The sequence below is a fragment of the Aptenodytes patagonicus genome, chromosome 12, assembly GCF_965638725.1.
Source record: "Aptenodytes patagonicus chromosome 12, bAptPat1.pri.cur, whole genome shotgun sequence".
Taxonomy (NCBI): Eukaryota; Metazoa; Chordata; class Aves; order Sphenisciformes; family Spheniscidae; genus Aptenodytes; species Aptenodytes patagonicus.
In genome coordinates this window covers 9,263,232-9,549,397 of record NC_134960.1, presented here as the reverse complement: position 1 = coordinate 9,549,397, position 286,166 = coordinate 9,263,232, and the positions used below count along the sequence as shown (strand labels likewise).

General features: G+C 43.7%; 8 protein-coding genes across 20 annotated transcripts; 4 read left to right on the top strand and 4 right to left on the bottom strand.

The window, feature by feature from the left end:
* Nucleotides 1-71,382: 71,382 nt before the first annotated feature.
* CLINT1 (clathrin interactor 1) lies at nucleotides 71,383-124,772 on the top strand. 2 transcript variants are annotated; one of them, XM_076349678.1, is made up of 13 exons: nucleotides 71,383-71,512; nucleotides 99,325-99,429; nucleotides 100,091-100,187; nucleotides 101,699-101,807; nucleotides 102,706-102,870; nucleotides 106,842-107,016; nucleotides 111,996-112,239; nucleotides 112,781-112,862; nucleotides 117,220-117,297; nucleotides 121,317-121,612; nucleotides 122,337-122,541; nucleotides 123,031-123,180; nucleotides 123,776-124,772. In XM_076349678.1, the coding sequence occupies exons 1-13, from the start codon at nucleotides 71,472-71,474 to the stop codon at nucleotides 123,817-123,819; spliced, it is 1,791 nt and encodes a 596-aa protein (XP_076205793.1). In that variant the 5' UTR covers nucleotides 71,383-71,471; the 3' UTR covers nucleotides 123,820-124,772. The 2 variants fall into 2 exon arrangements, with proteins under 2 accessions (XP_076205793.1, XP_076205792.1); XM_076349677.1 differs by having other exon boundaries at nucleotides 123,031-124,772.
* A 14,825-nt stretch (nucleotides 124,773-139,597) lies between these two features.
* Nucleotides 139,598-155,287, bottom strand: LSM11 (LSM11, U7 small nuclear RNA associated). Its single transcript, XM_076349848.1, has 4 exons — nucleotides 154,861-155,287; nucleotides 150,652-150,791; nucleotides 149,803-149,886; nucleotides 139,598-148,285 (listed from the first exon to the last, which is right to left on the bottom strand). Exons 1-4 carry the CDS (start codon nucleotides 155,285-155,287, stop codon nucleotides 147,881-147,883), a joined length of 1,056 nt encoding a protein of 351 aa, XP_076205963.1. The 3' UTR covers nucleotides 139,598-147,880.
* Nucleotides 155,288-155,965: 678 nt separating this feature from the next.
* Nucleotides 155,966-163,266, bottom strand: THG1L (tRNA-histidine guanylyltransferase 1 like). Of its 5 annotated transcripts, none has more exons than XM_076350181.1 (6): nucleotides 163,076-163,266; nucleotides 161,967-162,143; nucleotides 161,330-161,499; nucleotides 160,504-160,592; nucleotides 159,766-159,873; nucleotides 155,966-158,437 (listed from the first exon to the last, which is right to left on the bottom strand). In XM_076350181.1, exons 1-6 carry the CDS (start codon nucleotides 163,264-163,266, stop codon nucleotides 158,276-158,278), a joined length of 897 nt encoding a protein of 298 aa, XP_076206296.1. In that variant the 3' UTR covers nucleotides 155,966-158,275. The 5 variants fall into 5 exon arrangements, with proteins under 5 accessions (XP_076206296.1, XP_076206297.1, XP_076206298.1 ...); XM_076350182.1 differs by lacking the exon at nucleotides 163,076-163,266 and adding an exon at nucleotides 162,857-162,880; XM_076350183.1 differs by lacking the exon at nucleotides 161,967-162,143 and having other exon boundaries at nucleotides 163,076-163,241.
* Nucleotides 163,267-163,567: 301 nt separating this feature from the next.
* SOX30 (SRY-box transcription factor 30) lies at nucleotides 163,568-170,871 on the top strand. The gene is made up of 6 exons (XM_076350229.1): nucleotides 163,568-164,279; nucleotides 165,515-165,754; nucleotides 167,103-167,282; nucleotides 167,996-168,488; nucleotides 169,241-169,318; nucleotides 170,484-170,871. Exons 1-6 carry the CDS (start codon nucleotides 163,568-163,570, stop codon nucleotides 170,869-170,871), a joined length of 2,091 nt encoding a protein of 696 aa, XP_076206344.1.
* Nucleotides 170,872-177,693: 6,822 nt separating this feature from the next.
* Nucleotides 177,694-211,775, top strand: ADAM19 (ADAM metallopeptidase domain 19). 2 transcript variants are annotated; one of them, XM_076349757.1, is made up of 23 exons: nucleotides 177,694-177,754; nucleotides 178,000-178,085; nucleotides 180,853-180,923; nucleotides 190,300-190,378; nucleotides 191,425-191,501; nucleotides 193,147-193,339; nucleotides 193,816-193,881; nucleotides 195,297-195,368; nucleotides 196,221-196,387; nucleotides 197,556-197,640; nucleotides 197,888-198,027; nucleotides 199,670-199,847; nucleotides 200,532-200,621; nucleotides 201,891-202,086; nucleotides 202,368-202,476; nucleotides 203,004-203,208; nucleotides 203,789-203,869; nucleotides 204,981-205,089; nucleotides 205,192-205,327; nucleotides 205,556-205,622; nucleotides 206,180-206,395; nucleotides 208,834-208,980; nucleotides 209,756-211,775. In XM_076349757.1, exons 1-23 carry the CDS (start codon nucleotides 177,694-177,696, stop codon nucleotides 209,840-209,842), a joined length of 2,718 nt encoding a protein of 905 aa, XP_076205872.1. In that variant the 3' UTR covers nucleotides 209,843-211,775. The 2 variants fall into 2 exon arrangements, with proteins under 2 accessions (XP_076205872.1, XP_076205873.1); XM_076349758.1 differs by lacking the exon at nucleotides 195,297-195,368.
* A 473-nt stretch (nucleotides 211,776-212,248) lies between these two features.
* Nucleotides 212,249-222,446, bottom strand: NIPAL4 (NIPA like domain containing 4). Of its 4 annotated transcripts, none has more exons than XR_012996335.1 (8): nucleotides 222,364-222,446; nucleotides 220,338-220,586; nucleotides 217,478-217,534; nucleotides 216,302-216,392; nucleotides 215,022-215,182; nucleotides 214,335-214,918; nucleotides 213,756-213,895; nucleotides 212,249-213,098 (listed from the first exon to the last, which is right to left on the bottom strand). XR_012996335.1 is itself a non-coding variant. In XM_076349761.1 (8 exons), exons 1-7 carry the CDS (start codon nucleotides 222,398-222,400, stop codon nucleotides 213,884-213,886), a joined length of 1,191 nt encoding a protein of 396 aa, XP_076205876.1. In that variant the 5' UTR covers nucleotides 222,401-222,446; the 3' UTR covers nucleotides 212,249-213,098; nucleotides 213,851-213,883. The 4 variants fall into 4 exon arrangements, 3 of the variants coding, with proteins under 3 accessions (XP_076205876.1, XP_076205875.1, XP_076205874.1); XM_076349761.1 differs by having other exon boundaries at nucleotides 213,851-213,895; XM_076349760.1 differs by having other exon boundaries at nucleotides 212,249-213,895.
* Nucleotides 222,447-228,041: 5,595 nt separating this feature from the next.
* CYFIP2 (cytoplasmic FMR1 interacting protein 2) lies at nucleotides 228,042-285,779 on the bottom strand. 4 transcript variants are annotated; one of them, XM_076349727.1, is made up of 31 exons: nucleotides 285,717-285,779; nucleotides 278,140-278,280; nucleotides 275,984-276,073; nucleotides 275,826-275,903; nucleotides 272,785-272,886; nucleotides 271,589-271,770; nucleotides 271,160-271,256; nucleotides 270,329-270,457; nucleotides 268,851-268,955; nucleotides 265,631-265,722; nucleotides 262,665-262,782; nucleotides 261,668-261,787; nucleotides 260,923-261,048; nucleotides 259,769-259,935; nucleotides 259,330-259,477; nucleotides 258,862-259,015; nucleotides 258,154-258,310; nucleotides 257,315-257,411; nucleotides 256,672-256,748; nucleotides 255,583-255,691; nucleotides 255,111-255,230; nucleotides 254,241-254,440; nucleotides 253,015-253,102; nucleotides 243,984-244,127; nucleotides 242,306-242,396; nucleotides 241,481-241,611; nucleotides 238,276-238,348; nucleotides 237,668-237,762; nucleotides 233,429-233,667; nucleotides 232,776-232,923; nucleotides 228,042-232,212 (listed from the first exon to the last, which is right to left on the bottom strand). In XM_076349727.1, exons 2-31 carry the CDS (start codon nucleotides 278,254-278,256, stop codon nucleotides 232,045-232,047), a joined length of 3,762 nt encoding a protein of 1,253 aa, XP_076205842.1. In that variant the 5' UTR covers nucleotides 278,257-278,280; nucleotides 285,717-285,779; the 3' UTR covers nucleotides 228,042-232,044. The 4 variants fall into 4 exon arrangements, with proteins under 4 accessions (XP_076205842.1, XP_076205841.1, XP_076205844.1 ...); XM_076349726.1 differs by lacking the exon at nucleotides 285,717-285,779 and adding an exon at nucleotides 285,169-285,304; XM_076349729.1 differs by lacking the exon at nucleotides 285,717-285,779 and adding an exon at nucleotides 285,169-285,304 and having other exon boundaries at nucleotides 265,631-265,719.
* FNDC9 (fibronectin type III domain containing 9) lies at nucleotides 250,307-252,982 on the top strand. The gene is made up of 2 exons (XM_076349892.1): nucleotides 250,307-250,506; nucleotides 251,509-252,982. Exons 1-2 carry the CDS (start codon nucleotides 250,307-250,309, stop codon nucleotides 252,176-252,178), a joined length of 870 nt encoding a protein of 289 aa, XP_076206007.1. The 3' UTR covers nucleotides 252,179-252,982.
* Nucleotides 285,780-286,166: the final 387 nt, after the last annotated feature.

Genomic DNA, 286,166 nt, shown 5'->3' with positions numbered 1-286,166 from the left:
TGTTTAAAGCATGGGGTCAGCTCCTCGCTGTGAGCAGATTTTCCTCTTTGGAAACAGGTTCATGTTTATGTTTTAAGTTCCAGCAACATGCTCTGGATTTTCAACATGTGCAGCACATCTGCTCCAGCCCAGATTTATGAACAAATCTGCATATAATTGTGCTGGGCTAGGGTGTTGTTGTTGTTGTATTCCCCCCCACACCCACCCTTTAAATAAAATGGCTTTGTCCAGGGCTTTAGAAACCCCTGATTCCAAGTCATATAATTTTATGGACAGGGGAAAAAAAAAGTTCTTTTGTATTGCACCTGAGCTCATTAAAACCCCCAAATTCCATAATTTTACACTACCATGTGCTGCATATCGTATTTAGTACCTAGCAGAGTAATTGCTTACAGTCCTTAGAGTGAGTGCACATAAGGTGGAGAAATGATGGAACAGGTGGGATAGCCGCCGTGTGCTTGGTAATCGCAGGTTTACACCCCTGCACAGCTGACATAGAGCTATGTGGATGAACGGTTCAAAAGCCTGGATTATGGTCTTTTGTTAGCCCTGTATTGGGTGCCAAGTCCCAGACATCAGCTTCCAGTGAACACAAGGGCTTCTGTAACAGACCAGATAAAACAAATAAGCATGTGGGATACAGACTAGGAAAAGGGAGAAGCCAAGGATAAGAGGGTCAAGGTGAAAGATCCAAGATGTCAGAGGAACCAGCAACTTAAACAAGTTAACCAGACATCCCAAGAGAAAATAACCCTGGAACATTCAAGAGAAAGTGAGCAGCCCAAGAACTCTTCTGTGGCAACATTCAAGGTTTCCTAACTTGGTCTGGAACAAAACCAAAACCTGTTGTGCATCCTCACAAAGGGAATGATGTCAAAACAGCTGTTTCTAAATCAAAAAGGGTTTGCACACTCCCTGTCTCTGTGAGCAAAGACTCTGTTGAAGCTGCTTTTGCCACCATGCCTTGAATGCATGAAGATCTTCTGGGGTGGGAAGAGGAGAGGAAGGTGCAAGCAGATTTATACTACAGTCACACATGCTCTATTTTGGGTGACTGTACTCTTTGGAGACTAAATTCCCCTCATGACATTAAGTGCTTGCTCAAGTGCTGAACGGGATCCAGTTGCAAAGATCTCTGTGTCCAGTGCTCCTAAGGGTCACATCCTAGAGATGTTTGTTTCAGTCCATGGGCTACCCAGCCTGATGTCTCAGGATGGGTTTAGGTCTCCAGCCTGTAAGAGACAGAGTTTTTTAAAAAACTATCCCTGCGTGGCTTGCTCAAGGACACATAGGAACATTGTAGCAGAGCAACTTGTTTCAGCCATGGCTCCCAATTCCCATCCATGTGCCCTAGTCGCTAGACTTGCATCAGAGCTGCTGATAAGCTCTGAGTGATTTCCTTGTGCCTGGAACTGTAAGTGTGCTCTGCTTGACATTCTCCAATGTCTTATCAGCAGCCTTTCAGATAGTTAAGATTAGGAAGCCAGAAAAAAGACAGAGACGCTGTGTTCACAAAAACCTGTAAACAGGGGGTGATTGAAATGGGCATACGCCAATGTACACTGACATAGATAGTGGGTCCATACAGGTTTTGCTTACTAGCCTGGTTTCCTAAGGAAGCAAAAAAACCAGAACAAAAACAAACCTCTTGAAATCATTGAAACCAACAAGTAGGTTTTGCAATGATCAGAGAAGACTAATATTTTGGTAACGGCAAAGCAGAAATGCACAAAAATTACACATAGCCATGCTCAGCCTTAAATGGTGGGAAAGGTGGAAGGCTCTAACCTCGACATTAGGAAACTTTTGACATTTAGAGTTTCAGAAGTCTCTTAGCAAGGAACAACTTGTTTCCTTTGTTTGGTTTTTTTTTTTTTTACTGTAGTCCCTCCTCATTTAAAACATATAATGAATTTGAAGAGTCAACAGTCTGTAAATACTGGTTTTAAGTTCACTAGAGCTTTGTTGAGATATTCCTTCTAGGTAACAAGTCTGTGGCTCATTAGTCTCTCATTAGCAAGATAGAAATAAAGATGCAAAAGGAAAAAAAAAAACTTTCTGCAAAGATATTGTTGCAGTCTAATTGCCTGCAAGGAATTCTTAATAATGTTTACTAATGCCTTTTCAGCATTGCCAATTTTATAATGTTCCAGATGTGACGTTGCTGTTCCCTGCTGTGATATTACTAAGTCTGCTAAGGCACCTACAGTACCAAGTTTGGAAAGATTTTAGCCCCATCTTATGTCACTGACATGAAACAACATCCGTTGGGGCTTTCCAGCATCACATTTGTACTTTTGAAAAAAATGATCAGAAAAACCCTGTCTGATCCACTGTTTATACAGTACTAAGTAAATTCAATCACAACACGCACTGGCTGGAGCCAACAGCCTTACAATGGACATTAGCAGCACTATCAGTTACTCAAAGTTCACGACATTGCCTTTCCTTTTTTGATTTTTAATATATTGGTTTAGACTTTGTGACATTAATTGGTTCCTTATTTGTAGAGAAATATCTTTTGTTTGGGATATGAATTTATATTGTAAGCAGCATTTGGAATATAAAACAAGCAGATGTTACAAAGATCTGAAAGCAAGGCTCACAGTATCAACATTGTGTTATACTCTTGCTTTGCAGCCAAGCTAAGGGAACAAAGCAGGCAGCAAACATGCAGATTTTAAAACAATAGAGCTTTTAACCTAAATTACACTGAAGTTGCTTGGTGTTCTGGGACCAAGTGGGCTCTCTACCTGAGTCAGATTTGTATGCCATTGGGAATATGTAAACAAACATCTTTTTGGCCAGTTTTATTCAGGAAAAAAAGCTTGTGAGATCATCACGTCTCCGTTTGTCATTCTTCCCATCTAATAACTTGTGTACCTGCTGGCCAACTTCAGCCAAACTGGAAACGGGGTGGAAATCTCTATGATATGAAATTCCTGGGAAGAACTGAGTAGAGAAAAGACCCAGTGTTAGTGCTCCCAGGAAGAAAAATTCTGTGGTGTGAGCACTGTGTCCATATTAGAGAAGGAAGTTTCATATTGGAAAGAAATAGCAAGAACACCCCAACCACAGGGAAAGCCTCTCTTGGACAGAGAATCCAACCGTGACACAAAATCCATGAGAGGGCATGCTTTCTTGTTGCTATTCACCATGGACCAAGTTGGGTTTTTAATTTTTTTTTTCTGGTTTTCCACATGGTCTGGGTTGCTTATCATCTTCTCTGTTTTCAGGATCTGGAGTGCCTGAGTTCTTCAGTGTCATATTAGACATAACCTGCATGGCCACCATTGCACATATCTCCCCGTAGCATGAGCATTTCCTCACCTTCCAGCTAAGCAAATGGTCTGACTGCTACTGCAGCCCTCCCATCAGAGGTAACCATCCTACAGATTTGGCTGCACATGTTGGCACTCTCCAACCCGGCTCTGTCAAAATGATTCAGATGAGCCACACTTTTCATAATAGTGTAGAGAAGGAGTAGTCACGATCATTTCACCAGAAGTGGGTTAGGGAGGAAACAGACAGCTATACCAGCAGATTTAAGGGAGATGGCTTCAGGGCAGTGACTAGCACCTGTATAGCAGACTCAGCTCTAGCTGAAATGGTAATTATGACCATATCCTAATGCACAGTCTCAGGATCAAAGAAAGGGCTGATTTTGTATAGTGAAGGAGAGAGGAGGAGTCACATCATAGTCCTATGATACCAAAAATTAAATGATCATCAAGAACAATCTGCTCTGAGTAGCTGTCCAACTTGTTCATTCAGAAACCTTATGCAAAAAAATATATAGGGGTATTGTGACTCTGGTTCATCAGTTAATGGCTGCAAAACTCATTTCTTTTTCTAAAATTTATCACCCTGCTCCTAAAACGATGGCTCTGTCAATGCTAAGTGTTCCTTATGCCCGTCAGACTGGGGTAATACCATCCGCAAAGGCCCATGCACTCCACTCTCTTCCCAGATCCAGAGAAGAGGGACACACTGCAGTCTGGCCACCTTGGCTCAAGATGTTAAAAAGCTCTTGCTTCCAACTCTGAAGGTCCCCAGTTCATTTTCCCAGTATGTCAGCCAAGACGGTGGTCCTCACATTCGCACTCTTCTAATAGTTCCAAGCTTACATCACATTCCCCTTTATTTACTCTTTTTCCAAGTTATATATATATCCTTAGCCTTAATCACTGTTCAGCCAAGGTTTCTTCAAGCAGACTCAAATCGAGCAATCAGTGGAGCCAATGGGAGTCAGTTCTACTGACTCCAGCGGACTCAGGATCATAAAGTCCTGAACCCACAAACATCTGCAAGATCTGGAGGCATTCCAATATGGATTCAGATTGGACATCAGCCACTCAGGCCCATCTTAATTCGTAAATCAACATACCCAACTGACTTTCTCTTCTCTGGATCCCCTCCAATTTGTTAATACGTTTCTGTTAACGAGGTGCTTAGAACTAAGCACAATATCCCCAGTGCAGTCACATGAGAGCTGTTACATTCCTACTTCATAATGTTATGTCTCCACATATCCCGGCCAAAATTGCACTGACTTCACTAGCTACCATGTTTTGTTGCAGCCTTGAAACCCTCATCCTGTCACTCTTATTCACTGAGAGCTATACTTTGCTCCACAGGTAATCGTGGCAAAGTCAGCAGGACTCCTCACACAGGACTGGCAAGGAAAGCAGAAACTGATCCCAGAAAAAGAATTCGTATCTAGATTTTTGAACTGATAAACTCAGACAGCAGAATAATTGTAACAATGCCATCCTGCTGCTTTCCTGAGTAATAATCTATTTTCCTCATTGGGATAAATGACTTGGCCATCAGTCTCCCGGTTTAGCCATTTGGGAACTGGATTATTGCTTCATAAACTGTGCAACGCACTCCTATTACTGTTTAATTGCACTGGGCAGAGAAAAGGGGGAAAAAGATTTTGCAATTTCTAACGGAAATCTCCCAGAAGCACTCTCTTTCTGTGTTACTTTCCTCAATAGTTAAGGCAGTGAACTGCATTCCAATCCAAAATTTTCCTCTGAACAAAGAGCATAATTTTTCTTTATACGCCTCTGCCAGTGCAGCTCCTCTTTCCAGCATACTGCTCCTTTCCTGGACCTGGATGCTCAGTGTTCCTTACCACCTCCTGTAGTGAGATTACACTGTCTTCTAGGCAAACATTTTCTGTAAAATCTCAGCTATATATTCTGGCCTGAGTTTATATCCAGATTTCCTATCACTATCAGAAGAAGCTGTCCTTGAATCTCTTCATTCTTTCCACCCTTTTTGTTTTGTTTGTTGCCTGCAAGCTCTTCAGAGCAGCGACTGCCTCCTGTTACACAGAGGACCTCCATCCAGCACTTCGGCCGCTAGGCACTCCTGTAATTGAGACGTATCCTGTCTCCCGAAGCAAGAGCTGTAGCTGAGGGGGGGAAAAAAGGGCTTGGTCTGCAATTTTTTCATTCTTAAACAGTACAGCATTCACCCGTCTCCAGCATGTTTTCCAACACTAATCTCAATACTCCGACACAGCATTGAAAAGTCAAGATGAGTTCAAGGAAGCTCTGTTCAGTTGTTTGAGAAAAGGCTGAGTCCCTGGTTTTTAATTCTCTAACATTGATGCTTGTTTCCCTTTAGGAACATTTAGCCAATTTCTTTTAATATTATTTCTTTCTAATTTCAGGAGTTGGTTGAAGTGTTTTCATCAGAATGTTTCTCAGGACAAATACCTTTTCAACAAACATGGAAATTTTTTGCTAGCCAAAGCATTCAACATGGTTAGCTCTTTTCACAGACTTTTCCCTGTGAAAACCTGACAAAGAAAATGAACAAGGAGTTTCTTGGGGAAATGTTTTCCCTTAAAAAATGCAATGTTTGGTTTTCAAAATGTGGCTTTGTAAGAAGTCTGAAAACTTCTACCAAAAGATACATTTTAAAATTTTGATCACGGTGAATTTCATAGGAAATGAAATACAAAACAAATAAAAACAAAGTTAGGAAACTTTTCTGAGCACCAATGAAAAGGAATTGGTAGCACTAAATCTCAGTGTTTTTTAAAAAATTTAATTTTTTTCTCTGCAGGAAAAAACCTAGAAACTTCCTGGGCTTACTGTGTCCCAGACAAGTCTGACAAGCTGCAAGCCAACTTCTCCCTTAAGCATTGCCATGTGTTCTCCCACACTGCTCCACCCATTTATGTCAAAAACCTGTCCAATTACCTATCCTCTGGTAAACCATATCTTATCATTCGCTTGTGCTTAGTGCTTACAGATTGTTCCCATTGCTTTCTATTAATCAAGCAGCCAACTGACCTTTCTGCTAAACTGTGTATCCCATTGCAGCAAGTTTTTTCCAAACCACATCTGCCCAATTTGTCCAATTCATCCATCACTGCACCATGGCGCATAGCCTGTGAGTTCTCTGGGGCTGGTCCTGCCTTCTACAGCGCCTGGCCAGGGAGCTCCTGTCCCCACAGGGCTGTAGGTCTTAACTGGGATTCCCAGGTGCTCTTGTAATACCAATAAAAAAGCTAACAAACAAAAAACCTGCCAGCTGAATAGGGGGAATCTGTGACAATGGAGAGCTTTAGCAGAGAAACCGGAGACAACTCATATTCTGATTTTCAAAGCTGGCAGTGCCTTTCTACAGAATATTAAGCTGTTATCACAACAGAAGGGAAAATATTTGACATTGGGTGTTAATTGTTGGCAGGCATTGATTTTAACACACTGTTACACCTGGAAACCCCTTAGCTGTAAGCACAGTATCTTTAATCATATATAATGTGGGGAAGATGACCTCTCTGAAAGGAGGCGCTGGAATGGATGGCTGAACTGCTGATTGTCTGTGCACAGCTTGCGCTGCTTTAGGGTGACATCCCACTGTGCACACTGTAGCGGCAGGGATCTCTGTGTGTTTCGGCTCCCTGTGATACCAAAGCTCACTGGCAGGATGTCCGACCAGCGAGGCAACACGCTGGTATTTTTAACAGGAGGTTAGAGGGGTGAGAGACGGGGACAGCAGCAGGTCAGATGAAAGGCTTGGCGGGCCAAGTTATCAGACATGCTTTCCTCCAGTGAAATTCCAGCTGGAGATCTCCTATCAGACTCTCTTCTCCTCTCTGCCCTTTCTGGGACATGCACTCCTGCCTCCCGCGCAACTTTGCAGTTTCCAAGGAGACCGCATGCTGCTCACCCCACACCTCGGTGCAGATGACCGTGTGACTTCACTCGGTCAGGGAGACCATAAAACACAGCAGCCAAAACGATAGCGCTGCAGCTTGACTCACTGCGATATTAGTGAATCCTAAAGGACATATGAACCTAATGATGGGTTGTTCAGTTTGCTTTTTCATTAGGGCTGTTATGATGAGAACTAGACATGGTGTCACTGCTTGGAGACAGCCTGAAGAAAAAAAATACTGCGGAATCGCAGGCTTCAAAGCACTGATTCCAATAATCATGTTACTCAGTTTCCTGAAGGAAGATAAATATGAGAAGTCAATTTCATAATTGTAACAGTACAAAAATACACTAAAAATTCAACATTTATAACATCAAGTAAGTTCACACCAAGATCAAAGATTAAAAATTGGCTACATTCCTACAAGTATGAAATGCATCAATTAGGTAGTGTAGCTCAGTGTCAGGAGATGTGAATCTGGTGCCTTGCTTAGTTGCAGGCTTCCTGAAGGATTTTGGAAAACTCATACAGGACATGAATTTCATAGGCTTTTTTGTAAGGCAATACTCATCTCCACCTGAAAATTAGGCTCTGCAAATAGTTTTTCAGACCCCAGTCCATAAAGAGATATCAACATGTAAATTCTCTTTAGGAACCAAATAGAAATTCAATATCTGCATGCCTTTGTGAGTGTAGCCCTTACTATTTCTGCGGCCTTAATTCCCTACGTCGTAAGTAAGAATACTAGAGTTTATCTCACTGGAAAGGGTTGAAAATAAGAATTTTAAAGTAATTATGAAGTACATATAGTAATGTGGAAAACAGCTAGATAGTAGAGTTTCTATTGCAGAAGTGTTGGAGGAAGTCCTAATTCAGGACCATAAGAGAAGGAAGCAGAAATAACACATATGCATACAGCAGGATAATTCACAGGTAACAGTTGCAACCCAGCTGACAATGAGTGCTGTACAGTTGGCAGTATTCAGTTTTTCCATGACATTGTATCAGCCGTGGCTATAGCAAGTAAAGGAGCAAAGGATGCTATTTACCCCAAGTAAAATCCACATCTGGTTAGAAATTAAATATTTCAATGTTTCTTCTTGGAAAGCTTATTAAAAAAACCATCATGCAGACTTTGTCCCATATGCCAACCCTCTCAAATATTGTCCAAAATCCCACTGAAAAAATTCCAAATGCTAAAGAAAAATGGTCAATGTTTGTATACGTATTTTAGTGGAAATGAAATCTTGCCTCTCAGATCCCACTAGCCAATTAGGAAGGTAATGTCATTGGTTTTATGCAGCAGGAACCACTATTGAACAAAGAGACAAGGAATAGTTTTGCTTGTTTGGACACTCTCCATCTACACAGCCTGCATCCAGTATGGGAAAACTGAACATTTGTGTTCATTCATGACAAATATGCTGCTCTCCTGCCATTCAGGTTTTGTCTACACCAATGGTTATAGTGAATTTTGAGGTCATCTTGCACCAGCCTTGTGCACTTTGATCGTATTCCTCATCTACAGAATATCTCACAGCCTTTGTCAAAATCATTCACACGGTGCTTCTTGCCTACAAAGTAGGGCTCTTTTAGAAACAGGCTTATGAGCTACTTCTAGGCATGCCTTTATGGGATGCATGCTATCGCCCAGCACACTTTGACATGACCCAGCCCAAGAGATAAAATGGGAGGAACAAGGGTGTCATGGTTTAACCTCAGCTGGCAACTGAGCACCACACAGCCGCTCGCTCACTCCCCCCCCGCCCTGGTGGGATGGGGGAGAGAATTGGAAGAGTATGAGTGAGAAAACTTGTCGGTTGAGATAAAAACAGTTTAATAATTGAAATAGAATAAAATCCTAATAATAATAATAATATACAAAGCAAGTGATGCACAATGCAATTGCTCACCACCCACCCACCAATGCCCAGCCAGTCCCCGAGCAGCGGCCCCCCCGGCCAGCTTTCCCACAGTTTATGTGCTGAGCATGACGTCACATGGTACGGAATGTCCCTTTGGCCAGTTGGGGTCAGCTGTCCTGGCTGTGCCCCCTCCCAGCTCCTTGTGCACCTCCAGCCTTCTCAGTTGGTAGAGCATGGGAAGCTGAAAAGTCCTTGACTAGTGTAAGCATGGCTTAGCTACAACTAAAACATCGGTGCGTTACCAACTTTGTTCTCATCCTAAATCCAAAACACAGCACTGTACCAGCTACTAGGGAGAAAATTAACTCTATCCCAGCCAAAACCAGGACAAAGGGGCAGAAATTCAGTAGAGTTCCCATGAACCTGCCTGACAAGAGTAGCCAGTAAGTGCATCTGGTACTTAGGGTAATTTTCCAGTAGGTCCCAACTGTTAATGTAGGACTGAAGGTGTGTTGATTAGCTAAATAAGAAAATATCACAATTTTGGAATAAGTGATTGCAAGAGGCAGGTCCCAAGTGCTTCCACCGGGTTAGAGCCATTTGCTTCTTAAGAGCTGTTCCTAGGTCTTGCACAAGCACCAACCCTAAATGAATGCTTCTCCCATAAGTACAGTTCTGCCTGACTTGTAGTCTAAAACATTTCAAAATTATGATTGTTGGACAACTACAACAACTCACAGAGGAGAAACAGCTGAGCAAAGCATGTCTACAACAATCATGTCAATATCTCTTAACTGTCCTAGTACAGGAGGTGGTTACAATGAGATATTGAAGGAAAACTACCTACTTCGAACTTAAATAAATAGAGAGTTGAAGAGAAAATAAGGTGAAGTGAATCTCCTGCACTGACACAAAGATTAGCCTGGAAAGATCTCCAAAGTATTAATTTATTCCTTCCTTCTGAAAGGATCCATTTTAAAAACCTATATCCTACTCTAAAAGTAATTAAGAGGAAAATCCACTTCACTATTCTGCCATTAAGGAAATGGTTAATGGGTTCAGCAAAAGGTGGCAGTCTGACTCCTGAGGAACTCCGTTTACTTTGTTAGTGACTGACACGACCCTCTCAATTTGTTGGATGAATTGGTTTTTTGAAGATAAAATACTTTTCTTTCCACTCTTTCAAATGTTGCTCCAGGAGTACAGATTACCCAAAAAATGTGCTGGATGCATCAGAAATCACAGCCCCAGGAAAACAGCCCTTGATAGAGCAGATTTTCTCTCTTACTGTTAAGTTTCCCACGCTTCTCAGCCAGATTCTGCTGGCCACAGCTCAGATCCTGACTCTTGCTGTGAAAGTCTGGGAAGCTGGTTCATCCTTACAGTTTACAGACCGTGGGTGTTTGAGCTCAAGGGTTGGAGTGGACGTCGGAGGACAGAGATGTGATGCAGAACAGCCCTCCATAACGGCTGGTACTGTAAGGTCTCCAATCTCCTGGCATGTTAGCCACTTGACAACCTGTAACACGTTCATCCCTGTAATGCCTGTGTGCGGAGAGGAGAAACCTCACTGTCCAGATGGGGAACAAACACAAGGTCACAAAGGAGAAGGCAGAAAAGGAATATATCCCTGTGGTTTTCAAGTCCCAGACTGTATCCAGCTCCCTGTTTTGTACATCATCTTGCTCCTCCTCTTCCATCCACAAAAAGACAATGCAACTCAAAGGCTTCTGTTCAGCAGGCTTTGTCCGTAGAAGTCTTTCTGCTATGGCAACCAGAGGTAATATACAACATACTGTGTTACCTGTTTATTCAGCTCACACTGGTTCTGGAATCTGTTATAAACTCATGGAAGAAACATGTCTTTTTAGGGCACTTACAGACATACCTGAAGCAGGCACAGAGAGATGCTTGGGTACCTGCCAGCCAGGAGTTCAGCATATGTGATCCTTGTCCTGGGTTCTCCCTCTCTTTCTAAGTCAGCAACTCATGCTCAGTTTTAGGTCTTCACTTCTCTACTTGCAAATTACAACTCTGCCGATTCAGTGGAGCCTTGTGAAATTTATTACTTAGCTAATAACTTGCAAATTATTCTGGGCATTCCTAATGTTATCTGTATAAGGCAGAACTGTCTGGAGGCCTTATCATGAATCGGGATCCCACTGTATACAGAAAACATAAGACCCTATAAACGGCAGTACAATGGAACAAACACTGGCACATCTGCAGATGCAGCAGTGGATACCATTTTAAACTCACTTTTTTCTTAAGTCTCCCATACTGCATTCAAAATATTCTGCAAAATCCCACTTCTTATCCTGACCCCATGGCAAGAGGGAACACGGAAACCAGGGAGAGCAGGAAATTCCACTCAAATTCCAGCTGCAATCATTTCTGTGAGCAGGAGGGACAAAATGCAGCAGAGATCACGGTAGATAAATGTCATGTGCCCAAAGAGGCAACCAGTAAAGAATAAGGTCTGAGATAGGGTGCAGGTCACACACGGAAGTGGAAGTAGACAGCCCTGATCCTTGCCTTACAGATTGTACATCAATATTAATTAAGAATTGACTTTACGTAAATAAGACTAATACAGCTAAAAGTCTCTGGTTGAATTTCTTGTTCCCAATGAAAGCTGGATAGAACTTCACCCCAGCTTTTAGGAGGTGGGAGGAGAGACTGGAATTCATTCAAAGGCTTTTTTAATCATTACTGTAGATCTTACTGTTATAGTTACCAGAATGCAGTTAAGAATGCAACCCACATACACTTCTTGAACAAAGAAAAGGAAGTATCACAGTTTTGCTTAATGCCTTCACTGGGCCTCTCTTGGACCATGAAGCTGTCCTGAAATATTTGGCCTTCTTCGAAAGCAGGAAAAGTAAGCCCAGGAGCTTGAAATCAGTGCCAGCAGAAGATGTGTATCTTCTGATCTCATCAGAAGCCTGATTTAACTCAGTGGATTGCTTTCTGATATTTTAAACCTAGACTTGTAAATATTTAACTTCTGTTGGTGGGCATACTTGTGCAAGGCAGGAAGAGAACCGCTTAACCCCTGAAGGGATGTCTGCATAGGGGTTTGCCATGTTTTAAATAGGTCCCTTATTTAAGTCAACACATGGGAACTGGTGCAAACTCAACACATAGGCAGGTCTGAGAGGGAGGAACCACCCTGACTACACTGGAGATGACAGAGACCTTCTTCCCCACTCTTCCAAGGCTGCTCCTTTGCAAACTGAAGGTAATGGAATCACCACCACCACATGGTCTATTTGTCTGCAGGAAAGCAACCTGTTCCATTTGGCTGGGGATGTTGCCCGGTCTTCCTCTGCCCTTTCCATTTGCCATCTTCCCAAGGGACCTTCCAAAACAATACAAAAAAAAGAGTCAACATCACTCTGACAAGTTGTCTCCTGCTACTATGCCAATAAAAATGATCTTCCTTACACCACACTTCTCTAAACCTGACATCTGTCCTAAATCTCAAATCATACATACCATTCTTCCATTAACATGAGTCATCCTACAGACGTCCTTCTGCTACTCTTAGAGTCATGTCAGAAAGAATCATTGACTTATCGTCAGCAGATTCAGCCTACCATGTTAATGGTGTCTGCAGAGCCCTATTCTCTGATCATCTTGTTCTTACATCCCCAAAAATGCTGGAAAATACTTGCTGAGCTGTAGGATGTCAGAAGCAAGGAAAGAATTGCCTGTCCTGTACTGCTACTCTGCCTGGAGTATAAAGGGTAATTCACCAAATTTTGGAGTTCTCTATCTTGAAGGGAGCAGATAAATAGCTTCTTCTCGGGAACCCAAGCTGCCTATATAAAAGACCTAGTGCTAGTGATGCTCTTGAGAATTTCAGAAAACGTAACTGACTTTCTCTGCAGAGATTATGGGCATTATATACAGGAGTCTTGCCTGATCTATTTTGCACAGGAGTCTATACTGGACACTGCCTAGTTCCAGATGCTTAAGGGTAAAATACCAGGACTTCAGAGTGGACAGCTGCATAAGAATAGAAAAGACAATGAATGTCTTATGCCTTGAATCATAAGCTATTTACACCCCTTCTGTTTTTAAAGCAGACATCAAATGGGGAAGAGGCTTCCTTTAAGGGCAGGGGCCATGGCAAATCCTGCTAGTTGTTTTCATTATTCCATCAACTTGGTGTCTTGAAAGTTTTATTAACTCATTCTCTTTATTGGTCTTTTATTTCTATTTTTAAGTCTCTAATGTTGCCTCTATTCTCATGCACTTCACAATGGCTTTTCTGCAAAGTCAGTGGAGATCAGTCTCAGCCTTCATCTTTTCCACAAATGGCAACCTAAATGTTTGCAGAGCACAGGGGTGTCTGTGGTTGTGCACAGACACTGTCCAGGAAGTCAAGCCATTGAGCCAAATCTTTGCATAGTGTAAATCAACACTGAGACTTTACCTAATTTCTGATGGGAATAAGGAAATCCTTACAAGTTCAGACTGCAGGTTCATATAGTCCATTTCAGCAGGGAGCTAATTCTTTGAGAGAGGTGCACAAAACCTTCCAAAGGCTGATTTTCCTCTTATACTAGTTCCCCTCTGAAACCTTTAATGGTTAGAATTTTGGCTTTGAATTCTATGGTTTGAGGCTTAATACCTTCACGATCTGACCGGGATTTCCTTTCTTTAACTGCAATGGAGCAAGGTCTCCAGCGAAACTGACTTCCCAGTACAGCAGGCAAGGAGGTGCACATGTGGGTACTGCTCACATAGGTATCGCTCTTAGCCCGGGGGCAAAGGGAGGCCAGCCCACAAGCAGAGGGGCCTCTTTTCAGTCAGTGCATGCCCCCTTTTCTCCCAATTCACAGTGTGCGACAGCCTTGGGTGCCAGCCCTAGATTTAGTGTTCCCTCCAGCTAATCCAAGTTTTGAGTTTGCATTACACCCTCTCCTACAGCCTGTTTTCTCTGAAGAGCACTTCTAAGTTGTGCTACATAGAAGTGACTTCCCTGCTCATGAAGGCCAGAGAAGAGATTGTGGTGGGCTGTGACCACAGAAGGGAGGCTGCACAGATTCCTGGTTTGCAGAGCTTTGTATGTCCCCATCTCTCCCCATTTCCCCTGCTGAGCTACACTCATTTCCATCTTTTGCTGCAGCTAATTGCTCTGGAGACACAAAATGCAACTTCTGTAAGAGCTGGAAGTTACTCAGGAAAACATTTATGTCCGTAATTCCTTTCAGCCAGAGCAATCTAAACACTAGAAGGCTCCCATGCTTTCTTCCCTCCCCAACAAGAGTTTTCTTTCCAGAGTGCTCACTCCTTGGGGTAATGGAGTGCACTCACATGGTGACTGCACTGGAAATGCATACAATAATCCTAGTGCATTGATGAAGGGGGCTGCAGGAACCCCCCTGCAATGTCTTGACTGCAGCCCTTGTCTTGACATGCACAGCATGAAAAGCAACTACCTGGGATCTCAGGGAAGCACTCAGGTGTGGCAAAAGAGGACCCCCACTCAAGAAAAGCTGAAGTCGGGTTGCAGGAAGGAGGTCAGCTCTGTGCCAGCTGGGTAAGGACAAAAAAGAATAATACTCCTGGCACTCCTCTGCTCACCGCAGCTCATCTTTGCTTTGGATGCAATGATCCCTTACAGTTCCATCCCAAATGCGAAAGCATATGGTTGGGGCAATCACTGTGGCTAATTCCACACACACACAGCTCAGTGCTTTGGGACATGCCCACACCCCGTCGTCAGCCAGGTGGGGAATAATGTGTCAGTGAGGTTCAGATGAACCAGTTCATTCCATCCCATCATGACGGTGGACAGCAGGCTGCCATGAAACAGTCCCATCTCTGAGATAGACAACCACCTTGGCTATAATTAAAGCTAATTATTCAAAGGCACCCTGTTCATGTAGCACTGCTCAGAAGCTCCCTGCATGAGCATGTAGGCAGCAGGGCTGTTTTTCTTCATAAAAACTTATGAGGAACGCTGCGCAGATTAACAGCTTTAATGACAAAAATTACCGCTTACAACACTGACTTCAAATCAAAGAACAATATCTGCAGACAGATATTTTCATGGTTTTCATAACAATTCATTATAGGTGGCACCAAGGGATTACATTTTTATTTCCCTTGTGTCATTTCTCTCAGACTCAGGTTCATTTCTCTTAATGAGGCAGCGGAAGATAAAGGGCAGTGAAGGCTCCTCCAATGCCTCTGCAGAGTGTGAGGAGTTTAGGGGCAAAGTGATAACTGATCCTCTAAAGGAAGAGGGAGGGCTTGGAAGGGGAGGGGGAGAGGGAGAGTGATGGGGTGGGATGCTCTCTGCCATAATGAACTAAAATTAAGACATAAATTCTCCTACCTTTGTTCCAACCAGATCTAACAAAAGGGATTCAGCTTTTTAATGAAGAATGGATCAGTAGCAAAATTATTAGCTAATTAATTGTAAAGGGAAGGGAAAGAAAGAGAAAAAAAATCTTTGCCTGAAAGGACAGGACCGAAAGTTCTTCTCATAGGCTCTCAGAATAGGAAGGAAGACCCTGAACCTGGAAGCTTTTACTCAGACAGCAAGGCCCTTCTTCACACGTAGTTTGGGATGGCAAGGCAAAGGTCCAAGCAAGAAGGAATAAGAACTAAGCAGAGCTCAAAATGGGATCCGGGATTCCCTTGGTACTACCAGGCTTGTTAGGGCTGAGAAGAGCTTCCCAGTGGAACTGGATGGAAACTCTCCTGTGAAATAGTTTCCTGTTGGAAAATAATGTGGAGACAGCACAAAAGGGTTCCTGGGAGTGAGGGACTCCTGGCATAGCCTCAGGAGACCAGGCAGCTGTTTTGTTTCTAAAACCAAAAACAACAACCCAAATGCTTCAGTCTTCTGAGAACAAAACAAACTGAGAACTAGCATTTCCAATCCATGGAAAGCCTTCTCATTCCTGAGTTTTGTTCCAGCATTTGTTCCAACAATTTTGGTTTCCCATGAGTGGGGCAATCTGCGTTTCAGCAAGCTCTGCCCATCAGTTAGGGCCTCAGGGCTCCCAGCATTTGTGGCTCAAAGGGACAAAAAAAGAGAATTCACGGTTTCCTCTATTTTGGGGATCACATTGGCAGAAAAGATTCGATTTGGAGCTTCCCAAAGTGGAACAAAACTGAAATTGGGGCTATCAAAAAACCTCCAGTAAAGGGAATTGCTTTATTTGGGTTAACTCTAATTCAGATCCTTCTTCTGTCTGCTGTAAGTAGCATTCTCCTGAAAACCAGCATTTTAAGCATTGCTAGAGTTGGGTAAAAGCATGGGTAAATATATCTGACAAGCCATAGAGACAGGAGACAAAGGGGCTAGACAGGGGAAAGGAGAAACCAAGGATAAATGAGATACAGTTAGTGGCATTCATGTGTGTTTGGCTGTGGTAAAGGCAATCTTGAGAAAGAGGAAAGAAGTATTTTTATCATAGCCCCTCTCCCTCTACTTATTCTTGGCTCCCAACTTTTCACCCTCTAAATGAAAAAGGAATAGCCATCCTTTTGGGATGGGTAGGCTAGACTGAAATAGAGCCTCGCTTTATGGAGTAAATATCTATGGAGTATTTAGCCCACACTCTTTCTGCCTCCTTCAAATGAGGAATCCTTCATGCCTTGGCAGGGCCCCGAGTCACACAAAGAGGTGTTTCACACCCGCCTTCCTGCTCTGCACCAGCACCAGGGAGCACAGGCTTGCAGATTGAGAAACGTGGGGCTAAGGACTTCCAAGGTCCCTTCCTGTCCTGACTCCAATGAGTCAGGCTCCAAGAAAGTACAAAGTTGACCTTCAAAAAAAAATTTAAAAAATTAATATATATATGTATTTTATATATATCTCTCAAGAGTATAATTCTTTGCCTTCTGCTTCCCATATTTTTCAGTCTTTTCACTTGAAATCAACAGGGCTTGAATCATCTCTCTCATTTAATGAAGGCTGAGCTTCTTGTGGACTCACATGACAGCAGGAGGTGCTGCTCGCTGAAAAGCTCAGAATGGTGGGAGACTTTGATAATATCACGAGAGTTGGTAACACGGGCAGAAGACTTTGAATAAAGCTGTCTGACCTCCTTGGCCCAAGTGCTTTTACAGCCAAGCAAAACAATTTCTCTGGACTCTAATGAATAGACTTCTGTCATTGTTCATCATAATAATGCCCCGATCCTGGCAAGATTACCTAGATGCTACCATAATCCTGCTAATAAGTGATGATTATAAAACACACACTTGAGGAAAAGGAAAGGTAGAATTTGGATCTTTTGCCCCAGTCTCTTCCCAAAGGAAAGCAGGATAATAAATGAATTCTGACTGTGATATATGACAAAGAGCCTTACCACATCAGAGTCTGCTACAGCAAAATTCAGCCAGCTCACTCAGTTTGGCCATAAAAATACTGCTCTATTCAGTGTGAGAGGCCTGATAAATGGGGGGACACCATACTGAAGACATCTAGTGAGATTTTTTTTTTCTTTCTGGGGGAAACAGCTGGAGACAGAAAAAAAAATTAATTGTTTTTTGTGAAACAAGCATTTTTCAAGCAGCAAAACTTCCTCATAGTACTACGGAAATATATGATTCTCCTATTATGTGTGACTTCCTATCCATTTTCAGCTAGTGACTACTGTTTTCTGGCAGAGTCCAGTACCAAATATTTTACCCACAGGCAAAACCAAGTTGCTTAAGACAGGAAAGTGTGACTGAGCAGACTAGAAAAATGAAAAAAAAAGTCAAGTGGGCTAATTCTGACATTTTTTTCTTGGAACAGAGCATGTGTGATGTCCCTGCTGTCCCACTCCAACTACGCTGCTGTCTCTTGACTGTGGAAGGTACTGCAGGCTACTTATCACAGGGCAGGTGGTCAGAATTCATGTTTAAAATATGGACATGGTTTTTTTTGCTTCAGAACTTGGTCCATCATAGCCGATGGGGGATGTGGCAGAGCAGAACTTCTCATGCCTGCTTTACTTCTTGCTTAAACCTAACTACTACTTCCAATGCTAACATAAAAGGACTGCTTCATTCAGAAGCATGAACAATGTGTGTTAGGCAGGTAAAATTCTTGCTGTGTTCTGTAGCCTTAAAAGCAGGGGATGAGATATTGGTATATGCAATGAATAAAGCAGAGTTAAGACCATCTGACCAGGAGACCTCCGCAGGTATAACGTACAAGATCTGGGCAAATTCCAGCACAGGAAACATTTAGGTACTCATGCAAGAAATGTGTTTCTACTGCACCTGTTATTATTCATTCCTGCTAACAATACATGTGTCACCTCATTTGCACACCAGAAGTAGCTGGTGTGCAAGCCTGCATGAATTCAGAAAGTCCAATATATATTTTGCAAAAAATATCTCACTTTCACAATAAAGTTATCAGCAGCTCAGCTACCACTTGAGCTAAAAAAGCCTTCGTCTTAAGACGAGAGCCTTTCTCTTCCCACTGGATTAGATTTCAGTGGGAGCTAGGCCAGGAAATTGCTTTTATTTATATTCTCCACCCCTGGCAAAGTCAATGGCCTCATTAATCCGCTGATGGGCCAGCACCACGATGGAAACTAGAGATGCAGCAGGGAAGATCGCCAGAGGAATTGCTGCTTTTCTTCTCTCCCCAGCCTTCACCTTGCTCCCACCCTAACCTCACCTTTAGATCTCTCCTGCCAGCCCTCAGAGCTCTTGCCACCATCTCCTCCTTTCCACCTGGATCTCCACCCCTCTTGGAGATAGAAGGAAGAATATAGTCCCAAATTCCATGGACACATCACATCTGCTAGGATGAATTGGAAAAGGCTGAAACTAGCACATTGCCTCTGGGATCAGGCCCAAATAAACCTTCACTTTCTTAAATGTGCAATAAAATTGTAACTCAGTCTGTAGAAAATTAATTGTGACACTGACTACGGTGAATCCAGGGAATGTTGTCTCCCTTTCAGACCACAGCTTAGATTCTTGCTAAATGCCTGTTGGAGGGGCTGTTACCCTCTCACTTCTTTTCAGCACATCTTTTTACGTTAAAAGTGTTTTTGACCGTGGGCTTTAATACTGTAACTGGCTTTGCTTTGACTGTTATTTTCCATATAATCTGTCTTGCAGTAGAGGGACCATTAACCAGTCAAACAATGTTCAATCCCAGTAATATTATCGCTTAAAGGGAGCACGGCAAGAACTTCTGCTAACTAGTGGGCAGTAAATTTACTCTTCTAAGAGGTTCATCCTTTATTAGGTATTTACTTCAGAAGGTTAAACCATAATTAGATTGCATTAGGAAGCCGAAAAAGAAAGGAATGGACATTCCAGCCTGGGAATTTGTTTCATTTGCTCTTCAAATGTCCAAAGAAATTCTCAGCACAATCTGTATTCCTCCAGATAGGGGGTTGCACAACTAAACAGCTCCAATGTTTCTGCCAGGAGTTTGCATTTGTCTTTCCTGTACAAAAGTTATTGCCAAGCTGTAATCTTTCCCTGAAATACAGTGTGTGGAGCCAACGCTGAACCCAATTTACTGTGGCAGATGAATATAGCCAAGGTGGTGGTCTGAATGTTTGGCCTAAAGGCACAATCCAATTTTCAACTGTTTCAAAGCTATTATGTCAAAGGCTGTTTGCATAAACATAACAATAGCAGAGATCCCAGGCGGAGGGAGGCAGGAGAGGGAAAGCCTGCCCTCTCGTGTCTTCTGCCTGCATGTCCTTGGGAGCAGATTTACAGGCACACAGAAAGTTTGGTGCATGGTTATGATGGAAAGAAAAAGTCAGAATTATCAGAGAAGAGCAGGTGTGTGTATGCATTGCTGTACCCAGAGCCCATCTCTGTGTCCACGCTTGCAAGTGGTGACTGTGTTCCTGCGCAAATAGGTGCTGTCTGTCTACGTGGAAGTGTATGCAAATACGTGCACATCATTTTAGCCGCAGGCGCACACATGCACACACACAGACATTTTTTCACATGCACACGTGTCTACACTGCCGAGATGCTGACTGAAAAAAAAAAAAATAGATTCTGCCAGTGATGGAAACAGGAGAATGTTAATGACTTTTTAAACTTTTCTCAAGCTTGAGAAACAGATGTGATTATTCAATTCGTTACAAGAAAAATGTCTTGCAGCAGCGTGCATGTGATGAGCTGACTGATGATGTGGGAACCTATGAGAAAGCTGTTTCCCTTATTAGAACTGGAGGATTTTCAAGTCGATGTTCTATTTCTCCTTCCCATTATGTACACACATACATGCTTTTTTAAATAATAGAAATCTGGGCTAAACCTTTAAATCCATAATGAACAAAAGCAAAATAGCAGACCCAAAGATTCTGTAACCTGCATGGTCTTACACATGGACCGGAACTTTCCCCAGATCTGCCATGTTCAGACAGTGTTTGGACTCAGGCTAAATATATAGACTGGGCCCAGTACTGAGGCTCATCTCTAATTTAAAAGATGGCAAAAGGATACACTTACCAGTTTTCTGGAGGGTAGCTGGAGCAGGAAAATTGTTAAATGACAGAAGCTGCCAAAAATAAACATCCTCTGCTTTAAAAAATCCTCCTTATATAGAACCGTCAATGCACAGGGCTTACTAAGACATCTGGCAAATTATTTTTTCTGATGGAGAGAATTCTGATTTTTTCTGATGGAGAGGCCTCAAACCTAGAACAATAGGGGATTTCACAGCAAAACAGATTTGCAGCATTAACGTCACACATCCCATGGCCATTTCTAAGAGTCTGACTTCACTGAGGTCCAGCAGTTAAAATGGGGTTGAAGCCAACATCAAGGGACACAACCCCACAACCACCCAAGAACAAAGTCCTTCTCATCCAATATCTGATCTCCAGTCAAAGCCAGCATTAGACAACACTAACAAATATGATAGTGTAAAGCTGGATGTGTGTGACAGATACCGAATAACTGGATTCCAAAATTAAAACTCTTTCTAAACTCGGATATCTAGAGTCTTAGACCAAGAAACATAAGATTTTACATTGTTCCAAATGTCTATTTTTGCACTGACTACTGTTAGAAGCACACATGTTATCTAGAGCTGTGACTGGACATCTCTATCACCTTTCTACAACATGGCCTAGAACGCTACCTTATTTTTGGCAGATTAACAAAGTATGTCTCATAGAAGTGGACTCTTTACTATCAAAATATCAGCAATCCGAATTAAAAAAAAAGCAACTCATAATTATGATAACTCTTTCAAACAGCCCAGTGATCATACAAATACAACAAAAAAATAAACAAACCCATTTATCCAGTCAAAAATAATAGATAATGACTGCAGAACGTGAAAGGCTGGCCAGGGTTAGAGTGGGTGTTAGAACATGGTACATGATCAGCTAACCGAAGGCAGACCTTGCCCTAGGAAGACAGTTGCTTCAAAAAGATGAAGCAGATCAAAGCAAAGCAACAGACAGAAAAGTAAGCATTATGTTAGAAATATGAAAATAGTTCTTTTTCTCTGTAAGTAAAAGCACATCATATATTTCATCATATATTTCCTTGAAGAATCGAGGTAGGATTCGTAAATCTTGTCTTGTGCTTAAGAGGCACACAGGCTTACTGAGATCAACAAAATACTGGTACAATACAGCAAGGTGTCCCCAGGGTTTTCCTTGCCTGTGAAATGGGACGACAACTGAGATAATTACATTTTTCATAGGACATCGTGATGATTAATTAGTTACAGAAGGAGCACAGCATACAGAAATTAAGAAGTAGGTATTTTTATGTAATTGAAAAATATTTTTATATCTATGTAAACACTACCTGACATTCAGAAGTGAGAGCAGCAACTTTTTGAGCTATGCCCTGAATAGTCTCCTCAAAGAGAGTTTCTGCCTGGAAAAGCCACTCTCAGCCTGCCCACACGACCCTCTTAACACCTTCCACACGCATGTAAACCCACCGACTACAGCTGCTGTGACTCGCGTACGTAAAACTAAGCATGAACGCAGGCCTTTGGGAGTTATGGGTGGTAAGAATCACAGGACAGGAGCTGAAAAGGAAAACGTGACACTGCTTTGGCCCAACTCAGTAGCAAAACTAAGTCTCCCAACTCCCAGCCTGGTGCTTCACCCACAAAAGCATCTGCCTTCCAGGGAAGGGCTGCTGGAGCAGAAGGAACTAGGATGCACTGAAGCAGCAGTGGGAACAGCAGAAAGAGACAGCTGAGAAATGGTTTAATGAAGACCAGCTTTGTTAGATATTTTTCTGCATCTTGTTGTTTTAAAGATGTATTCCTGTTTACATTGTTTCAGTTGCTGCTTCGTCCTTGGCTTTCCTGGGCCCACTGTTAGATCCTCTTGCAGGGATCAGGATGTTTGGAATTGCCGTTCCGCTGCTGTGACTCGGATGCTAGAAACCACTTAGGCATAAACAAAGCCTACAACCTTCGGAGGCACTCCCCCAAAGAGGGTTGTGACAGCCCAAGAAAGACATCCAAAGGCGGTTCTCAGCTCCACCATGACGCATTGGGCGCACTGACTTCAAACAGGGCATGTGCGTATCCTCAGAGTCATTCTCTGAATAGATGTGAGATTTTTTGCAGACCGAAGTTTCGGTGCTTTGCTGAGTAAGGAAAGCTCATGCGTAAGCGTTTTGCTGAATTGCAGATTGATTGAATGCAAAGAAAAAAGAAACAACTGACTGCAGGAGGGAAAATACAAAAAGTTGTGTGTTGTAAGGCTGACATGTTGTATTAGAGTCTCACATGACCGAGACCCTACAGACAGACTCCTGCTCTCACACACGTCCCTTGGATGGTAGTTCAGCTCAGGGGGACAACTCCAGCGAAAGCAGAACTGAAAGGATGTGGGTAAAGCCACAGAACCAGGACTGGTTCTGTGTAATCAATAGTTCTGCTACAATTTGCTTCACACTCACTGCCAAGTCACTTCACTACATTTTTAACACCCCTCTGTTTTTAAGGACCCAATTCCTAGCTTTCTGAAGCACGACTACATCTAGACTGGAGGAACCAAGAATATCCTTGAGCTCCTTTATCCGTGTGGGCCCTGCTGCAGTCTCACTCCCATACCCTGATTTTCAAGAGCATGGGTCAAGCAGGAATTAAGACACAAAGCAACAGACTCCTGACCTCAACAGTGGAAGAAGCAGCCCCCCAAAAGCAGTGGTCAGCACCAGGAGGTCAGTTTAACAGTCATAGCAACTCTGGAATGGAGAAAAGGGGAAATTAGTGGAAACTCGAGGATCCTGCAATTCCATGATTTAAACCACTGTAAAATGAGGATAACATCTGCCAATGAGGTGCAGACACTACAGCATCCTGTGTAAAGTCAGCAAGTCCTAGCTTTGTCTCACCCTGGTATTGCAAAGCTTCCTTAACATTTGTGAAACGTTTGGAGAGCCTCGGATGAAAGATGATGTTGGACAGCAAAGTAGCATTGTTCATTAGCGTTAGAATTAAGTCTGCGTGCTGACAGCAAAGTAGATGGAATGAAAAATGTCAAAGGCTCAAAAAAACTGCAAACTTCAAGATGCATAAAGGGAGCTGCCTGCTTTTCCCCTTCCCCCTTCTTCCCATCACGCTCAGATGTAATAACTTTCCCTAGTTCCGTGGCTCTCACATAGCTAATGCTGTGTTCGGCTGCTGGAGTCTTTACAGATGCAATGCATTAGCAAAGCCTGCCAGTCGGCATCCTGTTTTTCCAATCACTCTTCTGAAACTCCTCCACTTTTCTCAGAGGTTTTATCAGAAAGATGTTCCTCTGAAACATTTCAGCGAGGGGATCTGACAGCTCTTCAAACACCAGCTGAAATTCATTTGTTTTCCACTGCTTCCTGTTTTTACAAGTTCATTAGTGTTTCACCAAGATAGACTAAAGATTAGAAACTTTCACCAGCCATGCTGGATCCCTGACGTATAAAGTCATGGGAGACTGTCTAAACCTCCACATTACATACACAAACACAAAAATACATGGCCTGCATGCATGCACATGCATACTGTATACATAGGTCTAAACATACATACATACAAACATGTATCAAACGTGTGTGAGAGCTGGGTATTTAACAATACCTTAGACTGTCTCCACATGTATCGAGGAATGCACATAGCCGTGACGTGCACACATACACACATCAACATGCATACATAGGAAAAGCAAAGGCCCCATTGTGGGCAGCCTGACACTAAGCCTTTTTTTTTAATGGAATTTCTGAGGCCAACAGAGTAAATAAGTGCCTAAAGTATCTCAGCTGTGGTCCATAGGTCAGGGCTGCTCTCAGGACAAGCAGGAGGCAGAGAGCATGTACAGATACATTCCTGAGGACTCACAGGGGCTGAGTGTTGGAGCTCAATGAAGAAGGCACTGTGTGTGCTCAAGCATCCAGGCTTTTAGCATTATCTGTCTGGTACATTAATATGCTAATTGTAAGAGAAGAAACGTGGAACTAATTCCATGTATCATTCGTGTAAGAGCATCTAGGTAGCAGTGAGATAGGGTTGTATCAAAACAGACATAATCACATTACTTTTTATGTATTCTAGACCAGGACTACACAGTATGTTCTCCTATTTAAATAGGTTAACAGGCTGTTTAGTTACAACAGCAGCAAGAAAATTGAAATCTATTTCTAATTTTCACACAGAAGCTGCTTTCTCTTGTATCCCTGAAATGCAGCTGGACACCTTCTTCTTAGAAATTGCAGTTGTGAAGAAAACAACAAGGAGCAAGAGAGACAGTTTTCAGATTAGTAAATCTGTTTATTTCCAACGTCATAAAACACCATTTTGTTGTTAATAATGATGATTTAACAGTTGGCACTTAAACTGTCCATCTTCTGTTTGTTGGGTTTTTTTATTACTACTTTCTCAAAATCTCTTATAATTGATGAATTCAGAAATTACGAGAAAAGAAAAAAAGGTGAAGGAAAGCATGTCTGCTTTGGTCTAGTGATTTTAAACAAGCCTGATGTGTCAGCCAACAGAAAGTACCGTTGATATAATCATGAAAGGCACTGGGTATCTTACCGTACTTTTACATTAAACTAAATTTGTATGATCTGGGAGCTGGAGCTTTCTAGTTGACTGCTAAGAAAATGTCAAATAACGTCATATTTTTTAAGTGGGTTCTGGGGCTGGTGGTGATTTACAGCCAAATGTTTATGACAGAATCAAAAAGCCTTCTTTTTGTTTGCTTTTGTTGCAGGTCAACTTCTATGATTTCAGGGCTCCATCACGTGAATAAGACCAGCCTCACTTTAAAAATGGTTCCCTGGATGACCAAAATATCAAATTCCTTTAAAATTGTCCTGAGCCCTTAACACCACAGAGCCATTATTAACTTATTGCCAGAGACTATAAAATAGAATATTATTGCTTGGTTACACATTGTATTTGTTGTTTTGTCTTCTGTTTTTAAGGGAAGTAAAGCAACTGCTACAAATCTGCCCACTTTGGAACTATTTGCCATTTCATGCTATTATTAAAAGTATTAATTACTTTTAATGAATAATGAATACTCTATTATTATTTAGCTTAAACTTCACTACAGTGTTTGGTGTCTTTTTGTGTTTTCTCCAAAGTCTTTTGGCCTGCCAAACAGAGCTGGAAACATAATCAGGTGTTTTCATGCTATTTTCATTACTGCTTTCTCCCTGGCTGAACCAGCACTGCTGCAAGAGTATTTTATTTGATGTGTTTCACCTTTACCTTCAAGGTTTTGCTGAGACCACCACAAAAGGACACTAGAGGGAAAAGTATTAAGTAAGCTAGAAGAGGTTTCCTAGGCTGTGGGAAGGAGAAGGCCTACTGTTAGTTCAAGCAATGGGCGAAGGTGCAGATCATCACCACGTTTATGATAAAAGGTAACAACCACCACCATCGTGCCTCAGTGTGAAGTTTTTTTCATCCTGACATCACTGAAAATTTTATCCTAACAGCACAGCCACATAGCAAACAGACTGTAAGATCTTTGGCACAATACAAACCATGCAAGAGTATTGATGTTTTTGTTGGTCATCATCTGTTCTGTGAAAAAAGTGCAAGTGTCTAGCCTGCAAAGGAAATAGCAAACTTAACCCTCCTACCTGTTGTCTTTGTTTAGTTCCAGACAAACTACATTATTTTTCATGACCTACATAATACAAGTAGCATGTTAGATTCTATATAGACAGGTGGAGAAGAAAGTAATATCGGAGGAAGCCAAGTTCACCATTTAGCTCTTCCTGGCTTTTTAGGAAGTTCTCTACAGAGACAGTGCAGTACCCATGAACACAAAGGATAGGATGTGCTGCCTTTTGCAGAATGTACTGGCATGGTTACTAAGAGAGAAAAATAGTCTTCAGCATGGAAGTAGGAGATCAAAATCTGTTCTCAGATCAGGTTGTTAAGACAAAACTCTAACTGGTGGTTTCATCTGTTCATTAGCTGTTGTAAATGAGCAATGTATCATATTTACTCAAAGATAATCTTTTTCAGTCTCCCAGGCTCTTAAGAAATAAGTGTCACCTTGGGGCTGGTGTCCTTGAATCTGAGTAAAACCAATAGAAACATAGGGGAAGGAGAATGGTAGAACTAGAAATGATAGCAAAGTTAGCATGTTTGGAAATTATTTCTACTGTTTCCCTTTGAAAATCCCCAGATATTTCATATGGAGTGTTATGAGTCTATAAATTACCTTTTGGAAGGAATGAGTTTTAATGATGTGCTTGACAGAGGGGAAGAACAGGGGCATAGGAGAAGCCATCTGGGAGCAGAGCACAGCATGACTTCAAAGAAAAAAAGCCAAGAGCTGAGAGTAGGAAAATTCATCAGGCAACTTGGCCAAGGCAGTGGAAGGCAGTGGAAAGAGATGAGAGAATGGAGACAAGCTTCAGCAGATCTTCCTTCCTCATTGTTTTTTCTGTTGCTACTGACCCCTCCACCTCCTTTCTCTCCAAGCTGCCAAGGCAAGGTGAGACCGTCTGGTGTCTGCAGCCCAATTTTCCCCCCGCCCCTCTCAACACCATGTGGGAATCCACACTCCTAATTGAGTTTCCAGATGTTTGTGTCTTTCTGGATCTGCTCTTTCAGTTCTGATCTCCTGTGTCTCTGCCATGGCATTGCACATGCATCAAAACTTCACACTGCAGAGCAGAAAGCACAAGAATCTTATCTAGATAAAAGCACGCTGCAGGTAGGGATGACTGAGCCTTCATTACTGGTGTTCACGCAAGTAGAACTATCTCACAGATAGTCACAGATGTGCTAAAATGGGGTGTATCACCCCATTTCCTGACAGCCTTAAATAGTGGTCAACTTTCAATGCACACCTCAGTTATCACTACTGGGATGACCATTGCTTGGAACAGTTTTCCAATATAGATAGATAAATCAACACATGAGATACCCGAAGGAACAACTTTATCAACTTGTTGGAGAAAACTTCATCTAATAGGTCACTTGTACCTACAACTTCCATGCTGTAATCAGCAAAGTTATTCCACATAATGGTATTGCAGGGATCCTCCCTGCGTTTGCACGTGCACTGCTTAAGCCAGAGCTTCTCCAAGACAGACCATAGCCCTGACATGTCTATAATTAAATTTACTGGGTTTAAAAACAGAATTATTACAAATTTGTTTCCTCAGACTTATGAAAATTTTCTGCAAGTGTCATTCAGGTGCATGTTCCAATCAAGACCTTAACAGGCTTGCTTTGCTCAGCAGCCATTTGGTGCCTTCCCCCTTCCTGTTTTCAAGGTATTGACAAACTACTTTGGCAGTAGACACTGCCTACAAGGCAGGGTTTTTTGAACCATAGGAGACTGCCCTAGGACACTGAAATATCTCACTGTCTGTTTTACTAAAAGAGAATAATGTATCAACTTTATTCTGGCCTTTTAAAAGAGGAAAAAATGCAATATGGTTCTCTGCAGCTACTCTAAGCAAATGTCAATGCTGCTCTAGTAAGGACTTGACTATATAGCAAAGGAGCACAAAATAAAGGAGGATGAAAATTTAAAACACAGTAGCCATTTCACAAACTCCTGAACCACAAGTACCTTCTCTGTAGTTTAAATTAATCCACTTGTAAAGTGGATCAATCCAAGTTGCACAAAGGCGCTTTAGTACAGAAGAACATCCGCTCTGGGAGTTAACACAGAACAGTTACAGTGCCTAAAACATACCCCCCAAAGTTATTCAGTACTAACTTCCTGCTCAGATAAGCCCTAAGAGTTGAACTTTTTGCTCCTGATTTGCCCTGTGAAGCTGTGCAAAACCCAGGGTGGTGGGAGCATGTGCCTTGGAGAACAGGGGTCAGAACTAGAGAATCTATCCGATTGTTTTCTCACTTAAACAACAAAAAAAAAGAGTTCCCTTAAATTCCCAGCCAAGGAGGAAAGTAACTTGGCAAACAGACTTTTTCTGAGTTCTTTTACTGGAAAGATTTATATTTTGCTCACCACAAATATACAGAGCAGACATATAGCACACTGCGTATTTGCCTGTGCTCCTTGTAGCAGAAGTTTTTGGCAGTCTTTTCTAGGGTAAGGTTTAGAAAAATCACACTGCTGGGGGCAACCTGGCCATTGTAAAAGCCAAAACCAGCTTTTAACTAGGTAAGTTGTGATTTTAGGCCAGAAGGTACTACTGATCACCCAATCTAGCCTCCTGCACAACACAGGCCATAGGGCTTCTCTAAATTAAATTCCACATCTAGTCCAACAGCTGCAGCTGAATGCAAGTATCTTTTAGAAAGACATCCAATTGCAATAGAAAAGTTTCCAGTAATGGAGAACATACCACATTACAGAATACCCTACATCCAGGATTTCTTGGACAACCTCACTGCATATCTGCTGTTTACACCCCATACAGCAAGTCAGAAACTTTCAGAAAGCTGCAAGCCTGCTGTTCCCATGCAGGAGTTACTGCAGCCCATGCCTCTCAAGAGGTCAACCTGCCTTTGGATGACAGCTCCCACCTACCTAGAAGCCCTAGACAAATGCAGCCAACCCTCAGATCAAAAAGAATTAGGGTAAATTCCCTTCCTCTACGCTGCAGAGGACCCTCAGAAGAACAAAGGATAACAGTATCCTAATCACAGCCCCTAGTGCTTCTAAAAGGAAATTAGCCTATCTGTTAAAAGCATCTTAGAGACACCTGGAGGAAAGGCAAGCAAAAGCAGAAAGAAAACCCTCACCATGGTAAAAGAGTTCTGACCAAGCCCCTGACCTCCTTCCTTCTTTTTTTAAAGCTGTTTCTTTCACAAAGGGTCTCATCTGCATCAGGCAGATAATGCCATACAGCTGCCCCATCCCTCCACTCAGCTGTGAGCAGATTGTCTACCCAAAGGAATAGTGTTAACCCTTTCTCTACGGACCTATTGGGCTTATTTATTCTTTTGGGTTTGGGGCACATAGAAAGTGCCATAAAGACTTGCAAGAAGTCAGTTGAAAGCAGGAGGAAAATTACTGTGTCTTGAGGCTATGCTGCTGGTGGCAATAAATTTTGCAAGTTAAGGTGCATTTGTGTGTACTGTGGATTACTGAAAGGAGGGAACTTCAACTGCATGACCATGATTTAATTTGTTTTGCACTTTGTCATGCCAAATTTTAGTGCCTCTCCTGAGACTTCATGTTCTGCCTTGAGAGGAAGGACCTAATTATTGTTAAGCTTTACCTGCTTCGTGTAGTTACTCAAAGGTTTGACAGGGTAACAATCACCAGGCTTTCCAAAATGCCTAGCGATTATGAGGACTTCTATTCCGAGGGCTCAAACCACTTCATGAGTTTTCAAGCACAGTCCAGCATCCACTTTCTGAAATGCAGGCATTTTTCAGTATTTCCAGTTGGACAAGGAAGTCACTTTGGATGTCTCCCCCTAAGTGTCTGTCCTCAAGATATTTAGTTCAAGGAGGGGTTCCACTGCAGTTGGTATTGGCATAAAGCTACCCCCTGTGGGAATCGTTCTCAGCTTTCAGTGAGGGCAGAATAAAGGCAGTTTGATTTTGAAAAGGTGCATGCACTGAACATATACCTTGGCCCTTGTGATAAAGTAGTAGCAACACAATTGTACAACCCCTTTCCCCTTCATATTCTGTCTGCACCCAGCCCAGCAAAGTCTTCTGGTTTGTTAGTACTGGAATTTTAGAGTACTACTGATGGTTACCAGGCTGCAAGTGGTTTAGCTTGCATAAAACAGTGGCATACCTAATTTAACTACAGAAAACAGATAATTGCATGGCCCTACCATACAGAATGACTATGCTTTGGCCTAATGCACTAAGAAAGTCTTTTAAAAACATTGCTAGGTAAAAGTTACGTTATATACTTTAGAGTGAAGCAGTATTAGGAATATGGACAGGAGAGCATGTATTTTTTTCTCTCCTTTTATCCTGTGTTTAGAAACAGAATTTTACAGGCCAACCAGCCAGCTGGTGCAACATCCATTATTTACTCCTGTTGGACTGGGAATCTCAACAAGACCCAGCACCAGTAACCTGACACTGGCAGCATAGAGAGTGGAGGCAAGAAAGATGCTCCCCAATGTCCTCAGCAGACTGTTCCTGCTGTCTCAGCCAGATGAAGAGCACTGCATGTTGCTCTTGTTTGGAAAGTAAGGGGAAAAAAAAAGTATTTATTTATTTATCCAGCAGCATCTTAGAAGATTCATTCCCTGCTCAGTGGGCCTGATTTTCCATTGCTGCCCTGTAAGGTATAGTTTCTTACACCCATGTTGCCTCTTTTTGTGGTGATTTAAATGCTGTTATTTTATAAAATAGAATCATAGAATCATAGAATCATTTAGGTTGGAGAGGACCTTTAAGATCATCGAGTGCAACCGTAAAAAATGAAGCAGTGTAATATTCACACAGAACAAAGACATCAAATTCCTGCATGGGCATATGAGCTTTTCCACTTTTAGCTAAGAAGTCATCTCCACCTCTCCTCAAATATTTGACATATACATCTCAACCTGCTAGGACTCATGGGGACTTTTGCCATTGATTTTACTGAGTTCAGTTGCATATACAGCTTCCATTACCATAGCACAAACTGCACAGCCTTCAAGGAAAAGAGAAATGAAATGTAATAAAAGAAAAGTAGAAGTTGGTATAAAAAAAGAAGTTGCTTGTCCACAAAACACTGTTGTTTGTCTTCTGGGTTGTTTTTTTTTCCCTAAGCTACTGCTCTCTCTGCAGGCCAGAGACTTCTGGGGAGGGAGAAGATGAGGCTGTTTGGTGCCATAACACAGGTTTAAACTCTCATTTACACATTCCTGATGGAGGAAGAGAGAGGTAAGCATACAATACCCTCCATGCCTGTGGATATCACAGACTTCTTTTTTAACCTTAATATGGGTGGGCCTGGCCCTGCAGCTGGGCAGGAAGCCATTGTGCAGAAGCTGCACCCTGCAGGACAGCACATGTGTGAGCTGCAAGAGAGCATTGCTGGCCACAGGAGCTCAAGGACCCAAACATGCTGACCAAATTCTTCCTCTGACTTCTTGTTCCAAGCCCACCCCATCCACACAAGGTCCAAACTACTGCTGGTTACAACCACATTTAGGTTTTTTCATTTCTGAAATGCAGAGGTTTTATTTAGCAGCAGAGTTAGCCTGAGAAGAGAAGGAAATTCAGCTTCTAGCCAAAACCCTTTCATTCACCCTGTGGTCCTCAGACCTGGGTGGGTCCTAAGGGATCCTCAAAAGTTAACAACCAAAATTCCACTGTCCATATACTAAATTCAAAATGTAGTTGTTTGCACTTCTCCTGAAAAAATGGAGAGGTTCATGATTCCAAAAACGTTTAAAACTTGCTGCTTTTGGGAGAAGATGGTAAGAAGCAGAAAGCACAAACCACGGGCATATATCTCCAATGTTAACAAACATATACATCCAATGAGCTCCAGAGTAAATATTCTCTTTTTTTTTACCCTGGATATTTTGCCTCCAAGTCTCCACCCCACAAAGGTTTTCTTGCAGAATGTGTCATTTGTGACCAGCTTTGGGTGTTTAAAACATTTACAGGGGGAGAAAGACAGATTGATGCCTTTAGTGCAGCCTGCACTCATCAGGTCTAAAGACAGGTCAGGGAGATGACAGGAATACTAAGCTTAAGGTGACGGGCTTGGCGCCATGCTACATTTAAGCCGAGACTGAGAGTCCAGAATTCCTGGACATCATAAAGAATCTATTATCATTGTGGTCACTTTCAGCAACGCTGGTTTCATTACCATCTGTCTTCATCCACCAATGCTTAGGGAATAAATATTAAATATGGAACTTTTCCTGGATTCAAGTCACAGAAGGCAGAAGGCGAAGCCGTTCTCTAGTAATATGATCTCGGACCACCTTCGAGTAGGTGGAGGAAGATAAAGAAATCAGATAAGATCATTAGCTCTGTCGAGTTGAAAATAAGGGTTCAGTTTTCAGTTGAGCAATAATTCTCTTTTCAAGGTGGGCAATATTTAAGCAATCATCCCTAGAAAATTGGTCATTACCAGTGGCTAATAACCGATTTGTTAGTTAATAGCCCAAGGTGAAACCAAGGGCACTAAATGCTCTGGCAAACCACTACTGACTGCAGTATTAACAGATTTCAAGGGCATCATTGCTATTATAAACCATGTTCATTGATTTATAACAACACTAATATGTTTTATAAAAGAGCGGTGCAGTGTTCTGGAAAAATTAATCATTTCTTACTAACCCAGCTGACTGTCCACTGCTCTCAGTCCTGTAGTGAACTGGATACCATCACGTTTTGTTCTGTTTAAACTGAGGAGCACTAGAAATGGACTGGAGGAAGCAGGGGAAAGCAGGAGTCTTTTCCAGAGTAAGGAGCATATATCCAAGTCATCCAGGTGATGAGATAGATGGCTGCCCAGTCTCCACCATCCACAATTGCGTGTTTTTCCCATGGTCTTCCTGGTGTCACATTCACACCCATTTCTTCCACACTACCCCAAGAGCCATTCATAGATGGGGTCTCCTTCTGAAAGCTTTCACAGTTATCCCCAAAAGACAAGACAGACCAGAGGCTCAGATACACATTCATGCCACAAATTACCATGTTCTGCTGAACTACCAGCTCAGTACCTACAAGCTCGCAGCCAACATCATCTGTGACGTAATTTGATCCCACTAGACCTTAGGGAAAGGCACTGACACTAAACTGCACTACTTTGCTGCTGGAGCGTGCTAGAAGTGCATGCATGGATGTTACTAGAGCTCAGCTGATGGGTTATACCTTGTTAAGTCACCATAACTCCAGGACATCACTGAATCCACAGATTCTCCGAGTGAAGGTGGTAGCTATCACAAAGCTAATTAGATCAGAGCAAATCCCAAGCATGCCCACCAACAACACAGGGCTAGAAGGCTGGAAAAATCTGCAGCTTCTACTCAATCTGTGTTGCAGTTCTTCCCAGCAGTGCCCTTCCCCATTTCACCCCAGAGGATTGTGGGTGACATATATGTACATATAGTACATATTATTTACTATCCTTGTCATCAGCTGAAAGGAATCTACAGACCTGTGCAAACAGCCTGCCTGGGGATAATCCACTATGCCTGTATGCACTTGACTCTTGTGAGCAAGGTGAGGAATTCTAAGAAAAACACTTTGCAGGAGTTTTGCCTCTGGATTAGTGTTACCGCCTGGCATGCTGGTAATTCCAAGTGCTGTTGCAGGCCTGGCTGAGTCTTGATGGGACTCACCCAGAAAGAAGAGCATAAAAAAAAGAAAACTTTCTGTTAATCCTTCCCTTTTGGCAAAAAGCATGATTTTCCTAATTGCTGTAATGCTTGAACTGAAACTAGTTAGCTCACATAAGAAAACTTCAGGCAGGGCTATTCCTCATTAAGAAGGATACTGAAAGTTCATTCGTCCCTTCTGTCAGTAAAGCTGTTCTTTCTGCCAACAATGCCCATCAAGCCTGAAGGACCCTCCATGTTTTCAAGGGCAGGACATGGCAGTTCATGCAAGCTTTCCCAAGCTGTAGCATGAAAGCCTCAAAGAGAAAAACTTGCAGGAGAAAAAACTCAGCTCCCAGATGGCCAGGCAAACTCCTATGATCTCTAGTCAAGTAGCGCTCTTTAAGTAGCTAAACTACTTGAAGCTTCATTAGAACTGAAGCTGAAATGCCCAGCTCCTCAGGGCACTTAGATACTCTTGATCTAATATTTCAGTGGGAATTTGGTGCCTAAATACCGTTGAGTTCTGGAGCAAAATCTCCAAGCGGAGAAGGACTTTACAATCCCTGCCTGTTGTTTCCCAAAGCAAATTTGAATCTGAACCAAGCTCTGCCAAAAGAGACAGATAGATGAGCTAGAGCTACTATATGTACATACCTGCCTGTATATGGATTAATCATAATAAGGATCTGGTGTGGACATTTCAACCCAGTAATTTTAATGGAAATGAGGCTCTAAATCTGTATTATTGCACCAAGAAAAATGGAGCTATTTTCACATCTCAGTTGCCTAATGGACTAGACACACATTTTCCTTTGTCTTGGGGAATGAGCTGTAAGTGACAGGCTCTCCCCTGGTTGTTAATGATGCTTTCTTCTATTGCCTGGCCCATGGCAGCCTGCTAGGTACAGTTGCTATAGGAAGTACCACTTTATCCCCCAAAGCAGTTTGTGCACACGTTGGTGCACACGGTGTGCAATATGCATGCGCAAATGCACACTTCAGTGACCAACCCCTGGTACTTCTCAAATGAAAATGTCTGGTGGGCTGAAATTGCAATTAAACGCAGACATAATTTACTTCATGCAATAGTTAAGGACCCCATTACTTTCTCAGAGGTGAGTTTTTTCACACAGAAAACCTGTTGATCTCATAGTAAGGACCGAGCAGAAACTGAGTCAGAGTTTTGGGATCTGCCCCAGTTTTACCAGTCATTGGAAATGTGTTTCCATGTATTACACAGGCTCACTCTATGATACGTTCTGAAGCTGGCCCTGCCCAACAGACCCAATAAAGATTGTCGACTGCAATAAAACTTCTTTGACAAGTTAGGAAGAACAATTGGAAACATAAATTCATGCTGTGGATCCAGCACCTCGGCAAACATTCACTGCTTCTTTTTTTTTTTCTTTCCCACAGAATGTTTTTTAAAAAAAAAGAAAGAAAGAAAAATGACAAAGAATTAGCTGTACGTTTGTGGTTTATTGGTTTTCCTAGAATTTATTGCAATGCCAGAAATTAATTTATGAATAATAGCAAGCATGGGATCACAACGAACTTCATGCAAAGAAAAAAAACACCTAAAGAATGTTCTAGTTGGCAAGAAAAAGCCCCTGCGTCAATTTGAATGCCAAAAAAGGAGGGTAAATCTTGCATACCAGCTTTGGAAATCATTAGGGGTTTGTAAATTATGAGACAATGTTACATTGTCTTCCCAAACATTTTTTCCCATTTACTTCTCTGTGTGCCTAAGCTCACAGTGTCCTGGAATTTTATTGCTTTATGGCCACCGATACGAAGAGATTTAGGAAAATGTCACTTTTTTTTCCAACAGTTGTTCTTTCTTTTCCTTTGAATGGAGATTGCCATGTATTACTCATTCCCGTCTCTCTTTGACAAGGATCATTACTTATGTTTATCATGAAAAGATGCTCTGTATTACTGTCATATGGTTTCGGGATTTGTTATTATAACGTTGCAGAGTCCGGAAATGGCACAAAACAAAGGTCAGTTTTATTTGGCATATTTGGGATAGTCTTTCACTGCCAAGCTCCTCCTTAGTTGCTTCAATACAAGCATCTCTAAGGTCTAAAATAGAAGAACTCATTTTGCATAGGGAAATAAAAAATGGGCCAATTCTCATCTAGGAAAAACAGGTACAAATTCATAGAAAACACATACAGGAGGTTACAGTTGTTTATAGCACAGTTCACATTAGCACTATATGGCCAAACACACCTAGTTGTCCAGGGCTTATAGCTAGTTAAATCCCGCAAGTGCCAGGAGGCATGTTTCTCCATCATGAAGCCCCGCCTTAGGACTGGTATCCTTAGCAGAGCTCCGCAGAGAGAGGAGCAGCAGGAGGGCGCTGCTCTAACCAGCTTAGGAGAACACAGAGATAAATTAGTGACACCACAGGGAGCAGGACTGGAAGTCATGTGCATGAGAGGACTTTGCAGCTATATGGACTATCCTCCATCCCACAGCCAGAAATACGCCATGCACTATGAGATCCTAAAGGAAGAGGGGATACAGTCTCCTTAACGTTTCCTTCAACCTAGCAAATTCCTCCCAGGGAAAAATTCTCCCATTGATGTGTAGTTACAGAAGGACTGGAAGCTGCCAGTGTGTTGCACAACACTGTACTTGAGAAAAATTTGGGAAAGATACAAGAATTTGCCAAGTGCTAGCCAGGCTGGCTGGCTAGATAGATTCCACCATTGGTTTCTTCATTGCGATGTATCGACTCCAGTTTCACTAGTCAGGACTCTTAATACTGGCACAGATACTGGATTGACCCGAGACCTTTTTGTACAACAGATTATCTATCCATTAAATGGATATAATAATACTTACCTGCCTCACAGACATGTCATGACGTTAGTCAGCCAGTATTTATGGAGATCTTCACTATCCCAGATCAATGTTATAATCTATTTGTTAAAATGGAGCTTTCTCAAGTATTTCCAGGTATGGTTACGGGCCAGTAAATGCAATATGAATACTACTTTAAAGACAATCGTGGTCCTAATCACTAGGAAAAACTCAAGTAGTAACATCTTGACCACTTAGATGTCAATATAATAAACATTTGCAGCTCCTGGAGAAAATTTAAATTGTTCAAAACATAAAAATGTGACAAGGAAAATCAACATTTTGAAGCTATGTTTCATTCTGAATTTGGAAGAAAACTAAAAACCTCCAAACCTTCTGTTGAAATATTTTTCATTTATGCTGCTTAACAATGTTTTCCATCAGTAAGGTCAAAATGTTTTCACACTGTATTTCCTTTCAATTTCATTCATATATTACAAGAAATTATATTGAAATTAAAATGAAACATTCTGACCCTCTTGGAATTAAAGGGGTTTTTTTCTTTTCTTATCTCTTCTTTTTTTTTTCTTTTCTTATCAAAGTGAAGCATTTCAGTCTTATCAAATTGAATTTTGAAGTATCTTCCCATGAAACTGGTACATTTGTGAAAATATTTCAGTTTTGTTAAATTGATATTTTCCAGTGAACTAATTCTAGTGTACTTTCCACAAATAAACATTTTGCAAAGCAAAACAGACATTTTGAAGTTCTTCTGCTTTTATATGAGTAAAAAGTGTCCAGTGCCTCTGAAAATTCTTAATTTGAGAGATGTTTGATTATATTCAGCAAAAGAACAAAATTTGTACTAGACAGCAAAACAGAAAAGTAGTGAGATTTTGCAGAAATCTAACAGCAACCTCCAAACAATAGCCACGCAAAAATCGTCTTGTCAAACTCCCTTACTGCAAAGCCACTTTAAGGAGGGTACCCATCAACAAGAGATTTCTAGGCTTCTTCTGCAAAATCTTCCAAATATGGCCAAATATTGACTCCGCACGCACAAGAGCAGGTAAAAAACAGCTAGATTTCAAGCTCCACAAGGGCTGTGCTAGAGAGATTTCAGCTCATGAATCAAAATTAGGTTTCACAGGCTTGTAGTCACAGAATCCTGCAGCAGCTCTGCGGATGGCTGCTCTGAAAGCCAGGGGTGCTAATGAACAGAGAGCACAGTTAAGACTTCCTGCATTGGAAGTAAATGACAGAGGTGGTTTATCTTATTGTTTCCAATGGGTGCACTTGACAAGAGTTCAACTGGAGCAGAGAAGGAAAAGAAAAAAAGAAAAATGTTAGGTCTGGACCAAAATAATAATGACTGAGAATCACAGCACTTTCCTTTCAACTATCTCCAAAGAAACTGTCATCTTAAACAGGGATATGTCTTATCAGAAATGGAATGACAGCTATATAGGTGGCTGTAGTTATAAATGCTAGCTATAGGGTCACTGGAGTATAAAAAACACATTGAGAGTATGTTTTCATTATACATTTGCTTTTGTCTTCCTTTGTCAGGTTAGTGTTGCATTTGCTCTGTTGTGTAGTAGCCGTGACTTTTATTGATTTGTGTTTTTTACACTGTAAATGCTCCTGGTCAGGGGCTGTCATCATTGCTTGGCATGACTACATTCTGTATAGTACTTAGCATGAAATATATCAATAAAAATGGTGAAGCCCCCAGAGGATACAGCTGTGGAGTGCTGAGCATGTCCCTGACACATCTCACCTCAGGATCCACAAAATAAGGATTCACAAAGGAATTCAAAAAGAACATTTTGCTGTGTGTTCCTTTCTGAATGTCTCTGCTCCTCTGTGCAGCATGGACAGAAACTGGCATTTGGGAAAAAGGAGTCAGGCCCTACATGATTATATCAGGGTTTTTTTAATCTTCAACTCTATGAATTAGAAGGTTTTTAGAGACAGAGAGAGAGATAGAGGTAGAGATAGATAGATGCAGAAATAGAGAGGTTTCTAAAATCCCAGGACCCCAGAGATTAATTTTTAAGAAAAAAGATCCATTAGCACAAGACTGCTACTAACATAATGGAAGCCAGCAATGATCTGTTCGGGGCTTCCCTTATGAAACCTCCTTAGAGAAACTTTTCATCTTTACTACTTCCTCATGACCCAGTTCAGGATTTTCACTGTTATTCTCTGGTGGCCTTTACGCCACTGCTGCTTGTCTAATTCAGGTCCTGAGTCAGCAAGATACTTACATCTCTGCCTAGTAGCCCCACTAGCTGTACTGGGATTACTCCCATGTTTAAAAGTAGTATCTTGCCAAATTGAAATAACATGCCCTACTTAAAATCACATAAACCAAAATCTACTGGGCCCAGACCCCAAAACCATCAGGTGTCTTTATATAACTACTATCTAAGATCACTCATATGATCGGCCAGAACCCAGGAATCTTGCATCACTAGTTGGATGCAAGAAATGTATATATTTAAGTCTATCCCTTTTCACTTTCAGGTCCTTGGGGTACAGAAGATGACAACATTTCTCTGCCAAAAAGAAGAAAAGGTCTTAACTGCTTTTAATTTAAGAGATTGCAATCCAGTTATTTGTTAGAGTGATGGAAGGGTAATGGAGCAATCCTGTTTTACCCAGATGAATTTCCCATGACAAATGATATTGGCTCATCATCTGTGGTCATGATTGAATTCCATTATTTTCCTTGCTCTAAAGCATGGATAGGGCTGTAAAGAGCTCTTGTTTTCCTTGGGACATTTGTTTCCAATTTTGCAAACACTGAGAATGTGGTTATTTTTGTAGTGCTGTTATGAAAGCCTGGCATTTTCTTCTTCATGTTGGAGTTAATTATAAATCATTGGAGTTACACTGCCCACAACAAAGTTCTCAGACCCAGAAACTGAATCATTGCTGATCACTGCTCTCCCACCCCTGCTCTCTCTCTCACTGTCAGTTACTCTTTGAGGAAGGGAGGGGGCGTTATTTTAAGATGTTTTTATTGGCTTCGGAATATAAAGTGTCAGTTCCAAGGTCTTTTTTTCCCAGAGCAAGATAAACTCCTTTGGGCCATACATCATGGGGCTTTCGCATAACTTGACAGGACCTCACATTTAAATGCCTTTGCAATACCATATCTGATGACTTATGGGAGGACTGTAGTTTTTCAGGGGATGTATCATCAAAAGCCCCTTTCAGTAGCATTGGGCTTAGTCCCAGGTTTGCTTCTTTAACACTTTCAATAGCAACTTTTCTTCCTTTAAAAAAACCCGAGGAAAAAAGACCGTACACACAAGCACACTCATGCACACACATGCACAAGTAATATCGTAACAGGCTGACTGTGTATGGTCCTAGGTTGGGGTTTTGTGTTTGTTTGGGGTGGGGGGGTTATTGTTGTGTTGCTGTTGTTTTAAATTAACAACTTAGCTCTTTTGTGAATTTTACTGTCGGTTTAGGCTCAAGCATGTTCTTTAAAGCAGATTAAGTCTGAAAATTCAGGTCAGAGGATCACATCAAGTTCTGTTAAAGGAAATTTGTTAAAGCTCCCCTCCCACTAACCTACTTAGTGTCAGGTCTGATTTGAAAGTAGGGCACTTATAAGTGTAAAGAGTTTAATCAGGTTTCTTTTTTTTATTAGAAAAGATGAAAATCCAGCTTCTCTTTAAAATAAACTGCTCTATTTTCACTTGAGTCTTGGTACAGGCATTTGTGTTCATTCCTAAGGATGAATGCATTTGCAGGAGCTGGTTGCTGCAGACTTGTGAAATAGGATTGTCTCTGGAAACAAAATAATCATATTTAACTTAATTGGGCCCTTGTTCAGCAAAGCACTTAAGCACAAGTATAAATCTAATCTTACTCAAGACAAGACTTATACAAGCACTTCAACCTGAAGTGCTTAATTTCCAATGGAGTCAATGGAGCATTCCAAAATCATGACTCAGGTCCCAGAATCATTAGACTGGCATTGCACTGGGGAAACAAAGCATACCTAGATGTTATTTTTTCCCTGTCACTATGGTGGCTAGAAAGTTTCTTAAAAATAAAGCTCCTTCCTTCAATCTTAAGAGCATGCTTAACTTCAAGATTTTTTTTCTTAATTAGAGATATGAAGCACTATGGCAATGCATTGCAGTATAATCTCCCCTCAAAGGAAGATCCTTCTGAGACCTGAGAAATATACGTGTCATCAGAAGATGAATGCAGTGGTATAAAGAGATGTTTGTAGAAGACTCCACTGGAGGTGGGGTCAGAAACCAGAATCATTACATGGAGGTTACTGTTTAGCACAATCCCCAATGGTGATAGTGAAAAAAACACAACCTCTCATGTTTAGACTGATGTGGATAGCGGCTGGGAATAATTTACAAATCTTGTCACTACCTCCTTTGAAATAAAAGGGAATCGATGTTGAATGCAAATACCAGTGCAAAATGCACAGCTATAAATGGTGCATTAAGTTCCCTTTCATTTAAATGAACAGCTTTGTGTTTGTAGAGAGGAAAGACTGAAAAGACACATCTATTTTGCAGTTTCAGGTACACTGGTACTAAAAAATACCTTTTGGGAAATGAGCCTGTCAGCTTGCATACATTGTATATTAAGCAAATAATATATTCAGTGTTAAATTACTTCCTGGCATAATATGCGGAATTCTATTGCTGGCCATACAGCTGCATGCTCATTTACACCAGTGGGCATATTGGCCTTAATTCTACTATTCAGCAGGCTCAGTTATTCCTATTTAAAAAGTTCAAACTCATGACAATAAACCTGTGGTTGTAGTAGTTATGTCCTTTCCTCACTTTTCTATGAGCCTAAGACATTTCATATTTCAGGCAACACCAATACGCTGTTTGCATCTGGGGTAAATCAGCTTGATTCCAGTGAAGACAAAAAGGCAATGGCAAGTCCCTCTAGCTGAGAATCTGGCCCACAGTGCCTGCTAACTTCTCTATAAAGGCTAATGGGGGAAATGCCTGTCATTTTGCGGCTTCTTTCTCTCCACAAACACATTTAAGACAAGGTTTGGTCAATTATCCCCATGTCTCCCATATCCATTTAGTGTAATTCCTATTAAGTGCAGTTCCACCTACAGCACTAATGGGAGAAATACTGATCAACCACAGGTCCCTCTTTGCTATATTTAGCTAACATAAACGCTTGTGATTCCAGTGCATTGCCAGGGGAATGAGATCGTTATAGACTATAGCATTTCCATTTGACTTCCCAGGAGGATAGACCAGCATGGGTGAAATCCAGAAACCTACTTCAACAGAAGTACAAATAATAATAGGTGTAAGTGACTGTAAGCTCTGCAGTCACAACATCCTGGAGGCCAGGCAGCTGAGCTGAAATAACACAAAACCAGGCATCAAGAAAGCTCAGTTCAACTTCTGTCACTATCCTGTCGTGTGACCCTAAGCAAGTCACTTCGTCACTTTGAGGCTTTCTATCTTATTTCTTCCCTTCTTTGTTTTCTCTTTGCAGCAAGAACCACCCCCAGCCTGGAGCATGTTTTTACTGTGTAGTTAGACCTTGGTCTTAGTGCTCATCTTAGCTTCACCCTCAGCTTTGCCTGGGAGGACATGATTTCCAAGTTGCTTGTTTGCTGCCCCTGCACACGATGGCCTAGCAGACAGACTATGGAGGTGCTCAGGTAAATGCGGTGCTGTTTGCCCTCAGGGACATGTACTGCTCTGTCTGCAGGCTCTGCATGCAAGCCCAGTTCTCTGGGCTGAGAAACTTTGGGATTACTTCTCTGATGCTAGCAGGAGACCTATGGTGGCAAACTGAGGGGGAGGTTTTGGGGAAGAATGAACACACAAGTGAGTTTGCTCCTTCCTGGAATGAGCTCTGGCATGATCAAAAGCACAACTTGTGTTTTGACCCTTACATGTTTGAGCAGACACTGGTAAAAGTCGCAGACAAGAACCTGCCTCAAGGCTTTGTGGTGCAGAGAAGTATGATCTGGCTGCACCCCACACTCACACCACAATCAGAAGCAAACTGGCCACCCCATTACTTGTGATAGCCAACTTGATTAGGTCTGCCAAGTGGCAGGGTTCTGCCGTAAGTGCAAATAAATAAGAATACTAAATCAAACAACAGTCACTTAAATGTGTGCTTACAGCTAGGGATATTTAAAAACTTTGTAGAGGTCAGCAGTCAGGCACATATGCACATCCGGCTCCAAAAATGGGTTTTTATTGGGCAGGAAAAGGATGTAACAGATAAGCATGCAAAATCAAGCCAGTGGGCAGGAGGGAAAGAGATAAGGAATCAGACCTCTAGAAGGAATGCAATGAAACTGTGTTTTCAGAATTTGTCCCCGTATCTATAGACCAGTGGAAGGCCTGGCACAGTCTGTTCACACACAGACCCCAGGAACCTGCATACTCATTCTACTGCAGAGCCCAGACCAGAGGAACAGAGATGTGCGGCAACAAAAAATATCAACCTAGGTACATTTCTGCTTCCTTCCCACACTGAGCACAGGTAGCATGATTCTTAGGAATCATGTACATGCACAGTCACACAACCTTAGGTATATATTCTCCTTAACTCTTACCCCCACACACATAGCAATTATGCCTGCTACATGCTCACACGCTCCTGGACACCTTCATAACGTTTCCTAATTCACAGACAGCGAGTATAGGGCCAGACCAGAAATCACCAGATGGAGGAAGTCGGACAACTTTGGACAATGTGTTGCTGCTGCTTGATCTCTCTTAAGTTAGATCTTCTGCCAAGCAACTAAAGAACAGGATCGTTAACAGACAGTGTAGAGAGTGGGCAAGACAACCAGTTCCCTCCTGCTTTGTGTTCCACATCCCCTAAGCCCTTGCTAGGACCCTCTCCCTCCTGTCCCACACAATAACTTCCACAGTTGCCTCCTCCATCCCTTGTTAGCTGAGCACGAGGCAGCATGAGCTGTGGGTGTTCCATGGCTCCATTTGTGCCCAGAGGTTGGCCATTACCTATGATGACTGGCCAGCTGGCTGCTGCCTCTCTGAATGAGTAAGATGAGCTATAACTGCCTCTCTCAGTGGGGGCACTAATTTGGGTCTTTCTTCTCTACCCAGCTGCTGATTTTCACGAAGCTCTAGGAATTTAGTATCTCTGAGTTCAAACGTGCTTGAAATTGGCCAGCTGGCTCCAAAACTGTTGGGGAGGGGAGGACAGACAAGCAGAATAGCTGTACAAGCACCATTTCCCCAGGAAATCAATCTCAGATGAGGGCTGGAAAGGACCTCGAGAGATCACCTAGACTATCTGCCTGCCCCAAGGCAGGAGCAGCTCTGCCTACATCAATCTTGACAGATGTTTGTCTGCCTTGTATCAGGCATTGAACACTGGCTTGGGAGCGTGCCCGGGAGATGAGAAAACTGGCTATCTTCAAACTACCTGGCAAGCTCTTCCATGAGCTTGACACAGCATTTCTCAGCACCTGGAAACCTGAGAACATCTGCTTTCCACACGGGGAGAGCAGAGCTCAGTTCCATCAAATCCTATCATCCATATTTTAATCTTAAGCAGCTGACTACACTGCCATCAGCACAGCTTAGGAAGACTGGCGTATAAGTGACTTCACACCCCCTGCAAACATCCCTCAGTTCCTGCCCATGTGGCTGTTCTTCCTTACACCAACTGCCAGTGAACCTAATGCATTTTAGCAAGGGGGTTCATTGCAGGGTAATGTCCCTTCTCCCACACACACTGCTAGAGTGGCTGTGCACACACTGCTAGAGTGGCTGTGGTCTAATGCATCTACTTGCTCCATTTCATCCCCACACTCTGGCCCAAAATCAGTTCAATACACCACAAGGCCAATTCCTGTAATGGCCATCAAAGAGTTTCTTAAGACACTCCACCTTTCTTCTGCCAGAACAGTAGGAGATGGGAGTTATAGCCGGAGGAAAGGAGGTTTGGCTGGGCTGTCCCTGGGCTGATGTTGGGTTTTCAGCACACCCAGGACAGACCACACACGAGGCAGCTCTGACCTGCCAGATGGAAGTGGCATCAGGATTAATGTGAGGAGGAGCTTCAAATCCTCCTTTTCCAGATTACTGATTTGCCTTTTATATTTTCTGTTCTTTTGCGCCCTGAATTACAGCTCAGTCCATTTCAGTGCTTGACAATTAAAAAGAGAGGAGTTCAGCCAGGACAGAGTAGTGACCTCTCTTTTTTCACAGGTTGCTGTGCGACTGCAGGTCCAAATCCAGTCACATGCTGGGTTAGTTAGGAATCCATTTCAATCCCAAAGTCCTCATTATACACGAGTCACTCTGTCGTCAAAAAGTGACCTGCATAACATGAGTAACTCAGTATGTGACAGAAATATTCCTGACCTTATTAAAGAATCTCCGTGCTCGGAAAAGAGGTTTTCACTCATCAATCACCGTTTTATTCACGCACGATAACAGCCTCATTAAATCATATGAGAGTTGCAGGAGATTTTATATGCTAATTTAATACCAATGTAACCAATTACAAACTTCACATAATATTTTTAAATAATCAAGTGGGTATTCAATTAGCATGCAGTGACCATTTATTAAAATCTCAATTAATTCCTTGTTTAAGACTTGTGCAGTGATCAAACTGTGCAAATCCTAAATAAACCCACCAGGAGAAGCCATGGCCCCGAGACAGCAGCGCTGCCCAACACATTAGCAGCAGAGATGCCACCATTCTGCAGGAGCTCTCTGACACTGCCTCTGCCCCCACACAATGACCACTCAGCATGTCCCCTGGCACTGAATGTCACTGCACCATTTGATGGAGAATCAAGTAACAGCCTCAAAGAGTACAAAAGCTTTGGCTCCAATTCCACTTCCGCTGTCTCAGATCAGACTCGTAGGGTCCAGACACATAGCTGAAGGCAGTTTAGTAAGTTGCCAACGATCAGCACAGCCACAGTAATCAACTCTGTTGGCATCAGTGATGAAGTAAGAGGTGCCTCAGAAGCAGAGTCAGCTGAGAGGCAGTAACTTGTTACCACAGTTAGTTGCTTGACCAGGCACTTTGAAGCATGTCTCTGAGGAGTACTCCAGCCCTGGGCTGGAAGTTCTTGGGGCCATTTAAGGCATTCCTGCCCCTCGCACTGTGCCCCTGTTGGAAGTCTCTGCCCCCAGGCAGGAGCTAAAAGAATGAGTTTTGGCCTTTGTAAAGATCTAACTTGCATGTCGGAGGGCCAGTGCCAGCCTGTGTCTGCGCAGGCATGAACCACTCAGACCCAACCCTTCACAGGGCTGTCTGGCCATAGGAAACTCAATTTGTCTGTGCTGGTGATCAAGCACCACAAATGCAGTCTCTAAATGTTACAAATAAAGATTCCTGTTGTACCTCAACAACAGCTGGTCATCTTTGTTGTCACTGTCATTGTAATGCTTTCAGCTCCTACACAAAGGGCATCACAAACATTCAAGAACCTTCCAACAGCACAAAACCGCATGTTTGTCCTCTCAGCTGAGATGAGGTATTTATGCATTTCCTTATGAAAGACAATTACGTGCATCACTTCCAGCTGAGCAGTTGAAAAATGTGCTTTACATACACAAAATGTTTCCGTGCACTGAGAGCTCCTTTCTCACCTGTGAAAACAGAGCATGGGTCGCATGTGCAAACAGTTGTATTTACAAGTGGCACAGCTGTGTTCTGAGAAGCTGGGTGGAAAATTTAGCCCATAGCAATTTTGCATTTTTCACAGGGTTTATTATGAGCTCTCTGACAGTTTTACCCTATGGTCTCTTGGGATCATGTCACAGTTGGTTTTTATTTAATGGTGTTAATCAAGAAGTAACTGTGAAACTGATGTTTGTCACTGCTGCAGCTAGAAGACCACTCACCTGGCAGCATAAAGAAGTTCATATTTGGAGGAAAAGGAAAAAACTACTACCCGAAGGGTTTGCCCTTTGTTCATATTGGGGCCTCCTCCTTTCTCCCACAGCAAATCCTTTGGCAGTATTAAGTGCAATAAAAGAAACCAGCATACAGAGGAAATGATTGCTCCACTGAGCCTTCCAGTGAAGCAAACCTTGATCTTTTCTGCTCAGCTTCTTAAATGCTTTAGTGCAATTGTTCCACTAGATGTCAGGGCCGAGCATGGAGCGACCAGGCAAGACCCAGCTCCGTGTTCAGCTGGTCTTGTAAAACAACTGCTATTCTTCACCACCACACCACTTACAGGCAGCCCTGTGTGGCCTTGAGGGTCAGCTTGGAAGGCAAATTGTTCTGCATGCTGCTGAAGAAAGGCTCAGGAAACAGGAGGGGGCCCTTCCCAGTTGGTGTCCTGCCTTCCTTAATCTGCAGAGGAGATTTGCGTGCTTGATTGGCTTAGTGGAGGAAAGCAGAGTCAAAAGTGAGACTGGAATGTGCCGATGTATTACTCCGTGGTGCGCAACCTGTGAATGTTTCCAACGGTCCCTGGGAGGTTACTGAGGGTGCAGCTCTGCAGCAGCTTAAAGCAGATCTAAAGGAGGAGGGATGAAAAACTCCTGGAAAAAGCATACTTTGCATGGTGGAGCGTAAATATGGTTCATCCTACTCACTCTGCCATACAGAGAGGCCTGTGACCTGTCACACATGGGAAGATACATGTTGTGCATCAGATCTCCGGATTGGGAATGGACAGAGCTCCCAGAGCTGTGGTGCAGAAAAGTACCCCGACACGGATTTTAGGGTGCAGAAACTTCACTTCCCCTTTCCTGACCCTGAGCTGCCATTCACATCCTGCCATGACCACCAAGGTGTGAGGCTGAGAACCTACATGACACCGAGACAGTGGTGCACTGGCCTGCCTGTGGGAGAGCATGACAGGGCATTCAGTCATGTGAGTCCAGAGCTCAAGGCATGAGACTTTGGGAGATATGCATTGGAGAGGGGTGGCTCAGGGAGTCAGAGAGGTGTTGGGAGACACCCTGTGAAGAAAGGCTGTCTGTGTGTCAGACCCTGGGCACTGAAGCTCCAAGGTACAGGAGCAGGTCCAGAAGAGGGCCACGAAAATGATCAGGGGGATGGAACACCTCTCCTGTGAAGAAAGGCTGAGGGAGTTGGGGTTGTTCAGCCTAGAGAAGAGAAGGCTTCGGGGAGACCTTGTTGCAGCCTATCAGTACTTAAAGGGGGCTGATAAAAAAGATGGCGGCAAACTTTTTAGCAGGGCCTGTTGCAACAGGACAAGGGGGAATGGCTTTAAACTAAAGGGGGGTAGAGTGAGACTAGATATAAGGAAGAAATCTTTTACGCTGAGGGTGGTGAAACACTGGCCCAGGTTGCCCAGAGAGGTGGTGGATGCCCCATCCCTGGAAACATTCCAGGTCAGGTTGGACGGGGCTCTGAGCAACCTGATCTAGTTGAAGATGTCTCTGCCCGCAGCAGGGGGGTTGGACTAGATGACCTTTAGAGGTCCCTTCCAACCCAAACCATTCTATTCTATGATTCGAGGATATCTGAAGAACGAACCACAAGAAAGATTCACACAGCTCTCATTAGAGCTGCCTGCACCCATCTTATGGTGCCTTTAACATCATGTTAGCCTTTAACAGCTTCCCCTGGCTGGACTGGGAGTTACTGGGCTCCCAGCTGGAATGAGCGAAGAGCTCACGCAAGGGTGGGAGGTTTGTTTCTCCTGCTAATGGGAGGGAACACTGGGCCCCCAGTTTCATCAGAGATACTTGCCTACAATGTCTGGGTCAGGCCTGGGGTAGGTGTGTCTGCTTGAATACATGAGCTTCTCTTTAAAAGAAAGGCAGAGCCACCCTGACTGGTTAGGCTTGCTTTTCTCTGGATTTCTGACAAATGCTTTGTATTCAAAAGGTCAGACTAGCAATGGCACCTCACGCCCCGGAGCAAAGAGTCATTCCTCACTGTTTCGCTCTGCTCACGGCTGGCTGCCCAAGCTTGCTCCATCTCCCTGCATCTGACATCCAAACTCTTCTCAATGCAGGGGAGATGTAGCCAAGTGCTGGCATCAGCTGTCAGCTCAAATAGAGGGGAACAGCACAGTGACATCAAAAATGTGTTGATGGGTATTAGCCCTTTACCCAAGTCTTGCCTGTAACTCCCATGCAAGGGAGTGAGTTTTTCTTTCAGCAAGGGCCTTATTCTTTTGCTGCAGCAGTAGTCTCACAGTCTTGGTTTTGGAGGGGAAACAGGGAGTCTGTATTACTTTCCTCTATAAATCCCATAGTAAACAGCTGCAGTTCTTGCAAAAGATACTTGTCATCTTTTGCATACTTTTGTAAGACAGAAGCAAGCAAGAGATACAGTGCTTAGAAGGTGGGTATACTCTTATAAAGAGACACCCCCTCACCTGCAGCAGTCTCTTCTCATGGGCTGCATTTCATGCCAGGAAGCACCCACCATGATTTAACTCTTTTCACTTCCAAGGGAAAATCATTTCCCCCAGTGACTGGTTTTGATGATTCTTCTATTAGTAGGTGTGAAAGCACCTCTAGCAATCTTCTCTGTGTACTGGCAACCCTGGGGAGTCTGTGATGACTCTCAGCAGAAGGAAATGCATTGTCAGCTGACAGACCAAGAAGCAGAAGTGTCCCAGATGAGAAAGAAAGGTGTTTAACAAAAAAGCAAATACAAGTATGTTTGCAAATATACTGGATAACCAAAACACAAAAGTCCTAGGGTCAGACATAGTTCTGGTGCTGACGGTCTCACACCCTCTTTGTCAAGGTCTGTCCTAGTAGATATTGAACTCTTGTGCACATTCCATTTCTTTCTTGGCACAGGAAAAGGTGTTCTTTGGGCTCACTCCCGTGTGACTCAGTTCAGCTCACTAAGGTGGCAGAAAACTAACACTACAAAAAGGAAAGAGTCATTAGTTTCTGCTAAGTTGAACTCTGAACCAGTAGCAAGTGTGGAGGGAACGCACAACTAGAAGCTGTGCCAGTCTCAGCATAGACCAGCTTAGGCTATTGTGAAACCATGCCCCAAGTGATCCTTACTTTTCCAAAAGACCTGTCTCCAGACAGAGATAGGAGGGCAAGACCAGCCATCTTGGCATTGTGCTGATTTAGATCAGTTCAAGGTAACTGTGAAACCACTCTCCAAGTATAACTACTTTTCTATGGTATTCAGAATCCTTCATAAAGATAAGGGTTGGTTGGTTAAAGAGGTATACAAACACACAAGCCAACCACACTGGGAGCTGGGAAGCACCCTGTGTCCAAGCAGAGCTTTTAGCACAAGGAAGGCTTTCTCCATGAACCAAAATTATTATAGACAAAGAAATGAAGGAGGTTAACCCAGACTTCAAGGAAGAGGAACAAAGCTGCTCACCCTTTCTCCAGAGGATTAAAGCTGATTGCTTAACAGGAATACAACTTAGGCAGTTTATTTTTCAAAATAGTTGGCAGCTAGAGTTATTACACAATAGAGTTTGAGACACAGACTTGTTGAAAGAGGGAACCTTGCACCAAACCGTTCAAATGAAACCTTCAGCATCTTTCAGCATTGGCATTATTTAACACAAAACATCTTATGCCTTTTAAAAATATTTTTTTAACATTTTTTGTAAAAAAAAAAATTCTGTCTCTACAACAGTACTTATTACATGGATGTTGAGGAAACAAAATAAGGATAATGTCTTCATCAGCATTCTGGTTAAAAATTTGTAAAATAGTATTTGTGGAGGTGTATAAGAAACAAAAAGAATCTTTTCAAACTCTTCGAAGTGAAGGTCTTCAAAAGTTATATTTTTTTCATGAAAATATTTTTATGAGATCATATAATATAATGTACAGTAAGCCTTTCAGAATTTGGGATCAGGTTCTACTCTCACCTGTACCAGCATAAATAAGGAATAATACCTAAGTTACATTGGTGAAAAACCACGTGGCCATCATCCTTTCATTAAGTATAGACATTTTCTCTGATACTAAAACAAAACAGTGTAAGTATCACTGTTGTTACAAATTAATCTTATTTGATATTATAATTAAGCTGTGATTTTTTTCAGATTATTATTTTATGTTTCATTGAAGGTTTATAATCAGTGACATCTTATTTATAGTTTCCAATAACTTAGGCTAAAATTTAACCCAGTACTTACAGATTTCAGCTGTAATATCCATCAGAATACCAAAGACAGTTATAAGGACCAATACTATTACAGTGCACAGGAAATGAATCTGGAATGATGAGACCCTTCAGATAAATTATCATATGGCATTTTAAAACTACCTTCATTTCTCTTTTTTTGATCATCTTGTTTTGTCATCTCTATTGGGTAAAAAGGGCTATAGAAAAGTTGGTTTGTGGGATTATATAAACTTGCCCCAGAAAACCTCTAGAAACCCAGAATTTATTAATCCTTTAACCTTTTCTTATCACAGTAACTCTATCACTGCAAACATCTAGGGCCACTTTAATTCTCATTAGTGATATACCTGTAAAACAAGAGATGCCAATGGCACTCCCACATAACCACTATTTGAAGGATCAATTTAAATTCTTTTTGTTTTCTCTAACATATCAACTTTCTAAATCTAGAAGATAAATAAATAAATAAGAATGTGGGGTAGGAGCATACAAAATAGTGCCATATTGCTAGCAATTGGCAAATACGGAATTGACCCGATCTGCCTCTCAGAGACCGAAATTCAGCCACTGGCAAAAGTCCTATGCAGACATTTTATTACAGGCAAAACTACCACTCCTGTCTATTATCAAAGATAGAGTGTTGTATCTAGTTGTATCAGATAACAGTGACTTTCATAAAATAGAAAAGATGCATAAGGTTCTCTTCAAAGAATTCAAGTTATGGCCATGGTGGTGATGATGGATGGATGAACTCAGCACTTTTCTAACATTCCTAGGCAAAGTTTTCATGGAGTTATATTACACAGAAGTACTCCACCATGTGTCTGGCTCAATGAAGAGTAAACGTTCCCATTTCTTCTATTCATCTCAGTCCCTGAAGTACATGTGAGATCAGACCATCCTATTGCTTCGACTGGCTCAGGCTTGCCAGAGTTGACTAAAGGCTGTGGCCTTCATATAAGCTAAGCACATATGCATAATATGTTCTTTTTGTAAAAAGATGCACTGTGAGCCTCATCTTAGCTCCTTAACAGTAGCCTCACTAGGTTTTGGTAAAGCCAATCTCTGAAACTTTCACAAATGTAAATGTCATACAGGGTTGAAAATCATAATTATTGACATTCTTCATCAGTAACAGTAATTGAACAACAAACTCAGCAGGCCTCCCTTAAATGGTTTAATGGCTTATTATACCTCCAGGCTCCCCATCTATCCCTTTCCCTCCATACTTCAGTCACTTTTATGTTTGTAGTCCACATATAACGCATTGCATATTTTTTTCTTCTTACAGTGTCTTTCTTTTAACAAGCTACAGAGCCAGCAGGAACATGCTGTGAATGAGATACGGCATCGCGGTGTGGCCATCCCAGGAACATATATTCAATAAATATGCAAATCGGTTCAAGTACATCTCGCCTCAGGTGGGAAAAGGTATGGGAATATGGTCAAGTATCACTTTAAATTATCTTCTCAGTGGAAAACAGTAACACTCCAAGGAACTAAAGAAAAGGAGAAGAAAGTAACTAAAATTAACTTTTTTTTTCTTAAAAAGGGGAATTTCTTATGCCTTTGGTCACAATCAGCGCACAAGAACCTCACCTTCAAAATACAACAGACTGGGCCTGATTCAGTGTGAATTACATACACAACAAGCATAATGAACATGTCATATCTTCACATTAGAGAAAAGCATGTAAAGCCAGAACAGCCGCACTGACCTTGGGACTGCCCAGCATGACTGAAATAAGTCTCTCACTCAGTGGGACTGCAGAGGAGCAAATACTGGAAACTTTTGCTGATGTCCATTTTTCCATTAACGGATCAGATTCTGATATCTTCCTGTTGGCTACAGCTATAAATGAAAGGCAGCGTTTGTACCCCAGAATTTAATGGACACCTCAGATGAACGTAGTAGAACACCAGTAGTATGATTTGGACAGCAGAATACTTGCTAATACTGCTATAGAGTCAGTGGGGCTGATCCTGCTTTCAGTTACATCACTGTAAATCCAGAGAAAGCTCCACTCAGATAAATGGAATTAGTTGACATTTTATTAGGGTAAGTAAGTGAGCCAACTTTTGACAAATCATTCACCAAGCTGCCACTCAGAAGGTTTATTCTCCTTGATATTTAAATAAATACATAATAAGTATGCACCATCAACACACATGGGAACTGAGGGCAGTGTGGCAGACAACTGACTCAGTCCTCTTGCCGTACAGAGAGACAAGGAAGCCACTGGTGGGGACCAAGTTGCAAGAAGACATGCCAGGTCATTGTGGCTCTCCTCCTAATCTGCTGTATAATTTTAGAAGCAGTTTTTCCCTTCCCTGTGCCTCCATCTCCCCTTTTATCATGCTTAGGTAGACTGTCAATTATTTGGCATAATAACATTAGGGACTCAGTTTTGACTCCGACCCGCGAAACTTTAGTCTAATAAGAACCTAAGAAATAAGGCCCCATTTTAAAAGGGAAAGAGGCTTTTATTCCTGAAAATCTCTCAGCTGTGACACACAGTTTGGAGCACATCATTTTCAGCAATTAACACCACAGATACACCAAGTCTCTAAGCCAGCATAAACCAGCACCGCTGCTAAAGGAAATGGCCCTTCCTTGCCCTCACCCCCAGCCCACATTCCTCTTCACTCCCTCTGCTACTCCCTGCCTTGCGCCAACACAAGTGTTCTTGTGGCCCCGCAATGAACCATATCAGGGAACTCATCCAGGTTGAAACTAACCTGGGGGAAAGGAAATTGTTTAGTTTTAACCTGGCAGAGTTCCCTGGCCCGGTTCACTGTACAACCATGTGTGTGCTGGTGCCAGCATGGGGAAAGGAGCAGCCCTGGGCCAAGAAGGAGGAGGCAGAGGAACGGGAATGGTGGACCTCCCTCTGAAAGAGGTTGTTGCAGGGCTGGCTTATGCCAGCTTAAAGTGTTTGTAGAAATGCAGCACATATTTAAAATCTCTCTCTTCAAGGAATATTTGTCTTCAGAGGATTAATGCTTCCCAGGATATCCCAGCCTTGGCCATCTGTGGAGCATTGCTTCTCCCTCTCTCACCCCCAGCCCAATATACTGGCATGGAATTAAAGCCCTGGGAAACATGAAAGCGACAGGCCTGGGGATTTTGTGACAAATGCAAAAATGCTCATATTTGTCAAACCATTAGCAAATGGGCACAGCTGTTGTGAGAGTTTTGACCCCATGCCAAGTACGCTCAAGCCTGCTGAAGGTTGCATGCCTGAATCATACTCACCCTGGCAACTCCCATCAAGATCCCTTCTGCGTATCTGTGATGGGTGCCCAGACAAGCACAGTCGATTCCAAGATGTCCAGAGGAAGATTACTGCACATTACCTGAGCCATAGATATATGCTAAAATGCAGCCCTCTTTGCATGTGGCTACAGCACTTCCAAGGACAGTCAGGCTCCAGTGCTGCAGCTGCATTTGTCCAACATGGAGCCTGAATGCAGAAGTCCTGCCAGACATGAGCCAGCTCCTGCAGGTCAAAGCAGGGCGGCTCTAAGCTGCGTGACTAGAGCCTGTGGTGCTGGAAAGCCTAACACAGGAACAGTGGAGCAGCTCTGGATAGCAACAGCCCAGATCATGCCCAGGCTCAGTGGTGGCCCTGGAACTGGAGGCAATAGCTGCAGTCCCAAATTTGGAAGAAGACAAAATGAAGGCACAGCCTTCACCCCTCAGGGCTGGGAATGAGGGAAGAAGGAGCAACCTTGAAAGTATGGAGCAAGAAAAGAGGAAGCAGAAGTTGGTAAATCCAAGGGTGAGGAGCAGATGACAACAGGTACCTCTGTAGCACTGTTTCAGGGTACCATGTATTTGGTAGCTTCTTTCACTAATTCCCTTTACCCTAGGAGAGCTAGGTAAAACGCAAAGCAGACATCTAGGGTTTGGGTCTGATAGTCTAGGCTGAGTCTACTAGAGACAAGGGCAAGGCTGTTAGGAATCAGTCAGGCTTCCTGGCTTTGCACTGAGCTGATTGGTGCTCAACTCTCACAGCACAGAGCTCCAGACGCTCTGTTAATAGCTAAGCCCAAAGCATTTAATTTTGACTAATTGTCCAAAGTTCAGGGCTGATCCCAAAGTCCTTGGTCAGCAAATCTGGGTAGAAATGTCATGCAATTTGGCCTCCACCAGTTTCCCAGAAATCTGTGGGCTGGAAATGCCATGAGGATTAGGCAAAAGTGAAATCCTTCTCTTAGTTTACCTAGATATATTTGTCCCTGCTCAGCACAGCAAATATGTTTGCTTTCCATATTTGCCCATCAGTTTAAGGCTTTTTTGTTACTGCTGCCAATTTTTGGCTACTTTAAAGCCTGACAAATCTTTCCTCTCTTCTGTACCATGTCATGTTTGCTGGGAGCACTGATTAATCCCTTTCCACCCTCATTCTTTGAAGAGCAACCTTCACTGTATGCATTTAGGAGGAGCGGCTCCAAGGCTACAGCAAGCCAGATGATAGAGTGATGTTTGAGAATAGAGCTGCCTGCTAAAATAATTGATTCTAATTCTGGCTGGTTTCCATGTCACTCTCTGACCTTTGGTCAGACTCTGCCACTTTCACTATTCTCAAAAGATGTAAGTTTTTCTTATCTCTAGCATTTGTACTTCCGTAGTACTCTGTTGGGTGGGATAAGCGCTGAACACTTTGTTTGCACAGTATGCATAGAGTGAGAGACACTTTCACAAGTTCTACTCTAACCAGCCCTGGTGACGCAGGGAGGGGAGTGAAGCAGAAACTGAGGAAGGTTATGTTATGACTTAAGCCAGGGAGAGATATCCTCTTCTCCATGTAGTTGTGCCGGTGTGAGACCCTGTCCCCAGCTATGTGACACTGACCTGCCTAGCAGAATATACCTCCTTTCCCTCTTTAGACATGCTGATGGAGCAGGCTTATGTGAGTGTGCTGTAGTTTGCTTCCTGCAAAATCATTTGGATCATTTCATCCATCCATCCACCTGGTACTGCTTGAATTCAGGATCACTCATGGGATGTTTCACTGGCGGAATGGCTGGGGCTATAACCTCTGGCAAGGTAGATGATGATGATCTCCTGGGAATAGCAACATCTTCTACCAGCACAGCTGGATTTGTCTACAGCTGTGTAAACTTTGACTAGCTAAATCCAGCTAGTCAAAAATAGACTTTCAAATCAATCCCAGGCCCCTTGAGCTCAACTTGAGTGAAGTCTCTTCTATGTCACACAGCCCTTCAGCTGCTGGGAAGAGCTCCAGCAGTTAAAAACTACTGAACATGCAACAAGGGAGGAGGAGGTATCAGGCCTTGTAAAGCTTCCAGTCTCAATGCTCCCTTCTCCAAACAGAACTAACACGTCTCTTGGAGCAATTTGAGTAAAAAGCATTAAAACCGTTGCAGTGCTTTAAGAGAGCTAACATGATCAAGAAATGGTGAGTAAAGTTGACAAATACAGATGCCCACATACAGATCAAAGACAAAGCAGAACTCTCAAATGGCATAAACAAGTAATGTTATTAAACTCTACATCAGCCTCTCCAGCAGTGGCTCCTTTAAGACTTCCGGATAAGTAAACTACTCTTTACAGCTACAGGTAAGCAAGTTTATAAAATAATGATCATGCCAATTGAATGCCAGATTTTTCCCCCATATACAGTAACTAATGCCTTTGCAGTTGTCGGTCAATGTGCTGTGATGTGCAGTTCAAACAGTAGAGCCGAGAGATGTTTCACAGAGATACTACTAGCTGCACAACGTGCCCACATTCACACCCAGACACAGATCCTGCTCTGGGACTGGATGGGCAAATAAACACATTCTCAAGGACATTTTCCAAATAAAATAATGAAGAAAAACTCAGAGAAAAACAGGGAAATAAAACTGTATGGGCAGGTTTTCCCAGCTGTCAGCTAACTTTTTCTCACTAATTAAAGGAGGAAGTGGATGAAAAGAAAGGAAAATAATTTAGGAAATATCCCAAGTCTGAAGTTTAAGAGGTATATTCAGAGGGAGGGTTATAAACCGCTTGTGAGACAGGAGAGTTAGTTCTGTAGCCTGCCAATCAAGACAGACAAAAGCCAGGCAGAGTGAAAATTATTGCTGTGATCATTATCAGGAGGGGAAGAGAACCTGTGTCTCCTCTGTGTTGTGAATACAGATCAGTCAGTCTTGATGGAGTCACCAGGAAGATGTCCATTCTTTTCAAGGGATGCTGAATCAGACTAAAAGTGAAAAAAAAAACATGCAGAGACTGAAAGGAACATGAACCACGCCAAGTAAAACTCATCTGGAGCACACGCAGGGACAGCTGAAATTCCAGAGCCTTTGTTGGAAAATGTCTACTGAAGGAGCAGGGGGCATCCAGTGGGAGCTGGCTTTTTCACGGCAGTATTCACCCATTATTATGCCAAGGATGATTTCCTTTTATTCAGAAAATGAAAAAGGATCTAAGAAAAATGTTGATGAAAAGAAAAAAAAAATTGTAATTGAAATATTTTCTACTGGAAATAAAGGAACTGAGCCATTTGCCTGCTGGCAGACAGTGTGTTCACTCATCCCACCTGATGCCTTTTCGCCTCTACTGAAGACTGGCCTCCCAGAGTTGCAGTGCAACTCAACCCCCTGCCTGAGATCATAGGAAGAACAACCCAGTCTTTCCAGTCTGCCCCAGCTGCCCAGGTATTTTGGCACAATTTCACTGACACAGGCCTTTTCACTTGTAGAGGAACTCAGAACTGGAAAAACTTGAGATATTTGAGGTCAGAACCAAGCATGTCAGCAAAGCTGAGCTGAAAGGAATCTTGCACAATGTCTGTGTATTCTGTGCCAGGAAGCAGTTAGTCCTAATACCCCTCCAGTTCATTAGCATCAAATAGACTTACAAGAAGAAAAGGAAAAAAAAGAAAAGAAAGAAGCTGACTGTCCTTATTCCTATAGATCAATCTGCTTCTGTACATACATATCCCCTCTCCTCCCTGTAATGGTGTATTCCCTTGCACCTAAATGCCATTGCCTCTGGCAAGGGTGTCTCTTTCACATGAGGAATTACACTAATTGCCGTGAGCTATGGAAACCTAGCATTCTGCTGGGTCTGCAGAGCTCCTTTAACATTCATCCCATCATCCTCTCAAGTGCAGCTGGTGTGTTTCTCAAGAGCCAGTCTGGGCTGATCCCATTCTCTGGAAGAGGACACACATTGTTGCTCAGCAATGGGTGTGCTGGGAAGAAATTCTAGCTGTGGCAAGATTTCAGCAGGCAGTTGCAGTCTGCAGTAAAACTGAATTCAGCTGACTATAGCCAAGCCTTATGTGGGTTCCTAGTGACTATTCAGACAACCATGGTCCCCAGTGCTGCCTGCACCTAGGCACTTGCCCATTTTCACAGGACATTCAGCTCTTTCTTAACCTTGAGGTCTGTCAGTGAGCATTACAGCCACATTCAGTGTGTACCCTTTTCTTTCTGATTCAAAAAACTATACTGAACCTCAAGTGATACCATCCTGTATGGCAGACTGGCTGTGTTCAGCTCTGTGCACATGCAGATGCTGAAATGGTAAGAGTTCTGGCCAGGAGATCAAGAAACCCTGCTATGGGACATGTTCTCTGGTATGAATGATACACTGGAAAACTGCATTTTAAGTGCCAGGCTGGCATATAGTCATATACTAGCTTGTTATAACCACTCTCTATAAGAAATTCAAACAGTGACATAGTAAAAAGCAGCATTTGCAAAATTATTGTCAAACACTATGAAGTGCTGACTCACTTTCCCATACAAGAACTTACTATCTCTTCTAGCAGTCCTCAGGTTTCCTCTCTATCCACTCTACACATTGGTGAGACATGACAAAAAGTTCATCATCACACACTTAAAGACTTTGGCCAGATTTTCAGCCAATTTAAGTCACTGTATGCAGTATCTACTAGCAACATGTATACAGCATGCTGCCTGGTCAAGGACTCCGCTGACTCTGAGCAAGGTTCTCACCCAGAAATAGACAACATTTTAAAAGAGTTTTTGATTGTTGTAATTTTCAGTGTCAAAATATTCTTACTGAACACAAATGGTATTTTCAAATTCTACCAAGCTCAAAAAGCATTTCAACCACCTTGTTTTGTTCACACAAGTTTATGGAAACCCTATCAATAATTAGTACCTTCTTGCAGCTTCAGATGATGTAGAAATCCATCCCAGCTATTTCCTACCTGAATTACTCATTCAGACGCTTTTGTATGCTGAACTGACTCTCACAACATAACTCTAAGCATGTAAAGTTAAGTGGATAAACAATTATGAGAGGTTCAAGTTGGGTTTAATGAAAACTACATCCTGCAGAAATCTAGGGAAATCAAGCTTTTCACAGCTTTTGAAAAGTTGTATGGATAGGGGAATTTTGGTTATTGTTTGAGTCCAAGCCTGACAAGAAAAAGGGAAAGGAATAGACTGTTGTTTAGTTAAACTCTGCACTGCAGCCTGTGTCTGGGTTGCCTGAGCAAAAGAGGGTAACCAAAGACTCTTTGTACTGCCCAAAGCTGTGAATTCTCTCCAGCACCAGATGGGACTTAATTCAGCCCATGAAGTGGCAAGAAGATTCCAACGCTGTTCTTTGCAGGAAAAATGAAAACCTTTCTGGTTTTCCAACCAACGGGCTAGTCACAGCCTCTGGGCACTTATGATTTTGTTTTCTTTATTACTTTGCTGTGAGTGAGCAGAATTTTCCTTCACCAAGGCACTTGCATTTTTTACATGACACACATTAAAGCCAAGCTGACCAACACAAAAAAAACCCTGGGAGCTCTCTGGGCTAGTTGCAGACACAACGGTGATACAAAGACTGTTGAAGCAGCTCAGTTATTCCTTCCTGACACTTCATATCCACAGCACCCATCTGTGCTTGTAGTCAAGCAGTTCCTCCCTGAGCCTTCATAGCAAGATCAGAGTTTTAGGAAATGAAACCAAGTATAATAATAATTCTATTCATTAAGGCTAAGGCTTGTAATGGTACTTAGCCATGAAAAGATGCAGCCAGTGGGATTTTCAAATTGCCTAAGTAGATTACACATCTAATTCCCATTGACAGCCAATGGGAATTAGGTCCCAAACTCCCTTAGGCACTTTTATAAATCCTATTAGGTGTCTGTCTGCATCTTTGTATGCTTAAATACCTTTGTAAACCTGGGCAAGGGTGTGCTCCCGTGCTCCTTAGGTTGCTTTTCAGGGTTTTGGTAATAGAACAAAGTCAGACCTTCTAGCTTATTTTGCAGATCTCAAGATTTGGAGTATGAACTACAAATCAGGTGATTCTTTGCTACCTTTGGAACCTCTGACGTTAAATCAGTAGACCTGCTGAGGTGTGTTCAGAGGTTGCTCACTAGTGTTGACTCATTGCTGCTAGAGCAACTCTTTTATAATCAGCTGCCCATCCCCTCAGCACTGCTCGAACGGGTCAGGGAGCCCAGAGCAGAGCCAGAAAGCTCAAGCCTTGTGGAGTTGAACCTAAACACTCAAAACCACTTCCTCTTTATTTTATGCTGCCATAAACATAGATACAGGAGATTACAATGAAAACGCAGTTCACTGGAATTTTGCTGTGGCCACAGCTGGTTTGTGTGCTTCTGGCTGAAGGGCACGTGGAATATGTGCAGAGTACTAATCGGACTAAGCTGATTCCCTGGAAGCACATACAGGAGATTACAATGAAGATGCAGTTCACTGGAATTTTGCTGTGGCCACAGCTGGTTTGTGTGCTTCTGGCTGAAGGGCATGTGGAATATGTGCAGAGTACTAATCGGACTAAGCTGATTCCCTGGAAGCACAATGGTGCAATTTTTAAAAGACCACAGCCATGTTTTTTCTAAGTCTTTGAGAATGCATCCTTTACTGAAATGGCTTTGTCACAATGTGAAACTAAGCAGGCCGAAGTGAAAGCAAACATTCCCCTCCTCTGAAAGGCTCCAGTGTGATCACAACAATACCAGTTGAACCCTACTCTAAGCTAGAGTAGTGCTGGTGACTATTTAGAAAATAATTAACTGAACTTTACATGACATTCAGATGTTTCTTGGCTCAAATATCAGTCTATTCCTCTGCTGAATTCTAGGGATTCTGCAAACAATGAAAAATATTTGCTTAATGGTAGACTTGCATACTATGTTCTTGTTGTGCTGAGTCACTCTATCTGTGAAGACAAATGCTGAAAAGAATGTTAGATAGAAAAACAACTTCGCTAGATAGACTTTGACTGTGAAGATTCGTCATAAATATGAAGCAAAGATGGAGTGTTTGTCTGAAAATGTGTTACTGGGTTCGAAGGCAGTTTTTTCAGTTTCCCAAGGAGATTCTTCAGAGAATGCAGAATTTTTATTTTGTCGAGGTAAAATTGCTAATGTAATCGCTAGAAATGTTAAACAGTCTTTGGCTCCGATTATATCAAGAAGTGAAGAGTAGGCTTGAGAGCAGACTTAAGCTTGCTAGGCCATGTGCCCCCCTGCATTTCCATTTGCATTGCTGGCTATGGATTGAGATCAAAGTACTCACGTAATGCTTCAGAACAGTCAAGTTCTGGACACCTACTGCTGAAACAAGAGTTAAATCCAGTACCCTGTTCATATCCACTCACACCATATGAATAAAACTGTGGTAAACAGTTTTCTCCAGCTCTCAGCTCTGAGGCTGGGATGGTGCAGACTTGATGGTTGATGCTTGATCCTTCATCGCTGTTGCTTGACTTGATAGTGCCTGATAACTCCCGTCTTGAGAGTGGGCTTAAACTTATGTCAGGGTGACAGTTTAAACGGATGTGCTACATTTTTCCCTGAAAATCTGAATAAGGAGAAGCTTGTTGCTTGGCAGCCCAGAGAATGTTCAAAGACCAAATTGCCTGCTTGTAAAAAGAAAGAGAAAGGCAGACAGATTATGAAAAAAAGCCTGGTTGAAACAATGGGCATAAAAAAGAAATTAAAAAAAAAAAAAGTACAGCTTAGTCCCCAGGACATTTTTCCTTTTATTGATGGGTGGAAGGGCAGATGTCTGTGTGCATGTCCACATATGTGTGTGTACACAGTGCTGGAACTGGAATTTCACATATCTGAGGGAAACTGCATTCTGAATTGTCATGAAAAACTGGATATTCAATTTATTCTAGTGAATGACATCTTCTAAAAAGCACCATGACAAATCCATGAAAACAGACAGACAGAGCAGAGAACTAGATGGCTGGTAAAAGAAGCAAAGGTTTCAAATTTGGCCATAGCAACTAAATGGACTTATGAAACACTTGCACCTAAAATCCATGTTCTTAAAAGCATCTGTTGCCAGCCACTGTTGCCTGTTTTTCGTAAACAACAGTTGCAGTGTTTCAGTTTCACAAAAATGGTTTTGTTACGAAACAAATATGTGTGCAGGTGCATCCTAAAACAAATGGCTTAGATGCCATTAGTGGGGCTGGCTTTCATCTATGAAGCAGAAAATAAAAATGACCCAAAATAGATCTTTCACTAAGAAGGATTTATTCATGATCATAACTGTGGCCATGCTGAAATCAAGAAGATGGCAAATAAAAAGTACACAGATTATGCAAAGGATAATGTAATCTCAAAAGAAGAGAAATGGCACCCAGTAAATATTGGTATGGAAAGATAAACTGAGCAGCAGCTGCACTCTAGACACTTCCTCACTCAAAATGGAAGACTGTCTTAATGACTTAGAGCTTGCAAGCTTCTCACTTAATGGAGTCTTGACTGGGACTCTCTGGGCTAAACCATTTAACACAATCCTTTTAGCATTAAATAGCTCCTACTGCCAGTATCATAAAAATATCTCCAAACACAAAAGCATCCTTCATATGTACTAAATACAAGCTGCAATTGAAAAAGCTATGATGTCGGATGTCTCCTCAGAAGGATTTGAGAAATTCTTTTGAATGGCTTGTGCAGGATGTGTTTGTGCTCCAGAACAGCTCAGAATGGCTCAGCACTTCTAACCAGCTAGTCAAGGAGCCAAGCAGGTTTGCAGGGAAGTACATGCCACTTATAGCAGGTACTCAGTGGCAAAGAGCTAAATAGTTTTTGAAAGATCTGATTACTGAACGGGTCCCTTTTATTGGCCATGTGCTTTCTCCATGGATGGATTCATTGGATGTGCAACAATAATTGAGTTTCATCCCATGGGTGAAGTCCATTTGGCAACTTAAGTGCAGCCACTTGTCAGGATGGATTTTTCCACAAATGTACATTTTTCAAGTTTGCATGTCTTTTGTCAATACCTCGGCTCTCCAAGGGACAGCATGTCAACTTCCTACACTCTTACATTTGACTGGTACTGAAAATCCGTCTGCTATGGTTCTCTGAAGTCTGTTTGATGGGGAAGGCTTTTTGACAACTCCTGCCTCTCCAGAGCTCTTACCTCTTTGTTTTTGTTGTGGGTTTTTTTTTTTTTTTTTCCTCTCTTCCCAATAACAGAACCTTTTATTCAGGCTAGCAGCATTTATACTCTCTTTTTCTGTTCCTGTCTTCCAAAGCAGCAAGCAGTTCCCAAACTGATGAACTCTAATGAACAAGCACCTCGAAGCTTAAGGGCTGCTAATATTTTCTCTCTCATCTCAGCCCTCAGCCTTCACTCAAAGGTAAGGATTAAGTTCATGACACAGGGGGAGACAGTAAATAAAAGCCATACCAATGGGAACAAGAGAGGAATTGAAACTATTGCAAATGAAGAAAGCAGTAGAACAACTGGTACAAAATTAACCAGGCCACTGCATTATGGTCTTGTGCAACATACTTGTTTTACTGAGTGGTACTGCGTGCAAGGCAAAATTTTAGATCTGTCTGGCAATTATTCCAGAAGGAAGAGACAGGCAGTTGGAAATGAGCATCACTTTGTTCCCAAAACTATTCTCAAGATCAGAGAAAGAGTAGATGGTAGCTCTTACTTTCTTGTCAGGATCTAAGAATTTAAGATCCCAGACACAGTAAATTCAATACTAAATGAACTGTCAAGAACCTCACAGAACAACTTTGGAACTGGAGATGATCAATCTGTTTAATTCACTGTCTTTTACCTGATGGTGACCAGTACCAAATAATCCTGAGAAAGAAGTTGTAGTAAATGACTGTGGATAAGGTTACTCAATGCTGCAAGAAAATGTCCACTTAAATCCCAGTGGATCAAATCTGGTTCTTGTAGACAGCACAAGAAATACCTGCTGTTATTTTATGGTATTTTTTTCCATCTGAAATTGCTCTCAACTTGACAATAAACCTCATCAGTTTTACCTTTGAGATTGATTTTGCTCTTTCAACTTTCCTTTTAATTCATTAAAACTTCAGTAGCTTTTATGGTGGTGATGGTGCTTGCAGTTTGCTTTTGTAAAATACTAGTAGTCAACAGCAGCTTTTAAAGCCTTATTTTTGTAAAAGAACATGAACCAAAACAACCACATTCCATGCAAGCAACTGAAATAATAGAAAAGAAGGATGAGGCAAGCATGGAAGTAAAAGTCACTAAAGCACCATTTCCTCCCCTAACAGAAGTTACTCAGTTGTGAACCCTTCATTACAGGACTTGCATTTGCACCGTTTTCCTGTTGATGCATATAAATTATTATGTGAACTGATTGATAGAGAGAAAAGAAACTCATTAAACAGCTTTTTTTTTTTTATTATTTGAATGTAGAAAAATCAGCAGCACTTTCTTCCATTCTTTTCCTTGGAACATGACCTAATTAAAAATTGTGGTGGGGAAAAAAAAAAAGCCACATTTTAAAGCATTGTCTTCCACTTTGAGATAGAAAGACAGTTTCTCTGACTAAAACTGGCTGGATGATTTCAGGCTGGAGAGTCCCAGCCTGCCAGTCTGTGAAAATGTCTCCATCTACATCGATGTGTTTCAATCCAAGTCCAGCTAAACATTCTGAAAAAGGAATTTGAAGACCATCTTGTGAAGTGTTGCTATGGCAGTTTTAATTTCCAGCCAAATAAAAATGAGACTAATTTCTGGCTGTTCAAACGCTGCTTTTGTATCTCCCTTTTTTTTCTTTGTTAGCTTGCATCCATGAAAATATGTATGTATGACCTTTAAGAGAAAAAGTTGCAGTCATTTCATTGACCATGTTTCACTGGCTTACCAAACAGCAGTTGTCCTGGACCATAGCTTGAAGATGATTTTGATTTGCCATTTCTTTCACCTGTTTAGCGGGCTATTTAGTAGTGTCAAGAGGGAAGCATGACTACAACTCTGTCCTCTCATTGTTCACAGCTGATGGAAAGCCATAGTAGGGCTTTATCTGATGGGACATGTAAGACATTTATGATACTAGTTAATAGATATGAGAGTAGCCAGACCAAAGAGAAACAAGGTCTTCAGTCAGCAATAAAGGGGATATGTTTTCCTATAGTTTTGTGCCTCGTGGTTGGATTCTCCTGTGTGTAAGAATGAACAAACTCCCTCAGAAGCAGGAACACTGGTAACAGTGCTCTCCAAGGGGATTCCTAGCTATTCAGTTGAACTCCTACTACAGCCTTTCTACTCCTACTACATGATTATAGGGGCATTCATATGGTATCTCTTTCCATACAGCTGTGCATTTTCACAAAACATAACTTCATATCCTTAAGCCTGCCACCCCTGTATCTAATTTGTTTGAAATTGGCCCAACAGTAATTGCAAGGGGACTGAGACACACAAGTACAGAGAGGGCAAGATCTCATAAGCTTTGTATCCTTAGGAAATCAGGCAAACAAGACCTTTCTGGCTTGGGATCTGGCACAAAGCTGAGTGACTTGGACTACAGTCAAACTGACAACATAACAAATGGAAACACTTACGGGCTGCAACCATACTCAAGAATTCTGACCTCACTAGTTGGGCATGTGCTTCTGGTTCAGCCCTGTTCTGCTACCAGTTTTCTAACTCTGGCCACTGTCACAGGAATTTTGGAACTTGAAACCCAGACTGCCAACCAAGACAAACCTGTCAGGGGCTGACTGTTACAAAAAGCAGACAGTGGCCTGTCCTTTTCTCCTCCTCCTGTATAGTTTAAATGCTAGAGAGAGATGGATTGTTGTCAGTAGACAAAAGAACTTACTGGAACAGCTGCATAATAGCAAATACCACAACAATGCAGGCTCTAGATTCTTAGACTATACTGCAGCTAAAACAAAAGACTGAGGAATCTGGAGATGAGTTTCTGTGAGAAGAATAAAGATTATGCATGATTCATCTGAGAGAAGAGAAGAGAATTCTACTCTGAGGATCAGTTCTCAAATACAAACTCCTAAATTTCCCTTGGAAAGTACCACAGCCACTTAAAGGAGGTGTCTAAGGGCATGACAGAGATAGCTGTGACATCAGGACATAATTCAGAGGGGTTTTCCCCATATTTTACACTTCTAACAGTGGGAACATTTAAAAAAATACAGCTCCAAAGCCTCCCCAAGAAAAGTGTCAGATAATGCCACATCATCAGCCTGAAGGAAAGCACAGAACATCTAATATCAGCATTAGTTGGCAATCCCCAAACCCCACATTTTCATCCTAATTTGGAGCCATGCACACACTGCCAATTGCTAATGTGGGAGAAAATAAGAAGCCAAAAAAACCCCAAGTAGCTCTGTAAAAAGTGGAACTAATGAAGACCGCTTCCCTGGGGACATTTGTCTCACAGTTGATCGGTTTGATAATTAAATGGTAATATTTTGGCAGCGGGAATTCACCCCTTTCTAGGCATCAGAGAATCCACAACAAAGAGCAACATTGTGAATGCCCTAGGCACAGGAAAAGCCAGAATTTACTGCTTATTGGACAATGGAGAACCCTGAGAAGAGAACCGTGACCGTAAATGCTTTCTATTAAGGGCTGAGCTCAGCTTGCACTACTTTTTCAGTAGTGCAGTAACAATAAGGTCTCTCCTATTCTGTCATTTATTTTCAGGAAACCTGTAAGAATTTTGCATAGATTTGTAATTCTCTCTGAGAACTAAGCACCTTTGCCTCATCTAAGTGAAATGGTTCAACTGTTTCAAAAGATTGTGAGGAGACAGAGTGAAATCCACAGTATGACCACAGTATGGAATCAACCTTCATTTCTTCAGGCTAGAAAATAAAGCAGCACTAGGGCTGAATGCAGACTGATGTTAACATTCAATACAGCCTCCCTGCCGAGACTTCCTGCAAAAAACTGCTAGTGTTATCTTGGCAGAAGCAGCTCTCTGAGTGGCAGAGTTGTCCTCCCAACTTCTGAGGTAAGTCACCACCTCTGCCTGGCACTCCCAGTCTTCCACAAGAGTAAAGTGGGCAGTTGTAGTCTGGGCTCTAAAGCTTAAAATAGGATCATTTTCACGTCTTAAAAAACTTTGAAGAAGTTTGCTACTTACATTCCTTTATAGTGAATCAGACAGGTCCTGGACATGCAAATGCTGTTAGTAAATGGGTGTAACACCTCAGTGTAGGGGGAAAGAGGGCAGTGTTAGGAGGGATAAAGTTGGAACAGCATACATCACTGCCAGAGTCTCCTTTTCACTCTCCCCACACTTTCCACGGGGGATATTCACTGCCAATATTCCCTGTTACTGCCTGCAGCCCAAGACTCTCTTCTGATACGAGTGTGATATGGGCTCAGGTGCTGAGTGGTGGAAGGTTTATAGGTAGTTTTACGACCACGGAAGCGACTGGAGGATTATGCCATTTTTACCAGAGGCAGAACCATTCTGTGGCAGAGCAGGAAGACAGTTTCTGAAACAGCCCACCTAGCAAACTTGTTTGTAACATGGTATGTTTGTGTGTATAGGATGTGTTACAGAAAGACAGATTTGGATTTGGAGAAGCTGCAATTGTTCAGAAAAGCCTGGGACACTAACCAGCCTACAAACAGAGAACATTATTTCAATGTTACTTCTGCCCTATTGACTAATTCTTAGAACAAACAGACTTTACGAAATTCAGACTTCAGCTGTGTAAGTGGGTAAAAAGTGGAGTTTTATGAAATCATGAAAACAAATACTGCTTTAAATGAAAAGTTTGTCTCAGTCTGCGCCACTGCCTCCCTGCCCTGCCGCAATGTGATTTTCCTTGACATTCCTCTTTTTTCCCCTACATTTTAATTGTAAATTATTCACTGACTTGGACATCTCTCTACTGTGCATTAATATGGTTGATATTAACAACAATATTGCTCTCCAGGCATTTGGAATGTGCAAGACTTTTTGTGCACCAAATGGCCCATATTAACTTCTGGAATAGCCAGGTGCAAACTCCATTGCAGTGTTCAAATTAGTTCAATTTCTCTAACTGCTTCTCCTGTAATTGATGGCTCAAATTATAATAAAGTACAGTTCCTCTACATGATATATGTTACAACTACTACCTGTTATGCTGAATATTGCATTGCTTTGAAACTGCATTACCCTCTACCTACACCGATCAGATCTTTCTTTTAAAGGAACTATTTATGAACCAGAAAGTGTCTTCACATCATTCAGAAATTATACATATGCTCATGCACTTCATCAGTAGCTGACAGAATGGGGATGGCAAAATTACTGTCAGTCATGTAGCATTCAATCTCACATAAAGACCTGCTTTTTACTATACCTTAAAATTGACAATAAATGCCAGTCATCTCTCCTTGCCCCATTACTGCATCCAGACATAGCTAGTAATGCTTAAAAGATACGCGTCTTCATCTTAACTGCTTTTAAATTTCTCTTCATTCTCTCTTTCTTCTGCATATAACTGCATATATTGTTACTCTCCTATGCCTGCATCTAAAATACTCTCTCTTTACTATTCTCTTTTTCTGAAGTGTATGATTACAGTGGGTTGTGATTTTTTTCACATGGAAACAAAGATTTGTAAATAACAAACAGTCAAATCAACCAAATCCTGATGGCTTATTGACCCCTAACTGTTTCAGTCCAAATGTCATCCTTGGTGGGAAAATATGGAGGAATGGGTGGATTTGACTTTGGGGGTATGTGCACCTTCAGGTGTGGCTAGAGTCTGGACCCTGGAAACTGCCTCTTGCAGCCCATCATGAGTTCGCAGGTCTGTTCCGGCACTCAGAACTCTGGGAGCTGCTTGCAGCTGCTCAAGGAAACCAGCGCTAACAAGAACATCAATTTCATTGCACCACAGCAGAATCTGGGGAACTTGCAGTCAATCAGAAATGTATTTAGAAGTTTGATTTTGATCCAATATGGACTGAAGCCAAATTTAAAAATAACAATGTTTCTAGCAAATCAGAAAAGTTGTGTTTCTGCAAACTCCAATTATAATACTTTATTTCTTCTTTAAACAGAGATTATAAACTTCTCCTATTCTTGAAGACCAATGTCCTCGGTTTATTCACAGAAGAAAATGAAGGGCAGATATCAAAGAGCAAGAGTCCTCACCCAGCTTGCTTTGCCAGGTGTTACAATATGAAATTAAGGATCTCCCTCCTCCCAATCCATGACAGAAAGGCACATGGTAATGTGCCCCACATTTGTGGGGACAGCAAAACTGGTGCTGAGTTCAGTTAAACACCAACCACAAACAGTCACCATAGATGTTGTGCTGCAGATTAAAGTATCATCTCAGTGTTCAGTAGCATTCAAAAAGGCAAACTGTGTTAAGAACTCTTATGAAGGGAACTGAGAAAAAAAACCCATAAAACATCACTAGGCTGTTCAGTGTCTTCACTACTGCATGCAGTGCTGGTTCTTCCCCTTCAGTTTCAAAATGATACAGTAGAATTGAAAAGGTATGGCACAATTTCTGAACAAGGAGAAACTAAGCGTACTGCAAGTCTTGGGCACAGTGAAGAAAACAGTGCAGTTAGAAATCTAGAGGTTTCTAAATTCGCAACTGACAAGGAAAGGAGCAATAGGGAATCGTTATATACTAATTCTCATAATACTTGAACTAGTAATACTATTAAGCAGACAATTTAAAACATACAAAAGGAACTATTTTTTCGCACAACAGTTGTAACACAGAATTCATTGCCACAAGGTGTTGTGTAAGCTAATCTAAAAGGATTCAAAAAGCAATCAGTTAAATTCATAAAACAAAAGTCCATCCAGTGCTCCTAAACAGAAAGCTTTAGCACCAATACTCCAGAACCAAGTCCCTAAGGCACAGAAAACTGAAAATGGGAAAGATGTACCTGAGGATTGATCCATCCACATTCACCAGTTCTTACATTCTTTACATGAACATCTAATACTACTGTTAGTGAGAGGATTCTGGATGATCCGTTCAGGATATTCTTATATTCAAATAGATTTCACTGAGATGTTCAGGAGACAGAAGCCATGAAAGTACCTATGTAAAAAGATATAATGGGATGTCAGAAAATGGGCAGGTGATCAGCTGTTTAGTTTTCCTGAATAGTTCAAGGAACCACCAACTTTTAAAAGAGGTGACTGTTATTTGATCAGTAAGTGCAGTTGCAACTGGTCTTCCTCATGCCTTTTTTTGCTTGCTCTGACTAAACAATTAAAAGGCAAAAAGTTTACAGATATATGTTGCCTTTGGGTAAAAGTTTGCAGACGTGTATTGTCTTTAGGCAAAATATGTTCATTTATGACACAAGCACAACAAGAAATATACATCAAGAATATATTATTGACTAACTAATACCTAGGCACTCTGTTCATGTCCTGTGACTTGCAAAGAAATAGACAACAGACTTCCACTTCTCTTGAGAAGAAAATCCCCCCATCACGACTGGTCATTCAAAACTCACATTGAAAACAAGTTGATAGAGAACAAAAGTAAATGTATGTAATGAAACTGTCTGACAATCCTGATTATAACATCACTTCACTGACTTCACTGTTTTCATTATATGCAGGGAGCTGTGATTCCTGTTCAATACTCTGCATAGGCAATATTTGAAGATGGTCTTGCAATGCTTGTTGACAAGTATGTTAAAACAGTTAATATTCTCCTGAGGCAGCTTTAATGTATGTGATTGTTCCTTGGCTTTTTGTCAATTGACTTGGCCTTTCTTGAGAAGTGGAGACAAGGTTCCTGCATGTGCTGTGCCCCGATGGACTGTGCTACCTTAGTGCACATGCTGCACCCTTTCATCCGCATTCCTGTGTCGCATTTCTTGCAGAAATCCCAGTCTTGGCCTGCAGAAGGAATCCAGAAAGTCCACCCAAAACACAGTTCGTACACCACTATCAGCAAGACAGAATGCTGCTCTTAAATGAGTTCCTCGCAATAAAAGCAGGCTATAAAACCATATTCTAGTCAGACATGAGTTTTACACCTGTGTTTTGTGCTTTAACTAGCTATTTGCATAGACCTTTCTCCCTCCTGTGCCTCGCCTGGGTCAAGAAGTTCACCACAGGCTAGATGCTGCGGCGGTGTGAGGGCAGGTCAGAGCCGGGCTGTACCTGCACCCCAAAGACAAGGAGGGCACAAAGCCTCGGTTCTACCGCTGTCCGACAGTGTCTGCGAAGCCCTCACGACGCGGCCGGGCGAGGAGAAGCCCGGTCCGCCGCCCGCCCTGCCCCTCAGGGAAAGCCAAAGCACTACAACTCCCAGCAGGCCTTGCGCCCAAAGGCCCCGCTCTTCACCGGAGACTAAAATTCCCAGCAGGCTCCGCGTCCGGCCGGCGCTCGGCTCCCAGCAGGCTTTGCGGTGTGGCCCGGCCGCCCCGCCCCACCCCTCCGGCGGGAAGACTACATCTCCCAGCAGGCCGCGCGGCCGCGAGACCCTCCATTTCCGGGAGCGGCGCTGCGTCCCTCGCTTGGCAGAGGCGGCGGTGAGCCGGAGCGGGCCTGGCTCGGCGGCGCGGCGGCGGCTGCCCGGAGCGCGGCGAGCGGGGCCTCCTGGGGCCGGCGGCGGAGGGCAGCGAGGCCAGGGAGGTCTCCAGGCGGTCGGCGCCATGCTCAATATGTGGAAAGTGCGGGAGCTGGTGGACAAGGCGTGAGTACGGCGGGGCGCGGGCGGGCGGGCGGGGCGGGGGGCCGGGGGCGGCTCGGTCGTGGCCCCTCAGCCCGGCCCGTGCTCCCCCCGCTCCCCTCACAACATGGCCGCTGCCCCTCCCCCTGCCGAGGTGGCTGCCTCGCACCCACTCCGTGCCCAGCTGACCCCCTTCCCCGCTCCCCCTCCCTGCCTCCGTCCTTGCTCCCCGAGTGACTGCGCGCTGTGGCCCCCTGCCCGTCCTCCCGGCGCGGCTTTGGCCCCTCCAACAGGCAGGGGCTGCTTTCCAGGTAGTCTGTGGCCTTTCCATTATGGCTGGCTGCTTTCCCGCCCCTCTTGGGCTCATCTGGGCCCTTCCAGGTCTTGACGAGCTGCGCTTCTTTGCGTAACCCCTTCTCTGCCAGGGTCCCGGGAGGTGTGTGCCCATTTTGGTACCTGAGCCCTTAAAAATCTGTCTCTGTTGGATTGGCTCCTGCCATGGCCCCTAGGCCCCTTAGGAAGAAACAGACAAGTCAGGAGGGGAGTAAAGAACCACCTGTACAGCAGTAATTTTCGGAGTGCTTCCAAAGTCACCGCATGCTCTCTAAGTGTTCTCCTCCTCCCTAAGGACAGGTCCCTGCTGCGATTGCCATTGACTCCCCACCTCTGGGCCTTTCAGAGGTGGAGCATGGTAGAAGAGTGAAATGCTCTATCCCACCCCTTAAAAATGTAAATAGGTCAGATATTTGCAAGTTTATTTCCTTGACTAGAACCTCCCCCCCACTGCAAACTTGGCTGCGGTCTTGGTTATCGTGATCACCGTGTTGCAGCTTGAGAATGTGACGTTATTGTAACATTTCTCAGCCACTCCTTTATTTTTGGCATGAGAAAAAAAATGATATGATGGAGAACTTAACAAGGATTATGTTTTGCCTGCTTAAATAGTAAATCTTTAGGGGCAAACATGGAGCACTTTTCCATGAATTATGGACTACTTAGAGGAATAACTGGCTGAAGGTCGTAGATTAGTATATACCAAATGAGATTATGTGAACTAATGAGTTGTGTCTAACCTTAGAAGTCAAAGGGTGAGTTTTTCAAAACTGAGGTTCCATTTTGAACATTTTTTACTTTTGTTTCTCCAAACAGTTCTTAAACTGGCCTGCTTTATATATAGACTTAAAGACAGCAAACTGAAGATGGCAGCTTATTCATGATAATCAAGTGTTTTGCTTATGGTGCTGTATACCAGACTGAGACTTTTCTAGGCCAAGAAAAAGATGACACTTAAAAACCACTGTGAATAAGATTTCTCCTGAGGAGGTTGTTTACTTTTTACAGCTCCTTGCATGCAAAGTCAGCCTTTGCTAAAGTAGTTTTAATAATGTGACAAATGACGTATATAGTAGGACAACCCAAATAGGCCTGTCTTGAGTTCCAGGACCTAAAAGGACGCTTTCAAGGAAATCAAGTTTTTCTAAGTTTTCCTTATGTACTTTTATTTGTGTAGGATTGATGATCACTATAGCATTATAACACTGTCACTCTTTTTAAAATGTTTACTTTTAAGGATATTTTGTAAGTTATTAAGCCAAACAGTACATCAAAATCTGGTTCGGAAAAGACATTTGATTTCCAAACCAGGTGCAAGAAGTGGACATTTCAAATAATCAAAAATGTTTTTTGAATAAACTTCAGTTTGTGGGAATAATATTATCCAAATAAAGTAGATTGTGTATTTAAAAAAAAAATGGGGTGTCGGGGGGGAAGTGGAGCCTGCAGAGTAAATAGTATTTAGAGACATCAAAATCAATAGTCCCATTGTGTGTGCTGCAGATTTGTCATAACTTCTTCTGTCTTAATGCCATGACTTACAAAATTCTCTGCAGAAGAGGCTAAGCGATATTATCTGCCTCATAAATAACCACTGATGCTGTGGCAGGAACATACTGAACTTTAACAAGAAAGCCTCTTTCTTTCCTTAAAGGAATATGATTATACGGGGATTTTGAATATGTGCAAATAGCTTGAAATTTTGCTCGTTCAAACTTTGATAGTTTTGTAGTGGTTGTTAGCTCTATGTCTTGTTTCTATATTCAGCTGATACTTATAACCTTAGAATTTCAACTTGTCTGTTTTTTTATCCTTATTTGGGCTTCAGGTGGCTGAGAGCTTGGTTAGGTCAGAGATATTTCAAGGTGGAGGACTTGTATTAAACAAGATTTTTCAGATGTGTGAAAGTTCAGTAAGCGATGATACATAGTTAAGCTACTATTAATTATTTTTTTCAATGTCTGCAGGCTACTTTAACAACAAAAAACCTAAGTAAAAAGTAACCTATAAAATTCTTCAAAGTTTTAGAACCAAAAAATAAGTTAGCAACTGCAAAATACGCAGTAAAAATTCAAGTGTGTATTTAGCATTATTGAAGTATTTGGTATTTGTTTTCTTCAGTGTGATAGAAATTGAGCAATCAAGTTAATTTGGTCAATTTTGCTTTGTAGTTCTCTTCACACTAGAATCACCTCTATTATTTGTATGGTAGCATTTTCTAGAAACTCAAAAGTATGGATCTACATCCTTTTGTGCATAAGACAGTTATTTTTGATACTGAATGGGGGTGAACTATTATATATGAAATTTAGGAAGACTATGTGATAGAGTGTTAGATTTAGACTATTCTAAGATGTGCAAGATACTTTGTTATGTGTCTTGTTCTCCCTTTTGTTAACCTCATTGTTCTTAGTTGCTAATATAACTCCCCCCCTTAAATTTTAAGTGCTTTGATCAATTATAATTGAACAGTAATACCTTGTTTCTAACTGGGCTTTGTGAATAAGTTTGGGGCTTAAACCAAATAACTAATAAAGCCTGTCTGTGCCTAGTAAAATTTGCTTGTCCTAAGCTTTATTCTTGCAGTTTCTAAATAAATGTCAAACTTCTTTCACCCTCCAGTTTCTTCCCAGATACTGCAATGTGTGTGAGTTCTTCAAATGTGTGGAATTATATTGAGTTTCTGGTTAGCTTGTAGTTTAGAAGGTGTAGGTCTAAATTTTCTTACTTCTTCTGGAATAAATTCTATTTCACATTATTTTATGATGTGAATAAATTAACTTCAGAAGGCAGCTTTAACTTTTTTTAGATGTTCACTTGTATGGGTTCTTTTTCCCCAGTAGGTCAAAACTGAATTGGAAAGTAAACTGTATAAATGCCCTCTGTGCTCAACTTGTTTGCTCTATAACAGTAAACTCAGTTTAAATGGCAGAGGCTTCTGATGGCTCAAGTCCAGGGTGGGACTTGATGCAAAGTTAGTGAGTCAGCTGGCAGTTGAGTCACTCCTGAAGTAATGTAGTAGACTTGGTTCTGTTTTGTCATAGACTTAGGTTAGGTCTGCGGTAGAAATACGTAGCCTAAGCATTATATGCAAGAGGCAGCCGATTTTTCTGACCTAACGAGCTGCATACCAACATCTTAACGTGACAGAGTGTAGAGGCACACATCACATACTTTAGATAGTTGGTGGGAGCGTGAGCTCTAAGAACATTTGGCAGGTGGGAAGTGTGCTGGTCACCAGCTATCCCACTGCTCTGCTGCATGATGGCTTTTGCAGCGTTGTCTCTGGATGACCTGGTGACAGTAGTCCCAGATGTTCTGTGGCTCCCATAGCAGGGGTTCACGTTACCCTGTGCCTGCTCCGAAACAGCCCTGTAGTTGTGATGAAACTTGAGGGTAAGCATTGCATTTGAGCTGCTTGTGAGCTGCATGAGACTAAGGATCTGCAGGCTGGCCAGTACTGTGTAGAAGCAGCTTATATGAGAAATGTCATATTTTTTTTTAGTATAGGTGCATCTGTACTTTGATAATCAAACCATCAAAGGCTCCAACCAAGTATCTCCCTGGGTTTTCTGTGTGAAAACAGAACTGGCAAAAGGCATTGTAGTCCCTGAGATATATCTGGAGTTCTGGAGTTCTGGCTATGGAAATCTAGAGTATTATGCAACTTGGTAACTTCCTTTTTTAATCTTATTAGACAAGTGTATGTTGTGCTTTGTGTTCCCTGTGAAATTTCTAGGGGAGTTCTACAAATAAAACACCATGGCTTTTTCAAAAGAAAACAAGGACTATTAAGAAACCCCATTAAAACAATTTTCAGCTTGGCAGAAGCAGGAAGGTATTAGCTTGGCCTTGTGGCCAAGTTCAAAAGCCAGGCCATCACATGGGTCTCTAGTTTTGTTGAATTCCCTTTTCTTGAAGCAGAATCTGCTGATTCTTATTTTCCTGAAATGTTACTGTATGTTGTTAACCTAGCACAAGGTTCTTCTGCTTAAAGCAGAAGACAGCATTTGTGCATATATACTTAGCAAGGCTAGTTGGACTCCTCACGGCAATAATTCCTCTCTTAATACAAGATGTCATTGTAACTTAATGGTTTTTGCTAACTAATTTCTGTCATGGACATGTAGGACATGCAATAAGCAGGATGGAAGACCTTTGGACCCATTGAGATTAGATTGCTGCCTGTGTCACAATGTGATGGAGACTTTGCAGCCACTTTCTTTAAAATTTCATTACCATTCTTAGCTTTTGTGATCTTCTACATGCATGACCAGAATGTGAGAGAGCTCATTTTAAGTACCTTCCACACATCAAAGGGTAAGAAACAGTCTAATTAAAAATTTGGTGAAGGTAACGGATCTGTATGTAGTAAGGACGGTATAATCCAGATGTTCATTTGAATTAGTTAAGGTGGGCGAGATGGTTGTCACTGAGTCTTTGAACTTCTTGGATATATACTTAAAAAGAAGAGGAGAGAGCCTGTGAATTTCTTGCCAGTATTAGGAATATGACAGCCGCCATCCTCCTTTCCAGTTCAGTTGTTTGTCCACCTAACCGAGTCCTAACTGCTTTGCTAGCACTGCTCTTAGCCACACCTTTCTAGTGACCCAGCAGGAATGTATTTGCACTTGCTCATGTTATAGATTGGGAGTTGAAGTGTTAGAGCTATGTTTTCATATGTTTTGCAACCTGGAGGAATTGCCCAAGTATGTAGTATTTTAAGCTGTTTTTAAATGGAGGGCAAATTGTCTTGTTTAGAACTGATTGTAATGCTCGTATGGATACTAAATGCTAGCAGCATTTATAACACTTGAGAATTTATTTGTAGAGTTAGGCAATAGGGTCCCCTATTCGTTCTGATGTTACATCTATGCAAGGAGGAAGGATTTTTAGTGTTAGTGGAAAAGGAAGGATTAAAGGAGCTGCTGTTATTAGCTCCAATACAACTAGGTAGGGGAGAAGTTCTTTTAATTAATAAACAGCGTGTTTTCTTTAGTACTTCTAATTATACAAGCTGTAAAGAGAAGGGTAAATTATTGGTAAAGTAGAGTGAATTACTGCTTCGATTGTCATTGCAATTCCTAGCTGTTGTAGCCTAAAGCATGGCATGTAAATTAGACCTTGCACTTCAGCTGAGGAGTAGAGGTTTCTGGACTACCCCCACTTCACAGATGAGGAAAACTAAAAAGATAATTCTGTCAAGTAAACCAAGTCACGGTGAGTTGATAACAGTTAAAACTCTGGATTTGCTGACTTCCAGTCTCATGTTATTGTCTGCTAGCTCATACTAGGTCTGCATTATACTTATTAATATGGTAAATGCATACCTGTAATTTACTCTACAATTACATGGCTTACAATTAACTTTCAGTTGCTTATTGCCTGTAGTATGCTCACGTTTGACCAACATATAAGCAGGATCCTACGTGTACTCAGTTGGGGGTTTTAAATCCTCTTGCCTAACTATCTTTTTTCAACGTGCTTGTAATTGTTCTTGCTTACAGGCAGTTTTCTTATGGTTCATAGATTTGTCCACCCAGACTATTGAGCTATTGTGTAATGAAGTGCTGTTTGCTGGTTTAGTAATAACAAGTATTATGGTAAATGATCCATCATGTGATACATCCAGCAAAAGGGTAAATAACTGTCTAACGCTAGTCCATTGGTATCTGACCTTCCCATAAACTCCCTTGCTCCAGTTCCAGGATCATTTAATTTTCTTTATATTTAAGATTTATTTTGGTTTGCATAAGCAGGATCTTCAGAGCAGTGAACACTTCCATCGTTTTATGTAAGGGACAGTTAACCCTCACTGCATGAGTTATCCTCCTATTGCTGCTTAAGAGATGTCCTGCTGATAACTGCTTTAAGAACAGCATTTTGTATCATTATTACAAGCAAGGTGATGATTATTATCTCTAGCCCTATAAGGACTTGTCCTCTGCCTGGTTACCGGAGAGTGAGAGAGAGAAGAAATAGTCTTGGGAATGTAAAGGAAGACTGTATTTGAATGTATCATTTGGCTCTGCAACAGTGTGTGGCTGTGTCTGCCAAGCACTTGTCACAGCACTTATTTCTTAGGGTCTTCCTCCTTCCTTTAAAAACTTCCAAAAAGTTGCTCTTTTTAATAAGGAATAAAAATGGTCTTTGGGCCATATAATTTAGTATTGGTAGTAAGCATCTTTGAAAGTATTATGCTCTGTTATCTCATGTACATAGATATGTCATTCTTCTGTTTGAATATTTAATTAGTGGAGTAATCAAAAGTAGGCAAATATCACAAGCTGAAGTATATATTAAGAGTTAGCATAAGGTAGTTGTGACCAAACACACAAGTTTCATCAACACACGCCTTCAACTAGTGCTCTTTCAAATGTATTATTGCCATTTTACACCCTATGGAAGCTAACAAGAGTTTGTATTACATTGCATAAAGCTAGCTAAGGTGTTGGCCTTATGTATTTTCAGGGCATCTAAATGATGTGTGTATGTGTGACAACTTCTGCGTCCTTGAAGTATTTTTAAAACATAGCTTTGCATTGCCAGAAGTAAGACTAGGCTTCTGCTTGGGAAGTAAATGAAGCTGGTCAAAGATAAGAGCCTTACCTACATCACTGTGTGCAACTGTGGTCAAAAGGATCAAGGTGCTTAACTGAGTTCTGTGCTAATTCCTCTTGGTTGTGTTGCCAGCTAGTGTATTATAAAATATTAGCTATTTTGATAATAGCTAATTTAGCTATTATGAAATAATTGCATAATTATTTCATATACAAGGTATAATTACTTCCAAAGCGTTGTGCAAATGTGGAACACACTACTGCTTTCTCTCCTCAGGCTTGCCTATTTCAAGGTGCAACTCTAAACATTGCAGTGGTCCTAAAATGCAATCTTGAAATTCTAATCTGATTCTTGTGTTTCATATGTGCCTCCATTCATTTCAAGTTTTAAATTAATTTCTGTATCTATGTGAAAATGATAAGCTTTTGTAAAAACAGAAAGATGAGATGTTGGAGAATGAGCGAAGCATTGTCTCATAGCATGGTAGGTTTAGAACACAAAAATGTGTTGATCTTAAGAGTCGTATGCTTCATTTTGGAACTTTTGGAATTTCTCTCATTGGTTTATTCTGAAGTTTGGGATACAGCTTGTCTAGAAGTCATAATACAGGAAGTCCCATTTGAAGCTGGGAAACTCCTCTCCAACATGCAGAACGTGACCTGTTGCTTCAAGTATGTTTCAAATGCTTTGCTTGTGTGTGCTTGATGTGAAACTCCGACTTCCAAATTACCACTGTGTGTTCTGAACTAATATTAAGACAGTATTTCAAAAGGGGGGGGAAAATTGAGACTCCTTGGTTTTGGAAAAAGTAGGACAGCTACTCCTTTTAATTGCTTTTTTACTAAACCAAAGATGTAAAATAGCATAAATTTCTGTTTAAAGTTGGCTGTTTTACAGACTTTGTTTAAATGGTTATCTCAGGTTTTTTTATTTATAAGGCAGAACCAATATAGGGCAAGAAAATGAAAAACTAAATTAGTAGCAAATGTACCAAGTGGATAAAAGTATTCCGTTTTATGACTGGTCTTTTTTCAGCTCCTTATAGTGTGCTGGATCTTATTGACGTAGGTCAAATATGGGCCCAGTTATAGACAAAATTGACAGCTGCTGTCATTTTTGTCTGGAGCATGAGCTTTATTTACCTGTTCCATTTGGAATAAACAGCTGTAGTATATCTAAAACTTTCTTTTAAGGATGCTCGGTAGTCTCTTTAGAAGGAGCAATTGTGTAGGAGAGCATAACTCTTTCATGACAAAACAGTCCCTGAAACAGTCTCTGAAAAATAAGATCTGATTCTAACTGGGGTGCACTTTATTTTTTAAGGTTCAAGTGTCTGTTAAGATAAGGTCATGTGAAATTGTTACAAGTTGGTAGTTTACTTCTTTCCAGAAAGCTGTGTAGGCTGTGGTTCTCTGAGTATTTTTTTTCAATACAGTGTTAGAAAAAGTATTCATTACTTATTTATTCCTGTGTTGTGTGCTGTGTAAGTATGGTAGTTTGGGTTGCTGTGCAGTGAACTGGATAGAGGAACAGATCCAATTGGAAGCTTTCTCTGTTCCTTTGTCTCTCTCCCAAAAGGACTTTGTAGGTTATTTGGGTTTGCAGGTTAGTTCGCTAGACTCGTTTGCCATACAACTGCACAAGTGTTTGTGTCGCACATCTGAGGAAGCAGTGTTGAGGTAGGAGGGGAGGGAAGGGGAGAGGAGAGACGGCTAAAGCTAGTGTAAGTGGAGGACACAGGAACACATGGCTGAGCCTCCCCTTGTAGTTGCCCTGAAGTCTTAAATGCCATCAGCGCTATCACAAATATGAAAACATAGCCTAAGTCATGAAATCTTAGGTTGTAGTTTCACAGTCGGTGTAAGTGTAGGCTGACAGTAAAAGAGGTTTCACAGCCTTCTGTCTGCCACAGACTGCACGCTTCTCCTCTCCCCCTTTTGCTGGCACTAGCGTACTTTCTGCTTGATGAGAGAATCTCTCTCTGACTAACCAGTTGTTTTTGCCAATTTAAGTCTCCACTGGATCAGTTCCCTGGTATAGTTAACTCCATGGTCACACAAATATTTGTACTGGCATAAAGAAAGGAATGGTATGTGGGTAAGAATAAGTGGCTGGGGGCAAAGGAGGGCAAGGTACAGGTTTAGTGCTTGAAGTACACCCTTAGCATGTGGTTTCACAAGCAGGTTGAGGAGCTCTAAGATTATTCTTCCACTAAAAGAGAATGTCTCACTTTTATACCCGGCCATTCACTGTCTTTGCCTTCCTTATGCTGCTGCTGTGTAGTTCAGTATTTGCTTGTGCTATCTTGCTGATATAGCTAAAAAAAAAAAACCCAAGCTTTTAGGGTTCATAACTGATTTGGCAGCATGCTGCATAAGCAGCTGCTTATGGCACCACAAGCGCTTGTGTTGATAGGTGAAAGGACAAGAAGATAGGCTGGGACCCTTTTCCAATGATGATACATTTTTACCTAACTATTTATTATTTGAAACTGCGCTGTTAGTGGTTTGTGAGTTGCAAAACTGCTCTAAAAGATCACAAATTTAAGTTCTAAGTTTAAATTTCTTAAAGTCACTCTTCTGTTTTGCATATCGCTACTTTCAAGCTCCTGAGCTAACCTTTCTACGTTTGTATCACTGTTGTGTTGGGGGATATGCATCAATATTTCTGGTTCCACTGTCAGGTCCCAAATTTGGGAGAAAGGATATAGATTGAAATAGATAGTTGTGTGTCTTGTATGGTGCTACTTTGAATGATTCAGGCTGGAAGTGATCTCAGGATCAAACTGATCTTCATATGAGAGATGCTTTTAATTCAATTTAAAAGTGCAGCTAATTGTATTAGAAATACTGGTGGTATATATTTCAGTCATTATAGAGTGGTGAGAGTGGTAGTCTCTGTAAACTGTTATTTTAAATAAATTAAATCTTTTTGGATGTGTTTGGTTTGACACTAAAAATGAAACTAATGTGACAAAATCAGTATTGTTAGTGTGTATTTGTGTGTTTTACGGAAACTACCTCAAAGCTATTGTACTCTTCCCTCCCCTCATCCAAATAGTGTGTCCTATCCTAACCAGTTAAATATTGACTGCATGCTTAATAGATATTAACTGGTTCATTTGGGATACAATTAGAAATATTAGTGTATATTCAACTTGTTTAATGAGACTGACCTGCGTTTTTTTAATCTGTTGTAGTAATAATGAGACCTATTGGGAGTTAGGGAGTATTTTTTTTCTCTGCTCCATTCTGACTCATAACAATAAATGTTTTTCTTGTTGGTTGCTCTCCCCATCCTGTCAAGCTGTTTAGAAGCATCCTAATGTACATTACAGACTGTACAGTGTTCACTCTCAAGACAGAACTTTATATTTAGTACATAAACATACATCCCTATGTGATTCTTGGGAGGTGTGTGTTTTGTGTTCTGAGACTACTCGGGTGAAGGTTTCTCTAAGTCCATTTTGAATGTAAAGAGAAGAAAAAGGCTTTTGATAACCTTAGATAATTTTATTGGAGTTGCAGTGGGTGGATGCATCTTCTGAAAAATAAATTACATTCTTGGTAACTTGTATCAGCTCTATTTGCAAATGTTTTAATGATTCCTGTCACTTTTAATTATTCCTTGTTTTGACAATTATTTAATTATTTTAAATATTCCTCCATATGATCATGCAAAGAGAGGTTGGAAACCCCCCCTCTGTTCAGAGGTGTTTATTGTCTAAATGAGTTAGCTTCTATCACAGTGGTTTATCTCTCCTTATACCAAACAGATGATTGCATTTCTTGAGACAGCTTGAAAACTTGGTGCTAATAGACTTCTAATTGGAAAGTGGAGTCTCTTAGCCTTTAAACTGCCAATGTCAGGTTTTTGTTAATTACATGGTAACTGTAACTTACTTCTGTAGCTGCAGATGTTAGATCATAAAAATCCAGTAATCTTACCATTAGTGAGTAAATAAATAGTTCCTGTATTGAACCATAGTGAAATTGGTTTGTTGTAAGTACACAGTGTAATTTGAAGTTATCATCTGTATGTGGACAGGAACTGGAAACTGGGGCTCTGAGGTAAATAAAACAGCTCTTATTACCTTTTTAGGACATAAGAGTTACTTGATCTCCTGGAGGAACCAGTTTAACAAATGATACCTATGAAAGGAGAGGAAACATCATCATCCTCCACGAATAAACATGGCTTGGCATTTTGAAAGTTAAGTTGTATGTAATTTGCCAGACTCATTCCACAGAAGAACGTTTGCTTTGGGTAAAAGTGCATATTTGAACTTATGAGTTTTTAGTTTGCCAGGCTACCCTTTTTATTTAATGTGAGATACCAATCTGAAAACTTTAATGAAATAATGAATGTTAATATTATAACATTGATATCTTAATACTTCACTTATTCCGAACGGTGTGTTCTTACTGCTTGTGCCCATTTTTGGTTACTCTGCTGTGAATAGCTGTAGAAGGACACTCTGCCTTTAACTATTAGCCAAAGTTAATTTGTCCAACTGCTTAATATGGTAGTAGAAGGATTTCTAGGTTGTGATCTGCCCTCATAGAAAATTGAATGACAATAGAAAATAGGTAGTAAGCCAATTTATTCTATTTAGGATTATGGTGACTGCTTTTTATTCTTAGATACACTTGTAGCAGGAAAGAAACATACTAATTCAGGGTTATTAAAGGATGAACAAGCTGATGTAGGAAAAGATCAGATTTTTTTAAAAAACAATTTTTTTTTTGTTAATTTACTGGCTACAGTATAATAAGCTCAAAAAATAAGTAATTGTGCCATTCCTAGGAACTGCATTTGAATGGATTTAAATTCTGTGCAAGTTTGGGGGTTTTTTTGTCCAATGTGTTCTTGGAACAGTGATGTTTGCTTTGCTGATGCACTTTTTTCCTTTTCCTTGTAGTAATTATTCTGGCGTGGTTTAGTGAGAAACTTCAGTTTTGTCTTTCTAAAGAACCACCTGAAATCAAAGACTTGTTCATGGCAAACAAGACTAAAACATCATATCCCAGTAATAGTCCTAGAAAACGCAGTTAATAGTAATAAAACTTGACAGGGCAAGAGGCAGTGGGCACAAATTAAAACACAACAAATTGCATCTGAACAGAAGAAAACGCTTTTTTACTATGAGGGTGGTCAAACACTGGAGCAGGTTGCTCAGAAGTGCTGTGGGGGCTCCATCCTTGGTGATATGCAGAACCTGTCTAGACACCATCCTGGGCAACCTGCTCCTGCTGAGCCTGCTTGAGCCAGGGGGGGTGGGCTAGGGGATCACAAGAGCTCCCTCCCAGCCTCAGCACTTCTGTGGTTCTGACTCAGCTCTCTGCAGCCGTAAGAGCTCTTTACAGGATACTAAAATGAAGATCAGCTAGAATATATCAAATGAAAGTGGACCAAGAAGGTACAACAGCCCTGTATTTCCTAACACTCAGTTTTGGAGGAAAAAAACACTTTGCTATTTCTGCCAGTGGAAATACCATGAGTGACACGAAGTGCATTGTGCAGCCCTTCTATAGTATTTCATTATTGTTTCATGTGTGATGAGCCTCATCTATAATTCTTGTATCAGTTGAACTACTTTCATGTACTTTTCGTTATATATGGTGTACTTATCCCATGTAATAAGATGTTGTAGAACAAATAGTGGGGAAACAGCTGATTGTCAGAACTGGTTGTCAGCATAACTTTATTATGATTATACTAAATTAACTTGATCAGGAGATGTCAACTACTTTAATGGGAGGAAGGCCTCCAGTTGGTGAAGGGAAAAATACTTCTTATAGGTCTATTGTATGAGATGTACATCTGTTACAAAGCATATCTGTCTTGGTTTAAGACAGATTTTAGAAGACTGAAGAATAAGGTGGAACCTGGAATATTTTTCTTTCAGAAGATTTTGGATAAATCTGTTCTGTCAGTGTCCCATTTTAAAACAGTGTGGTTAGCAGGACTCTATTATAGGCTAAGCACAAAATAACACAGGCACGGCTGAACAGATGAGCAACATGCTGAAGAAAACTTTTTCAGACCAAATTAACAAGCAAACTGTGTCAATCAGTCAGTCCCAATGAACTGAAAATTCAGGACTAAAGGTGTGAGGGCAGAGCAAGAACAGGAAGAGGACTGTATTGCTTGATATCTTCCCACCCCATGCGGATGGTGGAGAGGCAATGTGGGCAGGAAACGTGATAGCAGCGGGTGACTTTCATGTATCCTATGTAGGTTAGATACCCATTGCATCAGCATTTTATACTGAGAACAGTACACATCTAGATGATCAGCAATTGGTTCACCAAAGAGCTAGTGAAAAACGCAGAAGTGGTAAGCCTTGACTTGATCCTGAGCCGTGCATTGATTCTGGTTCAGGATATTACTTTCAGAGCCACTCTGTAATAGTGAACATAAAGCACTTGGATTAAAAGTCCTTTTGTGAGCAACAGAAGCATAAAGAAAAATATATTTTTGGGTGCGTTTTTCAAAAAGGTTGCTTACATAAAAATTAGGATTTTTTTTTTTTAAAAAGAGTTTTCAAGGGCATGCTGAAGAATGGAAGCCTTGCAGGTGATGTGGAGATAATGAAAATGCTGTATTGGTGGCTCATAACGAAACTGTTATCACTTCTCAAAGACAGTGATGAAAAAGAAACATCATTGGTGAAGAGGAGGGTTAAGGAAATAATTCAAAGCAAAAACATGTTTTAGAAAGCTGAAATGTCCATTTGAAGAAAATGCAAAGTTTAGAGTTGCTGGTCATTCTCAGGTAAAAACAAAAACGAGACAGGTAAGCAAGTTTGAAAAACAACTTGTGAAAGGCTTACAACCTAGTTCAAAACAAATTGGAAGCAAGAAGTCAGAGCGCGCCTTTAGGGCCACTAGATGCTGAAGGGGCACTGGCAAAAGGTGAAGGCGTAGCAGGAAATCCCCCTGAATTCTTTGCCCCTAGCTGTAAACTGTTGGATGCTCACAGCTTATTCTGTGGAATTATCACTGCATACTTGCCTTTACTTCTTTATATGATACAATAGGCATCTTTTGACACCATCAGAGATTACGATACTGAACGGGTTTCCCCTTGCACAGCCCTGCTTATGCTAAAGAAGTATGAAATACTGGGAGACTGCGAAGTCTTAATTGCACTTTAATTTATAAGATGTTGAATTTCTTGTTCTTACTTGAACAGCTTAATTTTTGAATAGCTTCCTTCCTAGGAAAAGGGAGATACTCTTGGAGACACTGAAACACAAGTTTAAAGGGCCTTGATTGTGTTCCTTTTATGGCTGTGTATAGTGGAGTCAAGAAATAAGGTTCTTGCATCCAGGCATACTCCATGTAGTCTTACTTAAAGACAGTGTCTTCCTTAAATTGCCTGACGGGTAATTTTTTTTTTTCTGGGTTGGATTTCAGCACTGGATATGAAAGGAAACACTGCAGGTGCGTTAGAGCTACTGAGTGTAGCAGGTATTGTAGCACTGCATAGAATAGTAGAATAGTTCTTGCTTTCAGCTTCAAATAGTAAGCAAGCAGACTGTAAGGAACTGATTTTGAGAAGAGAAGCCGATCAGCTTCTCTGTAGTGACATCACTATTCATTCTCTGATTTTATTTTAATAATTTTTAGGAAATAAAAGGCCTGAAATCTGATGTTGAGGTTGTGAGTTTTTTGCAAACAGCAGCAACTATAGAATTAATTCCAGTGTGTTTAGAAGTAAGATTAGTAAATGATAGTGTGGTTCACTTGAGAAAAACAAAGATGAAGGTAGTACTCTCAAGTCTCTCTCTCCTATGGAATACCTCCTGCATAGCAATTCCACTGAAAGACACTTGAATAAATGAAGGAAAACAACTGGTTATGAGCCTGCAATTTGATAACTTTGTGTAAACTGTTGCTTCTTCTTTTCTCCTACTCTGAAAAGTGCAGTGCAGCTTCTGCCTCAGTCTCAAGACATTTTCCAGGACACAAGGCTGTACTAAACCAGCAGTTTTTAAGGTTTTCTTGTTTAGTTGCTTCACCTGCTACTTGGACCATACTTCTAGATTCTGTTGTTGATGACATACATGTCTCAGGCTTTCTTAGGTAACATGACGTTAATATGTTGCTACATCACAGGTGAAATGTGAAGCTGTACAGAGTCATAGCTCTGTAGTTGAAGATAGAAAGAAACTGCAAACCCTTCAAAGCTAGTCTGGGTGTTAGGGATAGAGTGAGACTTGTATTATGAAAGTTGGGTGTGTTTGACATGTATGGTTTACGTGCAGTTGTGATGCTGTTGTCTGACTCTGGTTGCCTTGAGCCTGAAGGGGCAGGGAGAGGAGCTGTCAGGAATTGGAGCCCTCAGACAGGCTGGAGGGAACAAGGGTAGCACTTTCAGAGTGGGACTTCAGATAGATCTGGTAACCTTACCTGTCCCTTGCCTGTGGCTCTGATCAGAGAAGAGCTTGTAACAGGTGCTTACTATTGGCTTACAGGAGTTATCTGTACTCAGATTTATTCCTCCCAAAATGATTGCAGAAGAAGATTAATATTGCGAAGTACAGGGGTGCCTGGGATGTCACAGTGCCAAAGTGATTATATAGTAGCAGAGAATGATCGGTCTATGCGTTAAAAGCTTCAGTGCCTACATTGTTTAAACTTTAATCAGCCCTCCCTAGTGGAACAGCTAGCATGTGTTTAGAGTAATGCTTAATTTGTAATAAATTTGGAATTAGGGCAATGTTTTAATGGTACTCAGCTTGCAATGAAGGGATAGTTGAAACTACAAGGATCATTAAGCACGGTCCATTAATGTTGGGGGGGGGGTGTTTTTTGGCAATATTAAACTCCATATTATTGCATGTGCATTCTTCTGTCCACACCAAATACTCTGTCAGTTGACAAATATTTGAAACAATTCTTTGAGTAAGGAAAGTTTGGATTATTTAGAATTCAATGTGATTAGTAACACTGAATAGGTCTGTGCCATTCATAGGTGTAGTAACTACCAGGCAGTTCCTGCTTTTCAGAGTAAAATCTCTTATCTGAAACTATTCAGCTAGTATACTTCAAGCATGTATAGCATCAGGAGGTTTCGTTGACCAGTTGTTGCATTACTGTAAACTTACAGCTGTTACATGTTCTTCATGGTGTCAGAAAAACCTAGTATGAAGTTTTTTGGTGAACACATTTCACATGAATAGTGAGTGAACAGTTAGAAAGAGTGCAGAATTGCAGAAGCTTTGGAGGTGAGGGGGGCTTACCAAAGCAGTGGTATTTTGGGGGGATCATGTTAAAGTACTAATGGCACAGCTCTCTTGACACTCTGGAAACTTAAGGTTTGTTTTGGGAGTAGGAGACACGTTGTCTTAAGTACAGAGGTCATTACACAACATTCTGCAGGGTTTGGAGTGTCATAGCTACTGGTAGAGTATTCTTTTTACTGTGAGGTTGTTGGGGGGGGGGGTTTGTCCCTATCTTCCTCCTCCATCCAAGGTCACTCTCAAAATTTTTTATGGTCAAAAATATGCACCACTGAGGTACACAAGTGGGTTGAAGTTACACAGCTTCAAAGCTTACTGTTGCCTCATGTTGAGTGTAACTGCAACTTGCTTGTCCTCTGAAAACTTTTACCCCTTTTATTTCTTGTTTTGAAAGAAGGATAAGACCTCATTCTTCTTGTAAATACTTCTCTCTCAGCATTAAAATACTGTGCCCCAATCCTGAAAGCTCACCGTCTGGGAGTACTTGTGAGTCTCTTTGTCTGTTGAAGGTTTCTGTACACGTTTAAAATACTTGAGCTATGGGCTTGAATACAGTATCTTAATACTTTGTGCATACAGAGAAGGAAGTAGTGCTAGATACCTTATTCAGAAGGTGGTTTATGCAACACATTATGAACACTTGAAATGAGCTTTGTGTTTTCAGGGAAAGTTCCTCTTGAAGTTATATGAATGCAACAAAGTACAAAGAAACAGAGTTGATTGGAGGGTGTAAGCTATGGTGAAGAGTGTTTCAGTCGCTTTCTTCCAAAATAATGTTTTTAAATTTTAGTTTTATGTTGTAATTGTCTAGCAGTGTTTATTGGGATTGACTTTTTTGTGGTGGTATTTTATTCATATAAAAAGCACTCTACAGAAATTGTGTTTTTAATTAGATTTCTCTTGCTCTTTGTCCTACTTAGTTAAACATTTGTTTTCAGTACAAGTCGTGTTACCTGATTGGATCACAAATACGGAAAAATTAAAGATGCAGCACTTGATGGAAAATATGTAGTGGCTCGTGCAGAGTCTTGAAGGAGGAAGTGCAATCTGACTGAATCCTGTAAAGAAATGTTGTAGTTGATGCTAAAAAATATTTTTTAAATTGTTGCAGCTTGTTTGTTACAGAAGAAAAAAAACCTGAAGTGTAAGGAGCAGAGTAGCAAAGTAAGTCTGAGGACTGAGCAAAAATAAATCTAGTCATGTGAACACAGCATACATATGGAAATCTCTTTAGTTCTGCAGTTAAAAAGGTTATCCAAGTTTTGTAATGCCACTTCTTTTTTGACTATATGGCTGCTATTGTTTAAACATACCGTATTGAACTTTGAAAGCAATTAAATCCATAGGAATAGGAGCTACGAAGCAGTGACTTCAATCTGATGTGCCAGATGTATGCTCACATGAGTGCAAGGAGACTGAAAACTTGCGAAGGGCAGTAACAGTGTCGCCTTTCTGTCTGAATCAAAAACAGAGTTGCTGTTTTAGTATGTAACTATCCCACCGAAGTGTGAAATGTTGCTTGAAAGGGAGCTTTTTTCCCACTTGTTTGTGAAATTGGTTTTCATGCTTAAGATTAATCGGATTTGTCACAAGAATGGTTTAGGTGTAATTGTACTCTAATTTCAACTAAAATTTGAACTAAAAAATGTGACCTAAAAACTAATACTGAAAAACAATGGAAATACTATTGTGGTGTTCTTACAATGAAAGTTAAAAGGAAGTATTTTGATTCATTCTACTTGCTGGAGTGTAACATTTATTTTGGTAAGCCACCTTTTGAAGAAGGTTTTTTGCATGAAGTATAATAAGCAAAATGACAACACTTACTAAGCCTTTAAAAATGGAACTGCGGAAATGTGTATTTGAAGTGAAGATAGTCTAATCGTTGAAGATTAGAGGATGCTAACTGAAGAATGTTAGAGTGGGTGTTTAGAACCAAAGCATCCCATAAAGAATGGGGAAATAAAGAAATGGGCCTGGGCTTCAGATGAAGAAATACGTTGTATAAAGGTGGTACAAAACTACAATTGATAGCATTAACATGGCAAAATCCTCAGTGAGTTTGAGAAGTTATTTACCACCACATATTGCCACTCTACAATTGTTGACAAATTAAGATATTTAAAGCAGCCATGTATCTGATGGTGTAAACCACAAGGGATGGTTTTATATAAGAATATGAAAGTATTAACACACACTGCAGGGAATCTGCAGTAGGAGAGATGAAATCAGTCTTAAATCAACTTGGAGGGGGGAAAGTGTTCATTCCTTGCACAAATATGCTTTAAAACTACCATGTAATTAGTCGCCTCATGTTCCCAACATCTGTAAAAACTACTTCAGCTGTAGCATAGCAATTACAAAAACATTAAGAATATAGCAAGCTGCAATTGGGTAACTTTTGAGAGGGGGGAAACTTTGAAAGGGAAGACTTCAGCAAGGTGCAGTGGTGGTTTCTATAAGTGAGAGATCTGAGTTCTTGAACAGGCTTCAATTTAATTCTTAAAGTCACTGTTCTTTTTGAAAGTGTGTGTGTGTGGTGGATTTTTGGGTTATCTTGTTTACTTGGTAGTCTTTTGTGATTAGAAGTTGTAAGGCACAGGAAATAGCTTTATAGTTCCTTCCTCCCACAAGTTGTAATTCATTTGTGGCCATCAGGATGTTTTTCTTGGCTTATCTCTTTCTATGCAGTTTGCCTTGCACATCTGCCACATAAATTATGAAACTGTTAACTTGAAAAGCTGAAAATGTATTTCAGATCCTGCTGTACCGTAAGGAAGATGGTATGGTTGGTCAGAAAGAGCGTAACTGCAACTTGCATAGAAGGTCTGTGATAGTACCTGGTATTCATGTACTAAATTGACTGGTATCATATTCGTAATGCTTCTGAGGAGTGGCTTAAAAATAAGTAACTTCAAATGGTCAAGTATCAGCTAATGTTGCGCTGTTACCTCTCTGTAACCTGAGGTATTTCACCAGGCATTTTGGCAGATGGGTACCCATCTGTTTCATTGTTGAATGTGGACTGCTGGCTTCATATTTGGTATCCATATGTTTCATCTGTAAGGCTCTAAATCTAAGCTGCGTGTTTTATAACAAAAGTGACATTACTGACAGGAGCAAAATGAAAATGCATTAAGTTTGTTACATGTTTTTTAGTTAGTTTGTCTTCACCAAGCAAGGGGAGAGATGCTGGCTGAGATTGAATATATGAGTTCACTGAGGGGAAGAGCAGCACCATCTTTATTTTGAAGGCGATTAATATATTTTTTTTTCTGAATAATTGTTTGTAACAGTAGGTACATAAATTCCTGAATGTCCATTATATTGTTTGGGAAAACAGGTGGATAAATGATGTCTTGTCTTTCTGTCCTCTGTCTGTGAACCAATCTGCATGTTGAGCTTTCTAAGGTAGTGACAGACTGTTGCAGGGCAGTGAAATCTGGTGCTGAAATGCATCTTTTGGTTTTACTTTGTCGTAAATCCTTTCAGTTTCTTGAAACACGGGTTTGGACCAGTGATCAGCTTTAATCCCTCTGAGCTTGAAGGAGGCATTGCTAACAGAAATAAGTGGAGTTAATATATGATGCCCCTTTTTGCGAGGTGCTTCTTGCATGGTGCACTGGCCCCTAGTGGTTTGGGAGGTGGTGCTGTGCAGATTGGGATCTTTTCTTTTTTAGCTCACCAATTCAAATGCTTTGTTGAAAGTATTTCATGCCCAGATGGATAAGTATTAAATGATTTTTTTAATTGGAAAAAATGTTTCCGGGAACTAATTAACAATTTAATAGATGCCAAAATTCCCACACCTGGGAGTGGGGGAGACATATCCTGTACTCAGATGAGTAGTTTAGCTTTTTTATTTACTGTGTACTCTCAGTAGTTGAAACTAACTTCTGCACACAGTTAAAAATGGATCATTTAATATTAAAATAACTTTTTTGCATTCTCAGAAACCTTTCCATCCTTTTCCAATCCTGCTTTACAGGAACCTTTTAATCTAGATACTAAAAATAGTTTAGATGCATGACTCACAGAAGATGAATGGTGGGATAAGATGGTGTGTTCCCTCCCCTCCAAAGGCTTCATCTTAAATGCATGTGTGTCTGTGGGTGGAGGTCTTTTAGATAACTGTCTACTGTGAAAATGTTACTGGGGTCTGCCTTATCTCTTCTCCAGATGTTGAATGTTCACTTTGCTTGTATTATTTTATAGTGCATTTGTTTATTTAAAAAAAAAAAAACCAAATATGGGTGCAGTCTCAAATGTCTAAAAGCAAAGCTACGTTAATACTTTTTTTTTTTGCCTTAAGTTGTCAGCCCCTGTACTGATTTTTGGGAAATCTGAAAATAAATTGCTGCTGTTGTGTTTGGATAGTATTCCTAAAACATGCACCATGGATCAGATGAACAATAGCTAGTGGGTCCCTATCTTGTCTTACAGTGGAAGACTGCTAGCTTCTCAGCTGAAAGGGAGCAGACAGCCCAACTGTTAGGAGAAAATAAGCTGCTGGAAGACAAAGCCAGCTCTTTAACTGTAGGAGCAGAGCATTAGCTCAGCCTCCAGATGTAAGTTACTGCTGCCTTTGTTCAGAAGTTGAAGCTACCACCATGCTGGTAACAAACCTTCCATATGAAAAAGCACTCTTGTTCTTATTTATGTGCCTGTCCATAAAAATCGTTGCGATGTTTAGATGGAGACATGCAAGATGAATAAATGAACCAGCTGCATATGTTCTTCCTCATTCAGTTAGAGTTAAAGCAAACTTTCCTTATGCTGTAATTTAATAGTTTCTTAACTATTTATTTTTCAGATGCCATTTATGGTCCTTTCTGGTTGGACAATGCAATCTATTCATTTTTAAATCTGTGAAGCACAGCATATAGCTGTGCAAGTGTATTCTTATTGGGTTTTGTCCATGTGGACTTTAGAGACTGTTATTGTAATGATCTCCTTTGCTATGTCACCAAGTGAGGTGATGAGACTTTATTCTGAGTCCGTAACATCTGTTCTGTCATGGACAAAATTTAAAGTTTGCTTTGCTTTTATTGACTGTGAAAGTCATAGGAAACGTGGAGAAGACTTTCTAAAAATAAAGAAGCTGCTAACAAAATTACAGAAAGAATGAGATTGAAATATTAATATGAGATGCCTATTGAAAGGATAATGCTAAACGCATAGTTATTTAAAAGATAAAATTATGTTGTGTCTGTTTTGGCACCTTAAATAACAAAAGGTTATAATACTTGTTTCTTGCAAGACTTTGGTACCACACTACGTAGTGCTGTACAGTAACAGAGCTTCTGTTGTCCTCTGTTCATCCAGACCCCTCCCCCTCAAAGAGACTAATTTTTTCTTTAAAAAATACTGCTTTAGTGTTGCTCTTTGTTTGAATAACATTAATGTTCAAACTGTATGTATGATAGACATACATGTGTGTAACGCTTGATTTTTTTTTTCTTCTGCACTTAGTCTTTAAACAGATATTTGCAGAATGGTGTCTCATTGGAAACTGTTAATGGTGGTAAAATGTAGAAAGCTTCTCATCTCAGCTTTTAGTATTTTAGTGTTCCCAGTTGTAAAATTAAAAAAAGGAAAACAGAAGGTGCATAATCCAGTGATGTCCTTGGAGTAATAGTTAAAGGCATAATATTATGCACATAGGAGTCCCATGTATACGTGATATTGTAATTGGTTTGAAATATACATTGAAAAAAAATTTTTAACTGTGTAACCAGGTTTCTTGTTCCTGCTGCTCAATCCCTCAGCACAGTGGGCAGCTTCCCAGAGGTTTGAGAAGTGTTTCTAATTAGGCTTACCCTGTCCAATCCAATACCTTTATCATCAGTATAAAGAAACTGTTGTAATGTACCCTCTCTGTGACTTCTGTTTATTTTAGTTTTCACAAGATTAGACATGGCATTTCACAAATCTTCTGTGGATCTAATGTCCAGAATTGTACTTGTGTCCTCAGTGACACCACCCACATCAATAGCAACTCTGATCCTAATGGTGCTTTTAATGGAGTGGTCTGACTCTTGCCCCAGGGCATATTCAAGGCTTTTAAGTTTGTGCAGAAACATTGACTAAGATCTGTTAGGCTTTCTGATTCCTTAATATGTTTTAAAGTAAGTTCCATTCTGAATGGGTGGATGGATAGATATTTATTATTCTTTCATTACCTTTAATGTATAAATAACTTCTCGTGGCACTTATTTTCTCTATTGCAGGTTTCCTATGCACATGCTATTTAAAGGTTTCTGCATGTTTAAGACTCTGCTGCTATTTGAGCATTAATATGAAATGCTAAGTTTACATGTCATTTGAAGATCTGAAACTTCATGAGATACAGCTGTCTACTCCTTAACTGATGAACACTTATCTTAGGAATACTTCCTTCAAAAGAACATTGCTCCCAAAATCTAGCAGTGAACTGTAAGCTTCCTTTTGAGAGTTGTGATTTCATGCACTTGAATGTATTGTCAGGGTGATGGGGGAACAGAACACCACTGACCATGGAGAAAGTCTGGAAGATATAGGAGATGCTGGGGAGCATGAAGTGGAAATACCTAACTGTGTGGCGTTCTTCTGGGAAGACCGTGGGCATTGAACTATTTACTCTTTACCAGTGCTATATGCTGCATCCAAGGTTCTAATCAAAGTGTTGAATCAAGTGAACAAAGACAAAAATTGTTGCACCTTTTTCTTTAGCAGGTTTGCTGGTAGTGTATGTAAATCATTGTCATGAAATGTTATTTGAGGGTTAACCTTAGAGTTTGGTGGTTAATTTTAGAGTAGAGATTAGCTGAGAAAATAGACTCCTTCCATTTCTGTTGCTGACTATGTTCAGAGCCTCGTGTTTCCACGCCCATGTTTCCAAAGTGTTCCTGGTTCGAGGGATATGATATAGAGAGATTTAGGTGGGGTTTTTTCAGTGTAGAACCAGCAGTGATTGATGTGGGATAATTAACTCAGGCACAACAAAGCTGGTTGTAGTTACCAATTGGAAGCTATTACTAGAAGCAGTGTAGTTATAGTTGTGTAATATTTTATAAGTGATGATAATCTCCTAACAGATAATTGAGCTGACTTCTGTTACAGCATATGAATCTGTAGAGAACACCTTGTGGTCCTGAACAATGAAAAACCTTCACTCTGAAACAAACATTTCAGTTCATGTTATGATTATTTAATTTTTTAGTAGAATGTTGGGTGGAAATACTTTCCTGGCATAAAAGCGATTTAAAAAAAAAAAAAAAATTCTTGGTCTGGAAGAGAAAAGCTTTCTTTTTCAGTATTTATTTTGTGGCTATTTTACAGAAAAAACACTGAAGAAGCACTGATATGTTACTGAGAGCAGAGTACACCTCATCCTCACTAATATTGTCCTTCTGAGCATCAGTAGCTTGATTCATGTATTACTATGTAAGGTCAGAAGCTTGAGCAGGGTAGCCAAAATACATCTATCAGAGCCTTATACTGGAGTATGCTGAAATCAAACACAAATTGAAGTTTTCTGCAGATATATTTATCACTCGCTAGTGTTCATGTGTATTTATGTCCACATTGTGGGTTACATTCAGTATCCACTGATATGGGGGGGAGGTGGGACCCATTTTAGATTATGCCTTAAAGTATTCCGTTCTGTGAAGTGTTCCTTCAGTCTGTAAGGACTTTATTTTAAAGCAGGCCATCCACAAGCTATCTTTTATTTCTGTGTTTCAAAGAATAGTGCTCAGAGGACCACCTCAGACCTGTAGGATTTTTATCCTCTTACGCCTGAAAGCTAAAGTGCTTTTCAGATTGTTGCAACTGTAAAGGTTGAAGTGACAGATACTTGGTAAACTTCTTGGCTAGGCCTCGGTAGCTTCTCTGATCCCCTTAGTTTTATATGGGTAGGTACAGAACTTCTTGTCCCCTCTTGCTTGTCTGGTTGCTCTCCCCAACACCAACAAAATATTACTTTTACCTCAAATGTATAATTTGAGGTATGTGCAATAGTTCCTCTCACCCCCCACATCCATATCCTCTCCCTTTCTTGCTTATTTTCTGGGGTTTTTAGCACACTATAGGTTATGCTACCTGGATCCAGATGACAGCTTTATCTCAATTTACAAATCTCAAAATGTAACTTAGAACAAAATTTGAAGCTATTTACAATTGGTTGAATCCTTTGAAAGATTTTTCTTTGAAAAATGCAGGCAAAATTGTGGACAAAGTAGTATTTTTGGGGTACTTTATGGTACATCTATTCAGTTACAAAATATGTTAAAATATAGTTTATAAAATGCATGTAAAACTTTTAACTATTTTTTTTTTAAGAGGAAGTGTGTCTTATCGTCTGATGCAGTCAGAGGTGATCAGATATTTATAGCTATTACCCACTGGCTTTTCACTAGCAGTGTCCATTTATTCACGTGGAGGAATTTAGTCTCAGACTTGAGCTACCCATTCAATGTTGCTATAAATTGTAGATGCAAACATTTAAAGTTGAGTGTTCTCTTGCAAGAAATTAAAAGCTAACATTTTGCTCACCATCACTGTGCTTATTGTTTCATAGAGATGTGACAGTGCCCTCTCTTGGCTTTTCTGAACAGTTTTTTTAAAAAAAGAAACAATACTGAAATAATTTTTAAGGGGTACAATAAAGAGTAAAAATCATCTGTTGACACTAGTCTATGATTTAAGACTGAAAAGAAATGTAAGACACAAACAGAAAAGAATGCAACATTTTGTAATGTTAATGTCAACCCATTTATTTGTTTGGTATGCCTTTATTTTGGATGTAACTTTCAAAATGTGCTTCATGTATTTAATGTCTTTGTCCATGTCAAAAGTTTCTGTAAATGTGCTTTTGCAAGATTCCAGTTGTGCAGGGTTTCAGTTAACGATTTGGGGTAAATCCAAATGCAGTCTCGCAGATAATAGGGTGTTTTAAACACTGACTGCGGGGATACTTTCTGTCAGTCTTGACTGTTGTATGTCCATTTGTTTGCAAAGCAGACTGTGTCCATGCAATCCAGCACAATTCCCTGGAAGCTGCCCAGTATAAACTAATCAGAGAGCCCCCCCTGGTGTCTGAAAGTGTCCTCGGATATTAAATTTATATCAATCACAGGAAGTCTTGGCAATCAAGCTAGTCACTTTTTCCCTTCACATCTGGACGTAAATTATTTTTTTTGTTGCAAAGGTCACAGGAATCATGGGTAGGGCATGGAATGAGGGCCATAGAAAACATGGGAAAGGAAGAATAAAACTGTATTTCCACCTTTTTAGAAATGGTTATTTTTAAGTGACCTGGAATGATGCCAAACTATACAACTTTTTTTTTTTCTTGAAGTTTACATTTGTTGCTGAATTAAATGTGGCTTAAAGATACTTTGTTTTGGAACGCTTTGTGCCATTAGATCTCATCTTGGCATTTATAAAAGAGCTTTCTCCTAGTTGCTGAGAACAATAACTTTACTGCAGGAGGGTTTTAAAAGTAGAGCATGTTTCTGTACTTAGAGGGGTTTAACTGCACCTTCTTTCTTTTGGCATTACTTAATTTCCCTTGTTTTCCTTCCATTTCCCCCTTTCAACCCCAGTGCTGCTTTAGCAAGGCACTTTGAGCTCTTCCATAGTTAATGCTGGCATTTTTTTTTACAGTAAGTTTGCATCGTTTCATGCATTTTCCAATCTTAAATTGTTTGCTCTAAGAAATTAAGGAAATGCTTCATTTTATGCTTCCCCCCCCAACTCCCCATCAAGTCTCTCAAACAAGTGCTTAAGGAGGGGTTATAAAAACAAACAGAACCTTTCCATTCAACTCCCTGCCTTTCCTTGCTTCAGACAAGAGAACTAGTGTGCTGAAAGCTGCAAAGCGCTGAAGCCTGTAGCTTTGGGGTTGTGTTTTGGTTTTTTTAATGTTCCATGCATATGGGAAATAAAGATGGTATTAGTTTACGTTTGTGTATATGGTAAAGAAAGTGTCAGAAACAGAAGCTTGAGGTGCATTTAGCATAAATGAATTTGTAAAACCTTAATTAACTGTTGTTCATAACTACTGCTATGTTCCTACACGCTTTTTTTCATATAGATAGGTTCTGTTAGCTTGCTGATTATTTACTCAGTCATGAAGCTTACACTCTCTTTAGACACAAAGTTGAATAAAATCATACATCAGAATCTGACAGCAGGAATTCTCATGCTGAGAATCCAAGACTAAGTCCAGGAATTTTACTCTGTTTTAACAGTTACCTTCTGTGTCCCCTTTCAGACTTAAGGAGATCTCATTCTTGTTTCTGCTGTTTATAACTCCAGTTCCAAGATCTTTGCTATCCTTATGCCAAATAAAATTGAACGGGTATTGCTTGAATGCTGCTTTGTGCCAACTCCTGCATGGACAGAGGGATGACTATTAAGCATCTTGATTTTTCTTCTAGACCTTTCAGGTTCAGAGGAGGTTTTCAAGCAGCAAACACCTCTGCATTGTATTATAATATCATTAGATCTCTCCTACAGTTTAATAAATTTGACTTTGTGGTATGGTTTATATGTTGAATACAGTCATTTTACAGGGGTTAGTCTGGCTTCTGAAACCAGTTGTATGATGTACTTTTAACAGTTAAGTAAATTTTCAAACTTTTGGTACAATAGGTGTAAACATGTAATTTCTAAGTTATTTCAAATACACTGCAAAGTATGTAGGGAAAGCAGAGGCCACTAGGTTTCCTTTTACTGATGTTTCATTACTGTTGTGTGCTATATCACTCCATAACTAGAGAGCTGTTTTTCAAACATTCTCTGTATGAATGATGATTTGGGCCTGCTCACTCACCTTAAAATATAAGGAAAATCATTGTATTATCAAATATATCTAGATGCTTTTAGGGGCACAGAGGAGGTTGCTGGGGCTTATAGTTGAACATTACTAGTTTGAGACATTCATTTAAAAAAAAAAAAATCACATATTGACTACTTTAATATAACTGATACAGAAAAATTGCTTCCTTTTTCCAAGTTACATTTTTCTGTGAACTCTCATAGAGAGAGCCTGAGCTCCTTATAGTATTTGCATTGCTTTAATCCTAATACAGTGTTCTGCAGCTTTTCTTCTTTCGCTGTTTTCCCTTAAATAAATTCAAGGTAGGAAACAGACTTCCTAGTGAATCTTCTCTCCCTTACTTCAGACTTCTGTGTGACTTTTTTTTAAAACTAAAACTTGTTTGATACAGATATTCTTGAGTTATGTAGCATTCATCATTAAAAAAAAAATCTGCTTCTGGTTGAGTTATAGTTATTTGCAAGAAGCTTTATAAACCATACAAACCTGTAAGCAAACCATATCTAGTTGGGGAAGCTAGTTTTGCTAGCTATCAGCTAGCAAAGCTATCAGCTTTGACTCTAGTGGTTCGGTTTGGATTTTAGTTTGACCAAAAGCCGTTTTTACTGGACTGAATCCAGCTGTAATGTAATCCCTAGTTTCTCAACTGTATTCTTGAAGACTAATAGAACAGTAAAACCTTCTTAAAGATGACTTAAATGTGTTGTATAGTGTCCTCAGGGTAACTTCTGCACTAAAGATGTTTTCTTTCCCACCCTGTAGAGGTATCTCATTAAGTGAGATACGCACTAGTGTCATTATTAAGTTTTCATGTGTTTCTCAGTTTTGATGCTAATCTTCATGTGTGTTAATTTTTTTCCTTTGCAGCACCAATGTGGTTATGAATTATTCAGAAATAGAGTCTAAGGTTCGAGAAGCAACCAATGATGATCCATGGGGACCTTCGGGACAGCTCATGGGAGAGATTGCCAAGTAAGTGATAATTTGGCTCAGTGATGAAGAAAAGAAAGGTGCATGTTATACAGGAATGTGAAATTTGCTGCTAAATCAACTCTGCGGTATGTTGACTGATAATGCTGAAAAGTTGCTGTAAATCAAGTCTAATTTTTTTAATGCATAATCTTATGTATTGAAAACTGTCAAACAAAAAATGAAGTCAAAGTATTTTTGAAATTCTTGATTTTTATTTATGTAGCCTCATAATTCTTTCAATATATCTGACTTTTTTGGAGTGTTTATTTTCAAACTGCTTTCTTGTGACTTTTCCAAATAGAGCAAAACATGTCAAATTCTTCCTTGAACTTTTTTCTGTTAAAATGAGTTTGGAAGTGGCATGTTTGACTAGTTGCAGTGGTTATTAGGGTATTCATGTTAAACATTATTTTCTTTATAATTAGTGAAGGTTCTTCTACTGGCTCAGATTTTTAGAATTACTTTTTTCTTTTGTAGTGCTGGTAGGTAAATTACTTCTATATGACTAAGAAATAGGGATAGCTTTTCCCCTTGTAATGTCATCAAATGTGAATGGGCTTAGATCAAGCCTGCCATCTACTGTCAGCCCTGAGTCTTGACAAGCTATTGTGGCAAACCACAGAGAATAAAATTTCTTTACTCCTTTTTTTTAATTCTTTAGGGCTACGTTTATGTATGAACAGTTTCCAGAACTTATGAACATGCTTTGGACTCGAATGCTGAAAGACAACAAAAAGAACTGGAGGAGAGTTTATAAGGTGTGTATGTATATGAACTGGAAGCATTCAAGACTTTGGTCTACGAAGGACATAATGCTTGTTGCTAGTATAATGTTTTGATGTGGTGTCTCGTTTAGATACTGCTATATCACTTACTCCCCTAGCAACCTATAATTTCTTTCCTAACTATATGCTTTATAATTTTCTTACTGAAGTCAAAGATGTCTTTCAAATGCTGTATGGGAAAAAAACAAAATTTCTGGTTTTAGAAGTGTGTCCAAGATGCTACTTAATGAACATAATAGAGCAATTACATTTTGCTGATATTCAAATATTGGTGTAGCATTCACATTTTGAATCTACCCAAAGGAGTTGTTACGGTGCTCCATGAGAAGTGGATGATAAGTTATTGCACTATCAGGAAAATGTTTTTGAAGGAATTCAAGAATACCTGAAATAAAATGGAAATGAATCTTAATTTTCTGCCAATTCATAGTTCTCTAAAAATTGTAGTTTAGCTTTGAATGGACCAAATTTTCTTGCAGATCTTACCATATGAGGCTTTTATGTCCTACTTGCATGTTGGAAAAAGAACTGAATCATTTGCATTTTTCTTGTCTTTGGCTAATTAGCATGGTACAGAAACTTTTTGCTTAAGATTATATCATGCTGCACTTAAAGTGGTGTTCAGTGTTCACTGAATTATGCAAATATAACCTCATTTTTTAGAATTGATGTATTAGACTAGCTTATATTTTGTTTTTCTTGATCCCAGGATTGTAACAAGACAGAATTAATTCTAAGGCATGGTTTGTGCTTTTCACAGGTGCTTGATGTTTTGTATTCATAGTAATTGTTTTCCCTGAAGTACATTATAAATTAATATTTAATGCTATCGCACATAACTACTTAATGTTATAAAGACTGCTTGGAATTGCTTATCAGTTTTGGATAGGTTGAAATATCATGATAGTTTTAGCTGATAAAGGCACTACTTTGGAGAAAGTGCATTAATTTTTTTTTAGATAGAAATCCTCAACATAAAAAACTGCAATTAAAGTACTATTTAAACTTCATTTGTTTTGTCGCTTGCTTAAAATTGTCCTGAAATGCAGTTTTGTATATCCGTTGCATCCTGCAGAAGGCTTCATATATTTCTGTAGGAGTTACTTTTCAGTGAAAACCATTGGAAAATTGTGAACAAAAGAGGCAAAAGAAAATGCTTCATTTAGTAGGGTTAACTTTTTCTCTTAAATTGCTACTGTTGTCTTTTAAAATAAGCAGTAGGTGATGAAGGTAACTACTTGTGACTTAGTAATAACAAATTAGAGTTTGACAAATACAGTTTTGATATTCTAACGAGCAAAAGGTGCATGTGGGGAAAACGTGTTTTTTCTATGTGAACCCATATAATAAGCATTTATTTAAAAGGGGAAAGTCTTATTACTTACTAATTTGGGGAGGGGGGGATGGTTTTCTATTGCTTTTAAAAAAAAAAAAAAGATAGAGCTTTTGTTCATGCAATCATAAGGTGCTTTGTATTTTTATAGTCTTTGCTGCTCCTAGCTTACCTCATAAGGAATGGATCAGAGCGTGTTGTTACAAGTGCCAGAGAACACATTTATGATTTGCGATCCCTGGAAAATTACCACTTTGTAGGTGAGCAATAGAAAAATCTTATAAGCAAATTAAAACAGTAGTTGGAGTTGTCAGTCACCTCAACCAGCTTAGATGCTTCCCCAGTCTAATTAGAATGTGACTGTTGCCAGTTGTGTGAAGAGTGCAGAATCCAAGACGTGGGACCCTAGAGTATTAATTAGTGAAGACAAGAACTTGCAGAAAAGACTGGCTAATAACAACAGAACCAACACAACATGAGTGTTCGGGTTTATATTAAAATATGCACTAGAGACTGGTCCCCTGTGGTGTCCGTAAAGGAATAGCTTTAATCATATGGGAAGAAAAGGTTAGAGCTCCAAAACACACACATCTGTTTGAAGCTGGGTTTTTTCCTCCCACCAAATAATATTTACAGTGCAAAGGCAGCAAGGCCAGTGTGTGTTTTGAATGTGAAAAAGGCTGGGAAAGGAGCACGTTTAGCTTGTAGTATATCCCAACTGAAAGCAATTTTTGAAAAATTCAGTTTTGCAATAAGACTGAGTTCTTGCAGTTAAACTTGCAAAAACTACTAAAAAGACTGAGGAAAAGGGGTTATATTTTGAAGGGTTAAAATTGTTCAAGTGGAGAATATAATTTCTGTCTCAGTCTTTGTTAATCTTTTCAATGTTTCAGCAGCAGTTAGATGTTTCTAAATACACCATTCAGTGAAAACTATCATTTATCTGAGGATGAAGATTTGTGTTGAAACAAAATATTTGGTCCCTTTTAAACAAATGCAGTGGACCTTAGTAGTCATAAGATCTTCCTCTGACTGCCGTGTTCATAATTCAAATTTTCTTATCAGTTTGATGTTCAGTATTGCTGCCTCCAATTTATTTTTTCTTTCCTTTTTCCCCCTTCTTCCATCCAACGTGTCTATCCTGCATTACTTACACAGATGAAAATGGCAAAGACCAAGGTATAAACATACGCCAGAAGGTAAAAGAAATGGTTGAATTTGCTCAAGATGATGATCGACTTCGGGAAGAGAGGAAGAAAGCAAAGAAGAACAAAGACAAATACATAGGGGTTTCTTCGGACAGTGTTGGAGGGTTCAGATACAGTGAGTACTAGGCTTTCTTGGTCAAGGATTGACAGTCTTGACTTTTAACTTGGCTTCGATAACACATAACAAGGAATTTCTAAGATGCTCCTTTAGATGCTTTTTCTTTATATTTCTTTAACTGCCAGTGGTGTTATTTTAAAATGAAATCTTGCACGTTTTCCCCAACATACAAATTTACGTTACTTCAAAAATCTTTAAGTTAATCTTTTTTAGATAATAAGCTAAATAGAAACTTATACAAATGACATTAATGCATTGGCTTAGCCAAAACTTACCTGTCGTTTTTATCCGTGGGCAGAGTCTCATTGTGAAATGAATGCTGCTGTAGCAGAAGTAGATAAAAAAATGCCCTTGTAAGTCAGGGTTTCTTAGTCAGTCTTTAATTAAAAAAAAAAAAGTGATGATACTTTCTACCCACCACAGCACAAGAATTGCTTCACCTACTCCTGCCAACCTCCTTTAGAACCATTGGTCAATTTGGGTTAGGGCTTTTAGGGCAGTAATGCTGTTCAGGTGAAACAATGTAGATATATGCCATTAAACTTTTTGGTTTCCCAAGTAATATTGTTTGGACACTTGAAAGATATCTGTGGATTATCTGTATGGATTCTGATGTCTGTCAGAACTGACTTTAAATATATGCAGTAAGTACCTTGTAAGTGATAGAGCTTATATGTCAGGAGATTACCAATACAGTTATTACTGTCTCAGTTTGTGTATTTTTAAAATCTTGTTTGATTAGTACTATAGGTCCCATGTGCTTTTTCGAAGGAGGGCTCCCAGAGGTAATACGAGATTTACTTTGTGTGGATGTACTAAGCTTGCAGCTGGACGTTGGTTGCACAGCAGACCCATATGCATGCTGGAAATCTGGTGCACCAGTGCTCATCCCTAAATCCTAGGGAATTGCAGCTGCCAGTGAAGAGGTTAAGACCAGAAAGGAAGTTCTAAACTTTGTTTAAAAAAATAATATATATATTTAAGATATGTATATTATATATTTAAAAAAGATGTGTGTGAAGGGTCACTTGGTCATCTGCTCCCTCATAAAAAAAATCAGAAAACCTGCCATCAGATTTTCAGAAATCAGAATTCCGAAAATTAAAGCATCCAGCCATCACGAATCTCAGCCATCATTGCATAAGGTGCCAGTCCTATATCTAGCTTGGGTCTGGTACTTGCAATATGACCTTTATTACTAAGGTCCTTTATTTAACAACATACACACACAAAACAAACAAAAACAAACACAAAGGAAAAAAAAATCCAAATGCTGTTCACAGGTATACCTGATACACCCTTGCTTCTGGAAATAAATTCACCTATTTTGCTAAGGCAACTGATGTTCTTCATGTGTGCAATGAGTTCTGTCAGACTATTTGCATCTTCAACATAGTGTGTTTGTAAGATCTCGGCCTTAGAGGATGTAATGACATCAGCTTGTCTTTGTTTAGGGAGGAGACGGTTTTCTCTGACAGCCTTGGTTAGATTAAGGCACGCAACCAGTGCTATGATTTGCTTATCAAGTCCAAGTGTGCTGCTTCCTCCTTGCTTCCCAGTCCCTGCCATAATGTGTAGCAGGGATCTGGGCTTGAACTGGCTTTTATGTCTGATGTAGCCCAGCGTGTTGTCCATGATCCAGCTGTCAGTCTTGAGATGTTTATCTGTGTTTTCTTTGGCCTGAGTAAATCCTTGGCTGCTTTTATTAAGGGATGAGTCCCCAAGTCACAATGGCACAAGGCTCTGGTTTGCTAGAGTCAGTGACTTCTTTGAGAGAAGGGTTTGGTATAAGATCTGAGTAGTAACTGTGCAGGACTTAAACTTCACCTGTCCCTCTCTGGTGCTATGTATGTTTTTTACTGCTCACTGTGAGCCTTAAACTTAGATTTGCTCTCTTCTGTTTTTGACAGGTTACTTCTCCATGTTCCTCTGTTCTCCCTTTTCCTCATATGCAGAGTAGTTGAAAATCTCTATCTCCATGGCAGGATATGTCTTGTTTTATATTCTTTTAGGCTTTTGCTACCTGCTTGGAATTCTGGTGATTCTCTTTTTAGGAAGTACTTATGAGTCACTGCATTTGTACTTTAAGTACATGTCCCTCTGTTCTTTCACTGAGCTTATCTTTTGACTTGCTCTGCACAGAGTCGTGATCTATCCCTATATGCTGGGTAGAAGCCTTTCTCCATATGCTCTTTAGTTATCATTCAAGTTTTTTAATTTAAAGGACTGTCTCCTTTGTCTTGTATTTCATTTTTGTGGTAAAGGGTTTTTAATTATCCCTTAATTTGTTGAGTAAACTAAAAAAAAAAAAAATAAATCTTTGTAGCAGCAAAAACCAAACTTTTTCCCAGATCAGACTTCTAATCTAAAAGGTTCTAGTTATATTTAAATATAAAATGCTTGTATTTTCAGAGTTTTTCTTAGTTCTTTTTGTCATGAAAATACCAAGCTCTTGGAGGTTTTTTATTTATTCTAAAATTCCTATCGCACAAGGAAACCTTCTAATGGAATCTACATTAAAATGCTTGAGAGCCTGACATAAATTGAAATAAGGCCATTTTATTCTCCTGCAAAATTTAACAGTAGTACATTTTTTAGCAATTTCTCTTTTTCCAGTGATAAAGATCTTGCTGAGTATCTTGCTGATTTGTAACAGGTTCTCTACTTTGAAAAAGCTTGTCTATCCTTGATGGATCTAAACAAATATCATTGGAGACTTACCGCTTCAGTAAGAAAATGTATCCTCTGGTATATGGTACAGATCTAACTCAAATTTTGCACCTTGTAGTGTTGGAATCCATCAGTTTCTTTTTATTAAAAATGACTTAATTGAACAAATCTTGAACATTACCTGAGCTACAATATAATTTGTATGTAACTTGAAGTAATAAATTTTTCACCATTCTTCCTTTCTGCTAGTCAATTTTACTCGGCTTAAGTAAAAAAACTTAACTAGTGTTCCACATTTTTCAATAGTACAAAAAAAAAGCCTTGTTTCATGTGTGTGATGGCCCAAAATATAAAATGTTTATCTAAAAGTGTTGTCCAGAAACTGAGCTATATTGGGTTGTTTTACATACCTATATTTTCAACAGAAGGTCTGATATAAGATCACGATACAAGTTAGTAAAGTGTGCTGTGCTTCTGATAGTTAAATCTTTGTTAAAATGTAAGTGTTGTTTTTTTCTTTTAAATTAAACTCCGGTTGGCTGGGTGTGTATAAATAAACCCAGCCTTAAGTTTTTTAAACTTTCTTAATGAGATTGTACAGTAAGTGTACTTATTTCAAGTAAAACTGTCAGCTGTTTGTAAGCTAAGATACCAGTATGGAGGTCTTGAACACTTGATTAGGAAAAAAAATGGTTTTTATTTCTTGATAAGTGTTTAGTAAAGATGTTCAGGGTACTCAGTGGCTGCTGAACTGCATCTTTTTTTAATCACTGAGCATGGAAAAGAAAGGACAGAAAGTTATCATGCATTGCACACTTATGTCTTTCAATATTTTGGTACTATGCGTTCATGAATGTCAGTGTATAAAAAACCCCATTGATTTACCTCTGAGTACACAGCTTGGCCAAGAATGGAATATCGTGCATTAAGTGACTGTTACAAAACTGGCACATCCCATTTCTGATAAGCTGCTTATGCAGCCAGAGTTGATTGTGCCTCTTGTGCTTCTCCAGCAGAGTCCAACAGTGTCCTGATGTGCTGTGCAGTGCATTAAGATTGTGTCGTTGTCATAAACAAAAGTCTTTGAATCTGCATTCCTGGCACTTAATGATTGGCATTACATGCTGTGCCTTGCTGTAATAGTGTTGATTCAGCACTGTGGGAGCTTTCAGTTTGCTTTGAAAACTTGTAAGGTTTATGTATGTAGGGCAAGGGGGCTTGAGAGTGATTCTAAAAAGACCACAGGCATTTTTTTTTCCTGTTATCTTTAGTATTTCTTATCTTAATGCCTTACACAGGTGAAAGATATGATCCTGAGCCCAAGTCAAAATGGGATGAAGAATGGGATAAAAAACCAGCTTTTCCATTCAGCGACAAGTTAGGTGAGCTAAGTGACAAAATTGGAAGCACAATTGATGATACTATCAGCAAGTTCCGAAGGAAAGATAGAGAAGACTCTCCAGAAAGGTGCAGGTACTAGAGTTATTCTAACATGAATTTATTCTGTGAAATTGCTATTATAAAGCTGTTTGATATTGCTGATTATTAGTTATGATACTCTGCCATTCTTTTTGTCTGTATGGATGGAAGCACGTTTGGGTTCAATACCTGCTTCCTAGACTTCTTACGCAGCTTTTACTGGCCTTGGGGAATAATGTAGCTCTGTCATTAGTTAACTGCCCTTGGCTGCCTTCCATTACTGCCCCTAGCTTAGATAGCTGCTGGCAAAGCAGGGAATTTGGCTGAAATTTCTTAAGCTTTTCCTTGTCTCAGCAATTCAGTGGTCTTCCTTGTGCCAGTATACTGCCATTTAATGCTACAGTTACTCTGAATGCTGAAGTGCCAAAGAGGGAGATGTAAAATTGCTTAGACCTGCTTTGACACAGTGCTGCTTCCCTGAGTTGATGTCAGGAAGAACAGATTGCAGGTGACTTATTTCAATATTTAAAAAAAAAAAGTCAATTTCAGTTGAACCTTCTCAAGAAACTTGTTGTATTTTATGTCTGGCCATTAAATTTTTCCAGTAAGGAAGAAAACCTACCCTGCCTTGCCTGCAGAAAGAACTTTAAATACATCACACTTCAACAGGGGCATTGAATTTTGTTATCTGGAGATCAAATTCGTACTTAACAGAATCTGAAATTGCTGTAGAGAAAGTGCTCAAGTATATTGAAATAATTCCCTTTTGGGAAACAACTTGAAATTCAAATTTGCACTGAGATTTGATTAATATTTTTTTACAGGAATATCTTCAGATACATTCACACACACACACACATTTTTATATAAGTATGTATAAAAGTGCACATGCACACGTGTGTATATTACAAAATTCAAGCAATTTTGCACGGAAACAAATAATTATAACGGTAGCATTTCTGAGAAAAAGGCAGTATGGTCCTCTTGCTAAGGCATTAATAAATCATAAAACTGGTATTCTTTGCACACATCAGGGTTCCCTCTTAGAACTTACTCTAAGCAGACTACAAAGAGAAGGGATCAGAAGAAAAGTAAACAATTTCAAATTTAACAATGGTATATTGTTGTGTGCTTTTCTGTACTTACCTTTCAAAAGCAACTTGTCACATGATGTCTGTAAAGCTCACTGTCCACATTTCATGTAGAGGATGTACAGTAAACATTTTTTTATCTTATTTCCTTTGCTTTATTTCTGAAGGGCTCCTGGTCTCTTACTTGTGCTGATACAAAGTCTTGCACCTTCCAGTGTTTTAGACAGTCCTTTCTGCAGTCTAATCTTTGTAAAAAGCAGCTTATTTTGAGGACTTCTCCACTGTACATCTCTACCAAGTTACACTGATCTTTTTCTCTCTCTAATACTACATTTTTTCATTTTTGTTTTGGTCTTGTAACCCTTGTCCCTTTTATCTTTCTTCCATTTTTTGGTAAATGTCAGGTGTGGTATTCGTCTTGAAATTTATGAAAGTAATATACTCAGGACTTGAAATAAAAGGAGGATTTTTTGGCACATACATGAGCAAAAACAATTTGGTAGTTGCTGGTTATCCTGCCATAAGAAGGAATCCAGGTTGCAGCAATATGGCTTCTCTAACATTGCTTCGGCTACCAGCCAAAAATTTCCTTTTGGAAGGTATTTTATCAGAGTGTTGAAATGAAGGGATTTCTTTCTACAGAAGGCATCAAAGGATCTAAGAAGATTGAACTCAAGGTTATAGAATGTCTGTCTATTTATGCTTAAAGATACTGTAAATACAAACCTTTTAATTCATGTTATATTAACAGAATATTATATTCTGTATGAAGTTAAATATTGAAACTGAATAGAAACGTGAAATTTTAATTATGTGACTTAAGCTCACAACAACATAACATTCTCCTGTAAATGCTTCATGAAATCCATGCATTTCTGTGTTTTCACACAGCAAATTTTTTTCTAAAAATAAAAAAGAAGCCTCCAAAAATTTGCTAGCTTTTGTAGCCTGCTGCTATATAATAACATTGAATTAAGTTGTCATTTCCCTTGGAAAAGTGACTAAATGGTGATACTCGCTCAGCTGGCAAATCTGCTGTTGTATGTTCTATTGTTTCTATCTTAATAGCTTTATAAATCATTATTACTTTAGTACTGTAAAGCCAATAAAGGTCCTAAAGCACAAAGAATACATGACCATCTTTACAGTGGTTAATGGAATTTGGATGACACAATCTTTGCCTCTAATATACACACCAGAAGAACTTGGCCAAACTTCCGGATTTCTGACTCGCAAAGCTTGTAGTTTGCATAGAAGAAAAAAAAAGATGCTTGAAGTAACTAAGAACTTAACCTGTGATATAGCTGGCTTGAGTTTACAGTCGATGTCAGTGAAACTGCAGTTTGCACAGCTAACTCTGGAGAAGCCTAGGTCTGCTTGTTTTCTTTAGAAGAAAAATGTTAGTACTGCTGTGGGGGAATTAGATTCTTTTTTCCAGTAATATATCTCCTTGGAAGTAGAGAAGACCAGAAACAATACGTCATGGGGTGGGAAAACCTCTGGTTTTCTTTCATAGTGCTTGTTAATTCTTAGGTCTTAGGCGAATAAATCAATTGCTGCTCTGAGTCTAGCCTTGTATGCGGAAGTTTTATTTTCTAAATTACCTGCAGATATACAGAGGTTCTTCTGAAACATTACACTTTTTTCATTAGAATTCTTAAACTCTGTCAATCCTTGTTTCTCCAGTATTCAGAAAGGTTGATGCAGGTAACAATGGGAAGGAAGCAAAACTTAGTACTCCTATAAAAGGATGCAACAGTCATGTTTAAAGGCAACTTCCATGTAAAGGATTACTTTTGTAGTAGGGTATAATTCAGATAGTCTCAAACTATCAGTAAACTTATCTTGTTGCCTTGAAGAATGTTGTTAAAAAAAACCCCCATACCACGAAAACCTCAAGGCAAAGAAAAAGAACGTGTATCCATACTTCGGTTTCTGGAAGTTGCAACCATGTATGTCTTTGCAGAAGTTTTTTTTTTTAATTATTTGGTACAATGCTGGCTATAATTTTTATTTTTAAGTTCATTCTGCAATTCTCAGATGAAGCACTGCAATTTTACTATTCTGAGCACAGTAAACACACTTAAAGGGAACATTAATCTGTAATGTTTCTTTTTTTTTTGTTAATGTGACCATTAAAGAAAAATAAAGAACAGATCTCCTGTTTGGAAGCAGTACTGGTTGTCATAGAAAATTGAGTATTGTATTATTTGTCCTGATTTCTGGCATATATGTTTAATTTCTTTTCTCAAAAGCTTTTAGACGTATATTTTGCTGTAGATCACCAAAGACTCACTTTTTTTTTCATTCTTACATTAGTGAGATTAATCTCTACCAGTTCTGTAGCAATAGCTCCATTGATCAGACTTTGATGGTTGTCAATCACTTCTTCAACCCACAGAATGTGTATATGGACTAGGCAGACTCTGTAGTGATGACAAGAAGTACACTGCAGCAGGTTTTAAGAGACTGAGCCTTAGTTGTGATTGTCCTGGTCTTACGTACATTCAACATGCCTCTAAAAGGCAACATCATCCACACTCCTCCGAGGCTTTTAGGATGGATGTACCATGTGTACCATGCTAATGTGCAGATCAGTCTTCTGTGGGGCCTTGTATTAAAATCCTGATGTCACAAATGAAAATGTGGTTAGTGGTCCCATCTGATGTATTTGTGCATGTAGGCAGGCTATCTGCGGAAATCCAGAACTGGAACAGCAGGCCTTGTTGTTGCAAGTCAGGTTTGAAGTGCCTTGGAAGGATAAGGTTAGGTGATGCAATTTGAGCTCTCTTGTCTATGTAAGGCTGGCTCAAGCAAATGCCTGGTAGTCACAAGGTTGGCCAGCAGCTATGATATTTTTCTTTTAAAAATAAAAAAATTAAAGGGAGTGAGCATTTATATTCACTGATGTTAATGAATTAAGCCATTCCCAGTGGTGAGTAGGTAATATGCATAGAGGAAATGACATGTGCATTATATTCCAAAAAGCCCACTATTGTTAACAGAAAAAAAACTGACAAAGGGGCAGCCTTTCTTAAATTTTGCGGGTTTAGTATTCTAATGTATTATTAAAATATAAAAACCTTCCACTTTCAACTATGTTGCTAAGAGAATTGCTATTTCAAAATACGTTTCAATATATTCAAGCTTTCTCTACAGCAATTTTTACTGTTATGTACAAATCTTATCTTGATGATAACAGGCAACATGACTGTTGGGGGGGTAATTGTTTTTTTGTGAAAGACTTAAAATATGAAAGTAGAAAATGTAACAGATTAAACAAATATTACACAGTGACATCTAAAAAGTTTTTGCCTAAAATGGTTACACTTTTGTTCTTTTACATTTTAAGAATAAATGTGTGTTCTCTGATAAAAAATGAATAGTATCATTGCATTGCATAGTTCTGTAAACATTCTTTCTCTGCAAACATTTTAAAGAATACGAAAACCTGTTTCTCTGGAAAGGGAAATGAGTTGAAATAGGAATGGAATTCTTGAAATCTGAAAGGTAGTACCTGTATTTGGTTCACTGCTTTCTGTCTCTTGGTGCAAGTACTGAGCAGACCTGCCAACTTAACTTTTTGTTGCTGAAGTGTTACATAATGTGTGTGGGAGTTCCTGTCAGAAGGTAATTAAATGTACTGGATTTAAACACTGATATCGTATTATCCTCTGCCGTGGACTTGCAGTTAATGTTTAACAAAATAATTTGCTTTTCTTCATCACTTTTGTACAATAGGTGCAATGCTGTGTTATGTAGATGCATTATGTAAGGGTAAAACATTTCCTTTCTCAAATGTAGGAAGAAGCAGTATTTTTACTATGAACCATCGCTACAAGGAACTACAGTAACCAAAACTCTTGTGGCTTAAGCCAAATGTCCACTTAAGTAACTGAGAAGTCCATCACAAATGGTACTCTATCACTTTTGTTTTTCTAGTGACAGTGATGAGGAAAAATCAAGAAGAGGTAAATCTCCCAAAGCTGAATTTAAAGATGAAGAGGAGACTGTGACAACAAAACACATTCACATTACACAAGCTACAGAAACTACCACCACCAGACACAAACGCACAGCAAATCCTTCAAAAACCATTGACTTGGGAGCAGCAGCACATTATACAGGGGATAAAGCAAGTCCAGAACAGAATGTTGCTGCTCATACTGCACAGCCGACAGCAAAGGTGAGACAGCATAGCACAATAAAAGATGACTTTGAAAACAGTTTTCTTCTAACCTCTGAGACATTTTCTAGTTTAGGGTAGAGTTTTTGTTATGCAGGCTTCAAGGGAACTATTTTATCAAAAATGTCTAACTGGGGTTTTCAAAGGCAGTGGAACAGTTTAATTACAGAATGCCTTTTTGTGTGATTGCTTTAAGATGTAGAATTTTTTAAATGTAGTCATTACCATGTTTTACTCTCTTCAGGAAAGCAAAGATAAAATCTTGGCCTGAAGTGTGAAGGATTCTCTGAACCTGCACGCTTATTGACAAGTTATCAAGTTCTTCAGTTATCAGAAAAAAATGTGAGCCACTAGCTGTTCACTGTTTGATTTGAAATTTAGCCAGGCTCTAGTGATTGTTGGCTCTAGTGATTGTTGGCTTCAAAGACAAATCTGCCATCTCTCCAAAACAAAGCACCCCCCCAAAAAAAAAGAAAACTTCTCAATGTCATTTGAGTGATGACATCATGAAATGAGATCTATTGTGTGATTTCTTCTTCAGGCCTCTGTACCCTCTGGCAGCAAGTCGTCTAATGACCTGGTTGATCTGTTGTTTGATGGAGCTAGCCAGCCAGTCTCAACAGGTAGGCACATTTTGTTTTATTTTCTTAATACGTATTTTGAACCATTTCTGAGGATAAGCTTGTTTGTTGTTATATAGATATAGTAATAGATAAATTGAGAAATGAATACTCAAAAAATTTAGAGCTGCCTAGAACCTTTTGTAGCAAGGTACTATATGTGCCATTGCATGGGACTAATAAATGTTAGCACAAAGATTAACTGCCAGATCAGTCTGTCAGAAACTGTGTTTGTAATGCAGTTATTTATAATTAACTCTAAAAGCAAGTGCAATCCATTCACATTCAAGCATTTCTCATAGTGCAATTCAAAGACTAGGCAGCTGGAGATGGATGATCTTCATATAAGCTTTCATCTGAAGTCTATGGCAAACTTGTTTATCTTATTTTGTCTTGGCACTTCGTTGATCCCAACCCTAATACCAAAAAGAAATTGCTACCTAAAAGTAAAATTATTCATTGTAAAACATGTCCCTTCGGTGTCTAAATGAGCAGTTGAATTTAAGTCCATTAAGCTTCATATGGACTTACCCTCATGCTCTCAAAATGCAGTTTCTTTAGGAGTGTGTTAAATTTCAGTGCATTGCATACAGGATTGATAGAGGAGTTCAGGGGTTTGGTGGTTTGCTTTTCAAAACCTAAAACTTTAAAGCCTTGTTACTGTGCTTACACATTCTTAATATTGACAGTTTTGATTGTGGCTAGCATGGAATAGAAAAAGGACTTCCATGCACTTGTGGTCTGATGGTACAGTTGGGAGAGAGTTAACTGTGGGCAGAATTTTTGTTTAAGGATCACTTCGAGTAGCAAATAAAATATGAGCATGTGCCTTTTCATAGATAGAAACCTTTTCTGTAACTTCTCTCCATTACAAATAAGCAACTTCTCTTATTATATATGGGATCATGTTCACATTGTTTGTAGAAGCGTATGTGTGTATCTTGAGGATGACAGATACTCAGCTCCAGTCTTTGTTTTAAAGACAATGTAAAATCACATGAGACTGTACTGAAAAATGGCAGTCCAGAGCGGCTGGAGGCCCATATGTGTGGCAAGGTGGCTGCATTCATGCATATGTAAAGACTACTCTTACTCACTTCTACCTGAAGCTATGCCACTTCTGGGTATACATTAGCAGGAACCCCTGTAATATGTCACACTAGGCATTTTTATTATAATGTATGAGCAAAGCCAGTATTACGAGCACTCTATGCAACACAGTTTCATCACTAGGCTACCAAAATGCTACCTCTCTAAGTATTTAATAGAATATAAAATACGTTAAAACTCTGTTGGAGGGGTGGGAAATTGTCATGGTAATGTAGTATCGGAGATCCATCTCAATCTTTTAAAGATCTACCAGAAATAAGAAAGAAAACTTTGTGCGCTTTTATTTTTGGGAAAGTAGATAAAGTTATATGTCTGTTCTGAAATATGTGTTAATTCCTAATGGTTAAGGAATAAAATTCATTTCATGCATCTGTTCCTTTATGCACAAATGCCCCCAAATTTAAGGAACAACTTATTTTGCATTATTTTCTATTTTATTAACTTAATATGCAAAGGTATTCATTGTGCATTGGAGTTACCACAGTTCCATGGAATTTTAAGATCCTGGATCAGAACCACTACCCCAAATCAATACTGAAACTTCTATCCAATTCTTAGGGGAAAAGAGATTAGAGCCTTTTTTGGTTTTATTTATATACATATGTGTATGTTTTTATCTTTATACATAAAAATAAAATCACATTGAGAATAAATGTTTCCACTTCAAACTGAGCCTTCCCATATTTCAAACACAGCTATGGCAGCTTCCATATTACAGTGTATTTGAATCTTTCATCAGTTTGGTTCTTTGCTGTAGTAAGCCTTTTTTTCTTTTTGCCTTTTTTCTTCTTTTTCCAAAGCAGCATTTAGAAATGGTGTTGAGAAGAGGCGTATTACCAGCTGGTCCTGCTAAATAACCTCTTTGCTGTGACCTGGGAAGGCAGATGGAAAGGGTTCATTTGTAGTGACAGATCTCGCATGGGAATCTTTGAGGATAGCTCATGTTGAGAAGATTAGCACTGTCCTTCACGTGCAGGTCACTTGTTATGACCACTGTTCCTTGCGGCACAGGGTGTGGGAACGTTCCCGGTGTCAGGCAAGACACAGGGAAAGGGTCAAATGCAGCCTTTGATCTATCCTGTGAAGGAACTGGCAGGGAAGTCATGTGAATTCAGGGAACTCAGAATTTGCTTATCTATGTATTTTCAGGTGCAGAGATGTGGAAGAACGTTGGTGAGGCTTGGGGGGTTATGCGTTACTAAAGCAACACAATTTGTATGTGAGGGGGGACGGTTGGTTGCCGTAAAGGAGCAGTCCATTTGAGATGATGTGGAATCTGTGGTTAGACCTGCTGGAAGTAATTTTTTGGTGTTACTGGAGATGAGGTTCTTTAATCTTAGCTGGTGATACCTTTCTTTAGAGAGTTACTGCATTCAGCTTAAGCTCTGCCACCTCTCTGGAACTCAGTTTCATTTGAAAACAGGCAATAGAGGTGGAGGAAAAGTTGACTTGATTGAAAATGTTAAGGGGTTATTTTGGGTTTGAACCTAGTTCTGTTTTTAAAATTAAATTAATCCCTAGATACTTTGTTAAACAGCCCAGGGATAATAGGCGTAGCATGAGAGCATTGATTTTTTTGAGGATGTGGTCGAGAGTATGTCATCTGTGTTGCTCATTTTGATATAAACCCTCAAACCATTAACCTGTTCTGAACTCTGTAAGGACACGTGATGAAAAAAATGATTTGAAAATGTTCATTGCAGTAGGCAGAGTAAACATGATCAGAACAGTTTTTTACCTTGATATTTCACTGGCTCATCGTACCCTTTTTCATTCTCAGGTTGCAGTCAGTATAAAACTTGTATATAAACATATGTAAGATGCTTATTAGATCAGTTCTGAATTTGTATTGAAGAAATTTCTTAACTTTGTGTGAAATCTCCCTCTTGAAAAGGTGGTAAAAGGATTTCAGTAGTGCTATATTTTGAAAATTCGAAGAAACCATCCTTGCATTCCCTTCTCATGTTTTATATCATATGCTACACACTCGGCAAGAAAAGACATTTCCCCTTGGAAGAACAGTCGCCTTCCTGGCAATGTCTACAGTAAAATAACATTAAAAAAGAAATACAAGTACATGTGTATTAGAAAGTGAATGGTTCCTTTTATTACTGCTAGCCATTTATTAAAAAGGAGATGGTTCTAGTTTAATTAACCCAGTTGAGAGTAGCAGATGGGGCAGAATGTCTTGCAGCGATAAGACAATTCAGAAATGGCACCAGATGTTGGAAGCTGTCCCTGGTGGTGTTTGAGTGCAGCACAGATGTTCCCGTCCCACCTGGCTAGTTTCTAAGCACTGCAGGCTAAGCAGCTGTGATGTAACCTATATAATGTACGCATAACACTAAAAGCAAAATAATTGAACGGCTGCAGCTTCTTCTAAGGGTGGGAGTACTTGGAGGTGAAATCTTTGAGGACAAACAAATAAGGTCAACTTCTTGGCTTTCTCAGGTCAGTGGAATACCTACTTAAAAGCAATAGCAAGGATAATTTGATTTTTTGTAAACTGGGTTTTTTTTTGTTTATTTTAAAAAAAAGCAGCTTTCCAGTATGGTTCTTAAATCTTTCTTCTGTTTTTATATCTTGGCTGTATTTTTTTCTTAGTGAAAAATTGTTACTATGCTGTGTTTAGAAGTTACTAATTTATGTGCTGTATACAAACGTCTGGTTGGGAAACTTAATGTTCCTGCTGTAGAAAGGAAGCAAACTTATGAAAAAATGAACACAAATGCAAGCTCTGTCCTTGAAATCCCAATTCAAGATCATTGCAGAATCATTGATGCTTTAAGTAACAAAAAACTAAATATAAGGCGATGTAATTTTTCATAGTAAGCATAACAAATTAACTTTTTTACAATAAGAATGGCTTTTATGTATTATACTTCCAAAGTTTTAATTTTGCAAACTGCCAAATTAGTAGCATCCCTCACTAGTTAAAACCTTGTTAATCTTTTTAATCTCTCTAAACTTATTTATAGAGATAGCAAAAACGTGTGTCTCAGTTCTTCCCTAGGAAAACAAAATTGCAAGTTCTGCAAGGCAGTTGGAAATAATCTGGTTTATTGTTGCTCAGGCTTGTATAAATATAGTATGGTGATGAACAGCAAAAACAGTGCCAACGTAGGGAGCAGAATCAATAAATCCATCGTGCCACGTACAGATCAGCTTTTCTTCATAAATCCCGCATGCGGTTGTTGCAGTGGATCTTTGCACAATCCTGTAACAGCAGTTGGCTTCCTTCTGTTTCTAGGTGGATCAGCTGACCCATTTGGAGGATTTGCTGATTTTAGTTCAGCTGCTGCTTCAGCAAGTTTCCCATCATCGCAAGGTAGGATTAATTTACAGATTGAAATGCTGTTTAAGGGCAGAAAGAGGGGAAGAGATGCCACATGGCATTATTGAAAGTCACTTCCCTTTCCAGGGCAAGCTGTGTTTATTTACCTGGACCGCAAGTGCTATATTGAGTAAGGAAGAAGATAGCTACTGTCTGGCACAGCACATGTCTCACTGGACCTGAAACTTTTAATCAACTTTATTTCAGAAAAATGTTAGTAGGATTTACAAATATATCCCTGTTCATCTAATAATATAATATAAGCATATAATAAGACTTAAAACGTAGCTCCAAGTCTAATTTTGAAATGCACTGAAATAAGATGTGACTTCTGGAGTAGAAAAGTAGAAAACCTGAGATAAACAATTGTGGGTCTAAATGCTGGCTGAAGAGTGCTCACTAAACAATTAAAAAAAGAGCTCAGCGCATCCCACTTCGCAGTTGTGGGCAAGGAGCTATTTTAATTGGAGTTCTACAGTGATGAATGCTTCAAGATGACAGTATTTGTATTTCCAAAATGATTGGAAAATTGGCTATAGTGATAGGACCATTCAGATTATTAATCATCATAGTCTTCCCAGTGTTTTATGTAAGGTTATTCAACTATTTTATTTGCAATAAAAAGCAGTCATTTTTCTAATACTTCAACTAACAGTTTGTAAGCTTTTCAGATACAGGTAGGTATTAATTATAAAAAAAAAAAAAAATTTAGCTGCTCTGGTGGGATAAAAAGACTTGCATGAAGTGCTTGATAGTCCTGTTCGCTTGCTTGTGATAATGCTGTGAACTGAAAACTTGTTAGAAGGGTTTTATGCTGCTGTTTATAGTTTCCAGACATGTGCAGAGGGTTCAGATTGGTCTTAAGAACTTTAATAATACGGGCAAACAATAAATTAAATGGGTAAGTTGAACAAAACCAAAAGATGGGATCATGTTCAATGGAAAATAGCAGCCCACCTGTGCTAGAAAAATGGGTCCCTAAAGATGTCCTCAGCTCCCACCTGTGTCCTAAGATTTAATAAAAAAAAGTTTGTAGTTGTTTAGACACACACAATTATGTTGGCCTTGTCAGATGCCATAATGAGGGGAGCCTGAGACAGGCTATTTCCAAAGCTTCCAATGATGTCTGGGTTACTATTGGAAGGCCTTGTATGTTGGAGGGGAATTTAGTCAAGTTAATCTCTCCCATACACAGTACAACCTCGCCGATGGCTTTTGAAGTTGCATATATGCATTTGTGGGATGAAGCTGACCGACACTTTTATTTTAGCTTGGCTAAACAACAATTTGTTACAGTCTTTTTCCCTTTTAGGAGAAGCCTATTAAATAAAAGATATCTAGATCTTGCTTAAGTCAGGCATGAACAAGTCCCTGCCAGTCACAAGAGCAAGATTTTAGTAATGCTTGTTGGGACAGCGCTCAGTTTTGCCCTTGCCTGGTTACATGGCATGCAGTTTAGAGCTGTCATGTGTCCATACGGTTGGCTCAGTGCACGTGCAGTCATTTTTCATGCAAACATACAAGCTGTTATGTAGACATGGCCACTGTCTGAAAAACGTTTCTCTTAAAATTGGACTGGGGAAAAAAAAAAATATGCTGGGAAGCCACCTAAAGCAATCAACTTCCTTCTTCCTTTTGGGAGCCTACAGTGCTAGCCAGACAGGACAGTGCTGCAAACAGACATGGAGTGGAGGGAGGTGGCTGGCTATCTTTTGTGAAGTTAATTTGGGCAGTAGTGGTGTTTGTGACTGGGGGTTCTCAGCAAGGGTGTAGGATTAAGTCCAGAATGAGAAAAGATTAGCAAAGAGGTTGATCAGCAAACCTATCTGCGAGTCAGCTTTTAGTCAGCATGTTTATATCTCTTCCTTTATTTTGTTTTGTTAGGAAAACTGTGCTGGGCATGGATTAGTTAATACACCTTTAATTTGCTTGGCAGGAAAGAACTGCTCTAATTTTTTTACAGGCTTTTTTAGTCAAAACCAAGTTGTTTTGCAAACACAAAGCCGCCTACTATGCAAATAATTTGTGTGTTAATACAGTCTAAATTGATACAATCCTTTATCTGCATTAACATGATTAATCTATTCCAATCACCATTATGCAAGGGACAAGGAGTCTTGTGAAATGATTAATTATTCCTGAACAGCGTAAGCCCCTCTAGAAATCTTTTCCTTCTTGATTAATCATCTTTGAAGTTCTACTGAAGGGGCAAAACCTTATCCCTTTTACCCCCACTTCCATTATTGGTGCTCAGTGCACAGGTCTGAACATAGAAGCAGCACACTCAGCATTTACTTATCTATCAGGAATATTTAAAGTAGGTTTTAATTTTTAATATGTAGTACTAATTGAAACATTCTAATATAGTCCCTCTTTGTGAGGGAGATCAAAGCAAATGTTCTAGTAAGGCCCTAAGCTAATGAATATTTGTCCACTTCGTTCACTGAAGTTGTTGGCAGTAGATTTTGTGAACAGATTTATTCTCCTACTATTCTTTAAATTCTAATGTATTGGTAAAGATGAAGATGACTAAAGGTTGAGGGTGTATGTTGATAAATATTTACATGGAGTGTAAAAGACTACTGCAGTTACCTTTTGAGTGGGTAGAATACAGTTGTAGAAAATTGCTATGGATGGCCGTTACAGAACTAGCCATTGTATAGGCTAGGAAGTGGAAACTGGCACTAGATTCGTCTCCCCCAGCTTTACGTGTTTGAGTCTTCATTTGCTCATCTAAAGAAATTCAAGGGATGATTTAACTATTCATTAGAACTAAAAGTTCATTTCATATGGCAATGACATTGCTTGTGACTTAGCTGAAGTATCAAAAGTGTATCAGTGACACAATCAAAAAGCTGACCTGTACAATGGCCCAAACTTGGAACAAGGTTCACTATGTAACAATGAGAGCTGTTTAAATGGTGTGGCTTTATTTTTAGCATCTCCTGTAGATGTTTTTGTAAGCTTTTCTTCCCCTATCACTCCTGTGAAGTAACTCTTTTCTTGTTAATAGAAAAACCTGTGTTTTTAAGGGAGATAACATCTCCTCCCATTTGACTCAAAGGTTATGACATATTCTCAGTTAACTGGTTTGTGTCTCTGGACATGTGTGCTCCTGAAATAGGTACCCTTGCAGTTGTCTGCAAACAGCTTATATTGTTAGGCTCTTCACAGTAAGATACCGAGAGAGCTGTATGTTGCTGCGTTTTGATTTAAATGCTTGTCTACATAAACCCTGGTATATTGAAATGAAACACAGTGATGAACTAAGAGTTCAGCAAAGCTTCTGCTGGGAGAATTGTTAGATCCAAGATTGAATTTCTGCTTCAAGCCAAGGCATTTAGTTCAGGAATCAAATTTAGAAAACTTACTGTATTTTACATGAGCGTTTCATGGGATGGGAAGTAATTATGCTTTACCACCTCAGATAAGAATTCCCTGGCAACCTGCTTTCAAAGTTCTGGTTTTTATTCCCCTCAGCATTGTTTTATACAAAGAGCTACTAATTGTATATAAACTAATTTTGAAGTAGTTGTCTTTGTTTTATCATGATGGAATTTGCTTTATCAAGTGGCTCATTCCTGACAACTGTTCTCTCAGCAAATACCAGAGCACTGAGATAAAAAGTTGATAAATATTATCAAAGTTCTAGGTGTTGTTTTGACTAGAGCCTCCAATCTGCCCCTAAGTTATCTTTTGGTCATATTTCAACTGAAGAAAACCTGTCCCTACTTGTCTCGCATCCACAAGTGATGCTATCAAACATCCTTCTTCTTTCTGTGCATGGGTCTTTCATATTTCCTTTGCTACCTTGTTAAAATTGTTGGAATATTCATGAGAGGGAATGATGTCCAGATGGAGGTTCTACCTGCAGATGTTAATCTGGACGGACACAGATCAGCTCTCATTTATTTCAGTTCATGGAATATGGCATTTGCTCGGTGCCTTTCTCTAAGTCTTCTGCCTTTCTTCTCTCTGTCTTCCTTCCTCCCGCACTGTTGCCTTTCCTTCAGGTACAGCAACAAGTGGAAATGGAGACTTTGGTGACTGGAGTGCCTTCAACCAAGCTTCTCCTTGTCCCAGTGCTTCATCTGGAGAGCTCTTCAGCAGCACAGCACAGCAGCCAGCTATAGAGCTCTTCAGTAGCTCACAGCCAGCTTCTGGCCAGCCTCCGACTGCTTCAAATTCTACTGATCTTTTTGATTTGATGGGCCCCTCTCAGACAACCATGACCTCTTCACAAAGTATGAATTTCTCTATGATGAGCTCCAGTGCTGTGGGCATCAGTTTACCCATGTCAAGGTCACAGGTATGCTGCTATTTGTAGTTTGCTAATGACCTTCCTCAATTAATCTTTTGCCTTCTCCTTAATCACAACTTTGAAAATTAATCCATTCCACTTCTGGAGTCCATACCTAGTCACTCAGATGTTGTGTTCAGCATTTTGTAAGAAAGTTTTGTCCAAAATGTTTGCACAGCCTCCTAAAAAGAAAAGGTGTCAAATTTTCTTGAAAAGCCTCCTTTCATAAGCTGGTTTTCTCTGAGATGATCTTCATTGTTCTATGAAGCGTTGCTGCTTTTTTGATGAAGACGAGGTTGATATTTTAAACCTTAAAGCCATCCTACACAGAATGTTATAGGTTTCCAGCCTCAAGTAGATGGAGGCGAGGACTGGTCTGTTCTCCAAAACACAGAAGTGCCTGCATCAGTGGAGAGTGTTTTTGGAAACCTTAACAGGTCAGCTTGGTGTTAGGAGGAAAAAATCAGTATGAGTTCAACACTTGACTGCAGATGATCACTGTCATTCTACATATTGATATGGGAGCTAGATGCTAGCTTACAAAATACTCTTTTAACCCATTCTAATGGCGTAACAGCACATGGCAACACTGCTTTGGAAGAGCTGAAGTTCATGGCTAAAAATCTCATTGGCTTTTTATTGTATTCTGCAGAAAAATTAACACTTGTTGTTTAGTCCTGACACCTACTGGTAAATTGTTTCAAGTGGATCCCAACAAACTTTTCTTTTTTAGCCTCTGCAAAGCTTGAACACTATGATGCCGAAGCCTAACCCTCTTTATAATGCAAGCACAGAGATGGTCCAGAAGAATGCAAGCAAAACTCTACCCTCAACTTGGTCAGATCCCAGCGTAAATATCAGTTTGGACAATTTAGTACCTGGGATGCAGCCTTCCAAACCCCAGCAGCCATCACTTAATACCATGATGCAGCAACAAAGTGAGTGATGATTGCACTGCTTTGCATGCACGCTGAGCCTTGTATGTGTTCAGTAGGTTGTCCTTGAGATGGAGTATTCTGTCAATTATTGTTTTCCTACAGTTAGTCATAATTGTTTCTTAAACTACTGTGATGCTTCTGACAGAAGTGGTATTTTCTAAACGGAGACTGACGTGCAGGAGGCTGGTATCTGTGCATGTTTTTACTGTAGAGTTTGTGCCATTGCTGTATCTTGATTTCAGGCTTCCTAATCTCTAGAACTTCTCTAGAATATACATAGTAGCATATATTGGTATAAAACACTATTTAAAACTTTAAAAAGTTTTTGAGGCTTCACACAGTAAATAGGAAAACGAGCGAAATAGCTACGTTTTTGGCCATCGTATCTTTGTTCACAGCAGTTACCTCATAAGTTTCTTAAAATACATGAGCACCTTCAGCATCAGATTCTGATTAATGATTTTTGCATCCTGTTCCCTTTTTTTGCAGATATGCAACAACCTATGAATGTCATGACTCAAAACTTTGCAGCCGTGAACCTCAGTCCTCAGCCTAATGTGATGCCTGTTCGACCCCAGACAAGCCCATTGATGGGTGGGCCCATTCCTGTGGGGATGGGAATGCCCAGTGTGATGTCAGGTACGATGGGAATGACCTCCGTGGGATCCATGCCTATGATGAACCAGGGAATGATGGGAATAAACATGAACATGGGAGTGCCAGCTACAGGAATGGGTTTGACAGGCACAATAGGAATGGGGGTACCCAATATCGCTATGACCTGTCTGACTCCTGGGACTGTACAACCCAAGCAAGATGCCTTTGCAAATTTTGCCAATTTTAGCAAATAAAGATTGTAAAATAAATAAAATGAAATAAAAATAAAATAGATGGGCAGACTGAATGAAGGATTTTTAGCTGCACAAATATAGCTGGGGAAGGGATGGAAAACACTGATCAATACTTTTTTTTTCTTTATCAGTTAAAGTGTCTACACAAAGAACCAAAAGCTATTTTCTAACTGTTGAAATAACTAGTGTTCAAATTCTGGAGAGGTGGAAGGTTCTTCTAAGGAATGTGTTAGATGATTTTGCAAAATAATTTGTATTGAGACCATCAAAAAACCTTTCCTATGTAGAAGAACCAATTTTAACTTTGAGACTTGATGGAAGACTGGAATGGGGTTGGATAAAAATGTTTGAATCTAATTTTATACTTTTCTTTTTTCTTAAAGAGCTTGGCTTTCTTTTCCCCCTCTCCCTGATCGCTTTGTCATAATTGGATCATTCCTTTTACTACCGCTGAGTCCACAACTGAAGTCACTCAAGTACTATGATCAGTTTTTTATAAGAATATATATTTTTGTCCAAAAATGGCTTACATATGTGTGATTATGGCTAATTCAAAGGGACCTGGAATGTATATATACTTTTGCTAATGTTCCAGCCACACTGCTATATTACTCAAATTTTTATTGTAAAAATCCTCTCTCAGCAATTTGGTGATCAACAGATTTTTGGGGTCTTAACATGCTTCTATTGTTATAACTGATACCCAGTGCAAGTCTGGGAGAAGCTTTATCCAAGACTGCTGGAAGGTTTCCTTTCAGAAAACTTCAGAAAATGCACTTTCTTGCAGTTTTTACAGTGGCAGTTAGCATCCTTTGTACCACCCACATCCCTGTGGAGCCACTGGTTTATGGCAGCAGTCAAAAGGCAAAAATACTTATTTTTTGCATCATTGCAAAAAATAACAAGGTGAATTACACTTAAGTTATGTAAATCTATAACCCTACCTAATCCAACGGCATTGGATCTTAGCTTTTATACAACCTTTGGTGATCCTTTTGTGTAAATAGGGCATTAGCAGCTGTGGAATCCAATAGAGGAGTAAAAAAAAAATATATATTAATAAAGGAAACCTGTGGCAGTCAAAGATTTTACTGAAAACAAAAGAATGAATTAAGCTTTCGGAGATTTTTGGTTTTCCTTCTGTAATTCTGCATTTAAGTTCACATCAATCATGATTCTAGAATCTGGAATACAAAGACATTGTTATATTCATAAACTGGGAATATTGTTAAGAATAAGCACTATACTATAGGTATGAAATTTTTGCCTCCCTTTTCTTATGTTGGATTTCTTTTTTTATTATTAAATTGATAAAACTTTGTTTCCATTGTATTCATAATGTTCTGTTATACATAACATTAAAATGTTCATTAAAATCAATGTTGGGCTGCTTTTTCTTTCATTCCATTTGACGTTTATGAGAGCATTTGGGAAAAAAAATAATTATAATTTGGGCAAAGTAATTTTTATAAATAATTTAAAATTGTTTAATGACTTCTTATCTCAAGCCTTTCCTGTCTGGCTCTACTGCTAGGAATTAAAAATGAAGCAGGCAAGATATCCTGACCTGCTCCAGCCTTGCTAATGCTCCATCTACAACATTTCTAATTAGGCAGAAATTCATGTACTTCAGCTAAGTGGTAATGAAAAGTGATTCATTTGCTGAATAAGAGATGAGAGTGAGTGTAATTAGCTGACTGCGGTTTTTAATCTTTCAACAATTCAATGTGTTTAAATTAGTTTCAAAGAATAGGAGCTTTCAAGTGTTGTTACATCAAAGTAATCAAGGCAGGCTTTAACGGCTGAGTAGGAGAGATCGCTCTGGTTCCTCTTCTGAAACCTTTAAACTTATTTGGAATAATCATCTTCAAAACCTCTAGTTCTAACAGATGGGAAGACTCGAACTGGTTCAATATATGCAAAACTGTGGTGGGAAGAAAGCTGGCTCCTGGGGTGGTAGATGGGTGGCAAGGAAAACTAAGCCTGTAGTCAATGCTGCTATCTTAGTGGTGCTGAAGGGGTGCAGTGCTGCTCAATAGTCTTTAGAAGGTTTTCTGATGAGCAGGGCGAGTCTATTCATAATGCTGTCCTTTTAAGGTAAGTATAGCTGGTTAAATAGTTGGCTTTGAGTTGAAAGATCATGTCCTTGTTTAGGTTGCTCACATCTCTTCAGAGGAACCAGTGACTTAGCTTCTAATCGAGAGGTTAATTATAATGAAGCACATTTGTCAGGGGTTAGAATAACTCCAATGGAAAACATTTCATCGGTTTAGAGTGGATCTTTGTGGTTGTGTGCATTATATCTTAGTCAAGGGTACGTAGGCTTGTGGAGCAGTCGTAGTACTGAAGTGATTCACTGCCCCTGCCGTACATTGTTCATCTTGCAGATTGGTATCCTAATTATGAAGAAGGTTGTATGGAGTGTGAAAAGAAGTTTTTTTCAGCCAGCCAGGTTGTCTGCAGGTGGATGAGAAGGAAGTCCTTTGAACCAAAATAAACATCAGAAAAGAAAACCCAGCAAGATTCCTTCAGAACGTGGGCCAGGTGCATCCCCGTGCTTCTTCAGCCTGCAGGAATGAGAGCCTGTGGCATAGAAATTTTATCCCATTCTCTCCCCGAGCTAAAAGACATGGATCATAGGTAGCGGTGCTTAGCAGAATATGGTTTACAATTTTAGACTTGAATATAAAATGGGTTGTGTTTGCTTAAAACAGTATTGAACTTGTTTAAGATGGATATCGTAAAATGTTTCTATCTCTGGTATTTCAGGTACAAGCAAAATAATGTATTAAAAATAGAAATTATCTTTCCAGGTGAAAATACAAATGAACTACTGTATGAATGATGACAGATCCACCATTTATCAGCTGCTGCCTAATATAACCTAAATCATGCTACTATGTTAGCTAGTACAACTCCTTTCTTCATTTTTAAGCCAGGTCCAGCTGTAACTGCGAAGTGCCCAGAAGCCTCGGTTTGGCTGGCTGGGTGCTACATAGCACCCGGCTACACGGTGTGAAAAGTGTCCTTATATTATCACGGTGGTGTCTGAAGTGTCCTTATATTATCACGGTGGTGTCTGAAGTGCACAAGGTTTAAAAACCCAGCCTGTAAGCCTTGCGGCCGCTGCCAGCATAACCGTGTGGTCTTCTCACACCACGCTGAAAAGCAGCAACTGCCATGGGAGTTCGGAGCCTACAGGGAGTAAATAGAGGGAACTAACTCTCTGGGTGTAAGAGGTAAACTTTACCACCTCTGCATCTTGTAGCTTCTAAACTTAAGAGTTCAGTTAAAATTAGTGAATTCCTTTGTAAAGGATGTCTGTACTTAGGAGGAGAAAGGGGCATCAAAATCCATCCCTGTGTGTGTATTTATGGAATCATTCAAAAAACGCATCTTGATGTGTACAAAGGAGTAATAAATTCCAGCACAGGTGCAAGTTCAGTGATAACTAGAGCATCCACCGTGTTCTACAAAAGAAATTATATTCCAACCAGCTAAACAGGGGTATTTACAGCAGCATCTGTTTCAGCTATAGCTGTCAGCCCAGAACAGTCTGACACAGCTTGGGGGGGGTGGGAGGGATTTATCAATGACGTGTTTACATAATGCAGGCAGGCGTTGTATACTCAAGGTGATATCAACTGTAACAGGATAACAAATATCTAAAGACACTTTTATTCTCCGAGGCCTTTGCTCCAGGAGTCACTCTACAAAATTGCCTCCATGTTCCTCTGTGCGTGACTGTAAACACTTTATAGCATATGACGTTTTATAGTCACTTGGTTCTGATTAAGGTTTTTAATGGAGATGTGTTTTTTTTAATTTTTTTTCTCCTGCCCCCCCAAGTTTTATTCCAAGCCGTCAATGACTAAAATTCAGAATTGTTTCAGGCAAACCCATTGGGTTTGCGCACACACTGATACTCTTTGTTTTAAGTGAAATATTTAATTTGACTGCAAAGGAAGCTTTTTTTGGGTAGTACTCAGAACTGTCAGCACAGTGAAAAATCGCTTATTGTACAGCTCCAGGTACTTGCTGACAGATTTGACTGGCAAAAACTAAAAGTATGAATAAGAGAATTGGAAACTAAATACTGAATACCTGTATGCTTCCAATTATTCCACCCAGGAGCTCTGCCCGCAGCACGGGAGCAGTAGTTGCCCTCTTCTTCCTGCATTGGCGATTGAAGCGCAGCTCCTTCTGGGGGAGAAAGCAGCACCGTGGTGCCTGCTCCTCGGAGGCTGTTGCAGTGGGATGGGATGGAGCGAACGGCCATGCGCTATGTTCCCATCGGCCAGAAACCAAGAATCAGCGTGAACCTTTTTCCCCAAACCACTTGGATTTGGAGCCGACTTTAATATTTTAAACGTTTCAGTGGGAGAAGGGCTTGCTGGGGGTGGTGGTAGGAGGATGGTTATTGTTCTAGTCATGCTGCCGAGACCTGCCTTTTGGGAGCTGCTTTTAGGGCTTGGAGGAAAGAAGAAGAATGGAAGAAAACAGTGGTTGCAAAGACAACTAGGTGAGCCTGGTTAATGTTGTGAGACTCAAAAGGATGGCCTGCGGAATTTGTAAGTCAATCTGTACAGCTTGTTCAATGATCTGGTTACAGTTTTATCTAGCTGGGATGCGGTGGAAGTTTGCTTCTCCATGTAAAATGACCTTTAAAAACTGAGATGTGTCTCATTTTCATTTTTTGTGTGCTTCTGCATCCACTATCCAGATAAGGAAAGATAAGAGGTAAGAGAGATTCTGCAGAATGTGGAAAATGAAGAAAGGCGCCTTTGCAGAACTTAGTGTTGCCCTGGATGTCTGCTGCTTGGGGGTTCTTTACATGGAGTAATCCAGGTCTCTACATCGATGCAAGTTCTGCGTGCGTACAGCACAGCGAGGGCTCAGCTCATCTCCGTTTTCAAAAATGTTTTTACTCCTCACAAATTTGCAGATTTTTTTTTTTTTATCATGACATAAGGTACTGGTTCAGTAATTAACTGGTTCTTTAATAAAGCTACAATTACTTTGTTTCATGATAAGGGAAAAAAAAATGCATTCCAAGACAGAGCTACTTTTGACATCTGGGAACCTCCTAACAGCTGGCTATCTAATGAATATGCATCTGCTTAAGAGGCTGTAGGCCATTAATAAACCAATAGATATAAAACAGAAACAATCTTTGTCAGCTTCAAATGAGATTGGATGCAATGTGCTGTGAAGTGTCACTGTCACATTGAATCGAGCTGGGGAGGTGAACAGTCGCTCCTCGGTACCAGTGGCTCCGTGGCGGAGAAGGCGGCTGCAGCCGCACGGCGAGGGGCTGGGGGAGAGGGCTGGGCTCACAAAGCTTTGCGGGTGGTTTCTGCTGCATTTTGCCTCCTTATTTCTCCTGGTACCAGTTGTGTTTGAGGCACTGGTGGCCTTTTATTTGCAGCTCCAGCTAGTCTCTCTCTTTTGGTTTGACAGAGGAGGATGTGTTTTTTCCTACACAAATGATTTGAGCGACACAGGAATCAATTGTGAATAAATGACGGGGGAGACGTTACAGGAATGTGATAAAAATGCACCTATTTGACTGAGACCTGGGGCTTTGTGAGGAGACTAAGAACACCCTCCTGAGCCGTGTCGTACAACAGGATTGTAGTAGGTTGAAATAAACACTCTTAAAAACAGTGATGCTGACCTCATTTGACTGTATAAATAGCTCTGACCCCTGAAGAGTTGTATCCGCACTTGTTCAAGGTGCGTAGCATCCTATGTTGTCCCAGCCTGTAGCAATGTTGTTTTCCTGTGGCAGCTCCCATAAAACGTGAAGTGGATTTAGCATTATTTTAGGCATCCTTATTCCCTTCTGCACAGCTGTCTAATCCAGCCCAGGTTAGTCTAGTACGTTTGTCCTTTCAATGGCTAGTCACACTGAACAGTAGCCTCTTGAAGCAGTGATAATTATTTTGATGAGAAATGTTAACTAGGTAGAATTTTCCAAAGAGAAAAACTATGATTTCATCTTAAGCCACGGTAATGGTACAAGTTACTGTCAACTGTTGAATAGGCGGCTGCAGGCTCCCCTGGGACAGAGGTAGGGGTAGCTTTTATTTTTGGGTCTGGGGAACTGGAGTAGCGGTCTTGTACCTCGTCTGGAGGTACAAGAACTTACTTTAGAGCCAGACTTAGACCATATACGTTTTAGTTCCCAGGAAACTTTCTGTAAATTGAGATTTGGAATTGTTATCTTTGCAACTCAGTTGTAAAGGGCGGTCTTACGTTTAGCGGAAAGATCACGGTAGCATTAAGCTTTTTGCCCCTTGATTTACAGGTTTTAGTTATGAGAAAATGGAAGCGAGAGAAGTTAAAATGGGAAGATGAGTGCTCTGTAATTACTGCAGATCTTTTCTCGCAGCTTCTCCAGAGAGAGACTATTGCACTCTGTATCATCACATTGATAGAATTTAAGCCAAAATCTGTTAAAAAGATTGACTTAATTCCTAGAATAGTATTTTTCTTACCCTAATTACTAAGTTTTAAAACAGAGGATTATTCAGTCTGTTTCCAAGTCGCAGCCACAGCAGTGACAAATTTAGCTTCTCAGACTTCAGGTTTTACATCAAGGGTTGCAGTAAACTGGAGGTGTAAACCTCTGCACTGCAGACGAGCATCTGAGCGGTTTTTGCAGGGGTACAGTTTTCTACCCTTGCTTCGGATGCGAGGGCTGCTGCAGTGCCACAGCCCGTGTCTCTGGGCAGAGGCAAGCGCTGTGTAGAGCGCCATTTTGAGTAGAGCAGGTAGGTCACTGATTGATTAGCAACCCACCTTCCCTCCCTCAAGAGCTCTGCCTTTCATCCCAGCATTAGCAGGACTAAGATGTTACGGTTTTATCTTTTTTTGAGACAGACAAAAGAGCAAGCTGTAAAGGAGGGCTGTCCTTTTAAATACTTTAACTTTTCAAGGTCATTTGTGGAGCTTTTATCAATCAGAAAGCTAAATTCATACAAAAAGCATCTATAATGAACCAAGCCTATCTTGAACCTTATCCCTTCAGCTGAATACGAATTATCTAGGAAGGTGCTTCAGCGGCCATGTTCACCGAGTTCAGCGTCCCTGTGAACATTCAGAAAGTAAGCAGAGAAGCCACTACTATTGTGGTTTGGCATCTATCAATTTCTTGCCTTTCTTCTGTAATTAATTTATTAATTGTAGCATCCTAATGATCTATTTAAAATAAATAAACCATTTACACCATTTCAAAGGTATTTTGTGATGTTCAGCTGATATTAAAATAGCACCAGCCTTATGTGCTTTTTCAGCAAGTGACCTAATTAGTTAATAAAGTAATTGAATATTAAAAAGGATGTTGCAAGTGATTAAAATTTAAGAGCCTTCAGAACATTATTAAAGCTATAAATCATACATCACTGTTTTAATTTGCATAGCTACAGAATTACTAATGGTCCCACATGCATAAGCTACTTGGCAATTAGTCTTTTAACAAACTGTTGGTGATACTATGAGGTTACCAAAATCTTTCCCCATTTTTGATTTGCAAACAAAATCCAGGACGAGAGAACACTAAGGGTTAAAATTCTAAAAGCCAGGAAATTCGGTTTTTTCACGGGTCTCTCTGCCCTTGCCTCTGTTCACCCCTTGTCCCTCGCCCTTCCGGCCAGGGGACCACATCCTCCCAAGTCCCACCGAGGTGTAACAAGGAGAGGAGGAAGCGTCTGCCTCCACCTTGAGCTTCGTTCACCAGCGCAGCTGTGGCAGCGAGGGTCAGCTGCCCACGGCCTGGGTTCAAGGCCTTGGGCTGGCCACAGGCAGAGGGTGAGACAGGATGACAGTTTTCAGCTTAATTAGACACAAACTGCTTTGGCCAGGTAAGCTGCCCCGGTCTCCGCTCTCGCCAGCAGCCAGCGTCGCTGCTGTGATGGTTCCCGGCCTCGGGAATGCCGTCCAGCAGGGTACGGTCCAGCGCACAGGCAGAGAGCGGGTCTGTCTCTGGCTTTAGGACTTGCAGCCTGACAAGAGAAACGATGGTGCTGCGGGCAAAGCGAATGACCTGGTGTGCGACGGAGCGCAACCCCGACACCGGGCAGCTAAACGGCTGGAGCAGCTGAAAGCTGGCGAGAGGGAAAATGGCCAAAGCTATGGCCGTGGCCAAGCAACCAGCACAAGTGCTGAGTGAGCTCAGCAGCCTCTTCCCCCCCCAAAGCAGCGCTGCGCGTTGCATTGCTGCCTCCTCCCTGCGCTGCACGGCCCCTGGGCTCCCTCAGCCCCCCCAGACTTGTATGTTTGCTCCCACTCCAGGGACAGACAGACTCACAGCAAAGGAGGGTGCCTGAGCAGTTGCTGATTTCCCCACCTTTTTCTTTGAGAGAGGCAGGGTCTTCTCGCTCTTCGGGAGCTGGGACTTCAGCACCCCAGCCCATCACAGGAACGCAGGACTGGCACCTGCATGGGTCTCGCTCCCCAGCTCCTCCTTCCCTCGCACGCTGCCCGGCTCGGTTGCTGCAGGTGGGCTGCTTGCATAAGCTGGTACCTTCATCTTGTAAATCTCAAGTCTTTTTTTTTTTTAATAGAGGAAAAAAAAGACATTACAGAACAGCATTTACATGCAAAACAAAGATGTCGTTTCCACCCAGTCAGCAGAAGCCTTGACGTAGTTTTAGCTATTAAAGTGCGCTGGCTGCTACATTACTAGGAGAATTTCTTTTTTGTGCTGCAAAAAAACTTTTCAGGAGCTTCCTTTGAAGCCTTTATTGAGGTCAGGGGCTGCAGCCTCTTGCAATCTGTCCATGTCAGCCTGCAGCACTTTTTGAAAGCCCTTACGCTGGATGTTGTGACAAACGCCAGCTCTTTGTTCATTAGTTTACACTTGGAAATAGATGTGAGGCCAGGGTAGAGGATGGCTCTCGGCAAGCGACTCACACTCTGCTGCACTAACATTTGCCATGTCTTGAATAGTTGGAGACACTACAATCCTCTTTCAAGGGTCTGTGTTTTTAATTAAAACAGCGAGCTGAGGAAGGGGTGACTTCAGAGCATTTTGACTCAACAAGATGACAAGCACATGGCTGCTTTTAAAATAAATTAATTAATACCCACTATCTTACTGGTATAAAACTGTCAGCACGTGAGGAGGGTGGGCAAACCCCGATGCAAGGCAGTTTTGTAAACTAGACTGCGCACATGCAAACGTTACTGCGATACAAGCAACACCCTGAGTGCCAAAAGCGAGCTGGAAGAGACTGGAGTTGATACCAATTCACGTCATTGGGCTCATTTTGGGGCAAGTTACATCAACAACCTGTTTCAGTGCGCCTTGACTCCACCACCCAGTTTCACTTCAACGTTGCAACATCACCCGCCGGCACTCACAATGTCAACGCGAGAAGGGGGCCGGGAGCCCACGCCGGGGTGACGCACCTGCTCAGGGGTGCCTGCAGGTGCATGTTTGGACGCGCATATTGGGCACAATTACAGATATTTAATTTTTAAACATCTGGTTTACAAAACACTGCAAACACGTGCAATTTGAGAAGGAAACACAGCCGGTGCTTCTCACCAGACGATAACCCTTTCCTGACCCATAGTCGGTAATTGTCTCGTATACCACACGCAACCCTAACAGCTTGTTATGGAAAAAGCCCGTTCTGTATGGGACCCCTTCCCCTTGAGACAGTCCTCCAAAAGAGTACAAATATAAAACATTTCTTTGCTCTCAGATCTAAACGAATCTTTATGGTGGTCGCAAGAGGGCAAGTTGAGGACTTGGCTCACACACCTACTTCTACAGCTCGCTGCTGGGCTGCGGAAACAGCCAGCTCAGCGGAAAACCTTCAGGAGCAGCTGGGCTGCCCGTCTGGCTTTCAAATGTGCCTGTGCAAATTTGGTAGAAGGTTTTTAGCCATGAAGCTCAAACCCCTGACCAAGATCAAACTGTAGGCCAGGAAGCACTGTCATCTCACATACAAACAGTTTTTCAAGCCTGCCAAAATAGTGATTCACCCCAAAGACAACTAAAAGTGACACCGGAAGAGTTACTGTCGGAGTATCTTCCCATTGCATGACCTGCCACAGCATCTGCACAAAAACCTTAACTTCCAAAAAATGGTAAGACAGGCACGTTCCCAAGGCGTTAGAACAGCTAGCAGGAGAGGCATAAAAACATATTCCCTTTGAGTGTTGTTTTCAACCTGTTTATCCCCAGGTCTGGAACTGCACGTCCCAGCAAAGCCCTGGGTGCAAGGAGGTCCTGCCGAGGGTACCCACCTTGCTTCAGCTTCCCACTGCTCTCATTTCGGAGCCTCCAAGCAACTGAAAATAAGTTTTCCTCCAGTCATTTCTTCCACCGTTTTGACAACTTTGGGATGTTGCCTAACATTTGCCTGCTTTTACCCAAAAGAACCAGCAAAGAGCCCTTCTTCCCAGCAGAGGAGTGTAAGATCAGTAACTTTCTGCTTGCTGGCTCAGCTTTTCCCGTGCTTGCGATACAGACCACAGCTGACTCCAGCCTCTGCAGCCTCTGCAGCCGCAGCATCGTTTCGTGCTCTTTCCGCCGAGCGCGGCGCAGTATCCTGTTTGCCATCCTTCCTGCTGCTCTATGCCATTAGCACGATAGTATCAGTTTTTCCACTCAAACTCCCACATCCTTTTCCTGATCAACACGTTGTATGATTGTTCCATTGACCACACTCTGATGGGAAAAACTTACTGCGCTTGAGCCTCGTCCCCCAGAAGGGCAGGACAGAAAGGGGCTGGTTTCCTTCTTCAAGCCTGTGCCGGTGCATTTACAGATTGCTCTATCACAGCATTCATATTCTCAAAGCATATTACTTTATAGGATTTTCTCCACTGCATCATTGTGCATAAATGATGCATGATTTCAGCCTGTAAATATACGACAAGATACAGATACCCGCAGAGCACTCATCCCTGCCTGTTTTACAGCCTGGGCAGCATCTGCTAGCGGTCGCTGTTTCCAGCTGTGTTCTAGTACGCTCACCACCAGGCACCGACTCCTGCTCTCCTCCCACAGCCAACGTTTCCTCCAGCCAGGGTCACCATCCACACTGGACAGCTATAGGACTCCTGCTACTCATACCCAAAACCACGCACAACCGTTACCTGTGAGAGCGGTGCTGCTGCTCCTGCAGCTTGGCCTGGCGACGGTCCCCCCTGCTTAGGGCTGCCTCCCAGCGAGGTCTTCAGATTTGTGTCTTCGTGCTCCCTGTGGCAAATCCGGTGGTGTTTTGCCTACCCTGGTGTCTCCTTTGCAGGCTCTGGTACGAGACCCAGAAATCAGTTTGCAGAGAACGCCCCTAAGCCGACACACGGTGGCAAATTTTTGGCCAGTTCCTGCCATCGCCTCCTGTTGTCAGCCCCTGGCCTGGAGGTGAGGGCTCTTTCCCAGGGACTTCAGCCACGTGATCACTCCAGGACAACTATTTTTATGGGGGAACTTGACTTAGCCTATTGAGGTGGGAAGTGATGTTCTGCAAAGATGCAACACAACTATTGACATGAGGGCTGCGGCATTCGGGGTCTGACCTAGGCACCGCCACGCTGCGGATGCAGTGTCTGATGAGCATCCAAACTCCCGGGCTTGAGCTAGGTACCAGTCCGCACGCACCCCACGGATCCACTCGGGATTTCTGGCTGCCCCGGTCTCACCTCCACCCCTTCCCAGAGACACGGGTGGGATCTGGAGGACACACAGCGAGGAGCGCGGCCACCCCCCACGCACCCCAACGTCAGGGGTAAGACGGTGGAGAGCCCACCCCACGGCCCGCACCGGCTCCTGCGCGGCCGGGCAGGTTCCCAGGGCGGCTTTTTTAGGGAAACCCGCCGCCCCCGGCAGCCGGAGCGCCGCTCGCCCCGCCGCCCGCGCCGCTCGCCCCGCCGCCCGCGCCGCTCGCCCCGCCGCCCGCGCCGCCCGCCCCGCCGCGGGGTTTCCCTTCAACCTACTGCCACCTCGTGGGGAGCGAGAGCAGCGAGCAAGGGGGACGCCGGCCCGGGCGGCAGCGGCGTTTCGAGTTCTTCCCCGTTAGGGACAGGGAAGGGGCGAGCAGCAGGTATTTGATGGCAATTGCAGCGGAGTCCGGTCCCCCAGCCCTCCAAACCGCACAGCTGAAGTCACCTCCAGTTCATTTTAATCATCCCTTTTCCTGGAGGGAGCATCAGCAGATTTTCTGCTCGTTAGAGCAGCCGCGGGGCTTGGCGGAGTCCGCCTGCCATTTCCACCGCTGCGCCGCCCGAATTTGAAGGGAGGATCTGGCCAACAGACTCCCAGGAGAAGAAAGAGCAACCTGAAGGGCTGTAACACGGAGGGGATTCTTTGAGCAATCTTTTTGGAGCATTTAGTGGCCCCATGGAAGAGAGAAATCCAGGCCCCTGAAAATTTCTCCAGTCCTTCCCCAGAGAACAGGACCGCTATGCACAACATGAACGCACCTTGACCCCCCCTGTGGTGCCCATCCATCCCCCCCCGGGATGGGTTTCGGCCCATTCAGAGTAGCAGCTGCAGGAACAGGGTCCGTGGCGTTTGGAGCTATGCCCTGGAGGAGTCCAGATCATCAAAATTATGCCATAAAAGCCTCTGGGCAATTGGCACAGATAATTCTTTACACATACAGCCTGGATTTAAACTATAACCAGGATCTGAACTAGTCACTCTCCCAAACTACCCTTTATAAAGGATCTGCATAAATAGTAGCATCCCAGAGCCATTTCTTTACAGCAAGACCTGTGCGCCCCTCGTGGGGCTGTTACGGGAGACATACCCAGGCACAGCCTTACCTCTGCACCCAGGCACAGCCTTACCTCTGCACCCACGTTTCCTAAGCGTAAGGCAGCGATGCCGCAGAGCTGCACGGAGCGGGTGACCTCGCGGGCAGAAGCCCCCCAGCAGTGGCTGCAGTTTGTAACGACACAACCAGAAGCTGGAGGGGAAGCAACAGCAGAGCTGGGTAATGGTGAAACTGAGGCGAACAAATTAAATGTGATCCCAATCCCGAACACTTCAGCTGACCAGAGACCAGCAGAGATGACTGGCACACAAAAGAGATTTGAGGGCGATGCTGGTGGCTATAATAAAAATACCTGGTTTAAAATTTGTCAAATATTGCAAAATGTGAAAGGAGCGGTGAGGAAGAGAAGTGCCGAGACACTGGTAAGGGCAGGTGGAGCAAGATCCTCAAAGCAGCCATCAGGATCCAAACAATTACCTTCTCCTGTTGAAAGCTGCACCCCCAGCCCAGGGTTGTGAAGAAAAACAGGCTTCCAAGACATGATTATCTTGCCAAAGCTTCACAAAAACTACACCTCCATTCAGCAGAACTGAGGCAGACGGGCGTTATCAGAATATTCAACCCAGCTGGTGCTGTTATGTACTCCTCAGTCTATATCCACTGTCCATTAACTCAGAAACCTAATGATACCTATTTTAAATATTCAAATACTTGTTCAGATTTCAGGCAGGCTGTGAGCATCACCCAGACTGACCCATAAACTGAACATGTGCATCAGCAGCATACTGATCTGTACTATTAAAACTTCATTTTTGACATACCCTTCATCACTCAGATCATTTAAGGAGTTGAGGACTGCAAGGCTGTGGAAAACAAACAATAATCAAAATAATCAGGGCAACCCCCTGGTATCAATACAGGCTGGGGGATGAAGGGATTGAGAGCAGCCCTGCCGAGAAGGGCTTGGGGGTACTGGGGGATGAAAAGCTGGACATGAGCCAGCAATGTGCGTTTGCAGCCCAGAAGGCCAATCGTATCCTGGGCTGCATCCAAAGCAACGTGGCCAGCAGGTCGAGGGAGGGGATTCTGCCCCTTGGCTCTGCTCTGGTGAGACCCCACCTGGAGCACTGTGTCCAGCTCTGGAGCCCTCAGCATAAGAAAGACACGGACCTGTTGGAGCGGGTCCAGAAGAGGGCCACGAAAACGATCAGGGGGATGGAACACCTCTCCTATGAAGAAAGGCTGAGGGAGTTGGGGTTGTTCAGCCTAGAGAAGAGAAGGCTTCGGGGACCTTATTGCAGCCTGTCAGTACTTAAAGGGGGCTGATAAAAAAGATGGCAGCAAACTTTTTAGCAGGGCCTGTTGCGACAGGACAAGGGGGAATGGCTTTAAACTAAAGGGAGGTAGATACAGACTAGATATAAGGAAGAAATTTTTTACGCTGAGGGTGGTGAAACACTGGCCCAGGTTGCCCAGAGAGGTGGTGGATGCCCCATCCCTGGAAACATTCCAGGTCAGGTTGGACGGGGCTCTGAGCAACCTGATCTAGTTGAAGATGTCTCTGCCCACGGCAGGGGGGTTGGACTAGATGACCTTTAGAGGTCCCTTCCAACCCAAACCATTCTATGATTCTATAAACAAGAAATTGTCTGTTATGAAAGATGACTGGACAGACTCATAAATGCCAAGATGAGAAAGATCTCCAAGGCTCGTAAGAAACTGTGGGGAATAAGCTAGTTGTTTGGGATAATAAATCATCCACAGCAAGAAGAAACAGCTTGAAGTTGAGAAGAACTGTTCAGAGAATTCAGGTAGCATTTGATCAGGGAAAAAAACACCTCAGTATTTCCAGAAAAGACCTTACTTCTTGTAGCTAGCAGGGATGTCTCCTTCCCCCAATTTTTCCTTTTAAAAATTTCAACTCTCTTCTCAAAACAGGAACAAAGCAACGTCAGAAAGAGGAGGTAAATGCTTTATAGAACTCCAGGAGAGCAGCTAAAATCAGAACTGGCATTTGTGACTCTTCCTTACCACTCCAGCTATCATTTTTCCTTAATTTGAGCAATACTCTCATTGGATATGAGCAGAATGTCTGCTTAAATACTCTCAGATGTATGTCACCTGCATGCAAAAAAACACCCCACACCACAAATCACAGGAAGCTAACTGACAGAGCAGAGGTATTTGCTTTACGAGCAGCTGGAGCAAGGTAAGACATTATTGCACTCACGGTGGAGCAGGTGGAGAGGGTTGGGTGAGCTCTTCACACCCACCTCAGGCACTAACCTGGCCATCTGACTTCACTCACGGCAGCACAGAAAGGGCTCAAATGCTCCAATCTGCCACGTCAGCACAGGAAACTGAAGTTTCTAGTTCAGGTGGCACCACGTTTTAACAGGCCTTTCCACACTAGAAAAGTCACAGAGTTTATTTTTTAGTATTTATGAGCAGTAAAACACAATGAGAAAAGCTCAGGTAAGGTTTTTTTGTGGCAGTACCAAACTTGCTTCCCCAACAGCTTGGGAGTACAACTGTTGCAGCTTAATCACCTGTTCTGACTCCAATTTAGGAAGGTATTTGAGCACAGGCTTACCCTTAAGCACCTGCATGAATATCAAAGAAAAACTCACATCCTTTGCACCTGTAAATTAAATGGACAGAACTGCAATCTAAAAGAGCAAGAGTCTACTGCACTGACTGTAAATCATCTTGTAAGACAGCAGGGAAACATCAGACACATGGAAGACAGGGCAGACTCCCAGTGTAAAACAACACTTTAAAATGCAGATGAAAGTCAATGGGTTGCAGACCTCTTCTGTGAATGCCCTGTCTGATCCTTCTCGTTACATGCATCCTCATATTGCCACTCGTGGCTTTAAACTGCAGATTTTGTTATCTTTAAACAGTTCCCAGGTTGCAATGGGAATTATGCCTTTTAGCAAACATCCGAATTCCAGAGCACAGGTATGTTAACATCTCCAGCAAGCTGCATCCATATAGTTAGCATCTCTGATCCAAATACATCAGCATCATTTACCCTGGGAATAAACAGGTTCCTGGAAGTCAGGCTCCCCACTGGCTATGCACATGCTCGACTAGATGCCTGGATGCTGGCTCTGGACCTCCCTGATTCCTGGAAAACCATCTCCTGATGGCATGGTGGAAGACCACACACTAAGGTAACAGACCTTTGGGTGATCAGGACAGTAGTTCTTACATTCTTCAACATGAAGTTCACTTCCTTTCCGCACCTCTAAAAACCAGGTATAATAATATTCTTATTTCGTAGATTAATACACTTTTGAACACACAGATGACTCGTTTGCCCCCAAATCACGTGACTAGAGCATTCAAAACCTGGTGGTCTCCACATCCAGGCATCTGTCCTAACCGCTGCAGTAGCAGCTTCATCACTGACACAAGCATATTGACAGAGCACAAAACCCCACGCTTTCAAGCAAACTGTTATATGGATATATTTATTGCATTGCAGTCTTAGCACTTTTAAATATAAACATTTATATCTGGAAAGCAGAATATTGCAAATTCAGTATTATTCAATATGTTCATAGCAGCATCAGCTTCCCAGGAAACAAAATATTTAGGAAGACAGAGAAGGAATTACAAACAAGTTACACTCTCATTTATCACCACTTGACCAAAACATGGTATTGCAGCTGTGAAACAGATATTGAAGTCACCATATCTGACCTTGAAGACATAAGTAATTTCAAGACTGAAGTGCGTCATTGTACCTGATATCCTGCACATTTTTAGTGTGCCGAGACATAAGGCTAACAGTCAAGCGCCTGAAGAGGGCAGATGATCTATGTATCTGCGTTACCTGACATATTACAGTTTTAATAACAATCCTTAGCACTTGTATAGCACTCACCGCTTCCCCAAATCCTTGCGGGACAGGCAAGGATTGCTCTCAGATGCATTACAGCTGTGGAGCATAAGGGAGAGGGAGGGAAGGGACTTGCCAAGGCCATTCAGTGAGCAAGTGGCAGTAGAGAGATCAGAATTTGTCGGCACCTAACTTCCAATCCCATGTCAGTCTGGTAGGTCATGCTGCTCCTCTGTGGTTCGTTAAGGAAGTTTTATAATCACTAATTGGTTAGCAAGTCCCAATCCATGCGACTACACTGGAAGCATGCAATATTTGAAAAGAGGTCAGCGCAACTGCTCCCCTCGTAATGCCCATTTTAGTTTTAAAGAAACCGAACACTTCTCTCATTTTCTCATCTCAGAACGATCTGTCACACCTAAGATACAATGACACAGCTGCACTTGGCTCTGAAGCAGTGGAAATCAGAAGCAGTCGCTATAGGAGCAGGAGCAGCTTTCATTTCTTTCCTGAGGGAGAGCACTGATCTTTTGAGAGGAAAAAAGGATGGATATGTTTTTACACAAAATGATCAAACTACTTTTCATTCTAAACGAATACAAGACTGACTGAAAGTCTCAGGTGTACTAATTTTCTTCAGCTAAGTCATCCAAGCTTACACTATGAAGCTAGCAGCTAATAAAATAGTTATCTAGGAACATCAGAAGGCGTTTTCCTTCCCTGACAGACCTTCACTTCTACCAGCTAAGAGCAAGAGCACTTACAGTGACATCTAAAAGGACTTGTAAACATCATGAGACAAGCCATCTCTGATATTCCTCCACTAAAATAGTTCTTTCTCCTGCACCCCCAGGAAGCTAACAAGGACAACCAAGCCTCCTACCATCCCTGCCTCAAAAGGGGAAATGTGCTTACTTGTTTTTCTTCCAGCGGGTTTCCTCTGCAAAACTTTAGAGGCAAGATCAAACGTGTCAGTTATTAGGGATGGAGTCTGGCAGAGTTCATGCACCATGAAACGCTCACAACGTAACGGAGGCTGCACTCGAGAACTGTCCCTGCATACTCCCCCCTTCACCTATAGAGCACAACTGCCCAATGCTGGCCAAATTATGCCCAAGTGTACAGGCTAGAAAGCGACCCCCCATTTCGAGGAGCTATCACCAAGTAAAGTAATTCCTCTCTCCTCCTTTTCCTTGGCCTGCTTTCCCACTTCCAGCATGCCATGAAAGCCTATAGTTGGGAAAACGTACAGAGAGGTAACATGTTATACTTACAGTAGATTATGCACAATTGTTTTTCCGTCAAGAAAAGTCTTCATCGAGTGCATTGACCCTGCAGTGCCCACCCTGGAGGGAGACCGTCAGACCGTCTTGCCTGTCTCTTCCCAAGCGGCCTCATTTTTTTTTTCTGCCCAGGCTGCTAATGGGTAAAAAACATGGCAGCAAAGGATGCTCTTAAATAGTAAGGTTTTGCTCCACAATGTTTCTACCATGTAATAATTGATGCTTTTTCCTCCTGATACATCAGCAACACCTGACAGAAAAAGCTGTGATTTTTTAAAATTTTTTTTCTTTTCAAGCAAATTTTAACTGCTTTACTTGCATCCGGCTGTTCCCAATTTCATCTTAGGTTATAGAGTCAGGACGGAAGAAAAGACATGCAACCTCCTGAAAATGGGTGTTTGCTTCTAATGACAGTGGCTCTTAAAAGCACCTTTTAGATATGAAATGCACATTACTGGCTACATGAACAGCGAAGTACTTTTAAAAAAACCTTGTAATAATGCTTATCTGAAGGTGAGACACAGGCACTGCTGGAAAAAAGTCTGACCAAGTTAAAGTTTCTAAACAAAAACCTGAGTGCGTTCTTATCTTTTGGTCCAAGGGCATTAATATTTTTGGTAAATTAAAAAATGAAGCTCAGCTTGGACTCTCTCCTCCTCCTTTGCTAGACTTCCAGCTCATTAGCTAGAAGGATATTACTAAGATTTTAGGTCTCTCTCCTTGAGTTCCGGAACACCCTGTCTTCATCCACCTAGTCAGATCTCACCACTAAGTACAGAGCAGCTTCTTGAACAAGATAATACAGGACAGCACATCATGAACCCTTGTATTTGTCATCTTCTTATGGGTGAGGATAATAACGCCAAGAAAACTTTGCATGGAGCTAGTGCTGTAGATGCCTGAGGACTATAAACTGGAGTTACTTCTCTAGAAGCTCTCATTGTAAAGTTAGACTGTTCAAGTCTGCAAACAGCCATGTCTCTGAGCTCTGTTTTGATCAGATTGATCACATTGATCAATGACTAATTCACTTTGAGTTTCGGACTGTTTAGGCCCACCTACCATCAAGCCTGGAAACTGGGAGAATTAGCTTTGAAATTACTATTTCACTCTAGGAAGATCATCTTCCTTCACTAGAAGAAAGGAAGCATTTCTTCATCCTCTCTTCTTCCAGTTGTGGCTTCATACATTTCCATTTGTGCATCTTGATAATATCCTTGTGAACAGAGATTTTTGGTTTGCAAGACCTTAATTACAATAAGAATTCCACAAATTTTGTAATCCCCTAGCTTTTCAATATCATTTCTAGTGTTAGCCTTTCATAACGTTTTAGCAAAGACAGTCTCAGGATTGCTATAGTACAATCTTCAAATTATTAAGCTGATGTCAAGAAACGAAAGCATGAACTGAAATAGCTCTGGGCTGCAGAAGATACATACTCTAGCAATTATGTTTTATACTTTGCAATGCAGCCAGGAGTGAAAACATCTATGTATTAATTCGCAGTATTTTACAGTTATGCTTTGAGGCAAACACCAACGTGTAACTCAACAGCTTCTCAGGAAAGAGCTTGCCTGGCTGAAGGAATCACTGCTACTGCTGCTGCATTGCCTCTGAAAGGGTGTAGTACTGTGCCTTCCAATTCTATCCAGTTGCAGAGCTTGCAGTTTAAGATGGTGGTTATAATTCTGATCTGTTTAATCAAAGACAGGAAGTTCACCTGGAGATATACATCTTCAGAAACTCAGAGTGTTTTCACAGTTTGCTGTCCCTACTGCCTTTCCATTTTCTTTCAAGATTCTGGATGAAATCATTGTTTCCACCTGTCTCATTTAGGTCAGTGCCAGTAAGCAATAGAAAGGGTAAGTGTGGGCAGCATGCTGGACAGAATGTCAAATTCAGCAAAAATTAGACATCTTTTTTGTCTGCTTCTTTTTTCCTGGACACTTCTTCACCCACGGTGATTCATAGGTGCAAGTAGGTGACTGCAACAGCAAACTAGGAAAATCTAGCACTGTGGGAAGGAAAATAAGTTAAAAAAAAAAAATCAGTTTACTCCATCTGATCCAAGATAAGTAATTCTTCTCACCAAATAATTCCAAAAGTCTGCAGAGAATAGTATGAAAATCAAGACTAGCCAAAGGCTATCTGGATGCAAAACTAGACAGGGTAACATTCCTTAGGGAGGGGGAAAAAAAACAGTGGGCAGTCAAGCCTACTCCTGCTGAGAGACCTTGCCCTGCTTCCAAATGATACAGAAGGGAAAGCTGCATCAGAAACAATGAATCCAGAAACTGAAGGACAAGAAGCAGATGGAAAACAGTACTCACCAACTACTTCAGTAATCACCTGGTGAGGACATGCTAAGTATCTGTCTCTAGATCAGAAAAAAACCTTCCAGGCAATTAACAAGCTGGACAAGTCAGTTGAGAGAAGGAACTAAAACCACGCTTTTTACAAGCTCCTTTTTTTCCTTTGGCCTTATCTATTCTACTACCACAGCCCTGTTTAAGAAGTGTTCAATAAAATGAACCACCCATGCAAAAGAGTTTCACAAGAAATAATCCCAGCCATGACACCCGTAACTGTAGGGTAACACTGCAGCTCTCAGCCTGGTTCTCCCTACCAGTTTCCCCACTTCCCCACAGCACAGCAAGGTTTTATGCTGTGGTTCCATGAAAACCCCATTCAGACTATCTGCAAAGGTCCCTAGAATTATATCACCGTACAAATAAAATTGCCACTCTTAAGTAACCATGAGACTTGGCTCCCTACTGAACTCTGCTGGCAATGAAAAGATATATATGATGACACCATGAGATGTATCTGTGACATCACATTCCAAGACTATTGCATTGCATCGTTTCTGCAGCTGGCATCATAACACTTCACAAGTTTCATATTTGCCTGCTATTTTAGAAATGATTCTAAAAAATTCTCAAATTATGACAACACTCCTTCAAAGGTAGTTCAGAAAACTTTGCTCCTTGCAGTAATTTGGTACCTCACCATAAACACGCTTTAGGAATCACTGCTGAGCACCAGGCTGAACAATGTCCTAGAAATACTGGAGAGATTGCAACCAGTATGTGAATCCCTTCCAGAGAGTTCTTTTTATTTGGCCCAAAGCTTTTTCACTCTCACACAGCTCTCTTTCTTAAGACTGTCTCCTGCTCCTGCTCTTCATTCTTTAGCATAATGACCTCAGGTGTCTATGCTCACATCATCTTTGTGACACTGCAGCAAGAGAGGAATGGCTAGGAGCAGACAGCTTTTTGAACAAAGAACATGGATTTTATGCTGAGTTTGGAAAAGGAAAAACATGGAAATAAATAACCAGAAGCAATAAAAAAACCAAAGCTCATTTGTTTCCAAGGGTTGTTTTCTTTTTTTTTTTAACAGATTTACATGAATACTTAGGTGAGGTAGAAGACTTCATTTCAGAACATCACATTCAATTTTATTTAAAGAGCAACTTTATCTGAAGTATTAAACATGCAAGTGACAACAAACATACAGGATCACTTGCCTAGTCACAATCATGATGCTTGAAAGAGACAAAATCACAAATGCTATGATTGAAAGAGACAAAATTCATAAAATAGCATTTTGATAATGGGCTTTAAAAAGATACAATGTCAGAAAAAGTAGGGAAAAGGAAGACACTTTAGAAGATCTGAAGTTGTAGAAGAGGCTGTATTCAGGAAGCAGCTTGGAAATAATGAGAGAGGTGGATAGGGAAGTAGGAAACAAAGGAAGAAGCACCAAATAAGCCATTAAATCTAAACTGGCAGAGAGAATTTTAATCAACCCCACAAATGAGACAACAATGAGACTAGAGGAGGAACAGTTTAATAATGAGGTAGAGCAAAAAAAGTAGACAAACTGTATAGTTCTTAACCAGATTTGTTGACCGAGGTGATGATTTTGGAAGAACAGGTCAGTGATGATATTAAAAAAATCAAGGCACAAATGCAAGTCTAAGCACCAGCATTTTTCATAAAATCTAAAAAAAGAAACTTGTAGATGTGAAGCAACAAACACCTGCAAGGTTTCAGAGAAAAACTTCTGATGAAAGAAAACACTGAGACTTCTAGTAGCAACTGAGAACTTGGTGAAGTGTCAACTGACAGGGAAAGAGGGCAGTGCAGCCAGAAGAACATTCATGGTAGTTGTACCTTATTTAATGCACAAGGCAGTATAAACTAGGCAGACAAAGAGAATTAAGAATATGAGGTAAAGAAAAGCAAGAATTCAATTAGATGTCATAGTACATAGGCCTGAGTGGAGATTTGACACCCTTGGGTCAAGTATGAAGGAAAGAGGAGAGGTGTCAAAACGAGTAGCCTTTGGCATGAATGGAAGAGGCAGAGATAGTCATCCCAAGCAACTGAAATAAAAACAAACCACTCAGAAAGCAGAGGGGAAAAAACAACCCACAACCAAAAACATAATGAAGAAAAATATTCACTTGCAGTAAAAGCTGCTGAGAAGTCAGGAGCAGAAATAAGCCCTTTATTTCTAGCTTCACACGTTTCTAATAATTTGTGAGGGTTCTAGTCAGTTGGCAACCACATAGAAAGCCAACCAGGAAAGGTTCAGAAAGCCAGGACAACTAGGGGTGAATACAAGAACAATCTTCCTAAACTGGAGTTTAGAACGTCCTGAGAAGACAAAGTACTGACAGGAGAAGGGAAAAAAAACAAGGGAAGAACTGCAGACCACAAGAACACAAACAAGAACAGCACAAAAGGAAAGGAAACAAGAACCTCCAAGAGAAGAATCTTTTCAGTGCCTAGTCTCAGTTCATAGTAGGAAGGGATTACAGCAATAAAGCTATGTATAATAAGAAACTGCAGATATTCTTTCCTTTTTTTTTCTTTTCTTTTTCACTCTTAATGAAACTGATTTGCGTCAACAGTACTTTTTACTCTGAGGCACTTCTGTCCCAGCCTGAACTTGGGTTTGCAGCTCAGTGGCTGAGCTGATCAGCCACCCAAGCCCCGTGTCATCTGAAATGTTGACATAAAAGTTTCAGGCTCCCCCAGAGGCATACAGCTGCTTTGTCTGTCCAGGAACTCCTGCTAAATGATTTCTGTGATTCAGCCAAGCACCAGCCATATCCCTAACAACAAGCAAGCCGTATGCTGCATTTACAGCAACAGGAATACGTGGCACTGAGATTACAGTCACTGAGTTTGAGGACTTACGACCGCTATATGTAATACAAGACCTGCTATAAAGCACTAAAAAGTTGTTCTACCCATTGTCAGATCTAACCATTACCCTGGCAATTTCCCAACTTCATCTTAAACACATGGAGCTGCTGCAAAGCATAAGGTAGTTGAGACGAATACAGGAATAGCAGTGTGAAATCTAGTGTCCTTTGACAACTAGGGGAACAGACCAGATAATATAATAGCTTCATTTACCCTCAAAATTCTGCACGTAGGTCTTGGAAAGCAGTTTATACCTGCAGAAGCCTGGCCTGATCTACAGTAGCTTAAGAACCTTGCTAAAATAAAAACACTGATGAGCTGAGTTTGACTTTTATACTTCAAAACAATTTTAGGCACACCTCTAAAGTTCAGTTCAACTGGAATTAGATGATGCATCATTCATATGGATAGGAAAGACCCATGAGGATTTCTGCTCCATGGGAACTGCTGGAGACACAGCACCTCTAGTTTCAATAGAGGGAACTTGAAAGGCGCTTAGATACAGTACAATTGTGCTCAGCACAAACACTTAAATCTGAGAAGAAAAACCACATCTTTGCAAACTTCACTATTACACTAAGTAGCGAATGGGTGAAATATAAAAGTAAAATTTTCCATCTGCATCCACAACATTCAGAGATAAGCTCCAAATATGGAGGTCCCTGGATCAGCTGCATTAGCTGCTTGCTGGTGACACAGCGCTAAAACACAGCATTACAAACAGAAGCCTAAGCTTTCATATTGAAAACAAATTAAAGTCCTGCCATCATTCACAGAAAAAGAGCAGTTTTCAATTAAGAGGTTTTCTATCACACAGGGCATTACAGAGCTAACTATGAAGAAGAGGCTAATAGGCATCAGTAGTATGTCACTCCACCTTTTTATGGACTATCTCAAAATGACCATCAGAATTATGTCTGGAAAAGGATACATCCATGTAACGACAGCAGATAAACTGTTGGTTTCATTAGCAATCTTCTCTTGAGATTACTCAGAACATGCAAAATAGCATTTGTGATTCATTTCAGGTGGAGATCTAATCTTAAGCTCCTTAAATATGTGCCACAATTAGCTCCTATAACTGAGTACACCAAAATTCTCTTCCAGCCCTCTCCATTTAGCTTCTTTTTAAGGAGCGGTGGGATCTGTGCTTACCTCCCTCATCTCACAGAAACAACTGTGTTACTGCCCTTGTCCTGAGACCCCCAACAGAGATCTAAGGAGGCTGCTTTGGTATCAAGCTCAGGATGCTCCAGTTAGAATTATTTCCCCTACCTTGTTACGGTAATGGGAAACCAGTCACAGTACCATCATACTTAATGAGAACGCTAAATAGCAATGAGAGCTGCAGCCGCAATTCATGCTATCAAATAAATACACTGACGAAGGCTCAGTCAAGTCAATGTGCTAAATGGACAAGCAAGACATTCTCTCCTCGAATAAAAATCTGGTTTATGTGACGTGTGAACACCTGTTGATAATCCACTTTGGGCCGCCTTTTTTTCCGTGACTGGCTTCTTGCACGGGTACCACCAGCACTGGCACCCTCCGTGTGGGCAGTCCCGCTACCCACATCAGCTTCACCTCTGGCAGCCAGATGCAAACTGTCACCTGGCATCTTCTTTTCTCCAGCTCTGCCCAAGCGTTTCTGTTTCTCACGCTCATCTTCTGCTCTCCCTCGTCCTGATCCAACTTTCCATCCAAACGTCTGAGAGTCATTTGTCAGGGCTAGCTCCTCTGAGACAGTCTTTGAGTCAGCTCCCTTCTTTACTGAAGACTCCTGCAGTTTGAGTCTGTCAAACAGCTGTAAAAGAACATTTGTGTATATGACCACATTCATAAAACGAGAGGCCGCTTGTTTGGTATTTCTACATGGTATTTGCGTATACGATCGCAAATCAGAGCTCACAATACAGAATTAGTGAAGAATCTTTACAGCAATAAATACTATGTTTTCTTGCCAAAGTCAGACCGTGACGTTAAGGTGAATGGATCTCTTGCATGCGCATGAGTGTCTTTATGTGAGCACCGAGGAATTTAATTTGGGGAGCAAAACTGATGTGCAGTAGCATTTAATTTTGGTCAGGAACAACAGAAAGCTACCAAGTTCCTCCATTAGCTCACTTTCCCCAGTGCTCTTGTAATGTTGTCAGATAGTGTTAGAGAGATTTCCATCCTTGTGTCCTCAGGCAGGACATGAAACCCTAAGATAAGGGACCTCAATCAGCAGAGAGTGTATACTGAAAAAATGATGGACCTTTTGTGTTCCCCAAAACAACCTAAAAGAGGCCGTGTTGGTATTCTGGGAGGTGAGCAGACCAAAAACAATGGAAAAATAATAAAAGCTAAAGCAGCAGATCCAAAGCACTGTATGAACTCATTAATCTAAGAATACGTGGTGCTGAAACTGGCAAAGAAACTGCTTTTACTCTGGCAGCAGGCAAGCTTTTATGAAATACTAACAAATGGAAAGGATTCTCGGTTAGCCCATCTCTTCCCAGCAACAGGATGGAAAGCCAGTCCCTGTGAGAGTGGGCTAAAGGAACAATGACAACTTGATTATTTTTAACTAATCTTTAAAAAAGGAAGGGTGGGATCTATCAGAAAACAGATTTAAATGGCAGGAATTTGAAAGCAAATTCCTCACAATGAAACTGTTTAAAAGTTTTTGTGATGCTTCTCTGATGTTCAAAAGGCCCAGAGCTATGCCATTCAACAGGCACAGCCCTGTCACATTTTTTTTTCCTTCATTGTTCAGAAGTTCATTTATCATCTCTTCAGTTCCCAACTTTGTAAACATCTTTTTTTGCAGCTGGATCCTAGAGAGTGTCTTGCTTTGGAGCAACATGCAGAATCTTGGGCTTCATGGTACCTAGACGTACTGTTTTGCTGGCTGGAGACAGAAGACTGTTGCTCCATGAACATTAGTATTGGAGTTATGCACTGCCAAATCACCTGGCAGGACAAATGTGGACCGGATCAGTCATGGGTGCAAAAAATGCAGAGAATAAATAAATCAAAAACCACAGAGTGAGCTTATAGAAGGTCAGCATGTTGCACTAAGCAGTAGCAGCAACTGTGATCTGATATTAGGAACTCTAAAGTGGAACTTCTCTAACACTGAACTATGGCCAAAGGACTTTCAAAAAGGTTAGAAAACTGGTTTTCCGCCCCGCCCCATTCAAGTCATTTTAGAGTCATCTGTAATAAAAGGAGGTAAAATATTTCAAATGTAAATCTAGTTTTCCAATCAATGCTCCCCTTTTACTACTTTGAAAAAGGAGATACTAAAAAAAAAGAAAACTGGAGATGGTTACCTACCCGGGTTAGTGTGAGCTGAGGTTCTGCGTAGAAAGCTTTGCCCATTACTGGTTTCCTGTATGTCTCATCCACATCTGTCAGGGCCTAGAAGAAGATAAAAGAAACAGAAAGGTCAAAACTAAAAGAAATCATGAAGAAGCTTTGGACCGGCTTTGTGTCATAGGATTATGAAATTATAATCTCTCTGAGAGAAAATCCATCCTAGGAACAAGCTGTGCTTTGAAGCTGGCTTCTTAATCATCTAAGTTGTACTGAGGTATAAAAGCAACAGCAAAGCCTAGCATCCGTTCCGTATTACTTGCAAACTCTTTCTGAGCCTTGCCTGCAAAATCCTTTCCCGCCCGCCACCTATTTCCAAACTTTTCACAGCCCCAGGCTCACAAATATTTAATAGTTGCTTTTCCATCCACTGTCTTTAAGATCTGCATGAGGTAGAACACAGGGAAAAGCTTTTGCCACTGACATCCCAGTGACGTATCAGTGAAAGAAAACAGAGAAGTGGCTACCACTATAAGAAGATTGGGTTTTGCAGAGAAAGCTTTGGAAGCTTCTATGTTCCTCATATTCCACCTTCCTGGGTTCTTATACAAAACCTTTGAAGCTGTGGGAACGCTTCAAAGCTGCTCCCTCACCTAAAATCTCTCTAAGATGGCTAGGCACCTCTCAGACGTACCAATCCAACACCAAGCACCACTGAAGTCTGAAACCCGGCACTCAGTGCCAGAGCAAATTAGCTTTATGAACCACAACACCACGTTAATCTTCTCAAAATGTAGTTTGCTTAAACCTGTTGCAAATTTCAAGTTTTCAATATAGCAGTTATAAATCAAGGGCTGGAACAATAATTACCATATTCCAGAACTTGTCAAACGCAACCAAAAACCCTGTGCAGACTCCACGAAGCCCTTTGAAAGTGCGGATATGGACATTGATTTTTACACCATCTCGGACACAGCGATGAAGTTCCCCCAGTGGGCTGCCTTCATGGACTGAAACACAGAGAGAACATCAATGATCTTCAGCAAAATACAGATATATACATATATATATATATATAAAAAATATGTAGAAATCTACTCTATGTAGAAGTGTGGCAGATCTTGGTACAACACTTTTCTTCACAGCAAAAGAAATGAGAAGCCCCAGAGCACTGTAACGCACTGCGGTTGTAATTACTAGACCACCAAAACTCTCCTTACAGCAGGGACAGCAAAGACTTTAGAAAATATGAAGGTTTTGCTTGACATAACCCATAGCCAAATCAGCGTTAGCTGAAAGTCTTTTTGCTACATTTCAAAAACATACTAAGTAATGCTAATCTTAAATAAAAGCAGTTCAAAGGGAACAGAAAGCTCACGGAAGCAGAGAGAGTTCTGCAGAAAAGACAAATGCCTAGCTAAGGCTACCTCACATTAGTTACGATCTGTTAATAAAGTATTGTATCAGATGTGTTCCCTTCCTTTACAAGATTCCTGAAGCAACAGATGACTCAAAGTTCTTCAACTAACTAAACTGGATCAGTTTAAGTTGATGAAAATGTATTGTTTCAGTTAAAACTTTCAGCAGCCAGCTGACATCCTTCAAAGATGTACAAGTCTTCATCCTTCAACAATGTACAAGTCTTTGGCCAAGAAATAAAATTACTATAAGCAGCAGCCACCAATGAAACCATGCTAAACTGCGGAACAATAATGCTTTTAGTCGGGGCAAAACCAAAGGAATTCAGTAAAACATACAACTTACCTGGCAAACACAAGCCTTATCTGCACACTAGAAATCTTTGCAAGTGTAAATTATCTAGAGGGGTAGATAATTATTTATTTTACAACTTCCACCCACGCCATGGTGAAGCCATTCCCATGATAAATCACAGCTACCTGTTTGCTTGTGCAAACACAGCCACAGGATTGCTGTGCAATTCCTACTGAGAGTCACGGAAAAGTATTGGTCTAAAATCTCACACAGTTCTTCATATTAATAAAAATATCTGAGTCAGAGACGACCTCTCTCCTTGTGCTTTAGGGACTACTTATTCAAGGTTTGATTTACACGCTAGAAAATGCATCCTGTGAGTGTAAAATGTTACCGTATGACAGCTGACCTGCAGTATTTGGCTGCATGGTAATTCTTAGGCACAGCAGGGAAATCTAAAGCAGTTTCCTCTGAATTAACCTAATCACATTTATTTTTTGAGATCCATTGTCTTCTTGCCAGCCCTCTCCAGCTGGATAGCTGGAGAAAATTGCTTTCACACAGAGCATAAGCTGTCTCAGTACCTCCCAGCTTTGCTTATGGGCGTCTTTTCATGAGTCTCTGTGCTTCCTTCAGCCTAACTGATGGCGAACTTATGTTCTGAATTCACAGGTCCATCACGGGAACCACAGATGACACCATCACTACATCAGATTGATGCTTTTAATCAGATAACAGTATTTTTTCTAACCAAACCTGAGAATTTACAGCATTGTTTTAGATTTAGATATTTTAGATTCCTATGTTCCTTTTACATAGGAACTTTATCTACAACTTCTTATAAAAATCCAAGTACAATCTTTATTTCCAACTATGCCTTTGCTTGTCAGCACCCCATTAGGCCTGGTGGAAAACACTACTTTACAGCTCTACCAAATCTAGACAATACATGCTCTTCCCACTTTTCCTTGCTGCATAAGGTTCCAGCTTCACCAGGGCAAACCTTCAACTTCACCTGATCAAAAGGGCGGAACACATCATCCAAAAAACCTTTCAACAATCTGATATCTACTTCTCAGAAAAAATAAAACCAGCAACGCAAGGAATTTGTTTTTGCAACATACCTCTTCTGCAAGCATGAAAGCCTGTAATGACCAGGCTCTGCGTGCAGCTAGATTTGCCTGTGGCTTGTGACGCTGTTAAGTACCAGTATTAATAATTTTTCAGTCCGTAGGGAAAAGAGTTACCTAGTTGTTTTTGTACTCAAAATCCAATCCCTATTTGTATAAAATAAGCACATGCTTAATACCAGGATTCTGAAGATGACAAGAAAACTACTGTAAGCCAGAGGGCAAGTACACCAGGAAGAAGAAAATAAAGATCCAAACTCTGGTTAAGTTCAAGTCCCTGTCCTCAGGTTAGACTTTATTAAGAGGCAAGACTGGGAAAAAAAAAAAAAAAAAAGAGCAAAGCAAGTCAGAACAGTCGAAATAACTCAGAACACTATCAAACGCCTTTCTAACTGCTCTGCAGTAACCGCTTGCACGCGAGTTCTCTGCCCCCTGGTAAATGCAAAGTAATTAGAAATAGCTTCTCCTGAACTGATCCAAAACAGGCACTGCAAAAGTAGCTTCCTTTTTACTTTTATGGCTACCGAAATCACCCCTCATGACAAGCAAAATTTTGGTTCCATTTTACATTTCTGACACACTGAATTTAAGGAACACATCATACCTTGTCACAGCTACCTGGGAGCACAGCATCACGACTGTGGGATGCAGTAAACCACGTATCACAGTTACTTCCAGAGGCAGCTACCGCCCTAGAATCCAAGCTTGAAACGCTGGCCCACCTGCTGTGCAGACAGGCCCCCTACTTACAGGGAAAGCACACAATTTTGGCTACAAATTATTCTTAAAACTCTCCAGACTGCTGAATAGCACTTTGTATGTCAGTTGTGCCAGTCGTCTTCGAAGTCCACACTGTCCAGCCTTAGATGTGTGGATATTAAATACGTGCTCTTAATGGAAGCATGTAATTTACTTGCTAGACCACCAGTAAAGTTAATTTTTACAGAGATTTTTTCAATTTCCGTCATAGTAATCCAAATACAGATTCTTTGTATTAAGACCCTAAATAAATATTTAAGGTTAATTCTTTTGGAAATCTTACACCAACAGAACCTCTGCATTTGTGCAGAACGCTAAGCTGACATGATATTTAGGATCATGCAGCACCTACGGCAATGAATATATTATGTTTTGGTGTCTCGGCAAGAAGAAAGTTCTGCTTTGAGCACTCAGAATTGAACATTTTGGACTTTGCCTTTTTATAAAAAGAACAGTAAGGTGATGCTGGTGATTAGAAGAGATATACTTTGATTCCAATAAACACCCCGTATTTTTAATTAAGTGCACTAAAGTTACATCTCATTTGATAGCAATGCTATTTGGTTCTTGGCGTAAGTGCACAAGTTGCACCCTTTAATGTTACGGGGCTATTGCCCTGATTGCATGCATAAATTTAGACAAGAAGCTTGTATCATTATCACAGATGATGAATTTAGCAACATCACTGCTGCCTCCCACCTCAATCCACTGTTCTGTCATCACGTTACTAGAAATGCCAGCGCTGTATTCATGCCCTCAGGATGTACAGTTAGTAACCAAGACACAGCAGTGCGTTACAGACTCATGCCGAGGTTATGATTTAACGATGAGCTGCACGGACTCAAATCTGATTCCTGTTTAAAAAGAGTACTTTTGAAAGCACAGGAGTTTCTCATCCTTTTTTTCTTAAAATCAAGAGGATGAACGTAATTAACCAAGTAACAGAGGAAGATATCACCGTAACAAAATCTGTGTCATCTCTGAGAAAGCAGTTCTGTGAAATGCACCGTTCCTCATTTCTGCACACAATCTTCCCAGCATCCCACCTAGTACGCAAGGATCATTTTCCACCCAAACTCCATCATTTCCCCCTCCCGACCCACCCACGCCCTGCCGTCACCCAACCACTGCCTTCAGCCGCCGCTCTGTTCAAACCTCCAAACTCCCCCAAACTCCATCCCAACTCCACACCTTCGGCCACCTCCGAGCCCAGCCCGCATCCCTCGACCCCACCTCAGCCCCCACCGCCGCCTGCTCCACCGCCCGGCACCCCAGCATAGGCCCAGTCCACGCCCTCACACCCTCCGCCATCCCCCCGCCCCAGGCTGCGTCCTCAGCCCTCACCCCAGCCCCCCACCCCACTCCCCTTCCCCACCCCAGCACCCCTCAGCCTGCCGCCTCGCCCCACCTCCCGCCCTCCCCCTCAGCCTCCGCAGGGCCGCGCTCCCTCAGGCCGCCCGCCCGCCCGCGCCCTTACGGGGCATCCTGGTGAGGACGTTGCGCGGCGCCCGGCGGCGCCGGGCCGCCGCGCCGCCCTCGGCCGCCTCCTGCTCGGGGCCCGCGTTGACCATGAGGCTGCGGAGGCGCTGGATGCGCTCGGGGTCGGCGGCGGGCGGGCCGCGGCGGGCGGCGCGGGCGGCGGCCGGGCCGCGGCGGGAAGGAGCGGAGCGGCGGCCGCGCGGGCGGAGCAGGCCGCGCTGGAAGCTCTCGTACTCGGCGAGGTTGTTGAAGCAGGGCGCGGCGGGGAAGGGCAGCGGCGTGCTGGCGGAGTACAGCGCCAGCAGCGGGTCGAAGCGGCTGGAGCTCACGTCCAGGCGGCTGGGGCTGGGGGAGCGCTCGGCCCCGGGCCGGCGGCGGGGGCGCCGCTGCTCCGCGCCTCCCGCAGCCCCCTCGTCCTCCTCCATGCCGGGCTGCGGGCAGCGGCCCAGCCCGCCGCCGCTAGGGGCCGCTGCCGCGCCGCCCGGCGAACCCCCGCGGGCGCACAAGCTAAGCGGGTTCCGGGCGGCACGGCGCGGGGAGGGGAGACGGCGGAGCACCGCCCGCGCCCGCCTCGGGCCCGAAGGGGCGGAGCTGCCTCCGCCCGGGGCGCGGGGCAGGCGGCAGGCCGGGAAGTCACGGATACTCCGGTGTTACTGCCGTTTCCCTCCTCGCTGCATCTTCAGTTAACTCCCTGGTGCAAGTCCACCGCTGGTCTCTGTACTGGGGCCTCCCTCTGCAGCCCACCCCGGAGCCCCCCGGCTGTTCTGGGGGCGCTCCCCCGGCCAGGGAGCTCGCCCCACCTGCCCCGGGCAATGAAACGGCACCTGGGCAAAAGGTGGTTGCAATGTAATTCGCATATTAATCCGTAAACGGGTATACAGTGCAGAAACATTTCTCCGAAGAAAAGGAAGGCACCGTGTGTCAATGCTGCAGAGTGGTTTTGCTGTAACGCATTCCAGCACCCACCATTAATCCTTCATAACTGGTTCCTGTACATTTAGTGCTTCCTGTTACGGCAATACAACATCAGCCAGAGGTCGCGGACCAACTTCAGAGGAAACACCTATTTCTTCACCGGCTCACAGCACGGGACTTCTGCAGCTATAGAAATACCTATGAGCACAGGCATAGGACACAGGTCGAGCTGCGTGTGCCACTAATGCCAGTCTACTTCTTGAACCTTAGGAAGATTTATTTTCTCCTACAGCTACGAAGTCATACATATGACTTTATGCATAAGGATACCACAGGGAGTTTCTTTCTCTAGCATTTATATTAATACAAATTAAAGGCCATGGCTGTACAGACAATCCGTATCTCGGTTCCAAAGTCTGCATCCATATGTAAACGGATATGTTTACTTATTACATATTATTGTAAGGATGAGTTAATTAGAAAACGGTCTGAGGATAAGACCTAATACACACACACAATGTACATACATTCTACAATATATCTATTTATGTATCAGGTAGTCATAATACATATGATAAAAAACCTACATAATACTTTCCAAGCATGAATCATGGCTGCCAAAATTTTTTTTCCATCTTTCCTCAGACTGCAAAATCCAAATGTTACCACCTCTGGAACAGCTGCCTTATATGTAACGTCCGAAGTCAGGCACCAGATAGTAACATATGGCATATCAAAGTCAAGTAAATTACATTTGTGTTACAAGACAAAAAAACCCAAACAGACAGATAGGAAGTTCTTAGCAGTAAATGACTAGTGCAATGATTCAGTCTCATCACCTCACAATCCCTCATATCCTCTTCCTGGGAATTATACAGCCCATTCTACAAACTAAAAGTGATACGCGTTCTCTCACTGCATGTACTTAACTGCTCAGTATTAGCACACAGCAGCAGAGGGGAAGCCCCGTGCTATTATAAACGCATAGACTCATTGTTTAATCTCAGGAAGAAACTGCAAAGTAGTAGTTTACATCAGTACCTGTTTAGTGTTTTTAATAAATACATAAAAAATGCACATTGCCTTACATGTGTAAGTTCTTCCTGTGGGAAGAAAAGGAGAAACAGAGAGTAGGCTGCTACACGAATTCATGGGAAACTAACTCAGTATTGACCTTCTTCCGTCATATTTGATTCTTTCTTTCTATTTTTATGGCCAGTCCCAACTGCTGACTATCTCTTCCTTAGTAACAGCTTGCCAGATTACTGTTCTAGCACCATGTTTTTGAAACCAGTATGGTTAAAAGCAGCAATAATATCCTTGTAAATACCTGTTATATCATTATAGTTGTATTTCTATACTGAAATAGGTTATTTCCCTCAAATTCCAGTTACACTGGGACAAGCTCCTTTACATTAGCAGAAATATTTCTGCTCTGAGAGGTTGTATGATTTAACTGTTTTGACAAAGGGTCTTAACTGATAGTTCAACCAGAACAAAACTGCATAGACAAGGCAACACAGACTTCCCCCCTTCCCTCTAACTAACGTGTATTGTCAGGACTGCTACGTCTGTGTCATCCCCAGGAAAATCAGAGAACAGCAATACAAGTTCTTGTTAGCACCCTCTTTGCAGGCACCAGGAACATTCCCCTGTGTTGCTACCTTTCACTCTACTGCACAGTAGGAGATAGATGACTTCCCAGGCCGCAGAAGATGAGAGTGCAATGCCTACCCACATCCTAACAGGATTCAAGTCTGTACAGTATCTTTATTATTAACTTCCCTGTTTGGAACTTTCACCAATTACTAGTAAAAGTCCCAGGAATGAGAAAGGCCAAGTAATAAACACAGCAGGGAAAGTTTTGTTTCTTTGGGTTTTTTTAATTTTTAAAAAGTATAAAAATCCTGTACATTTGACAAAAGCTTTTAAAATCAGTCACAGGAAACTGCTGAGCTACTCCATTTCCTTTCTGTAAGAATCAGACACATGAGGCATTTGAACAGTTTGTCACTAATCTGACTAAACACACTAGCCTTGAAATTTAATACTAAGTGCCAGTTGAAGTATTCTGGACCGTCTCAGCTGAAACGAAAATCAAAAGAATCATTTTCTCTTCTGCTTTTGTCAGTTCAAATATGCAAGGTTTTTTTATAGTTCAGCAGTTCAGTAAAATACCTCATGGTTTAAATGCTATAGAAATGCATGAAATTTCTATACACTTTTTCTACATATATGCATGTACAAGGAGCAGTCTTAATTTATGATGAGTTCTTAACATTCAAAATACAATACGAATTTAGGTTTTCCATATGGGCATACCCTTGTATGTCAGACAACATACCAGTGTCCTTTTTTCAGGCAACAACAGTGCTAAAACCAACGTAGTTTTGAAGAGGGTTACAGGTTAAACTCTGCCAGCCACCATTCATACTCCTCACTTGCCAACAACCCAAGCAGAGCAAAACGTAAACTACCAGTTATACTTATCAGAGATATCAACTATCCGCAGCCAGAATCTCAGGATATTCCTCCCAGAACTGGTCCCCAATAATGTCACAGTGCAGGGGAACGACTTTAGTCTTAGTCCGGCTCACTTCAACTTCCTTTTCTTCTGTTTCCTTTGGCAGTTTTATTTTCTTAGTCATGACTTCATTAATCTGAAAATACAGTTGACACATTAGCAGACATGTAAGACTCCAGAGGGGATTCACAAATGGACAAGAAACAAAGCTACAACAAAAGCGGCTATCAACCCTATAGCATGCTACAGAATTTGAACACTGAATCTTTTGAAAGAGAGTCTGTTCTCAATTCAAAGCTAACACATGAGCAGTTCAAACTGCATGCCACCATCACATGGCTTGAAGTTACCTGCAAATTCACACAATCCATTGCAAATATTCTTGAATAAAGTACAATACTTTATTTGGAGCTATATAAAACAAATGGGAAACCTTCCAAATGTCTACAATTACCAAGAAAAAAAAAGTATGTATAAGAAACAAGCAGAATGTATTTCCAGGTGGGAGCCTCTATCTGTTCTAAGTAGTTCAAATGAAATAATAGAATTCATTGGTCAAAACTAAATTAAAAAAAAAAATTATCAGTTTTTTTACATATAGAAGTTGAAAGGCTGAACAAGTTATGGAGAACTCTCAGCATAGGCTGATCAGATCCTGATCACACGAAACATACATATTTCTAATTAAGATCTCCTACTACAGAAGGACACTAAGGCCATAAACATTTATGATTTTCTGGGGTCTCATCTCATACAAAACACAGGACAGGTATTTCTTAAACGAATTCTACATCAATTATGTAATCCAAGAACGATGAAAGTTTCCAAGTTATCATTAAAAGGAATTCCCCATTAACAGCTGCACTCCTTACTATGCTTCTTTACAGAAGTAGAAAAGGACTAAGCATACTACGAGCTGAGCTACCTTACTGGACAAAAGTTTGTAATTCCTTTGCAGTGGCAATACTTGGGATCTAATCCTGTGAAGAGCCTGGCACAGGCTCCAATGATTACCATATCAAACTGACAGCAGTCATTAAAATGTAATTTTTCAGGAAGCAGAATACTTCCTCCATTTTCAAGGCTTGTAACACTAAGAAACCAACCGTATGATTCATTAAACAAGGGAGACTTACTTAGCAAATACATCAGTCTTGTGAAATTCTGCATATATATTGTCATCTGTTGATACACATTTTATCTCAACAGTCATAATTTGTATCTAAGCCAGACTTCAGAGACCAGTTTTCATACTATGCTTATATATAAAGATATTTCAAAAACACATCCAAAGCAATTAGTCATCTTACACATCATTATATGGCAAATATGGTTAGTTTTAAAATATATTTATACATAGACATACATTTGGGATACATCTAGTGATCTTGCAGTGCAGTTTGTCTGCCACAGCACAGCTATTTAAAACATGAGCATGAAGCAAGTGGTAATATAGTTTCCTACCTTCTGCCATATTAAGACAGTTCCTTTTCTATACATCAAAGGTTCATTGTTGTAGTTGATGTTGAATTCAGAAAATAAGATTTCATTCTTATCTCCAGCCAAAGTTCCCTGAGAGGAAATGAAAAGAAAAAGTACTCCTACAGAAAACAAACAAGCAAGCAAACTGAATCTCTAGGGTAGATGGGTGAATATTGGAAGTAAGATTGACCGTTACACACGTTTTTTACCTTTAAATTACAAGGTTTAATTACCTCTCCCAGAGGAATTATTTCCAACTGCCAAATGAGGATATTAAAACAGAGAGGTTTTTTATTACATTTTCAAGACAAATAGAAGAAAGCCAACAGACTCCAGGAGGAAACAGAAATAATCTGCTGACGTCTGCACAGTGAGACAAAACACTACAGAAGGGACTGGAATCAATAGCAGCTGAATCCTGCCATTGTACTTCTTGCTTATGGATACTGGATGTTTATATGACATTTTTAAGATCTCTGAACTTGCTAATTAAGAAATCAAAATCCTGCTAATATTTGACCAAAAAGACATTATTTGCTGATCATATTAACATCTGTACAATTCAAGAAGTTGTTGAATCTACACCCGCAAAATTATTACACTTATTACCCAGCCAGGGCTGCTGGGTAGGCAAGACATAGCTTAGCAAATCTCATGATTTTCTTTGTAGCTAGTTTAAAAAAGAAAAAAAAAAAAAAAAAGGCCTCAAGAGAATCTTACCTGGAGTCTATCCTGTGCTTGCACTGGTGTCAAACCACTTCGCTGTACAAGCATCCAAAACACTGTATTATAAAGATTATTAATATGGCCTACAGAAAAAGAGAAAAGAGTGAGAGAAAGAGTATTTACCAAATCTGAGTGACTACTCAGAAAAAACAACTTCATTTCCAGAGTCATATCCAAGAAACAGCCAAGAATAAAGGGGAATTAATAATATCAGTTGCTAGAGAAGATACAATCTTTCCAATTCATTTTTAAGGTACTGCATATCGTAAGAATGACAAGAAGATGGATTTCATTATAAAATTTCAAAAAGGGAGAGCAGAGGGTGAAGGGTGTTTACGTGTAACGTAAATTATCTTCATTTGAGCAACAGGGACTAGGTACTAACGAAAGCCTAGAAATTAAATCCAACGGTCTGTTCTAGCATGGTATAAACAGCACTTTTGAGTACTACAATTTTGCTACATGGTGTGAAGTTGAACATTCACATCTCTTCATTAAAGAGGATTACCTTGGCTAAACAAACCCGGAACATAAAAAATAATAAATGAATTATATTAATAATTCTAATATTTTCTGGGCTGAAATCACTCCCAGCATGCAACAAATATAGTAGTAGCCTGAAGACTCAGAATTTCAGCCAGTATTTCTATACCCATACAAAGCCCAAAACAATTCTAAGATTGTTTATTTAAAACTACCACCCTACCTGCTGTTCTTTCACTGACGCCTGTATGTACAAATACACTGGCAATAAAGGCATTTCTATTCAGAGAGGAAGAGAACTCAACTGCACAAATCTCTGTTTTCTAGAAATGCTTACAATCTGCTTGCCTCCAGCTGAGGTAGTCCTTTAAATTTTGGTTGCTGGGATACAACACAATTCGTCCATCAAATCCTGGTGGGTACAGAAGTTGCTGGTCCTTAAAGTAATCCTTCCAATAGAAAACGTAACTTGAGGCAAACTGGGAGACCACATGAGTCATGAACTTACTTGCAAACACAAAGCAAAAGGAAAAAAGAAAGAAATATGTCAATATGATTATATATCTGTGATTATCTGAGGTATTAGTAGCGATAATTCTAGTGGACAGCAGCATTTCTTAAATAATGGCCCAACATATCAGCTACGGCATAGATTCTTCTGAAGAACAGGAAGTACTGAGAATCAAGTAAAAGAGTTTGGAAAAGGAAACATGTTGTTAATGTTTTTTCTAACAATGTTTGTTTCTAATGTTTATCAAAACTTTTTTTAAAACTCTCTATCACTGAACATATTTTCCTGAAGGATCACATGCAAAGAGTTCCCATGAAGAACCTGAACTAATTGTAGTGTATACACCCGAACACAGCCCTACTCCTAACCTCTGCGTGTAGATAAAGGCAAATCTAAAGAACAATTACAGGTTTAGAGAGAGATGTTAAAAACAAGTTCACTTCGGTATCAAAGCAGCTGTTACCTTGCTCTTCTTTTAAACCATCTACTCTTCTTTTTGAAAACAAAACTATATTCATCACTCTGTCCATAAGCAATAGCAATATCCTCCAATTCTTGCATCACTGTCTGGGCACACTTGGTCATCAGATGAAGAGCACGGTCATCATTTGGCTTTTTGAACCCATGCTGCTCAGAAAACCTTCAAAGCAAAAATGGTTAAATAAGAATCCCTTAAAAAGCTACTAAAAATGCTAAGCCATTCATTTTCCTCATATTTGCTTTCTGTGAATATTGACTTCCAGTATCCTGTCAATACTGACAGAGAATTCCCTCCAGGTATGAAAAGCAGTAACAAAAAACCTCTTTTTATACATTCTGGATAACTCATTCTCCTTCCCATCTGTATCTCACCCTAACCAGTCCTTCAAAATGACCGGGTTCTGTATTTTACTTGGAAAAGGGTGACAAATACTACTTTCTGTAAACTCACTTTCTCCTAGGGTGCCTTTTATACTCAGTCCAACAAGGGCAACGTTATCAATGAACTCGTCAAGACCCGACAGCTTTACCAGAACCTCATGCGACTGAACCAGAGATCAAATCCCCAGCAAGAACATGTCACCTACCACTCAAAAGAACACTGTGCTATTCATCCCGATGAAAGGCGAACGCCACACAGACACTGACTCCAAACACAAGTAAATACCCCTGTATGCCAGCTGCCGTCCTCCCCCCCCCCCAGCACACCCAAGGCACTGGTATACCATTTCCCTACCACCCTGCCGAAAGCACAGCTCTGAAGCAGCCCGTGGCCCTTGAAGACAAACACCCGTAGTAGCTCCATGCCCAGGAAAGGCCGAGTGAAGCGTCCGTAGGGATCAGGGGGGCAAGGAGGATTTGTAACCCCTGCACCTGCAGAATCCACACGGGTCGGGCAGGGAACAGCCAAGGCCAACTGCAGGGCACCAGCCAGGATCCCCCTGGGGGCACAGCACTCGCAGCCCACACCCCCAGCGCCCTTAGGCCGAGGAAACTCCCCCCCGCCCCCCATCCTCCCTCCCGCCGAGGCGTCGCCATAGCGACCGCACCGCTATAAGCGCCCCGGCCATTGGCTGCCCGCCCGGCCTTCACCTGTGGAAGTTGCGGCCGTCCAGCCGGACCACTATCCAGCAGTTGGGCAGACAGGTGTCGTCCGCCTCAAAGTCCCGCACATACTCGAACTTGCTTTTCGCCATGGAGAGGCGCCGGCGGCCGCGCACGCAGCCCGCCCACCGCCCGCTCCCCGCGGAGATGGCTGATGCCGCCCGCCAGCACCCCAGCATGGCCAGAGCGGAAGCGGAAGCGCCGGGCGCCCTCCGAGAGTACGGCGGCGAGCCCTTCTAGGCGACCAGGAGGACCTCTCTATGGTTTCAGCGGGCCGCGGAGGCGGGTGGGCGGAGCGTGGCGAGGGGAGAACGAGCGGGGCCGGAGCGCGGCGCCGCCGCCGCCGGTCTCCATGGCGACCGCGTTGCTGTCGCGGGGGCGGGAGGCGGGATCGGTGCGCGCCCATTGGCGGGCGGCGGCGGCGCGCGGGCGCGGCGAGCGTTGGCGCAACGGCCGCAGGCGGCGAACGGTCGCGGCGGGATGGAGCGGGGAGCGATGGAGCGACCGCTCCGCTCCGGGGCTCCCCCGGAGCCGCCCCCGGGCCCCCGCCGTCCCCCGCCGCCCCCCGCGCAGGGGGAGGCCAAGGGCCCCCTCAGGGTGCTGCACATCAAAGTCGAGGAGCCCGAGCCGGAGGAGGGAGATCCCCCGGACTGCCGCGGGGACAGCAGAGAGTCGGGGGGCGAGTTCAGGTGCTCCCCAGCCCCGTGGGGGGGTAAAGAGGAGGCCCGCGGCGCCATCAAGAGAGAAGGGGACCATGAAAGGCGCAGCGGAGAAAGCCAGAACGAGGTGAAGGTGCTGGAGAAGAGGGGGAGTGGGAAGGAGCCCTGGAGAGGAGGTGCTGTCAAAGTGGAGCCGCCTGACGTGGCCTTTGAGGCCTGCAGGGTGAAGAGGGAAAAGGACGATGGCCCGGCTGGCTCCCTGTGTGGGCCTGCTCGTGCCAGCACCGACGACCGCAAGGCGCAGCGGTGTGAGGGGTTTGGGATCCTCCCTGAAGAACTGAAGATCCCAGTTGTGTTTCACTCCTTACCTCCTGGGACCCGCATACAGATCCAAGGCCCTCTGCCCCCAGAGCTGATCCATGTGACTAAAGTGCCGGTGAAACAAGTGCCACTTAAAATGCAGTCTTTACTGGAGCCTTCAGTAAAGATTGAAACTAAAAATGTTCCCCTCACAGTACTGCCCTCCGATTCAGGTATTACATTAAGAGAGCTTGCAAGGGTTCAGTAAGTGGAACACAGTCGACAGGTTATCAGATAGGAGAACACAAGTGGAAAGGTCGTGTTAGGGAACCATCCCTTCGGATAGACGAGTTTGTACAACTCTCTTCTTCAGCGTAAGATGTAAACATACGGGAGCACAGAGTTCTCTAGTGGTTTGTTACAATCAGTGCAGTTTTGTCCGCTTGCTCCCTGACTACATTAAACCCCTTACAACAGTGTTCAGAATTGCATTGAGTTGTGATTGCAAGTTTAAGGTCAGGAACCTGCTCGATTTTTTAAAGCTATGAAGCATTCATACACCTCTCTGAGAAAATTTGGACATGTTAAATGAGAAACTTTTTGAACCATCTGGATTAGAAGCTTACTTTTTCTGAACAATATCTAGGCTTTCAAAATTAATGACTTAAAGTGAGGTCTTAAAGACTAGAAGACTTTTGTCCTTTATTGATAACGTGAGAGAGTTCATTTCTAAGCCTTTTTCAGAGAGGAAATTGCTTTCTCAGGGATCAGTTGTGAGGGGTCTGGGGGTTCATCATGTCACCAGCTCAATTTAAATGCAGTCTGTGTTTACAAAGAGCCAAAGCTGGGTGTCGTGTAACAGTCATTTGGTAACACGGGTTCCTCCAGCAAAATGAGTGTCCAAATCTGAGAAAAGAGTGAGAGAGGAAAAAAAACCCAATGAGAAACCCAGAACAGCAGCAACCTCAGCTGAGAAGCCAGGGACTGCACAGGTGTGGGACTAAACTGCCATACCATCATTAGATCTGGTCCCTGCATCGTTAGGGCTTTGGATACATAGTTCAGGTGGTGATGACAAATTTGCAGTGATATGGTCTATGCTATACAATGTTTGGTTTATTAATTTGTAAGTTTATAAGTTCATAAGAAAACAATCTAGCCAAATGAAATCCAAACCAGTGTGTTAGCAGTCCCATATGGGTTTGTTGGGGCTTTTTTAATAATATGTAACGAAAGCCAGGTAAATGATTCCTTATGCAGTGGTTCAGTGAAGGTTAGTGGAGGATACTCGCTTAGCATTAGCTATTTTTCTAGGAACTGCTCTCCAAATGTGCATCAAGTTTCATGTGTTCCAAAGCTCTAGTGATTCTTTTGACTTGCCAAATATCCTCTTGGTGTACTATTGAATGTAACCTGTATTGCATATATTGCCTGGAAGATGATCATCTTTCCTCGTTTTGTTGCGTAGGTATGCCAGATACTCCATTTAGCAAGGACAAAAGTGGCCATGTAAAGCGTCCAATGAACGCATTTATGGTGTGGGCTAGGATTCATCGGCCCGCCCTAGCAAAAGCTAACCCAGCTGCCAATAATGCGGAAATCAGTGTTCAGCTTGGATTGGAGTGGAGCAAACTGACTGAAGAGCAGAAGCAGCCCTATTATGATGAAGCTCAGAAAATAAAGCAAAGGCACAGAGAGGAATTTCCTGGTAAACATGTATTTATTTATCTGGATGCTTTAGAAGTGCAAGTTTTTTGATACATGGATCTCTTTCATTAGAGCAACTAATAGAAAAAAATTACAGAAATATCAAGCACGCAGTCCTTCTGTCAGCTTTCTGGTGCCTGAAAGCGTATTAATTTTTTAAAGCATCCAAAATGATGTTTCATCCTTCGTAGCCTCTCATGTTTCTTATGGTCTTAGACCACCGCAGCTACAGCAGCTCTTCTGAATGCTTTAGTAGTCTAATGGCCAGATAGTGAGTTTATTGTGAACATGGCCTGCTGCATCATTTTACACGCTCCAGAAAGAGCTGACCAGGTGGCCTGTGGTGACACATGCATCCATTCCCTAAAAGCAGGAAAGGGAAATGCCACAGGAAGCACAAACGGCATTGTATTCTGTGGGATTCTTCAACATGTAGACTTGGGATTCCCAAATAACGGTGTGGAAGATGTTGTTTCTCAGCCTTTTGTCAAAAGGGTTAAAAATTTGCACCCTTAACAAATTCATTTCTCCATAACACTGCAGTTCAATAAAACAGAGCATAAGTACTTATAACTCTTTCTAAAAGCTGTTGAGATACCAGGTGTTGTGATCCTTTCTCTCTCTGTTGTCGTAATTCTGCTAGTTCATGATTATGGCTAATCCAGGTAGACAAGATCTGACTAATTTGTCATAAACACACAAAAGATAAGAGCAGCACTCTCCTCTCTCCTTGCATCCTTAAAAAAAAAAAAAGTCGTCTTTAAAGTTGCATTAAGAGTTAGCCTGTGTAAGAAACCAAGCTGCTCCATGTAAATTCATAATATATTTATACATCTGTTAGTGTTTGGTTAATGTTATAAGTCAAAGGCAAACATACTCCTCCAAATCTATACAGGATTCCTAGTGGGTCATATTTTCCACTGTCTTTTGTAACCTGCAGGTATATGTGAGACTTAAGGGGTTAAGGAAACAATCAGGAAAGATCCACATTTTGAATATAGTAATGGTTTTCTTTTGCACTGAAAGCCCATGGTACAGTGTCGTGTTCTCCTTAACATGCTTTCCTCAGCTGTGCCACGTCACTCCCCACTGTTCTGTATTTCTTTGTCTCACAGTTACTATTTAGTAACATAAAAACAATGCCCAAATATGTCTATTTTATTTCCACCTCTGATAAAATGCCCCATTTGCTAGGTCACTGAAGCAAATGGAGTATTGCCATTGACTATAGGAGCAGTTTTTGGACTCATTTTTTTTAGATACTTCAGAATTACAGATATCATAGCTTTACGTAAAGAATGAGACCGTCCCAAAAACTGGATGTCTGCATCTTTTTTTATCTCTGACAGGTTGGGTTTATCAACCACGACCAGGCAAAAGGAAGCGTTTTCCACTGCCTGTCTCTGCTGTATTTTCCGGCGCTTCTCAGAGTATCATCGCTACAAATCCAGCTGGCATTTGTCCCTTCCAGTCACCTGCTTACTCTGTTCTCATCCCCAATGTTAAGAACAGTATTGGACATCCAGCCTGTGAGTTTTCAGTAGTGAATGATTTTAAAAATTCAGAATTTACCTATTGTAGTAAAAGTTATACATATGGTAGTGCAGATAGAGTTAAAACAATTTCTCAGTCTTTCTTGACACCACTGTTTCTATCAGTCCTCCTCTGCACTGCACCTCTGCCTCCTAGTCTCTACCTGCTGTTTCCTGAGCCTCTTAAATTCTTCTGGCTTCTTCATTGCCCACAGATCCCTGTTATTGTCTTTGTAGCTCCTGGAGAGCTACATATTGGAGAGTAGGGTGTTTTAACTGTTGCTTCTGCCGCTCACTGCTGCTTTGGCACCACACAGATTTGTTAAGATTTTGGCTCACTCCAACTCAGCTAGCAGGCTTGGGAGGTCTTCTGAGCTTCAGGCACTAAATGCACGCTCCAGCCCCTTTCTGTGGCCATATTAGGACAAGACAGAGCCCTCACCAGCCTCACAGCCTCAACACTCACTAGCCAATTCCTTCTTCTTTCACCCTTGGGTTTCTGTAGAAGGAAGCGTGCATGAGTGGGCTCCAAACCCATCTGTCAGAACACATGTAGGCAGAGTGGTGTATGACGGTGAGTTGCAGGGAAGTAACGCTAGAAACTGTTTTGGGGGAAATGGTTCTGGCTCTGGCTGTGGTTTGCTACGCTGCTGTTTATGAAATCTCTTCCTCTATTGATGTCTGATAAATAACTGTTCTGTTTCCTAAAGGTGAGTCTCCTTCTGCCATCCGTCTGCCGGCTTCTTCCATTCAACATGCTGGTCCAATTGCTCTTTTCCAGACTACTAGTGCAAGCACCACATCAGTGGCTGTTCCAGCTCCGACTCTGCCCCTGCGCCCTGTAATTTCACCACAGCACTTTGCTGAACCTGCTCAGACAGAAGCTCTTGATGTATCATCTGGGCTCAATTGCTCTCTGAAGAGACCTGCACCAGTTTTCTTTGAGAGCTTCAGCAGAAACCCAAGTAACATAACCACCACTAATGGCAGATTTCCTGTCTCTAATAGAGAGCCCCCAAAGGAGTACCCAGGGGTTTCTGTTTTTCCTAGAGGTGTACCTCTTCCCCAGGCTACCCCTTTTCTTCACTCACATCTCTATGAGTCTCCCCCCATTGGTCAGCCAGCCAGCCTGTTTGGAGTATCTCCTCGGTTTTCGTTTCACCACTCTTACTTTGTACCTGGACCTCACTATTTCCCCTCAAGGTAATTAAACCCTTCATTTCAATACCAGTAAGAAGAAATGCTAAAAGGCAGGGAGTCTTTTGACTTACAGAAAGAAGATGGAGCATTCAGAAGGAAAGGTGCTCTTACGTTCCTGTAGCTCCTGTGTGGTGGGACCTGCTGGCCTGAGCCTGCTCATAATATATGCCCAGTTATTGAAGGCTCCATAGTACTATTGCAGTAATTGGCACTCCCAAGCCCACAGTAAATAGAATTATCTTCTCTCTATTTTATGCATCTAAGTGCAGTTGATTTCTACAGAAAAGCATTAGGTAGAGATAGTGTAAATATATTTTGAAAATGATTGGATAGAATTAAAGTAGGTGTGTGAGATGTCTCCCAGGTACTATGATTGCAGCTGTCATAACTACCAATATTTCTGAAATCCAGCCTGGTGGGAAATGTCTTCAGAATTCTTATTTAAGTAGTAATTCCTAGTTTTCCCTTTGCAGTCTCTGGGCAGTCAATCGGAGATCACCTAATCAAAGAATTTATAAGCTAACACACGTAATATCCCGTGGGTATTTCTTAAGCTAAGCATGCACAGAAAGCACCAGTGCCCTCCCTGCAGCAGGTGTGCTGCTCAAACGCAAGAAATCTGATGGCCTACTGATGCTTAATCTTTGTAAGGCATCATTTTTCTTTCATGACTGTGCAATATCAAACGTAACAAATTATTGTGACTATTAGACTTAAATTCTGCCCGTTTATACATTGCTCATTCCTACTAATAGCAACAACCAATGTGTTCCTACGGCAATAAGACTGCCTGGTCATAAATTAGGGCTGATGATGACCCATCAAACTCAAACACAACTTAATGAGCTGATAAGTGCAATACAAGATATTTCTATTTTTGAGGCCCTTTAAAGAAACACAGGGCATGTATTCCCAAAATTGCTAAAGATGAACTTTACTTAGCCCTTGGTCTCTGAAATTAGACAGTTTTGTGAGGCCTCTGAGGGAGAAGAGTGTTCTTGTACCATAAAAGACTGTTCTGAGTTCACACATTAATGGACTTCTGAAGGCTGCCAGCTTTGCTAATGCCAGGATCTTTCTAATACAATGATTTATAAATTCACACTCCTATAAATTCATTTCTTGCATACAAGAATCATAATTTCTGAGTAGCACTGACACTGCAAATGTACGTAATGCAGATTTATGCACTAAAAATTTAAATGTTAGATTGGAAAGATGAATAGTCTCCTTGAAACCTCAATAGACATTGTATCGATGTCTTTATAATGTCTGCACTGTAGAGCTCTACTACTTCACATACTTTGTTTTCTTAACAATGTAGTGAATTTCTGTAACACTGTGTAAATTACAGTACATGTGCCATTCTGCATCAGAATAAAAATTCAAACTTCTGACACCAGAGGAATACAGTTATATTTGACATAGTAACTTCCTGCAATCTACTATGTGGTTGCTTTTTAAAAATTTGTCACTGTACATTCTTTAAATAGTAGCATTGACCACCACATATCGGGCACAAGGATTCTCTGTCAGCCCTCCTGTTTAATACCAATGTAACAGATGCAAGAGTTCACTCAGAGAATAAATAAGAGCATTTTACCCCAGCTCTGTCACAAATTTTGGCATGCTGAAATAACACAAATGGACTTTTGAAGCTTTGTTTTACTATTCAGAGTATGTGGGTTAACATACTGCAGGTTTATCAGATGCTGGTTTATCCATGATATTATTTCATTGATAAATACAATGGGCTTTGCGTTTGTTTTCAGAGCAACGTCATGCGTGTATCTAGCATGAGGAGGTGCATATGCACAGATGTGGAATCTGTGCATGACTCTTGTTATGGCCCTAGTGTTTAAATTAGGCATGGTTTTAAAGTATTTGTGTTTTGAATATTTCAACAGGATAAGCTGACTAGCATAGAACATGAGTGTCATTCTGTTTTTCTTCGCTGAATGGAAGTCCAGGCAATCTGCATTTCTGAAAGCCAACTTTCAATCTCTCTCATTGCAGCACATGCCCATTCAGCCGACCTCCATTTGGCTGTGGGAATTTCTCCAGCTCAGCGCCTGAATGCCTTGGCTTTTATGAAGACAGGTACCAAAGACAGGAGGTGATGTTTTCAGCTCTGGACGGAGACTATCCTTTCAAGGAATACCCAGAAGAAAGGATACGTGAGGACCGCCGCAGCTGTGAGAGCCTTGAAATAGTGTCCTGTCACAACAGCTGCAACGAGGAGCGGTATTTAAGCCCCCTACCACAGCTGGACGTCGGAGCACTGGAGGAGGTTTTGTCAGCCACCCCATCTACTCCCTCCAGCATCCTAGTCAATGTAACTGACAGCGACGACGAAGAAGAAGTAAAGTTGTTGCAAGAATTGTAATTTTTAAAACAAATTATAATCCAGAGAAATATTATAGAATGGGAAATAAACGTTTTCCTCAACACCATCTTTTCAGTCAGTGTGTTCAATGGAAAAACCACGTAGCTTGAGCGAGCTGTACAGGTCATTTTGTAGAGTCTGATGGTCTGTTTGTATTTTGAGAGATCACATACAGATCTGGGGAGGTCAAAAGCCTCTGGAGTTTCACCTGCTTCATCAGAGCATGGTTTGGGCTCTGGCTCAGGAAAGCACTTAGACGGGAATTCAGCTCTAAGCATGTGATAATGTGGTTTCCTGAGGAGAGGTGTGATTAAGCACATCCTTTTAAGGCAAAATAGGCATTTTGATGGTATTTGCCGTAATTTTGTAGGTATTACTCTAGGAGTTTTAGCAAATGAAATAATTCTGTTTTATGACCGTAATGTAATTCTTGCTGCAGTAAAATACGATAAGGCCTGGAGAGTGAAGTCAAGAGTGATTCTGCAACGCTTTATATTTTTCCTTTGATGACACAGTTTTAAGCTTAATTTGGTTAATTTTTAACTGTAGTCTGTGATTGTGGTACAACTGCTATATAACGCACTGAAAATTTACATCAGTTTCAGTAACACCTTGGTCTGCAACCAGTTCCATTAATAAAAATGGGATTGTCCAGAAGGTATGGTGAGGCATGGTAGCGCCCAGAGAGAGGAAAATGGATGGGATCTGGCCCTGTGACTTATACTAGTGGGCTGTGACTTGATCTCTGAGTGTAGTCAGTACTGGAAAGAATTCTCCAGAGAATACCAAATTCTCTGAAAAATATCAAAGGCTTTTAAATAGAGAAAGTATCTGTGCTGAACTCAAAGAGTAATGAAATTCAAAAATTTTTGCCCAAAATTTGTAATTTATGTTACTTTTTCTTTCCTCCCGTTTTGTGGAATAGAGGGTCATTTTCTTCTAGGAATCCTGTTATTTCGCTGTTGTTGCATTTGAATAAACTCACGTGAACAATGTATCCCCAGTGCTTCATTTTAAGCCATGGACGTTGAACTGAGTGGGGACAGGTAAATCGTAATTCATGTAACTCACAGACTTACTGTGCAGCTAAGCTGCACATGCCTAGAATGATGAGCTGAAGTCACTTTTTCAGACAATTTGGGCTACCCATACTAGTGTATATATGTGTGTGTGTGTGTTTATATTTATAATTATGTAAATCCAGCTACCAGAGAAATATGGGAAGAGCTGAAAGCCATGGATGGAGACATCCATCCATGCTGGCTGCCAGAGGAAGCTAGGCTGACCATCTCATATAGGACATCCTGTATTTTATGGGTTATCACGCTGGATCTGTTGGACCCTGAGCATCCTGTCGAACCTGAGGCTTAGGCCCCCTATATCCCTTGAGACTGCATTATTGATAAAGACAGGTACAAATGAAATTTCCATATGCCTCAAAAGCTAGTCCTAAGTCAGTGTAGAGTAGACATCCTCTGTGTTATTTGCATTTTAAGTTTCAGTCTCATATCAACATTTTCAGGCTTTTCTCCTTCTGTGGGCTCATAACTCCATTTTTCAAGTCCAAGATCAAAACCTCTCATTTCAGAACTACTGCATTTTGTAGTTAAAAACACAAAAGCATGAGTAAATCCTGTCTACTCTACACATTGCAACTGTGTTGTGAACAGCCCCCTGCTCCCACTGCATCTGCAATGCAGATGAATCATTAAGAGGAAAGTCTTATAAATAGTAGAAAATGCCTGTTCATTTCTAAATTATCTTCTCACTGAAAGCTGATCTGGCCTGCAGGAATGCATGTGGGCAAATGTACTAATTCCTACACAAGTATGTTTCGGGGTATAAAACAGCTGTTTGTGGGATTATTCTCTAGATCTAACTTTCCTCTTCTCCCATTTTTCTTTTTATATACTACGGAGTAGGATATAAGACATAGTTCAGTGCACCAGAATCTAGAATGGCTGCTTGCCATGGACAATACAAATTTACTTCCTCCTATATGGGGGTGTCCAGCACTGTTTGGAGGGAGGTGCCTCAGAGCTGCTCGGTTGTACCCTGTCTTGTGAACCTGGTGCTGATAGCTCAGAGTGAGCTTCAGGGGGTTGAGGGATTCGGCATTTCCTGCGCAGCATCTGTCTGCTAATGGGGCCTTTGCTGTTCATGTAGGAAAACACAGTATTATACCCTCAGTAGATATCTGTTCTGTTTAATACCACTAAGGCCAGAAGGAGAGAAGACTGAGGTATAACGCATCCTGGATATATTAATGGGAAACAAAATGTAGGGCTGATCCCTCCTTCCCTTCCAGCTAGAGCTGAAGTCCTGAATCAGTCGCACGGGATCTGTGTCTGCAGGTCTACAGCATTGGACCCAGCCCTCAGCCGAGCTCTCTTGAAGACTATTGTGTCTTGTCTACAGTAGGAATGAAAATTATACGAACACCCCATCCAAACCTGGCTTCCTCTGATTCATTCCTTAGCATGCTCGGGCAGCCCTGCGTGGGGGAATTCTCTTGTGATAGAAGAGGATTTTAGCTCCCATTTCTAGGTCATTTTCAGCCCGCCTTCGAACTTACCTCCTAAATGCAGATTTCTGAAGTGCCAAGTGTCTGTGCTGTAATTTCTCCCCTTGAAAGATGTGAAGTGGGTCGTAGGCAGGGCCAGTCCCATGGCAACTGTGTGCCCTCCTCATGGCAGGGCAGAGGGTATTTGACATGTGACATCTTATAAGGTTTTTTTTTTTATTCTTTCTCTGCTTTTTACCTTAATCTAAACTAAAAATCACTTTGCATGCTTCTCAACTTGAAAAACAAATCAGATGCAGATTTTCCAAACAAAGTGTGTTTTCCTCCTGCTGCTGTAAAAGTCTAAAGACATTTAGTAGTGCTTCCCGGTGCGTCACTGCCTGTGGCTATCCATTTGCAGAGATGAGTTTCTTCTCCAAAGTTACTGGACAGTTTTATGGATTGGACGTAATTAAAAGCACTTGTCGTTATACCTGTTCCCCTTCTCTTACAAGAATAAACTGCTTCAGTATAATCACTATTGCGTTGGAGAAGTTTGCAGGCAGCGTGGAGAGGACTACAGTGCTTTGCATGTACAAATACAGTTAAAAAGATGCAACCTGTCTGCATAAACAGTCTCCTACCATTAAGTTCACTTGCCTGTAGGAAGGAAGCAAAAGTAGCAGCAGTGACCCACCGTTTAAAAAAAGCATAGAGAGTGCTTTGATGTTATTTCACTAACAGCACATCGGGACAAGCCCTTGTCTAGTACCTGATCATCTTACAGCACTTCTCCCTCTTTGGCAGGACAGCTGCTCAAGGGCTTTCCAAGTATTCCTGCTGTCCTACATGGGTGGTGGAAAACCAAAGCTAAACGGAAGATTCTGGGTCAGCCAAAGCTGTTCTCAACCATTAAGACTCAAAATAATGAAGTTCGCTGTTAAATCGCCAGTTCCCTTTGCGGATTCACAGCCTTCCTCCTTTGATCATTTCAAGCGATCTGAAAGAGAAAAATGTTCTGAAAAATGGAAGATTTCACATTCCACTCAAGTCAGCCAAAGACACAAAATTTCTTTCATCAGTGCGAGTGTCTGAAATGCAGAAGTTAGTTAGGCAGGAGAAAAAGTCTTCTACCTTCTCCTTCTAAGACTTTTATTCTTGGTAACATTTTCTCCAATGTCAGCAGGAGTCTGTTCAGAGCAGTTCGTTCAACAACCTTTCCCATTTCTGAAGAGGGAGTTCCAATGAAATATTACTGAGCTTTTAGTCTGATACATGTCCAAGTCATTCTCCGTATAAGCCTGTTTCTTTAGCAGGTGTTCTTCTCTGTAGGTCTATCTTTCTATTTCCTTCTAGGTGGCTAACTTCTAATTTACTACGAACATAATGGGAGAATCATCGTCCTTTGCTTTCCAGCTAACAACAGTAGCGTTAAACCATCTTGCAAACTGTCGAGTAAGTGCAGAAACCCCACTGCAAAAGCATTCGCATCAGCTTTGCCCTGGGGAAACTGAAACACCGAATTTTCAAACCTAGTGAACCACCACATGCACCGACACTTGCTCTGGGTGCTGCACGGAGGCTGCAGCTAATAGGTATGACCATCCCTTGATCACAAGGGATGCAACAGATAAGGAAACGGAGCACAGGCTTCCAAATTCCCAGCTGATACTTTTAATCAGGCAGTTGGGATCCTGGAGGAAATGAGTCTGAGTCTGTGTAATTCCTAGATAACCGAAAGCCTGACCTTGCTCTGTGAATCAGGCAAATGTCCCATTGACTTCGGTAAGAGCTTTTTGAAGAGATGGGCACAGGCAGGATCTGACTCATCCTGTGCCAGAGGCAGGTAGCGTTACAGCATCTGGGCGCTGTTAATAAGGCTGGAATATCCTGACTCTTTCCATGCAACAACGTCTCAGTAATGTAAGTGATATATTATACATATATATAGATTAAACTATATATAACAACTGCACAGTCTGTGGTTATATTTTTATAAAGGGAGTTTCTGGTGATTATAAATTAAGATATCAATTCTCATATTACCAAAATCCAAAGATAAAAATATCACTATATAACAAATGAAAATATTGCATGCATTTTATTTGTATGATACTTGAATGCGGACAACAATCACAAGCAGATAGTTGTTGGCCTAAGTATTTTAACAATCTTAAAATAAGGCTCCTTTTATTCCATTTTATGGTTTTTTTGAGCTGATCTTCTTTTAGAGAAATATATGGAGCAGTCCCTGGGAAGATTTGTTCTACTGGGAAGATTTGTGACAATTTTTCAGTGCAAATATACATGTTCCTCATCAAAGTAATTTTTTTTCCTTTGGGTAGACAGAAATTTTATGCAGGGATGAAAGCAGAATAGCTAAATTTGTGTCTAAATTTGGCTTGCATTTTTACTTATTTATAATAAAAGCATCAACAATAGTGCCATTATTTTCTTCTATATTACAGGCAGCTATAAATAAATGGGAGAGTTCACAAAAAATTCAAGGTTTCCCTTCAAGATACTCCACATAATTAGAAAAGAGCTGAAATCTGGTCCCTGGATTTTTGCTCTGGGAAATAACATGATTTAGTTGTGTGACGAAAATTTGTGACCTGTCTGTGGGTCAGCTAAAATGTCATTTATAGCCTGCTCACCCTGATGATCCCCTCTAGGTGTCCCCAAGATGTCCTAGCTTTGTTCTGCCAGAGTGATACCAGGAATAAACTGACTGTCACAAGATCACAAAGGTTCAGCGTGTGAAGTGCTGGGGGAGAGAGGGGACATACATGAAAGTCATAAACCAAAATGGCATCCGCAAATGGAAACAGCCACATTTCCTTTGGGCACAGTGGCAGGAGTCAGCAAAGACCTTCAGTAAAAGAGAGCTCAGTGGTTTCAATAGTGTAAATAAGCCTCTGGACAAGAAACAAAATCATTACTATTATCTAGCAAACCTTTATTCTAAATGGAGTATTAATTTCCTGTCGGTCTGATTTACTGATACACTCTGAAACGTAGCCAGATGCAAATTCTCCCCATTTCTTAAGTTGGTTTCCTGGTGGTTTACCTACACAGGCATTTTAAGTATAGAGATGAATGGAAGGGGTTGTGTGCATAATGTGGATCAATGGCTGTCTGAGGAGTATGACTGTCTGAAGAGGTAATGCCTTTTCCTGCCACTCTGAGCTGACCCCATAAAAATGCACGTCAGTCCAGCCTCGCAGCCTTGCTAGTGTGGCTGCAGTTGGGCTGGCTGGGAGTCACAGCAAAAATAATCTGACATAAGGGATGGCAGTTGCTTTTCACGGTCTCAGCATGTGCAAGGAGCATCTACGGCACCACGGAGCTCAGGTGTTTGCAGCTGGTAACCTCAGCACGGCCCCACTAACTTGTGCTCTCCTCTCCTGGTGCGACCCTGAGCTACACTGGCTAACCCAGCAGCGAGGCACTGCATCTGGCAGCCCTCTGGGTGCTCATCCCCCTGAAGGGCAGAGGACTAGCAAAGAGATGGACCGCAACCCGTGGGTTAGACCTGAAGGGTGCAGGAGAAGACAGGGATGCTCCTTTGGGAGCCTCATGGGAGTGAGTGGACATCCCCCTTCAGGGGCAGCACGGGGAATGCGAGCTGTGGATGCTCCCAAGCCTTTCCCCAGCCCCAGCCCCTCCATCTGCCTTAAGGGGAGAGATGCAGTGAACATCTTTTCACTTCTGCCCATTTATATGGGCACAATAAATTTCACTCTATATCCCTTCAGCTGTCCAGGGGCCACGCATTTCCCAGAAGTGGAGGGATTTAGGATGCCTCTGGAAACATGGGTTCAGCCATGAAGGGTGATAGGATTACACATAAATATAACAGGTAAATAAATAAACAACTAAAGCCGTAGCACCGCTCCTACAGGAGCCTCTTGACAATGATTTGGCTGCTTCCCTCCACCAGCTCTCCCCTCTTTGCTAGCTTTTGAGGCGCAACGGATTTCCGTGCTAGCAAATGAGCTGGGGGGGGGGGGGGGGAAGGGCGAGGTTTTGCGGGGCAGGGGGGGGCCCAGAGGGGCGCTCAGGCTTCCCCCTGCCCCGGGGTGCCCGCCCAGCCCCACGCCCCCGCGCCGCAGGGCAGAGCCGCTATCACACCCGGGGTGAGTCCCCGAGGCGCTGCCCGGGGTGGGGTGGAGGAAGAAGAGGAGGAGACGCCCCCACCCCCCCAGGCAGGGGGCTGCAGGGGCGGATTTCGGGCCGGTGGTGGGAGGAGAAAGCCGCGCCGGGCGGTTTTATACGGCGGGGCGGCGGCGGCGGCGCGCCGTCTCCTGCCCGGAGCCATGCGGGGCCGGGGGCTGCTCTGCGGCATCGCCCTCTCGCTGCTGCTGGGGCCGCCGCGCCGTGAGTGCGGGGTGCCCGGGTCGGGGGGGCTGCGCCGGGCGGCCCCCACCCTGCACAAGTGCCTCTGGCTGCGTGAGCCCCCGGGGAGGGAGGATGGATGGATGGATGGATGGGTGGATGGGATCCTCCTGCTTCTCCTACAACCAGGGCAGAGCTCTCCTCTCCCGCCCCGGCTTCGTGCTCTGTAACTCCCGAGGTTGCGGATGGGGTCGGGGTCGTGAGCGGCTCCTCTTGTGTCTCCCCAGCTGGAGGGGTCGCCGCCGGCGTGGAGCTGCAGCCCGAGGTGGTGGAGCCGCGCTGGGCAGCCCTGGGGAGCCCCGGCAGCGAGAAGGTAGGTCGCGCCCAGCGCTTTATTTATATTTTGTTTTCAAGCCTCCGTATCGTTTCCAGGGGGAGGAACGATGTCGCGGTTAGCACAGGACCTTGCGATGTGCGTTTTGTTTTAAGCTGAGCTCTGTGACAAGCCGCAGCGATGAGCCAGAAAGCCCATGGGCAGCACGGGGAGCTGCTGCCGCTCCTCCACATCCCCGAAGGGCTGGGTGAGCTGGCTGGCACATCTCGGGCACTGAGCGTGAGGCTGCTCCTGGCGACTTGCATTCACCCTGTGCAAAGGCTTGGAATCGTTTGCCCTCTGTCGTGCTTTAAAGCCTGGATCAAGTCTACCTGATCTGTATGTCTGTAAAAGGGGAATGAGGCAATACAATCAGTGGCATTTAGGGAACAGCCGAATAGAGGCATCTGCTTTAGGAGGAGATGAATCCCAGCTGTGAGGGTGCTTCACTAAGGAAAGCCAACCAGCAGCTCAGGTGTGTCTAACTGTCTCTCAGACACCATATGTATCGATATAGATCTCACCCCCACTTCTCTTACGTGGACGGATGAAGTGGTATGTCAGTAGTCTGCAGCTATTCTGAGAACTGCTGGGGTACCAGACTTAAACATCAACCACAAACTGCAGTTCAACTTCCCAGTGTTTGCATTGCCACAATCACTAAGTTATCAGTTGCATAATCAAATGAAAGAGGAAAATCCAGATGGTGTTATTTATGTTGTGAATCAGAAAAAGGGAAGCTGCAGCATTACACTAAAGAAAAATCATGGCATCTCCCCATAAGCGGTGTTGTTTTGGGGTTTATGTCCTCTCCATATGACAAGACTTTCTAAAACTTTTTATTGTGTCATATTAAGAAAAAAAAGCTACAATGACTCTCTCATGATCTTAATTCTCTTTAAAATGTCCTTGCAGGGCTGCCTAGAAGTTTTGGTTCTCTCTACTATTGATAGTGATACAAATACATCTGGACAGCATTTCCCCTTATACAAATTTGCTGGGTCTCAGGGGTCGTACTTGGTTTGTTTCAGGCAAGTTCCTGTTGGCTCTAAAACTAGTGTTAGCAAAGCTTACGTACAGCTGGGATATTTCAGTTACACAGCAATTGATGGACTCTGAAGTAGTGGGATTACTGAAGGAGAAGGGAAAGCGTTATTAGTAATAATGATGTTTGCACAACCTTTGTGAAGAGACTTTTATGATGATGGAGACCCTCAGACCCCCCCAGTTATGGGCAAGGCAACCTCTGTTGCTTACATGTTAGATAGCAAAACAACAGACCTACCCTGAGATGTACTGAGCACCTGTGATTCAGTAAACTAAACTCAGCCCCTCGGAATTAGCCGTTGTTGTATATACTAAATGTATTAATTTGTTTTGCATCATCTGTGTGGGCCTGGTGCAATGTGCTGGAAACTGAAAAACAAAACCCAGAATACAAGTAGGGAGCTGATGAAAGGAGAAGTTTGTAACTGAGCTTGGAATTGATGAAGTGGCAAGCGAGTGTATCTCTGGGCTGACAGATCTCTCATCAGAACATCCTATTCAGTCAGCCTTGCTTTATTTTGCTTTCAGTTGATCTGTTCTGCAAAATCCACTCCAACACCGAATTAGGAAATAATACAGGTTAATAATCTCACCGGTTTCTGTGATTATTTTTTTCTCTTTCTTCCAGCTGAATAGAGAAGTCTGTTTTTATAAAATGGGTTATTTCTCTTCTGGGGAGTTTATTCATCTGTTTCCTTTATGAGAAAGCACTCAGACTCAGAAATCCCCAGCTGATCTTAGCTAGTGGCCCTGCTTTGAGGGAGGTAAAACTGGAGACCTCCAGAGGCCCTTCTAGTTGGTCCTCTAGAAAGCATATTCTATATTTTCAGTCTTCTGAATGATTTATTTTTTTTAAATGTTGGTTTTAGTGTATGCATTTCCCATTCCACTACGAAATTAGGGTCCTTTCTGTTAACACCAGTAGGCCTTGGGGAGCCGGCTGTCCGGTGTCCTCATTCGGAGCTGTAGGCAGATTGCAAACCAGGGCTGTGCCCTTGTACTTGAACACACTAGAAAGTTGCTGTCATGGTTTCCAGTCCCTTGGCAGCCTGGGACTAATACAAGAGCAGCTGTGAAATACTGTCTGAACAACGGCTGGAGCCTAAAGATGTCTAAGGGACCCCGTTGCATGCCTTTTATTGGCAATTTCTGTGAGTAAAGGAACTATGTGAAAATTTTTAGAAGAGGCGTGATTCCTCCTGTCCTGAAATAGGCTCCTAAAAATGTCTTTTTCTGCTGTAACAACAAAGGAAGCTTTGGTTAACTAGCTCGTATATTTGACTTGTAAACCTCTGGTGCAAGTTAGGATGTCCTGTGATGTGGTCCTGAGCATAGTGTACAGGAGAAGGGGGTGCAGTGCACCCCTCCCGCCCAGCTGCACCTCCAAGCGCTCCAGCGCCAGGACTTGTTGCCTCGTCTGAGCCCATTATTCCTCCTGAGACACCAGGGTCACTAGCTCAGATATGGCATCCCACCAGCGTGCCTGTACTGCTTCCCGGCTCTGCGTGGCTGTGCTGCGGGGATGCAGCAGCGTGCCTGGAGCTGGGAGCCACCATGGCCCGTCCCTTCCCTTCCCCAGCGCTCCAGGTCTGAAGGTAGGAGGAAGGCGAGGAGTGATTTTAAGGTCAGCTGCCATTTCCAGGGGAACAATTTGTGTTTCTGGATGCATTCATAATTATGATGATGTACAAGTAACAGGCACCGTCTCTTTTGCACTCAGCATCCCTTCAGAGCTGAAGTTAAGGTAAAGGCAGAAGGCCGGGAGCTCATCTTGGAATTGGAGAAAAATGGGTAAGTGTGCTTGTGCCTTGCTGTGGCAATTGTGGTCTCGCTAAAATAATGAATGAGGATTACAGTGAAGTCAACAGGAAAACCTCCACTGACTTCAGCAGGGTTTTGATAAAGACAGGATGAGGAAGTCCTTTTCTGGATTTCAAGGTTATTCCAGGTCTGAGTCCCCACTGATGTTAATCAGCCAAGCAGCGCTGACTGTAACAGAGCTTTGTCAGCAAAAAGCAGACGGTGACCTGGCCCTCAGTGAGTAAACTTATTTTTGCATCATAATTCTTGCTACATTAACTAGAAAATGTTGCTGATATGAAGTGCACTATTTACCGAATGGCTCCATGCTTTAGAGTCAGTGTGACTCTAATGAGGATTTCATTTGCTGTGATCCGAAAAGGTCCTGCTCCGTTTCCTAGGAGAAACGATCTGACAGTTTCAATTCCATTAGTGCCCTTCATGCTAAAGCAGACTGAAAAAATGCTTTTACATTAACTGAAATGCAACCTCCTCTCAGGCATGATGCAGCAATGCTGTGTGATATCATAGGGCATGATGTGTATTGAATTCAGCTGCAGGAGATTAAGGTAGGTAGAAGGGTTCTGGTCTGGAGGCCGCTCCAGAGGCTTTCTGCCCTGTGAGTACATTAGTTTCCAGTGGTGGAACAGCAGCTGGAAATGTAGCTGCAATAAGCTTGTCTTTGCTAAATAGTCCACTTGCACTTACGGTGTTTTATTTATTTTTAAATGGGTCAGAAGATTAATCTATGGAAACACAACCAAATATTTGTCTGCTAGAATCAGTAGGAATAATAACCTTGGAATAATGACCCTGGTTATATTTTAAACGTATTGTATGGACATCCCAACCACAGAGCCTGGGGGCTCATCTTTCCTCCTGAAAGAGTGAAGTGTCAGAAGATCTTATTAGTTCTGATGGCAGTCCATAAACCTAAATGATATTCAGGGCCTTCTGTAGGAAAACCAGATTTTTCTTGGCACTGTCTGCAGTAAAGACTGAAATCCGATGGCTGATGAAAGGCGAGTACATCCTACAAGGTGTGTTCTGTAATAGGCCACATAAGCTACTGGGAGTTTTAGTGCTGCAAAAGCTGGACACGTTTCCCAGGCAGTCATGTACCTGTGTAGAACTAAACAGAAACAGCTATAAATTCTGTGTGTTTTGGCATCTCTCAGCTGGGAAAAATAGAGAAGTGGTAGAAGAGGCCAGGCACCATAAGCACTGCTAACTCAGTCCTGTCTAATGCAGGAAAAATAGCTGTTGCTGACGCCAGTGGTCAGCAACGCCAGTCTCTGAACTGAACCTGGAAGCAACGTAACTGCTAACGCTGCTGGGGGTCTCCTTCCTGGTGGAAGGACTGTCAGGTCTTGCATATTCTGCAATCGCTATGCAAAGGTGAATTTATTTCTGGCACAGCAGAAGCTGGCAAGAGCAAGGATCCTTGCTGAAGTAATCCATTTGTGCTCTGAGCATGATGACGTAACCTCCAGGTGCCTCGCAGGAGCGGTGCTGTGCTATTTCCACTGCAGACAAACTCATTGCTGGTGCTAGTAAACAGAATTATAATAATAGAAGGTTTCTATTGTGTCTATTTCCTGAAATGCATTTTCATTCATTGAGATGTATACAGACAGGCTTAAGTGTGTGCACACACTTCCACTGTGGGATGAATCGCCTTACTAGGAGTGATGAAATACAGCAAGTGATTTGGAGTTTTTTGTTTTTATTTTCTGTGGAAAATGCAAGTGATTCATAGATAGCAGTGCTTCACATGGGAGTCTTGCCAGGCCTCAAGTCCTTGTTTAAGAAAGGTGATGGTACAATCCCAAAATGCAAGTCTGAACTTGATTAGATGAGAGGCTCTGGGGAGCCACCACTTCTCAGAGACTTGTGAAGGTGCAGAAGTAGTTTAGAGACACTCAAATTAATAAGAGAAATGATGAAGCAAAAACATGAAGTCCCTGGGAGCCCTGTGGATGCTGTAATTATCAGCATCCATAGAGCACTTCTAAGTGGAGGCAAACTGCTTCTCCTAGTCATAGCATGCAGCAAGGCAGAGTCCAGCCTGGCTCCTCAGGTTCCCAGCCTGGGGTTGCTCCCCAGCACCCAGGAGCTCACCACTGCTATTACTTATTCTCGGTGGATTAGGCAGCCTCGTTACACATTCACCACTCTCCTTATGGAGAGACAAAGCTGATGAGAATATGAGCTTGCTTTGAAGTGGCGGGGTGCAGGGAGGAAAGAGTCATAATCTGTACGGCTTTGGTAGGGATGCGCTAGCTTTGAAAGAAACGTGCTGTTTTCAATATGTGGAAGAAATGTTCACGCCAAGCCTGTGATTTCATATTCCATATGAAAAGGACATTGTGTTCATCCACAGAGGTGAAACACAAATTATTGCATATCTTTCTTCAGACTGGTGTGCAATTCTGTATTTTGTAATAAGCTCAGCACACATCTGAGTCTGGGCTTCATATATCTACAAATACAATTATTGCATTAGCAGTTAACATCATATTGCATTATTTCCTGTTCAGGAGTTTGATAAGAAGGCAGAACCACACTGCAGTTCCAAGCAGAGGTCACAACACTAGTTAACATTTCTGAATAATGACAAAAGTATATCCCCCAAATGACTCAGGCTTGTTTTAAATGACTCAAAACCATGTCCTGCAGCTGCAGGATTGGAAAGCTCAAAGCTGCACAAACAGCAAATATATGGAGAGATGCCTATAAAGCAGCTTTAAATTTGGCTGGGGCTTAGGAACAGAAGAAGTTGCAAACCTTGGATGAAAAATGACTTTTAAAAGGCATTTGCATTTGTTAATAAAAAGCAGCTTTGAGCCAAGCAGGGAGGGGATGCTGAGACGCTCTGAATGTGTGTGGCAGCGCTGCCTGGTGTGAGCCTTTTCTTTCTAGTGAAGAGGAGAGCTCATATTTACACAGCAGAAACCTGCATGGAATTTGTCTTCTCACCGGAGTGCAGGAAAAGTATCAACAAGACTTTCCTCCCTCTGCTCTTCTTCTTTGTGTCTCTCATGGGGGGAGCAGACCTGGGAAAGGCCCTCTCGGCTGCAAGGGGTAGTGGAGGCTTCCCCAGGGGTCGTCCCTGCCTGTGGGTGAGTCCCGTGGGGCACAGCTGCATGTTTTAGCTGCATATTTTGGCTGCTGCTGGCCCAAAGCAGCCGTGATGGTGTGGGGCACTTGGTGGCAGAGCCCCAGCGGAGATGTGCAGCAACTGGTTGAGGACACTGCAAAGAAAGTCCAAAGCTCATCTGGTCTGACCTTGGGAGCAATCCAGATAGTTCTTTTTAGGCAATTGGATCTGATAGGTAGCAGTATCATTTCCAATCTCTTCTGGCCCCACCTGGGTAGGTGGGGAGCACTCCAGCCCCGCTCAGTGCTCTCAGCGGTGTGATAAGAGATCTGTATGTCACTTGTATTTCACCGTTTCCTGCTTCTGCTCATTTCAAGGGCCTCTTCTACCAACTGAGTTAGGAAGAGGGGAGGCTGCTGCCCACCTCTGAGCAGGAAGGATATATGAGATTATTCCACTGATGGGCTACACATCATCAGTGTCTAATGGGCTTCCTGCGTGGGGAGGGGATAAAGGTTACGTAAAGGAGGGAAATTGAGTTTATCCTGCTCTACTGTCTCTTGGAGTCATCAGAAAAACAGGGTTGGGACCTGGAAAGCCATAGCTGCTTTTCAGCCTCCTGATTCCCTTGAGATACTCAGTGATTTCTCTGTGTGGGGCAGGGAGGAAGAGATGAGGAAATGGAGCCCTTTAAATCTTTTGCTCCTTGACTCATTATCAGCCAGTTTCCCATTTATTTTATTTCCTTTTTCCTCTCCAGGCAACTTTTATGATTCCCATTGTTAAGCCAAGGGGCTATGTGACAAATTTTACTTGGGTCCTGTAACATGATTTACACAGCGAATGTCACAGATGATGCGGATGGCAAAAGGGGATGGAGAGTCTTTAGCCTGTGATATTTTCCCAGGCATTACAAATAGCTAGTTTAGTTCCACCTCAATAGCTGGGAAGCTACTTTTTCCTTCCAAACTGCTGCTGTTCACACAATAAACATGTTCTCAGATGTATCAGCAAAGGCTCTTGAGGAAGGGAGCTTAAGAGCTCCAGGCTTCAGCTGGATGAAACTCACCAAGAAAAAAAATTTTGGATTTCATCGATTTTTATGAAGCTCCAGGTTTTGGCTGGAGGATTCCGGAGAGGTGAAATCTCTGATTCCCCACTAGTGGTGGATACAGAAAGCAGGCCTGCCTGCTTGTGTTGTCATGGGTCGTGTGTTGGTGATGTTCAAGATAGGGTCACCTCAGGTTTTGATAATAAATTCTGACTTTAGGAACGTTTAAGTGACTGGGAGGTAAGGCGTCAAATTCCCCTTCTTACCCTACTTGGATCCTGTTGAGAGGCAATGGAGTGGGACCACAAATTGTAGATGGAAATCTGACATCTGAACTTTCTTGGGAGAGTCAATTCCCTCCACCCCCAGATGCTGGCAGCCTGACTGGACAGATTTATTGTGATTTGAGGAAAGGGACAGGGAAAGAGATGTAACAGATTGCAGGCTTCACTTTTCTTGGTCCCCCGACTGAAAAATTAAGAGTCGATGTTTCTCACGAGAGCTTCATGGACCATTTAGCTCTTGTTTTTTGGGAGGAAATAAAAAATGTCTGACTCCTAGATACTCACGGGTGTTTTTAAATTGGCAGCTGTTCATGCAGACTAGCCCCTCTGTAAAATGAACCCAAAGTTGCTCATGGGACCAAATTATAAAAAATTCTTCTTGCTCCAATTATCAAGAGCACCAGCGTGCTGCTGGGGCCCTCCCAGTGCCCATGGGTGATCTCTGGCTGGTGGAGCCGAGCATGTTCACAGTGGTCCCCTGGGATGGAGGGCTCCAAGCCCCTCTGAGACTTGTGCTAACAAGTGATGTTTCACAGGTGAGAGAAAACTGCTCCCATTTATCATGAAAACAGGGGTGAGGTTCTCCAGAGCAGCTGGGAAATGTGCACTCCCTCAAATGAATGTGGGCATGCGAGAAAGGCTCCGGCTTTCTTTGTGCTGTTTTTGGGAGCGTTTGGGTGTGCTGTGCAGCCCGTCTCCCCGCAGCTGCTTCTCTGCTCCTCTGTGGTGGCCGGATGAGCTGGAGGTCACGCTCTTGCACTGTCCCCAAGTGCCACAGGGGCAGCTGCCCACTGAGAAAGCTGGGTTTTGCCCCACACCCTCAACCTGCCTCTCCCATTGAATACCATTGGCTCATGTGCAAAGTATGTGACCTCCCTGGCACGGTGTCTCAATGTGGCAAAACAGAGCCATGCTGCCCTATAATGTCAGCTCTGCATGGCAAGGCTCTTCCAGGGAGCAGCACAGTGGCACGGGGAGGAGGGTTTTGTTTCAAACAATTATGTCATTGACAGGCTGGAGTGGGACCAAGATCACTCCACGTCGGTCATCAGCAGAAACAGTCTCAAGCCATCTGTACATTATGGCACTGAGCCACTCTTCCTTTGTTTGGCTTCCTCGCTTGTATTTAACCCGGCTCCCAAGGCTTTCTGGGGAACAAATCCTGCCAAAAGCAGGCTATTCCACCCTGAGCTGAACGCTGAGCCGGATCTTGGGGAACGACTGATCTTGCCGAAAGCTGGTTGCTGTTGGAAAGGTGTGAGGGCTTCTCTAGAACATCTTGAGTGCTCTTGTGTAGCTTACCCTGGCCTCAAACAGCCCCACATAGCTGCAGCTGTGATCAAAGTTTAGCAAATGCTCCCATCCAAAACCAGCTTTTCCTCTGACTTCATCAATTCTTCATGCTGGTAACTCATCTAATGAGGGACTCCATGCTGCCTTTTAGGAAGATGATGTGTGCTAGCAATCTGCCAGCTGCCTGACTGGATCTCGGAAGCCTTTAAGTGGTGTTATTTTGCATCCAAACTTTTGCAGCTTCATCTCGATCTGCTGGAGAGGTCATCCCTGAGACATGTAATGTAACAGAGAAGAAAGGATCAAATAGTGCTGTTTTTTCCAGGCTTTCCTTCTCCAGCAAGGAGGTGAGCTCTGTGCTCCTCTGGAAACGGTGAATCAGGTCCGTCAACACTTTGCGGGGCTGAGCTCCCCTGGAATCAGCCGTTCAGCCTGGCAGTGATGCTGTCCTGAAATGATGGCAGATAAAGGCCACTGCTAAGGTTCTGGGGTACGTGTGTCTCACTAATCTCAGCTCTTTATCCAACAACTGGTAAATGTGGAGAAGGGACAAGACTGGCTGATAACCTTGGTGGACTCTGAGATGGAAAGAAGGCTTCTTTTCTGTTTATTTACAGTTTAGTGGAAAGCTTGCTGCTAGCTGAGGAAGTAAGCTGGGCTGGGAACGAGCTTTCACAGGCTCTGAAGTGAGATAGCACTCCAAGGGTGTTGCAAGATGTCCTGTTGTTTTTCCTCTTTCCTCACTGCCCTCCCCACCGCACACCGTGCAACGCACTGTGATAGCCCTTCTCAGCAGTGCTGCAAGAGCCCCAAGGCTTCCTCCGTTAAGGCAGGGAAGGGTCTTCAAATAAGGACTGTTTCAGCTCAGAATAAGAAGCTGGACCATTCATAGGGAGCCTTCAATGTAGGATAGGAGTCAACTGATGGAGAGACGCTTGAAAGTCATAACATGGCGCCACTCAGCCAGATGATGCATGCTGTCAGCTCAGCAGCTGCATAAGTATCCCTAAAAATTCAGGCAGACCTCTCAGCTCCTTAATCCACACTAGAAGGGCATAGAGCCTGATTCTGCAGGTAGGAAGAGATGTGCACATACCACGTGTTGTGTGGCATCATCCTGTGTCTTGAAACATGGTGTGCCAGGCTCTGGTGCTCAGCATGACCCAGCTCTGCACTGGGGCTGGGCAGCAGTGCCATGGGGCTGGGCAGGAGTCAAAGCACTGAGGATTTTTATGGTAGATGCTGGAGGAGAAATAAAATAGCTATTCATAGTAAATGCTTTCCAAGAATAAAGGAGCAGGAAGAAAACATAAGCGTGCTTGTTTGGGAATGAAACAAGTAGGCTGGGCAAGCCTCAGCTGCTGGAAATCCATGGGCTGGTGTCTAATTCTGGCTTTAGTAGCACTGGGCAGATGCACGCTGGTTTAGTGTCTGCTCCTGAAATGACAGTCTCTAACACAGACCAGATACCTGCCAGAGCACATTGCTCAAGGCAATTTCCTGCAAGTTAATGCAATCTGTTGATTAAACATTTGTTTCTTGCAGCCTCATGCTGAGCAAGCTACTGCAGTCAGGGAGATGAAGGGAGTTTTTTTCTGTGGGACGGTGCTTCTGTGCTTATCTTCAGTTTACAGACCTGAGATAGCTGAATGCAGCAATCTCGCCTTCTGATCACTGACAGGATCTAGTGATGAGAATTAACACATCAGAAAGAAACAAAATGAGCTTTCCTGGGCTACAGTGAACTTTGAAAGTGGAGATAAAAGCTGTTGTATTCCCGACATCAAATGCTGTCAAATACAACGGTGGCACGCAGTTTTGTCTGACACTAAGCCATTGGTACTTGTTCGGGTGTCTGAGCCTTTGGATGCCGGATGGGGGAAGCACTTTCAAACACTGATAAAAGGTTGTGTTTCCTGTTGCTCTGGCCTACTTTAATTAGATATCACAAGCGCCCAATCCCTTATTCAAACAGAGGCTTTCAAGGTAGATTAGACCTGACTGCCACATACCAAAAACCAAGACAGATGGAGAAACCTTTGGTTTTGCTTCTGATACAGCTTTCTTCATCCAGCCTAAAGAAATCAAGCAAAGAAAAGAAGAAAACTTTTGCTTGCTTGCTTGCAGGTCATAGTTCAAAAATCTCATGCATGAAATGCATTAAACAGGGATGCAGAAGGACTGAACCGGAGCTGCAGCGTTGCTGGCATCGCGCTGCCCAGGGTGCACGTGGCATCCTTGTGGCGTGGCAAGTGTGGCGCTTCGGTGGCCTGACAGCACCGCAGGGTTGCTGCAGAAGTGTGTTTCATAGATGGGGCATATTCTGCGTTCCTTCTCCAAATTTTTGGAAGTGAGGCGATTGTTTTAAAAAACTGTTTTAAACCTACATTTTACTGCTGCTGAGATGGACACAGGATATGACCTTCTTGGTTTGGCCCAGATTTTGACTTGCTGTACTTTTTACATTACTGTTTAGCAAATGCAGATGTTTAAAAAGAAGGGGAAGGCTGTTTCCTCTGGAACCACATCAAAACGCTTACTATTAAGTGCACAGGAGAGCCTTTTATAGACTTTTGGTCTGATCCTGGGCTGAAGACAGGGAGAATATTGTCTATATGAGGATGACACAAACAAATTCCAAGTGGGGAATCAGCATTTTCCTAGGACAAAGATGTGAATCGGCTTCTGGGCAGAAGTTGAAATGCAGATGCAGATTGGTTTATAATTGTGTTCAGATTGGGGCACTGGAGAGAGTCTGGGTTTGAGCTGAGAACTCACTCCAGTGCCCAGATGTGTCCTGAACTGGCCTGTGGTGTGCTTGGTACACTGGACTTGGTGCGCTGAATCTAATCCCCGTATATCTGGGGCATGACTTTGCAGTAGTAAAGGAAACTCCGCTCAGACACTTGCACCCATTAAGGGAAGATGATGTTGAGTTTCCAGGGTTTTTTTTAAGTCCTCATGTAAAAATTGAATTGTTCACTTGCAGCTGTTGGAAGTGGATCTCGGCGCCTGATCAAACTCAGGGACAGGCTCTCCTTTATTATTTTAATTTAATAAATGGCTTGAAAGAGCACTTAGGAAGATGGCTCACTGCGCCCTTTCAGAAGTGAGCGTGCTCCACTCCTGCCAGGGCAGCAGATAGGTGGATGTGGCAAGGTCAACTATGCTTCCACCTTCTGACCCTCTGCTATCACAGCGTGCTCTGCACAGGGAAGCACAGCCTGCGGCGCTGGTCCTGCAGTGGCTCCGATGGCTCCTGTGCCACCAGGAAGCCATTAGGTGCTGCCTCCCTGGGGACAGTGTGTTAACAAGTGCCTCACAGGCAGAAAGTGCTGATCCAGAGCAGAGTGCAGAGATACAGTGCAGCTCTTGACTGGTGTCCCCCAAATACCTGTCTCCTGCCTGCCCTCTCTGTGCATTGCAATTGGTTTCGCCCTGTGGGTAGCAAACAGCGACCGCCCCAAGTCCACAACAGTGGTTCACAGCAACAGGAATATTTACACTGACTTCAGAAGGAGCTGCATCTAGCCGATTTTCTAACACACCTAGGAAAGAGAAATCCAGGTCTAAAGAAAGGTCTTACTGCCTTTTTTTTTTTTCTTTTTTTCTTTTCTTTGCCCCTCCCTGTATCTGCAGAAACCTCTTTGCACCAAGCTACACTGAGACTCATTACAGCCAGACTGGACAACCCCAGACCACCTCTCTGACCCACACGGTGAGTGCAGAGAGCACTTTCCCTCCTGCAGAGTGCAGGGGAGACCAGGCAGGGGGCCCGGAGAAGCGTGTGACCTTCTTTCTCCAGAGCCTTTCTTCAAGGCTATGGGTCTGCTTTAAGCTGAAGGGGAGGGCAGTCTGACTTTCTGACCTGGGGGGTTCCAGCAAGAAAGCATCTCCATCCCCCAGCAATGGTAAAAACATCTTACTGTTTTGCCCGAGCTCTGATATGAGAAGCCCAGGTCAGCCTCCAGCATCGCTTCCCTCTCTGGGTGCTGGGGGATCGTTTAATCCTCACGCTGCTCATCCTCTTGCTTTTAGTTTTGCCACTGGGTACTCCACTCTGGGGACACTCCCAGCCTTTGGGAAAACCAGCCTGTGTGAGCTGGCTCCTCTTCAGTAAAAATCCCATAAATTACTCATCTCACGCAAGCCTTGGCTGACTCTATGCTGCAGTGGCACAAAGATGTGCATTGGTTGCAATGCAAAAATAAGAGATAAAACCCCCATGAGATCATCTTTACTGATACTGCCCCGGGGTGAGGGAAAAGGATGTGATGAATATGTTGGCGTTTCTGCCCCAAAGCCTCCTTGTCCCTGCCAGAGGCTGCCTTTGTCTTGCCAGGAGCCCCCAGACGGGGACTTCCCCACTGCCCGTGGTGTCACCCTCTCTGGGGCTGAAGGCACGTCCTTTGGGGCCTGACCCAGGGCCAGCTGCCATCGATAGGCAGCTCCCATTACAGGCAGAAAGCTTGGGATTGGCCTTAATGCTGCAGCCATCTGAGTTGCTTCCTTGGGGATTCAAAGCTCTTAATTTTTACTGCCAACAAGGAGCCGTTTGATGCTTTTGCACAGGCCACGCATGGCAGCTGAAAGGCCAAATTTCAATGCAGACTCACAGAGGTTTAGTTATGATAGTCAACTGCCAAATGCAGTGGAAAGAGAACAAGAGTATTGGCAGCACTCACATGGGACTCGGTGATGTCTAAATACAGCATACATCCATCCCAAAACTGCATTGCCAACCTGTTCCCCTCTGCTTTCCAGGACCACTGCTTTTACCATGGGGTCGTGAGGGGCTGGGAGCGCTCCAGCGTCACGCTCAGCACATGCAGAGGGCTGCGGTAAGTGCCTGGTGATGCCGGAGCTGTGGGAATGCCTCTGCTCGGCTCCTCAGCGTGCTGCCACTCAAGCTCGGCTCCCCAGCAGCCTGGCTGCCTTATTTTTTTCTGGGCAGATAGACGTGTTCTCAAATGCCACCCAGCCAAGGGTCCTGGGCATAAAAGGGAGCATGTCAGGAGAAATGCAGAAACTTGGGTATCATTAATAACCACGGCCTTCTAGCCAGCTCCTAGACTCCTTCCCCCTTTGTGCTGGCAATGTGGACTCGTGCAATGAGTGAGTTTAATTCAAGAATCCACTGGAGCAAAAGACTCTCTTGTTAGTGACTCAGGGCTGCATCCCTTACAGAGACAGGGACAGGACCCACCATGTCCCAGCCCAATACTCTACACTAATGCAGAAACCAGCTCCTTCTCCCAGTCTTTCACAGCTGGCAAGTTTTTGTGTGTGTTTTGGGGCAAAGTCTTCAAGTCTGAACTTCCTCCTGGGTTGTTAGCCCCGCTCTCTGTTTTATTCCTGGGTGGTGCCGGGGTTGTGTGTGTTATGCATTTAAAACCTTCGCTTTGGTAGTAATGGAGTCTTTGGCAGGAAAAGACTGTCTGTATCCTCAGCAGGAGTAAATGAAATGGCTTGTTGCAATCAAGGAGCTGCATTCATTTACACCAGCTCAGAGTTTGTTTCCAAAACACCACATGGGCTTTATTGATATTAGTGGTCATCTGCTCTCGAGCGCTGATTGGAAGCTGTGCTGGTGGGACTGGCTCCAGCCAGGAAACAGCCCGTGCCAAAGCAAACCTGAGACATCTTAAGTGAATGTAGGACAGGCCAGAGAGCCCAGTGAGATAAACAGGACAGTGCAGCCACCTGTGGTTTGCGATAAATAATCCAAAAGCAAAAGTAATCACAGGTGTGCCTTGCTTCTGTCAGCCTGCGTTTTCCTAGGCTCTGCTTTCCTAGCTGGAGAGGAGATAGAGATGTCTCCTTGGTGTGCACATGTGGTAGCGTTCCTGCACCCCTGAGCTGTCAGCGGTGTGCTGGCAAGTCCTCAACATCATTTTCTAATTGCCACGAAGGCACGGGAGCTGAGCTCACGTGGCTGTTTTCAGTCTGAGCCTTCACAGGGAGGCACACTGCCCGTCGAGCCACACGTCTTCTAGTGGGCATCAAACACAGGAGATTTCCAACTCTTCTGGCTGTAACATGCTCGTTGAGAAAACCAGAACTGCATGGCTATGTGCAAGTCCTAGAGAGAACTGTGTTTTTTTCTGTTGACAAAGTCTTCACATTTTTTAGGTCAATTCTGTTAAAGATAAATTTCTTCAATTGGTTGAAAAGCTTCCACTGCCCCTAAAGAAAAAGCTGTATTTTAAAAAAGTACTTCTCAGGTTAGCATTGTTGCAGCACATGCTCCAATAGCCCCTTAATTGAATGTCTGAGGCCCACTGGATAGATTTTAATATACGCCAGCTCAGGGATTCCCCCTCTGAACTCAAAATATTCCCATCCTTTTTATTAATGAATCGAATGGCCTGGTAAGGGTAAGTGCCTTGCCAGAGTCAGACGGGAACTCAGCAGCAGCAGAAGGATTTGCCTCTGGTTGCTGTGATAGTAATTAACTTTCCCTTTTATTGCCTCCTGTTTCGACAGAGGACTTATCTCATTGAGCAGCAATTCCAGCTATATCTTAGAGCCGGTTCCCAACAGCCCAAACCAGCACTTGATCTACAGGTTGGATAACCTGAGGTTGCAGAGAGGAGCCTGTGGCTACCAGGGCACTGGGGACACAGCTGAAGACTGGCTCAGGGACTTCACAACTGGGATGAAACCACCTCGCCAGAGGGTGAGTAGAGCTTAAACTGGGTCCATGCATGATGCTCCAAATTTGTTGGCTGTTCCAAGCCCGAGGAGCCTGCTGTTCTCTGGGAACATAGCTCAGAAAGTGAAATGAAGGAAAATATTTAAGAGGCTTTGTAGCAAGCTGGTTACCAAATAGTGGCTCCAGCAGGGAAATAAATGAGTGTTGGGGACCATTGTGTAGCGTGAGGAATCTGGGCTGTAGCTGTTCCTGCACAGATTTGTGCATCCGATACATGAACAAACGGGTGGGCTGAGGACAGGCACGTGGGCACTTGGTGTAGCTAAACTGACTTGTGATACTTGGTTGCTGTAAGTCAATCACATCTGGAGGTTCCTGTGTGTAATGGGGCGGGTGAATGGCCAGTGAAAAGCAAACTGGGAAAAATGGCCTGTATGTATGTTTTGCGAAGAGTTTCTTGGGGGATATTGGGGAAATAACCTGTGTTGCTGCTGCCACAGGTGAAACGGGAGATTCTGCAGGCTACGAAGTATGTGGAGCTTCTGCTCGTGGCTGATTATGCAGAGGTAAGAAAAGGGATCATGTTTATACCAACTGAGCACCGGGCCCAGAGCAAGAATCCCACCTGCAGCATCTCCTGGGGCGGGGAGGGCAGCTGGAGCTCAACAGGTTTCCTTTTGCCATCCCGACGGTCCTACCCCCATCAGCAGACAGGGAGAGCTGTGTCTTGGTCACTTTTGTCCTAGCAGCCATGACTCCTCTGCTGCCACCATCAAATACCGTTGGCCAGGGAAGAGATGCAGGTTGCGATTTGGTTGAAGGACTAGGGCTGGGGGTCAGTTCTTCCCTCCCAAGGTAGCAGTGGTCGGCCCTGGTTATCGATGGGAGAGGCTGCCTTCAGCCTAGGGTGACTTGGGGGTTTCCAGGAACGACGTGCTTGTAACTCTGCGGTACACTTAATCTCTAGAGAAGATAACCGTGATTATCCTCTGCTCTGAGCCGGTAGCAGATATATAAATAGACATTTTCAAGGCTCTAGATCATAGAATAGGGCTGGAAGAGACCCAGTGAAGTCAGCAATCCCTCCCCGTCCCCAGCCTGGACAGTATGCCAGATGTACTTGCTGACAGTGCAAACCGTGCAGTGTTTTGCCGATCACCTAATCTCCAGCACAGACGGGAGTCAGGCTGGTCCTATTCATTATTTACAACTTGAAACTCCAATAGTGAAAGCCACGTAGTGCTCTGGGCTATAATTTATTCTGAACAAAACTAAAGAGGCAGAACCTATTTCAGCCTTCTCTATTAGGCAGCTGGATACCAGGGAAACTATGAGAAAACACGTTATACCTAGGAACTGCCGTATGTTGTTCACCATTTCGTTAGACAAGCTGGGGTAGACACCCTTGCACTGTCGCCGTTAACTGCCCTTGCTGCATTTACTGTCTCCCTCGCTAGAAGAAAAGACCCAAGTTTTGTCATCTGTTAAACAAAAATCTAAACATTTCGCAACTTTAATTCCTTGAATCAAACAGTTTGCTAAAATTAACTTGTTAATTGCCAGGTGGTTTAAATAGGCAAATTTATTGGATGAGTGAGATGCATCCCACATCCGTTGGATGAGTGAGATGGGATGAGCGCTATGGCAGCCTTGACCTCAGACATGAAGTCATGTTACCATATATTTTGCCTGGCAAATTTGTCAGTTCTTTGTCAGCCCCTGGCTCTGTGGGCTCTGATAAGTTTGGGTCGCTCCACTGAGTTACTACCACGGCTTGAGTATCATCGCTGCAGTGGGATGCCAGGAATGAATTCTGAATATACATGTACGGGTGGGCTTATAGTCAGGTGTACAATGAAGGAAAGCTTTTGGGCTTCACCTGATAGTCACCTTCTTATTCCCAGAGTAATGTGACTTGTTTTAACACATTTCAGCTCTTCCTAGTTGCCTCTGTGCTATCTGACATGTTCATTTTGTTCAGTTTCAGAAGCATCACTTCAACATTGAAGCAACAAGGCTTAAATTAGTGGAGGTTGCTAATTACGTAGATAAGGTGAGATCAGGTGTGCATGAACTGAGGAAAGCAAAGTCCAAATCATGAATTATGAGAATTAACTGTGACAGAGGAAGACTGCCTTCTTGGGAGAGAAAATTATGTTTCAACAGTTCTCCCCAGTGACTTGGGGAGTGGAGAGCATCTGACAAACAATTCTGTTGTTCGACATCGGGGCGGGGTGGGGGAATCTCCATTCCTTACCTTGGAGTGAGCATGAACATCTCTGTCTTTTAATACATCTCTGTATTAACTGTGTTACCTAAATACTGCTTTTTGACAAGGGACTAAGGTATGCACTTCAAATTTTAGAAATCTTGGCAAATAGAGGTGGAAGAAGCCTTCAGAGGTCATCCTTGCAGTGGTACCCACTGCTGCTGAAGTAAATGTCACAACTTTTCAGATCTACTCCCTTTGTACTCCCCTTCTCCCCTTAAATGCCTTTCACCGCTTCCTTCACCACCACCACCCCCCTGGTCCATGAAGACTTGTCCTGTTGGTACTTGATGTGGGCAGCAGATTATTTCCTTCCCCTTTTCAGGAATTTTGACATCTCTAAAGATAAACATGATCTCAGTCTCCAGTCTTTGTTTTTCTAGATTATCCCTCTGACATTGATTTAAAAATGAAAGTTCAGCATCTCTAGTTCAATTGAGTTTAGGTTTGTGGGTGGTGCACAATTCTCTCTGCAGAGCTGCGGTGCTAAGTTGCAATGCATTTCCAGAGAGAACATATTCTCTGGACATGTGTATCTGTAGTAGCATTTAGCAAGGTTTATATAAAAGATTAAAATGACAGTAAAATAAATTAGTGGTGCTCATTTTGTCATCTCTTTTCCTTCCCGTATCTTAGTTTTACAGATCCCTGAATATCCGGATTGCCTTGGTGGGGCTGGAGATCTGGAGTAATTGGAATAAATGTGATGTAACTGAGAACCCCTACTCCACCCTGAAGTCCTTTCTGGCCTGGAGTAGCAAGGAGCGGGTGCACAGAAAACACGATAACGCCCAGCTAATCACGTAGGTTTATTTCTGCTGAAATAACCTGTTTCTGACAAGTGGTTTGGGTAGATGAGAAATCAGTATGTGAGGTTATATCGTTCTAAGATTCAGAGTGGCAGATTTATGTAGTGGCTGCTCAGCCAGCATTAAGCTCTGGCACCCAGAGCACAATCACCTTAGGAAAAGTGGAGGTCCCAGGCTATGCAGCAGTCTCAATACCCAAGCACCAAAGTGCATCAGCTTTATTGTGTGTGCGTGTCACAGGTGGCTGCACATGATCTGTCACAGCTACATGTACAATTTCAAGAAAATCTAAACCATAAGCAAGACCTGTAAAGGGGAGCTAAGCCCTCTGCAGAACGCATTTGTTCCTAACTCATCCCTCTGAGACACAGGGGACATGGTGCTGGGAGGTAGCTGATGATCTGTGACTCATCCTACTGATCTCATTAGGGCAGTAGCTATGGCCAACAATGCAGATGTCATTGGAAGAAAAATTTGCAGCAACTCTTAGACCTCCTTACCTCTCCCACAGTAATTAATCCACCAGTAAATAGTGGTGAGTCAGAGGAGAAACCTGTAGGACTGAAATGCAGAGATGCAATGCCTTTTCCCTTGGTTTGTTTGTTTGTTTGTTTTCCCCCCCTTTAACATTACTGTATTTCACATTCACCTAGTCATGTCCTGAGCACAATTTCCAAGGCTCCCATTTCAGACATGCCGGCAGGGACGGTGCAGAATTCTGGCTCGCCAGGCAGGAGCTGAGCGTGGCTGCACCTCAAAGGTGTTATCTAGTACTCTGTCAAGTCCCTGAATCCCAAACCGGCAAATAGCAGGCTTAAGGTAAATTAAGTATTCAAAACAGTATCCAATTAAGGATCCAGAAATAGTCTTTTCTGTGCTTGTTGCAAACAAAGCTCAGGGGGAGCACTTTTTGGCACCAGACCATTATAAAAAAATAGGATTGGCTGGTTGGCCCATAAAACAAAGCAGTAGTCCAAGAAAAATAGGTCTTAAGGCTTTGTAGCTCTGCTATAATGTCCTGTACTTGAAGATATTATTAAAGAAAATGTATTCACCTGACACTCTGTATATGTATAAAGCTGTGGACTACAGGAGGCATTTCTCTGCCTTGCCTTCTCAAGTGCCTCGGTGCCGTTTCATGGTCTTTCTGGATTGATTTTAGGGGTGTGCCCTTCCAAGGTACCACAGTAGGCTTGGCTCCTGTGATGGCCATGTGCTCTGATTTCCAGTCAGGAGGAGTAAACATGGTAAGTAGTTGCTAATACCTAATATGATGTTTCTTGCCAGCAGTGAATACATAGGATAGATGCCCCCTAAAGCCCAGGAAGAAAATATTTCCCGTGAAGACCTCCAGCTCACCTACTCATAGGCAGGAATACCTTCAGTAGAAGTTTTCAACACGTAGTAATGAGAAGTGCCGCTTACCCCATTGACCCAGAGGTGCACAGGACAGGCACAGGTAAAATGCTGATGTGCCTCTTTGACCTTGCACAGGATCACTCTGATAATGCCATTGGTGTTGCTGCTACTATTGCCCATGAGATGGGACACAATTTTGGCATGAATCATGATTCAGCTGGCTGCTGTACTACCCCTGCAGAAGATGGAGGCTGCATCATGGCTTCTGCAACTGGGTGAGTTCGTCTTACAGGGTCTCATGGAGAAATGCAAAGGGCTTTGTTACAAGAGCCTTGGTGGAGCAAGAGCTAGAAATGCAGACTGAAGGTGGGTCTGTTGCTGCCTGTTGGAGCCAGTGTGTTCACAGAGAAAATACTGCTGGGCAAACCCTAGCTCATGTATCGGTAGCAATTTGCTAAATTGCCAATGAACTTATTCCTGCCTGAGATTGGCCTTAGGTAATGTAGGGACCTGGAAGCATTTAGAAGTGGAGCTCTAAACTGTCTGGTAAAAAGGAAAATTTTCCTATCTTCTGTCCTGAGAGACTGTCTCAGGATGCCTCTAACCCCTCGTCTCCGAGTTTGTGCTTTCCACTGTGTCCTACCAAATGATCCATCACCCCAAAGCAAGTTCAATGCATATACGCACACATCCTTCTGCAAAACCTGGACTGCCTATTGCCAGCAAGTACAGAGAAATGAGGGGTGACCAGAACATATGTGACCTTGGCATGTAGAGGTTTACGCCGGTTTCATTTCTGTGTTGCACACAAGATGCGTAGATAGATAGTTGATAGGGTTTCTTAAAGCATCTCGTGCAAAAGATAATATGTGTTACAATGTGGTAAAGAGAGGAAACAGGAAAGAACTGATTTTATTAAAAGGCACAGCAACAGAATTATATTTCTAAGTCAGAAGACATGAAAACAGGTCAACTGCTTGTTGTCTTAAGAATACTGTTTAGTTTCAGTGAGTCACAGAAAGCCTGTGTTTAAAAGGGAAGAAATATCTGGCTTTGAGAGAAAAGGGAAGCAAGAGTGACCCTGGAAACCCACAGGGATTCCAGAGCTCATTTTGGATGAGGAACCACAACAGCTTCCATATTTCAGTCACGTAAAAACGTCAGCTGAACCCATTCACTTAAAGCCACATTCCCTGTTTCCTCAAGCCTTCCTCCTTGGGGTTTAGCAGTTTTTAACAAAATTGTTTCCATTAGATACCTTCTTTTACGTGAATGATTTCCTCCAAATAAGGAAAAACATTTAGGTGAGAAGTGAAAATATATTGGCATGCAGGTAGAGCTTGCAATACACAATGTGTACTCACGCATGCATGGTCATGAATAGAATGCATAGGTTCAAGCATTGTAGCAACAGAAATTAATAATTCATGTAACAATATTCATGTCCTTTGCAATGAGGCAGTAGATAGGAAAAAGAAAACGTTCTTTTTATCAGTTAAATTCACAAGCAGTCATTCACAGTGTGAGTGCTGGATTCTTAGGCTTATTCAAGCAGATTTAGGAATAAGCCACAGCTTCAGTATTGAGCAGGTAAGGACAGCTATACTTGTCAGATGACAAAGTCAAGTCTAACTCAACATATTTTTGTTTCAATAAAGTTTGTTTTTTAAGGCCATTGTATTACTAGACAGTCTTGCAGTGCAATCACCTTATTTTCTAATGTAATCCAGATGGATCTGATTTTGAACACGCACACACACGCACACACAATCACGATCCGCTTTTGCACAATTTCAGAGACTTCAGAGAAGGACCTGTGTCCTTTGGCACTTGTCAGGATTTGCATGTGCTCATTTTTGGTTCTCTAAACCATTGCCCAGATCTGTCATGATGTTTTTCTACACTGTCCATATTCAGGCACCCATTCCCCAAGGTGTTCAACCAGTGCAATAGAAAAGAGCTGGAGAAGTATCTGCAGTCTGGTGGAGGGATGTGTCTCTCCAATATGCCGGATACCAAAAAAATGTATGGTGGGAAGAAATGTGGAAATGGCTACTTGGAAGAGGGGGAGGAGTGTGACTGTGGAGAGGTGGAGGTAACAACTGTTCAGATCCAACCATTTGGGGTTTAGTGGGACACAATGATTTTTGTTATGTATTTTGCAAATACAGTTATGTGATATGTAAACAGCTTTTGTTTGTGCAGGAGATATGCATACCTTCCTTGTATGTAAGTGTATATGCAATGTAAATCAAGGTTGTAAAGTATCATGTCTAAGTTCACAGTATGTAGTACAATGCATCCCAGAACTCAGGGATGGTGTAATCTGTGGTTGAACAGAGGTGATGAAAACTTCATTTAAAAAAGAAAAGAAGAAGTGATCTTAGATGTTGCAGTTTCATATATAAGTTCACTTTACTTATGGCTCCATTCTTGATAAGGGTGGGGCTTCTCTTAGCACTGCATCTCACTTCTCCAAATCCATACTTTGACTAATAAGACAAAAGGGAGCTGGAACCAGCAGCCCAGACTCACTAGATGTAATGAGCACAACCTATAGTATCCAGTCAGTCCGACATAGGATACAATTATGCAGTACCGTAATTCAGCACGTGCTGGGTATCATGAAGATATTGTGGAAGGAAGGCTGTTACTTTGTTCGCGTGTAATTCATCATGTACGAGAACAAGTTAGTGCCAGCCTCACACTTCGATGCTCTGGCATGTTCTTGTCTTGAACATCTGTCTTGTAAACTCTGCTGCATCTCACTGTCTTCCAGGAATGCAACAACCCCTGCTGCAACGCCAGCACCTGCTCCCTGAAGCTGGGTGCCGAATGTGCCCACGGCAGCTGCTGTCATCAGTGCAAGGTGGGATCTCTGGGTTTTCCTAAGAGAGGAGAGGGAATAATGGTGGTGGAAGTGTGAGGCTGAAAGATGGAGGGGAAAGGGGAGCAAACGCAGCCAAACGTGGAGTTCAGCTCCTCACCTGCAAGCAACATGGTCTGATTTTCTGTACAATAGCTAGAGTGCAATCAAACTAGTGGGGTCCTTTCTTCTAGCTGACTAATTTAATTGACTCCTGTGATAACTTAAGATGAGCTGTGAATGCTGCTGGAATGAAGTCACACTGCCTCTCTTACACACTTAGGGATGGGGTGACTCAGAATGAATATTTATCTTCTTTGGCTCTAGAAGAAAACTAGACAGAGCTCTTAGAGCAAACACTTCCTCTGGGGATTAGGCTGGATGCTATCTTTGCTCTGAACCCTGTTTTCTGGGATGCAGTTAAATTCCTTTAGCCCAGGTGCTTGCTGAAGAAACGCTAGCAAAGAGGATTGTATGTATGTACGCACGCATGTGACCACTATAATTTTAAATCTCAGCTTTCCTTATAGAGGCTGGTTAAAATGTGTTTCTGATTTTGGACCCAAAGATCTCAAGCTTTGACAACAAATTGACTAAAAAATGTACGTAGGCAAACATTTCTCTTAAGCTCATTTTTGTGTTTGCACATTGACTGCGTGCTCTTACAGACCTATCCTGAGCATGTGGAAAATAATTTTCCAGGAATCCACCTGGACTCACTCCTTTCACAAGAGACTTGGAAAAAACTCATAGATGTAACTGTGTATGCCCTTCTGTTCTCCATGTCCGTGGTGGACAGGACAAGAATGAACTGGGTAAACTCGTAAGCAAGGGAGACATAAGTTACGCATTAGGAAAATGTCTCCAGCAGAAATGACAGGCAAACACTGAAACAAACTTCCCAGACAGGGAGGGTTTTGAGAATAGATTACACAAACATCTGTCAGAAATGGCTTAGGTAAATCAGATCCTACCCTAGGGCAGAGGGAGATGGATCGGTGTCCCCTTGAGGTCTGGCAGCCTTATTTTCTGTGCATGATCTCATTGCTACCTAGGGAAGGGATCCAGTCATTAATTTGATTCTACACAGCTCACCCAGTTAATGAAATTACAGAGTCATTTGGATCACTGCTGACCTCAAAAAACCTAAGACAAGGTGGATGAAGAGACGCATGCAAGACTTTTTCTTATCTACAGGGAGACATTGTGCAGACATGAAACCACAAAGGAGCCAAGCAATAATGCCATTTTTTCCCCTTTGTATCTTTTTAGCTGATGTCTCCGGGAACTCTCTGCAGGGAAAGATCAGGACTCTGTGACCTCCCAGAATACTGCACTGGCGAGTCACCGTTTTGCCCCCCCAACTCTTACCAAATCGATGGGGCTTCCTGCGACAGAGGAAAGGCCTATTGCTACAATGGCATGTGTCTCACATATAAAGACCAGTGCTTGCAGCTGTGGGGGCCTGGTAAGGACACTACTTGCAGCGAAATACGTTGTCCTTTGAACAGGCAGTATTATGTGGCATCCTGCTATTATTCACCCTGTGTAAGGCAGTAGTACCTTTCATACCCGTTATCAGTGGCAAAGTCTGAGGAGCCTTTTCTCCTGCCTTGCTCGCTTGGAGGAGGCAGCAAAAATTTCCCCTGCTCAAACCATCCCAGAAGAAGAACAACTGAGTGGTTGGCATGGGGTGAGATGGGCTGCCAGGCTCCACAGGAATCAGTCACGTGAGTCTCTTCCATGCAGGAGCAAGGCCAGCACCAGACGCCTGCTTTGAGAAGGTTAATGCCGCTGGAGACATCTACGGGAACTGTGGGAAGGACATCTACGGCAACTACAGGAAGTGTGAGATGAGGTAGAAAGCAGAGTGGCAGCCAAGAGTTGCTCATTGGAGAAGATGTTTGTATATATTACAAAATTATGGGCCAGTAGATAAAACTGATCCATGCTTTGGTTTCATTCCCTCCCTCTGCCTCCTGGGAAACCAGCTGCGTCCTTGTCAGACCTAAAGCCCTTATGACTGAAACTTTAAGTTTACCATCTTCCCTGCCTTTTCCATTTTAAAACATGTAGTTGATATTTGTTCAAAGCAACGGAAGAGGGGATTTTCAAATCCATAAGTTAAATGTAGCTTTTTAACTGAGACAAAGACTTCTTAGTCTTATCTGTGATTTTGTTGAGGCTGGCCTACGCATGGGGACAGTGGAATGGTACCATCAGTACCCATCAGACACTGTTGCTTGGGCTAGCTCTTGGGAGGTGCTTGCTCTTTGCCATTGAACAATGACTCAAGACTGCTGCTTTAATTTACAAGGAGAGCTGATGCCTGCAAAACATTCAGCAAGCCAGAAATAATCACTTTAGCCTTTCCTTTGAAATCAGAGATGCTAAATGTGGGAAGATCCAGTGCCAGAGCTCTGCTTCCAAACCCCTGCAGTCCAATGCGGTGGCCATAGACACAACTATCCGTATGCAGAGGACGCAGCTGAGGTGCCGAGGGACCCATGTGTACAGACCTGAGAGTGAAGAAAAGGAGATGCTGGATCCTGGCTTGGTGTTGACGGGAACAAAATGTGGGAGCCATCATGTAGGTACAGTCCTGCCTGTAATGGCTTGGGGGAGGTTCAAGGTATCACTTTTCCATCTGGAAAGTGCTTTGTGGTTATCAAGCCATTCATTTCTTATGTCTAATGCCTTTCTAGGGACTTTTTATGTTTGTTAGAAAAATAATTTCTTAGAGGCTTCTGAGAAGCAATGGAAGAATACACACCAAAGGCCATACCTTAAGTCTTTGCCAGATGAAGTCCAGGGCCGGTGCTAAATTTGGGATTCACTAGTTGGTTGAGGTTGTCTTGCTTAGAGGTGGGACACACAGTTAGAAATCAAGACACCTGAGAGCTCCTTCAGAGACTTGCCACATGGGCATGGCCAAGCTATCACCTCCTGAGCTCCCACTCCTCTCTCTGATGCGCATTAGCTGGGATTTAGGGTAGTGATTAAATATTTGCTTGGGAACCAGGTTAACTTCATGGCCTGTTGATCTGCCCAGGGTATTACTTGTATTGCCAAGGTGTCTGGGACCCCGCAAGTCACAAAATAACAGAAGGCAGTAATATGGTACATAACCCAAAGAGCTAATGCTGAGTTTTTTGATCCTTTCTCTGCAGGTTTGCTTTGAGGGACGCTGCCAGAACACATCCATCATCTTTGATTCTGAAAGCTGTAGCAAGAAGTGCCATGGGCATGGAGTAGGTGTCTTCCTCTTCAGCTCCATTTCAGACTAAAGCAGGATGGGCTGCCATTCATCTGTGGATGGTTGTTCAGCTCAGTTCTGATACCACGCTTAGTTTGCTCCGGGCTTCTGCTTCTTGATTATTAATTTGCACATTCCTTTCATGTTTAATGCATTTTCTGGTCCGTGAGTGTCCCTTTGACATAGGATTTAAGGAGGTCTAGAGGAGAGATATGAATTGCAATGAATGAAAAACACGAAGGGGTAGTCTTACAGAAAAATCTTCTGGGCCCAGTTTAGATTGAATAAAAAAAAAAATCAGACTAACTGAGGGAAAAACATAGTAAAAAGTCATGTTTGGAACAGTTTATCCCCCTGTGCTCTGCCGTACCCCCAGGGGATGGAAAGAAAAGGCTGGTGAGAATTTTTTATACCTTTTGCTGATGTTTCTGGCACAAAACATCAGCATCTTTCCATCCCCATGGTCCAGTTAGGCAATGGAGAGGAGTGATAAATACAGCAGCATTCAGCAGCGTGTGCCTCCCTGAGCAGGTTGGGAGGCCCCATGATGTACCCGACAACGAGAGGGACTTGCCCCACTCTTTGATTCCCAGTCTGCTTCATTTCTTACGATCCATGAAGCTGTAGGAAGTGATTGTCAGCTATTCCACAGAATCAAATTAAACGCTACAATTAGCACAGGACGTCCCCAATCAGAGGGATCAGCCCCGCCTCCAGGGGCTGCCTAGACGATAAAACAAATAGCAATGGGCCAAGCAATAAACCTAAACAATAAGAAATCTTCACTGGATGGAAGGGAAGACTCCTGTCCTTCAGTTTAGAGATAAGAACAAGAGAAAGGCATTTCTAAATGCTGCTTTTCTCCTGAATCCAGGTTAGTGGAACTTCAGCTGAAGAACCCTTGTCTTTTGGAGAAAGGGAGAATTTTTCAGGAAATAAAAGGCACTTTCAGTCCCTGAAAAGAAAATGTTTCCAGGCACTTAACTCCCTATTTATGCCAATAAGAGTTTTTTCTGTAGTGTTTTATCCAGCAAGGGCTTAATTTTTTTTTAGCTTGCAGATTCTTTAGGAGCTGGCACTAAAGTCTCTGAGTGTTCCCACTCCAGGTCTGCAATAACAACAAGAACTGCCACTGCAACCAGGGGTGGGCCCCCCCGTTTTGCAACAAGCAGGGGAGGGGAGGAAGCTTGGACAGTGGTCCCCCCATGCCCGAAGGTGAGTGGGACCAACTCTACTATGGTGGGACTTTGGAAGGACTCGAGTTAGACTGGGAGCAGAGAGTTTTCCATTTAACTAACTCTGATTTCTTGTCCTCAGGCCCCTCAGCGATTGTGATAACTCTTGCAATCCTGGCTCCCATTCTCCTTCTCATTGGAATCATGTTTTTATTCTATTACCTGAAATGCTGGAATAAATTTGCCATCTGTTCTCTAAAGAAGACCCCTCAGTTCAGGTAAATTGTCAGTGCTGCGCCTTGTCTGCTTGCACCCACCCCCTTTCAGTGTCAGGACAGAAGAGAAATTGCAAAAGCTGTGAGGGATAGAACTAAATTCGTTTGTTGGTATAGTCGGTATTTGCTTCTCAGTTTTTGACTTCAGTTAAAATATAATGGAAAATACAGCAAAGAAAAAGGAGAAAACGTATAAAGGAAATAACACTCTCTTCTTTCTCTCATTGTCAGTGACACCTCTGGAAATGGGCACGCAAACCCTGCCTTCAAGTTGAAAACCCCCCAGGAGCAGAGGAAGGTAGGGGCAAGGTCACCTTCCACCTCCCCGGGGAGAGATGCAGCTGCCCTGAGATGTGGGATGTGGTTCCCTCTCACACTGCAATTAGGGAGTGGATTTATCAGAGGATGGGAAAAACAGACAGAAATCCCCCATGGCTGAAAGTCAGTGGGAGCTGAATGTAGCATCTATTTCTAGCCATTTCCTTAAAGGTAGGAGCTGGGATTTGACCAGGTCTGTGTGGCCGCTTGTCTCTCCTGATCTCCTTGTCTCTCTTCTGTCACATCCCCCTCTCAAAACAGTAGAAATCGCAAACACTGGATTTATTTGCAAGCGTCACTTATAATGATGATATCTGAGTTACTCTGTTCTCGATTCCCATTTCTGGGAATCCCAAATTGTCCCAGTCTATCTAATCAACGCCTGCTAGACATATACAACGCATACCAGTGTTGCAGGCAATATTTTCTACTCTGTGGCTGAAAGACCTCATGCAGATCCTCAAAAGCGTAGCAGAGTAACAAGGTGGTTTGAAGTGGAAGTACCTAACTCCTGGGATTTGTGGATCTTCTGCACAGGTGATTGGCTTCCCTGAAATCCCATCGAAACCTCCTCCCCAGCAAGCTCCAGGGCTCCAGATAAACACACAGCAGCCATCTGCCTTCTCCACTGGCTACAGCTGTGGCGTGGGGCAGCCCGCCGGGCCAGCGCAGCCGGCACCTGCAAAGGACGTTGCCCAGCGGAAACCCCCGAGCAGGCCGGCGCCTCCTGCTCCCAAACCCCCCGTCTCTCAGGTACGGAGTCACACCGCTGTCCTGCAGATGCGGTTTGATGGGAGGCTTGGTCTGAGTGAGGCTGGTGAAGCCTCTCTAACCCTGGTGGGGGCATAGGAGTTACCGTGCTCACTGGTGCGTGCTCCATCTCACCGCAGGACAATTACCGGTGGTCCTCCTTGCTTTGTAGTGTAGCTGACAATGACCGTGCTGGATGCTAGCACACGCAATTACTCTTAATTCAGGTCCCCCGATACCTCTGATCTGGACTTGAAGTCAGGTAGCTTGGATGACAAAGCAGCATTCACTTTACCAAGGTGATCTGAATATTTTTTAGCTGCAAATCAAATAAATAATTTGCCAGGAACGAAAGGACTGTACAGATTTTTCCCTAAGCAAGCCTAGCATAGCTCCTCTTACCATTTGCATATATTTTATCTCCTGGAAACAAGCCCTTCTGAGATTACCAGTCAGTGATAAGTCTGAGGTTCAGTACTGAGTACAGGATCTCCATTCCTTGGGATAGTCCCCCAGGTATCTTGCATTTGGCCATTCCTGGACTAAAGCCTCAGGAGCCTCAGACAAATTTTGATGTGGAGCAGAAATGGGACCTTTAGCATGTTGCACAGGGGCAGTCCAGGTTAAGTCTAGTATTTCCTATCTCATGTGAGCATTCTAGCCATGAGGTCATTTTGAGGGTTATAAGGAAAGGGTATTGATGTACTTCTTTTGCTGGCAATTTTGTTCTAAGCTTAGTACAGACCCCACAGTCTTGTGGAAAAGATGGCAAATCACTTAGACTGACTTAAACCCATTTTACCAAAGTATTTCCCTACTAGCTTTATTAGGTTAGGGCCAGCAAAGAAGCAAAGGGCTCAGTAACGGGATAGCAGGAGGCTGGCTCCCAGGCAGTCTCTCTCTGAAGGATATAGAGGAAAACAAACCCAAAATATTTTAGTAAATGGGATTTGTTTCTAGCTTCATTGTTCCTGTGAACAGCCAGCACTTCAGCAGGAAAGAAAACTAAAACAAAAGCAGGAAGCTGACTGTAGTCAATGAGGAATAGGTATCCTTCCCAGCTGGTTGTTGACAAGTTCCCCACAATCTCCATTGTGTTCCCCCCCAACGCACCCAGTCTCTTTATCTCAGTCAGACCTACTAGATGGAACACTTTTCCTAGGATTTCCAAAAGAATCCTTGCTATTTCTGGGTTGGAGGAGACCCACAAGATGTAGAATGTACATGGGAAATAATTAATTTTGCTGTTTGCTAGTGTCAGTGTCCTTCCTAGACGTTTGCAGTATCTGCCAGATTTGCTCTCTTGCTATTCCTATAGGAGCTCTTTGGATGCGGCAGTCGGTGGGATTTAGTCTGCCTTGTCCTTCCTGCAGTCACAGGGCAAGGTCCTTGGAGAGCAATAGATCCCTAAGCATCGGCTGATGCAGCTGTCGAGCATCGCATTTATGCCTAGTCTAAGGAGACTGCAGGGTTTTTGGGTGCCCTCCAAGTTGTGAGTGCAGCTGTGTTTATTAAATCAACACCTGTAAGCCAGCGACTTAGCACAGAGGCTAAGCAACAACAGCAGTTAGTTCTTGTGTGGGTAACTTCTCCCTAGGGGAATGCTTTACACTGAAATTCATTAGATGAATGGAAAATATAATGCTCTGAGTATCCTATTAGGGACAGCTGTGTGCACAAACAAAGTAATAAGTGATTGTAGGTGGGTGCAGGGCTGCGTGTATTTGTATGGGCACACGTATATAGGGTTTACAGGCATTGTATGGGCAATCATATAGTGAGTGTATGTGTGTGAAACTTGCTTCCAACCTTAAGTGCATCAATAAATTGGCTAATTAAAAGGCTCTGGAACATAGCTTCCCTATTACTTACAAAATTCATGGCTTAAAACTTCTGGATCCTCTAGTAGCCAGAGTATGACGTGCTTTCAGCCCGCAGCTCCATTTAGGAGGCAGAGCCAGATAACCCTGTTTACCCTGTTTGGTTGTCCTCCATTTGAAGCCACCTGCCCAGCAGCCTAAGGCCATCTGGTCTTCATGAAACCTGATAAGTGAAAAACTCTACGTGTTGAAAACCACTGATTACCTGCATAATATGATAAGCCATAGCGGCAGCCACCTGCGCTTCCTCCTTGCTTCAGAGAGGGAGAGGTCTTTGCAAGCATGGTTCTACCTGTGTCCCTTCAGTCCTTTGTCTCAGGCAGGGATGCTACAGGCTGAGTTGTGATAGGGACTCCTGCCCAGTCTATAAGGTTTCTCCTGTTTTTCATCATGCAGCCATTAGATTGTAATATCCCTGGGGCTAACTCCAAACCAGAGACCTCGAGGTGTGCAGCTGCATACCCAATCTGCTGTCTCAGACTTACAAAAAATGATCATATCTGTTTTCAGGCTGGGCAGCTCTCCAGGCTGAGAATTCAACACTGTTTCTTTCTTGTGTAGGATATTTCTAGGCCCCGGCCACCCCAAAGAGCTTTGCCAGCTAATCCCGTCCCAGCCAGACCCAGAGCCTGGCCGGGGAACAGCCCTGCCATCTCGCTGCCTCCTGCGCACACCAGAAACCCAGGACGACTCCAGCCTGCGGCAGAGGTAGGCACTGAGCATGGTGACGGGAAGCACAGTGGCATCCCCTCATTACTGGGGAATAAAACTACTCTGAAGGGAGTAATCTTGCTATCACGCTGCAAACACCTTTATGCACAGCCTGGGTGGGTGGAAATGAAAAGGCTGTTGGGTTGGTTGCCTTTATTGGAGGGGCCTCTGTTTTTACCCGTTCCTTATTAAGCATTTACTGGGTTAAGCAAGACAGTTAATTCAGTCCTCCACATCCCTGAGCACTGCTTCAGATAAAACACTTGTGTGAGTGGGGCTGAGCAACGAGGGTGCGCGTGACCCAGAACGGTTAGTGAAGAGCAGCAAAACAGGAAGGTCCACACAAGACTTGAGGACTCCAGTAAGGAACAAGCCCTATCTAGTCATGGCTAAGGAGATGCTTTCTCTGCAGGGATTGTTTCCCAAAATTGTCCTTAAGAAGGACCATTAGTAAGGGACTTTGAGTTCCTGAGTTCAGCTCCCTGCAAGCTGGACCCCTTAACACAAAACACCTCCACTCCACACACCACAGGTGTTGTCTCCAGCCAGGAACATACTTGAGGCCAGCTGTGAAAGATGGAAAAAACTGCATGAACTTCATTGTGATCCTGGTGGGAGAGTTTCCTACGTGATGCATTGGGGTGTGAATGCATGTGAATGGAGACAGGCTTCTCCTGGCCCACTGTAATATCAGCTCCAGGAGTGGGAGAGGGCAGCGTTTGCTCTTTCGTCAGTGCTCACCCCTCTTTTCTCCATTTTCCATCTCACCCAGAATGGTGTCAGGACAGCTGGAGCAGCAAATGCCTTGAAAGTAGGACAGCTGGGCTGCGTGGGCACTCATGAAGCAGTCTGTTCCTGACTGGCTCTGACCTTCACAGGCGACTGGATGGCCTTCATCACCCCAAAAAACATTCACAGCCACAGACAGTGTCTCAGTTCCTCTCCTCCAGCCTCACCTGTTTCCTATGTGACTCAACAAGCTGCAGTCAGGCTTGGCAGGAGTGCCCCCAGGAACTGCACCGGTACATGCCAAGCTGAACTCAACCCTCTCTGCTGATAGCCTTTTCCATATAGGGATGACTTGTTTATACGGTATTTAAATATTATTGTGCAATATCCAATGCAGGGATGGGGTGATGGGGGCTTCACGTGTTTTTAATCAGTTATTTAAGTGTTACCAGGGAGAACAAGCTGTGAGTGCAGGTGCTGGCCCTGATGGGCTTTCATGTAAGACCCAGCCCTGTTGGCTTCCTCAGCCCATCCACGCAGCTGCAGGAGCATACATTGGTGCTATACAGAAACCACTGCCTCTTGGGAGAGCAGAAGGCAGCCGTTGATAACTTTCTTCAGCTTATTCTCAGTTTACGGTGGATAGCAATTGGGGTCACAACAGGGAGCAAACCGTGGAAATATTCCTGGTTAAAATAACTTGTGGGTCACCGTGGATTTTGATTAGCTTTAATAGAGCAGATTAATTATTTTCCCCATATAACCATCTTCAGCAAGAGCGTTGCAACCTGTCTGTCCTCCAGCACTCGCTTGTCTTGCCTCAGTGCTGTAAGACCCGACAGCATCCCCAGCGTGGCCTGTGCGCTCTCATCCATGTCATTGGGACACAATCAAGGTACGACAAGGAAAATCTCTGGCCAGGACAACAGAGCAAATGGCCAGAAGGAAGCTCAGCAAAAGCCAGTGCTGAAAGCTCCTCTCCGGCATACGGTACTGTGGATAATCAGTAGACACTTTTGCATGTGTCTCCTCAGGCTTTGGTCCGTGGTGAGCAGTAATTCAGCATGGGCTGTCTGCTCCCCATACCAGTGAGAAACCTACCTTAAAATTGCCCAGGTGGTAAAACAGCAGAAATATTAATATGACACATGGTGCTTTTGTAGGGCAGCTCATTTGCTCCAGGTTTTTTCTCCAGGATGTGGATGGAGAGAGCTGTCTGTGTGCACTTTAAGCAGCTGATGGTTCTGACCCTGAGGACCCTCCCATATGAATTTGTTTGTTTTTTTTTTTTCCTAATAGTTTGGACTTTTGTATGTTTTTCTCAGGATTTTAAATTAAGACCTCTTGTTATGCCAAATTTTTTTCTTCTTTTTTCCTTGAAATGATTTCCTAGGAGAACCCAGGGAATTCTGGAGCTATGGTTACAACAGTTCTGTTGTGTCTGATTTATTATGGACAAATCCTCAAACAGCGTGATTGCTGCTGCACATGTGAGAAACTGTATTATTGGCATAAAAAAAAAAAGTCTTGTCTGATGGTTCTGTTTCCCTAAGCTCTACTGATTGAAAAAAACCAGATAGATCCTGAGCACTTATTAAATTTGTAGTTATATGTAGCAGTATATCTGTAGTATGACTTAAACCACAGTAGTTTTTGCAACTTTACTACCTCTTTCTCCATAAGGAAACAGTACACAGGGTGTGTCTTGAATTTCTGGTCGATTATTCCTTATCTTGATCATTTTGGACCTTTTCTTACCTTCTATATGCCTGGAAAATAAGCCATCCTAAAATACTTCTCTCTGAAATAAGGGATGGCAAGTGAAAGACATCAGCTTTCTAATCTTTATATGTCTTTTCCTATAGATGGATTATATTACATATAAACGTATATTCTAACAACCCCCAAATCTGTTCTTTCTTGGGGTGCAGCTAATGTGCCTGTGTAATGGCATGTGTTACTGCTCACGGGTGGAGCAGTGAGCTGGGCACATACTGTACGTATACTGTAGCAGTACAGATTCAACCACAAGAACTTGATCTTATATCTGAGCCCTCACTGAAGACAGCAGCATACTTCTGCTACAACCCCTGATCTTCATCAAATGGCCATCAAAAAGCACTAAGAATATTTTCACTGCGTTTCATGTGAGCATGGGATCAAGCTTTTAGAAAATGCCCCCCAGACACACAAAGCTCAGAGAACAACTGGATGTGCCCAAACCCTAATGGAAAACTTTATTGCCGGGGTATCATAAAGTCTCCAAAAGGTAGTTTTAAGTAAGTTCTTTTAAATTTTCATGCGTGCAAGTTGAGTGAATGAGAAGAGGGGAACTGCAGGAGGAGTAAAAGATGGTAAAACCTGATTTTTTTGAAAGATAATGTTACTTGAGAGAACATATACCAAAATACGTCTCACTTTCTCCTCTGTCCACATATTAATGGTTTACAATAATGCTCTCTGTGCATCTATGCAAATACTTGAAGAATGCAATTCATTGTGCCTTTTGCCTAGTTTTAATAAATGTCAGTTGTCATTAAAAAATATCCTGTCACTGTGTGCTATTTCATTACCTTGGTTTAAATCTTCATTTTATATGTGGCATTTGTCCAGAGATGCAGGATAGCTGGAGGAATGGCTTTTATGAAATGCAGTTCTAGGCAGTGAGAAGGATGAGTCCCATTTACAATCTATTTCTAAAATAAAATGCAAAAAGCATTACACCAATTAGGACACCAAAAACAAAGCTAGAGTGAATTACTTGGATTATTTTCTGCTACCAAAGGAGGTCGCTGCTGTTTTACTCTCTGCCACAGGTGCTCTTTCTGCTGTACTCGGCTGTCCTTCAGCCTGTTCATCCTTTAGGGCTACACCAATAAGATCAGAGAAATCATTAAAAACTTTCAGATCCACCTGCAATGTTTTTTTTAGAAAAGGCCTTTATTTCCCTTTCCACATTCCAAAAAAAAGTACTGAAATGTTATTAAAATAAGAGATTGCATGTTCCTCTCCCCCCCCCCAGCCCCAAGCTGCATTTGCTCAGCGACACTCAGACCCAGGTATAAGCAGGTCAGCATCTCAGACAGCGTCAGTGTGTGCCGTGGTCCAGGGCTAACCCAGCCGGAGCTGCCTCCAAGCCGAGCCAGCTTGGCAAAGCCGGCTTAGGCTTCGCTGCTCCCTGTTTGGGATTCGCTGTGAGCAAACGGGCTCCCTGTGCTGTAAGACCCAGCAGCAAGATGGGAAAAACTTTTAACTGCGGTAATACTTTCCTTTTTCACCTTCCAGCTCAAAATGTTATTTTTCTCATCCCTTCGTCCTCACCACTGATACAAATCCAAGGGGGTTTTGAAGGTGAGCCGTGAGCAAGCGTCCAGGTAACATCCATACTATATTGAGAGAGATGGAGAGGGGTGAACGGGACCGCTCTGGGATAAACTGCATCCCTACAGCTCTGCAGAGCATTACCCACTTACGCCTGTTCAGCTTTTAACATGCAGCTCATACCTCCCTCTAAAGAACAACAACAAAAAAGTTTTTGGGCTTAAGTGATAGCAGGACAGGTCATGGGGCTCAAAGATCTGGGGGGGCTCTCCAAGGTCAAGACATTTGATAAGAAAAAAACCCTTAAAATCTACATCCACTTGCTCTTTCAGGCTGAAAAGATTTTCACAGACCACAAAAAGGCTTGAAGACGGTGGCGGTGTTTCTCCTGACACAGGGTTTATCCTGCCAGAGCTTCCCAGCCTGAGCGGGGGCTGCCCCTTGCTCAGGTGAGGTCTGGATCAGGCCCAGCGGCTTCACCAACCACATCAACATGGCCTGGGCACCATAGCTGCTAAGAGAAAAAAAAACCCCAAACAAACAAAACCCCACATAAAACTAATTAACACTGTGCTGCAGGGAAACTCCTGTACCTCACAAAAAACAAAAGTTGAAAAAGATTTCTCTGCCATGGTCCTGTAAAAACACTTTATAGCTTGGGTCCTGCCCTGAGCCTAAGTGAACGCCTATTCCAAACTTTACCATGTTTTGCCCATATTCACCAATATTCTTGTCCCATATTTGCCGAGCAAGTAATTTAACATGGATGAGCAGAGTCTGAATAGCAGGCGTACACCATTCAGTCCTTGTCTCTCACCTCCATTTGAGATACTGGTGTGTATTTTGGCGTTCATGCAAGCGTCTAGAAAGGAAAAAAAAAAAGACAAAAACACTAATCAATGACTCAGGGCCTGGAAATAAACATATCAATGGCCACCCAGGGGAAGGAGTGCAAGAGTGAACATTAGCCCTGCCAAGAATGAGAGATGGGAAGGGGCCTCAGAGAGGAGCTTTGTCCCAGGAGTATCATATTTCAAGAGGATTTTCATTTTCAGTGGCTGCATGTATTAAAGCCCAGTGAGGATTAAACCCTTTGCTGCCACACCACGAGAAAGATCAAATCCAAAAGCCCAGAGAAAGACTTGGCTTGACTCTACCAATCTTTGCATAAGTCACTGTTGGTTTTATTTTCTGCTTTTCCTTTTTTTAATTGCTCGCTAGCATCTGGAATATTGACATCAACCCATTCACCCAACCTCCAGACCCTCGCATATAACGCGCTAGGTATAGATCATGAATACTTGGGGTTTATCCTCCGGGGCAATGCTGGAGTTGTCCACCTCTATCAGGATGTTCTTGTCATCTCGGGTGACTGGCGCTTGCTGTCCACTCTGGAGGACTTGTGGTAGATTCCCTAAACTGACATCCATGTCTTTGAAGGCATGGAGTAAAAACACCCCCAAAATGATGGTGAGGAAGCCACAAACTGTCCCGATGATGTCCACTACAGTCATGGTTACCCACTCCTTAAAGAGGATGATGGAAGTTGTGATGACGATGGTGGTGAACAGCACATAGTAGATGGGAAACACCAAAGAGGTGTTGAAAATGTCTAGAGACTTATTGAGGTAGTTAATTTGTGTAGTGATGGATGCCACCAGCGTGATGACTAGGATCCATGTCAACGGGTGCTGCAGCACAGGCCGGCCAGCAAAGAAGCCCTTGATGGCAATACCCAGGCCCTTGACTGAGGACACGGAGAAGGCACCGATAACGGAGCAGATGGTGAGGTAGATGAGGATGTTGCTCTGGCCATAGCGGGGTGCAAGGTAGAAGATCAGGAGGAAGCAGACAGCCAAGAGGATCGCAGCATAAGCGAGGAAACCTGGAAGAGGGAGAGAAATAACTCAAAACTGAACAGCAGGGATGGGGGACAGAGCAGTACACACTGCCCAGCCCCAAGAGAGAAAACACGACCTCCTGTGTACCTGGCTCTTTCAGCTTAGAAGACATTTCGTCCAGAGTGGTGACCTCCTCGTCCTCTGGTGCGTGTATCACCATCACGGTGCTGCCCACGAGGCTCAGCATGCAGCCCAGCTTTCCCAGCAGGTTGAGCCGTTCTCCAAGCAAATACGAAGACAGGATGGCACTGCACAGGACAGAAAAACGTCAGTTGGTGCTTTTAAGTCCTTTAAAGAAGGAATAGCAGCTAAAATAAGGTAAAGCATGCCTTCATGTGATACCAGGACACAAATTTGGAGTAAATTTGTTGGATTCCAGTGTGTTAATACATAATCACATTGCATCTACTGACAGCTGAACCTGCAGAGATGCAGGTGTGGTCTGTAGATCACAGCTCAGGTATCAGCAAGGTGAAAAAATGCTGAATGTGTTAGCACGTCTTCAGAAATATTTTCAAGGTCTCCAGATTCACTCATGAGCTGTTGGGCATTATGAAGCCTTTAGTGCCCAAGGAAATGACTTCAAAGACCAGTGTAACAGAGAAAAAAAAAACCCACCCTAACAACAAAAGAGTTACATTAATTTTAGCTAAATCATCAGAACTCTTAAGCCCCAGAGAAACTCTGAGTGTACTGGGGCTATAGATGTATTTGCAAAAATACCTAGTTGGTGTCCATAAAAATTTGGGGCAAGACACCAGAGCAGTCCCAACTCTTAGTTTGCTTATGCATTTCACAGTAACAGTCCTTCTAGAAAACCTTCAGTACCTGGAGTCATGTATTTTGATACGAATCTCCTTTTTAAAAATAAAACAATAAAATAGGGTTTCAGCCCTTTTGGCAACAGACAAAAGTATAAAAGCACAACATTAGAGCACCCTAAAAGCCTAGAAAATAAAAGGCAAATGAAAGACAGTTTAAAAAAAAGCCTGATATTTTTGACCCTTTTAGATTTTTAGTACTGTTCACTACAAAACCGAACCGAAACAAAAAACCCCAACCTTGAATTGTCTAAAGAGCTGGAATAAGGAAGGAAGTAACGCTGATATTTGCAATGATTTAACCTGAAGTATATGTGGCTGCTATCTGCACACAGCATTTCCAGAAGGGCATGCTACTTAATTCAGTGGTTTCCAAACGATCCCCCAAAAGGACAGCCACTGTTAGAGCGTTTTTTAGAAAACACCGAGACATTTTTTCCTTTCGGCAGAATAAATCATACTAGCATCACTTCAAGTCTTTCTATCTTACAAGACAAACAGGCAAACAAAAAAAGACAAATTGCAAACTATAGATACACAAATCACCTTATGAGCACGCTCAGAGCCCCCAGAGGCGTGACAATAGTTGCAGGAGCAAAGGCATAGGCGGCAAAGTTGGCAGCTTCCCCTCCACCCACTAAACAAACACAAGAAAAATAAATACCGGTGAGTTACAGTATACTTTTTGTGTTTTCTCTCGTGGGCTTGCAAACTAGTAAGACGTCAGTTAAAGAGTGGGGTTTATTATGAGGGTTTCATGCTGCTTCTAAACAGGGCCAGATAGTGGGTGAAAATCTCTCTCTTACGAATTAATGCAAGCAGAGAGGCATCCCTGGAGCCCTGCACCCACACAGAGAAGGGCTGGGGGTGCCAGGGCTTGGCTGTGTCACACCTGGCCCATATTAACTCATCAAACCCCCTTAGCCCAGCCAGGCAGCTGCAGTGTGTCTGGGTAACGAATGAGGGGGTGGGCTGTGGGAGCCCCAGTGCTAGGAGGCTGCTCCTCACCTACAAAGTGTCTCCTTGGGGCTGTGGTGTTACCCTCTGGCTGAGCTGTCCTTGTCCCCTGAGCAGTGAGTATTGTGTGCTTGCTTATGGGTTGTGCTAGAGTAGTTGTGCAGCAGGAGCTGCAAGGGCAGAGCAAGGTGGGGGCACCTTGAGCTGCTGCTGCTGCTGCTGCAGCAGTAAGAGCCAGAAAACACTGCTCTGAAAAATCCTCTTGTGAAATTGGCTGCTCTCTGTGCAGCTATGAGTCCAATTTGAGAAGATACTGTAATGTTGCAGCATGAAACAAAGGTTTTAAGGCTTGCTCTAAGGGAAAACAAGTTTTGCTCAAGAAAGGAGCTGCTACCAACACCTCCTTGTTAACCCCCTTGTTCTGCAGCAGTAACCTTTCCTGGAGCCCCCAGGCGTGCATGGGAGGCTGTTTGCTCTGTGCCTGGTACACAGGCAGACCAGCCAGCTGTCTTATTAAAACCTAGCTTTTTATGCTTTGGATCGGGTAAAACTGAGCTAGCAAGTCCTACCAGCCCTGCAGGAGGATGGTGAGGGAGATCCTGTGTGGCTCACTGCCTCTGCTCTCCTTGAGGTACATCTGCCGAGGATGGCAGAACTCACCAGAAAAAAGGCTTTAAGTCACCAGATACTGGGCTTGTTCCACACCTGATATACAGGGACAGACCCTGGCAAAGCTGCAAACCCAGGGAAACAGCTTCTACTTACTGGTTAACAAGCCAGCCCACCAGAGCCAGTCCTTTAGGTAGCCGTGGCCTCCGTCTCCTGGGGAAGCAAAGCACATGGGTATGCAGGAATTAACGACCATGTTCTTCAGAGCAAGACATGAGAAACGTCCCTTTGGAGAGGGATAAATTGCAAGGGGAAGAGCATGACAAAGAAAACAGCCTGGAAGGACAGACTATGCAGACATGCCATCCTACATGGAGATTATGTTGAGTCAAGCAATTAGCAGAAGCTGGCACTTAGGACTGGACAATGCAAATACAGTAAAAGCAGTGGTTTAATCCTGGATGGCAATGGGAATGAGCACCCATTGCCCCAAAGCCACAGAGGTTATCGGCCTGGGGTGCAGCCTGCCTTGCTGCAGCATGGAGCCTGGGGCTGCCCTTCGGCTCTGGGAGCTGTGGTCATCCTTGCTGGTTCGTCAGGGTGCATTTGCCCCTAAACCCAGCAGTAAACACCCCAGCTGAGCTCCCACCGACTGGTCATGTCTCGTCTTGCATGTTCCACTTGCCTGTTCCCTGTGGGGTGCTCCCGGAGCAGAGGGACAAAGGATGGCAGGGGCTGCTCTGTGCTGGGTGCCCCGACCCAAAGGCTGCTCCCAGGGACGCTGCCAGCCCGCATCCTGCCTGTGAGGACCCTGCACTTCACCTCGCATCGCACTGGCTTGCTGTGGAGTCTCGCGCATGGGCACTAAGGTAAAGCAATGAGTTTTTCCAAACCCAGCTCAAGTGGGGGTTATAGCTACAAAGGATGGGAAGAGGGAAAAAACTGGTGGGTTGCTCTGTGCGGGCATGTGGTGCCATAGTTTGTGGTGTTGTGTGGTCGTGGTGAAGGCTCACCATGTCCTGTCCCAGAAGCTATCTGCTTCTTTTGTACGTTGCTCTGTATCGTAGGGCCTCTGCCTGAACTGCCAGAAATCCTAATGTTAACTTTATGTGGAGCAGTCATTATGTGACTGAGCGTTTCTGACGAAAAATGATTCCTGGCATTGGAATAACTAAATGAAAGAAAATATGCATATAAATGAGGAAGAATGGACATACTGTGTTGGGAACTAATCCAGCTCTGGTCTTAACCCACAAGCTGTTAGACCTAAGGAGCTTGAGCCTGCTGACATTGTGAACCCTGATTTTACTGGGTCAGAGAGAGCCTGTGTTTTTGAAAAGTCTGACCTGACCGGAGCTGTCAGTAACAGCAGTGTTTAACCTGCCTTGGAGAAAAGTGATGTGCTGAGATAGCAGGGGTGAAACACTGGGACTGAGAAATTAAAGGGCAAGATAGGGAAAGGGGGAATGGAGAGGCGGACAGGAAGAGTTCAGGACATGTGGAAAAATCTTTTACTAGAATTCAGCCTCTTCTGGTTCCTCAACAAGTTCACAAATGCTGAAGTTCAAATGTTATGCTTTGGTATTCCTTAGAAATTGCTGGTTTATTTGTGTGGGTTTGGGGGTTGTTTTTTGCTTTGTTGGGTTTTTTCTCAAGAACTCTTCTTGTCAGCTGCAGTTTTCTGTCATTAATCTCTAATTCCTGGTTAAACATCTTGAAAAATAGGGAGGGGTTTGCTCTTGTTTTACTTGCTTGGCTCTGTTGTGAGAGGAGTTCATGGAGGGAAGGAGGAGAGAGACACATCTTCTACAGTTGAAACAATACCGATATTTCATTGTGCAAATATAATGCCAAAAAGCAAACCCATCTGAGTTCAGCAGTTGCATGTGGCCAGCCTAATGGCAGAGGATGGAGGCGGACTCGAGACTGGCCTGTGGCTCAGGTGCTGTTGGTAGCTTTGCTGGCTGACTCTGGACAGTCACTTCATCGTTCCATGCCTCTGTGTCCCCATATGGGGACACAGTAAAATGGGGACGGTGATATTTACTTCCTTTGTAAAATGATTTAAAATTGTTCCTAGGCCAGAACTGGGAAGCAGTAGTATTTTAATTATCATTATTTTGTTTTGTAGCTATGCAAGTAGGTCAGCTGCCAGGTAGGACTTACGCTGCTGCTAGAGCACATGTTTGCAATGCTGATGGGATGCATCCAATTCCACAGTGCAATTCTGCTGTAGGCAGTGCTCCTCCACCATTTCCATATTTCCCATCCATATATACGTGCACATAAACGCATGCCTAGCCATAAAAGCTTGGTGCTAGAGGAAAGTTATCTACGTGTTGTTGAGCAACATACCTCAGAAGTATCCTTTCTGAAAATCACAAGCAGAGTTCACACAGATCGCAGGCATGCAGTCCTGCATTAAAAAATGGCTCTTGCTAATGCAATTAAAGCACATGGGACTGCATCCTTGTCTTGGTGACTTGGTGGCAAAGCTGCCTACTACATCAAGAAGAGCAAGAGTGGGGTCATGGAGCTGTGCTGTTCTGCCCCGGTCTGTGGCATGGTGATGACTTGCACCTTTGTGCAAAGGGGCCCATTTCAAAGGGCTTTCAACACTCTGCTTCCTCCTGGCCTCAGGCTTTCCCATGTAAGAGCTGTGATGGGCATGTATTGTTCTTCTGGTGGGTGCACATCTGATCACACAGTGCATGTGACTTGCTATTTGCAGTGCAAGGCAGGGGAATGCTGCTTTTAGCTGAGCCCTTCCAGTGCAGGGCTCTGTAAATTAGCTCCTCAGTTCCAGCACAGCACTGCTCTCTGGGTCTCACACACAAAAATGCATCCACAAAAGATGGATGGATTAGACCACAATCTGCAAAAGGTCTTATTTACATTGCTGATGGCAGGCTGATGTGTACCCAGAGGTGTTCCCTTGCCTTATGAGTGCTGGAGTTTGGATGATGTGTGTGCTTCTGGGAACAGGTGGACCTCCTGCCCCCCACAAAAGCCTTACCTGCCCTGGTGCCTCCCTTCTCCACCAGCCGTAGCAGCCCCTTCTTCTTGAGGATGATGCTGCTTCCGATGAGGAAGCTGGAGAAGACAGCCAAGCCCAGGCCAATGTAGAATCCGTAATTGCTTTCCAGCTGAGTTACCCAGAAGTTATCCAAAGTCCCATTGTCCTGGACAGAGTCATCTGGGTCAGCATCGCTGATCACTTGGCACACGACCCGGTGGGAAAGGCACAAAAGGGTGACCAGAGACCCTGTGAGACCACCATGGAGATAAAACAGCAAATTACCGATATGACTATCAACAGGGCCTTTGGACTCATTCAGATGTCCCTCTGAACAGCCACCCATGCTGTTACCCTAACAGCACATACCCACCAGCTCTCAACAACTCAGGACATCCCTTTACTCACATGTGGAAATGGCAAGGTGTTGAGTGACAGATTTATGGCGTGCAGTTCAAGCAGCTCGTTGACACTGAATGTGTCTGCCAGTCTGTACACTGAACTGGAAGGCCACAAGGACCACTGTAATAATGTAATTTGAATTTCCAAATATCTATGCCAGAGTCTCTCCACCAAACTCCAATGTTACGAGTTTGAACTATGCCTTATCTACACTCAGCCTTGTTGATTCAAAGGTTTTGGTGCTTTCCAGCCAACTAATCCTCACATCTGCCAGCTCATCTGCAGCTTACAGCTTTGGGTTTAATGCGGAGTGATGCTAGTACTTTGTAACTGTGCATCTGTTCCAGCTCTGTGTACTGAGTGGTGCCATGGGATTGCTCGTTAAGACAACAACAGGCTAGTCCTGGACCAAAGTTTCATCTCTACGTTGCCTCTACTGTCTAATGGTTTTATTCTACCTATTTGTAGAGTGCCCGAGTGCTGGTAAAGCACAGCAAATCCTGCCAGTGTGGAAGGACTGAAAGCAGGCACGGTTTTCTGCTGTTAACACCAAAATCACTAAAGCCCCATGTCTCTAGCCAAGGTGTGTTGCTGCGTGTGGGTGGGAAAATCGCTGAGTTTCTTCCTACCCTCACACTCCTACCACACCCAGCACATCTTTCTATTGCAATCTTCACTGAGTGTAGTAAGGACAGCGTGACTCTGACCACGGGGAACAGAACAGCCAGGTGGAGTGTCACAAAACTCCCTTTGTAGTAAAAGACTTTAATTTTCTGCCTGAACTCATGCAGGAATTACGGAGCAAGTATTTGTGTCTCTGCAGGCAGGGGTATGCAATGGCTAAACTGCTCACAGTACTGCCGACAGCCTGGGCATGGGCCCCACCTTTTTCCTGAACCAAGAGACTGGCTTAGACCTTCTGCAGCTGCACCCCCTGTCCCTGGCACATGTAGCTGAGGATTTGGATCCGAACTGGATCCAAACTTTTTCTAATGGAAAAAATTACAGTGACTTTCTAGATGAGTTTCCAAAGGTTCCCTAGTAGATTTCTTTTCTAATGGGAAAACATCCTTGGTTGTGGAAATATTTCCTGGGGAATAGGGGGACATCTAGCCTCCTCGGCTGGGTAAAAGTCTCTGCAGTGTGTTACTGGGCACAAGCATAAGGCAGTGGGATGGGGTGGTTGCCGACTGGATTAGGTAATCTTTAAAGGAAAAAAAAAAAAGCCACCCTAGCTTCTCAGTAAGCGCTGTCAGGCTGACACAGCGCAACGCTTGCTGCTGGCAGAGCAGGCTGTGTGTTGCTTGCGGATAAAGGGACTTTTCCCATTGCTATACAGACCCCCCCCAAAAAGGAAAAGAAACCCCAAACCCAGAAAAACAGAGCAGTGACAGGAACAGCCCCAAAGCCGGGTGGGGGGATAAGGCCGGGGGGTGCAGCGGGCTCAGCCCCCGCGGCGGGAACCCCGGGCTGCCGCCCCCCTCCCCGGGGACCCTCCCGCCGCTTCCCCGCGGCCGCTGGAGCGGGGCGGGCAGGGCTGAGCCCCGGGGCTTGTCCCGCTCCCCCCCCCCCCCCCCCCCCCCCCCCCGCGCTGCTGGGCCGGGTCGGGCCGGGGTGCACCCACCGTTGCTGCAGCTGCTGTTCGCTTCTAGCGGCTCCATCTCCTTCGTCCTCCGGCCGGCTCAGACCATCCCGGCGCCGAGGGCAGAAGCCGCTGCTGGCGGGACTGGGCAGGGCTGGGCCGGGCTGCCGGCACACCTGCCCGGCCGGCTCCTCCTCCGGGACGGGGCTGGCCCGTCGCTGGGCCCGGTGCACCGGCAGCAGATGCCCGTGCGAGCCTTGCACGCTCCCCTGGGCAAGCCACCGTCCCCTGTAACCCTTGCGCCCCGGCTGCGCAGCCCCATTGTTGCCCTGGCCCCCTGTCCCCTCCCTGCTCGGGGCTGGAGGGGGAGAGGAGGAGGGTATGGTGGCAGCAGCAGGTGGGTTCAACAGCCCGTGCACAGATCCGGGACGAGGCTCTCCTGGCTCAGCCCAGACAGGGATTTCTCCTCTGGAGTGGGTTTTTCTTATTGCAGTGGTTGGGAGAAGGTGCTGTGAGAGCAGGAGGCTGTGCTGCTTGTTGGGTGGTGTGTGAGCCCAGTTGCAGTGGCTGAGCTGTGGGACACCGGGTGTACGCTGAGCGGGTTGTGCATGCTGCAAAGCTGTGGACTTCATACGTGCGAAGAGAGCAGTGGAACAGAAGTTAAAAGTAAACAAGAGAAATTAAATCCTGAACAGTGTTTGTACTCCTGAAGAGATCTCCTCTTACTAAAAGAGACTGTAACTGCAGTTAATATAGCAAGGAAACACTTCAGAAAGTGTCCTGTTTCTTCAAGCATTGGTGTTTATTATTCTCCAGTTAGTACCATGGCTGTGTGCAGTATGTTGTAGGACTGAAGGATGAGGTTGGGGGGCTGAGAAACGTGTAGAGGTCTAGGGAAGATGGATATATCCTAATGGAAGTTTTGCGGTGGGTCGGGGTTCCCTGCATCGTGTACTTGCTGGGCAAAGGCATGTTCTCTGCTGAAGGTCAGGCCAAATTTCCCTAATGGACCTTCCTGACTTTTGAGTTGTAGCAGGAAAGGCCAGGCTCCAGGCAAAGATGCATTTGAAAAAGAAATATCAACAAAAGATGAGTGTGTAATGACAAGGGCGCTCTTGTGCTGTAAAGTGTTGTGCAAAAGGGGATCAGAGATCCAGGACACAATTCCACCAGCAGCAGCAGTTGTGATTTAAGACTTAGCTGCCTCCACGCTGAATCCCAGCCCTGAGAAAGTCAGCTTCAGCCTGTGGGCTCCTCCATCACTTAAACTCATTTTACACCCTTTTATTTTGTGACTATTTAGTTGGCAGGCTTCATCATGGCCACATGGTTCAGCCCGTACTGTAGATCAGGGGCTGTAGGTCCCCCATCAACCCCCCGTCCCACTGCAGCTGAAACCTCTCTTGCTAATATTAGTGTGTGAACGTTTCAGAGCGTGTTGCACACCAGTGCATTTTGCCTTCATCCCCATCCTCCTCTGCTGACATCCTCCATTCCTGTGTTTGTGCACGGTGGCTGTGTATACACAGAAACCTACTGCTGATGCAAAAGCCCTTTAGTTGCGGCAGGAGCCATTAGCCAGGTTTCGCTGTGGGTCAGCAGGGATAAGTAAAACCAATAGTAAAACCAATAGCTTTTCTTCAGCAAGCCTACATTTATAGGTAGAAACAGTATCTGTCATAAGGCAATAAAAAGATGTAAGATCTGCAGGATTTGAACATGTCTGAAAATTTGCCTTTTTTCCCCCATAAAATACATTACCTGTTACTACAGAAATTACCCTTAGACCATGAAGCTGCAGCATTGCTAGCACCACACGGCTCCTTCACACAGTGCCTGATCCTATCTCTGTACAACTGTTTTCTCCAGCAAATGTAATGTTCAAGTGTTTTGCGAGTCATTTGATTTTAATCGGTCTGTTCATCAGTCACAGACCTGCAGGTCACTGGCTGGGAGAGACTGTGCCAGCCAAATCCCATGTCCTCCCCTTTATCACGGGAGCACTTGATAATCAATCCAAATCGTGTGGCAGCAGGTTTTGATGTAGGAAATGAAACGTGCTGATTTATTGGTGGTCTGGGAGCAACTTCTGCTGCTGTTACATATTATGCAGGCAAAAGGCACCCTGGGCAAGACAATGATGGCAGGATTTGGCCTTTATTTAGTAAATTTACTCGCTGATGCTGGATAAGAGCTATTTATGCAATGTATGAATATGAGGCTGATTGCAGAAACTGAGGTGATGGAGTGGGACAAGCGTTGCTGTGTTTGCAGTGCTGACTGCTTGCGCCTGGCTGGGGCAATTTGTGTCCCCTGTCCCCTCGCAGGCTGCTCCGCCTGCTCGCTCCAGTGCTCAGGGGCACTGTGGGGTTCTCCCCTTTGCTGGACCTTCTCCAGCACCCCGAGGTCTTGCTCGTAGCTGGGGAGTCCTAATGGTGATGTGGTTATTGGCAGTTAAACTGCATCCAAAATAATTTCCAAGCCCTGGTAGGTGAGCGTTGACATCTCTGCTGAGCAGTTCCCCACTGCGCACAGAGAGGTGTTAGGGAGTGAGCAAATTTTTATGGAAGGGATCTGGGTTTAAAATAATCTTCTTGGTCATGGTACAACCTCATAAATGACTGCCACAGTGCGGGGGGGGTGTGTGTGCAGTCAAAAGCAAAAGGCACTTTCAGCCACAGCTTTACTTTCCCCTGTCAGCTTGATTTCCTAAAGGAAAGGGCTAATGTGACCACATACACGTGTTTATGTACCCCACTTCATCCCCAAAGATATTTGACCCCATGGGCCACTTTTGCCAGATTTGACAAGGGGTGAGATCTCCAAGAGAAGCTGTTCTTGGTTCTGGGAAGAGAGGAGACACGACAGGGAAAAGGTCCCAAAAGGAGGGGATGCCGCAGCGCGAGCTGACTTCATCAGGCATCAGGGAAGGAGCGTGCCTAGTTGTCACCACCGTGGGAGAGGCTTCAGTCAGATCTTGCATCAACCACGGGACACAAGTGTGTCACGTATTTCTTTCTCTCTGGTGCAGGGGCTGCGGGGGTGTGGTATATAAAATCACTAAGTCACAGGAGTTGCATTTCATGGATTTAGCAAGGCTGCGTATGGCAATACGGGAGTTAAAAGCCAAGCAGGATTGGCATGGAATTGCCCACTACGCTTAGTCAAGGGCAAGTTGAGACTGATAACAATAAAGCAGGGATGCAACCAATGCCTCTTTTATTGCTTCATATCCTCATTTTAATGGGAGGGCTGTAATTAAGGGAATTCAGCTCCAAGCTATGACCTTACTGGTTGATCTCGCATCAGATGTTTCCTTAAAAATAACTCATCAGAAATCAGGGAGTCTTCCTTAGCAGGTCATCTTCTAACAATGCAGTTCCTCCCGAAATACTGGTTTCCAGGCCAAAAAACTTGACTGGAATTCAGGGAGTAGAGCAAGACAGCTTTGCATGCAAATAACCTCTTTAGCAACATCAAAAGGCTTTTCTTTCCCCTGCTGTTCTCTGCTCATCTCTTCTGGTCTGGAAAAAATGATGGAAAAATACTGGGTATCAGTTGTCCTGTGTTACAAATAATGGTGGAAGTATCCTGCTAACAGGTGATGGAAACTTTTGCCCTTGTCTGCTAGTCACGGTTCCTGTGGAAACTTTCAGAACAGGGTTGCAGTATTCTGCTGTGGCTTTGTACAGTTTGAGGGCTCCAAGGAGCCATTTGTTGCTTCAAAGAGAGGGTGAATCCTTCTCTTCCTGACAATGACCTGATTGTGTAGGGGTTAAGGGAATTGCCTGGTGTTCAGATGATTGCAGCACTACATGAAAGGATGCTCAAAGCTTGAAAGACTGGACTTTTTTCAGCAGACAGCTTTTAATTCAGCCTGTCTCAAGGTAACCGTGTCTGCAGTGGCTGAGGCTGTCATTTCATGCTACAAGAGTTTAGACACCACCACCAATACAGAGAGTTCCCAAGCCCGTCACACCCATGGTGGGTTCCCACCCTCGTACTGCCCTCCTTGTGCCAGTGCACGTACCTGTGGGTCTGTGCTGCGGAGCGATCCAGGGTCATTAGGCCATAAAACACACCCCAAATCGTTTCTCCCAGGGTTGTTAAATTTTTTATCCAGATCAGTTCAGTGATCCAGGTCACTGTGGCCCCATAAACCATGTATGTTGGCAGAACAGGAGTGGTGGATTGGTGATGGATAGGAGGTGGAAGTTCAGCAGGCATCGGAGGCCTTAAGGCATCAGAGCAGCAGTGGGTGCCAGGAGGTAATCAGCAGATCATTTGTTTGCAGACCTCTTATCTGCCAGATGTTTGCATCAGAACTCTAGATCAAGCAAAACTAGATGTGAAAGGCACTCCTGGCTTGCAGAAGGGGTCACAGAAAGGGTCATTTTGTTATGCTTTTTAAAGAATAAAACAATCATTAATGAACTGTTCTTCACATTGGTGACGTGCCTTTAATCTGAAGATGTAAACGTATTCAGAAACATTAGGAAGGAGAAAGATGTGGGCTTGTATCTTTGATGCTGGTCCCTTAGGGTTGGTTGTCCAAAATTCAGAGTCTTGGACCCTGATACTCAAAGCAAGGATTGCTTCTGGCTCCAGGTGAGACCATGCAGCCTGTGAGCTCTCGGCACTTCTTAGGGCTGGTGTTAGTACTGGGGTGTCCACGAGACAGCAGCTAAAATTAGTTTAAAAAAAAAAGGAAAAAAAAAAAAAGAAATCTTGATGGAGGAAAGGATGAAAACCAAACAACCTGCCTAGTATCAGTGGCTGAGTCGGGATGAAAGTCCTGCTCTCCTCTCTGCCATTCCCTGTTGCAGAACCATGTTGAATCAGTAAACATTGGGCAACTTTCAATCATTAGGCAAATAGTCCTCCGCAGCAGTACATTACACACAAAGCTGCAGGCACATTATGTGCCCCTTGACTTAAAGCGCATCGGAAAGATCAGCAGAGCTGCCTGGTCATGGTGTAAAGTTCACTTCCAATTTTATGTGAAGAATCATTGCATTTTTATTCCTCTTAAGCTAGGAAGCTGTTCCCATGAGGAAGTCTTGGGAAGAAGCTATGAAAGGGAGCATCAGTTACAGTATTTTGTCTAGAGCTGATGAAGCATAGGTGCTCCCACCCCCATACATAGATCCGCAACAGTTGTTTCACCGTAATTACTCAGCTCCCAGAAGGTCTTTTCCCCTTGGTTCCCACTGCTCCTTCTGCAGTCAACAACCATGGCTGCTCCTCGGATGCTTTTAACATAAACCTAAGAATGGTTTCAAATGGAAATTTGGAAAAAACTAGCAAGGGCAGTCTCCTGGAATAAAAAGGCCCCTGTTGAGTTGACAAGGCTGTGGTAATGAGAGGAAATTAGCTCCTCAGTTTAGCTTTGTTTTGAGTAAGGCCTGTCAAATTCTATTAAAAATAATTATGTAAGTTTCCCTCCGCCAGCCCTCTTATACTAAAACAAGTTTTCAAATAAAAATTTGTTGTGGAAGGATGTTTTTCTCAAAAATCATTAACTTTTTGATAGGAAAATTTGTTTGTTTGCTTTGGTGTTGGCCAGAAAGCTTAATTTCTTTTTCTTTGGTTTTGACAAAAGCTTGACGTTTTTATCAACAAAATGCTGCCATTATTCCTCTTAGCTTTTTCTTTGTGCCAGGTGCAGTTGGAGGCTCTCCCCAAATAATAGTTATTGCAATGATGATGACACCACAAGGTAAAGTCTGCCCATTTCATGAATGAGCCCAATTTTTATTTCTCTTTGTCACAAAAGTCATCCCACATTTGTTGTACACACTGTTGGTTGCTGTGTTACGGGACATATCACCATGTACCAGATGCTTTACTCTTGCAGAAGCATTTCTAATGGAGATGGAAGCTTCTGTTAGCTGAATTTTAGAACAACAGCAAAAAATAATAATACAAAACCAAAATATCATCTTCAGCTGCATAGCAAATATGGATCAAAAATTTAACACCGTTATCAGATCACGAGCGTAAATATACCTCACCATAAATAAAATTCATTGTACAAAATAACTCAAGCAGCTTTTCATACAAATATGGTACATTTGACAAGAGTTTTTGAGAATATTTTCTTGGCGTTTTTACACCTTCAATTCTTTTTTCTTTTGTTCTCAAACACACATGAACCTACTGGACTGGAGTAATGCAGGAGAAAAAGGACTAACATGTTGTTCAATGCTAGTAAGTGCTGTCAGAGTTTAAAAGGAAAACCATTGAAGTGCTGAGCTTGAACTAGTTTGCTTCCCCTTTCTATTGTATCATTGAAAGTCAAGTGTAGCATCATCCAAGAAAGGCATGTGCACTGTCAATAGTCACATTTTATAATGTCAAAGCCGGAGGGAACATTAAAATAACCTAGTCTGACTTCATTGTTGACACAGGCCATCCTTTCTTCCCCCTGTAATTCCTGTGTCAAGCCAACAACTCGTCTTTGAAGTAGACGTTCCAAGTGGTGGCTGGTAAATCCCGGGGAGTTTGCAGACTACTTCAGAGTCAGAGTAAGCAGGAAAATGTAGGTAAAAAAGCAAGCCCATAGTCAGTGGACTTAAAGTATCCACACAGGGGTCTGCATTTACCTAGGAAAAAAAATTAGGGGTCTGCAGATGGTAAAAGGCTGAAAACTATAGGATTAGAGCATATCTGCAAGGAAGACACCCAAACTTGGCAGAAAGTCTGTAAGTGTGGAGAATATGCCCGACCCATAGCAATCTGTTACTATTTAGCCCTACTGTTACAAATTTGCTCCCTATTTCCATTAACAATTATGACATTAAAAAAAGGACAGGAGGAAAAAGATTCCATTTTCATGGAGTTCTTTAAAGACCTAAGCCTGGACCTCTTTCTCATACACAGTCAAGGAGAGTTAGAGAACTGAAGCTAAAGACTATTTGCATCCTTTAGATAAAAAAAGGACAAGAACATCAAATCTCAGAAATGAAGACCGTAAGATTATTCCTAGCTGATACCTCATACTACTTGAGCAACAAGGCAAAACATCTGCATACACTCTACAGTCAAAAACACTTTACATTTTGTTCATGCACTTCGGACATTTCACTCAAAACATTTAATCCCTCGGAATCTGAAGGGATTTTACGTTTTGCCAGCAAATCTGAGGGCAATAAATAGATTTCACCTACCTGTTCTTTCAAGTACATGCAACTGTGTTTTGCAGGGTTTCAGAGAATTATTATGGCAAAACCACAGCAAAAGAATGCAAAGTGATATTCATGTTTAGGTAAAATATCTCATGACTCACTCCAGACCTAAACAGATGAAAACAGGCATTTAAATTCACCTTACTATATCCTATTTTGTCTAGGTAGCTGAGACTGGGCCATGTGGTACAGTTCATCCTTTTGTGGTAACTTCTTGCTCATGCTGGTTTCTGAGAAAACTCCAACATCCCATAACATGTCAGACGCAGTAGGACATTTAACTTGTGCTGTGCCCTCAGACAGGGACTTGTGCCACCTTTTCAGCAACACTTTCATACCAAAATAACAAGCACTTACTATTTAGGTCAGGAAAAATAGGATCTTGGTTGGATCTATCTTCCTCGTATCTTGTTTTCCACAAAAAATAAAGTGCTTGATTCTCCTCTTCCTTTTAAAAATATATATCTGTAGATACCCTCACTCCAGTAGTGTAGAAGTGTTGGAATATGATGGAAAACCAGAACTGACATCCTTAGTGGAAGAGTAAATGGAGAGCAAGAGCCCTGCAGTGTCATCGAGTCCCAGATGCTCTTCTGCTCTTCCTCACGACATGGAGGAAACAACTCGCCTTGCCGGGCTGGGTCCTTCCCTGCCACTCAAAGATTTCAGCCAGACTTCCTGAGATTTCATTTTACTTTCAGATTACTGTGCCGCACAATTTCCTCCCCGCAGTTTAAATGTCTGTCTCGGTAATTAAAGGAAACTCAATTGAGTCCAGCACTTTTCACGTGTGGGGTGTTTATTGATTATCAAGGGAGTAGGTGACGAGCGTCTGGGAGAACAAATTCATCCCACCCAGCAAAATCTCCTCTTGCTAATAGTAGTTTGCTGGCTGCTGTTTCCTAAGACAAAATACTCCAGCTGGGACATTTCTACTAATTAATTATATGTTCCCTCCGAGAGAATAAATGCCCAGGCTCTGCCTTTTTAACATCTGTAATAGCATGCAGTTTACAAGGCATGATGAAATGCGTGAAAGGAATATATATTATCACATCTGTATACTGTAACAGCAATCATCTGCTGTGACCTGGCTAAAGCTGAGAAATTAAAATACTGCCAGTGGTGAGGCTAGCATCATTTTCTCTTGGAGCATGTGGTTTGATCTCCTTTAACTTCAAGCACAAGCTTTTGTATCACTTCAATGACACTACTGAGGGGAAGCAGGGAAGACCATGAGTTATGAAATCCTCCTTGAAGTTCCTACTGAATTTGTTCTCAATATCCAGGGATCTTAGATTAGCTGAGTGGGAAAAGGAAACAGACTCCAGCGTTCCCTCTGAATGCCTTTAAACCTGGAAAATTCTGGGTATTTTTTAATGCTTATCCTGTATTTCACCTCTTCTAAACAATCTCATAATTTCTGAGTGATGGGAAGTTTCCTAAGCCCTGCTGATAGTCACCGTTCTCTGAAGAAAGATATTTGGTCACTGTGCCACTAGGAATTTGTCTAAAACAAGGGAAAATAGCATCCCAGAACATACACAAATTACACACCCCAGCTCTCATCCTTGGCCAAAGATCAAAGATCATGTATGTTTGAGGTAACTACACCTGCCTCCTGTCAGGACCAGTGATTATTTCCACCCAAATTCATATGTTCAAGAACACATTCACATGAATGCAGCCTCTTCTGTAGTCCGTAAGAAATCTTGTTTAGTCCATGGAAGATGTGTCTTCGGGGAGAACCCTTTGCATTAAAATAAGTGGATGTCACATAGCAGGGAAAAAGCCAGGCCATTTTCTCTTTCCCCAGCTCTCTGAAGTGCTGAGGAATTATTTGGCGACTACATCATTGCTATTCTGAAACCCACGTGCCAAAGCTCCCTTTAACAGATGCTAGAAAGGCCAATGATGTGGCAGAGAGCACGAAGCTAGCCCCAGCCTGGGGCATGCAGCCATCCAAGACCAGCCCGGCACGGCTCTTCTGCACCCATCACTTGATCCTCAGGGTGATGCCACAGGTGACATCCTGCCTTCATCCCTTCCTCCTCCTAAAGAGTGAATCAGGGGCTTGTCTTCAGACCCTCCTGCTCCATGGCTGGTGGCACATGTCATTGGGGGTGATTTGCCCCATTGCTTCTGCGGTGGGAGTGGACTCCTGGCGCTGCGGAAGCACGGAGCTCTTCCTCCAGGACCCCCCCCACGTTTGGGGCTGCAATATGGCTTCAGAGTGATGCGTTTGATTGGATGAATCACAGGGAAAAACCGGACCACTTCATGGAAGAAAAGCACATTTCGCCCGCCCGCCCCCACCCACCCCCAAGTCTGAAAGCTACAAGTAAAACCGATCACAGGGATGGTACAGAAGAACATGCACTCAAACAGGGCTGGATGGGAAGATGCGTCCTCGTGTGTAGTAGGCATACCCAGTCTTACTTTGTTGCCAGGTCTCATGCCATCAAGTTTACCCCTCCCAGCTGTTCTGGGTTCAGTCCCTTCTCCCTTCCCAACCCGCATGGGGTCAGTGTCCACACTAGCAGGTGGTGGCCAGCGACTGGTGGATTGGGGGCTGGAAGCAGCGCACATGCTCCACCGTGGAACTGTCTGTTTCCACCGACTTCATGTACTTGTTCAGGATGGCAAAAATCTCGTTGTTGAGGATCTGATACTTCCTGATCCTGTCGGCCATCTTCTTCAAGGGCTGGAGGGATGGTGAGGGAGAAAAACAGCAGATGAAGAGAGTCTTATGTCATCTGACCACCTAGAAAGTACCAGTACCTCTGCCCTGCTGCTGGAAACCTCTGCTAAAGCAAAGCAGCTATAACACGTTACAGTTCCACTTAGCACCTCCCAGGGACCCGCGACTCACTTCATTACAGGGTTTGATGACTCAAGACAGAGCATTAACAAGGTCAGTGCGTGGTCCTAAGTTAACTGTTCTAAAATCTAGACTCCCAGCTGCTTATTGATAAAGCCACTGAGATCACAGGATGGTTGCTGGAAATACCAGCTTCTCGGCTCCAGCTTCCCAACCCCAGGAAGAAGGGAAAAGCTTTGGGAGAAAAAAGATTCAATTGTCGAGCCAATTAAAACCTTGGCCTCTCTGCTGAGACTGCAGATGGAAATCTCACAGCGAGTGTGTCCAGTTTGAATAAGGTTAACACCGGGCATGGTTGTAATTTATGAGTTTGGACAAAGCAAGACAGAAAACAGAGAGAGAAGTGTGCTGGTTCAGGTTCTTTGGGACCTCACCCTTCAACTTACCACATTCTTTATGATTTCATCCTTCCCGTCCTGCCTCTGCACCTTCAGCAGGTGATAGCAGAAGTCAAATAGGTCAAAGCGCCGTTGCTGTCCAAGGAGAACAATGATAGAGCAACCTGCCCAGTTCAGACCATCTCCAAAGCACTGCCTGGAAAGAGGACAGGGTGATGGGGTGGGGAAAGGTGACAGGATAGAGTTAGGTAAGAGAAGTCCTACCATGGCACCAGGAACTTTCCTTGGTGAGTTCCTAGGGAAATCAGATTCAGTCCTACTCCTAGAAAGTGGGTATACACCTAGAGAAAATGAACTCAGAAGGAGATATGCAGAATTACACCAGGGGCAGGCTGTGCAGGGTAAGATGGATGAGGACCTAGCCTCTGACTTGGGTTGTTGGCCCATCTACCCATCTCCTTCTGCACGTTCCTTTGGGCATGTCCCTTTCCATTGTTCTTTTCCCCAGCTGTTCAGATAGAAAGCTCTCTGGGCATCTCTTTATGTCCACGCACAACAAAGTCCCTTCATCAAGGACCCACATTCCCCCTGTACCCTACACTGGCTGAGGCTATCGCTGCAGCTGAGGGCATCCCGGGGGCTTGCCGGCCCCGCTAGCTCACAAGCCGCACTAATGGCAGAGCCAGCTGACAGACACTCACTCTGCAGTGAACTCGTTGGTGCCCACGGGGATGCAGTACACAAACTGCATGGCACTCCAGAGCCGGTGAAACTCCACGCACTCGTCCACATGCATGACCCCGTTCGTTGGGGGTGGCCCGCGCCAGATCGGGTCTTGCAGATAGCTCCTAATTCGCGTCAGGATCACCTCAAACATGGACAGCCCGCAGCATAGCCGCTCCTTGGTCAGCAAGTCACCCTCCCGGGCGATGGCTATTTGCTGAGGAGGAGGAGAACCAAAGAAACAGAAGTGACGATGTAATACAGACAGACCCTCTCGCTGGACTTAACGCTTGCCGGTCTCCCCAACTCTTTCAAAGTTAACACACATCCCATGCAAGGTCCAACCTTACCTCTGATGGCTGCTCCCATGGCACTCCCCACCAGAGAATACTCATCCCTCCAATGGAAGCAGACTTAATATTGTGCTCAATTATATTTCACCAACCTAAGCATCTTTTGAAATAACTACGTACGTCAGAAAACAAAAGTTGAAGGCAAAGCTCTGATCAGAAATACTGATCCTTAATTCTGCTAGCACGCTGTTCTGTTATATTAGTGCTACTCAGCGTTGCTGGGTTTAATTTCATGATTTCTGCAGATTACGAAAATAAAACAGGAGAGAACAGGGACATTTTGCTTCCCAGGACATTGCCATCATCTCTTTAAAATGTAGATAGCCTATGGCTTTCTTGATTTCTTTTCTAGTTAGGGTTAAAAAGCTCTGAGGAAGATGAGAAGCCACCAGAACCTTAATACTGGAAAACCTGTGGTTTATAAGGAAGTCAAATAATATTTTTTTCCAGATGTGAAAGCTTTACATGTGTGGAGAACTTCTGTGACATCCCCACTCAGATTTACAGGTACAAATCTGGAATGGCTCCATTGGATGGAGTTCATTTGGCTTTTACACTAGAGGCAAATTAAAAGAGAATTGACTTCATTTCAGCCCCATTGCTCCCCCAGAGGAAAAAAAAAAGGGGGTTTTAAATAAGCAAGCAGGGCCTCCCCCCAGCACGGGAGCAGTGACCCCACTGAGCTCACTGAGTGGGGCTGGGGTGCAAGCGTGGAGTTTGCTCGCTGCTCTGATATCCTCTTAGCTGCCCCATTTCTTGCCATTTCCAGCAGCATTACTGACTTTTCTTTGCAGTGCTGCCAAAAATAACATGGGAAATGGGAGCCGAGTGCTGTTAGAGTCGTGCCTGTGGCTGTGGGAGGTTCCAGCTCTGCCGTGCTCACCCCGCTAGATAAGTGGCTGCCACAGTGCCCTGGCCCCACAGGCAGAGCCTTTTACTCCTCTCACCACTTTGGCAGAGGCATGCAGAGCAAGTGTGACATTTACCCACCCCCTGCCTATCCCAGAGGACTTCCTGGAGCTTGAAGTAGTTTTTAAGCTTTTGCTCCATTTCCAGCCGTCCCTGTAATGCCTATAAAAACGTCATCCCGATCAGAATCATGATGGGGGCTCAGAACATCTGGTACAACAGGCAGGCACGTGTCCTGGCCAGACATTAAGAACATGAATTATGCTCAGTTTACTTGGGTCGTCTTTATTCCACTCTAAAAAACCATGAATGTGCCTGCATGTCCCCTTTCCTGACTATTAGTTTACGCTGGCAGTAACCTAAAGCATTTTTAGTTTGGTGGCTACTGAAATTAGAAGTGTTACAGTTCCTGCTGGTGCCGCAATTTCAAGGACGTTCTGGGAGCCTCGGATCAATTAATGTTCAACTAATAGCAAATATCAAGGGAAAGCTGTTTTGCTGTGCAGAGGCCAGATTAGGTCTGGGATCCCTAGATCTGTTAAACGCAGGAATGATATCACCGGTTTCATGGCACGCACTTGCATATGTTTGCTTAGCAAGTAAAGCTTTATTTTATCCAGCTTGTTTTTATAGCTAAAGGCTGTACACTTTCTCTCTCCTCACCTGCTCCAAGCTCTTATGGGTACAGATCAGCATCTGCACACACTAGTCTATGATGGCAAAATGGGGACACAGTAGAAGTAAAGCCTTTTCAAATATAAATTAGGTATTAGCATTACTGTTTGCTAAGATATAGTGATAGAACAGGTACTTTTGAGAACAAACTAGTCCAATGATCTTAGTATACCGTTTCTGAAGAAATCTTAATCTAGAAAGGGATGTTATCTGGCTTTCAAAGGACGTAGGGCCACTCAGTTATACACATTCACAGACAGAATTTGGTTCTAAAATTCATCACCATAAGACCAGTCTTTGATACAGGACTACTACCGTTGGGTAGATATCTAACATGGTGAAGGCAGACTGGAGAGCTATTAGTCTTGTGGCCAGATCGGCCTCACAGTCTGGGGTCCCACTGATTTCTAAGATCAGGAGAGGAAGGGTGCTCTCGAGATAGATTATCAAAGGATGCCAACTGTGCTGGCTCAGCTATTCCCTCTGTCTTCAAAAGGAAAGGCTCCCATTTCTTCCAGTGAAAAAATCAGACTGACCAAGCACTTTTGAAAATCCCTTACTAAATACCCCTATGATCAGCATTAAAAGGGAGAGGATTCCTTTAATGAACCACTTTGACCCCCCTGGTTCTTTATGAATCACCTATCAAACAGCTGCTTCTGGATTCCCAGCGCAAACCAATTATTTACAACAATCACCGACAGTTTTCCTGCCATTGCACAAATCCAGTTGTGCCATACCTCTTTTACAGCTTGTTAACTGGCAAGCTTGTAAGAACTGTACCCAAAGCCTGCAAAGACTGATAAATCCCCACTAACTACAGCAGCCTCTGGCTCAGCCCCTTCACAGCACGTAATTATACGAAATGCACAGAGCCACCTTTTGGGAGAGGCATCTAGCAGGCAACTTCTGCTCAGATTCTGGGCAATTGCTAAAAGGCACTTACGCGTTCTGCAGGAAAAAATCCCGTATGGCCTGTGTCCAAAACTGCATTTCCAAAATGCATGTCCAAAACTGCATAAGGAGCAAGCTTAGAAGCTATGGAGGCACCTATAGAAAGTGACTCTTGTGTTCATTTACATCTGAGCTCAAAAAAGATCTGGTACTCAACTGTACCTGTGTGATGAATATGGGAACAGTTTACAGAAAAATTAATTTTTAGTGGGACATGAAATACCTTTTGTTTTCATCACCTTCATAACTATGTCAGGGATAAGCAACGAGTGGACTCTAATAGCAGATTTCAATGATGATTTTGCATGGAAAGAAGGAGAGATAGAAAGACCAACACAAAGACACAAAAACACAGAGGTGAATTCTTTTTCTCGAGTGTCTCCTTTAAAAGGAAGTCAATGGGAAGTGAGAGAAGTGTCTACGAAGTAAGACAAAGCCCTCAGTTATCCAGCCAATTTCTTTGTTTCATATGATTTCCAATGAAGCAAAGTTCAAAATGTCCTTGATCCATCAGAAAAACAAGAAAAAAAATCAACAACTTTCTGCCTGCCGTAGATCTGTCACCTGATACAACTGAGTGTTCATTCCATTCCCTTGGCAGTACATTACAGAAAAAGGGTGTTGATTCATTTAATACTTTGAATGATTTTTATCCCATCAACCCCACTAAGTAGGCAGTGGAAGTTTGGCCATTGATATCAATGGAGCTCAAATTTTGCCCATTACATTGATCAATCTACGGAGATATTTTTAACAGTATTCAATTTCTGCACAGGAGATCTTTTCCAAGCTGAGACCCATCTCAAGAAGACACTTAAACGGAGCTATAATTTTAAGCATGTGCTGAAGCTCTAAGCGTGTGCTAGGAGGGAAACCATTCTCAGATGTATTCCTTGACAGGGATGAGCTTAAAAATGGACCACACTGCAGCCCTAAAATGGGATCCCCAAAAGCAATGGCAATTGATTAAGTCGGGGACAGCCCTGCAAAGTTTCCCCTCAAACCACCCCAGCAATTCTCCATCTTTTTAAAATGGAGAAGAAGAGTTTTTCAGAGTTGCTCTTATTCAGAGCTGGCTTCTAGCACACTTGCCTTACAGCTCCCCGCCAGCTCTCCAGACCAGAGGCAGCAACACACCATCTCTGGACCCGCTCACAAATTTCCCTTCAAAGTGTCTGCTAGGGCAAGGATTCTGATTTTTTGTCTGATTGATGTTTTTTTTTGGGGGAAAAAAAAAAAAAAAAGGATCACTTTCCCAAGGCCAAACAGGCCATCTGGGGACTGCTATGAATTTTCAACAGCCATCCCTTTCAATGAAATCCTTACCTGCGGAGTGCCCAGCCTCTCTATTAAGGGAACCAGGTGAAGTGGGGCATACTTGGCTTCGAGACGCTTCATGCGCACCTCCAAGCGTTCTCCTTCTGTCAAGCGAGCAGCAAACAGTGAAATGAGAGGAGGAAGTGGAGACCCGCAATTTCCGCCGAGTTTGCTCAGAGCTGCCCCCCAGCAACCATCCAATGAGACTTTGGATCAGTGAGCCAAACCGACAGCGAATGAGGGAACCAGTGATGCAGAGAAGGGAGGGATGTGCGATTGCAGTCTCAGCAGCAGCTTAATCACACATGTCCAAAAGCATGTCCCTGTTACTGATCACTCCTGTTGAGATGGACATTTCATGCTGTCATTCTCCAAAGAGGCTGTGAAATGGCTTTAAAACCTTAAGGGAACCCCCAAACTGACTAAGGTTTCAGTCTGTAACTAGGCTACAGAAAATGCACCCTTGGCATTTGTTTCCACCTGACTTTTGGCTGTATCCACGTATCTATTTCGAGGGGGAAGCAGGGCCAGAACTAATCCTCAGCAGAAATGGGAGAGAAACAGCTTCTGGGCAGAGACCTCTGAGTCTGTCCACTGCTTCCCTCTCAGCTTCTTACCTTTGATGTAGACCCTGGGCAAAATATTTTGGAAGGGAGCAGCATGCAGCAAATCACAAACTTCTTCCTGGGACTGAGGCAGGAAGAAAGAAAGATAAAGTAAGTTAAAAAATACCTATAGGGGTTGAGTGTATGGCTCAGGGGCCTGGGCAACACTACAACAATTCATGTCTACGGCACCTATTCAAATCCAACCCAGCTCAGTAGTAACTCCAATGGTTTGAACCTAAATGAACTAAAACTGGAAGAAGTACCTCTCAGCTTAAGACGGGAAGTTTCCTTAACTCAAATAAGTTACTTCCTGCTGATACAAGGTCAGAGCTTTACATTTATTTTCTGTCCCGCTTACTAGCACTGCAACTCAGAGGGGATAAAGAACATGGAGGTTTCAGTTTCATCTTACCCTGATGACTTCCTGCTGTTTATTTTTACAGAGAGTGCCCAGGTGGAAATTACCCTTTGGCTTAGTTATTTTCAGATGTGTACATGTAAAATATACTGATGCATGGCTCTATTGCAAATAGGTATATAATACGTTGGTCTGAAATTATTTGGTTGTTCATATGGTGTTCTCAGCCAGGGCTATCGGACCAGAATCCCAGTGGTGTGGGCACCAGGGAGAATAATACAGAAGTCCAGAGAGGAATAACATCATGAGATGCCACCTGAGAGAATGCATGCTGATGCACTTGAGAAACAATAATCCCAAACACAGATGCGCAAGGAGGAGAAACCTAGAAATAGGCAGGTGGAGACTGAGGAGCGATGGCTGACAATACATTGTATACGAGTCTGCGATGGGAAACAGCAGCAAGGAAACCAAAGCTGTTTAACACAGAGGCATTGCGTCACAACAAGGCATTAGTTTGCTCCTACAAAAGTCTAGTTCTAGGACATGCTTTCAGTTCTGAGCTTATTGTAGAGTTTTAGACACACTCGAAAGCAGGTCATGACAGCGTAGCAAAAGATATTTGGGGGCCAGATGGAATGACTTGGCTGGGTCTGTTTGGGATGCATGGGGGGATACCCCACCTTCCAGTCAAGAGAGAGAGGACAGTGGAGCATGGAGCTGCAGGAGGCTGTACTGGCGCATGGATGCTGGGATGAGAGCGAGTTTGTGGGAGTGCAGTTTGTGACACAGTGCTGGAGGGACAGGAACAGTCCGGGGTCCCTCCGCGGGCAGAGAGATGCTGATGCTAACGGAGTGTGCCTGTCACCTTGGTTATTTTGTTTGCAAAACACTATTTGTTCCTAGATGAATGTTCTTCCACTGCTGTTTCCCTCTGATAAAGAGAGTATTTTCACCATTTGCAGCCTACAGTCACCTGATATCTGTCCCAAAATTAGTCATGTTACTAATAGATCTTTTCCCCAAGGCCCATTACCTGAGAGTAAGAATTCTGCTTAGAAATTTAGTCCCAAGCAACCCCTCATTCCTCAAATTTAAACAATTAAAAGGGGGTAGAATGGAGCAGACTGCACATCTTCACTACAGCAGTCTCTGCCAGCAAATACCACCAGCCTTAGATCATTCTGACAGCTATGAAGATAACTGCACCATAAAAGCAATTGCTCCTGCTGCATAAGAGCTCCGTTAAGAGGGAAAATCTTGTTACGTGATGGCTCTAGGCATCTAACATCTTCCAGCGAGCGAGAACCAGTGCTCGCTGCGTGCAAAATGGCTTTATATTCTGAATCTATTTCTGTGTGGAAAAACGGGGGATCAGAGAGGGAGAGACTTTGGCTGGCACGGAAAGTGGGCAGATGTGGCCTTTGATGGGCAGCCTTCCTAAAAGGACCCCCAAATTCTCACCATCTTCTTTTCTTTATTTTCTGCTATTCTAAAATGCCAGTATACTGCTGATGTACAGCTCCTGGGACTGCAGGAACATTTTTGCATTGAAATGAAGGATTTCTAAAAGAAACCATGTGTCCCTTAAGTATCCATTTAAAGATGGGACGGAAGAGGCAAATGCAGTACATCCAGCATAAAATCCAACACCGAGAACAGCAGAAGGCAGTGACGAAGCCCCAAAAGGAACAGAAACTACCAGGATATAGTTGGCAACTCTGGTCATTCTATAAAATAAAGCCAAGCTGCTGGGTGATATACATCTCTCTAGTTTTTTTAATCTTACGCAACTACTGCTCACTGAATGTGTTTGATATATCATATCGGGAACTAAAAGTCTCTATATCCAGGGTTAAAATGCAAAGGCAAGTGCAGAAATATCCATTTTGAGGACACGCAGAGATTTTCAGTTTTCCGTGTGCTCTATGGTTGGATAAAACTTGGAATCTTTGAACTTCCTTCTGGTTTTGCTCTGAACAAAACTTTCTGGCTTTGCTTGGAAATCCTGTCTTATGCTAGGGAGGTCTTTCTGAAATACTTCTGGAAAAACTGAAACAACCCTGCCAAAACCATTATGACATGAAATATGCATTTTAATGTAAAATTGTGTTGTTGAACACTCCTCAGTTGGCTCTAGGCCAAATTGTGAGATAAATTCATTACAAGGTAAATTCATTGTATGAAAAACTAGAAGCTAAGATGATGTGTGGCACTCAGCCATAGCCTTTGCCCCATACCAGAAAGGGCATCACATGAGCTGAGAGACTTGTGCACGTGCAAAACACTTGTGCAGGGGGCAATGCCAAGTCGTCACTCCAGCTAAGTTTTCAGTGAAGTTAAGTCATAGGAAATACATTATCAGCTCTTCTGAGATTTCCTTCCTGTTGGATTGCTTTATCCTTATCACCGTTAGAATCAATCAGGTTTTTTTCATTGCACTGGCACCCCAAAAGAGCAAAGGGCTCAAATCTACTTCTCACTGTACAAATATGTATATAAAAAAGTATTGATCCCTGCCCCAGAGAGCTTACAATCTAGAAATAAGCTCCAGTTGGTTTTATTTCTGAGAAGGATGAACAAGGGGTAGCTTTGGGTCCAAGAATTAAATCTAGATCTTCCAGTATTCAGATTCTCCTTCAGCAATCCCAGATGTCAGTGACCAAGCGCCAATGCATACCATCCCCATGGACATGCCCACAGACCCCAATAACACAGGCCCAGACAGACCCTGAGCACATGAGAAGATGGAAGGTAACATTTCCCAAATTCTTCTGCTGGAGAACCCACTTCCACTTATACTCTTGAGCTGGCAATTTCAAGTACGATCTGTTGGTGCAGGGGGTTTTGCCTTACCAAAGCCTGCTCGATAAGGAGGCAGAAGAGAATGGCATTGCCCACTTCTCTGAGGCTCTGGAACACATCGGTCTTCAGCTCTGCATACTCAATGATGTCCTTCAGCTGATGGTGGAAAAACTCCAGGATTCCTTAAAAGACAAGGAAGGACGGTCAGAAAAGCGAGAGCAGAATCACCCTCCAATGACTTGGATAAAAAGACAAATCCTGGTATTTCCTTAATCACAAATTGCAAGCTGTAACTGCTAAACGGATAGACGGAGACTGGCACTGGGGAGAACTAGCACGCAGTATCTAATCCTGCTTTCAGTAACCCTTGGGAAATAGGGAGTAATTCATATAAAGTCCTTGGATTTCCTAATCAGAGGAAAAAAGAGATTCAAGTCTGTAATGGATGTCCTGGTGCTGGCTCACGTATACCAGCCAAAGTTTCCCCATCCACCTCAAAGGCAGACTGCAGTCATGCTGCAAAAAATCTTTGCATCAACTAAGTAGAGCTTTTGAAAAATGTTAGTGAACCCACAATAACAAAAGCTTACAGAATCCTGAAAACAAAACATAAGCTACTAGAAGGCATTCCCTTATCGGTCATCTGTGTGTTCAAAGGGAAATTTCCAACAGGAGATTTCCTGGAAAAGTTTCCTGTACATGTTCTAGAGTCAACAGCAAAGAAGCTCAAAGTCTTCAACGAGCCTGGGCTGCATGCTGCACTGGCATTTCAGGTGCAAACCTTGCTCAATTACTAGTGTGTGCCTGACTAAATGCTGTACAAACGTGTGGGCGAGCTCTTGTTCCAACCGTTGTGCATCTTTCTGTAGCACCCACCTGGAGAGCCATATTCATGTCTTGGCAAGCGGCATATCTTGGGCATTACTTCGATCAGAGTCTTCACATACTGCAGGATGGTGCCTTGTAGCTGTCGGAGACAAAGGGAGGTTAAACTGGAATGACGGCTTCTCCTGGCGTTGGTTTTGAAAGAGGGTTGGTTGTGGACAGGTCCACATCTGACAGCACAGGGTGGAATTTCAGCTGGAGTCCAAGAAGAACTTGCTTAATTTGGATTTCCCCCAAATATAAAATTCAGCCCAAGTGCATGGAGTTAAAGTGCTTTTACAGCTTCCTCCCAAATAATAAATCACAGCTGCATGGATTTTTGACTTCAAAATACAGCTTGCTGTGTTTGCATTGTTTGCAGCTGAAATCCAAACAAGGCTCAGTCTTAGATCCAGCTGGACTTGTGCTCCCAACCCAAAAAGCATTTCACCAGAGCTGCTAAAGGAGTCATTTCCCAGCACAGGAAATGCTCCCTCCACCTGAGGAATGATCACTAGATACTCAGAGTTCAAAAAAGAATTTACATGCATGTAGAGAACAAGTTGCTGCAGATCTGTTTTTTTGAACTAATATGGACAAGAGCAAAGTATATTTCTTAGTTAAAAGCACTTGCTGTCATTTGGAGTTATACACCTGCATCCTGTAGATACATTATACGGGATTATGCACTAAAGACTATTTAGCCAAACATAAAATCTTTGTCTTTGTGCTGAATGCTGTCTGATCTCGCACACCAGCTACAGCGTTTTCAACTAAGTGACACAAATTACATCTTCAGTAACTATTATGCTTTACAGAAGGGAAACTGGATTTACGCTTTTCAGTTTTACATTGCTTTGTTAGACAAGTTCAAAATGATGTCATTGCAGCCAAAACAGAATTTAAATATTTATAATGAATGAAAATTGTCTTTCCAGTAAAGCAAGGGTTTTAGTAGAAAGGCATGACCTGAAAAATTACACATTTTTGCACACTCCCTCCTCCCTTCTTAATGCTCGGTATTGTTAGTGCCCTTAGGGAGCACACGGGATCATTTCCCTGCGGACATCACATTTCTCTTCTGAAAAAGAAGAGAGAACTAGAAAGCAGATAGGGCTATTGGCAGCCTGGCTTCTGAATATCTGATGGGAATGGACAGTATGGCTTGAATAAGGACTCACCTATAGCAGGAGTTTTCTTATAAAGACTCAAAAAGTTGGTTTCATCAGTTTTGCTGCCCACTCTCTACCTTCCTGCAGCTCTCCATGGGTATAAAAAGCAGTGAGACAGACTGCTCTTGTGCTATTGCTGAGCACGAGCACATGTCTTGAAGGTCTCCCAGACTGCAGCATAGGTAGTGCTGAGGGACCATGAGTGCCATGTCCCACCCAATCACTTCTCGATGGCTTTTAGCAAAGCAGCACACCAACTCTACCACCCCAAGATGTAGGTGGTTGATCACAGTTAACGCTTCAAGATGGTGGAAACACTCCATCATCCCACGGGAATCAGTGGGATTCCTCAGCAACAGTGAAAATCACACCGTTAATACAAGTGTTTCAGTGTGGATCAAGGGACATGAAGATGCCCAAATGTGAATACCCTGAACCCAAAGCCCAGGCTGACTGTCCAACCTGCGCCTCTCAAGGCATCGAGGCTTCTCCATCGCCAGGGTTAGGCTCAGAATTACCAGGCTCTTGACGATCTTCAACAGCTCTTCCATGACCACTGCAATCCCTTGATAGCCAAGAAGCCTGCAGATCGTCTTGAAATGAGGTGGTCCCACAAAATTGCGGTAGGAGCTATAGATGTGACTGTAGGCAATGTTGAGAGGCTGAGAAATTAGAAGCCAAATGACAGTTAGACAGGAACATTTGCCAGACCTGTAAGTAATTCTCTTATCACGGTATTATGTCCCATCACTTCAAATAATTTTTAAGATACAGAAGGAGAAATAATAATACCCATGACAATTCCCATTTCTTCTACTTCTTGTGGCAAAGAGGAGATTGCTTTTCTTCTTACATAGTCAGACATATTCTAATCTCAACACACTGTCATGTCACAAGGTTCATTATCCTGCTATGTAGCAACACCACTTTCATTTCCAAGGTAATTTACTCTCCCATACATTCCCGATCAAGGATTTCAGTTCACTAGCCCTTTGCCCCTTCAAACCCAAATTCTTCTCTACTAAAACAAAGAAGCTTTATATACGGGTAACCAGACAGATTTTTTTTTCTATGGGCACTTGCTTTAAATGAGGCTTATTAAGAAAAGTAAGAACTGCAGCGTCTGAGCCTAAGGGCAGTTGGAAGAGGCATGGAAAAGATCCTTTTTGCATCCTGCAAAGCTCTACATCAGCCTCTGTACTTAACAGACATCCTCATGGGACTGTGAAAAGGGCAAGACTCTGACCCTGTTGTAGGGAGAATAATACCTGGGGCTCTGGACCCAGAAAATTTTTAGCAGCAGAAAAGAAAGAGTGATTTCCAGGAACACTCTATCAGTGTAATCTTGGAAATGTGGAAATTGCTGCAATGTTTTGTCACTGGAACATTTATAGGATCCATTTGGCTTGAGGGAAACAGAAGTAGGGGGAATTAATTCACTTGTGTGATCTGCAAAAAAAATACTGAAAATTCAGATTTAGCTGAGACACCACATGCTCAGCTTGGGCTCTGCAATAGAAGTATTGGCATCATGACTCAGCCCAGCAGAGAAGGGCTGCAGTCTCCCCCCATGACATCTATAACAACTGCAACCTCAGTAAACAGCAAAAAAGCGCGTTCTTGAAAAGATTCTGGCACGTACTGCCCCTTCCAGCAAAACACAGATAAACCCCCTGGCTCATGCTTACTAAAAGATCTTTCTTAAACAAGGATAAGAAAACAAATTAAACTGTATCCCAAAAGCACTGTGCAAGGCTGACTTTGCTTCTTGTGTGAACACTGTGTATTAGAGGCACAGTGCATCCTCACGCAGCAGGGAGCTTGCTTCCCTGCAGATATCACAGACCCCACTCTACAGGGATTTCCTTCCCTGCCACTAATGGAGCCAAGAGAGCGGAGGGCCCAATGCATTGAAGAGCTTAGGGTGAAAGGGAGCAAGTGCTGAAGTCGTAGAATAGGACAAAATGTTGTCTACCCTCCAACATCTGCTGCTCCCAGCAATTGCAATACGGCCAGCTGAAGGCTTCAGTTGTCCTCCCATTCCGCCTCACTCCCTTGAGATTTACTTTAACACTTGAGTTACTAATGAGTTACAAAGTGAAGTCATCTGCTGAGAATTGGAAAAGTATTTTCTTTTGCTCTCAGATATAGAGTTTCGCAGTATCAGATGTACTGATTGCGTTTTCATAGACTTGTCAGTTGCTTTAATCAATTAATTAATTAATCGTGCCTCATTTTGTTACAGCCCCACCGCTCTGGTCCAGCAGCTTATTGCCTACTATAATTCCTAGGTGCTCTTTGAAAGAGCTAGCAGAAAGAAGACACAGTTAGAAAGTCCCCTACTTTCTGTGAAATATAATTTCACCTGGTCCTGGTAGGTGAAAAAAACCTCTTTAATACTATTATGTACAGAAAGGCTACCTTGGAGGCTCTGTAGTGCGTTCATTCACAACGTGTGAACTTTCTCTCCCATCAAAACTAAACAAAAGGGCCCTGAACAAGTACGGGCAAGAATTTAAAAATTCTTTGGGCAGACAGAAGACTACTTTCAAAGCTCCTTGGGTGCCAACTCCTGTTACGAGAATTGCTTTTGAGTATCCTGCTTAGGTTTGTATCTCCATTCTTAGATAACCAAGTCTTTAAAAATCTCTCTGGTAGAGGCTGATCCAAAGCCATTAGATACGCACATTGATACATGTGAAAAACAGCAATAGTTTATGTTTTCTAAAGTGTGTCTGGTTAAACACCAGGTGATGTCCAGCTGTAACATTTGCCAAATGGCCGACACGATCATCCCAGAGGGAAGCCAGTAACCTGCCAGGGCCCCAGCCCAGCCACGCTCCCGCAGCATTTTGTTGCTGTGGCTTTTGCAATGCATTATTCCAGCCCCGGTACCTCCAGAAAGCGACTTGCTGCAGGGGTGAGCCAGGCGGCCCTGAGATGGCTCCTCGCGCCCCGAGATGGCCTCTCCATAGGCTCCTTTACCCTGTTACTTCCCCACGGTTAACAAACTGGTGGTTCATCCAGACTAGGGGGGAACTAAATACCCCCATTTCAGTGGGCTCATGAATCCACGCTCATTTGTGGAAGCATCTTTGCTGCTCCACAGCTAGGAGCCAGGTCTCCAGTCTGTGCACGTGCCATGGTTCCCCTGAGATGGGCCACCATCAGTACCCAGTTGTGGAGCAATTGGTCAGATTTTCCCCATAACGGGGCTGACATTTCGCTGTTCGGGCAGCGAGCGGACGGTGCTGCTGTGCAACTGCCCACCTCGCAGCGCTCCCTCGCCTCTGAGTGGGATAATGGGTCTGGAGAGCAGCTTTCAAGCGGGCTTCTCCCTCAAGTGGGGGTCCCAGCAATAAGGCTGATTGGGAGAAGACACATTTTAGGACATGCATTGGCTGCAGATGAGTGGGATGATTCATCCCCGCCTGTCTGCAAGATGAGGTAGGTTCATCAAGCTCTCCGCAGAGCCACACAGCGCATTAGCAGCAGACTTGTGTCTAATAATAATACTCTGCCAGCAATTAAAAATATAACTCCATTTAAGGGTGAGATACACAGCTTGGGGTAAAGACTGTAGGATGTAAAAAATGACACCAGTGGGTATTTTAAGACAAAGCAGCTGAAGGTACAAGCTGCATGGCACGGCTCGCTCCCCCATGCTGGGCGGCAGCTTCCACCCCCTTGGAGAGCCAGAGCAAAGCCCCCGATCTCGCTGCCTCTCGAGAGGTTTTACCATTCTCAGGAGCAGCAGCTGCCAAAGACACTGCGGAGGTTTGCCCCACCTTTGGTTTGGGGCCAAACGGGCAGGTTTTGGGGCTGGGAGGCTGGGAGTGCAGGCAGGCTGGGATTTGCAGCGTGAGGCAGAGTTCCCAGTGTCCCACAGAGCCCAGGTGTCCCACCCTGCGCCCAGGTCTCAGGGACAGCCATCAGTACTTGGGAGTGTGTGGGGAAGGCCCCCACGTTGCTTTGGGAGCTCATGAGGTTACTAGGGATGCTCCGGAGCAGATTCAGCAGCAAATGAAGCAAAACAAAACCCAGTTATCATTTCCACGTCTTTGAGCTTCTTGTTGGCCATCACCTAGACCTGTCTGAGCTCACCTGAGGAAAGGCAGGGAGGGTTTTATCTGATAAAACAGATCAGAGAGAGATAACAGACAGATAATACCGCTTGTGCAAGAACCTCCTTGGAAAACTGAAGAGCTAATGAAAGAGGAATATACTTAGAGACAAAAAAAGGACTTGCGCATAGCCCAAGTCTAGTCCAGGCTCCCAGCCAACCTAACTTCAGTGTGACAGCTGAGATGGTGTCTAAGAAAGTGAAAAACAATTCTGACCAGAATTGTCAGTGAAGGGTCTCTAAAAAAGTCAGAGGAAGGTCTCTAAGTTAAACTGCCTGAATATGGCCTGGTTCCTTCCCCTGCCACAAGCAACCTTCACTCTCCCTATAAAGCTTTTACCATATTCAGCTGTATCAGCCAGTTGCTAAGACTTTCATGCAAAAAAAATACATATTCCCTAGCTGGGATGGACAGGTGATGTACAATGCAGCAGGCATGTTTATATACCGTATTGAGACTGTGTCTGTGTATATTCTGTGTATAGAGGCTGTGTCAGTATATATTCTGTGTCTCAGCCTAATGCCTTGCTATACCAACTACCGATTTTCAGTGACTGTATACACTGCTATTATTAACAACAAGCCGATGGCCGTGGCAGGCCAGGTAGCACAGCCCACGCAGTCTGTTGGAGGGGATCAGCAGCCCCCGCTGCCAACACCACCTGTAGCAGCCACAGCTCCTTAACACCTTTGTGGTGCTGCTGCTGCAGACACGGCAGTAGAAAATAGAGCAGCTCCATCCCATTCGTGCGCCGTAACTATTTTTGCAAGCGCCGGCAGCATGCACTGTCCTTCAGGTTACATCTGCTTGCTCGCTTAAAAAGGGGGGGAAGGGGGCAAATTCAACCAGGAGAGGGAACCAGGGATTTCCAGCGAGTCTGGCGTGACCCTCGGTCCAGCAGTGCCAAGAAAAACAGAAGGGCTCATGAAAATACATAAATGAAGCCCAATCTAAAGCATTTACAGAGCTAAAAAGTGGTCAATGAGCAGTAAGTAGTGTGCTGCTGGTAATTTTGCAGCTTCTTTGTAGACTTGGCAACCTGCTGCGTTTTATAAGTGGCTCAATGGCAGAAAATGGCTCAGTTTCTGCTGGCCACTGGAGCGCGCCCGCTGTTTGCATCCTATGGTGAGGAGTGAGGGGTCCCAGGCAGGGCCACAGCCGGGTCCACCTGCAGATATAGGAAACACCAGTGCTGGAGTAGTCCTGGCACTGGCATTTGGCATCTTCTCATCCTGGGAAATGAGAATTTCAAGCTCATCACCAGTGTAAACTGGTGCAAGCTTGATTTTGGGAGCAGGTAATACCAACACCACTGAAAGCTTTGCTGTGGTTTCCTTTGAGCTAGCAGGATGGATCACTGCATGGAGAAAGGTCAGCAGGACCCTTTGCTGGCCTAATCCAGCTATTCCTGTTTTCCTCGGTTTCTTCTTTTTCTCCTAACACATCTTATTTGTGAACAATTGAAATTTAATTTCAAAGCAACTGTGAACACTGACAAACTCAACAATCCAAACGCCATAACAAAGCAGTTCTCTCATGAAAACGTTACTACCTTGTGTAATCCACCTTTCTGAAGCACGGGTTTGTATCCTCAGGTCTCTCCCTGCAGGCAAGGATGGACTTTACTCGCAGCATGGGACCAGCTAAGAGCTCTCTATCCCCCTGCTTTTGTAAGCAGGACCGAGCCATGTAAATGGCAGGAAGCCACCTGGGAGCACTTTCGTCTCCATCCCTGCCCATAATTATTTTCATCTCTGCTCCCAGCTTCCAGCTCGCTGGCAGCCACAGCTCACTCACAGAGACAGAAGAGAATACAGATCTTGGAAGACAAAACCAAAACATCCAGAACTGCAAAATGTAAATCAAAAGCAAGGGCCACACATACCCTCCAGGCTTGTAATAGCCCCTCCTCATGTAGTTTGCATCATCTCATCACTGTTGATATTTAGAAGATCTTCAAAACGTTGCAAGCACCTTTCCAGGAACAACATGGAATAAGTAACTCCAGACCCAGAACCAACATTTATTCTGGGAAAGTTCCTCTCTCAAACACATTTTGGCTTCAGAGAGCAGCGAGTCACTTGTTCAGAGCCTCTCCTTACCAGGCCCAGTGCCACGTCTGTCCCCTCCCGGCCACAGACTCGGGCTGCTCCCCTGAACACTGCTGGCACTGGCTTTGCCTCTCCCTCCTGCCCTCTCACCAGACTGATGGGACATCCCCGAGTTGTCTATAAGGCAGGGGCATTCAAAGAAGAGCCTGTCTTAATCCCATGGGAGTTCAGCAGGAGGTCGAGGTCTTTGAAAACAGTTCCTATTCCCATCACACAGCTTAGAAAGTATTAAAAAGCTAATGGACATCGCTGCAGCATCAGGGACGAAAATCTATTGCTCACTGGCTTTGGCTTACATCAGTAGTTTATATGTGCAAGAAATCATAGAATTAAAGACAAAGCCCCTGAGTACTAAACTATCAATGTGTACCGCAGGCCAGGATGCCGGATTTCATACCATGTGCCAACGTGTCTCCAACCCCAGACCCTGCTGGGGTGCAGTGGTGGTCTTGCTGGGGGACTGTGGACAGGGGAAAAAAAGAAAACCGCAACCAAGCCAAACAAGCCAGCAAAAAAACCTGCCCTGGCTTGTTTTTTTCTGCCTCAGAGACACATACTTCTCCCAGGCAAAAGCTTTTAGGGATAACATTCCCAAATCACTCGAAGATGCCTGCCCATCCTTTCCTATTGGTTGCTATGGTGAAAGATGACGGAGCCCCAGACGGGTATAATACGAGGCAGCGTGCGGGGAAGGAATTTAGCAGAGGCAGGAGGGAGGCGAGCGGTGGGAAGAGGGGAAGGCGCTGCCCGCCCGTGGCCACGCTGCTCACCAGCACCGACGGGCCGCCGCGGACCTGCCCAGGGAGGTAAGCGGCTGCCCATGGCTCTGGGAGGGCTCAGCGATGGGCGCGTGTGCTGTTCTGCTCTTCATGTAAGAATGGTTAAAACAGTCGTTAAGATGAGCTGCTGCTTGAGTGAATTAAAGGAAAGTTAGTTATATTAAAAGAGAAAGGAAGAAAGAAAAAAAGAAACCAGGTCTATCGCACGCAGCTTCTGCTCAGAGCACTCGGCTGGTTGGGAGAGATAACCCTGCAGCGAGGCTCAGAGAGCAATTTGGGGATCTAAGGAGTGATGTACTGAAGTGATTTGTGGCTATCGTTAAACAGTAGTTTGTTAGCGGTCAGTGTCTTTTATCTGGGGGAGAGCTTTATACTTATTATTCATATATTTGTACTTTCCTAAAGGCATTGATTTTATATTTCACCAGCCTTCGGATTTCACATTTAAGATCCTGATATTACAGTGTGAGATGCTGTAGGAACAGGAGGAGTTTATACTCTATTAAGCAACAAGTTAGGTACAGAAAATGCAGCAACAACTTAAACTAGTAAATTAATCATTATACAGCTTTTTAAATAGCATTTGAAAAGCTGTGTAAAATCAAAATATCTACTGGAAGCTCTGCAAGGCAAGCTGGAGCTAGCTTAATGATCAGTTTATGCTAATCACACTTGCAGTATCCTTTCTATTCCATGGGAAACAAAAAAGCTAAAAAAGCTTCCTATATAGAAAACCAGTCAAAAAGATGAGATTTTTTAAAAATCTAACTAGAGCATAAAGTGCAGCCTATGTCCCAGCTGGTTTTTTTGGTCATGAAGCAGGGTGATACAGTAGTCTGGTCACTAGCAGGATTCATCTTCTGTAATTTTAGTCATCTAAGACCTAGCATCTAATCTAAGCTAGCCAGGCATAGTCCTGAGTCCAATCTAAGGGCCAGTAAAGCCAGTGGAAAGACTTCACTGATGTCAGTGGCCTTTGAGCCTGTACACGAATCGGGAAACTCAGCCTCTCCCTGCATCTGGTTACAGGGGTACGATGAACATAGAAGTGCACAACATCACTTACACCAGTGCCACCGTCTCCTGGGCCATGAACAACCCCTGTCCAGAGAACTACTACCATGTCATGTACCGCCCCAACTGGAACAGCATCTTTGCCGGCTATTTACGCCAAAACTTCCACCGTGAGGAGCGAGTTCCTCACCCCCTCAGCTCCCTCATCCTCCACCAACTCACGCCATCCACCATCTATGTCCTCTGCATCACGTGCAAGAACTCTTACCCCTCCAGCAACCACTGCACCACGTTCCACACTCTGGACAAAACACCCCTGGTTTTCGGCGGCTCTAAACACGAACCTACCACCTCCATGTGGATGGTGAGCAGCCTGCTGCTCCTCTGCTTCATTGCTCTCCTGGCCTATGGCTGCCTGCAGTTCTGGTCTGCACGGTGCCACCGGGCTGTGAGGCTGAAGCATCCCGATGCCAGCCCCGAAGAAGTGGGCGAAGGCAGCAGCTCGCCGGAGGGTCCACTGAACGACGGACTGAGAGATGAGCTTCTGGAAGTCCCCATGACGACTGTGCTAATGAGGAGCTCCAGTTTCATGAGGGAGAGTCCGTACAGCTCCCCCCACTGCTTTTTTTCCTATAAAACCAGCGACGATAAAAGGGCCATCTTGCCACAGCACGGCCTTCAATGATCAAAATAGAAGGGGACCCTGCTTAGAGGTTTGGTTCGTGCTGCTGTTTCCCAGCTCTTGCCAACAGGACTGTCTGTGTGTCCATGGGGGCTGTTTGTCCCAGGGTAGAACATGAGGCAGGGACATTGGTCGCAGGGAGAAAGATTTTTGTCAAGTGACAAAAATATTCTCATTTGCTGAGGGTTTTTTAAAAAGAAACGAAGTCAGCTCTCTGGCAACAGCCAGGCTTGGCTGACTGTAGTGTCATTAGCTAACCTGCATCAGTGCTGTAGGTTCACTTCAGAGTCATTAATCAACGTGCACAAGAAATAAACTCCACTCAAGCAGATTCACACTTGAGCGATCCTCCACTAGCATCACACCCCAAGCCCTTGTAATGCCTGTGTAAACAGTAATCGTAGCCTGACAAAAAAGCTTTTTGTCAGTATTATGTAGTCTGTATTTGCACACACAAGTATTTTAGTAATTCCCATTTTGAACTACAAATGGGATTCCTGAAGTGGTACCTTCCTCGGGGAGGAGCACTGCTTTGGAGCTCCAACTTGCTCTCCTCTCTGCGCATTTAGATGGATGTGACTTGGTCTCGGTGCCAACACCAAGCACAGAGCAGCGTCAGCATCCCCTAACATAGGCATGTTATGGAGAAGAATATGGGAAAGCAATAGCAAAAGCACACTGAATCTGCTTCTTGCACGGCTTTTTGGTTTCACATGGCAACGTGACCCTGCACATTTGCACCCGCCATTCTGTTAATGAACTAGTTCTTGCATTTCTTTCTTCCTAAATAAATGCTTCCAACATCCACCCCTTCTGGCTGTTGTGGCTCATTTACTGACCTTGGATCCGTAGAGGTAATACGGCTGAACATTGGCTGGCTTGTCCCGCTGGGGTTCCTGTGTGAATGGGATTGCTGTCCTCACAAACCTGTGGTGGGCACAGGAGATGGGGAGGAAAGCGGTCAGAGCCCTGTTAACTGTGTTGAGTACAGATATGGCACGGTCTGGGATGAACTGCAGTTGCAGACTAATTAGCAATTCATCACCTGAGCTACGTGAACAAATGCAAACTCCTGCCCCAATCTATTGATGGTGTAAACCGTCAGTTTAACCTACCAAAGGTGAGGTTTCTTATTTGGGGCAGGCAAGAAACCCATATATGAGCAGCTACCACAGCTCTGCTGCTCAGTAAACCAACCCTCTAAAGCAAACTAGCTCAGCTGCTTGCAATCACTGTCCCAACTTTGTTCCTTGAATTTGTTACTAACCAGAAGGCCAATCGTATCCTGGGCTGCATCCAAAGCAGCGTGGCCAGCAGGTCGAGGGAGGGGATTCTGCCCCTCTGCTCTGCTCTGGTGAGACCCCACCTGGGGCACTGCGTCCAGCTCTGGAGCCCTCAGCATAAGAAAGACACGGACCTGTTGGAGCGGGTCCAGAAGAGGGCCACGAAAATGATCAGGGGGATGGAACACCTCTCCTGTGAAGAAAGGCTGAGGGAGTTGGGGTTGTTCAGCCTGGAGAAGCGAAGGCTTCGGGGAGACCTTATTGCAGCCTATCAGTACTTAAAGGGGGCTGATAAAAAAGATGGCGGCAGACTTTTTAGCAGGGCCTGTTGCGACAGGACAAGGGGGAATGGCTTTAACCTAAAGGGGGGTAGATTTAGACTAGATATAAGGAAGAGATTTTTTACGCTGAGGGTGGTGAAACACTGGCCCAGGTTGCCCAGAGAGGTGGTGGATGCCCCATCCCTGGAAACATTCAAGGTCAGGTTGGACAGGGCTCTGAGCAACCTGCTCTAGTTGAAGATGTCTCTGCCCACGGCAGGGGGGTTGGACTAGATGACCTTTAGAGGTCCCTTCCAACCCAAACCATTCTATGATTCTATTCTGCGATTTTCAAGGCCAAGGGGAGCTGGTGGGCTTTAACTTCATTTTAAGTGTAACTGTTGCATCCCATAGGGAATGCAAACCTCACCGCAATGCATGTGAATTTTATGTGGCAGGTTTGACATTTCAGAAAGAAAAGCAGGACCTCCAGGTGCCCCCTACCTTGCTTTTCCTCCTCACCTGTTGGTGGATCCATTGTAACAGTAGTTGGGTAGAAAGTCAAAGTTGAGTTCCCAGAAGACGTGGAGGGTGATGCGCCCATAGGGTGCGGAGACGTTGTGGTTGGCCTCCCGGAACATGGCATCAAAGCTGTCCAAAGTCATATGCTTGCACAGCAACCTGTGAGTCAGGCGATTTATTTCCAAGAGCCACTCCAGCTCCTGCAGCACATAAAGCAGCAGCAGATGCAACATGTTACCAAGGTGACAATAGAAAAAGCTGATTTATTTGCCAAGGGAATGATTTTATATCCACACCCACACAGAACTTTCCAGGTGAGGATGTAGCAAATGCTAAAGACATCAATTTAACTCAGTGGCCGAGGCCAATTGCACTTCCACGCAAGGGGGTCCTGGTCCAGTATCTTGTAAACCTGCAGGAAGCAAAAGTGATTTGTTCCCCACTGAGCACTGGCTGGCTTTCACATCAGTATCCTCCAAAGGTGGAAACTGGTAATTTTACACTACTTGACTCTGATGCTCCTATAACATATCAAAGACAGCAAATCCTGTACATACGCAAACGATGTCTCAGTCACCTTCATCCAACAGGGGGAGTTAAAGTCAAGATTTCCTTCGCACAGGTTACAGCACTCTCTTATGTGAGCTCTGCAAAACCTAACTGCTGACTGTCACCTTATGATTTATGCAGATACTTAATGATCCAATAATAATGCAATTAAAGCTGCATAAATAGAAATAGTAGAGACTCAGCAACATGGCTGGCTGAAACCTACTGTAAGCGGGACGTGAAGCAGAGGACAGTTGACTGTGTATCCATAGCAGTGTATTATTCTCTCTATTCATACTCTCAGTCAATAACAGTTCTTACCACTATGGATGTCAGGTCCTCACTCTCAAAGCGGCTAATGGCCTGGTCTAACGATTTGTACATCGCTGCTGAGATACGCTGGGTAATGAGCCTGTTCAGGTCAATTGATCTACCCAGCAACTGGAAAAAGAAGGGAAGATATTTGCATGTTATATACAGATGGGGAAAAGGTACTTTATTTTTTTCTAACAGTCACAAATTAAAACCAAACATCCAAATCTGCTTAAATGTGAAAGTGGTGATGCAAATGCCTCGGTTGAGTTTACCATTACTTAAGAGGGAAGGAGGGAAATGTGGAGCATAACTCATTTTCCCCTTGGGCCCCATGCATGAGTGGGGTGTGTCAGAAACAGGTTCAACCCTTCTCATTCCAGCACCAACCTCAGTTGAGCCCAGCACTAGGATGCCACCCACCAACAAAAGGATAACAGACAAGAGCTACAAGTACTGGAGTCTACTGCTTGTGCTGTACCTGGACATGCCTCTGCTTGAGCAGTGTTTCGTAGCGGTTGGATGGTGGGTATGGAATAATCACCCCGTAATTCTTACATTCAGCCCGGAAACGTTTGTCCAATAAAACACTGAAAAAGGAAGCAGTGTCAGGAAAAAAGAAACATACACTATCAGCTTCTCTCTGGATCTTTTCCAGAGTTGTTTTCATTCTTCTTTTCATCTTGCTCTGAATGCCAAGAAATTTCCACACACTAACAACTCTGCTTACACCACTAAATCACAGAGCAGTGGTTGTTAGCTGGGGACTACCATGCTGTTGTCCACCATTCTTGGCTTTTATGGCTAAAACATTCAAAAAGATAAAAGATTGTGCTGAAAGATATCACTAGTGCCAGGTACTGGTGTGCTCCCTGCTTGAAGATCTGCTGTGGGAACATTTGATTGGTGATGGTGATTGCTCTCCTTCTCTAAGGCCAAATGTGATCTAGAGACAAAACTCCTTGCAGAGTTACACTGAAGACTTAGTTCACCTTTGGGGACATGAGAGGAGGACTCTCAGTAGAGTTCATCCATGTTCTTTAAATGGTTAGAAGGAAATGTCACAAACGGCCTATCTCCCCACAAGGGAGCAAGCGACTCTGCAGAAGTCCTACAGTCAGCTGGTCTGATGTGTGACCTGTGATACTGAGTACCCTTCTGGCCTTTACAAGTCCTGCTGCTTTACTAGGGTGAGGGCAAGTGCATGTTCCTGTTTCTTAGAGATGGGTGACTTCCACTCCTCATCTGCCTGGTACACAAACAGAAGTCAAGCAAGGACATGTCTTCAACAGGCTCGGTTTGCTTTTCTGCTGCTCTCACAAATTGTACTCAGACAGCTACTTAGGATGCCAATTACTATTTTTTCACTTTTAACCACGTCTCCTTACCACCGTTAATTTATTTTCCCCATCCACACTGGTCCGACATGGACAGACAGCTCTGTGGGACAGGGATGATCTATTTTGTTATGTCTACCCACGGTGGCTACTCCCTGAGGGGAACTTTTTGGTTAACAGCAATTTGGATGCAGCAATATCATCACTCAGCAGCAGCAGACAGGTTCTCCTACCTGCCAGCCATTGCTTTATAATAGGCAAAGATCTGATCTGCCAGCTTGTACACAAATTGATCAAAGCACAAATTCACCTGGGGGAGAAAAAAACAAGACATTGTGAGGGTGTCACCAACACAGGGCAGCTCCTTCCTACGCATGCAAGATCAATACAACTCGATAGAGAGCTCTAATTTAATACATACATATATGCCACACTATCTAAAAACTGCACTGCAGTCCTAACATGCTAAAAGTAAGCAGAAAATTGCAGATACATTTCTCTCTTACAGTTTCTGCATGTTCTTACAGGTCCCGGTCCCCCATCCCCAATCACCCTTTTGTCTCAGGGATCTCCGTTTCTCATTTTCCTCTGATGTCTCCTAACCTTCTGCCCATCAGACAGCCTCTTCCATGCCCCCACTGTTTGACAGCCTTTGGCTTCCACTGTTCCCCATGGGTACAGCTGAGCTGAAGCCCTTAATCAGCAGTTTGTAAGCTCTCTGGAGATTTTAATCTTTTGAAAACTTCTCAGTCTGATGGGGTATTTTTTTCAGGAGATGCCTATAATGACTTCACTGAACTGCTGGGCGGGGCTGTCAAACAGGGCGATGTGACCCTGGTGAGCTCTTTCCATACAAAAAAGATGAAGAGAACTTACTTCAGCTTCAATTTCATCATATAGGAATTGCTTTTTGAACTTGGTCAAGGCATAGTATGCGCTGTCATTATAGAGGTCCAAGGGGTACAGTACATACCTGAGGGCAAGAAAACAGATCATGTCTTAAATTAACCTTGGAGCAGCATAAATGGCAGCCAGTGCATGTGCCTGACTTGGTGTAAAAAATAGTTTTTCTCCGACTTGACTCCTATCATCTCCACTCACTCCAGCCCCTCAAATCCTCCCTCTTGCTCCCTATGTCAGAGTTGCTGGAAGCAGCTAGAACACATCTGGATTTGAGCTAACAGTGACTTGTTCAATCAACGCTTGCTCCTTCTCTGCCCTTAAAAAAGCTTTCATGCTGTCCTCACTCCACAGAGTGCCCTGACAATGGCCGTAAAATGGAACACAAAGTATTCCTAATGAGGAAGATACTATGAACATAATTACACTTGCATAACAGCAATTCCTCTCATCATTTATCATGAATATAAAAAAAAAGTGTTTAGGTGCCTTAGCCAGGGCCCACATCCCTTTGGTTGCACATGCTGTCTGACTGCCGCATGCAGATGACGGTACCACCAAGTTGTGCCCACATCCAAATAGAGCAGTTGCCAGCTGCTGGTTTATGGCGCATAAGTAAGTGCCAGAGCCAGGAAGCCACCCGTGTGCGTCTGCTAACGAGGTATTCATGCAGTACACATTGTGACAGCAAGTCAAGAAACATCTATTTTCCCTCCCACGTCAAAAAGACTGTTCATCACTGGCCTACCCTTCTCCACAACAAAATCCCAAGCCCCAGCACATGCACAGTCCCGCCACAGCCCATCGGCTCTTACTCCATCATGGAGGGTTCTTTGGTTTCCAGAATATGGTCCGTGAGGATCCAGGGCATAGACATTTCGATGGGGAACTGGATGCGGCGGCCCATGGTCAGCTCCAGGAAGAACTCCCGAAACCAGAGCTGGGACAGGTCACAGCACTGCTGCAGTGCTTCTGAAACACAGAGGAGATCCCCCCGGCGGGAGGGCACCCATGTTACCACCATGGGGACGGCAGCAAACAAAGTGCACAAGAGGCAGCTGCTGCAGCCTCATATTGGACTGGTTTTGGGTGTGGAACATTCTTCTGGGATGTCTTCGTTTTTAAACCCAGACCATGTCCATGCTGTCTGAACACTTTGTAATGGAAGAAGAAAGAAGGGATCGTTCCTTTTGCTCTAGGCTCCAGGAAGAACATTTCAATGGCTCAGATTTACCCTGGAAGATTTCTTCTGCGCCCAGTGGCTCACAAGTTTGTCTAGCACAGAAAGAAAACTCCAGTCCTAGAAATTAAACTACCACTTGTGGCTATTTGCTATTGTTGACTCATTCCTGTTCACATAATGATTACTACCTAGAAACAGGCCTGGATCAGGCAGAAGTAGGACATTTAGGAAAAATCAAGGAAAATCTTCTGCATAGGTCAATGAGGAGGAAAGCTGATCTACCTTTGCCTTTCTGAGCATGCAAGAGTTGGATTCAAGCCTCCCCCTGCCATAACCTCACCACTGATGTTGAGAAGGTGGGTGAAGAAGAAGGACTGCTTGTGGAACTCCTCAATGGCCAAGACTATTGGCCCATCCAAGCTGCTCCTCAGAGTCTTCTTTGAGCCACTCTTGTCTGCTATGAGGGACTCCAGCATGGTCCGCACCATGTAAAGCTTTGGAAGAAAGTTGACATGCAGTTATAACTCTCCATTGAGACACCACCACACACAGCCATGGTGCTCTGCAACAAAAAACAGCACTTCTCTCAGGTGGCTACTACTCTTTGCACCCATAAGCCCTACACCCCTAAAAAAGGAGGCTTTGGAAACTATACAACAAAGCAGGCACCAAAGCAACATTTAATACACAACAGTGTGAAGACTTTGTGGAAGAGACCACGGAAACAGCTACTAATCCACTGGATGGGAGACTCCTACATGGCTGTAAGACCATTAATTCCCTACACAGGAGATGGACATTTACATACCTGCGTACTTGATGGTCCTACTGCTCGTCGTGGGACTTTAATATCAAATCCACCTTTAGGATCCTTCTCGCCTCTCAGGCAAGGATCATTTGGAGGCTCTCGACCTCCCTCCCAGTCACAGATTGTCTTCCGAATTGCCTGAAGGACACTGGAGTGGGTGGGAGAGGGAAAGTAGTGCTTAAGCTTGATCCTACTTCAAGATGAAAATATTCACTGCTGTGCACATATAGGAGGAAAAGTATCTGAGGTGGGGACATACACTGTCATTACTGGGGGAGTCATGCCCAAAAGTTACCTTGGAAAGAGTTGCTGGCCAAGGTATGTTGGCTGGTTGTATACCAGGGAGGTGTATGCAGGGCCATGTGCTTATATAGTACAAATGTGTTACACAAATAAATACACATGGGCTTTGCATTACCTTCAAGAAGGAAAGACCGACCTGATCAGGACGTTCTTCTTCTTCCTGACTGCCTGCCTAAGCGGCTCTCGCAGGGTCACCTGGGCAAAGTCCTGCAGGGCTGCATAGATAGTGTTGCGGATGGCTTGGTTAAAGACACTCTCCATCCGGCCCATCAGCACTTGCAGACCTTTGATCATGGCAATTACCTGAAGCAAAAATTAAAACCGGATGTATTTGCTATCTTTCCATTGTACAGAGAGGTCCATCAATCCAACATTAAGAGAATTTGGGACTAAATTAGTTCTACTCAAGTAAGTTAGGTCCAGTAATTAGGTGGCTAATTTTTTTGATGTTAGCTGCTTTACGGATCACAACAAGCTAAGGACAGCATTTACACTACCAGTTTCTTGCACATGGCCCCTGTCCCTTGTCAGTCTCTGTTTCCACTCCTGATCTCTTGATATCTTTAATAACACACAATCCCAGGAAACTGCACATGCTCCACATGTGGATGCAGCTGCATGGCTTGCACAGACCTGCATCTGCACCAGCGCACAGTCTTCCTTGTACAAGAGCACAGTGACAATTCCCAGGAGGGAGTGAGCCACAAAAATTAAGGCGATATTCAAATGACCTTGGACTGTGTAAGGCAAGATGAAGGTGTGAGGGCCTCCCCCAGCCAGGCTTTGAGGACTATTCCCACTGTCCATGGGCAGCCGGACCGAGAATTGACAGGTCCTGGGGACTGGCTGAGGATCTCATGTTTGCACAGCGCCTGAACGTAGCTCCTGATCTTGCTCCAGATCATGCTGCTCTGCAAGCCCACCCACTTTTTTTTTTCCAGGAGCCCTGAATCCCCTTGTCAGGTCAGGAAAGGCTTAATACAGCAATATTAAGAAAACATAGGGATTCACCTCTGTCTTTCTCCAGCACACAAACACAGAATAAGAGCAGGATCAGGAAGAGAGGAGAATTGCTCTAGTCATGCACTGGTGCAGTGTTTCTACCCCAGTAGGAGCTCCTAAGAACTTAATTTGTCCCATAATTCTGGTCACCTGTGGGCCACAGGGATGAGGAACCCGCTGAGGAACCTGCCAAGGTGAGATGCCCTTCCCTCCTCTTCCCCTGGCCTGAGGAACACGGACAGGAAACCAGCCCTGGATGGTCCCTACTCTTGTGCAGTTGGCACCTACCTCCACAAAGGCAAACTTCTCTTCACTGGTGTAGTTGTACCGGGTGGCTCTCTCATACTCTTCTGCCGTTCCTGGGCAATCCTTGTTACAGAACTTATCTGTGGGATGAACCAGCTTCCAAGAGTACTAGAGATGGAAAGGGACACTGTCAACATTGCAATGAGTAAGAAGCCAGGCTGGAAAGACTGAAGAGGGCCCTATGCCAGGAAAACACTCCCTAGACATTACTACAGTTGTTTCACATTCCTTTGGGAGCAGAATTTGTGCTTCTTCCTGGCTTTATTATCACTGTACTGAATATTGTTTTTGTTTATTTGGGAGGTTGCCAGTCATATTGAGCTTTTGACATCCATGGATTTGTGTTGAGATGTGGTCGAAGTTTTCCAAATTAAGAATTTCCATCATCATTTGAATTACAGTTTTAGTTGCTCAAGACCAGACTCATCCCAATCAACTTTCAGTACTTAACCGAGGTGTTCAGGTTAGAACAGTCACCCTTCTAACATCAGTGGGGACACCCCAGCACCTGCAAAGGGTGGTTCAGGTCCAGGGTGAGATGATCAAGCTCTCTTTCTCCATTTGGTACAGAGGGTGTTCAGGGTCATTAGCTGCCTGATCTTAGCGTGTTTGTTAATGCCTTACAGTTAGGCGGCATGAAAGTAAGCTCACCTTTCCACAGTCTTTGCTACATGCCATGTTAAAACGTTCACGCTCACCTGGGAAGAGGAGGATGTTACACACTCACCACTTCCATGACGTGGGCACTCCACTTGGACAGCAGCTGCAGTCCCCGTAAAGCAAGATCAAAGAGCTCCCTGTACTCTTCATCTGATTTCTGGCTGTCCAGTCCTGAGCCAGTGACCACCTGGAGAACATCACATCACATCAGGGCTAGACTCAGCAACTTGCTGCAGAGGCTTCACTGACCCCAACAGCAGCCACAGATCTCTGAAATCCCGGCTGAAATGAACTCCCCATGACCTTACGATCATGCTAAAATTGAGCAGTGCATATACTGTCCCTCAGGAAAAGGGGTATAACTTGGCAAGGCTCTTTTTACCCAGGCAGTCAATTTATTTCCTACACAAAAATGAGTCTGACCTGTCACCTCAAAGCAAATAACTGATTGTTTTCATTCCACTTTCCCATTCCTTTGTGATTGTCTAATACTACTGAAATCCTTGACAGTCCTTTACTGATTTAAAGTTCAAATAAGCACTTACAAATGCCAAAAAGAAAAGGGCTGAGAATGCTAACAGTTCATTAAACTAACAGTGATGAGTGAGGATCACACATTTGCAAAAAAAAGTCACAATCACATCAGAGAGGGCTCCAACATTCAGTAATGAAAAGAACAGAGATGTCCTCGTGAACTTTCCTCGAAGCCCTGACCAATAGCTCTGTGTAATAGAAAAGACCCATTTACAAGTCATGGGTGTTCTGCCACCTGGCTGAAAATAAACATTTAGTTGCAAAAAATTTTCTGCTTCTTATTTTAACTGAGCTGTGGCCAAAGAGCAGAAGCTTTTGCAGTAGATATTCCAGTGCACATGATTTTGTACCTGCAGGGGCCTTTTATAACTTGCCTTTTTATTGCCGGATTGAGAAGTGGTTTTTTCAACTTGTGTCCTTCTTCCCTCCTCACTGTATGTTCTTGGCAGACCACACTCCTGCCACACTTGTCCTCTCCCAGCCTCGTCTGTCTAACGAGCCTGACTGTGGTGACTACCCACTGAGCTTACCTCGCTGTTGCTGTAGCGAGCAAGCTCTGAGATGAAGCGGATGTGGTCGTCTCGGATCTGGACCATCTGCTCACAGATGTTGTACTGGGGACTTATGCTGCTCTGAGTGCACGTCCACCTGGGCAAAAAAGCAAGGGTTTCAAGGACAGGACACGGGGCTCCACTCAGACACCCCCAGGGACAAAGCCTTGCGCTCAACTGCTCTCTTCATTTCAACATGCTCAAGACATGCCACCTTCAGGGCAAATGTCAGCCTGTGTCTTCTCTCTCATGTACCCTGGAGTGTGAGGTCTTCCAAAGGTGATCTCACACAACGTGATAGGGTTGCTTGCCTCACCTTTCAGCCTGAATATGTCTGCTCCATCCACCCTGAAGGCTGCTCTCCATGTTGGGCTCACCTCCTCCCATGGTCAGAGGTGGCTATTTCCCAGGCCACTGTTGGGCAAGCTTTCAGGGAAGGATGACCTGCAGAGCCCTGGTATCGTTTGCATCCTTTCTGCTAAACTTAGGGATAACCATCCCCTTAGAGGTCATCCCTTCAGGTCTAAAAGGGCTGGGTCATGCTGCCTTCTCCTGCAAGGAAAGACCCTGCAAGGGGCCAGCAAGGAAATTCTGGTTTTGGTTCTGGCTCACACTACCAGCTCAGCGAACAACCCTGAGTATAAATGACGAGCAGAATATGATTGAATGAACTGGATTTTTGTTTGCATTAAGCCACATGTACCATGTAACAACGTAATGGGGCCCTAAAAGAAGGCAGCGCTCCCCTTCCAAAGGCACAGTCATATGAAGAAATGGTGCAAATTAGGTCTATTTAATTTAACATCTCCTTTTTCCCCATTCTGTATTAGCCACAGACGTAGAACCAGAACAGCTCCAGCAAAATGCTTTGTGCAAGCAAATGTCCGTCAGTAAGACTCTCATGTCCTACTCTGTCATCACAATGTAAATGTTCAGATCTTGCTTTTTTCCCCCCTAAATAATTGTCCATCTTAAGATAGATAGTCATCTTCTCTAATCTAGATTGGCCGTACAAAAGGAAGGTGAGAAACCTGCCTCTGATATGGACACAGACATGAAGACATATTCCTACAATTAACTGCGAGGCACTTGTTGCCAATAGTTGTGGTGGTAGAAGGTCCTGGAAGTGCTGAGCCATGTCATCCCTTGTGAAATCCATCCTCCCACAGTCCCATCGCTCGACTCTTACCCGTTTCAATGTCCTGTGCTCCCCACCGGACAATCGGCAGGTTAGCAGGAATGGCCAGGGCTGCACCAGCCCTCCCTGCCACACACAACCTAGTCCACAGTGCAGAAACAAAGCGCCATGCAGGAAAAACACCAATTAATTCCACTTTCGTGGAGACAGGAAGGGAAAGAAAGTGACAAAAACAATATTAGTAAGAAATGGGGATTATATGGAACCACCTTGGCAGAGTTAGTGTTGGGAGTCTCATGCAATTTGCTGGGAAAACAAGTGAGTGAGGAAGAAACATTGGTTAGTAAGGTACGGCACACAGACCTGGTAGACAGATTTCAAGACAGACATTAAAATTGTGCACAGGTAAACAGCCCGCGAGCTACCTTGGTTTTGAGATGAGAAAATGAATGCAGCTGACACATCTTTCGTTGAAATGTGCTTTCTGAATGATTTGGGATAAAATTTAAAATTTAAATTGTTTTGGAAAATATTTTTTAAATTTACATTTTGTAGAATTTTTTTCTTTTTTTTCAATTTTCATTGAAAACCTTTTGCTTGGGAAATTTTGCCATGTTCTTTTCAAATTTCTCGTGAACAATTAATTGGCACTTTTCAACCAGCCTTTGGGAGGGCAGGGAAGGGCCGTTCCTGGGTGAGCCATGTGGCGGGCAGAAAAGCCGGACCCTCCAGGGTGGAAGGGGATGAGCAAACAGAAGCGGAGAGATGAGACTGCAGGTTAGTTCCTGTCCTGCTGAAGAGACAGCTCAGCGAGGCTGCTTCTCGCAGGCGCCGGAGAAACCTGACTTCCGTGCGATATGGTCCCACGGGTGAACGGCCACTCGCTGGTGAAAGGCAGGCTGCCACCAGCGGTTACAGCCAGACACAGCTCAGAGGGGCTTTGCTTACATGTGGTTGCAAACACCGTTCCGAGGATATCCAAACCTAACACCGATTCTTCTAGCAATAACTGAGCACGATGCAAAGCTACAAAGACAAGTGGGGCCTTGCACACGCCTGTTGTGATCTGAAACAACGCCTACAAATTCATCTGATGGGAGTAGCAAACTGCCTGTGAACCCAGGCTGGGAAGCAGTGCTCTACACTCCTGAGCACTGCCATAAAGACTCCATTTCTGCCCTTCTCCCACAATATTAATTCATTTCCAGTGCATCTGAGCCCCCAGTTCAACCCTCATTCCCGCTGCCCTTCTTCACAAAACCTGCCTGAGCTAGAGGAGACGCCCTGGCTACTGCAAAGAGATCCACTGCTGTGTTCACGCTCTGGAGGATTTTGTCCCTGGGATGCAAAATGTGGATTAAAATCTCTCCAGAGCGGGGACACGCTGCTCGCACTCACACACCTCCAGGCGCGCACACCTCGCAAGCACTCAGCGGCTGCCCCGGTCCGCACGCCAGCCGCCTTTCCTTCCTCCTGCCTCGCTGCTGGCCACCGAGCACCCTCCCAGCCCTTGCCAGCAGGAGCAGACGTACGGGCATGCCCACTCTGCTGCCTGCACACAGGGGTATGGTTACACATAGGTTCGGAGCTGGCTGCACAGGCACGCACTCAGGGGCCGGTGAGGACATCTTCCCATGCAGGGCCAGGGAGGTACACACGTGCACACAGAGCTGGCACGCCGGGACTCACACCTCACAGGGACACACACGAGTACCCGTGCGCAGACCTCACGCACGCCGGAGAGTTGCAGCTCCCACGGCTTTCGGGACACACACAGAAGCCAAGAGACATTATGGCAGGCACTCACTTGGATTTGTTCTCCTCATAGTGAGCACTGGTCTTAATGTATCTGGCCAGTTCTATCTGCATATCGCCGAATAAAGGAACCACCTGCAGCTGCTGGAAAAGAAAACAAAAAATGGTTGAAACACGGCAGAGACAGAGCCCGTGGCCCCAGCGCAACACAAGGGACTACGAAACGGCATCCTGTGTCTCTGAAGCTATGGAAAGTGTCGGGCTGTTTAAAGCAAGGTGCAAACCTGGACCCAGGGTCATTTCACACCTACGAAGCGACCAAAAATGATCACAAGGCTTTTTGCGTGATGAAAATCACCCCCTGAGAGTGTTCTGGAGCCCTGGACTCGCCGATACCAGGCTGGTTATTGCCAGAACGGTTCAGTGCTGTAACCGGCCACAGGAAAGGCTCTTTTTACAACAAAAAGAGAGAAGCATATTCCTGAGCAGGGCTTGTTGCCTTGCACCATAATCCTCCAAGAGAATAGAGGGATGAAAAGCCAGCACGTTGGTATTTTGGCAGCAAGTTGCTGCGGCTCTCTTCAGAGGGGAGCTGTAGGCTGCTTTGCTGCCTGGACTGCCAGGGATGTGGCGTCTTTTCCCCAGCGACTCAGATTGTACTTTGGCACTGTGGCTGCTAGTGATGTGTCTAAAAACTTCTCCACGAAGAGAAAGACACAGGCAATGGCTGCCTGCAATAGAACATGGCCTTGCTCTCCCTTTGCATCTCAGGAGGATTTGGATGGGAAGTAAATTCAAAGTGCACTGAACGTACCTCAAGCTCAGACAGGTCCCTGCTTCACTAAGCTTTCAGATGCAAACAAAATTCAACCAGGAGCTACCAACAGCTCTTCAATCAAACATGAAGCTTCAAGTTCACCCAGCTACAAAAGCCTTGCCCCAAAATTCATGGAAGATGGTGGCAAATTCCCTGTCCTATTATCACATGCTGCTCTTCTCAGGCTGGCTTGTATGGAGGATGTGCAATGCTGTCATGAGGGATTCTCAGTGGCGCTTTCATAAAAGGTTTAAATGAAGGGGTAGTTCCTTTCACTACTCAAATTCCTGGTCAAGCCACTAGAAATTTAATCAGAAGGCAATAAACAGATGTAGTAAGAGGAGTAGTTGGCCTTTTCTTATTGAGATCTGATAGTCTGGAGTGGTACTTAACTGATTAGGTGAGACCACAGCAGATGTTGTAGAAGTGCAAATGGAAAAACAGCTGGAAAGGGAAAGTTATTCCATGCAATGGAAGATATTTTACCTGATTCTCTGAGGGCCCACAGCACTTTGCAATGAACAGCAAATCTGTTTGAATGCACCAAGATACAAAACTCTACAGGTTACACTGAGGGCTTGATTTAAACTGAGATTCAGTTGAATTAGCAAAGCTGAACCAGGGAAAACTCGGAAGACTCCAAGGGATGGCATGATAAATCAACTTTGCAGAGCTGCAGTCCTCAGCAGTCTCCCCAGTGAGGAGGGTATTCAACCACCTCATTATCGCCCCATCCATGAGGTTACGGTGTCTGTCTGTAGTTCCCTGCGTGGCAGTTTGAGCCCTGCTCTCAGAGGTGTCTCCAGGAGATGATGCAAATTGGGCTAAATAGGTCCCCACTCAGTCAGGGTGAGAATGCAGCAGCTGGTACATCAACCTTTCATGAAACCAGCTATCTGGGCTCGCCCATCCCCTCCCCTTGCGCAGACCCAGTGCATCATCTATAAACTGCAAGTTGGGAGGCATCCCGTACCCTGTCACCACCACCGACCTTGTCTTTCAGGCTCCTCAGCAGCTCTCTGGGTAAAGCAGCAAGGAGGAGCCACTCTGCTGGAAGAGTGATGGGGAAGAAGCACTCTGTGGCCCCCCAGAAATCATCATCCTCTCATTTTCACTGATGTGGAGCAAGTGTTGGTAACAAAAACTAATCTTTCCATCTCAGGAGGACTGCTCAAGCTCAGTAGGTCTAAAAGAAAACTAACTGCTCCATCTGGGAAGTTATTCTGCTGTCCTCCTGCTATACTGTTATTCTTTGCTGCCAATACATTTGTCCCTTGCCAGATCCCATCATGCCTCCTAGAGCTGACCTGCCCCAAACCTGAGATGCCTCCTAGACCCAGCCTGTGCACAGAAGCAATGGAAAGGAGGTGTCATTTCCCCCTGCGAATGCTGCAGGCAGTGCTGTGCGGGGTCTCAGCCCCCCTCTCCATCTGCCACTGGGGGCTGGTGGCTTGCACACACACCAGATTTTGGGGGAAAGCAACAGGGTTATCCCAAACCTTTTTCATGCTGAGTGGCCCTGGGGCAATGCAGCCTGGCCTCCAGCTGTGGACCAGCCCCGGGCTGGACTCAGCTGCACATGTGCATGGGCAAAGGGAGGCTGCACGGCTGCTTACCACCCTGTCACTGGGAGTTCTCGTGGGCCTTTCCCCAAAACCCAGATCTCAGATGAGACAAAAATGGTTCCTCAAACCACCAGGTGAGCCCTTTGAAGAACTTGCTGACACCTCCAAGTGCCACCTGACACAAGCTCTCCAAGAAGCTTTTTCTGTCCTACAGGGAGCACAGTTTATACACAAAATAAGACTGCCAGATCACACGTTGGCTGGCCAGCTGTGTCCCCTGTCCCTTAGTTCAGCACCTTGCTGAGGGAAAGGGGAGTGCAACGATCACCCACACAGACCTCAGCAAACCAGCCAGGTTTGCCAGTGGCCTGAAATGACGGTGCTCCTCAGGAGACTGCAAACCTGGCTCAGAAATGTGCAAAGAGGTAGAAGCGACGTCAGTCTGGCACACCCTTCCCTCATCCACAAAACAGACCTCCCATGTGCCGTCCCCATCCTTTACCCCTCAGCAAGAAACAGGCAGAGCCACAGCGGCAGCTGGCTGCCCAGCCAGGGCGTGCAGGGCCCTCAGCTCCCACCGGTTCCCCAGGCTCCAGCACCAGCTCTGCAGGAGCAGAGCCAGCACCAGGCACCGCTCACACATCCACAGCCTTGCTGGCACCAAGGGCCGGCATCGTTCGTCCCACCCACACTGCAGCTCTGTGCCCGTGCATGTTCACAGCAATCCCATTCCTCATCCTTCGGCCTACATAATTTCTCGACCCTTTGGGTTTTTTGGAACTGTAAATGATTCCTGCAGTTTGGGTTTTGCTGGCAGCACGTGCAATGGTACAGGTCGCTAATTCATTGGTCTGCAATAAACTCCAGCCTCACCCAGACAAGTCACTGACCTTGAAGAATTTGTCTATTTTGCTAAGGTTGATTCTCTTCTTGGCATCCAACTTGTAAATGTTGCTGACGTTCCCATCCATGAGATACAGGCCAAACCCCATCACCTGGAGAAGATGGAAAGGCTAGGTTTCATTAGCGTGAAATCAGCAGCACAAGTCAAAGAGCTCTCCATCACTTAGCATAAAGAAGACCATTTCAGGCTCCTCTACCACCTGACACTCGTGAGAAGACTGTATAAAATGTGCACACATCTGCAAGGATGTACACGGTAGACAGAGGACACATGATGGATTGCTTCTGTCTTCTGTGCAAAAACACATGACGCTCACTCTGGTAATTTGTTCCTCTGCTCTCCCACATAACAACAACCCAAGTCTTCTCCACCCAAAAGCGAACATTTACTCCCGAAGAATTGAAAACATTTAAAATATTCTCCTGGATTGATTTTTTCCCTTTAATTCAGTACAAATCATTACAGATATTCAAACTACCCACATTATCCTTCAAAGAACCTTAGTTGACTCATACCGTGGTAATGAAGTTCTTATGGTAATAGTGACTGCAATCACTGTAATAACTGACTTACAGTAAGGACAAATATAAAAAAGAAGCAGATACTTTGGCGTGTTCATCTTGAGGACTCTTTAGAGTCAGGAAGCCAAACATGGGAATATCTGCCTTCTGCGGGGAATTATTGCTGGGAATGGGCATCAAGCAGAAAATTCAGGGTTGCAAAGTTGGTGGTGATTTTGGCATGTCCTATACAGTTACCCAGGTCAAGCCCATGATCCCGCACATCCATGCACAACAGAAAAACCCCTTCTAGCTCTGGAGAATGCAGGGCACCCATCGGTGCTCTCGTCTACCAGCTGGAGACCACCACCACACACATGCTTAGTCCCAGGCAGGCAGAGCTGCTGGCAACCTCGGGAAGGATTAGGGGAAAAGATAGAGATGGAGATGGGGAAGAGCAGAGGAAAGGGAAAGAGGAAGGAAGATTTTTATATGGGAATATGGGAGAAGGCCAGAAAGGACAGGAGAGAAAAGATGGGAGAAGGTCCAAGTTACAGCAGGAACAGAGGCAGCTCATGGCACTGCCTGACAGAGGTGACACTTCAGAGCACTAGGGTGGGACATCCCTGACCCATGGCCACATCCAGTCTGTTCAGCTACAAAGAAGAGGTGAAAATGGGAGGATTGAGGTATTGCAGCAGAAGACACAGTAACAGAGATCAGAAGGGAAACAGGAACAGGAGGAAGGCAGCTTTGGTGCTGCATGCAGAGAGCCTTCCCACCTCATAGCCACCCATATTTCCAGAGGATGCTGGCCCTGCAGAGAAGGGATGCATGTAAACCCAAAGGAACAAAAAATAAAGAAAATGAAGAGAAATATTGTCCCGGGAGGGGAATTTCATTTTACTAAAACAAAAGTGAAACTACACAAGCACCCAGCCCCACAAGCATGGCCGAATCTCACCTTTAAGAGCATGTGTTTCTCACTGGGAGTAAGATACATCTTGTTTTCATAGTAATCCACACAGATGTTGACAATATCAGCCAGCAATTCCTCATAGCCAGGGATAACTTCTAGTTGTTGGTGCAGACACTGAAACATCAACAGGGGCCACATTATCCACATGGACAGAAGAACAGCAAGAACCAGGGGAGAAACATATGTGAAGGATTAAGAGTAGAATGATAAGAGGTTTCTTCAAACCTCATCTGTGTGCTTTTCTTAAGTTCCAGGCAGAAGATTGACCTCATGGTACCACCTGTAAGGAACAACCTTCCTTCTGCAGGACAGCTCTCCCCTTCAGACTGATCACAACAGCCAAATGTCAGACGGTGAGATGTAAAGAAAGATGCCTCAGAAGTAGACTTTCTGACTCCCTCCTGTCTCTATGCAATATTTTACCTAATAAGCAGAAGCTACAGAGCCTGTGGAGTGTGGAGGGCCCTGGGTCTGATCTGCAGTCCCCATGCAGTCGCAGAGATGGACTGGATGGATTTACTGGGGAAAACAGGGGAAGAGTTTCTGGCAGAAACCCCTCCCAAGAGCTCTTCTTGCATCTTTTAGACCTTCATCTTTGTCTTGACATAAAGAGACCTCCAAAGCCACCCAGGATGGCCCATGGGAAGGAGATATTGCTAGAATTATACAGCCTGACCCAAAAATCGTCAGTCAGTGGCAATGGCCCAACAAACAAGACAGCTATTGCCACAGTCCAGTCTGAAGCACTCTCAGCCCTAGCGAGATCGTTGCCTCCATCCACAGAAAGGTTAACTGGTTCAGAGGAAAGGGACCTGCCTGTGTGATGCGGTTGTGGTTTGCCAGGAACATGGAGAGATTCTGGGACTCCTGGATGGACTGGGGGTCTGCCATCTTCCGCAGAAACTGGGCAGCTCTGGAAGGGAGAAATCCAACATCACCAAGGATCACTCACCCAATGTGACACTCTCACCGCCCACCTTCCCTGTTTCACCTGCAGCTGCAATGCAACAGCCTCAGAGTCCCCCTGCAGTACAGCTCTGCTCTTTTCTCATTTTACCAAGAGGGAACTGAAACACAGTGAGGCTCAGAGATTTGCCTAAACTCACAAAGAGAGCCTACAACAGCACAGAAACCCAGCCTCCAGCCTCCTGATGTCCACCTGACCTCACTGCTGGGCAGACCAGGCGCTCCCTTGCAGGCCAGGCACAGTCCTGTCCCCGCTCCCGCTGCTTCGCCCCCTCTCACCTTTTGTAGGCGGAGTGGTCATTTTTGACGCTGCACTTCATGTTCTTCAGCTCATCCAGGACGGCAAACATGTTAATGAACTTGCCCAGCGTGAGGAGATAGGCCTCAGAGACAAAGTCCTTCCTCCGCTCAGCATGGCACAGGCGCTTCACCTCGCTGCAGAACCGCTCGATAGCCTTGCGCTGGAAGGCAGTGGGACAGGGTCATCTCAGCAGCAGCTCATGTGCAGTCACCACGCCACCAATGGGACCCTCCTCCACGCACCCACCACCTCCTTCCTTTAACAAAAGCATTTTTCTGCTGGGGATCAAGGCTCCAGGGTCCCTCTCCACTGTCACCATGAAACAAAGCAGTGTTACAAACCACTGCAGTGGTGGAGGACCTCAGTGCTGGAGGACCCTCTATTTGTGCCTGCCCCAAGTGCGGCATGTTCTGCAAAATCAGGCTTCAGTTTTTTACGTGGGGCATAAAGACCTCATAGGACAGAAAACCTAAAAATGATGGTGAAACCCAGCTGCAGCCAGTTATAAACGCAGGCGGTGATGGGGAGAAGTCCCTGGACCCCACAGCAGCTCTGTTTGCCACATGGTCATTGCTCTGTTGGGATCTAAGCGTACTATTTCGTCAAGTACCTCAAGTGTAGCAACTGCTAAATTTAAGTTTTGGCGCTCTTTGCCAGCTGACCCCTGACTTTAGGGGGCTGTGAGCACGTCCCTGTTCCTGCTGGCACAGCGGGAGGGTGTCCAGCTGCATGGCTGCATCCCACCCCAGGCACCAGCTGCACCACCAGCCCTCAGCTCTCCCCGGCTTTGCTTCAGAGGAAAGAGCAGAAGAGCGAGCTGTGCTGGTGCTGGTGGAGAAACAGCTCTTCACATCCACCAGCCAACACCCCTGAAAAACTGGAGCTGTGCCACCCATTAGCTCCCCATAGTGGGGGCTCTGGTCCTCCATGAACTTCAAGGGCTTAGGTGTGCTCATTCCCAACTTGTATGCAAGATGTTGGAGCTAAGCAAGGGACACACAGATTTTCCTTCAGACAGGTCTCAGGTATCTGCTGATGGCTGCAAGGAAGAGACCTACCAGGGGGCTCGGGGGCTCTCCAAGCTGGTCTGGCTGGCAAGGATAGCACAGCCCTGCTTAGGATAAGTTAACACCAAAGTAATAAATTACTTTTGCCTCTCTCCTTGACCACTTACCTGAAAATACATGAACTTCATAAGCTTGGTGACTTCTGGCTCCAGGACTTCCACCGTCTTCTCATAAATCTCCACTCGGTTTGGCTGTTCGTTACATTTCACCTGTGTTGCAAAGACAAATCATCCTTGTCAGCATCAGAGTTTCTAACACAGCTGTGGACTGCAACGGCCACCACCTTCTGCTTGTTTCACAGTGAATCCTGTCCCCATCTGAGGACAATAGAGGGACCCGAGAGGGAGCTTGTTCTCAAGGCAATATGTGACAGCAGAAGGGGCTATTTCTCAGATGTGAAATTCTCTCCATGCATTATAAACAGGCACGATCCTGACTCTGAGAAATAAAAGTCTTCTAATGCATTTGTCTGGGGTAGAACACATGCAATGTGGAGTATGGACTTGTTACACAACGTGGGAACGTTCTATCATAAAGTTATCTGAGACTTTGTGTTGCAAAGTCCCATGGACACACAAGGCACCAGGCTACAGCTCTGCTATAGCCTCGCTAGGATAATTTTGGTTCAGTTGCCAACCCGTTAAAAATCACTGGGCTTGTATGTGGCTAGCAGCAATGAAGTGAGTCACCTTCACTGGAATCCCAGGAAGCTAAATTTAAGGACATACTCAGTTGTCGTCCATCTCATTTCCAAACCGTTACTTGGAATCATTACCAAACTTTTAGGGAAAACCCCAACTGCCCAAGGCAATGCATCCTGCTGTCCTCTGGTTTTGTTTCCAGTTGTTGCTGACACAAGGCTGTGATGGGGCTGACAGCTCTGGTGCAAATTTAGTAGCCCAGCAGCTGATCCACAGGGCACGAGGGGACAAATCAGCCGGCTTTACATGTGGGAAGATGCAAAAGTAGCTTTGCCCTCTCTGTAGTGGGGAATCTAATGTCCCTGCCCTGGTGTTTCATACTGCAGTCAGGCGATATTGATGGCCATGAGGATGCAGCTCGCAGTAGGGAGGAGAGGTGCACATTTAGGTGTAGGCTCTGTTCTTCACCTGTAAAACCATGATCTCCGATGTAGCACAGGGAGGTGACGTGACCGAGCAGCCAGGCTGGGGGGCTGAGAACAGGACCCCCTGGCTGCAGCCATGTGCCCCATGGCAAAGCACAGGGGTCATTGCAAGACCAAATTCGGTGAATCTGTAAATGAACCCTCTGCTGTGGTGTTGTCTGCTCCTCCGTCACATGCGGCACTGCCTGCAGCCCCGGGGGGGAGGACGGGGCAGAGAGCAGGGACTCCACAAGCTACGCTCGGAGACCGGGATGTGGGGGCCACTGGGATGGAAGGACACTAAAATGTCAAAACAGATGATCTGTAGCACTGTCTTGCCATCAGCTCAGCCACAACCTGACTTCTGTTAGTGTAGCTGGGAGAGGCAGTAGCAGCACAGCATCAAATATAAATGGGAGATAAGCAAATATCCAATCAGTGGCAGAAATCTCCCCATGGCTGGGTCTCATAGAATCATAGAATCATAGAATCATTGAGGTTGGAAAAGACCTCAAAGATCATCGAGTCCAACCGTCAACCCAACACCACCATGCCCACTAAACCATGTCCCTAAGCGCCTCATCAGCAGAGTATAACCTGAGGGGAACTGAGGTTTGACCTTTCCTGGGGAATCACAAACATGGGCATTGCCAGCCATGTGGAAATATTTTTTCCTGGCTCCACAGAAGCACTGCAAACCCTTTTATCCAAAGGGTTAATGGAAGTGCCCTGCACCCGCCCTGCCGCGTTGTCAGTCGGCGTTTTTGCAGTGATCCAGCACACGTTCACATTGCAGAAGACAAGCTCTGAGCTGAGTCTGAATCACGATCAGTGGGCCACGTGGGCAACCTTACTCACGTCTGTAGGTGTTTGCAGGATGAAGCCACTGAAATTCAGGTTGGAGAGAGAAGGACTAGAAAACAGTTGAACCAGAACTAACAGCAGAGGAGGAGAATGATTAAATGTGGGGGGGCATCAGGACCTTCAGGTATATCAGCAGCAAAAAAGGGCATTTGGGGAAATATTTCTGGCACATCGAAGTGCTCCTTCATGCACCCTCGCACAACACCTAGAATTCTGAGGCTCCCGCGGGAGCAGAGAGAGGACCCCAGAGTCTGGGCAGCAGTTTGGGATGCTGAAACCTGCCCCAGCTGCCTAATCTGCTCTGTGCAAGTCAGGGAGAGCCTGAGTCTGCCACACCTCGAGAGGACCCACTCTTTTCATCCCAGGCTGCCTGGGCTCCCTTCTTCACACAATGCAAGAGTCCCACTCAGCACTGGGGCAATTTTTAACTGAAGCTGAAGTTCCTGATACCATGTAATGGTATGATACTATACAATGGTATCAGGAAAGTGTGATATAAACCAGATCTGATGATTTGACTCTCAACTTCCAAAAACTAACTGAAGCAAACTCCATTTCCCCACAACATCAGAGAGAAGCAGTGCACCGGGAAGGAAATAACCACACTGCTTTAATTAAAGCAAAGGCTACCCATTCTCCAGACAGAGAACTGGATAAAGACCCAAGTGACAAAACACAGCACCATCCCAAGTACCGTGCTGGACCAGAGCTGTGCTCAGCTGAGTCCTGTCAGCAGCTGTAGGACAAACAAGCTGGTCCTGCGGGGATGAAATAACTTCAGGTGCGACTGCTTTGGGGAGCAGGGGAGGGGCTCGTGAAACCAGGAAATGTATATAAGGCAGTTGGCTTGTGGGGAAGGGTGACTGAGCTGTGAGGTGCTGCTAGGAGGTATCAGGAGTGGAGCTTTCGTATACATGAGAGTGCAGAGCAGATGCCCTTTGCTAGGGCAGCAGTATAGATCTGCTTCTGAAATGGCTACCAGGTGCTGAGATCAGTGGTTGAGACTTTGGTGGGGAGAGGACAATTTGAAGAGTCAGTGGTCTCTCTTTTCAACCTTTCTATCTGCTTCAGTCTTCTCTGCTTTTTTGTTCTTCTGTCTCTGGTTCAAACTAACCCATGCTGAAGACAAAACCAACTAGGTGCTCTGGGAACATCCCTGCCTGGGAAGGGCTTGAGTACCTGGGGGATGGCTCGTGAGCAGCTCCTCCACGTGTAAAGCATCACGGCGTACTCGTGGCCTTCTTCCAGCATTTCATTCTGAAAGACAGAGAAGCGTTGCTCGGGCAGGGCACGCACCACAGGCTCAGCATTGCTGGGACAGTGACCGGGGCACTCACCATGCTGGAGTGCACCGTTGCCTGCTCGATGTACCTGGCAATACCGGTCACGAAGGCATTTCTGTCTTCAAAGTTTGTGTCAAAATTAGCCTATGGGCAAAATGGAGAGATGGGGATTAAAATACAGCTAGATGTTTGCCCACCTGATACTGTCCAGCATGGGATGTGTTGGCAAAAAGCAGAATCAGTAAGGCTCCTGGGCATGGGAGCAGCTTATGAACAATTTGAAGTGCTGCACCTCTAGGTCTGAAGTAGATTCATATGTGCAGCCTGACATGCTTCTGAATCACCCATGTTCATTAGAGGAAATCCTGCAGATTATATGTGTGAAAATATGGCAATCAAGACTGATAAATCCTTGTAAAATCAAGCCAAACCAGGTGGGGATCAGTTATAGAGAACTGCAGCCACACCAGAGAGCAAACCTACAGCGATTATTCTAAGGATTTTAGCTTGGTAACTCAAAGATAGATGCAGCCTCATTAATTTCTATTTGTGCCCTGGCTGCTAGGGGAAGACCGCATCCTGTCAGCAGGAATTGCAAAGAATAAACACAGAAAGGGCAGGGAACGAGATGTCTGAAAACATAAATATGAAAGTCAGCACTCATCTAGACGCTGTTATCCGCGCTAGTGTTGCTCTTGCAAGCAGATGCTTTGGGATGAACAGTTGTTTTGGAAGCTGAGCTACTGCTTTGGGTTGGGACAGGGGGGCAAGAAAGTGCAGAGCAGGGTAGGGGATGAAAAAGCAGCTCCTCAGCCTCTCTGCGCTGAGTGCCTGTTCACACACCCTGCGCTCAGGTTATTTCCTCCATGAAGGCTGGCTGATGGTATCTGCTGGAGGGCAGAGGTTACAGAAGTCCCAGGCGCCCAGAGCTGCTCCTTGCAATGACATTAGCATTGCAGCGACCACGTTCACCTCAATAACTGAATTCCTGAGTAGGAAAGGCGGGAGCACAGACCCGTGGCCACAGGGCTACTCTTCTTAGTGCCTCGAGGACATCGCATGTGACAAGAAAAGCTGAGGCTGTATATGCATTTCTGACTAGCAGGGGAGAGGGCTACATACAAACCAAGTATGATGAGGAAACAGGCTTGGCCAATATCTCTAGATCCAGTTTAGATGAGGTTTTTTAGGCCCAGCGGTGTGCACACACTCGTGGCCCTGAAAGGAGGCTGTGCCATAAGGCTGGACCCTAAGCCCCTCACAGGACACAAGCCAGCAAAGAGTAAAAATGGTTTAAAGAAGAGATAAGCAAAAGCGATATGAAGATTTTCCAGAGAGAGTTTAAATTTGAACAGCCCAGAACTGCCTTTGGGTCTGATAACCCGTAGAGATACTAATGCTACTGAATGAGCCCGCAGTCTGACCTGCTGAAAGAGAGACTGTAATTTCAGACCCCTGCGTACATGGCACGGCAATCATTGTGCGGGTGTATTTATACACTGCCACGGGTAAGTCATGAATTCAGGAGTAGCAGGATGGAGAAAGTAAAACCCCACATTATATTTAACCCTGGGTGTGTGCTATAGGGCAGGGTGTGGCATGGTGGCCAAGCAGCCGAGGCATCCCGCTGCGGATCCAAAAGCAGGAGGTTGAGCCTTGCCCTGGGCTCATGCCAAACTTTGCTTGGTCAGTGCAGCTGCAGCTAAATCTGCGGTTGTTCAAGGCAGAGAAGCGACTGCAGCAACTGCCCTCCCTTGCATGCCACCAGCTCCCCAGACCGGCAGCTCCAGCTGTGCGAGCGGCACAGGCCAGCCAAAGTCAGGCAGAACTTTGATTCTGACCTACTTAGATGCATGCACTACCATAAAAAGGAAGCACAGAAATATGTGCATAATAAAACATCGCTGAGAACTTTCTGCTGTTATCACAGATCTTATCTCCTGCTTCTTACCCGTTCGTGCACTCTGGTCCTCATTTTTAACTTCCCTATGTCTGGCTCAGCCTTAAAGATCCCTTTCATCAATCTCTAGTGCTTTCCTTTTAAAGCCTTTGGGAACAGATCTGTGGCTAGATCTGTTCTGAACAGTTCCTAAAACACGGTGAACCCAGGATGTTTTCAGCTAGTTCTCACAGCACCATGTGCCCCTCTGCTTTGCGTGAGCCACTGGAACTACCCTCCCTGCCCCACCACCTCTGGGAGCTGAAGGTACCTGGTACATGATGGAGGACGGAGGCGGTTCGATGCATGGCTGCTGGTCTGGCAGAGGCAGCTCCTCCAGCAAGTCCACGTTGGACAAGGCATCCTCTAGTGTGACGTGAGTGGTCATGGTTCTGAATGTTCAGTTTCCGTGCTAAATCCAAAGTAAAAGAGAGGGTAATAGACAGACAGACAGCAGCCAGAAGACCGAGTGGGAAAGCGCCAAAGGACAAAACTGGAACCACGACTGGCTGGCACTGCAGGAGATGTGATCCTGGTTTATCTCGTTTTCCTTTTCTTGTGTATTTAAACTACTTCTCTATGTCATCTCTCCTTCCGTGATTCAACAGCAGAGTAGGAATGCAGAATAAGGGGAACACAACTACCCACCCATGCCCTTCTCTGCTTAACTCTATGCAAAACTGCTTAAGACAGAGAACAGCTGGGTGCTGCAGTGCAGCTTTAGCAGCCCCAAGTGAAAGCTTGTGCTCTGAAATGCAAAGTGGCGCTATCAAAAACATCTCTCGAAGCAGCATAATTAGAAAAGTATGACCGATGCTGACACTCACATGCTCTCCTTCTCACACACATGAACGACGCTGGAAGCTGTAAACAACAAGTTGCATTCTCAAAGGTGAACCGGAAAGGATCGAGTGCTGCGCAGGCAGGCTGTGGCACTGCAAGCAGCCAAAAAAGAAGTTGCCGTTAAAAAAAAAAATTCCCTGTTTTTACCACACACACAGTGTTCCCTGCCCAGTCCCAGCCCGCTGTGGAGCTGCCAATGGTGCCAGCTGCACACGAAATAAAAAGCAAAGGGAAACGTTTCTGAAAGCTCACTGGCACTTACCCTAATGCGAACCTCAGGACAAACCTCTACGTTCCTTATCTCCTCTGCCATTCACCTTTGCTGTAAGAGCACAAGCATGGACGGACGGCTGCTGTCAGCCAGGCTGAGCACTTGTATAATCACAGCCACAAGGCTTCCCCAGTTAATACCTAATCCATGTGCAATAGCTGTGGCTGACCTAGAGTGTATGTCTCCTAGAAGAACACCCCGCTGCATTTAAACATTTGCAGAGAGAGAACTCGCTTTAAATATTGACATGTCATTCGATTAGCAAATCGCCTCCCCCAGTGCTTTTTTCCCCACTCAGAGCCTGTCTAGTTTCAAATGTGAGCCATGAGTTTTATCGCTCTAATCTGCAAGACAGTAGAGCTCTCTATTATCAAAGTTCCCATCAAGATACTCACACATTTCAATAAAACACCCTGCAGCCTTCGCTTTGGCTCAGGCAAGCGGACTGAGCTCTTTGCCTGCCTTGTTACAGAGCGTATTTTCCAATCCTTTAATCATCTCTTTGGCTTTTCTCTAAGCTTGATCCAATTTTGCAACTTTTTTGCTGAAGTGCAGACACCGTAGCAGGACACAGGGCTCCAGCAGTGTCTGCACAAGCGCCAGAGACAAGAGCAAGGTAGGCTCCCTCCTTGTGTACAATCACACCAGTTCCTTTGGTCACAACAGCAGCTCCATAGGCACTCACATTCAGCCGATTATCTGCTACAAATCCCTTAGGTCCTTTTTTTTTTAATTGAGTCACTGTTTCCAAGAATATAAGTTTGCTTTTCATTTCCAGCACTGGCAGCGTGGAAGGACAATGGCTTCGGGATGTCCATAGATAGACACACATGCACCCGACAAGGACCACGGCCAAGGGGAATGCACACTGTGTGCAATCCTGGGGCGGCTTCATGTTGGGTGACGAGAGGGACGAGTCTGCTGCTGTGCTTTTTATCATCATCGCTGCCTACATGCATGGGCTGCAAGAATATGTATGAGTCTGGTAAAACCCATTCCACCTCCACAAACGCCTCCCCAAGGTACCAGGCAGCTGAGAAACAGGCTTGGTTATACCTGCAGCTGAAGCACCATGAAATAAGTGCCTGGACAAAAAAAATCTCAAGCAGCCCTTTCCCTACATGCTCAAATTTCCGTTTCCTTCTTCACCCCTCTTTGCTAAAATGGTTTCCTGTAACAAATTGTAGCAACTGTCAAAACCAGACACTACGTCCCGGCAGGCCGCAGGCAGCAGCAGCTTCCTCCCTGCCTGCAAGCACCCGAGCTGCTCCGCGCCAGGCAGGCGGCTCCACTCGCCCCACTCCACAGACCTCCTCGGCTGCCAGCCGCTCTCCACCACCATCCTCCAGTGCCTCAAGACTCTAGGGGTTCCCAGAACAACACCCCTGGTACTCACACATGCTTCATTACATACTTCGGGCTTGGGAAGACAAAAACCTTCCATTTTATAGCTTTGGGGGCTGTGGCTGTTTATTTCGGCTCATTTCTCATTTTTCTGTAAGTCAAATTCTAAGGCCATTTGTGCAAGGTGTTGGCAGTTTGCTGTAATCAAAGATGCTTCCTCAATAACCCTGTGACAACCAAAGAGCTCAGCAACTCAAGGGACAAAATTATTGCTGCTGTTTGGGCCACACCAGGAGCTATGGTCCCAAATACGGCATCAGGGTCCTGCTGTGCCGGGCAGCGCACAAACCTGCGAGATTAAACCGGTCCCTGCCCTAAAGATCTTGCACTCAAATAGAGGAAGAGAGGCAGCGTGTAGAAATACGTGAACAGAAAAGGAAGCGTCAAGCCATAGCGAGCAAGTGGTGTAATCGGCCATCGGCCCACCCTGTGCTTTGCCATGGCTGAGCAGAGTGCGAGAATCCAGATGCAGATGGAAAAAATACCTAGACTTTGAGGGTTTAACAGATAAGTCTTTATAGGGACTCTCAATTCCCATTCTACGCTTTCTTAAGCCCAACAGCAAAACCAATGGAGGCTACGGGGAAAAGCGTGGTCTGCCAGGACCTCCCCTGGGTCTCATGCCCATAGCACACTGTGACAGACAGCAACCTTGTAGCCGGAGCATGTGACAGAGGGGCTGCTGGTCCAGGGCCGGCAGACCTGGATCATCACCCCAGATCACCCACAGAGGAGCAGCCTCAAGCGATCCCCCATCTGCCTGTGCCATGGCCTCTCGTCTGCTCCTTGGGGTGGCTGTAGGGCTGGTGGGGGCTCTGTTTTTTATTGGGGTCCACTGCCAGTTGTAAGCATCTAGCAGTTAGAGGGGTTGTGCACTGGTACAAAGGCTGGGGAAGGCTCTGAAGGCATCAGCTTGGCCCAGTCCATGGGGCGCTGCATGGTGTCTCCCCACCACGGGGGCTGCCCGGGAGAGCCGAAAGGGGAAGTCCTGCTGCCACAGATCCACGCCGTCCTCCCTCACCTTCCTGCAAAAAGGTTTCTAACACAAATGTGCTGGGGCTGCCCCAGCAAATCCAGCTTCACCCCCTTGGTCCAGCGACGAGCGGGGCAGCCATCAGGTAACGTGAAGTGACCAAGCGGTTCCAGCCCAGGGAAGATGGGGATCCCTGGGGACACTCATCAGAAAGTCCTCATTAAGCCTTAACCGCCATCCACCACCTGGGCCTCAGGGCACAGGCGGCTGCGCTGGGAAGAGGAGCGTCAGCCCGTGTTGGTGGTTTGCTGACGGCATTTCCGTGCACGTGGCGGTGGGGCTGGGGGCCGCACCACCCAGGGAGCAGCGCAGCAGCCTGCCCAGGAACGGGGCTTTTTTGCTGCCGTAACACGTGCACAGCGGGGCGAGGCTTTCCCTCACACACAGGAAGCATATCCTGCCTGCGTGGACTCTAACACAGCCATGCAGGCTGCTGGGAGCCATCTCGCAAAAATACTTTCTTCTCCATATCCCGCCGCTGGTCAGAGAGGCCAAAGGAAGTCCCTCCGGTCCTACATGTTTTGGCAAAACTGAATGTGAGCCTGGCAGGAGCCAACCCCACCCCAGTGAAACCCCGGAGAGGGATGCAGCCACTGGGCTGATTACCTCTTCTGCTAATGAGCGTTGGTGCTAATGAGTGCAGTGCTGCCCACACTTTCTGCCCATCTGCTGCAGAAACCTCCTCTCCCCATCCCACATCTCACTTGCAATCCCTCTGGCCATTTCTTACACCTTCTAAAGCCAAATGACCACACTGAGGCACTAGGGCTTCTGGACACTGCAGGGAGCCGGCCACGCAGGGTCCACGCACAGGGCATGGCCCCACCACCCCAAAGCAGGTATTAAGAGTTCCTGACACGGTGACTCTGTTGTGGCAGCATCCTGGGGGCCAGATTTAACAGACAGCGTAGGAAGGTTTTGAGAAGGAGCGAGGATGGACATCCCAGACGTCTGAACTTGCAGGGCAGGTCCTACCTTCCCCATCAGAATGCTTGCCCAGAAGTATCGGTGCAATATCATCCTCTTCGCAGTGAAAGGAACAAAGACGTCTTTATTGTTAGAGCAGCTTGGGGGAACAAAGGAAGACTTTTAAAAGCGGGGCCATAATGAATATGTTGCATGCATGTGCGCTTGGCTTCGAAGCTGCACAGCTGAGAGCTCTGAGGAAGTGGCACGGGCTGTTTCGGTTTTTCAGCTCGCCTGCTCCGACAGCAGACATTCACGCTGGAGCTGCAGTAGCTACCAAGAGCAGGAAAGGAGGCAAGAAAAAATGGAAATTGCCCAGGAGATTGGCAGTAAGACAGGGTCCAAGCCCTGCAAGCCTGGGGTGAGACAAGCAGCAAAATGACTTTTGCTGGGGAAATGGCAATGTGGAGAAGGAGGACAAACTTCTTCTGGTCACTTCCTGATGATCTGGGATTCTTCTCCAGCTCTGATGCCCAGTCCCTGGGTAACCTGGGAAAGTCACTTAATTTATTTTTGCCCCTGTGATAATGCTTCTCCCTCTTACTCCAAAATAGCATCTAACCTGTGGTCAGAAACCATCCCGACCCAACAAGTACCCCAGCAGACTGATGTCTCGGGTGCATAAAAAGCAGAGCATTTCTGGTACCCACTGCCTCACAGCAAGAGGACAGTAAATGCTCCTGGCCATCAATGTATTTTTAATCAAGAATAACTTCAGGGTGCAAAAGCTTAGTTTGACCCTTGCCTAAAATGCACGGGATTAAAGTCCCCTGTGTTTTAGCATGCATGTCATCAACCCCTCCTCACATGCTCTAAGAATTACTTGTAATTGCAACCACCACCACAGTTAGGTTATTCGCAGGAGCAAATAAACACAGCCAGGGTAAGCGAGGCTGGCAGAGCTGGGCTCCTGCCCTACACAGACACAGATGTTAATAACCATGAAATTACCCTTCCCATTAAAAAAGGAAGCCAAACTGCACGACTCCTGAAGCTGTTTTTCTGTATCTCCACTCTGCGTTTTCTGCCATTCCGTTAGGGCTGAGTTCCAGACATTTACACCGCCTCTGTCTCTCAGCAACACAATTATTTTGGAATTTATTTCTTTTAGAATAACTTCTTCATTTTTTTTCTGGTGCCAAAGAGGGTCAAGGAAGGAGGCAGGCATGGGAAGCTACATTTCCAATATAGTTGAGAAATTTAGAGCAAGTTTTCAAGCAACCCCATTGCTGACAGTTAAAGCGCTTCTTGGGAAATTAAATCATACAGGACAGTATTGTCAATAGTTGGCCAATTATTGATCTTCCAAAACCGATCTTCCTGTTTTTCATGCAAAGATGCTAACTGTTTGTTAATAAAATTGCTATCATTAAATCAGCATAGTCTTCTTTGCACAAGAGACCCTGGTCATAAAATGGAAGATTTTTCCATATTCCTCGGGCTTTATTAATAACAATTAACTGTACAGAGAAAAGGAGAAAAGAACTATCCTTTGCAGGGAATTACCCTAGAATTATACGGCTGTGACAGACACCAAAATACAGGGCTAGTCACCCGTCTCAGTGACTAACCCCAGACAACTGTCATCATGCAAAACATGAGGGTGCTTTTTCTTTCGGTATCTGTGCAGGGCAGGAGGGGCACAGAGGGTTTAGCGACTCAGCCTAATTCTACGAGATCTTTGTGATCCAAACAACCCCCCCCAAGTCAGGAACCCCCCGTGGAAAGCGGCAGATGGCGAAGGGGGACAAGCTCTGCTGCTGGCTGTCCTCTGACAGCACACACAACCGCCACCCTTCCCCCTTCTCCAAAACAACCCTGAGCAGGCGGGGAGGTTTTAGCATCTGCCTCTTTTTCTTCTCCTCATTCCTTCCCGGTCCTTCCAACCTACGGAAATTTCCTGCAGAACCCATCCATTCCTCCCCAGGTGGGATGCGGCCGGCAGCACGCATTTCCAGCATCCTCGGGTGGAAAGTTCAATACAAAGAAACGCTACCGGGGGCGCACCTTGCTCCTGAACGGCCTCACGCACGGGAAACCCGGCGGTTTTGGAAGGGAAAGGTTTTGCCAACTCCAACCGACGCCGAAGCACGAACCTGCGGGCGCAGCTCCAGCCCACGGCTCCCAACCCTGGCTCGGACCCCGTCGCTTCCTCCTTCCCCTCCTCCCCCAGGGACACCATATTTTCACGCCACGGGTGATCCGGGCGCTGGTCGGGAGCCCCCGCCGGGGCCACCTTCAGCCTCCGGCCCGGCGCTGCGCGCCGCCGCTCCTCCATCTCCTCCATCCCCCTTTCTCCCTGCGCCAAGCATCGCCGCGACCCCGGCTCGGGTTAGCGCTGCCGCTGCTGCCGGCGGTGGGGCCCGCGGCGCCCGCCGCGCCCGGCGCTCGGCCCCTTCCCCCCGTCCCGGGGGCGCGGAGCCGGGATGCCGGGAGGAAGAGAGGGGGATCTGCGCTATTTTTCCCCCCCCGGCGCCTTGCGGTGGCTGCGGGGAGGCTGAATGCTGCAGGTAGCTCTAAGCATTGTGGGATACATCCCCGCACATCCCATCCCGGCCCGGCCCGGCCCGGCCGGGCCTCCCGCCCTCCCTCTGCCCCGGGGCGGCGGCACCTGCCCCGCCGCTGCCCCCCGCCGCCCCCGCTGAGCCCGCCCGGGGCGGCCGGGGGGCACCGGGCTCGGCGGCGGCGGGCGCAGCCCCGCGCGGCCCGGGGGAGGGCGGGAGGGAGGGGGTGAGGCCGCGCGGCCCCCGCGCAGCCCCCGCGCCCACCCCCGCCCCGCTCACCTGGCGCGCCGCGGGGTGCGATGCTCCGCGCCGCGGGATGCTCCGCGCCGCCCGCACAAAGAGCAGGAAATGGCTGCAGCAAGTGCACTTCCGCGGCTCTCCGCCGGCCCCTCCGCACGGCGGCGGGGGGAGCCCCGGCCCCCGCCGCGGGAAGGGGCTGGAGCCGCGCGGGCGGCTCCTCCCCCGGGCGGCGCGGGGGATGCGCGGCGGGGCCGGGGGCCGCGTCCCCCCGCGGCGGGGTCTCCTGCCGCGGCCGCTGCGCGGGGGGAAGGTTGGGGTGGCGGCAGCGCGGCGCCGGCGGGCTCCCCGGCGGGGAGGGGGGAAGGCCACCAGCCCCCCCGGTGCACGGGGGGGCGAGGGGGGGACAGGGCCGGGGGCCGGCTGCCGCAGCCCCCCGGAGGCCTGACGCTGGGTGAGGGCGTTTGGGTCCCTGAGAAGGCAGGACCCGGCTGGGATTCCCCATCTCCCTGCTGCTGAGCGTGCTGGGTCTCGGGTATTCAGCCTCTCTGCCCCTCAGAGGACCTGTACCGTCGTTAGGTTTTACCTACCATTTTAACGAAAGCCCTCCTTGTAGAATACACATGAAGCCTTGGATCGCTGAGCGTGTCAGGGACCAAAAGCAGAAGGCAGTGCCTTTGCTCAGAGCTCCAAGCCTCTTCTGAGTCAGAACCGTATCCAAAAGGTCTTCCTTTTGGCGTCCGGCATTTTCTTCAGGGACAAGTTTCCAGTCCTTCTGCTCATGCTTCTTTTTAAAGCTCCAATACAGCTCTTCAGATCTACTGTGAAATCCAAACTGGACCTCGTACAGCTTTCAGAGGAACATCGCCTCGTGGTGAGGCAATAGAAACCCTGTACGGGGCCTTCATTCATTTTTCTGCAGCCCTCGCCTTCTGATGGGGCTGTCTGTTTTTTGAAAGACATTGGTGGATACCCAAGGACTGTTGAAAGTCTAGATATAGGTCTAGATATATTTCCTTGGTGGCCCTGGCAGTGTCCCT

What these genes read in the sequence shown, in the direction of transcription:
- CLINT1 (XM_076349677.1), top strand. Translation starts at nt 71,472, where the DNA reads ATGCTCAATATGTGGAAAGTGCGGGAGCTGGTGGACAAGGC. An exon ending in CTCATGGGAGAGATTGCCAA is followed by an intron (nt 99,430 to 100,090) that starts GTAAGTGATAAT and finishes TTAATTCTTTAG; the next exon opens with GGCTACGTTTATGTATGAAC. An exon ending in TGTTGGAGGGTTCAGATACA is followed by an intron (nt 102,871 to 106,841) that starts GTGAGTACTAGG and finishes TGCCTTACACAG; the next exon opens with GTGAAAGATATGATCCTGAG.
- LSM11 (XM_076349848.1), bottom strand. Translation starts at nt 155,287, where the DNA reads ATGGAGGAGGACGAGGGGGCTGCGGGAGGCGCGGAGCAGCGGCGCCCC. An exon ending in CGTCCTCACCAGGATGCCCC is followed by an intron (nt 150,792 to 154,860) that starts GTAAGGGCGCGG and finishes TCTGTGTTTCAG; the next exon opens with TCCATGAAGGCAGCCCACTG. An exon ending in TTGACAAGTTCTGGAATATG is followed by an intron (nt 149,887 to 150,651) that starts GTAATTATTGTT and finishes ATCTTCTTCTAG; the next exon opens with GCCCTGACAGATGTGGATGA.
- THG1L (XM_076350181.1), bottom strand. Translation starts at nt 163,266, where the DNA reads ATGCTGGGGTGCTGGCGGGCGGCATCAGCCATCTCCGCGGGGAGCGGG. An exon ending in GACGGCCGCAACTTCCACAG is followed by an intron (nt 162,144 to 163,075) that starts GTGAAGGCCGGG and finishes TTTGCTTTGAAG; the next exon opens with GTTTTCTGAGCAGCATGGGT. An exon ending in AAGCACAGGATAGACTCCAG is followed by an intron (nt 159,874 to 160,503) that starts GTAAGATTCTCT and finishes ATTTCCTCTCAG; the next exon opens with GGAACTTTGGCTGGAGATAA.
- SOX30 (XM_076350229.1), top strand. Translation starts at nt 163,568, where the DNA reads ATGGAGCGGGGAGCGATGGAGCGACCGCTCCGCTCCGGGGCTCCCCCG. An exon ending in GCACAGAGAGGAATTTCCTG is followed by an intron (nt 165,755 to 167,102) that starts GTAAACATGTAT and finishes TATCTCTGACAG; the next exon opens with GTTGGGTTTATCAACCACGA. An exon ending in CCTCACTATTTCCCCTCAAG is followed by an intron (nt 168,489 to 169,240) that starts GTAATTAAACCC and finishes TCCTACTAATAG; the next exon opens with CAACAACCAATGTGTTCCTA.
- ADAM19 (XM_076349757.1), top strand. Translation starts at nt 177,694, where the DNA reads ATGCGGGGCCGGGGGCTGCTCTGCGGCATCGCCCTCTCGCTGCTGCTG. An exon ending in CCACCTCTCTGACCCACACG is followed by an intron (nt 190,379 to 191,424) that starts GTGAGTGCAGAG and finishes TCTGCTTTCCAG; the next exon opens with GACCACTGCTTTTACCATGG. An exon ending in TGGTCCCCCCATGCCCGAAG is followed by an intron (nt 205,090 to 205,191) that starts GTGAGTGGGACC and finishes TCTTGTCCTCAG; the next exon opens with GCCCCTCAGCGATTGTGATA.
- NIPAL4 (XM_076349759.1), bottom strand. Translation starts at nt 222,400, where the DNA reads ATGGAGCCGCTAGAAGCGAACAGCAGCTGCAGCAACG. An exon ending in GCTCTGAGCGTGCTCATAAG is followed by an intron (nt 215,183 to 216,301) that starts GTGATTTGTGTA and finishes TGTCCTGTGCAG; the next exon opens with TGCCATCCTGTCTTCGTATT. An exon ending in TTCTAAGCTGAAAGAGCCAG is followed by an intron (nt 214,919 to 215,021) that starts GTACACAGGAGG and finishes TCCCTCTTCCAG; the next exon opens with GTTTCCTCGCTTATGCTGCG.
- FNDC9 (XM_076349892.1), top strand. Translation starts at nt 250,307, where the DNA reads ATGCCTGCCCATCCTTTCCTATTGGTTGCTATGGTGAAAGATGACGGA. An exon ending in CCGCGGACCTGCCCAGGGAG is followed by an intron (nt 250,507 to 251,508) that starts GTAAGCGGCTGC and finishes ATCTGGTTACAG; the next exon opens with GGGTACGATGAACATAGAAG.
- CYFIP2 (XM_076349727.1), bottom strand. Translation starts at nt 278,256, where the DNA reads ATGACCACTCACGTCACACTAGAGGATGCCTTGTCCAACGTGGACTTG. An exon ending in TATGAGGAGAACAAATCCAA is followed by an intron (nt 262,783 to 265,630) that starts GTGAGTGCCTGC and finishes TTTTTTGCCCAG; the next exon opens with GTGGACGTGCACTCAGAGCA. An exon ending in GCCCAGGGTCTACATCAAAG is followed by an intron (nt 237,763 to 238,275) that starts GTAAGAAGCTGA and finishes CTCGCTTGACAG; the next exon opens with AAGGAGAACGCTTGGAGGTG.